The sequence below is a fragment of the Ochotona princeps genome, chromosome Y (assembly GCF_030435755.1).
Source record: "Ochotona princeps isolate mOchPri1 chromosome Y, mOchPri1.hap1, whole genome shotgun sequence".
NCBI classification, from domain to species: Eukaryota; Metazoa; Chordata; class Mammalia; order Lagomorpha; family Ochotonidae; genus Ochotona; species Ochotona princeps.
The window spans coordinates 260,758-549,115 of NC_080866.1; the positions used below are offsets into that span (position 1 = coordinate 260,758).

The 288,358-nt window shown below is 39.8% G+C and overlaps 4 protein-coding genes across 8 annotated transcripts; all 4 read right to left on the reverse strand.

Annotated features, from left to right (window-relative positions):
- Positions 1 to 919: 919 nt before the first annotated feature.
- LOC131478683 (probable ubiquitin carboxyl-terminal hydrolase FAF-X) lies at positions 920 to 149,229 on the reverse strand. The gene is given in 43 exon segments (XM_058659269.1): positions 920 to 1,466; positions 11,261 to 11,349; positions 11,436 to 11,656; positions 11,975 to 12,160; positions 16,026 to 16,155; positions 16,935 to 17,160; positions 17,738 to 17,861; positions 19,185 to 19,935; positions 23,071 to 23,212; positions 25,840 to 26,013; positions 35,398 to 35,582; positions 36,924 to 37,147; positions 39,417 to 39,639; positions 40,265 to 40,411; positions 41,329 to 41,475; positions 42,119 to 42,227; positions 54,872 to 55,041; positions 56,446 to 56,571; positions 58,181 to 58,306; positions 61,768 to 62,046; positions 62,235 to 62,365; positions 68,003 to 68,123; positions 68,888 to 69,037; positions 69,604 to 69,844; positions 71,994 to 72,205; positions 73,214 to 73,309; positions 75,032 to 75,374; positions 77,794 to 77,881; positions 78,950 to 79,085; positions 79,564 to 79,612; positions 87,262 to 87,398; positions 89,361 to 89,567; positions 94,007 to 94,111; positions 98,232 to 98,384; positions 99,850 to 99,988; positions 100,060 to 100,311; positions 100,489 to 100,568; positions 100,570 to 100,605; positions 103,041 to 103,259; positions 104,451 to 104,563; positions 108,595 to 108,674; positions 112,620 to 112,762; positions 149,170 to 149,229. Coding segments are annotated over 42 exon segments (7,539 nt in total). The 5' UTR covers positions 112,745 to 112,762; positions 149,170 to 149,229.
- Positions 149,230 to 189,895: 40,666 nt separating this feature from the next.
- LOC131478684 (double-stranded RNA-specific adenosine deaminase-like) lies at positions 189,896 to 195,817 on the reverse strand (the record flags this gene model as incomplete). The annotated part of the gene is given in 3 exon segments (XM_058659270.1): positions 189,896 to 190,005; positions 194,504 to 195,334; positions 195,337 to 195,817. Coding segments are annotated over 3 exon segments (1,422 nt in total), but the record flags the coding sequence as incomplete, so codon positions are not given.
- Positions 195,818 to 224,538: 28,721 nt separating this feature from the next.
- Positions 224,539 to 225,093, reverse strand: LOC131478685 (sex-determining region Y protein-like). Its single transcript, XM_058659272.1, has one exon. The coding sequence runs from the start codon at positions 225,091 to 225,093 to the stop codon at positions 224,539 to 224,541; it is 555 nt and encodes a 184-aa protein (XP_058515255.1).
- Positions 225,094 to 251,471: 26,378 nt separating this feature from the next.
- On the reverse strand, positions 251,472 to 269,694 carry LOC131478770 (zinc finger X-chromosomal protein-like). Of its 5 annotated transcripts, none has more exons than XM_058659335.1 (7): positions 269,603 to 269,694; positions 260,160 to 260,717; positions 255,070 to 255,216; positions 254,685 to 254,828; positions 253,955 to 254,104; positions 253,366 to 253,506; positions 251,472 to 252,712 (listed from the first exon to the last, which is right to left on the reverse strand). In XM_058659335.1, the coding sequence occupies exons 1-7, from the start codon at positions 269,661 to 269,663 to the stop codon at positions 251,532 to 251,534; spliced, it is 2,382 nt and encodes a 793-aa protein (XP_058515318.1). In that variant the 5' UTR covers positions 269,664 to 269,694; the 3' UTR covers positions 251,472 to 251,531. The 5 variants fall into 5 exon arrangements, with proteins under 5 accessions (XP_058515318.1, XP_058515317.1, XP_058515315.1 ...); XM_058659334.1 differs by having other exon boundaries at positions 255,070 to 255,219; XM_058659332.1 differs by having other exon boundaries at positions 255,070 to 255,240.
- Between the last annotated feature and the right edge of the window lie 18,664 nt (positions 269,695 to 288,358).

Sequence of the window (288,358 nt, forward strand, 5' to 3'; positions counted from 1 at the left end):
ACAATATAGGCCACAGTCATGCCGACAGGTACCAATGCCCATCAAGCCAGGCCAACTCACAGCTGTGATTCTTATGCTCACCAGTGGGAGCTGCAACCTATCATGAGATGCCCATTGCTTCCCAACTAGGCCCACTGACATCCCCTGATATTACACTTTCCAGCTAGTTCTGTGGTCTAGTTTAACAGAACTTGCCCACCCTGTAAGGAGTTATTCCAATATCCTTCCCTGGACCCGGCGCCATTCCTTCTTCCTCACAACTCATGAAGTTCGCGCCGGCCTAGCTATCCACCAATCAGATGTAACCTGGCTTTCCACCTGAATCCCACCTCCCAATCTTCCAGCCCCCTTCCCAACCCCGCCCACTCACCAATCATCCCTAGGCATTCACCTGCAGGCGCCAATCCCCTGGGGGCCTGGCCTCAATCCCTCCCAATCCCCACCCCCTACACCTGGAAGACAAAAAGGCCCCCCCAGGTGTGGCTCCTTCTCTTACCCAGCTCTTACCCCTCTCTTCTCTCTCTCCCCTTCCCCCTTTCTCCTCCTGATTTTCACCACCTCTACCCGTTCCTGCCCTGATGGAATAAACCTCCTAAGATACCTCGTTGCGTCTGGTGTGTTTCAGCTCACGGTAAAGAACCAGGTTGTGGGAATTAGTTGCGTCTGGTGTGTTTCAGCTCACGGTAAAGAACCAGGTTGTGGGAATTAGCTGTGCGTAATAATATCGTAATAATATTGTAATAATATCGTATGAACTAGAACTCTCTCATCTTTTTAAATAACTAACATTTGGTGCCTTGACTGGTCGTTTCCCCCGGCACCTGGCTGCGTGGCCTTCGGGCCTTCGGCCATTACTGGGACCCGAGCTGTGAGAACTGTGATCTGTGTTAACTGTCTTCATCTGCGCCACCGTGACTCATCAGCAGCCGTCAGAATCCATCTCCATCCGCCCGCTGGTTTGTGAATTCATCTCCAACGGCCTGTTCCTGCTTTCGTCTTCTTCGGCCTGTTCCTGATCTCGCCTTCTCCTGCCAGTTCCAGAATTCTCTACCTCCACGTGGCCGTTCCTGAGTTCATCTGACCTGACTGTACTAGCATCTGCCTCTATCCAGCAACGACGTAGCCCAGACGCGTGCTCCCCAGTACTCCATCTCCACGTGGAGCACACGAGGTATTCCCCATCTTTCCGAATGCTAAGTTGTTGCATGCATACACTGTTATAAGTAGGGTTCCCTCTCAGCCATTGAAGTTTTGGGTGCGGCTCGGCACATTTGTGCTCCTCTAACCGGGTCTGATCTTCCACTTCTGGGAGTTTTTGGGAGACCGGTTCTGTAAACCCCGGCCGGGTGCCGTGTCTCTTAGCCGCTGGGCTGGAAGTCCCCCGACTGCCCCCTGTACCTCCGAGTCGGGCTGCTAGGCTGTTAACAACTTCAGATACAGGCGGTGTTTTGGGGCCTGGCTTGTCCCTTACGTAGGGGGTGACGACCTTCTATGAGAGCCATTTTTTTCTGATCACTGGGTCGGACCACTGGGTCGTTTTCACGGACCACCGGGTCCACTGTGGTAATCAGTCCTGAGTCTTAATCACGGGAGCTATTTTTTCATCGCCAGTTCCTCCCAACACTCCCTTGGGCTGTCTTCTAGCAAATTTAGAAACCCTTCAATTGGCTCGTTACCTAAAACGTAAAGCTCTAATACGCCTCTGTAATGTGGATTGGCCTCAATATTCCCTAGCTAACTCCTCCAGGTGGCTGGTTAATGGCACTCTGGATCCGGACATCCTCCGGAATCTAGCTTAGTGTGTGCATTAGGAAAAATGGGCGGGAGGTCTCATTCCCTCTTCACTCTCCGCTTTCTGTCTGTCTTTTCCATAGTTTTCTAGCCATGAAGTAGGAAACCCCAGTGCCCTCTTCCAGGGCTCTGGCGCCACGTGCTTTCCCCATCTCTTTTGTCATCTAAGAAACCCCCATCTTATCCTCCATCTGCAGTCAGCCCCCACCCCATCCCTCTGTCCGCCATCTTGCCTTTTCTCTCCCTTCCATCCCCCTCTGTCTAAAGGTCTCCGTTTGCTCTCTTCACTGGGTAGCAAAGATTTCCTGTTTAAAACTTTTTTTTCTGTTTTAACCTTTGGCCTAACTTACCTTTTGACTTGACCACACCCAGCCACCCTAAGGGCCTAAATTTCTCTAACTTTCCTTCCCACTCCTTAGCTTTGAGGGGTGGAGTAAGAGATAAGTGATTTAGCCTTTCTTTAAAAAAAAAAAGAGGAAAAAGAAAAAATGCAATTTGTTCTGTAACTAAATGTAATGTAACAGTTATTTATAAAATACTCTGGTATAAAGTTGTCCTAACCCACTGTTAAATTACTCCAAAGCATAAGATAAATCTATGTGTTTTACAAGACATTTCCAGGTTAAAGTATGTCGAAGGAGGTGTGAACAGGTTCCAACTGAAAACATCTTTAATTCGGGTCGCTGAGAGCAAGATGTAATTCTAAATAACTGGTAACTTTAAAACATCTAAGAGATTTTTCAAAAGCTGTTACAAAACCTGTTTTGTTTTATAATGTAAGTATGTAAGCTGGTATGCATGTACATGTTTATGTGGCAAACTATGTAGTCTGTTTTAATTGACTTATGGATGAAAATGTTAATAGCTGAGAATTGCTAAGCTAAATCTTTTAATTTTGCTTTAAATAATTCCTTGAGATTATGGCCACAGAGTAATCCTCCAGCTTCCTAAAATGCTTGAGGAATGACTTTGAGTATATTCCATTAGATTCTATGTAAAGAATAGGTGATGTATAGATAGCAGACTCTTAACTGCCCTGGACATTAGGAAAGAACTTTAGAAACTTACAAATGGGACCTGGATGTACCCTGATATCCTCTTAAAGGGGTCACTATGGTCTTTTACTTCAGAGACCAGGAGGGGATCCCATGGCAGAGCAGGATGAGAGAGGTGTGTGTTCCTAGTTCCAGTGAGACCCCCAGAGGCCTCCCAAGTGCTCTTCATTGCAGAAGCAACGGACACTTCACCAAGGATCATCACAAAGGACATCCAGGACCATGCCCCAACTACCAAGGAGGTCATTGGAGATATGACTGCCCATGAAGGCCAAGTACTTCAGGTCAGTCATTTCCCATTGGATCTCCCACGTGGGACAGGACGCAGTCCAGGAACTTGCACAGGCTCAAGGCCATCCACGGACTTCGGTGACAGCTCAGAACAGCACCGAAGAGCCCCAGGTGGTCCTCACAGTGGAAGGGAAACTGTAAGTTTCCATCTGGACACTGCCTTCTCTGTCCTAGCTAGCTTTGGCTTCTTCCCTCTCTTACAGTGACCATCAGGGTCTCTCAGGAGCCCCAGATTAGCTTAGGTGACTGACTAATCTAGAAGCTCAGAAAAGAAGTATTCCTAGGGAAAACCTGTAACTGTTCAGCCTATCTCAATGACCAGGCACCTGATAGACATGTTTGCCATCTCCCTCTTCAGTTTTTGCTAGACTTCACTGAGGTAGGATACCCTCACTGCCCTAAGGCAGATTTCATGCCTTGCTCATCATTTGCCAAGTTATTTGGGATTTCTCAGCTCATCTGTTTAAGATTCTTGTGTTCAATTGCCAGTACATGACTTGTTAGCCTATAAGTTAGTAGATTGTTTGCCTCTGCCTTAAAGTATATAAAGTTCTGTAAAATCGTGTTGGAATACTATAAACTGCTGAGTTATTGTAAATGAAAACTAGATAAAATCTTGTACCATCTACAATGTGACTAGTAGTCTTGTAACAGAATGTTTTAAGTACTGTGCTTTATGTTCCAGGCTGTGTCTTCCTGAAACTCTTAGGGCTTGCAACGATTGGTAAAGTATAATTAATTGTTAAATCTAGCACTTGCCTGGTTCCTAGCTAGATTCAAAGTTACTATAGTATTTTCAAACATCAAATGCAATAATTGTTAAGGTTACTCAAAGAGCCAGCTTGCATTTACCTGTCCTGTGATGGGTTTGTATTCTGATGCCACACACTAATCCTTTCATTTTTTTTTTTTTATTTTATTTTTTTTTTATAATCCATTTTATTGTATTGTTGTTGACAATCTTTACATAGTTAATTACAGTTAAAGGAAAAAGAAGGAAAAAAAAAGGTTTAGGGGGATAGGAAAGTGGGTAATGCTATTATGTCCATATTGTTTCCATCACGTATCTGAGGTAAAGGGGGATATTGAGGGAGAAGCCCCACCCGGTTTCCCGCCCACCCTAAGTCCCGGATGTGGGGCATGCTCTGAGATATGTGCTCGAGTGGTGTTAATAGTTCTCCAGTTATGAATTGCTGCCCATTTCGCTCGATGAGGTCGTCCACTGATTGATATGGTCCATCATAAAGTCTCCGTTTGCCCCATAATTTGCTGCCAACATATAGCTGAGATGAATGATTGTCCTGTTCTGTCTTCTGTCTTTTCTTGGTTAGAGTTCTGAGTCCAGCAGTTTGATTGGGGAGATCTCCAAAGATACTTTGAGGTATTCCCAGACTAGATTCTTATATGTTCTAGCAAGCACAGGGCCCGGCACAGTCCATCACCCCGATCAGCTGGTGGTTGCAATTGCTGGGTTGGTTCTGTTTTCAGTCCCGAGTTGCACTGGAACCAATGGGTGTTGCAGTCCAGTCTGGTTCGGCCCTTACATCAACCAGTGGGAGCTGCAGCCTAGTAGGGGCGACCCACAATAACCCCCACCAGGCCCGCCCCCTGCCCTGGTTTGCCAGTATGTATAGCAGAAGACCAGTCTGTCCCCCATCCCATTTGGCTCTGGTACGTGTCAATGGGTATTAAAGCTTAGTTCTATCTAACCAACTCAACCATCCAGCCCTCACAGATGTTGTTGAGTGCCTCTCTATCTAGCCATCCCAGCCCCCGTCCTAGTTTTCATGCCCTCCCACGGGAATAGTGACCCAAGAAGGGGGAACCCACTTTTCCCTCCCAGGTCTCTCTGTCCCGGTTTATGCACTCTTTAGGTGGTCCTGAGATTTGACTCGACAGAATTAGTCCCCAGTGCCAGCTTCTGCCAGCTGATGCTGCGGCCCTGATCTAGTCCACATGCAGCGCACAGGTGTTATAGCCTTGCTTGGTCGGGTCTGTCTCTATCCCAGCCAAAACTCTCCAGTGGGAGTAGCTGACTGGTAAGGGGACCAGCCCCTTAATCCCCCCGCCAGCTCTGCCCCTTCCTTCCTGGATCTCACGTGTGCTGGTTGGGTGCTGCATTCACATCCAGTACAGGCAGCCACGCCCTGGCATTCCATAATGTGTACTGGTTGTGTCGCATCCAAACCCAGACCATCCCACACTCTGTTCTGGCGATCGGATTTGCCAGTGGTTGACATGAATTGATTCAGCCTGGTCTGCTCCTGACCCGTGCCAAATATGTGCCCGTGGGAAACTTTCCATGGCCTATTCTGGGCTGTTTCCTATCATGCTTCTTGCGCTTACCTGCAGGGACTGTGTCCTGCCAGAGGAGTTGCCCAGGCTCCTCCATCAGAACCCCTCCCATTGCCAGATTTTGCGCTTGCCAGGGGGTTCTTGAGCCAACCCTACTCAGTTCACCTCCTGTCCTAGCAGGAACAGTGGTTTTTCCTGGCTGGCTTTCACCCCATTCTGGCTCTTGATGTTGGATGTTTCAGCCCAGCCATGGCTCGTCCATACCCACAAACAGCTCACACATGGCTCAGAAGAGGAGTGAGACCCAGCCTAGTCAGTCCCACATCTACCCTGGTTCTCCATAACACCAGATGGTGTTGGGATCTGAACCGGCCTGGTGCATCCAATCCCAGCCCACACTAGTGCCTAGGGTGACTACAACTGTTTCCTAGATAGAACGCAGCCCCCATTCCAGCACATACACTCCTTGGTGGGAGCCTCATCCCAGTTGTGGTGTCCCCTTACCTCCCAGATTGGGCCTGTTCCTAGCCGTAAATCACGCACCTTCCCCTTGGTTGCTCTGAGGACCATTAGGTGCAAGCCTCAAGTTCATTTGGGATTCCCTCATTGCCAGCATTCTGTTTCCTCCATTTTGATTGAAGGGATCCCCAAAGAGACTTTGAGGTGTTCAGAGATCAGGTTACTAGCAAGCACAGTGCTTCATGCCCCAAGCACTATGGGTTCAGGAGGGAGCCTCCCAGGCAGCAGGTCAATGAACCAAAAGTCAAAAATTCTCTGGCCGGGCGGCCAGCAGGCGGAGCCTGGCGCGAAATGGCGCGCTGGCCGCCCTGGAGCAGCTCCCCACGTGTACGTGGTAGCTACTGTGTGTTCCCAGGCTTGAGGCGAGGCCATCCCAAGGCCCCCCGGCAGGCAGCAAGGTAGCTGCCTGCCGGAAGTTCAAGTCCTTGGGCCCCAGTCCCACCCTTCCTGGCTCCTCCCCCCAGCTCAAGCCACATGGCGAGCAGTAGGGGAGGCCCAGACCCGCTACACAGACCCCCGGGACTCACCCAGAAAAGGGGTAGCCATCGAGGTTCCGGCAAATCTGGGAGCAGCTCCCCACGTGTACGTGGTAGCTACTGTGTGTTCCCAGGCTTGAGGCGAGGCCATCCCAAGGCCCCCCGGCAGGCAGCAAGGTAGCTGCCTGCCGGAAGTTCAAGTCCTTGGGCCCCAGTCCCACCCTTCCTGGCTCCTCCCCCCAGCTCAAGCCACATGGCGAGCAGTAGGGGAGGCCCAGACCCGCTACACAGACCCCCGGGACTCACCCAGAAAAGGGGTAGCCATCGAGGTTCCGGCAAATCTGGGAGCAGCTCCCCACGTGTACGTGGTAGCTACTGTGTGTTCCCAGGCTTGAGGCGAGGCCATCCCAAGGCCCCCCGGCAGGCAGCAAGGTAGCTGCCTGCCGGAAGTTCAAGTCCTTGGGCCCCAGTCCCACCCTTCCTGGCTCCTCCCCCCAGCTCAAGCCACATGGCGAGCAGTAGGGGAGGCCCAGACCCGCTACACAGACCCCCGGGACTCACCCAGAAAAGGGGTAGCCATCGAGGTTCCGGCAAATCTGGGAGCAGCTCCCCACGTGTACGTGGTAGCTACTGTGTGTTCCCAGGCTTGAGGCGAGGCCATCCCAAGGCCCCCGGCAGGCAGCAAGGTAGCTGCCTGCCGGAAGTTCCCATGGATGCTTTCTTCATTGGAGTGCCGAAGGCATGTGGTTCTTCTCCCAGTACTTGTGGGGGCGTCCATAGTTGCTTCCTTGTCTTCTCTTGGATTAGCAGCAGGGAGCCTGGGATACTCCATCACCTCAATTCGGCAGCTGTCAGAGGAGCTCAAATCGGTCCTAGATAACACTGCTCTCTCCCTAGCCTCTCTCCAGCGCCAACTTACCTCCTTGGCTCAGGTAATTTTCCAGAACAGAAGGGCCCTGGACCTTCTTACAGCAAAAAAGGCAGATACCTGCATGTTCCTCCACGAGGAATGTTGCTTTTACATGAACGAATCGTGGGTAGTTGCGAAAAATGCTAAACACCTGTTAGACATCAAAGATCGTTTTGACAGAAACTAATAGCAATCCCTGATATTCTTGGGCTCAGTTTCCTCTGATGTCTATGCTTGCCCCTCTTCTCACCCCTCTGATATTACTTGTTGTAGGTCTCGCCAAGGCCCCTTGCTTCTTCAATTTTCATCAAAAATTTATTCTCTCTCAAATGAAAAAAATCGTTAACAACACAGCTAACCAGTTTCTTTTGCAGGGTTATGAGCATCTCCCAGTCTCCCAAAGACATCTATTTTTATTGAAAGTCAGATGTACAGAGAGGAGCAGAGACAGAAAGGACGATCTTCAGTTCAATAATTCACTCCCCAGGTGACTGCAAGTGCCGGTGCTGCGCTGATCCTAAGCCAGGAGCCAGGAACCTCTTCCAGGTCTCCCACACGGGTGCAGGGTCCCAAGGCTTTGGGCCGCCCTCGACTGCCTTCCCAGGCCACAAGCAGGGAGCTGGATGGGAAGTGGGGCTGCCGGGATTAGAACCGGCGCCCATATGGGATCCTGGTATATGCAAGGTAAGGACTTTAACCACTACGCTATCGCGCCAGGCCCTAGTGCAATTTACTTCTAATTAGTTTTGACAAAATTTTATTTCAGATGGTGAAGCTAGAACCCATGGACTATAAAAATGACATACTTTGCAGCTAAAAATCTGAATTCTTTTTTTTTTTTTTTAAATCTGAATTCTTGAAGTTGGAATCCATGTTGGTGGATAGATTAACCCTGGCAACACTGCGAAAACTTGATTGATATACTAATTGTCAATTATTTCTTTTCAGCTCCAGTGAATCTGTAACTATTCTAGACTCATCTGCAGGTTTGTAATATGCTATAGAATATTAATACATTCCAAGCAAAAGCAGTTTTCCCTATAAAAATTCATACATAAATTTTTTGAATTTAAAAATTCATAATCTCTGATAAAAACATATGCATAAGCTATTTTCTTCTGGCAATATTAGTGGAATGTTTAATTTCAAGCATAATCAATACTTAATTTCCATATTTCCATCTCATCTCTGGCATCAATTGCTTATAATTTTAGCTAACATAAATTTTCTTGTCTCTTTCTATTGCGCAAAAGTTGCTATCCTGCTTTGTACTGCTTCAAATAATTTTTACCAAATAAATACTCATTATATAAAATATTTTAAAATTGAACTTAACAATGTAGTAATTTACTAATTTTGTATGATACTCCCAATACTTTCCAGATTCATGCAATAGTTATTCTTCTATTATTACCATTTCCTGGTCTAAAACAATATTACAAGATACAATTAACTGATGTAAAGCAAATAGTAGAAATCACAAACTATATAACATATGCCTATAAGGATTCTGTTTTTTAATTTTCTTTTTTCCATTTTTAAATTATATTTTTGATAATCTTTACATAGTTAATTAGGATAAAAAGGTTCAAAGGCTACAGGAAAGTTGTTGAGACTATTATTTCCACATTGTTTCCTTCATGTATTATATGAGATAAAGAGGGATTTAAAGGGAGAGGCCCTATATGCCTATAAGAATTCGTAAAAAAAAAAAAGTAGATACCAAAGTAAAACACACTATTTAACGGTCTGGCATAATGATGCTGACTTTCCAACTGGGTGCCAGTCAGTGTCCCGGCAGCTCCACTTCCCATCCAGCTCCCTGCTTGTGGCCTGGGAAAGCAGTCGAGGACGGCCCAAGGCCTTGGGACACTGCACCCGCGTGGGAGACCCGGAAGAGGCTCCTGGTTCCCGAGTTTGGATCAGTGCAGCACGGGCCGTTGCGCTCACTTGGGGAGTGAATCATCGGCCGGAAGATCTTCCTCTCTGTCTCTCCTCCTCTGTGTATATCTGACTTTATAATAAAATAAATAAATATATATATAAAAAAATTTAAAAATATTTGTTACTTTTTAAATAGCATGTTTTTGGATTATTTTTAAACATTTATTTTTATTAGAAAGGCAGATTTTTAGAGAGAAGCAGACAGAAATATCTTCCATCACATTCACTCCCCAGATGCCCACCAAGGGCAGAGCTAACTTAATCTGAAGCCAGGAACCTCTTCCAGGTCTCCCACGCGGGTGCAGGGTCCCAAGGCCTTGGGCCGTCCTCCACTGCTTTCCCAGGCCACAAGCAGGGAGCTGGATGGGAAGTGGAGCTGCCGGGAATAGAACCAGTGTCCACATGGTGTCCTAGTATGTTCAAGGAGAGGACTTTAGCCACTAGGCCACGCCGCCGGGCCCAAGTAACAAATTTTAAAATACCAACTGTATGCATGTTACATAAATGATTATAGGTTCGGTTTTAATATTTTTTAACACACTGCAGTTGGTTTTGTAAAAAGGATTTATTTATTTCAGATTTGGGTGTGAGACCAAAAAAAAGAGTTCCTCTACTTGCTCATTCAGTCCCTAGATGGGTGAAATGGTGAGGTGTGAGCCAGGCTTAAGTCAGAAGCTTGGTGCTTCCTCTAGTCTGTCATATGATTGCAAGAACCTGGGCCATCTTTCACTGCTTTTCCTAGGCCATTAGTAGAGATCTGGTGTAGAAGGACATTGTGACCCTAGAAAGTCAACCAGTACAAGATTGCTACTGATAGGATAATATTTGCATGAGAACTGAGTGGATATCATTTGTGTAACTGATTGGACATCATTTCTATGAGAACAACTGAGTGGATAGCATGTGAATGAAAGCACTTGGTGGGATATACAAAACAGAAGAGCTCCAGACAAGGGTATAGAAACAATTGATGGGTTCCTTAGACAAGCTCAATACCTCCTCCTTTATCCTATGTGACCCTTGGTATATAAGAAGTCTGGTGGCCACTAATAATGCGGTAGCTATTGACCAGCAGTCTGCAGTCCACATGTGTTACTATAGGCTCCGTGTACCAAGTAATTGATGATGGACAGCTAGTGGTCTGGATCAGAAGCAGAAGAGAAGCTAGCACAGGAACTGGTGCCCATATAGGAAGATGGTATTATAGGAGATAAATTACTTATTAATTCCACAATGTCAACCTCTAAACACTGCTATGTTGAAACCTTAATTGCATATTCAGGTTTTTCCTTTGTTTACTGTAATGTCTAACGGAGAGCAGAATATGAAAATATTTACATATTTTCCTAACATAAATGTATGCTGAGATCATATTGCAAAAAAGTAAGGACATCAGATGAGCTGGACAGTAAATTTTATGCCATTATTTTCAAACGGAATTTTATTGTAGACCAATGCTGGAATATGTTTACAGGACTGTAAGCAGGACAATTTAAATACAAAAAAAAATTAGTAATGATTTCTCATATATCAGAATGTATAGGCTAAAGATTATTTATAAATTACTAAATATTTTCTACTGTAATTAATTGTAAAACATATTTAACACTATATAATTAAATACTTACGCAAAGCCAATGTATGCTAGTTTTCTTTCAAATGTAAAATAAAAACATTAAATGCAAGGAAAAACTAACAATAGATAAGAAATTGCAGTAGGAATTTTAAAAAGTATGGAAATAAAATTGTAATCTACTATTCCATATATATTAATACATAATATCACATAGGAATATGTTAATACAAAATTTTAATATAATATATAACATGAATAATTTATAATTACAATATAATATATATTATATATATTAATATAAACCATTAAAAAGAGCTAAAAAGGTGAGAATATTTTTGGCCCCTGACAGTTACTTTCAAGAAACTGAGAAACTAAAATAATATTGATAACAAGGAGTACCTACCTGTGAGTCTGCCAGGAATCTTCAATCAGTAAAATTTGCAGAAGTAGATCCAAACAGGGCCAAAGCTCACATGTATATGAATATGTAACCTAAAAATAGGTAAAACATTAATTTACTTACTGGAAGAAATACTGAAAAAAAAAAAAAGACTTATAAATGTTTATTTTACTTTAACCTGCCAGAGAAGTTCACTGAGGACAGTAGATGAGAACTGAGGATTCTCCCAGCAGCAAAAACAAAGTAATTTGATGGTCTCCTCAGAATTACTACAGTCTTCAATAATTTTCTTTACATAACTCGTTCTCACAAATAAAATGTCTGCCACATTTTGCTGAATTGGCATTATGGGTTGTGATAAATTAGCGTCGCCAAAAGGATTAGGAAGAGGAGGATTACCTACAACAGATTTTTCATCAATGAAATGCCAATACATATTCGTCCCAATGCTATTTGAAATTATATTTCCTTAATACAATAAAAATTTACTAAATCACTAGATATTCTAAGATGATAAAATGCAAAATATAAATACTAAAACTGGAGACAACATATAAAAATGTTTATAATAATATTTATTTTATGTTAAGATGAAATATTCTAGATTTTATAAAATATTTTGGTTTTTTCATTTTAATGTCTTTAGAATTACTATGGGTAAGGTATTATATGACTCTCATTACTGAAAAATTAGAAACATGAAACATTCTACTTTACCGTTGATTCAAGATTGCATTCTTGATGAAACACTGCAGCAACGGATTAACTGAGACACCACTGAATATAACTTGCCTAATTCAGCATACTGATACTTGATTGGAGGACCTGGCCCTTCATCTAAAGAAACAAGCATAAAAGTAGCAGGTACACTCAACTTCAAAAGCTGTGTCTTTTCTGCCAGGCCTGTAAGGAGAAGAAAGTATAAATTTGGAATAGTGCATAAAAATACCAGGTGCACTCAACTTCAGATGGTCTTTTCTGCCATGCCTATAAAAAGAATGGAGAAAAGAAGGGCAAGAAGGTTAAGAAAGAATAGTGCTATGCAATTAGCAAAGTTGCATTCATTTTTTTTAAAAAGATTTATTTTTATTACAAAGTCAGATATACAGAGAGGCGGAGAGACAGAGAGGAAGATCTTCCGTCCGACGACTCACTCCCCAAGTGAGCCGCAACGGGCCGGTGCTGCGCCGATCCGATGCCAGGAGCCAGGAACCTCTTCCAGGTCTCCCACGCGGGTGCAGGGTCCCAAGGCTTTGGGCCGTCCTCGACTGCTTTCCCAGGACACAGGCAGGGAGAGGGATGGGAAGTGGAGCTGCCGGGATTAGAACCAGTGTCCACATGGTGTCCTAGTACGTTCAAGGCAAGGACTTTAGCCGCTAGGCCACGCCGCCGGGCCCCTCCACTGTACTTTTAATTTGTGCCACTGTATTCTTCATTTCTGATATAGCAGCTTTCGTCTGACTCATTTCCTGTGTGACAAATTCCTTGAATTTCTTGAACTCATGTATTATGTGCTTCTCATTGTTGATAAGAAGCTTTATAATAAGTGTTTTGAATTCTGTATCCCCCATTTTGTCAATGTCTTCCGCGGTTAACTCTGAGGTTGGCATAGGGTTTTGCTCCTTTACAGGGGAGTTTTCAGTAATATTCATTGTGCCTCTGTCTCTTCTTTTGCTGTTGGTCTTTGTACTTCTGGTTAGCAGAGTCTTCTCCCTGGGGCAGGTTTCTGAGCTGTGTCACCCACAGGTCTGCAGTTTGATTTTACTTACTGCAGTTGGTACACAACTGTTTGCTTGCAGCCTATTGTGCCACAACCTCCAACGAGTTCCAGGTCTGGGTTCTTATGTCAGATTTCCACCGTGGTCTCCACAGCCCCAGCTCTTGGCTCACCACTCTCCACCTCCTGTGATACCGTGCTGAGGCTGCACCGTTGTCTCTGCAACCTTTCTCCCACTTCCAGTTGGAGCAGGTCCCAGGATTAGGGAGACACCAGGTGTCGTATATAGCTAGGTTGTTGGTGGTGCTGATCTTGCCGGAACCTGTTGGACGTTAGGTCTGGGTGCCACACGGACCTATTTTGACCCCTATGAAGCCAAGGTCGATATTACTTTCCTGCAATTCACGGAACTCAGTGAGTTCTTGCGAGCTCAGCACGTTTGCAGTTCACTGTTGTCCCCTGCAGTCCTTAAGCTTTTGCCACAGTGTACAAAATGGTGCCTGACGTACCACTACTCGAGTTGTTGATCTGCTGGCCATCAGGTGTGTGGGCTACCCAGACCTGTCTTGGGTGGAACCCGTAGAATGCCACGCTGATGCAGTTCATTGAGTCAAAAGTGAGTTCACTCCCAGCTCAGCGTATGCTCAGTCCTTTCCCTTGCATTTGCCTCCTTAAGCCAAAAGGCTCCCAGTTCGGCTCTAGGGGGCTGACTGGGCTGTGAAATCCACCCTGTTCTCGCACTGCCCGTCTGGGATCTGCTGCTCTGTCTCTGCTCCTGGTCAAATCAAACAGACCAGCAGGACGGGCAGTTCTTTGTCTGGGTTCACCTCCTAAGCTCCCAGTGAAAGTCCCTGGTTGCTGGTGGAGCTCCGGCTGCTGGTGGAGTTCAGATCGCCGTTAGCTGAATGCCGCTGGGGTATCAGTCACTGCAACACCACACCGTTGTGTCCGCTGCTTTCCTGTGTCTGTCAGTCTCCAGGTACCCTTCTGCTGTTGTTCTGTCCTCTCCTATTTCCTGGAATGTGCCCTCTGCTTCATCCTGATTAAATGTTTCTCTGTCCATTTAAACGTGTCCTTACCCTATTCTACCACCTTGATTCTCCTTTTTTACTTTTTTAAGGTTTATTTCATTTTTATATCTATTGAAGCCAGAGCCCACAGCCTCCCATGCATGTGGGTGAATGGTCCCACAGCTTTGGGCTATTCTCCCAGTTCTTTCCCAAGCTGCAACGAGGGAGCTGGATGGTATGTGGGGCCTCCAGGATTAGAACTGGTGTCTCCAACTGTCCCAGAGCCTATGAAACTGTCACATAATGCATAATAATTAATAAAAAAAAGTCAAAAAAAAAAAAAAGAATTGGTGTCGATATGGGATCCTGGCACATGCAAGGCGAGGAGTTTATCCTTTAGGCTACTGTGATAGGCCCCTAAAAGATCTTTCTTAATTTGATGTCACAACTCATTTTCTCATGTAGTTTGTCATTCTTTTAACTGAGGCTGTTAAGGTTTGATTTGTAGTTCTTTGTAGCTAAACATTCCTTTTTCATTACATAAATATTAACATCTATGGTTGTAGGGTGCTGACATATTAGCACCATTACATAAAAGTATTACAAGCAAATGCATTGTTTTACCTTTCTAAAATCCAAAAAATCCTGAAACCTGATATTACTCTCAGTTACAGTCATGCTGAAGAGAAATGTTAGAAATGAAAAAGGAGAAACTGTAGAATTTTTTTTCTGGGAAAAGATGAGCATATTAATAGTTGATTACCAAATTTACATGGGAAACTTCATAAAAATGTGTATGGTAATTTTTAATTTAAAAATATTTACTTTTTGTTATTGAAAGTCAGATTTGCAGAGAGAAAGATCTGTCATTGGTTAATTTATTCCCCAAGTGGCTGCAACAGCTGAAGCTGAGCTGATCTGAAGCCAGGAGCCAGGAGCTCTTCTGGGTCTCCCATGCAGGCGCAGGGTCCCAAGGCTTTGGGCCATCCTCCACTGCTTTCCCAGGCCACAAGCAGGGAGCTGGATGGGAAGTGGAGCAGCTGGGAGATGAATGGCTCCCATATGGAATCCCGGCATGCAAGGTGAAGATTTAGCCACTAGGCTATTGCTCTGGACCCTTTATGCTTTTTGAAAAGTTTGCACAAAACTGCCAAATGTCTGAATCAATTAAGCCTGTGTTCATTATTGAGACCTTAGATGAAAAGGCAGCAAATTAGCATTTTTGCATAATTGACGTGACACGTTTCACAAAATGTGAAGTTTTATTTCCTTTGCAAAATAAACCACTGAAATCACTTATATATCCATCAAATGGTATTCCATTTCTTTAAGAAAAAGTGACTTCATGTTTTATACAAGACTTTGAATCTCTGCAGTCTAGGCAGCAGTAAGCAAAATTTTAAACACTATCAAAACACAAAATGGCATTAGCATATTTTAGGAACACATGATGAAGTCTCTTTGGAAAAGATTTTAACAAGTAATGTGAGAAATATTGGATTGCTCTAAGAAGGATCTGTTGACAGTACTGAAAATTATATCATGTTTATTACACATTTTTAAGAGCAAAGTTTTGCAAATGTTATCCATGTACATTAACATTAAGATTTAGATGCACAGTAATTTTTAATTTATTAGTACTATTAATTTCATAATTATTGATGATTAATTGATCATTAATACATAACAGTATTAATAATTTAAGTTCAGTTTCTTTAAAAATACCTTTACAAATAAATTCTGAAACTGGTCAGAACCATAATTATTTGAGATACTTTTAGTAAGTAGCACTGAGGAAATAAAAACCTGAATGAGAAACAGAGTTTTACTTTAAATATTGTCAGAAAAAAATATAGCTATTTAAATTACAGTTCAAGATGAGAAGCAGCACTAAAAAGTTAAAACAAAAAATTTTTAGTATGCTTTAATATGACTATGGAATATGTTTCAATTTTAGAGCAAATTATCTCATCACCTGATCACACTGGTTTCCATCATTTAATTTATAACTATAAATTAACAGAATTATGTAATTCCTTACCTAGATTGGCATACATCACAAACAAATTGAAATACTGCTGTAAATGATGTCCATTTTCTGAAACTTCCCTTCTTAGGAGATTTAGTACTGCTCTTAGTAAATGATCACTCAAACTCAAGTTACAACATTCCTGTAGGAGTAAAATATTCATTATTTTGCTAACAATACCAAACAGAAACAGCGTAATTCTTTTTACACAAAAAAGTCTTAGGGCACCAGTATTGTGGTTCAAATAGCTAATCTTCCATCTTGCAGTGTTGTAATCCCATAAGGACACTAGTCCATGTTCCAGCTATTCCATTTCCCATCCAGCTTCCCTGCTTGTGGCCTGAAAGAGCAGTGGTTGATGGGTCAGTCGTGGAACCCTGCACCTGTGTGTGAGACCTGAAAGAGGAAGCTTCTAGCTCCTGGTTTTGGATCAGTTCAGCTCTGGTCATTGTGGCCACTTGGGGAGTGAACCCTCAGAAGGAAGATCTGTTTTTCCATCTTTCCTCCATCTGTAAATCTAACTTTCCAAGAAAAATAAATAAATTTTTATAAAATATATTTTAAAATTCTTTTATTGTGCTTATCAAAATGGCAAGAAACAAGTGCTTTTTCTTTTTAAAAGAGAACAAGGAATTGTGACAAACTTCATTGTATATCCTTGCAGCTATTGCAACTGTAAAAATCTACAAGATTCTCTGTATTAAAGTTATTCAACAAAGGGTTAAAGTTAAGCTTCAATACATTAAAATCAAGGAAAAAAATCTACTTAGGTATAAGGTGAAGTATCAAATTACCTATAATAAAGTACACATTTTCATACGGATTTTAATGGTACAAGACCATATGTTAGTTTATCCGAACTTGTAAAATACAAAATTTATTTCTAGATATTTAATATCTAATAGGAAACTACATAATTACCTGACTACAAGGTCCTGGAGATGCAAAGGTCGAAGGACAATAACCATCTTGCAAGGAAAAATGTGCAATAAATACTATAAGCTTTGCAAACGTGCTCCTGACTTCTGCACTAGGGCACTCCAAAAGATATTCAGAGAAACGATTTGACACACTGAAAAGTATGTTATGCACAAACCAAAAACGTACATTCTTGCTGTGACGGAGGAGAATGCACAGGACATTACACCTGCAACAGAAATACTAATTCAATATCACTTTGTATCAATCTACTGGTTTTCATTACTTTAGGGAATAGACATTTCAAGACAAACAATAAGGATGTCCTAACAATGAAGGCTTATGATTGCTTCTAGCAGAAATATCTAATGAATGACAAGCCCTCTGTTTCAGTAACAAAATGAGTGAAATGAGAATATGTAAGCTGCCTGTGAAACTTTTGGTAATTTTTTCAAAGTAGAGTAACATCTCCAAATATAAATAAGACTTAGCTGTTAAGCCAAGATATGTAATATGTCATCTGAATTCAGTTAACAGTAACTTATGGCATATCATTGTAACAAATTTTTAACTTTTAAATCTCATATGAATTTACTAAAAGCTAATACTTTCACAAAGTTAGATGTCTAAATTTGGTCATGTTGAATTTAGTAGTTTGATTGTAGCAGGATTTTTGTGTTTAATACTAATATGAGCATTTAACTGGATTTCTGAAATTTAAAATGATAGAAAAACAAATCATGTTGTATAATAAACCGTCAAAACTAACTATAAAGACAACACAAATCAAATCCAGAGCCATGTACCAGTCACTGGCAGGTCCTCGGACAATCTTCTTGGTGTGAAATCCAGTGGTAAACAGGAATCTAGCGGCAAGCTGAATGCTAATCATAGTGATTTCTTCTGCTTCAGGTAACAGGTGATCTTGTCCTTTGAAAGAGAAGTACCAACATAATTTATTTTCAAATTTCCTATCAAATAAAATCTGGGATAGTGTTATGGCACAGCAGATAAAGCTGCTACTTCCAATACTGTCAGCCCATGTTGCAGTGCCAGTTTCAATTTCTGAACCAACTTCCTGCTTATACACCCGGGAATAGAGCGGAAGATGACTGAAGTGTTTGGACTGGCCCAGGTCTGGTTGTTGCAACCGTTTTTTAGAAAGATCTGCTTCACAAACCCTTTAAGTAAATAAGAATCCAGTAAATCTTTAGTTAGTTCAAAGTAAGCATAGTGGATATATGTGTGTGTGTATATTTATGTAAACTTTACTTATTCTTACTGGAAAGTCAGGTTTACAGAGAAGGCGAGACATAGTGAAAGGTCTTCTGTCCGAGTGGCTGCAACAGCTGAGGTGAGCCAATTCGAAGCCAGGAGCTTCTTCTAGGTCCTCCAAGTGGGTTCAGGGTTTGGACTTTCCCAGTCCAGTTTGGACTGTCCTTGACTGCTTTCGCAGGCTACAGCAGGGAGCTGGATGGGAAGTAGAGCAGCTGGGACACAAACTGGCACCCATATGGGATTTTGCCACTTGTGAGGTAAGGAGTTAGCCACCAGGCTACCACACTGGGCTCGCACAGTGAATATTAACAACCTACTAAGTCAGCTATAAAATGGAAGCTTTTATTGAAAAAAATACAACAAATCAAAGCTCTTCTATCTAAGTATTAAGGCTGCTGTTCAAATGAACAAATGCCTTAAATTGTTTACTTTAAAGCAATTAGAACCGGGCCCGGCGGCGTGGCCTAGCAGCTAAAGTCCTCACCTTGAACGTGCCAGGATCCCATATGGGCGCCGGTTCTAATCCCGGCAGCTCCACTTCCCATCCAGCTCCCTGCTTGTGGCCTGGGAAAGCAGTCGAGGACGGCCCAATGCTTTGGGACCCTGTACCCGTGTGGGAGACCCGGAAGAGATTCCTGGCTCCCAGCTTTCGATCAGCGCAGCACTGGCCGTTGCGGCTCACTTGGGGAGTGAATCATCGGACGGAAGATCTTCCTCTCTGTCTCTCCTCCTCTCTGTATATCTGACTTTGTAATAAAATAAATAAATCTTTAAAAAAAAAAACCAATTAGAACCAGGAGCAGGCTGCTAGCCCAGAACAGTGAAAAAAAAGTGGTGACTCATTACACGAACCTTGAATCATAATTCAACAAAAAGATGCAAATTGAAGAAACAGCTGTAAAACAGATTTTGATATCTACTCAGAACCTACATGTAAAACAATACTTTATCAATAAGCAAATTCCAGAAACTCACCTGGACCAGGATTTAAGTAAACACTGTTACATGTAAGCAGCTTTTTCACAAACTGAAAATACTCTAAACTATATTGCATTTGATTATGCATGAACTGCACATTTTGCTTCCGTACATTCCTCTCAATAGCTGGCGACATAATTATCTGATGGGGTCTTGTAATAGTCAGATGTGATATATATCTTATCATCTCTGTATCTTCACCTATTGTGTCCATTCTTTCATAAAAAAGTATATATGCATTCCACCATCTTTTCTGTCTCCTATATGACATACATTTCATCATATGATCAGGTGCTTCTCCCATGTATTCTCCACCAAAACACTGACTTTTCATTTCTTCATCATCATCCATTTTGCATTCCGTTACATCTCCATCATCAAATTTATACCAGTGTTCTTTCTGCATGTCTTTATTATTTCTTTGAATGATGTATGAATAATAATGTCCACCACTTGCTTGACCACTGTGTACCAGCACACCCACCAGTCTGTATTTTGTGCTTCTTACTGTCTGATTTTCAAACTGCTCATTCTGTTTAATCAACTGACTCTCTGGACTCATATTATCTCCTTCTAGTTTTGCAACACCTGCAACTGTGTAAGGTTCCATGTCTAGCTCACGTGGAAATTCAAAATAATCATTGAATTTGATTGCGCATTGTTTTTCCCAATCATAGTCAAATCTTTTCAGTTGGATAGCAAGCACAGCAGGTAATTTTTTAATTAGCAAGCGCTTTACTGTGTCAACCTGTAGTAGGCAAAATGCACATGCATGTTATCTTGTAATCCAAATAAAATTTAAAAAATATAATGTTTTCAACCAATTTAGATTCACTTAAAGCTTAATAACAGCACTACAGTAATTTCATTGTAACAGACTTTTTTTTTTTTTTTTTTTTTTTTTTTTTTTTTAAAGATTTATTTTATTTTTTATTACAAAGTCAGATATACTGAGAGGAGGAGAGACAGAGAGGAAGTGGAGCTGCCGGGATTAGAACCAGCGGCCATATGGGATCAAGGCAAGGACCTTAGCCACCAGGCCACGCCGCCAAGCCCCATTGTAACAGACTTTTAAACAATGGTTAGCAAGACCAAAACAAAATCTCGGTGGATAGAACCAATAGACATTGAGAGTGTGACATCATCCTTGGATTGGTGAAATCGGCAGCATTTCAGAACTATCTAAACCACTTGGACAGAACCCTCGGAATATGTGCACATTGAAACTCTGGGTTGATATGAGGTGGCAGTTTCTCATCCCTGGGTACTGGGTACTGGAACATTGCAGAGTTGTAAGTGGTATTTCCCATTGTTTCTCCCCTTACTCCAGGAACAAAAAGAACAAATAGAAAATTGGGAAGCAATGAATTTCCACAAGTTCCCCTAAACTCTGATCCTTCCCACCACGATCAACCATGTAATCATTATTAAAAAAAAATGGTTACCAAAATTAGAACCACACAAGTAGCCTTTCATTTTTGCAAATTGCAACAACCAGTTTTATACACAGAGAGCGCTATTGAATGTTTGGGTCCATTTGGCCCCCAAAATCCTGAATGTCATTTTATTTGATGTTTACTTTCTTTTTTATTAATTATTTTGCATTGTGTGACAGTTTCATAGGCTCTGGGAATCCCCCCACCCCTCCCCCTCCCCTCCCCCGGTGGATTCCTCCTATTGATGCAGTATTACAGTTCAAATTCAATCAAGATTCTTTCCTTGCAAACATATATTAAGCATGGAGTCCAGCTACTTATTGTCCGGATGGGTTGAACAGTTTCTTGGGGAGACCATTTCTGGTCCAAAGTCAGAGCTGGTAGAATATCATCCCAGTCTACTTTTTTTTTTAAATTATTCACTTAAAAGGCAGAGTTACAGAAAAGGGAAAGAAAAGAGGGAAACAAAATTTCCATCCACAGGTTGACTCAATGTTCAGGCTAGGAAAAGCCAAAGTCCACGGGTGGATATTCCACTTGGGTTTCCCGCATGAGTGCAGGGGCACAATGATTGGGATAATTTTCTACTCTTTCCTGGCACTTTACCAGTAGCTAAATTTGAATGGGAACAGCCTGGCTTGAGCAGGCATCCTTACGTGATGCTGGAGTCATGGGCAAGGCACCAGCTTAACAACAATAGCTCTTTCAAGCTCAGCTGAGATTCCCCCATTGCAAGCATAAACCAAACACAGAGTCCAGCATCTTATTGTCCAATCAAGTTCAACGGTTTCTTAGGTATACCCTCTCTGGTCTGAAGACAGAGCCAGCAGAGTATCATCCCGATCAATTAAAAGCTCCAACATACCATCAGCAAAAATTCACATTATTATGGAATTAATTGACATAGTAATGAGTAACCAATATGTTAAAAGTAAATGCGGGTTCCCAGCCACCTTCTGTGACCACCTCACCTATACTTCAATTTTAGTTTATACACAACATATAACATTCAAAACATAACATGTTATACATAACATCATATCATCTTAAATCAAGGCAAACATGTGGTATTTAACCTTTTGGGATTGGCTCATTTCCCTTAGCATTATGGTTTCCAGTTTGGCCCATTTGGCCACAAAGAACTGCATTTTGTTTTTTTTAATAGCTGAGTAGTATTCCATGGAGTAGATGAACCATAGCTTTCTTATCCAATCCTCTGCTGATGGGTGTGGGGAGGGGTGGGGGTATCCCAGTAGCTATGAAACTGTGTCACATAATACCATGTAATTAAATAAAATAAAAAAATAAATATATCTTGACAAAACAAAACAAAACAAAACAAAAGAACAATAGCTCTTTGATATGTAACTTTATACATAAATAGAACTGGCTGTAAGTAAACTGAAAAAATTTAAGCCTTTTAATAAGAAGGCTAACATTTGTGTCAGATACTAGGTAATTACAGTAGGTGCTGAATCTATATTAATCTTCAACGTCCTGTGATAAACACTAGCTCCTACTTTAATTTAAAAGATATAAATTAAGAGTGTCAGAAAAATCTGCAGAGCCTTATGTGGCAGTCACTAAGCCTTCCACATGCCAATATAGCAAGTGTTTAGGTTAAAAAGTAAAAGCAACTTGGAGAGTAGTGAACCAAGAAAGTTTATTTATATTGTATACTGACTTCAAACCCTTGCAGTTTGTTCACCTCACAAACTAAATGCCCAGAGATAATATAAAATTAGTTGACTGCTTAAAAATCAACCTACAACAATATATAATTAGCAAACTTCTTAGATTTTAAGTGTGATACTCATTCATAAAAAATTAGGAAGAATGCTTTCAATAGTGTTTCCAATTTTAGAAGTGAGGTAGCAATTTATTTTAGAGCAAAGATGCAAACTTTACAAACCCCAGCAGTATACTTATTTCCTGACAAATCATTAAACAAATCACTAAACTAAGCCAGTTGTTAGGTTGACTATCCTTTTGGTTATCATTACAATAAAGTAGAGACAACTCAGATAGTAATTTTGAGAGGAGCATGAACTAGTTTGCTGCTTTCTAGTGCTATTAAGTGATTATTTTTTTAAAACCTAAAATGCATGAGGCCAGTACAATGATTCGTTGGCTAATCCTCCCCTAGTAAAGCACCAGCACCCCATATAATCTCTGGTTCTAATCGGCAGCTCCACTTCCCATCCAGCTCCCTGCTTGTGGCCTGGGAAAGCAGTGGAGGACGGCCCAAAGCCTTGGGACCCTGCACCCGTGTGGGAGACCTGGAAGAGGCTCCTGGTTCCTGTCTTTGGATCGGCTCAGCTCTGGACATTGTGGCCACCTAGGGAGTGAACGAGGGAATGGAACATGTTTGTCTTTCCTTCTCTCTCTAAATATGCCTGTCAAATAAAAATAAATCTTTAAGAAAAATACCCCTGTTTAACACATACCTTTTTATCACATTTTTCACAACAATATGCATTTGCACCTTCTAATAAATCTCCTTTGATATACTGCTCCAAAGAATCCAGAAGATTTTGGTGATTCCTGATGTCTACATTCAAAGTCGTAAAAGATTCTTCACACTCGTATCTTAAAGAAATTATTTAAGATACAATTAAAAGTTTATTCTTAAGGCTTCTGTATGTTGCCTTTAGTTGTGAATGTGATAAAAATGTATATTTTCAGCATTTATTATGTTTTTAATGCAAGAATGATTTAGGGTTCTTTATTTTGATTATATATATATTTGCTTACTAATATATATAATTTCTGATGACATATGCTATAAATTAGTAAATGAAAAGAAGAGCTTACAATTCTTAAACCATCAAATCTATTCAACCTTTTTCTTGCATATTTTTGCATATTTGGCGAAATGCTGTCAGATGTGAAGCATTAGTGGAATACTAATAGGAAAAACCTTACACATAAAAACTAAGTCAAGAAAAACCATATAAATAAATTCACTTACATATTACATATTCAGCCAGCTGGAATGAAATCATAAACTAACTCACAAAGGAAAAAAAAGATATCTTAAAGAAAATATATCAGTTAAAGACTATAGGAAAATATATTCTAAACAGTAATGAACTGTAACAGGTATGGAACTCAAGTAATCTTCCTATTACCTAATGATACAAGTGCTTCTGAGATCTCTGGGTAAATTTTACTTAGTATAATAAACCATTACTTTTCAAAAGAGACCAAAGCATAAGCAACTTGGTGATCAAAAAATGCCAAACGCTTTTTACTGTATACTACTTGATGAAAAAAAGGTTTTTAGACAGGCCCAAAGCAGGCTAAAATAAGCGAATAATAAGTATCTTTCTTTAGTTAAGAATGAATGGGTAGAAAAGCACTGTGGCATAAGGCTGCCTACAGTGCCCACAACCCATAATGACACTGGTTTTGAACTTCCTATCCAGTTCCCTGCTAAAGGCCTGGTAAAACAGGAGGGTGGTCTAAGTCCTTGAGACCCTCTTACCCATATGGGAGACCTGGAACAATTTCCAGAGTCCTGACTTCAAACCAGCCTATCTCTGATTGTTACAGCCATTTAGTGTCGGCAAAGCGCGCGTCACCGTGTACCCCAAGTCGAGCGGAGGGACTAGGGTTACAAAGAAGACAACACGCACTTGGTCACTTGTGCAAAGAGAATGACGCTTTATTGAACTCTAGCCTGCCTTTTATATTCTCTGGTTCCTCCCAGTATTTTTCCAAAGCTCAAGCAACTCCTAAGACCCCTCCGTCCCCTGGGGGCATCTGGAAAAAGGGGAAGAAGGGAAGCAGGAACCTGTGGTCAAGCCAGGGCTAAATGTATCAGGCCAAGATTGCGCATGCTGTTACCCCTTAGAAACAAGCTAAGCAGTGGTGTTAACACTTGGGAGACTGGCCCCTACAATTTAAGGTGAAAAGATCTCTCTGTATGTCTCTTTCTTTCTGAAAATATTTCAAATACATAAAACAATAATAAAACATAAAGTAAAGTGGCTTCATGGGATGCTGGCATCCCATAAAATGCCACAGCTGCAATCTAGCTCCCTTTTAATGCATCTGAGCAGCAGCAGAAGATGGCCAACTCCTTGTTCCCACCCTCGCCTCCTAGATGGTAGATCCTGGAAGAGATCCTGCTGGATTCTGGCTTTGGACTAAGAGCTCCAGCCATTTGGCCACTTAGGAAGTGAACCAACAGATACAATCACTCTTAAAGTTTGTGTTTTAAACGAACAAACAAATCTTAAAAACAGTGGTATTCTAACATGACAAAAAATATAGATTAAAAAACAATGATATAACTCGATAAACATTACTTGTTAAGCAATATTACTTTTTATCCCAAATTATTTCCACTTACTTATTTATGTCCAGTGTTTATATAATGACTGATTGTAGAAAACATTCTCTTAATGCATTTTTGCACATTAAGCTTTACATAAATAAAAAGTAAATATTATATAAATAAAAAAAGGCTAAGCTTCAAAATAAAGCTTCCACAAAGCAAGTAGAAACTGTCTTTTCTGGGCCAATATAATTGAGTTATTTATTTACTAATCATCTTAATAGATAATTTCTTTTTCTTAGATTTCCTTTTTAGTATATCTTCCATGTGTTGCTTCACTCTCCAAAGGCTGAAACACCTGGTTGCTGGACCAGGTTTTTGTCAGGATCCAGGCACTCTATCAAGGTTCCCTATATGGATTTCCCAGGGAATTAGCACAGCTGGAGGGAAAGTATGTTAACAAACATTCTGATATGCGATGTCACTATTGTAGGTAAAGGCTTAACCTGTCTACTGCAAAGTTGTCCCCTTATTTACTCTTGATAGATTGCTTTATGTAACATACCCCAAGAATTAGCCAAGGCATTTCAAATGAATGAGAAATGAGTCTGGCACATTAGCCTAGTAACCTAAAGTCCTTGCCTTGCATGCACCAGGATCCCACATGGGCAGCAGTTTTATTCCCTGCGCTCCACTTTCCATCCAGCTCCATGCTTATGACCTTGTGAAAAGCAGTCAAGGTTGGCCCAAAGCCACTTGGAGAGTAGCCCCATTCTATTTTGCTGTAAGTCTAATAATATTAATTTTAGTTATGCTATTTTCTGAAAAGATGAAAGCATACACTAAAAATATAATTAAATATATTCCTTTATCCTATTCTCTGAAAATATTAATCAAAAGCATAGACTTAAAACAATTAAATATTAACATTTACCTATGTGGGCAGCCTTGGCAAATCTTCTGATCAGCAAAGGAGCCTCCCAGGACTTCACTTAGTATAGCAGGATGGCCTAAAGCTTTTAATGCTTCATCCAAACTGTCCACCAAAGAATTAAAAAACTCTAAAGCATCATGTTGTTCACGGAGATTAACAGGTTCACCCCAAAGTCTGAGAAATAAATGAAGATATATAACATAGCCTTAGAATACACATACATCATGTACTACCAGAAAAGATAGTACAAAGTGAGATATTACCTCAAAAAATGAAATAAAATATGCACTGTGTACAGACTTGCACAAAAAAGTAAAGTTCGTAGTAGAAATGATTTTATATGGTAGAAGTTACCATAACTTGTTGGTGTGACAATAATTTTATGCTATCTAAATGAATTTAAAGTTTAATCCCAACTGTGTGTATATAAAATGAGGGCTGATGCTGAGGGAGGGAGTGAGAGAAAGAATTTCAGGCTGAAAAACATTTGATGGTTTATCCATTCATCTGTTGCGTTGTTTCCATTTTAGCTATTTTAAATGCCTACACTTAACACAAACGCTGCTTGCCATTCTTTAAGGCTATACTACTATTAAGTCAAGTTTTGATTTTTAATCTTTTCAGGAAATGTTAACCTGTTTTTCTACGGTAGCTGTAAAACTTTCCTCATTCACACCATTTTAACAGCTGTTACAGTGGTATTTCATAAAGAGTGAATGCTGTTAAAATCCCTATGTCCTTGGTTAGGATTATTCCTAAGTATTTAATTATTCTTGATGCAACTATAAATGTGATTGCTTAAAATAAAAAAAGAACTTCAGCAGAAAAATTAAATGCTTAAGTTAATCTATATATGAACTCATTTGAAAATCTGACATAAGGATGATTGCTTAAATATTGAAACATCGAAACAGGTCATTATCAAAATAAAGAATTCATATGCCAAAAAAGTGATATTTCAGTGGGTGCCCTGCAAGATTGTGTCTAGTCATGGGCATGTCAAGCAACATGTCTTAACATATCATCTCAGGTTAATTTCTATTTGCTTCTGTAGAAATTTTCCTTTGATTGCAAGCTGTTTATCACAATCTGTAGAATGGTATTACTAATTTTACCCAATTAGTAGAACTAATTGTAACCAATTCTGTGACTAAAAACACAAGATGTGTGGGCTTATTAGGTAACAGTTAACTAATACATGTAAAGGTAATAGTTAACTAATATACATAAAGGTGACAAAAGATTTTTTTGTTTGTTTTTTACATTTCTAATTAAACCATAGAACTTTCACATCAACAGCCTTTCCTCTTTGCAACTCTCGTCCGGATTCTCTTCCTTCTTGGGCTTTAACACTTGATGTGGTAGCTCCTCATTTGTATTTGTCCAGCTGGGGACTGTCTGGTAATTGAAGGATATTCCGCCGTCTGTTGTAATATTCCAAATGCTTGGGTTTGTCCTCTAGTTCTCAAATTTACCTGCTAGTTTGACATTTTTTAAAGTTTTATGGTCATACATAACATAAGGTTCAGCTGAGTCTTAGAGCTTTTACATCTTCAGCTTATACCAATATTCAATGTGATTTTCATTTTGTTTTTCTGACTTAAGGTGAAATAATCTAATTAAAAACATTTTTTTGTCTTTTGTTTTTACTGCTCTCCTTTTCGTTAGCTTCTACATTTTTGTCCTCAGCTGCTTTAGCTCTATTCCTGTTTCTGAGGTTTGGATTTTTTCTGTTAGGGCTTCCCTTTCCTTATCTGGTATCAAAGGCTACTTCCTATTCTCAAACACTGCCAAATCAGAAAATCATCCCGTGTCTAGACAAGGCTATGGGGTTTATGTGAGCCTGGAACTCAAAGAAGTTCAGTGGATCACTTGCACAAATCTCTGACAGGTTTAGTTTTGGTGATACTCTTCCTCCGGTGGCACCAGGTTCTGGCATCTAACACTACTCAGGAACATTCTACATTTGTTGCAATTGGCTTAGTTTCTTAGTATTTGGGGGGCGTAGGGATGATATTACAGGTCTCTTGTGATTCCGCGTAAAATTTAGAAAGTGATTCTATGCATTTGCAAAAATTTACTGAGGTTTTTCATAAAAATTGTGTTAAAACATACCTCTCTGAAAGTACTGACATCTTAGCAAATATTATGAAAAAACATTTATTTGAGAGGCAATTATATACAGACACAATAAGCTCAAATCTGCCGATTTCACTCTCAAAATGGCTGTAACAGCCAGGACTGGACCAGTCCAAAGCAAGCAGTGAAAAGCTTCCAAAGTCTGTTACACGGGTAGCACGCTCATAAGGACCCAGATCTTCCTTTGCTCCCCAAGATAACTTAGCAGCAAATTAAATGGCACGTAAGTAATGAAGTATGGCATCCACATAGAAATCTAGAGGATCAAATGTCTGCTGTGTGCTTACACAGGAGCTTCTTCCAGGTTTCCCCATATCGGTCTGGGCCCAGGCGCTTGGACCGTTCTCTGCTGTTTAGCCATGTACATTAGTAAGCAGCTGGATTACAAGTGGAATATCCATGACTTGAACCTGAGCACATATGATGTGGTATGCTGGCATTGTAGATGATGGCTTAAAGCTGTATAACAGAATGCCAGACAAACACATCCTTCATACAAAACAAACAAACAAACCAAAAAAACACAAAACAGGTGTATTCGGGGGCAAGGAATATGCCTTTACTATTTCACATATGTAAGATCATGTTATGTGTTAACAGATATTCCACTTAAGCTTTCCAGATCAGATGTCTATTTTTCCCATTTGCTTAATGGGCTCTGATTATAACTGCCAGTAATACACTGAATAGAAATGGTAAAAATTATACTTCATTGTTGATCTCCAATCCCTACTCTTTCAATGGTGAAGATTGTTTGTTTTTGACTTTTTGCCCTTTTTTTGAGGAGTATTTCTTCTAATGTTGATTAACATTCAGTTTCTCTACTTTTGACAGTAGAAACGTATTTTGCGCATTCCTGAGAGTACTGTGCACTGTTCCTCCTAATCCTTTCACATATTAATCAGTTTTTACCTAAATAAGGTGAGTGTCAAGTATGTCCAAAGTTACTGGGTCATTATTTCTAGACTTTCTAAATGGATACAACCTGGAAACAGGTATATATAAGCTAACTTATATGTAAGCACATGTATGCTGATTGCTCTAATTCTATTAGCATCTGTATTTTTAACAGAATAACTAAATGCATCAGAAGTTTGTTTTTCACAGTGTTTGTTGAAACAATCTGCCTTTTCTTTCATGACATTTCTTTTTCCAAAAGGTAGCAAAGTTAAGTGTGATTTACCCATTCCTGGTAAGTATCTTATAACTGCAGAATTGACAACCCTGTAACCACTTTATACATTTTAACTTTTTTATTTTCTCTTATGTCTAGTCAAAATACTGTTTTCTAAGATGACTTTAGTTGCTTCTTTCAATTTTTATTTTATTTATGATTGCAGGTTTTGCTTTTTCCAGGCTTTGAATTCAATTTTTTCTAAAACACCTGTGATAACCGTGAAATCAAATGAAGAAGTTTTAGTTGCACATAGTAGGAGTAGTTGAGCTTCTGTATCTATGAACTTCTCATACTTGGAGTCAATCACATTAAAAATGAAACATGTGCACTGGATAGGTACAGTTTTCTTATCATTAATCCGTAAGCAACATTAAAATTTGCATAGCATTTAGTTTATAATAAGTAACATAAGTAATCATGAAATGGCATGGTATACAGAGGGAAGTGCATAGATCATAAAGTACTACAGAATGGACATGCCTACATGCAGATAATAGTATCTATGGTTATTCTTGGTTTATCTTATGAAAAATCAGCGAATTATCAGAAATAGTATATCTCCTATTCCATTCTCTGAGCTGCACCATCTAGCAAACTACCCAGCTTTTAAAATACTGTATTTAGAACAAATCCCAATCTTAATCGTAGTTCTCGAGTCTTGTACTTATGATTGAGTATACTTAGTTACACACAATTTTATTATATTTGTATTCCTTAGAACAAAGTAAGCATAGTTAAGATAGCAAAAGGATCTTTGAAACTTGTTTGTAAACCACTCTATCTCCAGCTTCTGTCACATCTAACCCTGGCTTTCCTCTATGATAGAATGTAAAGGGAATGATCAAGTATTCAGTACATAACCTTTTGTGATGATGTTTCTTTTTTTTGTTGTTATTTTTTTCTTTTCTGATGATGTTTCAATCAGTATAACACTATGCATATTTAAATTGTTAGAGGTGTGAGAAGTCCTTTATTTTTTTGTAATGATATGTGTATACCTATTTGTTTAAATTGGTCAGTACTTAAACAAATCAAATGTGCTGTTTCTAGTTTGGGGTTATTATAACTACTGCTACCAGCTTCCCTTTTTATGTAATCAACAGTAACATGAGTGAAGTAGCCGGGCTATATGTTAACTACTACACATCTATTCTATTAAGACCAATGAGTTCCACAAAGTCAGAGGATACCAAAAGCAACACATATCAATGTGGATACAGCAAGTACTTGTATTGCTAAATTAAGCTTCAGTTTGGAAGCAGAGTTTTAAAAGTTGAGAATGACCCACAAAATGATGGTTTCATGATAAAAGAAATAATGAAATAGAATGAAAAGAAAAAAAACAGGTAAATATGTCTTCAAAATTTAGAAGTTTATACATTAAAGGTTAACATAAATATATGAAATGACAATCAAAAAAATAAAACAAATATTCCTGAATTTTTATTTTAGTAGGGCTCTAGATTCACACAAATGCACAAATAAAAGACTTGTTCTTCCAATTTAGTAGATATTTGAAAAGCACAAATGGTCAACAAATACATGACAAGATGTTTGACAGGAAGAAAAATGGATCAAATTCATGAGACATAATTCAAACTATTTACTTGGGTTAAAATAAAAATTATGGGAAGATAGAAGATTTTGGTGTTAATATAAATTGTAACCCTCTCTAATTTGCCAATAGAAAATTAGAATGCTACAGGGGATGAAGTATATTACTGCTCTTCAAAAAGTGAAAAGCAGAATTCTGTATCCCAGCAATTGCACTACCATGTGTACAAAAAGAAATCTACTCACTTAAACTCTATATGTGCTATAAAGAATATATTACAGGGGCTCTATCAGGAAAAATGAATACCACCTACATCTTCATCAAATAAGTGAATGGGAAAACAACATATAATTCACCCACATAATTAAACACCATGTAAGTGAAATATGAAAACATTAGCTTTAGTCAAAAATGCTGGACATGAAAGGGCACATATTATATTTTTATGTTTAATACAATATTATAAATAAGTGCACTCAAATTATGACAAAAGTAGTTTTTAGATGCAAAGCTTAAAGGTAGGGTTGGCTCTCTTTCCCTGTTATAGAACAAAAGGAAATCAATGGTTCATGAGTTTGCATCCTTGTTAACTATGTGAACATTAAAAATAAAAATTTAAAAAGTTGGTACAAGGGAACAATTCTTTAACGTGCATGGGGGGATTTCTTTTTGGGTAACAGAAATGTGAATGATTGTACAAATATTCTGAATGTACTAACATGACATCGAAATATACCTGTCAATGTGACAAAGGAAAAAGCTTAAATGAATTTTATTAAGACATTCTTATGTTGAGAGGGTAGGTAATAGAAACATTATTGACAAAAAATCTGAGTTCTACTATTACATGGAGGGAATGACTGAAAAGATAAAATATGTTTTTAGAATATATTATAGTCTAATATGGTTAAAATTAAATGTATAAACGTACATTAAAATAAGCAACTGATATAGCAATATGTTATGAAAATGTAGCTATTGCATATTATGTTTGGATTTTCTAATGTGAATAATCACAAATTATGTAATTATCAGTCAAACATACAGAAACAGAAATACATATATATATGAATGAAACACTTCAATGTAAAAACAAAACACTAAGAGTACTCTGAATGAATAAAAAACAGAATACTGGAAGGGAGACAAGGCCTAACTCAGGGAATAAAAACAATTGAAGGCATAGCAAAGTAAACAACATGTTTCACATGAGAAGAAAGAAATATGTATAAATCATTCTAATCAAGCTAACTAACATGTTAGCTTGTTGAATTTACCAGTTTACATTGGGATACTGCAGTGATTGCTGCAGAGTAAGTCTGTGATGTTTTAATAAATAAAATCAACAAATAAGGGAAAGTTCTGTGATCACCTGCCTCTTAATTATCTGAGAGGTACGCTACAAGAAAACATAAACTCCTATAAATGAACGCACCCTTTTTCTATGTAATGACAAGCTGTGTTGGTGTGTTGTAATATTTTGGCAGTGTGTATGACCTATAGAATTGCATCATAAAATGAAAAAAAAAAGGATCTGTATGATATTTACTTGCCCTTGAAAAAGGAAGTGAACAAAGTAAAATAAAAATGCACTTTGGGAAAAAATGTGGTTTGGATTGTTAAAACCTAATGTGTTCCAACTTAGTTTACCCAGCCAATTTAGAAAGATTCTGTGGACTTACACAATTCATTTTTTAAAAAAAGATTTATTTAACTTTTTTTTGGAAAAGCGGATATACAGAGAGGAAAACAGACAGAAAGGAAGATCTTCCGCCTGATGGTACACTCCCCAAGTGACCAGAATGGCTACAGCTGAGCTGATCAGAAGCCAGGAGCCAGGAACCAGGAACCTTCTTCCAGGTCTCCCACACGGGTGCAGGGTCCCAATGCTTTGGGCCGTCCTTGACTGCTTTCCCAGGCCACAAGCAGGGAGCTGGAGCGGAAGTGGAGCTGCCGGGATTAGAACCGGCGCCCATATGGGATCCCGGGGCGTTCAAGGCGAGGACTTCAGCCGCTAGGCCACGCCGCCGGGCCCCCAGAATTCATTTTTAAATCCTAACATACTCAGAGTGGAGCAGGGGGACAGGAGGAGGCTTGTATCCCAACCCTGGAGACTCTCGGATCCTCACCAAGGACTATCAGCACGGGCACCAAGGACTACATCCCAACTGCCAAGGAGACCACGGGGAATTGGAGTGCCCTCGGAGGCCGAGAACTCTGAGGTCACCCACTCCCATTTGAATCTTCCACACGGGATGGAAGAAGCCCAAATCTTTCCTCCCGGGATCCAAGGTCATAGGAATGATAGCCAGGAGCCCTGAGCGGTCTGCAGAAACAGAAGAACAGTAAACTTCCTTCGGGACACGGGAGAGGAGCTTTCTCTGGTCCTTGCCTGGTTCCAACTTTGGGTCCCCACCCTCTCTAGCAATGACCATCAGGGTTTCTCTGGAGTTACCACCTCTAAAAACAAAACAACAACAAAAGAATTAGAATAGTTAGAGAACAGCAGGAAAGCTTAGAACCAGACAGGAAACGGTTAGCTTTTACTCATACATACCTTACTAGGTAGGACACAAAGATTAGTTACTCCTCACTAAGGTACTGAAGATTTCTCTGCACACCCCTCCTAAAACTGTTCTGAATGTCAACTATTGACATAAGCCTTGTTAGAGTTATAAGCCAGTTTAGACTATCCTAAAATCTGTTCTGTTAAAAATTATGTTTCAACACTTTAAACTGCTAAATACTAAAACAAAGATAGACAGCTGAATAGTATCCTACAGCCATTTTAAGGTGTATAGAAGTCATTTGTATATAAAGTAAAATTGACATGTCAGTGAACTAGTCACAGCATGTGGTTAAGAACTTGTAATTTTTAACATATTGGTCACTCAATTCCATGTCAATTAATTCCATAATGTTGTAAATTGTTGCTGATGTTATGCTGGGGCTTTCAATTGATAGGGATGATACTCTGCCGGCTCTACCTTCAGACCAGAGATGGTCTCCCCAAGAAACCATTGAATTTATCTGGACAATAAGATGCTGGACTCTATGCTTGGTATATGCTTGCAAAGAACAAATCTTGACTGAATTTGAAATGTAATACTGCAACAAGGTGGAGGAATCCACCATGGGGGGAGGGTAAAAGAAGGGGTGGGGGGAATCCCAGAGCCTATGAAACTGTGTCACATAATGCAATGTAATTAATAAAAAAATGATCAATGGAAGAAAAAGAAATCCTAAAATAAAATAAGATTCATCATGACTCTCTAGAGGCGTATACATTAAGATAATTATCTGAAGAGCAAATTAATTTGGAGATTCTATGTAGCTTATTAATAAAGAATGATTGCTTTAGTTATATAACACTTGGTGAATGATACTGGGCCCGATAATATAGCTCAATAGTTGAATTCCCACCTTGCATGTACCAGTTATGGGCACCAGTTATGGGCGCCAGTTCATGTTCCGACTATCCATTTCCCATCCAGCTCCCTGCTTGTGGCCTGGGAGAGCAGTCGAGGACGGCCCAATGCTTTGGGTCTCTGCACCCGTGTGGGAGACCTGGAGGATGTTCCTGGCTCCTGGCTTCGGATCAGTTCAGCTCCAGGCTTTGAAGCTGTTTGGGGAATACCAAATGGAAAATCTTTCTGTCTCTCTTTTTCTCCTTCAATCTGATCTGCCTTTGAAATAAAAATTATTGATCTTTTAAAAAAATTGCCAAATTGTAACTCTTAATATCACAAAAGGAAAAAGAAATATGTCTGGAATCACTGTAAATCTAAATAGGAGGGCTCTATTTGTGTCTTAATCTGATCAAGCTGTTGCATTCATTACTCAATACAGCAAACATCCCAACAGCTAAATTTGGCACATTGTCTATATAATAATTCTAAATAATTAACAGTTTTGTAGTTTTAAATGCCTGAAATTTTTTTAAAATAATCATTAAATGCAGTTATAATTTAAGATTATGTGTAAAGCATTATTGAAAACACAATTACTAATTTATACATCAAATATGTGGACTGAGTTTTTATGATAAAATATAGCTGAGTATCTATGACAGACCAAATGCCTTACAAATAAACAAAATACAGAAAATAATACACAAAACATTATAAAATACAGTCTAGAAAACCCAGACTGAGGGAAACTTTAGGGGCAAGCTATGTAATTTCTTCATGTCTCATAGATGCAAACAAAATGCAAATCCAAAAATCCTCTCCAAACAAACAAAAAAATCCAAACCAACTTAAAAAATAAGGCAACTAAGTAAATTTAAAGAAATGACAAATGGATTTTAATGATACTAAGATGTTTTAGTTTTTATGTAAATGTAATAACATATGGCACACATAAATAAAAATACAAAAATATCTCACAGCATATTTTAGTACCTTGCACTTTTACCTTGAGATTTTACAAAGCTTAATGCCAATATTATTAAATAGCAAATCAGTAATCAAAATCAAGTATAATATTAATGTATTATACATGAGATACTACAATGATAGTTAATACTAGTGACTGAATAATTAAATATTATTTTAAACTTACATGTAATAATATTACGGCATGCATAACTGGAAATATAAAAATATTTCCAAAATATTTCACAAGTTTTACTTTAAAACCTTGAGATTTTCATAAATCTTAATATAATTATCTCCCTAGAATTTACCTGAACTGTTTCCAAAATCCTCTGGGTATATAATATTGCAGTTGAGAACCAGCTAAGTGACCAAAGATGATCTGAAGGTGCCTTAGAACATTTATATTATATTCTTTCCTATCTTCAGTTTTATTTAATGCTGGTTTGTCTCCAAATTGATATGCAAATGCATCACCTCGAGGTTCAAGATTAACCTGGAGACCATCAAGTGAGATTGTGAGATAACTTTACAAGTATAGTGAAGAAGCAGAAACAAATACTAAGTAGAAAATAAATGACATATTATTTTATATTCTTTTTGAAAATACTCTACAAAGTATTTTGTCTTTTGTAGCATTCAATTATTTCCTTGCAGTTTTGTTATTGTTTTTATGGTTTATATCACATAAAAGATTTATTCACTCAAATTAGATAGAGATATGAACAGTAAGTGCAATTGGAGTAGCAGAACAGACTGAAATCCAAATGCTATAACTCTTGGGAACTACAGAGCAGAATTTCTTGAAAATCTTTCCTAATGTTTTGCTCTTTACCAGAGGTTTAAGATATGGGAAAATAATACTTGATTTCTGCCATTGAGAGCTACAGTCAAGAAAAACAGGCACTATTTCATTACAGTGTCTTGTCAGTATGATTAACCTTTTCTGCAACAACTCAACACCTCACTAATCAAATGAGCTATAGAAATATGATTTAAATTTCAACTTTTCCCTTAACTATGTGGTCGTTTATCAGACACAGCTGGGTGCCTCATAGAGAGACTTTAAAAAAACCAAACCAACACCTCGTTGATGTGATGATACATATGAGGACAGTGGAAGCAGGTATAATTCAAAGTCTCAATAAGCAATGGTTTATAACACAGGACGTAATTTCTCATCACTGCAGCAAGGAAATGTAAAAACAGAGGAAGAGCCATTTACTTCAATTCAAATGTTTTGATTTTCATTTGATTCCAATACTTCAAGAATACATAATACTAAGATGAACAGCTTGAGTATAAATTAGCTCCCAATTGTTTTATTTTCCATTCCAGATATACTTAGGTATACTGTGAAATACTAGTCTAATCTTTACTCTGCTACAATCTGCACAAAATAGCTTTGGTTCAGTCTGATTTTAATTAATAATGTTAATAGACCACCTACTATACTTAACAAGTTTATTTTCTTACCATGCAGAGCCATGTGAGAAAAATGTTAAAATGAGATAATCCTAATAAGCAGAAATCATGAAACTGACAAATATACTATGAAGTAAATAAAACTGAGTATTTTTGTACAAATACTTAAATACTTTTACCATGTAAAACCAGTGAAGAATTTATTTCTTAACACAAAGTGATAAAACATCAAAATGTAAGTTTCAAGTTTATTAGATATTGCCTACTTAATGAGGTAGACACTAAATTCAGTGATCTTATGACAATTATAAAATGTAGTTAAAAACAATCACATAAAAGGTCAAAACTCTTAGGATAACAGCTGCTATAAAAATTTGAAATACAGAAAAAAAAATTTGGTAACTGAATTTACCTCACTGTGTTGCTTCTCTTCTTCCCCACACATATCATCCTCTAAATCAATACCTGTACCTTCAATTACAAGAATACTATTTCTGATAGAAGGAATCATGAATAGTTGTTGAATCACTGAATTCATGTAACATGTAGCACCACCATTTTTGAGTCCTACAAATCCTTCTGGTGGTCGTGGTCCAACTGGTGGCAGATACTCCCACTCATTAAGTGCTTCACAAGCTGAGAGATAAAAAGGTACTCATAATCACTCTGTCTACTGGTAGTCCTGATAGGTTAACAAATATATCAACAATTGTTTTATCAAAATAGTTACGAAACTATTCTAAAAATCCTTATCATAGAGCATCATGAACTTTTTACTTATTTTCAAAGTATTTTGGACTGATATTGTTACACAGGTCAAACTTTTGCCTATGACACCAGCATCCCATGTGACACTGATGGACCCAGATGGAGTTTCATGTTCCTGGCTTTGGCCTGACCTGGAGCTGCTACTGTAGCCGCTTGTGGGGAACTAGCATATTGAAGATATCTGTCCCTGAAAGGGCGAGTTACAATGAGAAACCATTAGATCATCCATCTGCTTATTCCTGAAATGTCTGTTATAGCTAGTGCTTAGCTAAACTAGACCCAGTTGCCAAGTACTCTAATTTAATTGGTGGCAGGATTCAAGAACTTGGGTGATCTGCTGCTGCTTTTTCCAGGCACATTAAGAGGGAGCTGGAACCAGAAACAAAGCATCCAGGATTCAACTGGGTGCCTACATGTGAGCTGCTGCAACATGATAAGGCGGCTTACCTTGTGCCACAATGATAGTATTTAATTCATTATTGCCATTGTTTCTATGTAGCTTTATTTATTACAAATTCACTTACTTAAAAATTGTTCCATAAACTAAAATTATTCATTCACTGTAATCAGAACGTTTAAAAACAGTAATTTCTGTTAATTTGAAAGAGTTGCAGATAGTGAGACAGAGATACAAAGAATGATTTTCCATTGCCATTCATTTCCCAAGGTTTTAATAATGGAGGGCGGAGCTGGACAGAAGCTACGAACCTCTTCCAGGTCTCCCACACGGGTGCAGGGTCCCAAGGCTTTGGGCCGTCCTCGACTGCTTTCCCAGGCCACAAGCAGGGAGTTGGATGGGAAGTGGAGCTGCCGGGATTAGAACCGGTGCCCATATGGGATCCCGGGGCTTTCAAGGAGAGGACTTTAGCTGCTAGGCCACGCCGCTGGGCTCATGAATTTTATTTTATATTTGGGAAATAAATCTGGTACAATGTCTCAACTGACTAATCCTTTACCTGAAGTGCCAGTGTCCTATATATCAATGCTAGTTCATATCCTGATTGTTCTTACTTCCCATCCAGCTCCCTGCTTATGGCCTGAGAAAGCAAGATCCCTGTACCCACATGGGAGTCTTGGAAAGGGCTCCTGGATCCTGGTAGGCTCAGTTATGGTCACTGTGGCCATTTGGAGAGTGAAACTGTAGATGGGGGATCTTTCTCTATCTCTCCTTCTTTTCTTCTCTGTGCATAATTTTAGCTGTTCTTAAAGTTTTACGATAAATGCTACATTTATATTTTGTTGTTGCTTATATAATGGAAGAGATTCAATGGTATAATTTTTGTTATGTTACTTACTATTTTCCTACTTTCTCCAGGAACTGAAAATAGTTACTAAGCTTGTGGAACTAATGTTGTAATGAAAATGTAAAATACCACAAAGTTTTTTTTTTTCCTCTATCGCATTCTTATATCTTTAAACAACTCTTTTTCAAAACTTAATTTTAAAAATGAAGTAACATGTGGGCCTGGCGGCGTGACCTAGCGGCTAAAGTCCTCGCCTTGAACGCCCCGGGATCCCATATGGGCGCCGGTTCTAATCCCGGCAGCTCCACTTCCCATCCAGCTCCCTGCTTGTGGCCTGGGAAAGCAGTCGAGGACGGCCCAAAGCCTTGGGACCCTGCACCCGTGTGGGAGACCTGGAAGAGGCTCCTGGCTCCTGGCTTCGGATCGGCGCGCATCGGCCCATTGCGGCTCACTTGGGGAGTGAATCATCGGACGGAAGATCTTCCTCTCTGTCTCTCCTCCTCTGTATATCTGACTTTGTAATAAAATGAATAAATCTTAAAAAAAAAAAAAGAAGTAACATGTATACTAGGGACTGAAAATCTTCCCAATAGGCAAATTTAATAAAAATTACTGTGAACTAATTTTTCCTGCTATAAAGGAATTAAACATTTCATTTTAGAAATAATTATATAAACTTATACTTTATAAAACATCTGCAGAACCAGTTATTATTTTGCAAAAGTTTTTGTATTAAATTTATCTGGCTTATATAATGGTCTTAATTATACACCTATTAAAAATGTTAACAGTAATTGCTTAAAATAAAACAAATGGGATGCTTTTAAAATGAACAGAAAAAATCATAATAAACATAAGGACATCAACCAATATACATTTTTTAAAATACTTACTAGTTACTGCTATGTCTAAGTAATACATTTCAGTCAAACAGTCTACTACCTGTTTGAGATTTTTTACACATCCAACAGCTAATGCTACAAGCAGTTCAAAACCGGCACTGATAGTAGTGGATGAACCACAGACTGGAACAGCCTGCTCTGCTGGCAATTCTCCATTTTTTACATATTGCAGGTAAACTTTGGATGCAGGGAAGATGAAATCATCAATTAATTCCTACAGGTTAAAAAAAGTCATTTATTATTAATAAAATGTTTTAGAAAAAGTCTCTTGAAAGAAACACTTTCATAATTTCTTGAGATTACCACACTTTATATCCCAAAAACAACTTTTGCTTTTCTAACAAAATAAAGCTATAATTAAAAAGTACTAGATATAATTAACAAACCAACCTTTTTTGTAGATACTTTAAAAACAGTAAAACAGAAAGCTGAGATAGAATATCCTTGAATTAGATAAAACTGAAAATTAAAATCCATTAGAACTGAACTCTTTTCTTTCAGTTTAATATTGTAAAACTGTCAAGAATTTGGCATATGTCAATCTGTAAAGATGATATATTTCCCATTTTGAAATATGATCAAACAAAAATTGAGATTTATTAAGAGACAAATCCAAGAAATGCTGCTAACTTATATCCCAAAGAATTTCATTTGATTTTTCATAATTACTACAATAAACTTTAACAAGCTAGGCAGATGTCTAAAAATTTTAATAAATTCCTCCAAGACAAAGGTTTTACAAATACTATCAAGATACTGTGTCAAAAAGTAATACTAAATAACTCAAACACATCTGTAGAACTGTAACAATTAGTTTAACATTAAAATTCAGGACTTACTTTAATAAGATTAGCACCTCCTTTTTTACAACCAACGTGATACTTTTGCTCAGGAGTCTGAAAGGCCATCAACTCTTTTGTTACACCCAAGTGGCCTTCCAAAATTGGTTCTTCAATACCTGTTTCACCTGTATTTTTAACAACATCCTGCCAATGGAAAAATATTACAGGAGTAGCCTATGACATAGGTAAGGACAAGTGGAACCACAACATCACACAGTCAGAGGTGATTTCAACCATGATTTCGCCCAATTTTTCCATTTAGGTTAGAAGAATTCTTAAGACAGAAAATTTGACAATTTTTTCTTCAAGAAATAGAAACATTCTTGGTCTTTTCATATGTGGAGGAAGGGAGACTACTGTAAAATCCATGGATGCTGCTCATTCATTGTAGCTCTTCAGAAAAAGAAACTGTGTTTGTAAATAGCAAATGCCAGGGCACAGAACACTTGCATTGTGGTTAAGACTGGTTGGTTTGTGCACATACCTTACCAGAGTGCTTAGATTCAGGTTTTGGTTCTGTTCTTGTTTCTAGCTTCCTGCTCAGGCACACAACTGGGAGGTAGCATGTAATGGTTCAAACAGATGAAACCTTTTTATTCATGGGAAGACCCAGATTGAGCTTCTGGGTACAAGATTAATTAGGCCCAGTCCCAACCACTGTAGATGTTCAGGTAGTTAAAGAGCAAAAGAATTCTTTGATTTCATTGAAAGAATAAATCCTACTTACTCCCCCCAGGCTGATTTCAAACAACACTAATAGAATCAAAAGCCAAAGCTATAAAATCCAGATTCTCTTGGAAATGCTAGTCTATAATATTCTGAGTAAATGTACCAAAAATAGTTCCAAATTAACAAAGAATCTGAGTATCAAACTTCAAGGCATTCAAACAGGACTAGTTGTGCATTCCTTCTACAAATCAGTGGTGAATTATTTGAAAGGTACAAATTCATCAAGAAAGCAATGTACCTGTTTATTAGAGTCATATCTTTAAAAATCATCCTTTAAAACAAGAAAGTTCACCCAGAATTAATATAACAAAACTAAATATTATACAACATACCTTAATTCTTTTGAGCCAATCAATTTCATTGTTAAGAAGAATGTCAGCATCAGGCACATTAATATTACTGTTGTAAGCATAATTAAGGAGCTGACATAGAAGTGTGAAATATTCACTAGAATGTTTTCCCCTCTCTCTTGCTGTGCTCTGAAATAATACATTAAAACAATGTTTACACTCAGAATGCATATCAGAGAACTGAAACTATGATAATGCTTTATATGACTCAAATAAATAATAAACAACAAACTGTTCTCTATTTTTCCAGAGACAATAGTCATTTCTTTAATAGTCCTACAAGTAAAAGCCAGTCTACAAATACTTTGTGGTATTTTATTAAATCAAAACAAATTGGGCCTGGCACCATGGCCTAGTGGCTAAAGTCCTCGCCTTGAACGTACTAGGACACCATGTGGACACTGGTTCTAATCCCGGCAGCTCCACTTCCCATCCAGCTCCCTGCTTGTGGCCTGGGAAAGCAGTGGAGGACGGCCCAATGCCTTGGGACTCTGCACCCGCGTGGGAGACCCCGAGCAGGCTCCAGGCTCCTGCCTTTGGATAGGCTCAGCTCTAGCTGTTGAGCTCACTTGGGGAGTGAATCATTGGACGGAAGATCTTCCTCTCTGTCTCTCCTCCTCTATGTATATCTGCCTTTCCAGTAAAAATAAATAAATCTTAAAAAAAAATCACAACAATTCAAAGTTAAATAAAAGCAAAATTCTAAATTTTCTGAAGGCTGCTTCGTTTTAACAATGACTCACATTGATAGGTTCATCTGTAAATTTCTTACCCCCAAAATGGTAAACAGTAGAGTAATGAAGAAAACAAGAGGCTGATGTCCCATGCAACATCTGGTACACATTAAAAAAAATTGCTCTTGTGCTAACTGGCGAATGGTTCTGGAGAAAAAAATATTTACTTTGTTACATTCACAGATAAAACAAAATATCAATGATGTTTTAACAGAATCTATGAATTAGTAACGAAGATATTAGCAGTTAGTTAACAACCAAGAATATCTGAACAATATGGTACTTGCCATGGAATAAAAACCTTAAATTGTTAAGCAACCATTTGGAAACATATTACTAACATTATTCTTAAAGTTTCTTACTGCATCATTTTTCGGAATTTTAAGTGCAAGCAATGGGGAAAGCTTGATCACATTAATGGTAGAGAAACATATGCCTCTTTGTTCCTGAATGGATGCTTACATTTCTATTTGGAAATCTGGAAATGCATCTCTAGTAAGTCCTGTATGTAATTTTTCACTCTCCTGAACTGTTTTCATGAACCATGCTTTGGTTCAAAATGATCATGAAAACCATAACAGCTTGATACCTCATGTTTAAAAGCAGTTCTTGAAATATGGTTCCTAGGAGCAACTGTATCTGAGCCTAAAAACAAATTCTTGGCACTTTGAATCATTCATTCAATCAACTGGCATTGTGCAGGGTGGTTAAGACACTTAAAAAGATTGTTCACATTTGATTTCCCAGTGCTGCTTTGAGTACACAGGCGGTGCTTCCAAATTGGTTATCTGCTAATGAATCTTGGCAGATAATGGATTATAGCCAAGGCTCTAGGGTCCTTTGCCACTGCTGTGGGAGATCTAACTGGAGTTATTGGCTTCTGTTTTGCTTTGGCCTACCACACCAGCTGTTGTGTGCATTTTGAAGAGTAAATGATCAGATGAAAATTAGTCAAGCTCACAACAAATTTCATATATATCATGCAAAAACAGTATAATTATTGAGACTAAAATTAGCAGACTAATGTCTTAGCCTGGAAGTGCCAGCATCTCTTAAAGTCACCAGTTCATGTCCCAGCAGCTCCACTTCATATTCAGCTCCCTACTTGTGGCTTGGGAAAACAATAGAAAATGGCCCAAGTCACTGGCACCCTGCTTCCATGTGGGAATACAAGAAGCTCCTGTCTACTGCTTTTGGATTGGCTCCGTTCCAGCTGCTCACCCATTTGGGGAGTCAAACAGTGGATGGAATATCTTTCTGTGTTTTCTTCAGCCTGTAAATCTGCCTTTCCAATACAAATAAAATAAAATACACTTAAAAGAACACATTAGTTTGTTTTATTTGCTTTAATCAGATGTAGAAAGTTACTTGCTTGAAAATAGTGACAGGGTCAGGTGTAGTAGCCTAATGGCTAAAGTACTCGCCTTGCACACTGTACCCAGTATCCACTAACTGTCCCCGTTTGTATCCCATCAGCTTCGCTTCCCATCCAGCTCCCTGCTTGTGGCCTGGGAAAGCAGTCGAGGACGGCCCAAAGCATTGGGACCCTGCACCCGCGTGGGAGACTGGAAGAGGTTCCTGGTTCCTCATTTTGGACTGGTGCAGCACCGTTGCAGCTATTTGGGAAGTGGATGGAAGACCTTTCTCTCTGTCTCTCCTTCACTCCGTAAATTTGACTTTCTAATAAAAATAGATAGATAGATAATCTCTCTCTAAGGGAAGAAAGAAAGAAAGAAAGAAAGGAAGGAAGGAAGGAAGGAAGGAAGGAAGGAAGGAAGGAAGGAAAAGAAAGAAACAAAACGAATGATATAGGGACAAGGAGTCAAAGGAGGAAACAGTGTTGCTCCACCAATTGCCTTATTCCCAGCAATGAAAACGGTGTAAGACAAAGAAAACTAGGATCCTGAAACTCAACCTGAGTTTCCCTAGTTGTTGTCAGGGTCTAAGTAAGCCATCACAATGACCTTCAAGTTCGTCTTAAAGAGAAGCCGGAAACAGGAGACAAGAGCTGTATATCAAGGTTAGGTAATCTGTTGTGGAACAAAGGTGTCCTAACTATCAAAATGTCTGCCCCAATTTTTGAAAATAGGCTCAATATAAAACTTTTACATGCACTTGAATTCTGAAATTACAAAGAACAAGACTCTAGACCAATCAGTTCCAAATTCCTGTCCTATCAGAGAAATATCAAAAACCAGTCCAAAGCTGCCAGTGTTCCTAGAAATTTATGGTTTACATGAACCCAAACGCTGTCAATTAAGAAACAGAACACTTCATGAAAGCAGCCTGAGGGTGTAGCATGCTAACACTTCAAGTGTAACCACTGCATCCCAGATGAGTGCCAGTTCATGTTCTGGCCTCTTCACTTCCAATCTATCTCCCTGCTTGTAACCTGGGATAGCTTAGCAGAGAATGGGTCAAAGCCTTGGGACCCTGCACCTGAAAGGGGGAGACCTGAAAGAGGTTCCTGGCTTCAGATGTGCTCAACTGCAGCTGTTGTGGCCATTTTGCACGTGCACCAGCAGATAGAAGACCTTTCTGTCTCTCCTTCTCTGTGAAATCTGCCTTACAAATAAAAATAAATCTCAAAGAAACTGAGAAAATCACTTAACTACCTCTTTAACAGCAGACATTATCAATGTGACAACCTGGTCTCCGAGTATAGGAGTAAAGCAGGCCTCAGTTGCATATTACTGAGTTCATACCAGTATGTCCAGGGACTATCGGAACACTGCTGAAAAACAGATGTATCTCTTTATTGCTTAATACAGCAGTTAATAATGATGGAAACTTCTGGGACTCGATGAAATAATTTAAGTTACTGGACAAAGACAATAGATAGTCAGGAAAAGCAACTGAGGATAGCCCAAAGCCTTGGGATCTTGCACCCACCACAGCAGATCTGGAAGAAACTCCTGGCTTTGGATCTGCTCAGCTCACTTGAGCAGTGAACCAGTGGATGAAAGATCTTCTGTCTCTCCTCTTAAATCTTCCTTTCCAAAAAAAAAAAAAATTAGTAATTTTTAAAGTAGTTTTTTTTTTAAAGATGAAAAGTTCCCTGCTGTGAGGAAGAAACAGTATACTCAAAAGCAAATAAGAACAATAAGAAATTTAGTAAATCATATTCCTGGGGCCAGCATAGTAGCACAGTGGGTGAAGCTTCTGTCTGTGATGCCAGCAACCCATACCACTTCTATTCAAGATCTAATTTTCTACTTCAGATACAGCTCCCTAGTAATATAGCTCAGAAAACAGAAGATGGCTGGCCTAAGTGGCTGTTAGCTTCAATCTGGCACATCCAGGTGTTGTGACCATATGCGCCAAGAACCAATAGAATTTCAGTTTTCCCCTTTCTCTCGTCTTCTTTTCTTTCAAATAAAAAAAAAATTAAATTTAAATATGTAAAAATAATATCACTCACAATCAGAACATTAGTGGAATTCAAGTTGCAACATGAACAATTATGAACATACCCCATAAAAGGAAGTAAATCTCATATCAAGAGTAAATATAGTGTACTATTTGAATAAGCAATTCACAAACATGTAGTACCATGCACTCATACCATGAAGCTTGAAAGAGAAACAAACTATGTACAATTGAAGGGAAAGAAAAGATGGTGTTACAAAGAAATTCAGATACTGAGCTTTCTAGACAAAGATTTTAAAGTAATATTTTCCCTTAAGGCAACATGAATTTTAATTAAGTAAATGTTTCATTCACTGGTACAGATGACAAAATAGTATGTACTTATAAAATATACAATTTCATCCTTACTGTAGCCCTTTGGAATAATATTAATATTATTTTATTTTTCATAATATAGTTCTATATAAAAAGGAATTTTCCCCCTCCTTGTTCCTCTGCAACTGATTTCCCCCATATCAATGTATTACACACTCCAGTGCTTTTTGAAAACTTTTAGGCTGGACCTAATCCTCAGCTAGTTTGTTAGCGTGCTTGGAGCAGCGAAGCACACTTTCTACAGGAAGACAGCACTATGAGAGTGGCCATAGTTTGAAGTGCAGCCATGGTTCTGTGCCCAATATCCAAGGGAACCCATACTCCACTCTAAAACCTATTACTTCACTTTTGGAGGTCATCACAAACATCAGAGACCATATATATATACACACACACATATATATACTTTTTAATATACAATTTCTTTTTAAATTTTACTTGAAAGGAGAGATGGGGTAAAACAGAGAAAGATCTTCCATCTAATGGTTCACTGCCCAAATGGCCACAATATTCAAAGTTGTGCCAGTCTAAAAACCAGAAACCAGGAGATTTTTTGCAGCTCCCATGAAGGAGCAGGGTACCAAGGTCCTTGGCTGTCCTTCACTGCTTTCCCAAGACAGACAAGGAGCTGGAAGGGACAGAATCTGGGACATGAAGTAGTACCCATATGAGAACATGGCACTAGCAGCCAGAGGATTACCGGATAGGAAGTACAGCAATTGCAACTAAAACTGACCATATGGGATGGCAGGCATAACTATAGGCCAATGATTAGCCTGCCACCTCACTACTCTGGCACTAGAAGCCCCATCTTTTATACTTCTTGTGCTAGCTCTGCGAATGCTGGTCCAGTCACTTTCCATCTATGGGATTTGTCAACAGCATGAGATTTGCAGTAATTTTTGAATTCAAACCAGAACCAGCATCTGGTGTTCTAGATGCATAGTATAGTCTTTCAGTAACAGAAGTTTACCATTCTGTTAATTATGTTCACCATGGCATTGTAAATACAGACCAAGGTAGATCTGCTATTTTTCAAAGGTCTCTTGACTAGACACCGGACTCTAATAGCCCTTTAGGCTGAAAAGTACATTCTGTCTTTTGTTTAGAGATCGATTTATCAATGCCATGAATCCTTTCTTTACCCAGATCCTGACAGGATTTCTCTTCTAAAGGCTTCCTTACCTCACCAAATTTAACTTCTGGTCCCATTAGTTGGTATTTCTCTAAATATCTGGTTAGTTTTGAGTCACAGCTTACATAATCTTTCTACATATAGGTAAAGTCTCTGCAATCTAAACTTCCCAGTAGGTAAAGAACCACACATAGGACCTGAACTCATGCAGACAAGTTCTCAAGCATGCTTTCTGGTACTCCCTTTCTTCCTTCTTAGTGCTCTCTCATTTGGGAGAGTCCTTCTGATAGTATCTTCTCAAGTAGCCTGTATCTCATAGTAAACTTTCAGGGAGGAATTTTATTTCCCCATCATGTTTGTTTATCCTTTCATTTGTCCAGTTACCAACGTAAGCAGTGACCAGAAATTCAGCTCAAGAGACTTTTACTAAGGCTCATGTGAAGATTCACTATCAAAGTCAGGTCCATTAGAAAGAACTCAATATTAAAAAAGTGTAGAGCTAGTTATTTTCTTTAGTGAGAGCAGTGATTATACATGTATTTTACAGATATATATATAAAAATAACCAGGCAGAATATAATTGATTAAAGTTGTTTACCTATTTCTTTATTGGATTAAAAAATCATTTTAATGTTTTCAAAATTCAAAATTACTTTAAATAACTATGGGTTAAATTTTAGTACATTTTAAAAAAATATACTTTTTTCTTAATTAAAGGTGTTCATGCTGTGTGAGATGAGACTAGAATAAAATTTAGTGAGCTCTTAAAAGACAGACAGTAGGGCACAGCATGACACTCAGTGGCAAAATCCTTGCCTTGCATCAACCAGGATCCCATTTGAGCACTGGTTTGTATCCTGGCTGCTTCACTTCCCAACCAGTGGGGATGGTCCAAAGCCTTGGGACCCTGCACTCACATGGAGTCCTGGAGGAAGCTCCCGACTCACAGCTTTGAATCAGCTCAGCTTCAGCTGTTGTGGCCATTAACAGAGTGAACCACAGATGGAAAATCTTTCTCTCTACCATTCCAATATAAATAAAAATCCATCTTAAAAAAACAGTATGTAAGATAAGTGATTTTCTACCTCCTTGTTATGTGATGTATTTACCTGTACTATGATAAGCCTATGTTGGAATCACATGCTAATCTTTTCAGTTAAGGTTTTTATGCATCTTGTAAATGCAGTAACAAGGCTTAATGCATCTCAGGAAATTTTCATGTTGTTCTGTTACCTTAATTGAGTATAACCGCTTTAAATATTTATGTTAAAGGAGCTTTTTAACTTATTACATCTACACTATATAGATGTAGTATTTACGTTAAAGGAGCTTTAGTTAAAATGCTCAGATATAATTTTTACTCTGAAAAAAGTTTAAGCCTTTAAATTTTTTTTTTTATATCTAAAACTCTAAAAGTGAATCTTTGAAACTGAGGTTTCCAGCTGGATCCTTGGAACTCTACAGATGAGACTCAATTGGTCTGGATCCAAGAGTTTCCTCTGGATTTCCCCATGGGCACCGGGTACTCCCCTAGGCCACAAGCACGGAGCTCAATGGGAAGTGGAGCTGCTACAACACAAACTGCTGCCCATAAGTGATCCAAACATTTGGCAAGGCGAGGATTTAGCCTTAAAGTCATTGCACCGGGTATGTGGCTAAGAATTATTTCAGATGTTCTGTATCACCACCATAATTACTAAGAATTAAACACACATACAATCAGAGAAACAGGTTATTTAGCCTTAGGTTAAAATGCCTGTATAAGCTCTCAGGTCGGGGCGTCTCTTGCCTGGATCCCTGACGCCAGTGAATGCTCTGCTCTGGGATTGTAAATCAATTCTAAAGTTTCCCAATGACAGTAACTCTTCCATTGAAGAACTTGTAATCACTTAACAATGCTGAGCAGCGAACACCAGTTCATGCAAAAGCTGAGGGTTGGGGCTTGTCCAGCAGGATATCCTATTACCTGACATGATGGATCAGGAGACTGGTCACATTAGGCAGGGCCATAACATTAACTAGCACCCGAGAACCATATCTGGGGGTAGATTCTGTGAGGGATGTGTGGGCCACACCCTGTGGAAATTCTAGCCCCACTGGTTAGCTCAAGAGTTGAGGTGGTGATGGACTAAGCTAGGTGTGACCAAGGAGCCTGCCATCAATCACAGGTAAAGGAACCCACAACAGTCTGGACTGGTCAGGCAGCAGCACCCGAAAGTGCATCCTGGATAGGGTGTGGGGTGGCCTGGGCTGCAACATTCACCAGCTCATACAAGGCCAAATGGGAGGCCAGTCTGAGCCTGGCACTGGTAAAACTCAATGGCATGCAGGACACAGTCCCTGCAGGTAAGCGCAAGAAGCATGATAGGAAACAGCCCAGAATAGGCCATGGAAAGTTTCCCACTGGCACACATTCAGCATGGGTCAGGAGCAGACCAGGCTGAATCAGTTCATGTCACCCACTGGCAAATCCGATCACCAGAACAGAGTGTGGGATGAGCCAGGTTTGGTTGCAACAAAACAAGTACACATTATGGAATGCCAGGGCGTGGTTGCCTGTACTGGATATGAATGCAGCACCCAACCAGCACACATGAGATCCAGGAAGGAAGGGAGGGGCAGAACTGGTGGGGGGATTAAGGGGCTGGTCCCCTCGCCGGACAGCTACTCCCAATGGAGAGCGTGGGCTGGGATAGAGACAGACTAGACTATGCAAGGCTACAACACCTGTGCGCTGCATGTGGACTAGATCAGGGAAAAGCCAGGCTGGGCTGATTATTCCTGCTGGTGCAAGCATAAATTAGAGTGGGTGAGGGATGTATGGGCATAGCCGCAGAAGCTGGCACTGGGGACTAATTCTGTCAAGTCAAAGCACAGAACCACCTAAAGAGTGCATAAACCGGGACAGAGAGACCTGGGAGGGAAAAAGTGGGTTCCCCCTTCTTGGGTCACTATTCCCGTGGGAGGGCATGAAGACTGGGACGGGGGATGGGATGGCTAGATAGAGAGGCACTCAACAACACCCGTGAGGGCTGGATGGTTGAGTTGGTTAGATAGAACTAAGCATTAATACCCATTGACACGTACAAGAGCCAAATGGGATGAGGGACAGACTGGTCTTCTGCTACACATACTGGCAAACCAGGGTAGGGGGCGGGCCTGGTGGGGGTTATTGTGGGTCGCCCCGACTAGGCTGCAGCTCCCACTGGTTTGTGTGAGGGCCGAGTATGTGCTGGGCAGAACCAGACTGGACTGCAACACCCATTGGTTCCAGTGCAACTCAGGACTGAAAACAGAACCAACCCAGCAATTGCAACCACCAGCTGATCGTGGTGATGGACTGTGCCGGGCCCTGTGCTTGCTAGAGCATACAAGAAACTAGTCTGGGAATACCTCAAAGTTTCTTTGGAGATCTCCCTAATCGAACTGCTGGACTCAGAACTCTAATCAAGAAAAGACAGAAGACAGAGCAGATCAATCATTCATCTCAGCTATATGTTGGCAGCGATATATGGGGCAAACGGAGACTTTATGATGGACCATATCAATCAGTGGACGACCTCATCGAGCGAAACTGGCAGCGATTCATAACCGGAGAACTATTAACACCACTCGAGCACATATCTCAGAGCATGCCCCACATCCGGGACTCGGGGTGGGCGGGAAACCGGGTGGGGCTTCCCCCTCAATATCCCCCTTTACCTCAGATACAAGATGGAAACAATGTGGACATAATAGTATTACCCACTTCCCTATACCCCTGAACCTTTTTTTTTTTTCTTTTCTTTTTCTTTCTTTAACTGTAATTAACTATGTAAAGATTGTCAACAACACAATAAAATAGATTAAAGAATCAAAAAAAACAAAAACAAAACAAAAAAAAACCTCAATGGCATGTATGAGAACTGGGTCTGGGAGTGGATCAAGTGGAGGAACTTGGGAAACTCCCCTGGTGAGTTATAGCTCCCGCTGGTGAACATGTGGTCCAGACCTGGGGGTCGGACAAGCTGGGCAAAGTAGCTCCAACAGCTGGCTAATGTGTCAATTGGTAATAGAACGGGGTGTACTGGGCAGGACTGAGCAAACCTTAGCCTACAAGCAAAACTAGAAACCAGGATGGAGCACAGGTTATGCCGAGATAGGCTCTTGCACCTACTGGTCTGCATGAGCCAGGAACGCTACGCCACAGTGTCTAAGGCAGGGGTTGGAACAGGTGAGGGGCTGAGCCAAGCTGAGTCAGAGCAACCACTGGCATGCGCGTGATCTATGGCTGGGAACAGGCCCAGCTGGGGAGCTAAGCGGACACCCTACCTGGCTGAGGTTCCCTCCAATGGGCGCAAGGGCTGGAATGGGGCTGCGTTCTGATCAGGAAAGAGTTGTAGTCTCCTTGGCACAAGTGTGGACTGGGACTGGACGCACCAAGCTGGGACAGACTCCAACACCATCTATTGTCCTGGAGGACCAAGGGTAGATGTGGGATAGACTAGGCAAGGTCTCAACCCCTACTGAGCCATGTGTGAGCCCTATGTGGGTATGGACGAGCCATGGCTGGGCTGAAACATCCAACAGCAAGGACCAGTTTGGGTTGAAGGCCAGTCAGGAAAAAGTCACTGTTCCTGCAAGGACAGGAGGTGAACTGACTAGGGCTGGCCCATGGACCCCGTGGTATGTGCAAAATCTGGCATTGGGAGGGGTTCTGTTGGAGCAGCCTGGGCAGCTCCTCTGGCAGGACACAGACCCTGCAGGTAAGCGCAAGAAGCATGATAGGAAACAGCCTAGAACAGGCCTTGGAAAGTTACTCACTGGCATACATTTGGCATGGGTCGGGGGCAGACCAGGCTGAATCAGTTCACGTCATCCACTGGCAAATCCAAGCACCAGAACAGAGTGTGGGTCGAGCCGGGTTTGGTTGCGACAAAAACCAGTGTACAATACGGAATGCCAAGGTGAGGTTGCCTGTACCGCATGTGACTGCAGCGCCCAACCAGCACATGTGAGAACCAGGAAAGGAGGGGGCAGAGCCGGCAGGGGAATAAAGGGTGGTTCCCTTGCTGGACAGCTACTCCCACTGGACAGTATGAGCTGGGAGGGGGCAGACCAGACTAGGCAGGGCTACCACTTGTGTGCCTCATGTGAGCTAGGTCAGGGAAAAGCCAGGCTGGGCTGATTGTTCCTACTGGTGCAAACAAAAATTAGAGTGGGTGAGGGTTGTTTGGGCTTATCCACAGCATCAACTGGCAGAAGCTGGCCCTGGGAGCTAATTCTGTCAAGTCAAATCACAGAACCACCTGGAGAGTGCATAATCCAGGAGTGGGAGAGGCCTGGGAGGGAAACAGTGGGTTCCTCCCTCTTGGGTTAGCACTCCCACAGAGGGCACAAAAACTAGGACAGGGGCTGGGGTGGCTAGACAGAGAGGCACTCAACAACACCCATGAGGGCTGGATAGTTGAGCTGGTTAGATGGAACTAAGCTTTAATACCTATCAACATGTACAAGAGTCAAATGGGATGTGGGACAGACTGGACTAGTCTGCTACACAGACTGGCAAACCAGGGTAGGGGACAGGCCTGGTGCGGGTTATTGTGGGTGGCTCCAACTAGGCTGCAGCTCCCACTGGTTGGTGTGAGTGCTGAGTATGTGCTGGGCAGAACCAGGTTGGGCTTTAACACCCATTGGTTCCAGTAGAAGACAGGGCTGGAAACAGAACCAACCCAGCAATTGAAACCACCAGCTGATTGGGGGATGGACTGTGCCGGGCCCTGTGCTTGCTAGAACATACAAGAATCTGGTCTGGGAATACCTCAGACAAAGTTTCTTTGGAGATATCCCCAATTGAACAGATGAACTCAGAACCCTAACCAAGGAAAGACATAAGACAGAACAAGTCAATCACCTCAGCTATATGTTGGCAGTGAAAAACTGGGCAAACGGAGACTCTGTGAGGACTATGTCAATCAGTGGATGCTTTAGGGACCTCATCATGCTTGGAGTGGCAAGATATCAAAACCACTTGAGCAAGGATCTCAGAGCATGCCCCACATCCAGGACTTGGGGTGGGTGGGAAACTGGGTGGGGCTTCTCCCTCAATATCCCCCTTTACCTCAGATACATGAAGGAAACAATATGGACATAATAGTCTTGTTCACTTTCCTATAGCCCTTGAACCTATTTATCCTAATTAACTAGGTAAAGATTGTCAAAAATATAATAAAAAATGAAAAAAATGCTTGTATTTCACATTTGTAATTTCTGGCTCCAGTACTAGAACCCTTGTTCCTGCTGATGTGTATGCCAGGAGATTGTTATCAAGGTCCAAGTACCTGGGTCTGTTACTTTCTTGTAATATATTTTGATTGTATCAGTACCTGATCCATATTCCTGTCTAATCTTCAAGTTGTGATCTTTTCGAGAATGAACCAGTGGATAGAATATTTGTGTCTCACACTCTTTCTGTGTCTTTTAACTGAATTGTAAGAAAAAAAAAGCCACACAAGAAAGTATCTCATATTCTTTAGGATAAATTATCAAAACAAACAACAGAATGTGTTAAGAATATTTAGATAAGTTGAGCCTATGTTCATTATTGGTTAAAAGAAAACACTAAAAATAAACAAAACCCTGTTGTTTGATTCAGTGTATCTATTTCTTTTATTTTTAAAGATTTATTTTATTGTTTTTGGTAAGTCAGCCATGCAGAGAGGAAGATCTTTCATCCATTGATTTATTCCCCAAGCAGCTGCAATGAGGCAATCCGAAGCTAAGATCCCAGAACCTGTTTGGGTCTCCCACACGGGTGCAGGGTCCCAAGGCTTTGGGCCGTCCTCGACTGCTTTCCCAGGCCACAAGCAGGGAGCTGGATGGGAAGTGGGACTACCAGGATTAGAACCAGCACCCACATGGGATCTACGACATGCAAGGTGAAAATTTTAGCCACTAGACTACCATGCCAGGCCCCAGCATATCTATTGCTCAAAAGAATTAAACTAGGAATCAGAAATGTATGTTCTAGTAATGTTCACACCAACAAGATTCTTAATAGAAAACAGGTAGAAATAATTCAAGTAGTTATCAACAGATTAAGTAACAAAAGTAATAAAATTGTAGGGCCCGGTCTCGCAAGTGTTAACTCCACTGCTTAGCTTGCTTTTCAAGGGGTAACAGGATGCACAATCTTGGTCTGATACATTTAGTTCCTGCCTTATCCACAAATTCCTGCTTCCCTGCTTGCCGTTTATCAGGATGCCCCTGGGGGTCTTAGGAGCTGCTTGAACGGTGGAAAAATACTGGGAGGAACCAGAGAGCATAAAAAGGCAGGATGAAGTTCAATAAAGTGGCATTCTCCTTGTACGAATGACCCAGTGCACGTTGTCTTGTTTTTAACCCTAGTCCCTCTGTTCAACTTGGGGTACACGGTGACGCAGGCGTTGCCAACAGAAAATATATACAATGGTAAGACATTCACTCTTAAAAATTAATCATTTTGTGACATTGTAAATATAGCTAAACCATTAAACATTCTACTAAGCTACACAAACCAAACACAAAAAGACAAATTTGCATTGTTTCATTTATATATATATTACCTAAAATAAGAAACTTCATAGTTACATAATTGTCACCACGGCTTGAAACGTGAGGAGAAATACGTTAGCTAAAATTGTGAGCAATATATAGCAATTATGATAGCATAATATTGGAAATACACTTAATGCTACTAAATTGTTAACTTAAAAAACATTAAATGACTAATTTTTTGTGGATGCAATTATGTGTTTCACCACAGCAAAAAAAAAATAAGAAAAATATCAAATCTGGATTTTGGCAAAGGACAAAATAAATTTAGATTAAATAGAACACATGACTTTAAAAATACCCTGAGTATCCAAATAATGCATACATAAAAATTACTCACTTGCTGGAACAGTGTAATAGCAAGTCAATGACAAAGGTTTTCCAGCTCCTTTCTTTACTAAATGCATGTAATGCTGTTGGAATTAAAGCAAAACACAATGTCATCACTTCCAAGGCTTCACAGCAAATCTGTTCATCTTCTATCTTCATCTTATGGTGTGCAATAAGGTTCTGTAAAAATTATAATAAGAAGTTAGTTAACCATAGGTAAATCAGGAGGAATGTTAATTTTCCAGCTAAGTTTTAAAAATATGTGCTCTCATATGGCCTCAGATCTTTCAAATTACTGCTGTGTAAGGCCTTTATATTACATACAGTTGAGATTAAAGGAGTATACGAGGCAAAAATTCAGTATCCTCATTTTCTTAGTTTTCTGGATTTGAGTGAAGATGACGGCAACCAAAAGTTTTGTGAAACAGTATTAACAGTTTGCCAACTTTTTTCATGTGGACATTTTGAAATCCATGCAATTTTTCTTAACTAAAAAGTTCATTTTACTTACCTAAAAGTCAGAAAGAAATACCCACAACAGCTGGGTATGGTTCATGAAAAAGCTGGGAGCTACTACTACTTTCCAGGGTGTGCAGGCTACAGCTAAAATTTATGATTTAAGAACTGTAACATTAACCATACTGACTCAATCCCATTGTTTTTCATAACATGCAGGTTTCACAAATTTTTACTTCATTTTTATCTAAGTCAAGTCAGGGTTAGCAAGGAGGAATGATGGGTACAGAGACAAAGGGACATAAGCAAGAGAAAGAGAGAAATATGTTCCATCTGATTCATTTTGTGAACTAATTTAAAATTTGTTCTACCCAAAAAATCCTTTTTAATTCCATCATCAACAAACCTTGTTTTTGTAATACTTGGCTATGTTTTCAGTTTTTCCCTCCAAAGAATTACGTTTATAGGCAACCTATCTAGAACACCGTTATATTTATTTATATCTGTTTAAAAAATTTTTCATTTTCATTTTATTTTCTATACCATTACATTTAAAAAGTAACCTCCTCACACCAATGTTTATGAAGGACGTACAATTTGATATGCTGAAAAGGTTACTTAGAACAATTAAAACCCTCTTCACACCAAACTGTAAACAATACATATGATACAGTACTTCAAAACATTCATGAAAAGTAAGTTAAAGATGTTTACTTCATATAAACCTTTAAAATTCATGTAGAGAAGTATGCCCTCAAAAGATAAGCAATCTCAAATTTCTAACTATATGAAGAAGCTATTAATGGCAGATAAATCATAGAGAATCTAAAAGTCAAACAATTTTATTTCTTAAATTAATTTGATTGGTGAAATATCTATATAGTAAATGCTGTTTCTACAGTATATAAATGCATGGACTTGAAAACAGGTATTTGGAAAAATTAATATCTCACTTAAGAAAAAAGAAAACTCGCACTTCAGGATCATGAAACATTGTATTTCAATGAAAACAGGTTTTAATTTTATCTAAGGTGATCTTGATCATATGGCAAACATAATCAAAATGTAGTCAAATCCAATATTAGGCAATACTTGTTTAAAAGAAATATATTTTATCATAATTCTTACCATCTGATAATTATTACTGATTTCTTCATTTGGGCTAAATACTAGCTCTAATGCCCCACATCCTGAAGCCCAGGTAATTTTCTTTATGGCTCTAATTACACAATTATCAGGCATGTATCTTGAGGCCTGCAAAAATAAGTTGTTAAAAGTGATAACAAAATAGTGAAGTGAACTACAAAAACAAAACATAGAAGAAAATGGCTGTGACTATGACTATATAAAATACGTATGAACAACCTTTGGTTACATAATATTTTGCATTTTAACATTAAGTCATATATAAATTGCTAAAGGTAAGAACAGTCACAGGCATACACTGAACATCTGTATATGAAAACATTTTGGGCTGATAGAAATCTTTATTTGACAGTCTAAGATCCATCAAAATTCAATATTACTTATACAAACTGGAATTTAAAGTCCGTTAAATAATTTTCTTAAGCAATATCTAAATAAGCAATTGCAACAATTACCTATAACATATAGTATACATAGATAAATATATATAATATGTTTAGATATATTTACATAAACCACAATGCAAATCATGAAATTAAAGTTTGTTGAAGTATGCTTATAAGTAATGTCTAAAGTAGTAATTGCAACTAAGTAAAATATAATTTAGTTATAGATATATAATATGCATTTATAATTTATTACAGAAACTAGATACAAATAATACAATTAATAACACAAACTATAAGTATAATGTATACCATCAAAACATCAATATAAGTTAACATATTGGTCACTCATTACTATGTCAATTAATTCCATAATGATATAAGTTTTTGCTGATGGTATGTTGGAGCTTTCAATTGACTGGGATGATACTCTGCTGGCTCTGTCTTCAGACCAGAGAGGGTATACCTAAGAAGCCGTTGAACTTGACTGGACAATAAGATGCTGGACTCTGTGTTTGGTAGACGCTTGCAATGGGGAAATCTCAACTGAACTTGAGCTGTGGTTATGCAGCAAGGTGGAGGAATCCACCATGGTGGGAGGGTTTGGGGAGGTGTGGGGAGAACCAAAGTATCTATGTAACTGTGTCACATAATACAATGTAATTACTGAATAAAAAATAAAATAAAATAAAATAAAATAAATAAAATAAAATATATATATATATGGGGTGGGGAGAACTCAAGTACCTATGAAACTGTGTCACATAATACAATGTAATTAATGAATTAAAAATAAAATAAATAAAATAAATAAATAAAATAAAATAAAATAAATAAAATAAAATAAAATAAAATAAAATAAAATAGATATATATATGGGGTGGGGAAAATCCCAGTACCTATGAAACTGTGTCACATAATGCAATGTAATTAATGAAGTAAAAATAATAAATAAAAAAAATCAATATAAGTATCTGAATTACCACACGTCACATAAGTGTATCACATACCAACTTACCAATTATATATCATATAATTATATCAAGCTATGTATTAAATTTAATATAAAATCATATATTAGTATGTTGTCAACATAGATTCATATATAAATATAAAGACATTTATCAATGATACACATGGCAATTTATAGCAATGTTTTATATACTGAATTACTAGGTGTATGTTATAATATTTTTACATTTAAATATATTCATAAACAAAGATTTCTTTGAATCACAAAATATTTTGTTTGCTTCAAATTAAGGTGTATTTATTTTTGGCAAATTAGAAATGCTCCAGAATACTAGTGTGCTTTAAAAGATTTAACCAACCTCATAAGATATTTGCTGAGCAAGACGTATTGATACATTTCTGAGCATGCAATCAGCAGAAGGATTAGGAATGATCTGAAGGGCACTATGTAGCACCACTGCCTGACCATGAGTAACTTGATTAATCTGAAACAAATTGATCATTACATTTCAAACAAAATCTTGTACGTAACTAAATTTCAACAAAGTGCACACAGAAACTGTTTTTCAGAAACTATTGCTTTCTTAAGATTTGCATGTTTTAAACAATTAAGGTAGTCTTCATAAAAAATCAGTTTAGACTGTTAACAGTAGATGTTTTAATTACATTTCAGAAGCAAAATACCTCTGCAAACTATAATTTTCAGATTATTTCTGCATTACTTCTAAGCCTGTGTTTACTCTTTCCAATTGAGAACCACAACTTTGGAGAAACTTTCTGCATGTCCTGTGCACAGCTCTTCCTTTAAAAAATATTTACCTACCATGATACAATAAAGAAAATTCAGATAATGGGTAAACAGGTTTTCAATTTTTTCTCTTAAACCTATATTCATGACTTGAGTTTTCCTTTCTTGTTTAGGCTTGAAAATGTTCCTTGTTAGGCCCGGCGGCGTGGCCTAGCGGCTAAAGTCCTTGCCTTGAGCGAGCCGGGATCCCATAGGGGCGCCGGTTCTAATCCCAGCAGCTCCACTTCCCATCCAACTCCCTGCTTGTGGCCTGGGAAAGCAGTCAAGGATGGCCCAAAGCCTTAGGATCCCGCACCCATATGGGAGACCTGGAAGACTGCCCTGGCTCCTGGCTCCAGACTGGTTAGCTCTGACCATTGCAGCCACTTGGGGAGTGAAACATCGGATGGAAGATCTTCCTCTCTGTCTCTCCTTCTCTCTGTATATCCGGCTTTTCAATAATAGTAAAATCTTAAAAAAAAAAAAAAAAAGAAAATGTTCCTTGTTTCATTCAAGGCTACTTCGTGCCTTGCGAGCTCCAAAATAAGTTTAGGTATTTTACAACCTAGGCCACTCATTGTCCCATCTACATCTTTTTCAGTTAAGCTTTATAAGTATTCTAATAATGATTTAAGGAGTGAGCAAAATGGGAGGGGGAAGATTTATGGCAACCATCAAGTGTGAAAAGCCAAAAGCAGTACATATCTACCTTTTCAACCTCCTTTCCTGATCTCAAAAAAGTTAAACATTTTATCTTTTATATTGTCATAAACATTTATCAATCACATTAATTATTTTACACCTTCAATATGTATTTGAGGATCTATTTACTAAAAACTATATAGCACTTCATATAAGGGGACATGGTGGCAATATATGAAGGTTATCACTTAAGGTAAATATTTCAGCATACTTATATTTTCATAGTTATTTCATAGTTCAAGTTATTTTGTAACATTAGTTCTTAATTTCCACTCACAAGCTAGGAAATGAGATGGAATAAATATGACTAGTGAGTGGTTAAATGAGATTGTATGATGGCTGGCACACAAGAGTCAAATATATTTTGGCCATTATCCTCTACTAAATGAAATCGGAAGACACAGGAATTAAATAGACTTGAAGCTTATAGTGCATTTGTAGCAATATGTGACCTACAGCAGAATCACAATTATCTGCTGAATGAGAAACATTTTGTGCAAATGTTTTAAAACAATGAATTACTTTTTATTAATTGTGAGATTACTATTTTGCCTCACTTTCTCTTACACTGAAACTCTCTTGTTAAGGTTAACACTAAAAATAGTATCTCCAATTCTTTCAATGAATTGAGATGATGGATTAGAAATGTTCTGAAGCACAAAAATAACTTTTTTATACAGTGCTTAAGAATCAAAATTTATGCACACAAAATACTCTCCATTCTAAAGTCTCCATAAAACTACATTAAAACTGTAAGTGTGCAAAAAATTCTTTGAGGTTTTACTTAACAGCACTTACATACTGCAAACAGATTTACTATTATATAGCAGTTAAATATGACTCAGGACTGGGAAAGAGCTACATATTGCTATTCTAAATTTTTCAAAAAAATTTTCAGAACTATACAAAGAGATGGGAATATTACAAATTGGAAATTTCCTAATGTCTAGTTTCATTTAAAAAGACAAATCTGTTTCACCATTTAGCCAGTTCTGCCTATAAAAATTCCAGAACTATTGTCAATGCAAAGAGCAGATATCACATTGAAAGGCAATGCTTACTCTTCAACAAAAACAATAGTATTTTCACAATTAAATAAGGCTAATAACTCTAAAATATTAAAGCATTAGTAGATATATGATTTGTGAACCATTTTTTTAGCAATTATGCCGTCATTGATATTATAAATGAATGAACTCAAGAATTGCATTTAACCTTAGACTCACATTAATCAGATCTAACAATGTTAAACAGAGAGACAGAGAAAGAGAATGGCAACAAAATTCCAATTGAATATTTCCTACAAAATCATTCGTAATTAAGTAACTTTTAGATAGAATTAGTACAACATTCAAGAGAAAATTTCACAATTTATTTATTTTTTAAGATTTATGTATCTTTATTGGAAAGGCAGATTTACAGAGTGAAGGAGAGACAGAGAGAAAACTCCCCAATTGGTTGTAATGGCTAGAGCTGAGTCAATTAGAAGCCAGGAACCAGGAACCTCTTCCGGGTCTCCCACGTGGGTGCAGGGTCCCAAAGCTTTGGGCCGTCCTCGACTGCTTTCCCAGGCCACAAGCAGGGAGCTGGATGGGAAGTGGAGCCGCCGCCGGGATTAGAACCGGTGCCCATATGGGATCCTGGCGCGTTCAAGGTGAGGACTTTGGTCACTAGGCTACTGTGCTGGGCACAATATTTCATAATTTTAAAAATGGAAAATAATGATTGTAAACAGGTGAAGACTTCTTCTCAAATCAATGTAATCAACAGCAACATTTATACCTTCAGTAAAATTTTACTTAAAAGAAGAAATTGCCAGGTCAGTATGTTATACCATAAAATGGCTTTTTAAATTTGTGGCAGTCACAGAGGGCTCTCATATGCTGATATATGGGCCAAATGTCCCAAAATCCAAGGAAGCAAATCAGCAAATGCTAGTAGAGCTCAATTCAAGTCTGTTACAAGTGGCAGAAACCACACTACTGGGAGTTATCATTGTTGCCTTACAGAACAATATTAATAAGAAGCTAAAATCAGAAGCTAATGCTGTGGGTTAAAACTAAACTTATCTTAAGCTGCTGAAATTCAGAAAGAATGAATCATTTACGGGCAGGTGCAGTGGAGTGGCAAGTTAAGCCTCTACCTAAAAAGGCACTAAATACACTGGTTTAAGTTCCAGCTGCTTATTTTCATCCAACTCTGTGCCTGTGGCCTGGGAAAGTGGCACAAACTGGCCAAAAGCCTTTTATATCCTGTACCAAGTGGAAGAGCCAGAGGAAGCCCCTGGTTCCTAGTTTTAGACTGGTCGAACTTCAGGCATTGCAGCCATTTAGAGTGAAAAAGTGGATGAATAATATGTCTGTTCTTCTCTATAACTGCCTTTCCAATTATAAAATCTTTCACAGTAAATAAATAAAAATAGAATTAAATCTTTCAAAACATCTTTATAGGTATTACCGTTGTTACAGGATCTGTACCATCGAGCACTGACTGACAAGCTTCTGCCACAGCACGAACACGGCCATAACCAATGGCAGTTAGGAACAATTTGGCGATTTTAAGAGCATTAAAGTAAATGCCCCTTTGAGTTTCTGTATCTGTATTCGGTAAAAAGTTGTTTTTTATTAGCATACTCAATACAAGGGACAAGCCACCACTTTTCAAGAAATGGAATTGAAAGTCTAAGGAATTGTCAGCCAGAGATGTAGCAGCAGGCATCAACAACACATAGATTACCTAAAAACAAAAACAAAAAATACATAGTGTAATTGAAGATAATCATTTCTTGCGATTCCTATTTCATGTTTCAGAAATGTTAACAAATTTTTCAATATTTCTTAACATTTCTTAAAAACGTACACAGGTCTTAAACACAATAAAATAAAAAAATTTTTGCAAAGAAATATATATATAAAAAAACAAACCTCTGTTAGGTATAGAACTTGCGAGGCAGAAGAACCAAAGAAAAGTGATTCAAGAGATGGATCACAATTACTTTTTTCAAGTTTTGCCTGTCCCAAACATATCATTCTTAACTTTTCTATAGTTGTGTTATCTGAAAAGGAAAAACATGAAGTAAAATAGGATTAATATGCTCTTAATATATTCTTTTTTAGAAGATTTATTTTTATTTTAAAGGTGAGGTTACAGACAGGAGACACAGTAAGAGGAAAAGGGAGAAAAAAGAGATTTTCCACCCGTGGGTTTACCCCTCAAATGGACACAACAGTGAGCTGAGTAAACATAAGGCCAGGTGCACAAAAATGTTTCTTGAATAGCTTTACCACATTTTTAAAAAAGTGTATTTCCTGAATGTAATACATGAAAAGCAAGAAAAAGTTCAATATAAGGGATGTTACAGAGTTACTGTGTTTTTGAAAAATCTCAAAGCTACGCACATTACAATTCCCAATTTGATAAATTCTTCTGTGGGTTACATAAAAGCATTTTGTTTTAGTAACAATACATTGATATTTAGGAAACAAAATGTTTTTTTTTAAGATTTATTTTTATTACAAAGTCAGATATACAGACAGGAGGAGAGACAGAGAGGAAGATCTTCCTTCTGATGATTCACTCCCCAAGTGACTGCAATGGCCAGTACTGCGCCAGTCTGAAGCCAGGAGCCAGGAGGCTCCTCTGGGTCTCCCATGCAGGTGCAGGGTCCCAAAGCTTTGGGCCGTCCTCCACTGCTTTCCCAGGCCACAAGCAGGGAGCTGGATGGGAAGTGGAGCTGCCGGGACTAGAACCGGCGCCCATATGGGGTCCTGCCGCGTTCAGGGTGAGGACTTCAGCTGCTAGGCCACTGCACCGGACCCAAGGTAACAAAATGTTAAAAGACACATGTCTCAAACATTTTGCAAATGTCAGAAATATTACAGTGATACAACAAACATGAAAAAAAAATTAACAATTTTGAGTAAAGGCAATATTCCTGTATTACAGCTATTTCTAACACTTGCATATTAGTACCTTTCAAAAGAGCATCTAGCATGGGAAATGCTGGGGGCTTCAGAGGAGTCCAAATAAATAAATAGGAGGAGTGGGTGGTAGCAAACCAGGAACTAATAAGTATAGAATTTATCAAATATGTAAACACAGTACAGGATAATACAGACACAGCTTCCACATTAATGGAGAAGGGAATTTCAAATGAGGGATGAAAACAAAAATAAGTCTTTAAAAAAGTGGATTATAGGGTCTGGCACAGTAGCCTAGTAGCTAATGTCCTTGCCTTGAATACACTGGGATCTCGTGTGGTGTGTGTCCCGGCAGCCCCATTTCCCATCCAGCTCCCTGCTTGTAGACTCAGAAAGCAGCTGAAGATGGCCAAATGTTTTTGGACCCTGCACCTGTGTGGAAGACCCAGAAGAGGCTGTCAGGCTCCTGGCTTAGGCTCAGGTCAGCACTGACTGCTGTGGCTAATTGGGGAGTGAACCAGCGGACAGAAGATCTTTTACTCTGTCTCTCTTTCACTCTGTAAATCTGCCTTTTCAACAAAAATAAACATGTATAAAAAAGTGCATTACAACCAGAGATTTTCATGTGTTTTGGAGCTTTTAAAAGGATGAATTTTCATGGATAAGTTAATATAAGTGAAAATTATACATAAACACAAGGGGGATAAATATGAAAAAATGAAGTTAAAAACAAATCGGAAAATAACAAATAAATTGAATTGTGCATAAACTTTATGAGGCCTTCTAGTATGTGTGTGTCTACGTTGATCGAATTCCTGCTTTCAATCATGAGATACAGTAGAACCAACACACTTAAAACAATTTATTAATTATAACTGATATCCTGAACTTCCACACTATTTTAAAGTAAAAGAAATGGCATGAGAAGATGTCTGATTCAGAGTTGCGTTAGAAAACTGGTTCATGGCGTCTCTCCCTCCCTCATCTTTGGAGAGGCAGCCCACTTCCTGGTTTTGTCTCAGGAGGTGCTTCCCCTTCCCTCTCCCTTTACTGTTCACCTGGACCGTTCGCAAATAAACTCTTCTGTGTGCAACAGTAAAGGGAAAGAAAGAAAGAGAGAAAGAGAGAAAGAGAGAAAGAGAGAGAGAGAGAGAAAGAGAGAGAGAAAGAGAGAAAGAGAGAAAGAGAGAGAGAGAGAGAGAGAGAGGAGGGAGGGAGGGAGGGAGGGAGGGAAGAACACTGGCAGATGTGGTAGCCTGGGTCACTTCTATTAGTGACTTCCATGCAAGGATTAAGAACACATCCAAAAATACAAGAAAGACAACACAGTTGGTTCCGCTAACTCAATAGAAGACTTCAGGTACTTCATCAAAAAGTGGAGGGAAGAAAAAAAAAGTGGAATGAACAACACTTGAAGCCAACTTCCATAGCAACCCCCAAAGTCTGTGAATATACCGAGAAAGGTTGGTCAGCCAACAAACTTAACAAGTAATTTCTTGTCTCTGGTACAACGCTGTCAACAACTTCTCTGAACATTCTTTCCTAAAGTGACATTCAAAGACCATCTGTGTTGCCTGACAGTGTTGTAAACTGAATGTACAATCTCCTCTTGCTATGGACAGAAGGAAGGAAGGTGGAGGCTTTTGTCTCACTCATCTTCCCCCTTCTCCTTTCCTCTCCATCCTAATCTATGACCTACATAGGTCTACAACCCACACAACTTTGTAATAATATGTTAAAATAAAATTTAAAATTCCCATTGCTGTCATAGATTAAAATGAGAGATGCCATTATTCATTTCTACACAATTACACAACATATTACATTTTCTAAACTCAAACTTAGGACCGAGAGCATTTTCCAAATTTTTTTTTTGCAAAGATCTCTGTTTTCCAGAATTCATTTACTTTGCAATTAAAACATTTACAGCCTAAACCTTTTTTTTCTTTGTTTCTTTTAACATACCTTTTTTTGGGAGGGGGGCCAGAACGGTGTTCTAGTGGCTAAGTTCCTCTACTTGCACATGCCAGGATTCCATATGGTCACCAGTTCATCTAATACCAGTGGCCTTACTTCTCAACCAGTTCCCTGTTTCTGGCCTGTGGGACCCTACACCTGCATGGGGGACCCAAAGGAGGCTCCTGAGGCTCCTGGCTTTGAATTGGCTCAGCTCTGGCTGTTGCGGCTCACTTGAGGAGTGAATCATCGGACGGAAGATCTTCCTCTCTGTCTCTCCTCTGTGTATTTCTAATTTTGTAATAAAAATAAATAAATCTTTTTAAAAATTAAAAAAATATATATGTAATATATAGATTTTTTAAAATTGTGAAGTCAGATATACAGAGAGGAGGAAAGACAGAGAAGAAGATCTGTCTGATGGTTCATTCCTCAAGCAGCCACAACAGCCAGAGCTGAGCCAATCCAAAGCCAGGAGCCAGGAGCTCTTCTGGGTCTCCCATGCAGCCACAGGGTCCCAAAGCTTTGGGCCGTTCTCGACTGCTTTCCCAGGCCACAAGCAGGGAGCTGGATGGGAAGTGGAGCTGCCGGGATTAGAACCAGCGCCCATATGGGATCCCGGGGCTTTCAACGTAAGGACTTTAGCTGCTAGGCCATGCCACTGGGCCCTACATTTATTATTTATACTGGAAATTTTATATGGAGAACGATGCCGGCACAGGTTCCCAATGCTTTGGGCCACCCCTTGCTGTACTTCTAGGCAACTACAAGGCAGTGGAGCAGCTGAGACAGAAACCAGTACCCATATTTAATCCTGGTGCTGACGTGTAGGACCAGACAGCTAAGTCATCATGCTTGGCCCACTGCCTAACAAATGAAAAAACTAAATGTGGATATTTTAAGATCAACATTTACCAATATATTTTGCTATGAGATTGAAAAAAAAAAGGAAAAAACTCTTAATTTCTTACTCGCCAAATATTATTCTCCCAAAACACCAAATTCTTTATTTGTAGGCTTATATTTTTAAGAAAATACACTCTACTAAAATTTTTAGTGTCTTAATTTTACTAATAAAATACTATAGAAATGTTTTCTTTCAGAAAACAAAGTATTTTACCTACATTTGAGTAACCTATCATTGAGTGACTGGTACAACTTGCAACTTGAATATAGGTGAAATGTGGACATGGTTAACAAAAAGAATATTATTGATTACTTCTCTGATTTAGCTTGTAAGACACAAATAACAGAAAAATTCTGTAAATTTACAAAGTAAACTCAGAACTGTGAAGAAGCAGCAGAGTAAGTTCTGAAGAGGTTATAATAAAAATGTAATACAGTCAGATCAATAACATTACCAAAAACTTTAAAAAACAAAACAACAAAAAACAAGCAAACAGTAAAATAAACAAAAATTTTAAAGCACACAGACAATCAACCCCAAATGGATATCAGTTCTAGGACCATCTTCTTCACTTTAGATCTAGCTTCCTGCTAATGCATCTAGGAAAGAAACAGAGTGGCTCAAGTACATGCACCCAGATAAGAGACCTGGAAAAAACTTCCAGCTTTGACCTAGACCAGACTGTGCTATATGTTACAAGTGTTTGGGGAGTGTACTAGTGATCAAAGATCCTTCTCCTCACATCAATCCATATAATGTGCCTTTCAGATAACAATAATGAAAAAATAATGAAAATCTTGTCTTCTTTATATCTATTTTTTGGTAAAATGTGGCTCAGTAAGATGAGGAGTTGTTAATGGTATAATTAGCAACAGAATAATTAGGAACAGAAGATCTACAGCAGAAAATCAACAGAACATAAACTATGTTAAAGAAAACCAAACTGGAGTAGGAGGAGAATGCATATAAAGGAATAAAATACAAGCATCTGACCAGGTGGAAAACTATGATGTATGTGAGAAGACTTAGTAATTACTGCAGAAATCAAGCATGTGGAATGGGAAACTTAAAAATTTAATAGGGCCCGGCGGCGTGGCCTAGCAGCTAAAGTCCTTACGTTGAAAGCCCCGGGATCCCATATGGGCGCTGGTTCTAATCCCGGCAGCTCCACTTCCCATCCAGCTCCCTGCTTGTGGCCTGGGAAAGCAGTCGAGGACGGCCCAAAGCTTTGGGACCCTGTGGCTGCATGGGAGACCCAGAAGAGCTCCTGGCTCCTGGCTTTGGATTGGCTCAGCTCTGGCTGTTGTGGCCGCTTGAGGAGTGAATCATCGGACGGAAGATCTTCCTCTCTGTCTCTCCTCCTCTCTGTATATCTGACTTTGTAATAAAAATAAATAAACGTTTTAAAAAATAATAAATCTTTTAAGAATTTAATATATTCACATATAATTGAGATCAGAATGCATTCACAGTCTTAAAAATATAAAAACTGACTAGTAATAGAATTGAAAATTGAAAATGACTAGGATGAGTCTGCAATTTACACAGTTTCATCTATAATGAATGTAGCACACACAAAATGGCATATCCAATAATAACAAGTAAATGTAGAAGCTGGGTCTTCTTTCAAATAGCAAAGCAAGAAGAAGCTAGATGTGACAAGAATCTGCCTTTATAAATATTTACATTGGTTCATTAAAATAATTTTGATATATATATGTATGTGTATATATATATATATATAGATAGATTTTTTTTTCTCATCCATGGAGAACTTTTCATCAGTAATATTCTGAAAGACACAGAGCATTGCAAAAAGGGGTTTTGGTTCAAAAACAGAATGATAACACTTCCCTTTTGAAGAATTTTGCTGAACTAAGTTATGGGAGCAGATTAATAATTGTCTTACCTGGTGGCATAAGTTCCATAAGTAGTCTTGCTTCATCTCTAAGAGGCGGCATATTTAGGCTGCTACCTAAATCTGCAAGTTGCCAAAGGAAACAGATAAATCTTGGATGCAGTGACATTATCTGGAATATAGAATATACAAAATATTTACATGTAAATTACCTTCAAAAAAGCATTGTTACAATTAAGCTTCCATCTTGTGTATACAGCGTGACTGAGTCTGTGATAAAACAGACTGGTTGGGTCTCGGAGTGAAAAGGCCAAAGGCTAGAGTCAGAAACTAAAATTCAGCTTTTCCACAGGGTTGGTAGGAATCCAGTTACTTAAGTTACCATTTGCTGTTTCCTAGTTTTCTAGTGGCTAGTTTCCCAGGTACTGACACAGATGCAGGCATCAGGACTGCTGTGTCCAAAGTTAATCTAACTCAAGTCAATATATAATTGCATAGTTATCAGACATTCTGTCTTATCTCAAAAACTGTAAGTGTAACAGGAAAAAGCAATCATTTCTTTTTGTTGTTGTTTTTGAGGTTAAAGATTTATTAATTCTTATTGGAAAGTCAGAAATACAAAGAGGAAGAACTGTTCATTGGTCCACTCTCCAAGTAAACGCTATGGCTGGGGCTGAGCCAATCCAGGAGCCAGGAGCTCTTCCAGGTCTCCCGCACAGGTGCAGGGTCCCAAGGCTTTGGGCTGTCCTCTGCTGCTTTCCCAGGCCACAGGCAGGGAGCTGGATGGGAGCAGCTGTCTGAACCAGCACCCTTAGGGATCATGGGAGTGTGTGTGAGGCAAAGACTTTAGCTACTAGGCAACTGCACCAGGCCCCAGAAACAATCATTTCATCATATTCTTAGGGAGTATAAAGCTAGCATAAAGAAGTAACTTACAACACCAGGCAAACAACTTTCTACTCCTGAACCATGACCATCAGTGCTCTGATTACAATGGTTTTCAGGGGATCCAGATGATGAATCAGAAGAGCTATCTGGACTTGAAGGTATGTTTGATTTTCTTTGTGTAAGCCTGGCTGTTATTAGCTGAAAAATGATGTTTTTGGAAGTAAAGAAAAGGAAAAACACTCGTTCAAAATACAGAAACAAGACATAGCATAAGTTCAAAATACTTTAACTTCAGAATTACTGTCTAACATAATCATTTGGTTTTTTCTTAAGGACACACGGGAAAACTGTTCCAGGAAAATCTTCAGATAGTTAAATTTGCATGAATGATATGGTTGCTTACATAAAACTGTTTTGTAGTTTTTTACACAAAATCCACATAGAAAATTCTGTATACTTTAAGTCATATGTAGATTGTCTATAATATCTAATATATTGTCCTACATAAGTAGTTGTTAAACTGTTTTGGTGAAGGAATTATGAGAGAAAAAAAGGCTCAATAGGAATACAAGTTTTCTACATACTGACTCTAGTTGGATGATTCTGAGGAATTTGATTAAAGTGTATTTCCTAACTGTATTTAAAGTTCTACTAAAACACTTATTGCAATTCTAATAATTCAAATCCACTAAAGATCATAACAGATAATACAAAATAGCTGACCCATTGAAAATTCTAAATATTTGAAAATTCTGTGTACTCACAGATTTGTCTTTTAAATTTATTTGTTCAATTGGCTTTGTGTCATCTTCAGAACCTATCAATTCACCACCTACAAAAAGTTCAACTTTTGTATGGGCTACACTGGCTTTAACACGATTAAGAATACAATGACGAATTGAACCAATTGTATCATTTGTATGAGATAATATGTTCAAGTCATCAACTTGTCTGCCCTGATTTGGAAATCGAACTGTAAGAGATAGGTGTTTGCCGCGGAAAGATCTGAAAAAGAAAGAAAAGAAAATGAAAAGACTAAAAAGTTAAAACACGTTGAGCACATGCTAATAAAATAATGTTGGAAATCACTATTTTGTAACTGAAGGACAATAATTAAAGAATGTGGTTTGCTTTTATGGTCTTCAGGGGGAATATTTTGCTTCTTTCTTTCTTTTTTTTTTAATTATTTATTATTTAACTTCATTAATTACATTGTATTATGTGACACAGTTACATAGATACTTGGGTTCTCCCCACCCCTCCCCAAACCCTCCCACCATGGTGGATTCCTCCACCTTGTTGCATAACCACAGCTCAAGTTCAGTTGAGATTCCCCCATTGCAAGCATATACCAAACATAGAGTCACTAGCATTGTAATTTGTACATGAAATGCAATAGATCATAAACCATATTGATACGGCATCTTTATGAACAAGGCTTCTATTTACATAAAATCTCACAATGCATGAATGAGTGAATAATTTTGTTTCTTAAGTGTTTGTCTTTTTGAAAGAGAAAGAAAGTTAAACAAAGGGCCAGAAAGAGAGGGTCCTTCTATTCATTGGGACACTTTGCAGATATCTGCAAAGGTTGTTAGGCCATGACAGAGCAAGGAGATTCATGGGTGCAGAGCTCTAAGCACTTAGACAACATTCTGCTAGTTTTACCAAGCCAATTCAGGAAGACACATAAAAAATTGTAGCAAACAAGACACGAAATTGTACACTGAATGGTATAACAACAATGAAAATGGCAGCTTGGGCTCAGCCCGCTGGCCTAAAGGCTCAAGTTCTTGCTGTGAACACGCTGGATCCATTATGGGCTAGTTCTAGTGCCGGCAGCCCACTTCCCATCTAGTTCCCTGCTTGTGGCCTGGGAAAGCAGTTGAGGACGGCCCAAAGCCTTGGGACCCTGCACCCGCATGGGAGACCTGGAAAAGCTCCTGGCTCCTGGCTTTCGGCTCAGCACAGCTGCGGCCATTGAAGTGACTTGGGGAGTGAACGATCGGACGGAAGATCTTTCTCCCTGTCTCTCCTCCTCTCTCTGAATATCTGACTTTCCAATAAATAAAGAAATCTAAAAAAAAAATAAAAAAAATAAAAGAAAGAATGTGGCAGCATTATTCATTACGCTACAATGCCAGTTCCCTTTCAGTTAACTTAAAAAACTGATCTGTTAAAAAAATACAATGGCGTTATTACTAAGTGATACTTTTTCAGACACAACAGCAGGTAACCAGATTAGAAGTAGAAAAACTGGGACCTGAACCAGCAAACAAGGTATGGTGACACTGAAGGTGTGTGCTGTAACCCACAGAGCCACAATGCTGGTCTCAAGAATTTATTAGTAACAGTATAAATGTATCACACATCAAGATGAAAAAGAAGAAGTCATAACAAAAGGTTGAACTGCCTCATGAAATGCTGACATCCCATTATTAGACAATAAAATCAAAAAAACTACTCTACTTCTGAATCTGACTCTTGTTAATGAGCCTGGGAAGACGCTGATTGAATAACTTGAACCCTGATTCCTATTTAGGAGATAACAATGGAATCTCCTTACTTTAGGTTCATCCGAATTTCATTATGGCAATTTTGGGAGGTCAACTGAGAGACGAATATCTCTCACTGTGTTTCTGTCACTGAGCCTTCCAATACATAAGTCTTAAAATAAAATAAAGAAAAATCTGAAACTTATGCAAAAAATTAAGACAGGTGACAAATTTAGCAGTGTGTGGTAACAATTATGAAAAATCGAAGATAAAACTACAGCTAAAAAGTAGGAATGTTACCAGAACATAAAATAAACTATTGTGTCATTGACTGCCTAGTTTCTAAAAGATGTGTTTTCAAAGGGCACAAGGTAACTTAGTAAAGTCCTTCCTTGCATGTGCCAGAATCCAATATAGTCTCTCAAGGATTAGGACTCTGCACCTATGTCGGAGACCTAGAAGTAGTTCCTTGGTCCTCACCTGGATTGTATCAGATCTGACCTTCCATTGGGGAAGTGAATCAGTAACCAAACATCTTTCTAGCATACCTTCGCTCTATAAATTGGGCTTTCCAAATAATAATAATAATAATAATAATAATAATAATAATAATAATAAATCTTTAAAAAAGGTCTAAACTTCAGATATTTTTTGCAAACCTTGACATGGGTAAAATCATTCTTTCTTCATGATAATCACTATCACATTCATTTATGTACTCCCTCAGAACGGTTAACACTCGAACCATTCGTATGACTTCTTGTCTCACACAATTAATATTGTTGTTTTCACTATCCAAGGTGTACAATGTGTCATATGATGCTTTCAGAAGATCAAAGCAAGACTGAATAAAGTCTTCATGGATAACCACCTAGATAAAAGGTAAAATAAACAGAGTTATATAGGAAACAAAATTTCAATTTAAAGTAACTCAACTATAGTGAGAATAATAGTAATAAAGTTTCATGAAATAAAAAGAAAAAATAAAACAAATCTGACAAGAAGAAGATATGTAAGTATAAATTGATTATATTTTAGTGGATGGATATAAAATTTAAAATTTAAAAAATCTCAACACTGAATTCAAAGTAATCTTGTGTATACTGTACCTATTTTTTTCTTTATCTGGGAAACATATAAATTTACTTTTAATGTGCAGGAATTAAAATTTACATGTTTTTGCATGTAATTACAAATGAGTGTTGGATTTGGGAATTTTTAATTTTTGTTGGAGAAAATTAAGAATGGACTTCAGGCAATGGACTGAATAAAATGTTTTAGAAGAGGACGTAAGTTCGGGGGATCCAGGAGCAACATGCTATAGACTATAGCACTTGACTCCCCAAACTCATGAAAACCTCTTAACCTAAAAGTTTCATGATAGCTGGTTAACTTGGAAACACTAAAGGTTGACAGAAAAGGATGAGACATGTTTCAAATATGGTGTTTCTATGTGGGACCTTTATTAGGTTGCTGGAGTCTATGACCAAATTCTGATGACATTTTCTGAAGAGACAATGCATAAAAGGAAGTATGCTTCCAGTTTCCTGGCTTATTATGTGATTATTGTTTTGCACAAATTCCACCACTGCTAGTTTCCATAATTACCAATCTTGGACTATAGATCTCTGAAGTATTTGCTGAAATACACTTGCTTCCCACCAAAGTGGCTCCCCTAAAAAATTTTAGGGTAATGGAATACTAATACAGAAAAACTATCAAAGTACCACTGCCTCGATATTGGGCAAATAACCAGAAAGAAATATTCAGACAAAATGTTTTGTAGAGTTAAAATAAAATCTACTTAATTCTAAATTTAAAAGTTACTACATTCAGCACAATATTGCCTGAGCCTAATTTTATACACTTCAATTTTTACCTGATTCATCTGCAGCCTGGGACCAAGGTTTGTATATATCTCTTTAAGAAGATCTATAGCTCTGCTGGCAATATCATCACTACTCTGAATCACAACCTGGTTACAAAAGATTATGTGATTAACACCACTGAACATAAATTTCAATTTAGCACTCAAATTCAAATTCTATCCTTCATATTTTAATATCTTTTTGAAATTGATCTATCAGGTACCATAAAGGAAAATTTAAGCTATTATGAATACATCTGAAATATAAACAGTGTGCTTAAAAATGAAAAGAACACTAAGTATTCAGATCAATATTAAGTGAAGTGTCAAATTACAATTGAAGGGCTGGTATTCTGGCATAGCAAATAAGGCAACCCCCTGAGATACTGGCATTCTACATGAGTATGGGTTGAGTCTTGAGATTCCACCACCTTCACTCAAGCTCTTCACTAATGTGTGTGGCATAGCAGAGGAAGATAAATCCCAGTAACCCCTATGGTAGACCTAAGCAGATTTCCAGGTCTTTTGCTTGGCCCTACCCTGGCCATTGTGATAAACTAGGGAATGAACCAAGGATGAAAGATCTTACTGTCTCTGAAATTTTGACTGTCAATAAAAAAAATCTAAAAACAAATGAAACCCAATAATTCAAACAAGGATAAAAACACCACTTGACACAAAACACTATCCTACCCCAGCAGCAATTTCTGCATATTTCTATCACTGCTGTGCTTAAAACTAGGTTAGGAATTTTCCTGCTTTACTATTATTTCAACATGACCACGTATAGTTTGAAAAAATATGGCAACAATAGGTAAGAGCAAAGATTCTTCTTTTTCACATCAGTTTTATGCTTTAATTAAAAAGACCTATTATATTTAAAAATTATAAAAGGTATTGTTTTTATCTAATAGAAAACCCTAACAAATATATTCACTTTCCTAAAATTTGCCCACAAAATACAATCAATTCAAAAGGTACCATAAGATGCAATATCTGATTTTATCGTTTCCAAAATTGACTTTCCAAAATAGTTACACATAAACAGCTTCCATCTGTTGGTTAACTCCCCAGATGACCAAAACTACTTGGTCTGGAGCTGGATTGACCAGTCCAGAGATTAGAGTTTAGATTAGATTAGATTAAAACCAGCCAGATTTCCCTTATAGATGTCAGGGACACAAACACTTGAGCCATCTTCTGCTGTTTCCCTGAGGGATCAGCAGTGTGCAGCAAGGAAATAGAGCTGCTGAGTTTCAAAGAGATGCCCATATGGGATGCTAGTTTCATAAGTAGTGGTTAATCAGTGTTAAATCATGCTAATCAAGGAAAATTTATTACATGATCTTTGTTCTCTGTGCATTTAAAAATGACAATATAGAGGTCATAGTATTAATTCATAATTTTCTAATAGTATTTTCTCCCATATTTCATTCATTACAACATTAAGGGTATAAAAACTAATCATATGAAAGAGACAATAACTTTCACAGAGGAAAGGAGAAATATATATATATATATATACACACAGGTCAACAATGATTATTATACTTTCATTCATCTGAAATGAGTGTAATTCTGGGAATTAATACAAAGAAACCTCAGTGGTAAACAGCAAAAACAAAAAAATTCACAGAAGGCAAACAAAAAAATAACATACATACAACAATGTTAAGGAAAATAGAAACAACAAATAAGAAACTACAAAGGAAAAGATAATTTCTAGGTCAAGCAAGAATCATATAAACAGAACATTCAGGCTAAATTATGATTCTATGACTATTTAAAAATATTTATAAACATCAATATTTGCAAAAAAAAAGTTCTCACCCTCCAAAGGTAGTCTAATCCTATTAACTCCAAATCATCCATCATATAGACTCTCCTTTTTGCTACTAGCTTCCCTTCTCGATGATTAACTGTTTTGAAGAATCTTTCAAAACACTTCATTCCACTTTCAGTTAACAAGGAAGGATCAAGCTGAAGCACATTGCTTTCAAAGAAATCCTTATTAATGTCAGGATCTAAGTCAGGTTCATTTCCCATTAACTTGGAATACCATTTAAAACAGGCTTCACGATCACAATGATAAACTGCATTCTCTGCTAAGCACTTCCATATTTGATTGGCTTGGGGAGCACATAGCCAGAGTTGGCCATCCTTCAATAAGAACCTTAGAAACATGTAAGTCAGTAATTAGGGCCTATATAATTTTATCCTTAAAAGCCAATTATTTTAAATGCATGAAATAAATACATTTACTATATAACTTTAATTTTATTCCTGAAAGTACTAACTCTAAAAGAACACATTTCTTAACCACCTAACTGGAATGATATGCTGTTTTAAAAGCATAGAGTAAAGAACTAAATCTTGTCAACAAATTGTGAGTGATGCGACCTAAATAATGAGGACTTCTTTTACTATTATTATTATTATTATTATTATTATTATTATTATTATTTTGTTTAATTACACCATTTAATAGGCACTGGGTTTCCACTATCCCAATATCCCTCCACTTCCCATTGATTTCCTCTCTAATTTTACAATGGGTAGTAATGAAAACTTTTGTTTTTCAAGACAATAAACCTTTAAAACCATGAACTAAATTGTCTCTTTATTAACATGGATTCACTAGAAAGTGAGATGTTAGTGAGAGATAATTTAAGATAACTCACAGTTTTTACAAATTAAAGCTCCTTAAACACTTCAATATTTAAAACATTCTTTATTATCCTCTTCATATTAAACCATCTTAACATAATTCAAACTTACTTATATGTCAGTAATCATTAGTCTCTTCTGAATATTTATTATTGATATATCCTGAGACTATAATTTTCTTTCAGAATCCCTCAACCTATTTAATTTACAGCAGTTATATTCACTTTTCTTCTTTGGGGTCTTAATTGTAAACTTCTTTTATTTCATTTGTAATTGTGCTGAATCTGAAATAACCTAAATTTTATTGCTAATTCCTAACCCCAGTGATATTTATGCAAACAAACAGCTACTACTACTTATTTTCAAGGGGCTTGTTTACTTGTTTGAAATGCAGTATTACAAAGAAATAAAAAAGAGAGAAAGAGTGAGTTTGTGTATGAGACAGCAAAAGTGAGAAGTAAGAGGAAAGTAAGAAATTTCCCAACTGCTCTTTCAGTCCTTATTTGCTACAGAGGTATCAATGAGGGACCAAGCTGAAAATAGGGGCCAAGAGCTTCATTTGGACCTTCTGTATGGCTGGTAGAGACCCAAGTCTTAGGCCATCTTTAGTTGTTTTCTCATATGTTTTAGCAGAGAGGTAGGACTGAAAGTGGAGCAGCAGGACATGTACTGGTAACTACATATGGGATGCTAGTGTCACAGGTAGTGGTTTAATCCACTTCGCTACAACACTGGCCACTGTCAATGCAACTAAATGCAAGAGTTTGAAAGCAAAATCTTTAAGTGCTTGAAAACTTTCTTAGTATTATACAATAGTGTCATACACATATGAACTGTGTGATTTTGATCAACAAATTGTTCTTCCCAATTTGAACCTCAGCTTTCTTACTAAGTAAATGCAAGAGACTCCTCATTCACAAGATTGCCAGGATGCTAAAAGTTAGTGGAAACAGCCAAATATCAGGCATTCACTCTGAGTGCCTGTTCCTTTTACCAATTACATTGAAAGATCTTCTGTTTCTAAATCTATTAATAAATTCTACTCACTTTCCTGTTACACAATAAGCCTAAGGGACTTTAGACATGCTTATGAAAGTTTTGGGAAAGACTTTGTAAAAAGACAGATCTCTATTTTATCTAGGTTGTTAAACACAAGTACTAAGATTTTTTAAAGCCAAAATCCTAAAAGCTTTTGTTTTCATTCAAACGAATGAAAGGCAGTTTTACATTTTTCGTTAGTTTGTAACTCAAATTTGCTTTCAAACTGTTTTCCTACAATATGGCCATTGCACTCTTCAGAAATCTCACTGTTAAACCTATACATATTTGTCATATATAACATTTAATTCTAACATTATAGGGAAATAAAGTACCACCTTATTTTTCAGTTAAATATTTTTATTTTTAATTTTCACTCAAAAATTTTGTGCTTATGTTAATATGTTATTGTGCATAGCTTCAACAGCAACAAGTTTGATCTGCAATTCATTATCTCTGGCAAAACTAATCAATGTGGTTCCCCAGATGATTATTGCACATTCTGAAGGTCAAGTGCCAAAAGTTCTTTCAAGTAAACATACCCTAATAAATAAATATTCCATTCTGGACATCAAAACAATGATTACTGTCTAAAAAAAACCAAAAAATCAAACCTGGTATCAAAATGGAATGGCCACCAAGTACTACTGGTCTTCATTTCTTATTTTTTTTTTTTTAATTATTTATTGTTTAACTTTAGTAATTACATTGTATTATGTGACACAATTACATAGATACTTGGGTTCTCCCCACCCCTCCCCAAACCCTCCCACCATGGTGGATTCCTCCACCTTGTTGCATAACCACAGCTCTTATTTTTGAGTTAAAAAGAATGACACAAATTGTTTAAAACAGTTTTAAACTATATAATCAAGTTTAAAACAAACCTAAGGAAGTAAAGTCGTTCTTGAACTTCTTGAACATGACTGTATCTGTTTCCAAGCCTCACAGTTTGTGGGTCATAGTCTTCATTATCTGGAAATGAAGAAAAGTCAATGTTTTATACACATGCATAACAGCATGTTAATTTGAGCCAACGGATATTATAAAATCAACAATAACTTTCAGTATAACCAGCCAGTAATAAAGGTATCTTCATAAACCTTGTATTTATCCCAAAAAACAAGTTATGTATTTTTTTACACAGGCAAGACAAATATTGTATGAGAATCTTATTGACAGTTTTTCAGAATAACTACCTTCTCCATTATTCACACATTAAGGCAATTTGTAAGTACTGGTTATGATTCTAAGACTTTTTGGGTTATACTAAAATCTAACATGTGTTGTAAGTATTTTAGTAGTAAAGAATAGTATTTGTTATCCATTTATATATTGAGGTGACAAAAATGCATTTGGAACTTAAGAAATCATCATTAAAAATATTTTCATCCTGGACATGATTGTTGCAAATGTTCATGTACTGAAGAAACAATCCAGAGCTGACCACCTACTATCAGCATAAGATATACTGATTAGAGACATCCATTGAAATCCCTATTTTTCAAAAGATTTTTTATTTCAAAGACACAGAAACGGAGAGAAAAATCATCCTACCACTGCTTTATTCCCCAAAGGTCTCTATGGCTGAACCCAGGAGGCAGGAAACACAAGTTTACTTTGAGCATCTCAAGTGGGTGCAGGGGCCCTGTCATTTCACCTCTTCTCTGTTTTCTTCTCTACTTTCCCAAGAACATTAGCAGAAACCCACACTTCAAGTGGAGCAGCTGAGACTGAAAATACTGCTCATATAGCCTGAACCACAGAGAGCAGCTTAATGTGCTAGTTAGGACAATGGTTGTTCCAGAAAATGTAGGTTACAGTAATGGGTGACTGGTTTAGCTCTTGTCATTGCAGCCATTTGGTTAGTGATTCAGCAAATGGAAGATCTCTATCTCTGTTGAGTCTGTCAAATAAATGAATGTTTTCTTGAAAAAAAATTCAAAATGGAACTTGAAATATAAGGATTTTGATATCACAGAGCCCTGGGATTTCTTCCACAGGCATGGTAATTTTAAGTTAATTTTAGCTCATCACACATACCTCTAGCGTACAATCTGATGCTATTCATATACTCTGAAAGGTTTTCTGCTACCAAAGTAACTAAAGCATGATCACGCTGAAGCTGGTTGATTAAATCATGACGATATAAGCTATCTGGTGGCTTCGCTGAATTTGACTGTAACAAGAAGAACTTAACAGTATAATTAAGCAACTAAAAAAATTAGAAGATCTATTAAGAAGAAATACTAGCTACTAAGTTAGAGATTGAACACACATTTTGCTAAATGTGGCAAATATTCTGTTACATAACAAAATATTTAGTAGCGTAGAGAACAATTTGTGTCTCAAAACAGACTGTGATATTCCTATTTGTTGTCAAAATCCAAGCATACAAATTCTCCATTTTCAACCAAATCTAAAGATAGATATTATAAGAAATAAATCTAATCCATTTTCCTCTCTTTTTCTTTTAATGAAACAAACTCCTTAGAACTATATTAACTTACTAATGATGAAGTTACCAACCTTAGGAGGGAATATTTACCATCATATATATATATGTATATATATGTGTGTGTGTATGTATATAACCTACATATGTGTGTGTGTGTGTGTAAACAAAAAAAGGATACATTTCCTCCTAAAAAACATACGACATGCATGGTGGATTCCCCATGAAATTTCCTAGGTTTCTTAATTTTACTGTCATTAGAAAAACAAAATTAAAAGTCATTAAAAAGCTGGAAATGACATCTTAAAGTTGTTTTATAAACATAATTCTCCATAGACCTATATGGACTTTACTGATGGAGACTTTTCTACAAGTTCACAGTATCTATGACTCAGAGAATCTATTATTATAGATGTAACTAAACTTAGATAAATGCAGGTTTTAATTATTAACTTGGAATCTTAACCACATTATAATTGTAATGACAATAAGTGGCTTCCTCCTTGCTCACATTCCTTTTTTTATTTTAAACATTTTACACAAGAAAACAATAATTATGTGAGCAATGGCAATTTAGCACTAGACTTAAAATTAAGAAAAATCCAGATAAAGTGTCCAAATGTCCCACACAGTCTTACAATTTTATAATAAATAAACTGTTTGACAGTAGATTGATTTTAAAATCTCAGCTAAAAAATTTCAAAAAAAGTGTTTCATTTAAGGAGGTGGTAATTTCTACAAAAACACTGAATATAAGGGAGTGCAAGATGATGGAATAGGGTGAGAACAGGTATAAACAGAGAAGAATTAGTCAAGGTGAAGTAGAGAGAGTATGATCCTGGGAAACAGGAGAGTACAGGCCACTTGCAGAGGGACACCTGGCAGCATAGGCAAGCAGCAGAGACAGCAGAGCAGTGCTGCAGTGATCAGATACTGCAATAGCAGTCAGTGATTGGTCATCAGAGCTCCACCAATGGCCAGGTGGAAAGAAGTTCTCTGGGAGCTCAGGAGGTGAATGCAGACATAGCACTGCCCATTCTGCAGATTTGCTTGATTGAACCAAGAGCAGAAGCAGACTGGCAAAGCCCAAGCAGAAAGATACAGGAAAGGGTAGATTTCATGACCAAACCCCTACGAGTGCCACACCACGTGCCTTTTTATGTACTGAACTATGAAAGTGCTCAGTCAGAAGATAATTCACTTTTTAAAAAACATTTATTTTATTACAAAGTCAGATATACAGAGAGGAGGAGAGACAGAGAGGAAGATCTTCCATCCAATGATTCACTCCCCAAGTGAGCGCAATGGCCAGTGCTGCACTGATCTGAAGCCAGGAGCCAGGAACCAGGAACCTTCTCCAGGTCTCCCACACGGGTGCAGGGTCCCAAAGCTTTGGGCCGCCCTCAACTGCTTTCCCAGGCCACAAGCAGGGAGCTGGATGGGAAGTGGAGCTGCCGGGATTAGAACCGGCGCCCATATGGGATCCCGGGACGTTCAAGGCGGACTTTAGCCGCTAGGCCACGCCGCCGGGTCTGATAATTCACTTTTGACTCAAGCACTCACTAGTCCCACCAGGAAAACAATACCGATTTGGCATCCCATGGTTTGCATGCAAAATAGGTGTAGGGTCCGGCAAATACTGGCAAGCTCCATAGTCTCAAAGAGAAGTGGAGTTCAGCAGGAACTCAGATGAGCCCAGCCGCAGAACTGTAGGACCTGCTGATTTAATATGAACACAAGCAGAAGCACAGTGATAGTCTAAGCAACTGAGTGAAAATAGGGTGAATTTCATGCCCAGATCTCCACCAATGCCACATCAGGTGCCATTTTGTGTATTGAGGAAAAGGCCCAAGAGAAGGACAACAGTGAGCTGCACATGTGCTCTGCTAGGAGAGAACTCATTTCCAACTCAATGCACTTGCATTGGTCCCAACAGTAAAACAACACTGACTTGACATGCCATGGATTTCATTCAAAATAGGTCCAGGTTGCACCCAGATTTAATTGCTAGCAGGTCTGACAAGAAAACAACAAAAGAATCAGGGTGATAAGCCCCTCTGACAGTCCTGTAATCCACGTTAAAGTTTCAGATAGTGTCTCCCTTAATTCATGGTACTGCTGGAACTAAGAACCGGTAAAGTTGGTGCACACAACAGTATGTCCCAGCCTAGGATCACAGTGGGTGGAGAGTGGTGAGCTGGGTCTGTGCAGACTGTGGTAGAAATGTAGCTTGGGAACCTGGAGGTCCAGAGGAAGAGGCTCAAGCAATGACAAAGAACTTGGTGCTGAAAAGGATCAGTACAGTTAACTTGTAGACCTGCAGACAATACAGCTTAAAAATTGGCCCAAGAATCTGCTAATTGGAGTTCTGGTGATCAAGGCCAAAAAAAAAAAAAAAAAAAAGAGAGAGAGAGAGAATGAGAGAATGAATGAGCTTACTGATACTCCCCACCAAAGGAAATAAATTCTAATCGACCTCAGAGATAAATGAGGAAGACATCAAGAAATCAGGGATAAAGAATTTACTAGATTGTTAGGAAGTTTATTAAAAACAACCGGTATCATCTACAGGTTGCCTATACCAAAAGTATTATGATCCATATAAAATGCAGAAAGTTCAAGTCAAGACTACCTAATAGATTATTTTATTGCAAAACACAGGAGGGAGGAAGCCCTATTCCTCAAAATTTTAAAACAGAAAATAAGAATTAAGAAAAGAAATATTACACAGGAAGTAACAACATTGAAATAAAACCAGGCTGAATTATTAGAAATGAAGAAAACAATACAGAAATTTAAAAATTTAGAGTGAAGGAGGCAGAAGTATTTACCTAGGTAAGTGACACTGCTTGGAAAAAGGCAGCTAATAGGTAGAGGGCATTCTGGGCCTGGAGAATGCCAATTCATGTTAATTACAGCAGTATGCCAGAACAGGTGCTCCCCCCTTTTTTTAAGAGATATGTTTGGAGCAGATGCCAACACACTAGCAGATTGGTTCTGGAGACTTAGGTGTAAGTATGCATGGTCCCTGAACGGGGGAGGATGGCTTGGCACACTATCAGAGGATCGTGCATGGGAGATTATGAATTGCTTAGTGAAGGGGTTCTGGGAGTGTATGGGAAGGAGGACTGCTGAGGGAGAATGTGACAGGTGAAGAGTGACTTCTGGGGGACTTATACCAAAAAGTTACCACACTTGCAGGCAAGTGAGGGGATTTTGATCAGATTGTTTGGTAGAGCAAAAGTGGAAGACCTTTCAAGGCCAAACCAATATACCTGCCCATGTGGGAGACTGAGCTGGCTTGCTAGTATCAACAATGTTTACTGGTTCATGTGGATACCAAAGCTGGGGGCCTGCCAGGTAGGGCTCAAACATAGAACCAGTCATTCAGTGTTGGGGCAGGAGGTGGGCCACCTCAGGCTGGCCCATGATACTAACTAGATGCAAAAGAACTGGGAGCAGAATCTGTGGGGAATTTGTGGGTTCACTTTAGTGGAACTCCCAAAACAGCTACTTTACCTGAGGGCTGTGAGGGGTGATGGGCTGAGTTAAGTTTGATCATGGAACTCACCAACACTCATGAATATTCTGGGGTTGGGAACAGGCTGGGTTAGTACAAAGGAACCCAAGAACTCGATGTGAGACAGGTCAGGCAGGCCTGCTTTACTTGTCCTCAGTTGTGTGGCTTGGCTTGGGAGTGGGGTGGATGGGGACAGGGCAGAACTAGGCCAAATCAGGCACACTGGCATGCACAGGAGCCAGGATGGGGTGTAGGCTATGCCAGGTGAGGCTAGGTTATCACACCTATCAATCTGCATAAAAGTTAGAGATTGGGACAGGCTGGGCAGGGCTAGGCTGCAGTACCCACCAGTGAGCTGGGATGGGGGTCTGGCTGAACCAACTCAGGCTGCAGCTTCTGATGGAAAAGCCAAGATATGTGATGAGATTATGCTGGTCTGGGTCAGAGCAACCACTGGCACAAGAAGATCTGTGGCTGGGATAGAGCCTTATTGGGGAGCTAAGCAGATGCCTCAACTAGGTTGGAGTTCCTATTGGTGAGTGTGACAGCCGGAAAAGGAACAGTGAAGTAGATTAGACATGGCTGCAGTATACCTTGGAATGGGTCAGGTCTGGATCTGGGAGTGTGCCTGCCTGGGCTGGGCTCCAGCACATGCTGGTGTTTCCAAGAGCCAGACTGGGTGTACGACAGGCTAGACTAGGTCTCTGCACCCATTGGAACATGTAAGAGCTGGGCCTGGGGATTGACCAGGCAGGGTTGGGATGTAGCACCCAACAATAAGAGCCAGAATGGGTGTGGACTGGTCTGTAGCTGCCAGGAAAGGAGGTGGGTCAAGTCAGGGAGAGTAAAAAATCCACTGGTATGCACGAGATCTGCCACTGTCAGGACCTTGGGGAACTCCTTTGTAAGGATGCAGACCCTACAGGTAAGCACAAGAACCAAGGCTGAGAGCAGCGCAGACCAGGCAGTATCCTCTTATATACATGTGGCTCAGGTCTAGAAGCAGACCAGCTGGGCAAATTCAAAGCACCACTAGCAGATACAAGAACCATGATGATGGGTTAAAGATAGGTTGGATTAAGCCACAACATCAGCCAATGCACACTGGAACCTGGGGCAGTCCAGGCTGTAGTACCTACCAGCATAAGCTAGAACTGGCTCAGGTTGGGATGAGCCAAGGTGCAGCACCTGCTGGTAAATGCTGAGTTGAGATGGGCCAACCCAGACTGTGCTGCAGCATCCACAGTTACATATAATGTTAGGCAGGAGGGCCTGGTGTGGTAGCCTTGTGGCTAAAGTCCTCACCTTGCACATGTTAGGATTCCATATGGGTGCCAGTTCTAATTCTTGCGGCCCTGCTTCCCATGCAGCTCCCTGCTTGTGGCCTGGGAAAGCAGTCAAGGACAGTACAAAGCCTTGGGACCCTGCACCCGTGTGGGAGACCTGGAGAAGGTTCCTGGTTCCTGGCTCCTGGCTTTGGATCAGCTCAGCTCTGACCATTGCGTTCACCTGGGGAGTGAATCAGTGGACGGAAGAGCTTTCTTTCTCCTCCCCCTCTGTGACTTTCCAATAGAGATAAATAAATCTTAAAAAAAAATAATAAGATTGGGTAAGGGTGAGACCGGTAGGGGACTGTAGGAGCTCCCTGATAGACCACTGTTCCCACTAGTGAGCATGAGAGTTGGGATGGGGCGGGGCAGACCAGGCTGGGCAGAACCATACAACCTGCTGACCCAGTTGTGAGAGCCAGGTTGGGCAAAATGACCACATCCATTTGTTCATGCATGGGTCAAAATCAATGCAAATTGGTCATGTTTTGCCACAGCATTGGCTAACAGGTCTGGGAACTGGGGACAAATATTGTCAGGCCAAACCTCTAAACTACCTGAAAAGTGGAAGAACTGGGGTTGAGAGTGGGCTTAGCAGGGAAACTGTGAGCAACCCTCTGAGGGGCTGCAGCTCTTATTGGCAGGTTGGCCTGGCTGGACAGGCAGTGGCACCCATCAGTATGAGTGTGGGCCGGATAGCGGGGTTGATAGAGCTAGTGATGTATATGAGAGCAAAATAGGATGTGGACTGTCTGCTGTACACACTGGCAAACACAAGAACTGAGGTTGGGGGTGGGCCAATTGGTGGTTATTGGGAGTCTACTATTGACTTACGCTATAGTTCCTGGTGGTGTGCCAACTGTGCTGGTGGGCAGTGTTGTGCTGGGCCACAGCATTCTCTGTGTTGTGTATGAGATGGGGTTGAGAATAGAACTGACGGGACAATCGCAACCACCAGTGTGTTTGCATGTTGGTCCTGGGAATGGATTGAGCCAGACCCTGCACTGGCTGGTACACACTGAAACCAGGTGTAGGGTCACCTTTGGTGAGGTTTCTTTGAGGACCTCGCCATCTTGAGGACTGGACTAAGGACTCCAACCATGGGCAAAATCAAAGGATCTGCGGTCTGACCATGGAGCACGTATGTTAAACCTGGTCTCTTGATTGTTGAAATCTGTACATTGGATGGCATGCCCATGGGCCCATGGGGCACTGGATGGCATGTCTAGAAGCACATGGGAGCAGAAGAACCAGTTCATTGATGCCTGTAGAGGATATCTAATACCATGGAGGGCAGAACATATTAGGCAGTTCTTGAGGTTATACTTTGACAGTGAGTATCCAGCCAATGGACCTTGGAAGGATTTCCTCAGCTTTGGAGCAATGAACTCAATAGCATGTCAGAAGTATCAAAACTGCTTAAGCAGTATTCTTGGAACAAGTTCCACATAGGGAACCCCAGGATGTTGTCAGGTGACCATAGACCATTCTCAGCAGCATAATTCCTCACCGCTTCTCTCCCCACACTCCCAGATACAAAAAGAAAAAAAAAAAAGGATCAGAAGCGGTTGTCTCATCTACTTTCCCCCATTCCTCAGAGGTCCACATGGGCATGCATCCTTCTTAAATATGTAAATATCACCAAACTAAATTTTTTTTAAAAAACAAAGATTCTCAGAATTGGAAGACACCACCTTCAACAATACTAAAATAATATAAAAGCTGGAGGAGGATCTGAATCAACCTAAAAAAAAAGTATTCAGGAATTATGGGACACAATCAACAGGCCAAAAATGAGTTGTGGGAGTCCCAGAAGGTGCAGTAAGAGAAGCTGGATCAAAGATGTGTTTAATGAAATAATAATTGAGAACTTCCCTAAAATGTTTAAACAACTGGGAAACTATAGGGCTGATCAAAAAAAATCCTTACCACAATACATCATAATCAAGTTCCCATTTTTTAAAACAAAGACACTTAAATCTGCACATTAAAAAACAATTAACTTATATAGGAACCCCAACCACTTCTACAGCAAACAAAAATTTAGACATTGCTTTTATTAGACCTGCCCTACAAATGCTAAAGCTGTCCTGCTGGCATAGAAAAGGATTAGCATCAACTATTATCAAAGACATGGAAATAATCACGATGCCCATCAAAAAAAGAATGGATAAAGAAAATATGGTACATCTACATTATGGAATACTACTCTGCCACTAAAAGGAACGAAATTCTATCATTTGCAACAAAATGATTCCAATTAAAGACCATTTTCCTTAGCGAAATAAGTCAATTCCAAAAGGACAAATATCATATATTCCCTCTAAGGACACTTTCATGAAAACCACAAGATCAACAGACATATAGGTAAATATTTATATAAATATACTCATCTAGAATAATTTGTGAAATAGAGACTATCAAATCCAGATGTGAATATACAATGCAGTATGCATCTCTACTTCTGAATAAAAGATGGACTCCCAATGAAACCATTAAATAAATCTTGACCATCGGACACTGGTCCTCCTGCTGTTATCCACACCTACAATATCATGATACACTTAAACAGCAGAAAGATGGAATTGTGACTATTGCTGAAGGACTAAATTTTGCACTAATACAGGGGAAAACAGTTGTAGGAGGAGGGCAATGGGAGACTGGAGGGGAAATCCCTGAATCTATTGGACTAGAACATGAAAAAATAAAATTTGAAAAAGAGGGAGAGTGGAAATATAATTAAAACTTCTGGATTACAAAAAAAAAAAGTCAGAGATCATCCAGAGCAACTGTTGGAAAGCAAAGAGAATTTTTTTTTTTTTTACTAAAAGCCCAGTTGTAGTATCTTCACTATGATAAATGTAATATAAAATAAAAACAAAATATAAAGAATTTGAATAGTATCAAGGATCCTTAATTTTCTCCACTCACAAGGCCATTTATTCACATTAGTTTTTTCTAAAATTTGTTCTAAGTTAATGTTTTTTTTTCCCCCAATGGTAAGCATAAAATAAAATAAAAATAACAAAATTACTTGTACCAAGAATCTTACCTGATATTTTGTGGTGCTTCACCAAATAAAGTACAAATTTCTCTTATTTGTTTCAGTGCAGGAATTGCCCACTTGTTATTTCTGCGAAGTTCTTCTATAAGACGATCTATCCACTGGATCTTTAATGTATCTCGATCCTTAGGATGGAAAAAATTGAAGTGGAAAAGCATTCAATATTATTTTTTTGCCTTAAAATTTAGATTTTTAAAGTACTGAAGATTCTAACCTCAGTTTAACAAAAATACAATGCAGTTGTACAGATTTGATATAATACTTCACTATTTTATGTTGAATATAAAACTCTAAAATTTTATAAAGCATTATTGTTTCATGGATACAGACACACTTAGAAAAATATACAAATATCTTCACTATAAGCACTTCTAAAAAAGTAAAATTTTGGAAACATCTGTCTCGATAAAATATTGTATAATAAGATTTAATAAAACACATCCCAACATTAGAATTTATATGTTTTATCTTTATATCTTTATATTTTCTAATTAGCACAAAAATAATGAAAATTAGAAGTAAACAACAGTAATGATGCATGTCAAAAACTAAAGAGAAATTTACAGAAAACTACAGTTACTAACTAAAACAATCAAGACCATTGAGAGAGTAACTTTACATTAGCTACTCTCAAGGGTTCAGTTCCTTCAATCTCCTAAATAAAAAGACAAATTCAAAATTCTGTCAGATTTGGGAACATGTTTTTACTTGAGTGATTGAATTTTTATACACAAGAACTATATTTGTCTCACACAGATTTGTTAGGACATTTTGACAAACTTAAGCAAAGCAAATCTTTAGTGAATTTCATCAAAATTGTGGACATTCTTTACAGGCCAAAAAGCTGTTTTAACAATTATACATAATATAGAGTATTCATTATTACACAAGGTTTCACTGTAAAAACAGTGATTTTTTTCTGTACCTACAGTGTTGTTTTCATATAATTTGCTGAGAAAAGTCACAAATATGCAACTACTACATTGAATAATATTTACGTTTCGGATTGTTTAGAAATATTTGTTTATGAAACTTAAAATTAGCAATGGTTCTTAAATTCTTTAAGGTTAACAGTGTTAGACCTATTAGTTTTTCACTAATCAAATGAGGGTTCCATTTCAAAAAGACAAATCTCAGCTCTTACACATTAACATATGCCAAGTGATAAAAAAACAGAAATTGAGCATTTATAACAGGTACAGTTTTAATTTTCCTTAAGACTTCCCCATTTAATAAAAAAACATTTGAACTTAAAACTCTTATAATCATTTCAGATGCTAAACAAAAAGTTGCACAATAATCAGAATAATATTATAGCTATATGATTCACATGAAGCCAGTGAAGTTTATTTTCTCTCATTACATACAAAAATCACAAGTATTATTTATTATTGAAATTAAAGGATTCTCCTTTCCCTTATTGTATCTGGACAGGACAATAATTATAATAAATTTCCTAGTATGTTCTTCAAAATAAAAAAAATTGGCTAAGATCAGAGTCCACAGAATATGGATGGCTACTCTTCGAAATTTTTCTCTATGTTAATGTTCTATTTATCTAATTTTTATTAAGCTAACAATTGACAGTTTTTTATAAAAATCAGTTCAGTAAATTCTTTGAAACATCACAATTTATAAGATTTTCAAAATCTAAAAGCGTTATTTTGAGCTTGTTTCAGTAAACTAAGGTTGAACTATCTCATGGTAATCATGGCAAACCAATCCGTTAACTGATATAAGCTTAAAGTTGAAAATAAAATCAGCAAAAAGAGATGACATTCATTTAAATGCACAGAAAATCTGAATACCCCAAAATCACTATTGGTTTAACTATAACACAGTTTGCAGTTTTACTTACAACTTTTTATTTCAAAGGATGCAAAGTGATTTCAAGGAATGCAAAATGCAAAGTGAAATATAACTAAACCTTGCTAAAACTACAGCTAAAAAGACATATGACAAAAATAAATAAATTTCTCAAAATCACTTGAAAAACAACAATGTATAAACTTCAACCTTCGGTCACTTAAACTATGCTGATTATGAAAGGGAAAAGAAACAAATTGGTCAAAGAAACAACCCCATACCTGGGAACAACTATAATCTAGCATTTTTACGTGGGCATTGAGAGCTAGGTCCATGATGTCTACAGGTACATCATCACTGTGTGCCAGATTCCAAAGAAGGTTTAATACTTTATGTGCCATCACACCATCTTTATCATCTTCTGCGAGACGACATATCAGTTCAAGTAGCTTTTCACGCTGTTTATTGCTTGCACTTGTCCAACTTGCCTACAAAATTTTTTAGTTAATGTAAATCTTGCATTAATTATGCCTTTGCATACACATATACATGCATTGCTGCTAATGTAGAACCAGAGGAAGTATAGAACTCAGAACTTTCCCTACTTTTCATCAGTTAAAGACTACTATATATTATGGAAATATGGATTACACAAAGAAGTGGAATTTTCTTCTTACAAAACAGCAATCAGAGATGCCTGTATCTTGCTCTGAAAGGTGGGTCAAGAGCATTGTTTTCCCTTGCCAACCATAAGTTAAAATATAATAATATTAATTTCTGCAGTGTTCTTAACATGTTAAAACCTTTAGGTTTCAATGAATAATTACTTGACATGGCAACATTAAAAAAAAATCTTCAAAAAAATAATTTTTTATCTTAAAACCAGAAGATGTTACCATAAAATCTTTGAAGCAGGAATACAAGCCTTTAACTATCAGAAAAAAATTCAACATAATGTGAAACTTCTCCTTCTCTTGGGATATGAAACTTCATGATTAACTCAGGAGAATGAAAATAAAAACAGAATAAAACACAAACACAAATAGCAACTCTAAGCCAATCATTACATAACTATAGTTGTTTTAACTATAATGGTTAAAAGGCAAAAACTCATAATGAGTATTTAGTAAATACAAGAAAAAAGAAACATGACGGACATAACAATCCAAAAATCATAGGAATCTGATGTGCAAACGTGTTAAATGTAAGGCACAAACACAATTCATCTGTGAAATAAATAAAATGAGACAGTATCAAGCAGTATCTATCACTTTCAAAAATGATAGGATGAATGAAACAGAATATAGAATTCAACAACATCAACCAACACAATTTTGCTGGTATTCACAGGAACTCCATTTAACTATTGCAGCACAGTTTCTTCTCAAAATGGCAAGAAAATATGGGAAAATACTCATGTACATATCATTCATTGTAAAATATCAAAGCCTATTGAATAGGATTCAAGTACAAAAGCAGCAACCAAGAAAATTCTCTAGAATGACTTACTGAAGTCTTAATTACATGTTGAAGTATCTTAGAAGAAAATAAATTAACTGCAACCAGCAGTGCAGCACAACATGTTAAGCTTCCACCTATATGGTGCAGGCATTTTATTTGGTTGCTCTGCTTGCAGATGACTGTGGGAGAGCTGCAGAAAAAACCTAGTACTTGGGGTTCTATAAATCAGGGTTGGAAATCCAAAGTTCCTGGCTTCAGTCGAGACCATTTTGGACCATTGAAATTATTTGGGAATAACCAGTAGACAGAAGATCTGTTTTCCCTCCAACTCTGCTTTTCAAGCAAATAAATCAATCTGTGAAAAATGCAACAACTGAAGGTTTTTCTTATACAATAAAAATGAAAATAAATATTGACATGAACATACATAATACATAAGCAGCAGAGTGACAGAAGTGAAATGTAGTCAAGAAAAGGCAAATGTTCAAGTACTTGAAGCTGTACTACAGGAACTCAAAAAAATGTGAAATAATTCTGAAGCAAGCAGAAGAACTACAAAGACAGAACTGAAAAAAGAATACCATAGAAAAAATTAATAAAGTGAAAATTGTGGTTTTTTGAAAGGATAAATAATCAGAAAAACTCTTAGCAAAACAAACTTTTTTTTTTAAGATTTTATTATTATTGGAAAGCCGGATATACAGAGAGGAGGAGAGACAGAGAGGAAGATCTTCCGTCCGATGATTCACTCCACAAGTGAGCCGCAACGGGCCGGTGCTGAGCCCATCCGAAGCCGGGACCAGGAACTTCTTCCAGGTGCTGAGCCCATCCGAAGCCGGGACCAGGAACCTCTTCCGGGTCTCCCACACGGGTGCAGGGTCCCAATGCATTGGGCCGTCCTCGACTGCTTTCCCAGGCCACAAGCAGGGAGCTGGATGGGAAGTGGAGCTGCCGGGATTAGAACCGGCGCCCATATGGGATCCCGGGGCATTCAAGGCGAGGACTTTAGTCGCTAGGCCACACCGCCGGGCCCAGCAAAACAAACTTTGCACAAGTAAACAGAAAACAGAGGTTACTGAAGTTATTATTTTATTATTATTAGTTATTGTTGTTTCATAGTTGTTGCTATATGCTTCAGATATCAATGAGAACAGGAAATACTAAAAATAAACATAATTTAATATTCCATGATCAAATGAGTCATATTTTTTTTAAAAGAAAGTTTTATTTCAGAATTTTTCATTTCTGCACACATACAATACAGGACACACTCATCAAATGAGTCATATTCTTTGACAAAAAATTTTTCTAAGTCACACTTAGAAAACTTGAGGAGTCATTTTAAAGGAAACTGAATTCATAGATTGGCTTTAGGGAAAAAAGTAACTTCATAAAGAATCACCACCAATTGTGTGTACCTTTTTTTACTTCTTCTTCTTCTTATTATTATTATGATTTTATGATACAGTTCCATGGGCCCTGGGATTTCCCTTTTCTCTCTTCTCAAGTACCCTCCCTTTGTCCATTGAGTTCCCTTACATTACTACCATAGTATACTTCTTCATACAGTCCTGTGTCCATCATTGCGGGCATGGACACTGGCAGAGAGTCCAGCATCCTATTGTCAAGATATAGTGAACAGTTTCATTGTAAGTCCATCTTTGTCTGGAAGTAGAGATGCATAGCACATTGTATCCTCACATCCTGATGTGACAGTCTCCATTACACAGTTACTATATATTCCCTCAAATGAATATAAAAGTACACAATATAAAATCAAAAGAGAAAAACTGAAATTTACAATACACTTTTGATCCTTAACAAACCTAATGATATTAGTTTTTTATATACGGGGATTCACATTTTTATTTGGTTTTGGTGGGCGCCATTTCTCTTCTCTGTCAAGAGAACATCTTTAGGTATTCTTTGTAGGGCAGGTTTAGGAGAGGCATATTCTTTTAGCTTTTCTTGAATGTGGAAGAATTTTATTTTATTTTCAAAGAAAAGGAAAGCTTCGCTGGGTATATTATCCTGGCCTGACAATGTTTTGCTTTAAGAATCTGGAATATGTCATGCCATTCTCTTCTGGCCTGTAGCGTTTTCTGTGAGAGGTCTCCTGTGAGCCTAACCAGCATTCCTCTTACGTCAACTGATTTTTTTTCACATGCACATTTAAGGATCTTTTTCTTATGTTGGATTGAAGAAAGCTAGATTATCATGCATCATGGTGAAGATAGTTTTTGGTCAACCCTATTGTTCTGTGTCCCTCCTGGGTGCTGTTTCCCAATTCTTTCTCCACATTAGGAAAAATTTCCTTTCTTGTTTCATTAAACACATTTCTAAACCAGGCTTCTCTTGTTGCAATTTCTGGAACTCCCATGGCTCTTACAATTGGCCTTTTAATAGTGTCTCTTCATTCATGAATGCTCTTTTTTTTTTTTTTTTTTTTTTTTTTAGTTTAACCCAGCTCTGCTTCCAGCTTTTTGTTTGTTTCCCCCTGGTGACAGGAAATAGATCCTAATTTTGACATTCTTTGTTGTACCTCCTTCATTCTATTTTGGAGACTCTCCACTGTACTTTCAATTTGCTCTACTATACTCTTAATTTCTGATATATCAGCCTTCGTCTGACTCATTTCCTGTGTGACATATTCCTTAAATTCCTTGAATGCCTGCTTTACATGCTTCTAGTTGTTGATAATGAGCTTTACAATACGTGTTTTGAATTTTGTATCCCTCCCTCATTTTCTCAATGTCTTCCTCGGTCAATTCTGAGGTTGGCAATTTTTCCTAAACCTTTGGAATTATTTCCAGTTTTGCCTTTGTAATAATACTGTTGGACATTTACTCTAATAGACATACCTGTGAGCTTCTCCAAAATACCCATTTTTAACAGAAATAATTTATTTGAATGACTGAGACAGAAACAGAGATCTTCTATATGATTACTAATTTTTGAAGCACCCACTACACCATATTAAACAAGAAACTATCCAGGTCTCCTAAAATTCTTGGGTCTAGGAACCTATATTTGAAGATTGAATATCAATAGGTTGATTAACATGTTTAGTGTCAACCAAATACAGTTTATTTGCACAAAATACATAAAACCATGATTTTAAACAAGAATTTTGACACTAATACCAGAAGTTTTTGAAATAACTTCATATTCTTGAATCACAAATTTTCTATCCACATTAGAGACCTTTACCATTGATTCACAGGCTTCTGACTTATTTCCAGTTTATGATTTATATGAATAACCTAGCAAAAAGTGCCAAGCATGTATCACAATAAAATCAAGACAATATAATACCAGTAATACAGAGTATTAACAAAACCAACCAATCAACAAACAGGCAAGTTACCCTGCTGTTCTGATGAGATTATAAGAAACATGATTGATTTAAATGAGACTCATTTAATACTTTTAAAATGAACAAACAACCTGTAATTCCAGCTATTACCTTAAAGCAATCAAAAAGATGATCCATTTGTTCAGAAGAAAAATCCCAAGCCAATTTTGCCAGCAAATCATGCACATTCTTCACAATGGCTTCATGTTTCCCTGCCTATTAATAATAACAAAAAAAAAAAATCATAGCATACTTAACTTTTAATAAGAGGAATGAAGTAGTTCATGTTATTTTCCATTAATTAAAGTTTCTATCATCTGAACCTGAATTCCAAATTTTTTTTTATTTATTTGAAAACCAGAGAGAGAATGATAATAATTTTTGAGACTCTCATTCAGTCTGCTGGCTCATTTTCCAAATGCCCGCAATAGGCTAAAACCAGAAATCTGGAACTTACTCTGGTCAGTATGTGGGTTTCAGAAACTCAACTCTAACTCATCAAGTTAGATGATTACAGGCTGATTGCTATTATTGCCTCTTGGAATAACTATCAGCAAGAAGCTGAATTGCAAGCAGAGTTGAAACTTGAACCTTGACACAATACAGGATGTGAGCATGCCAGTGATATTTAAATCACTAACTGCCAATTTAAATATTTTAATGTTTCAGAACTGATACATAAAACCTGACAATTCCACTTTTTTTTGTATAGCAATTTCAGGGAATTAATTTGAAAATGAAGCATTCAATATTCACCATTAACATTAAAATAGAAATAATTAAAACATGTCAATGAAGACAATATTGAATACTTTATTTTTAAGATTTATTTATTTTTACCGGAAAGGCAGATATGTAGAGAGGAGGAGAGACAAAGAGGAAGATCTTCTGTCCAATGATTCACTCCCCAAGTGACCACAACAGCTGGAGCTGAGCCGATCTGAAGCCAGGAGCCAGGTCTCCAACACGGGTGCAGGGTCCCAAGGCTTTGGGCCGTCCTCGACTGCTTTCCCAGGCCACAGGCAGGGAGCTGGATGGGAAGCAGGGGTAGCTAGAATCAGCGCCCAGCCATATGGGATCCTGGCACGTTTAAGGTCAGGCTATTGCAACATTCCCTGGTGTTCTTTAAAAAAAAATGAAAATACACGCTAGCTATTTCTATTAACAATACTTCTCGATTGGATAAGAAAGCTATGGTTCATCTACTCCATGGAATACTACTCAGCTATTAAAAAAACAAAATGCAGTTCTTTGTGGCCAAATGGGCCAAACTGGAAACCATAATGCTAAGGAAAATGAGCCAATCCTAAAAGGTTAAATACCACATGTTTGCCTTAATTTAAGATGATATGCTGTTATGTATAACATGTTATGTTTTGAATGTTATATGCTGTGTATAAACTAAAATTGAAATGTAAGTGAGGTGGTCACAGAAGGTGGCTGGGAACTCGCATTTACTTTTAACATATTGGTTACTCATTACTATGTCAATTAATTCCATAATGATGTAAATTTTTGCTGATGGTATGTTGAAGCTTTTAATTGATTGGGATGATACTCTGCTGGCTCTGTCTTCAGACCAGAGAGGGTATACCTAAGAAGCCGTTGAACTTGACTAGACAATAAGATGCTGGACTCTATGTTTGGTATATGGTTGCAATGGGGGAATCTCAACTGAACTTGAGCTGTGGTTATGCAACAAGGTGGAGGAATCCACCATGGTGGGAGGGTTTGGGGAGGGATGGGGAGAACCCAAGTACCTATGAAACTGTGTCACATAATACAATGTAATTAATGAATTAAAAAAATACTTCTCAAGGAATGCAAGAATAGCAATCTGCATTCAGATCATATAAGAAATCATGCACTAATACTTCCCCAACTACTAATTTTGGTTAAAACATAGAATGATTCCTTATCAGGATGCTCTTTAAGTGCTGGTTATCCCATTTCTGATTCAGCTGCCTGCTAATATATCTAGAAAAGTTGTAGAATGTTGGTCCTTGCCATCAGTGTAGGAAACCAGGATGTAATTTCTGGCTCCTAGGTTTGTTGTGAAACTATTCAGCAATGGCAGCCATTTGGAGAGTGAACCAGTAGATGCAACAATGCTATGTTTCTCCTTTTGTGTTTGTCAAAATACTTTTCAAACAGATCAGAAATATGTAAGTTCTTTTATCTGAATGAAAGTTCTTTTTTCAAAAAAGGCAAGATAATAGGTTAATTCTTGTGGAACACTTCCCCATTTCATAGGAAGATTTCTAACTATGGATAGGATGCTAAAAATAATAACCTCTCTGTTTTCTTTTTCCAGTTTGCAAAGTAAAGGGAAAAAAGGGTTAATGGCTCCTGCCATGTGGCAGGAGGTCTGCATTCAAGGAAGGATAAAATAATCTCTTTAAATATATTATTTTACAACAGAAATTTATGTTAAATTGCTTCATACTTTTCTAAACTTCAGTGTATAGACATGAAGGGCTGGCACTGAGCCACAGAGGGTGAAACTATTGCCTGCAAAGCCAACAAATTAGCAGAACTCCTAGCTGCTCTACTTCTGATCCAGCTCCGTGCTTATGTGCCTGGGAAAGCAGTGGAAGATGCCTAAATATATGGACTACTGTACCCATTTGAGAGACTTCTATGAAGCTCCAGACTTCTAGTTTCACTCTGACCTTTTCCTGGCTGCTGCAGGGTTTTCTGGGAGTGAGCCAACAGATGGAAGATTCTCTCTTTACAATAAATAAAATAAAATTTTAAAATGATGGAATATTTAATGTTTATATTAAATATTCATAACAGGAAACGGTATCAGGCATAGCACTTTAGACTACAATTATGATGTTCACATACTTTACTGGAGTGCTTCTGTCACTCCCTCCCTTACTCTATTTTTGCCTCCTAAATAAACAAAAAAGAAAAAAAAATTCTTGGGCCTGGGGCGATAGCATAGTGGTTAAAGTCCTCGCCTTGAACGTGCCAGGATCCCATATGTGCACTGATTTTAACACCTACAGCCCCGCTTCCCATCCAGCTCCCTGCTTGTGGCCTGGGAAAGCAGTCGAGGATGGCCCAAAGCCTTGGGACCCTGCACCTGTGTGGGAGACCTGGAGGAAGTTCCTGGCTCCTGGTTTCAGATTGGCTCAGCTCCAGACATTGCAGGAGCTTGGGGAGTGAACCATCAGACAAAACAACTTTCTCCTTTTCTCTACTCCTCTCTGTATACCTGACTTTGCAATAAAAATACATAAATAGTTAAAAAAAATCTTGAAGATGTATTTGTACAAGACTTTACATAGAAAAGCAGTCAATAGAAACTCTCATGCTTCAAGATTGTCAATGTTTCAAAAAAATCAGAGCAATTATTTACAAATGACTAGGTCTAAAGCCAAGAGAGGAGCCAAACACCACTTTGATTTCCATTGTGGTTGGCAGGAACATCACATTTAAGATATTATTACTGCATTATACAAGCTGGATTAGTACGAAGCTTAAGAATGGTGCTGAAGAAAGCAATGAGGATCAGAAAGCAATGAGGATTAGAGCAGCTGGGACACAAACTGACAGCCAGATGGGATGCAAGAGCCACAGACACAGGATTAATCCATTTCTCCGTGAGAAAGGAGGAAGAATTCTCAACTTTAACTGGTACAATGGATTAATCCTGTGTCTGTGGCTCTGGCATCCCATCTGGCTGTCAGTTTGTGTCCCAGCTGCTCTAATTTTATTTTATTTTTTTTAAAAGATTTATTCAGTTTATTACAAAGTCAGATATACAGACAGGAGGAGAGACAGAGAGGAAGATCTTCCATCCGATGATTCACTCCCCAAGTGACCACAACGGGCCGGTGCGCGCCGATCCTAAGCCGGGAACCTGGAACCTCTTCTGGGTCTCCCACGCGGGTGCAGTGTCCCAAGGCTTTGGGCCGTCCTCCACTGCTTTCCCAGGCCACAAGCAGGGAGCTGGGTGGGAAGTGGAGCTGCCGGGATTAGAACCGGCGCCCATATGGGATCCCGGGGCTTTCAAGGCGAGGACTTTAGCCGCTAGGCCACGCCGCCGGGCCCTGGTGCTCTAATTTTTATGGATCTCTCTGTAGCACTAAAGGATGCCCAAATTTTTGGTCTCTTGCACCAATGTGGAAGATCTGGAAGAAGCTACTAGCTCCAAGCTTTTGATCAATTCGTCCCAGACTACTGCAGCCTTCTGGGAAGTAAAGATCTTTCTCTCTCTGCAAAATCTGACTTTCAAATAATAACAAATCCTAAGAAAAAAAAGGAACCAGAAGAAATCTGTTAATAGTTTAATATTATAAAAAAGTTGCCATTTTAAATATTTTACCTGTGCTGCCCAGATATTATTAAGATCCTGTAATGTAAGAGCTTTTTCTTTAAGCACAAAACGAAGAATCTTCTCCAATTTTTCCACATACTGTGGCTGATGAAGATTATCTTGTAAGACCACAGACAAAATATTGTTCTGCTGTATCCATTCCTAAAACAACAGAAAATATTTTACACTTTGTATTTCTAAGCAATATGAAAATCTAAAGGTTCAAACTTTATATATATTCACAATAATACACTAAAATACTAACTTTGTATTGTTTACAAGAAAGTTATTAAATACTTTAGATTAAATAATACTACACATAACTCAAATATGCACATACAACACACATCCACAGATGAACTAATCTACAGATAATCCACCAATGTGAACTCTGAAATATAGAATTACATAAAATCTATTTTATACACATAGGAAATGGATTAAAAAAGTGCTGTATATACTGACACAACATTGAGAATAAAAAGTGTTTACATAGAATTTACATACTAGTGTGTTACAAGCTACAGTAAAATTACCACAAAAATCTCACAGTAATGTAAAACAGCTTCACACTTTCATAATTCTTACACTTTACAGCTATTGAACACTTGTTTGCAATAAACAATAGTGAAAAAAATCATGTTTTCTGTTTGATATTTTATAACACACACAGATTGCATACAAAATTCTGACTCTAAATTCTGGGCCACAGACTGATTCTAATTAAACAGCCTTTTTTTTTTTAAAGATTTATTTATTTTTATTGAAAAGGCAAATACACAGATAAGAGGAAAGACAGAAAGGAAGATCTTCCTTCCGCTGGTTCACTTCCAAGCAAGCGGCTGCCACGGCTGGAGCTGAGCCAGTCTGAAGCCAGAAGCCTCTTCCGGGTCTCCCACGCAGGTGCAGTATCCCAAGGCTTTGGGTCACCATTCACTGCTTTCCCAGGCCCCAAGCAGGGAGCTGGATGGGAAGTGGAGCTGCCAGGACTAGAACCGGCGCCCATATGGGATCCCGGCGTATTCAAGGCTAGGACCTTAATCACTATGCTATCATGCCGGGCCCTAATTAAAGAACTTTTAAATCACATTCTAATCATTTGCATTACTGAACTAAAGATTTATTCATGGCAGAGAGAAACACATTTCTACATTATACTGACATGCAACATACAAAGAAAACCAGAATTTCATAAATGGTCTGTTTTTTCATTTCACAATGAATATATACACAAAACTGACAATCATATGTAATGTAAAAAAATAAATCCTAATCAAGAGCTTATGTTATTAATAATAATCTTATATGTAAACCCTAAACTAAATTGGGAAATGACCATCACCATAACTGATTAAGTAGAAACCATATTTGTTCAATTGTTTTAAAGATGATCTGTATCTGTTTCAATTTAATCAAACTTCAAGCAGCAAGAGAAGTATCAGAAACACCTTCTTCTGGCATTGATATTTTTACTTAAACAGTTATGTTGCTCTAACTACCAAACATTTATTTTTAGCATAAAGATGTTTTAGTATTACTAATCAGTTACATTGATTTGGCTTTAGTTTCTTTTGACTAAATCTAGCTTTCAATATACAAAATATAACAAGAATTAAAGCAAACTTACTGCCATTCGCTCAGCTGTTAGCCATTTTTCTTCCTTAGTATTACCATGTCGATGAGTACAGTAAGATGCATCAGATATTACCTTATTGATTTCATTTAGTGCATTCATTTTTCCACTAAAAGAAGAAATCTGTAACAATCTAAAAATAAAATCTGGAGTTAATACCATTATAATACTTCAAATATAGTAACAAAGTGAGAAACATCTTACCTAAGTATCACTTTCAACCTAAAATTTTCTAGAACTTTTACAATTGCTTCTTGTTCTGAAATTCTTGAAACTAAATTCTTCAGAGATTTAATAACCATTGAAAGTGCATCATTTTTGGCTTCATTCTTTGATTCTTTTTTCAATTCTTCATCAGTTAAATTTTCCACTAAGTGTGGAATTATATTGATAATTGGGAGAAAGTATTTCTTTACTGTGTGTTGACAAAGAAATTCATAGCACTGTCCAAATGGTCTGAAACAGGAAAGAAAACTATAACATTCAACTTTTAAGTTTAAAACAAACTAATCTCAACAATCAATTCAAAAGCAAATTATTTCCAAATGAGAAGAAACCATATTAAAAAACTGAAGAACTTTTAGAAAATAACAGCTATTTATTATATGCAAAATCAACTTTAAAATAACTTACTTAATAAAAGCTGCAATTATTTGAACATTTAATGCTGATCCGCTTATGAAACGATCAAGCAAAATCTGAAACCCATTTATTAATGCCAAATTTATTAATGAGATACACAAGCCAACCCTGAAATACATTAATTTTAAGTGTTAGTTGAACAAAAGTACTATGAACTGCATCTAACATAATTCATATATTTAAAAGTCTAATGTAATTACTTTTAAAAAGAACAAAATGTATTATGTGTTATTATCTACAATCAGGTAATATTATCTATACTACCTATATTTATCTATACGAAATATTCTTAAAGCCTAAAGCAACAATGGCAGCAATTACAACTACTCAGAGGGTTGTGAATTGTATCTGGACCTATTTCATGTATAAATAACATATCTAGATTTAACATGCAATATATAAATTCTTAAGAATTTGTTAAGAAAAAAATGAGTCAAGTATTAAACAGCAACAAACAAAAATTTAAAATCTAATCTTCAAAAAAGCAAATTTTAAAGAAAAATTAAAAGATAATATGGGGAAAAGAGTAAGCATCTGGCGTGGTGGCTACATTCCAGCTTCCTACTGATCTTAATCTCAGGAGGAAGCAAGAATGGTTCAAGTGCCTTAGTTCCATTCAGGTAGTAGAACTGGATTCAGTCCTGGACTCCTGGTTTCAATCTTTCCCTTCCTATTCTCTACTCTTCCCTTCTTTTCTCACTTATCACTTCTCCCCCATGTTTCCCTTGCTCTTGTTTTACTTGGCTCCCCTAGTTTTCCCTTCTTTCACTCTTCCTCTGCTAGTCTCTCCTGATCCTCATCCTATGTCTCTTCTGATCCCTACCCTTTAACCTCCCTCTCCTTTTAAATAAATACGTCTTTTTCTTTTAAAAAGAAGCCCATCCTTAATTATGATGACTAGAGTTAGTTACGTTGTGTTCTTTAAAAAAAACTAACAGATTTTCAAGCATTCTCATCACAAAAATAATAATATATAACCTGCTCCAGGCATCCACTTTATAATATATTCATATTCAAAACAAGTTTGTGTAGAGCATGAAAGATTTTATCAATTCAAATTAAAAAGTATTAATGAATATGTGAATATACAGATCATTTAATTCTATTTCAGAGACATATCTACTGTAAAACTGAATAAAAATCTCTTTTTGGCATAAATAACATATTTTCATAGAAATGGTACTACAGCGTCTTATACTATAACATACATTCTCTGTGAACATTTTTCTGTTTTTATGATTCTATTTTGTATTTATTAACAGCTAAGTGAGAGTCCAGTGCTCTTTGTTAACAAAGTGCTTGTGGTCAAACTGGTGGCATTTAAATTCTGAATCTGTTGGGGCATAGCGTTACGGCTTAGTGCTTAAGTCCTTGCCTAGCATGCACAAGGGTTCCATGTGGGTGCTGGTTCTAATCTTGCTGCTCCACTTCCCATCCAGCTCCCTGCTTGTGGCCTGGGAAAGCAGTAAAACAGGGCCCAAAGCCTTGGGACCCTGCACCCACATGGGAGATCCAGAAGAAGCTTCTAGCTCCTTACATTGGATGAGCTCAGCTCTGGCCATTGCAGCCATTTGGGGAGTGAACCAACAGATGGAAGATCTTTCCTTCTTGTATCCTTCCCTGTAAGTAACAACATACAAGAAGCTCCTGGTTCTTGGTTTTGGATTGGTTCAGGTACACTTGGTGGGACTATCTGGAGATTGGGGCAATGGATGACAGATCTATTCTCTAATGCTTTCCCAGTTAGTAAGCAGTGAGCTGGAATATGAAGAGGCATACTTTGAGGATGCAGGCACTGCAGATGCAAAATTAGCATATTAAGCACTGTACTAGTCTTTAGCTTGCAATTCTTCTCATTTATTGTAATTATTATTATTTCTTTAACTTCTTGAAAAAGGGAAGCTGATAGTAGCAACTACAAACAAAAAAGCTAAAACAAACAAAAAACACCCATAGAGTATGTGTATAACCAGCTTAGAATGAGAAATTTGTTTGAGACAATCATATTCAATTTAGAAAATGCCCTGGTTTGTTTCTGGGCTCCAGTCCTGATCTAGCTTCCCACTAACACTCAAGTGTTTGGTCTCTACTGCTCCATAAAAACTCATATTGTTTTAAACTCCCAATTTGGAAGTGGCTTCGGTGCTTGCTATTGTAGTAATTGGGAGAATGAACAAGTGAATGGGAGATATCTCTTCATATTTCAAACAAAATAAGTGAATATAATGGAAAACAAGCAAAACAAAAGCAAAGCATAGCCAGTGTTTATTATCTGTGGTAGGTAAATTCTCTAAAATTATAAGCAACTAACTAATTAATTAATAACTGCATCTCAGAGAACACAGGTTAAGTTCTAGGAAGTGTAATTATCAAGCTGTTATTTCAGGCTTGGTTAGAAGCCAATTGATATGAGTTCAATGTAAATAAGTAGAAATATAAAGGTTATGATTATGTTCAACTGTAGTTTGTAACTAGTCAATGTACATACGAAAATATCTTAGTTGAAAATATACTTAGTTGAAAAAAATATGAAACCAACACACTTTTGGTGATTGATGATCTGAAGAAAGAGCAAATAGTTCATCTTCTGGTAACGGAGTATTTGTGGAAACTGATTCACAAGGACGTGTACCATTGTAGATATGGAATTTGCAATGAGGATTAAAGGCCATGGCTAATAGTTCTAGGAGTGGAAAGCAATCTTGGGACAACTTGGCTATACAAAGCTCCACAAGGCAGTGAGTGTTATTAATAATGCATCTCTGCGCAGGAGGAAATGAAGATGAGAGATGGTTTATAATGGTAAAATTTCAACTTTGAATCACCTACTTTTGTTAATAATAATTCTCCAATTTTGCAATGTAAACACATGCTTAATTTCAGTAATACTTTGATCAAATATTGTATCATTATTTTGTATTTTATATATCAAAAGCTATTTGAGAAGGATTACATTTAAAGTTGGCACCAAACACTATACAGTCTTTATGTTTATAGGATACATACACATTAACATTATTTTCTAACTCAAATCTGTTTTCTGTTTTCTAGTGGCACTAATTCTAAACATTTAAAGTTAACTCAATTATTCTAAGGCAATACTTAAATATCACAGACCACAGAAATAACATCATTTATTTCTACATCTACTAAGTTGAATTTCAATACAGAATTTCCTGGCATTAATATGGTAAAATATTTTTGAAATAACTTTTTGAAATATATATTTGTTTCTCTTAATTAGCTATATTTTATAAATTAGTTACATTTTATAAATAAGAAACCAGTTTTCAGCAACAGCAGTAACTAAGCAAAAACAAAACAAAAAACCATATTTCCATTTTTTAAAAATCTCCAGAATACAAAATTATATTGGAATCAAAGGTAGCCTACATTATCTTTCACATAATACCTGAGAATATTTGTATTTCCCTTTGTTAGTCATTTGAAGCAACTATTAATTTGAACATACTTTAAAATTATATCAAGGTTGAAGTTTGAATATACATCACAACTTGCTTAAGAACTACTCTCTGATCTAAAATCCAAGGGGACGGTATTTTTCTGTTTACTAAGTACCAGTATGTCCACACTTTCTTGCCTGACATTTCTACATTGTGAATTTATCATTTTCATGCACACTGAATCTCAAATTCACATTTAGTCTGCTTTAAAGTTTTCCAATCTTGGATATTTTTCTTTGTCAATGCTCCTATAATAAATAATGAAATGCATCATATTACATATAATGCTACAGGCCATTTGGAATTGCAGATGACATATAAAGGTTTCACAACTCAAAATTTGAAGCTCACTCTAAAAGAATATACTAATTTTCAATTCTGTCATACACATCTGCAGACACAATACATTTTCATCTTAGTATTTTCCAAAGATAAAGTCACAAAGACTGTCAAGTAAATTTCAGTCCTCAAAATGTACAGATGACTCACCTGAATTTCAAACTTCCATCCACTCACTGCCTCATCCATAAGGATTTTAGTGAAAGATATTGTTAGCCCATCTCGAAAAAAACGTTGACATGCATCACTTTTAACATCAAGGCCTAAGGAAAGGTTACAGAAGCCAAAATCAATAGGATGTGGGACTCTATCCATACCTATAGTGTCATTTAATACACTTAAATAGCAGAATGATGGACTTGACTTTATGAAGGACTATGTACTACTATAATAATAAAGGGGAAATCACTGAGAGGTGGAGATTTAGGGATGGGGGAAGGGAATCCCAAGAGCCTATGCAACTGAATCATAGAATAAATAAATTTAATATTTAAAAATCACTAGCTTTGGGCCCGGTGGTGTGGCCTACTGGCTAAAGTCCTCGCCTTGAAAGCCCCGGGATCCCATATGGGCGCCGGTTCTAATCCCGGCAGCTCCACTTCCCATCCAGCTCCCTGCTTGTGGCCTGGGAAAGCAGTCGAGGGTGGCCTGGGAAAGCAGTCGAGGACGGCCCAAAGCCTTGGGACCCTGCACCTGTGTGGGAGACCTGGAAGAAGCTCCTGGCTCTTGGCTTCGGATCGGCGCGCACCAGCCCTTTGCGGCTCACTTGGGGGGTGAATCATCGGACGGAAGATCTTCCTCTCTGCCTCTTCTCCTTGTATATCTGACTTTGTAATAAAAATAAAACAAACCTTAAAAAAAATCATTTACGGGCCCGGCGGCGTGGCCTGGTGGCTAAAGTCCTTGCCTTGAGCATGCCGGGATCCCATGTGGGCGCCGGTTCTAATCCCGGCAGCTCCACTTCCCATCCAGCTCCCTGCTTGTGACCTGGGAAAGCAGTTGAGGACGGCCCAAAGCCTTGGGACCCTGCACCTGTGTGGGAGATCTGGAAGAGGTTCCTGGTTCCCGGCTTTGGATCGGCGCAGCACTGGCCGTTGTGGTCACTTGGGGGGTGAATCATTGGACGGAAGATCTTCCTCTCTGTCTCTCCTCCTCTCTGTATATCTGAATTTGCAGTAAAAATAAATAAATCTTTAAAAAAAATCATTTACGTAAAGAAAATAATTCTCAGGCCAATTATGTAACACAAAACAAACTACTAATAAAATTAACAATTTTCAACTCATAAAACTTACTTTAGTTGTCTGAAATTAGTAACAGCATTTTTATTAAGATATGAAAAGTTGGGAAACATTATCCAGAAAAAAATGAAATCCTGAATTTTAGAAATAGTCAACTGCAAAAAATCATACCAAGTATTATTACTACCATTTAAATTAAAGCTCCAAAGTGCTACTTAACTTATATACTAAAACTTAAAAAGTCAAATATAAACCTTTATGTGGTTATAAACTAGCTTTATCATTCAATTTATAGATGCATCCTAACATTTTCACTTTCTAAGCAAAAGCAAGTTATATTTTTTGTTGAAAAGAAAAACCTCTAATTTTTAATGAGAAAATTCAAACAATACTAAATTAATATCCTGAGATGTGGTTATTTAAAATTATATACTAGTAGAAATCTTAAGGCCTTCAAAAACTCACAGACTGATTCACAAAGATTCCAGAAATCTGACCAAAAGTCCTTAGAAATTATATACAACTACTGAATGCCAATTCCAATGAAATACTATTTTACAGGTTTTGCCTGTTTGTATTAATAAGAAATAGTTGACATTTACCAAACTGCTGACTAAAAGAAAACATTTATTCATTAACAAATGTAATCTGAATGCCCAGAAACATTCCTAATCTGTCAAGATATTTTCATAGATCAGTGAATTATTTTTGTAAAATCAATAATAAAAGAATAGATTCTAAATGATTATAGGACAGAAAATTAAATTATTACCTTGCCACAAAGTTAGGCTGCAAACATTTAGATTTTGCAAGAAATTAAAAATAAATATGCATACGTAGAGCAAATGTGACCGAATTTCAAATCTGTACTAAACTGTACGAAAAAGGATATTTGCTACACTTTCTTCTAGCTTTCAACGTCTTGATACTAGACACACTTTCTTTACTGATTGCTTTTTAAAGATTGAAGACTTTAAATATGAAAGTGTTCTATAATGAGAAAGAAAATATTCTTCATATTTAAAAAAAGCATACATGAAAAGCAGTAGATAAAACATATATAACCATAATGACATACAAATTGCCACTAAATAAAGTCAGAGAATTCTATTAATTATCCACTGTCTTTGAACACTGTTATCAATAAATAAACCTAATGAGACGTTGAACTGTCCATAGTATTTGCAAACATACTTTTCAGTTAAATGTAAAATTAAAAAAATACATGGGAATTCAAAGTTATGTCCTATACTATACAACAATTTATAAAATAATCTTTAGCACTTATTCGTGTCACCTAAAAATTTAAAAACAAATATTCTAATTTCTGATTAACAACAACCTTAAAAATCTGATGAGAATAACATTCTCTTTAGAAGCTAGAGCATGAGAACAGTCATCAGCAATTTCACAATAAATGCATGTGACATAAAACAAAGCATACTAATAATGTGCCTCCAACACCGGTATTCTAATTCAGCTCCCTACTAATGGCCTGGGAAACCAGCAGAGGATGATTCGAGGCCTTGGGACCCTGCATGCATATGGGGAGCTTCAGACTTGGGCAGCTTTGGCCACTTTGACCATTTGAGGAATGAATTAGAGGATGGATAATCTCTCTGTGTCTCCATCTGTTACAATGGCTCAAAATAAAAGAAATAAGTATTAAAAATAGAAGCAAAACAGTAAAATGTCCATGATTTGAAATATTTTTTGCAACAAAATACTCTTTCATTCAGTTTTCATGAACTGTTGAAGTTTACATGTAAATTTAAAACTGCATATAATTTTTTTTTTTATTAATTTTTTAGCATTATGTGACAGTTTCATAGGCTCTGGGAATCCCCCCACCCCTCCCCCTCCCCTCCCACCTGGTGGATTCCTCCTATTGATGCAGCATTACAGTTCAAATTCAATCAAGATTCTTTCCTTGCAAACATATATTAAGCATGGAGTCCAGCTACTTATTGTCCAGATGGGTTGAACAGTTTCTTGGGGAGACCATTTCTGGTCCGAAGTCAGAGCTGGTATAATATCATCACAGTCAATTAAGAGTCCCAATATAACATCAACAGCAATTTGTAACATTATGGAATTGACAAGGTTTTGCGTAACCAGTATGTTAAAAAAAACAAACAAACAAAAAAAAAAAAGTCTTAACCACATCCTATGATTAGCTCATTGACATTTCAATTTTAGTTTATATACAGGACCGGACCAGCTGCTATATACCTTAAAATGGCTATAAGGTACCATTCAGCTGTCTCATGTCTATTTCATTTTAGTATTTAGCCATTTGTTGTATTGAAGTATAATTTTGCTGATCTTGGCAGATTTTAGGATAATCTAGACTGGCTTGTAACTCTAACAAGACATTTGTCAACAATTAAGGTGCAGAACATTTTTTTTGGGGGGGGGGTGTGCAGGAAAATCCTCAACACCATGGTGAGGAGTGACTAATCTTTGTGTCCCACCCAGCGAGGCATGAGCCAATCCACGCCAGCTCTTTCCTGTCAGATTTCAAGCTCTGCTTTCTGTTGTTTGTCTATTTATTTTAGGTTTTTTTTAGTTTGTATGATTGTTTGTTTGCTGTGAGGGGTTTTCGAAGCGATCCTGATGGTCATTGCAAGGGAGGGCGGGGGTCCAGAGGTGGAGCCAGGCTCGAACCAGAGAAAGCTCTCCTCCCTGGTCCCGAAGGACGTTTATTGTTCTTCTGTTTCTGCGGACCGCTCAGGGCTTCTGGTTGTCTTTCCGATGACGTTGGTTTCTGCGCGGTGGTGTTTGGACTTCTTCCATCCCTAGCTGGAGCTCCGGTTAAAACTGCATATAATTGTGAAACGTTTGCATACACTTACAGGCTATCTGAACATTTTAATCAACCTCTGCTGAGTGTACATGTGTTCATGTACACATATATGCGTATGCATACACAACTATCCTTAGCATAAATATTATAAATGATAGAATATGCATTAGAAATAAGTAATTTAGAGCAAAAAGTATTCACAACAGTAAACAAATACTGCAGTACATACTAACACATTAAAACATACCTTTTATACTAAGATCAATGGCAGCTTCTAAAAGCACTTCTAATTCTTCTTTTGGTAAAACAGGAACCACCCATTGAGGCCTAACAATTATGATAAAAAAAGATGGTTTACTGTTTTCATGGTAATGAGTTTGACAAAGTTATCTACAATTAATACTATTAAAATGAATAAACATGACAACTACATTTACAAACATTTTAAAATTTGGTAAATATTTTCCTTATGAAATGAAGACACATTTATGGTACCCAAATACACAATTTTTAGCCACTGTCAAATTAAATAAAGCAATGACAGGTAACTATATGAAAAGATTTTGAAAAATAACATTTTGAAAAATAACATTTAATATCCATTAAATTTATTACACTTTCAAGGACTATTAACTATTGTTAATAGGAAAATGAAGTTTGGTTTGTTCTACTCAAAAGGCAGAGTTATGAACAGGGAGGGGAAAAACAAGGTAATCCATCTGTTGGTCACACCCACCCCAAATGGCTAAAAGGCCCCAAGCTGATCCAACTCAAAGGAGCCAGTACCTTCTTCTCAGCCTCCCATACAAATACAAGGGCCCAAGAAACCGGACCAATTTCCACTCCTTTGCTAGGCATGTTATCAAGCAGTTGGATCAGAAGTGCAGCAGCCAGGGTATGAATTAGTGTCAATTTGGCAATAGTGTCTTAGATGGTATATTTACACATGCTGCCACAGCATTGGCACTTAATCTGTCTGATAGTTAACAACATTTACTAACTTTTCCTGAAGATTACATCTAGGCAAAGGTCTTCCAGGTTAATTGTTAAATGCATCTCAGTATCAGAAAGAAACAAGGAACACAGACTGAATATTATCTAGCCATAAGAAATAATTAAATCCTGATGCAGGAAGAATAGAACTGTAAGCAACTAAGGTAAGTGAAACATACAAATACTAGATGTCTCAAATGTACAAGTTCTTTATAAAGTTCTTTATACAAGTTCTGGTATTTCAAAGTACAGTATGATACCTACAGTCCACACTAACTGATACATACAAATAACTACAAAAGAAGAGCTGATAGGCTCCAAATAAAGATAAGGAATTCATAGTTCAATTGCCTGGGTGATTTTGTACTGAAATACTTCATGTTACTTACAAAAGAACACATATTTTGCTGGGGCCTGACATAATGGCTTAGTGACTAAATCTTTGCCTGGCACACAATGGGATCCCATGTAGGAGCGAGTTTGTGTCTTTGTTGTCTTTCCATCCTGCTCTCTGCTGTGGCCTCATAAAGCAGGGAGGTGGCCTACAGTCTTGGAATCCTGTACCCACATGGGATACTCAGAAGAAGCTCCTGGCTCCTGATTTCAGATGAGCTCAGTTCTAGCCATTGCGCCACTTGAGAAGTGAATCAGTAGATGGAAGACCTCTCTGTATCTCCTTTTCTCTATAAATCTGATTTTCCAATAAAAATTCTTTCCTTAGTATATTTTAATAAAAATTTTTAAGCCTAAAATAAAAACTAATAAAGCAGAGTCTGTGTCATGGCTCAACAGACTAACCCTCCACCTTCAAGTGCAGGCATCCCATACAGGTGCTGGTTCATGTCCTGGATGCTGCATTTTTGATCCAACTTCCTGCTTATGACCTGAAAAGGCAGCAGAGGATGGCCCCAAACCTTGGGCCTGAACGCAAGAGGGAATCTTGGAAGAAGCTCCTGGATCCTGGCTTTGGATGAGCTCTGTTCCAGCCGTTGCACCAAAATGAAACAGCACATGCAAAATCTTTCCTTCTCTCCTCTCTGTAAAACTGTGTTTCACGTAAAAATAATTTAAATAATAATAATGCAATGGAGAAAGCCTTTAAGCGATATTAAAGACCGATGAAGGACATTCGTGGTATAGTGGTAGAACATGTATAGGTGGCTTGAACCTGGGAGCCAATTCAAGACTTGGTAGTTCCATTTCTGATCAAGCCTTGTATTAATAATGGAAAAGCAGGATGATGGTCCAAGCCTTTTGGCTCTAAAAGTTTCCCGGACTAATCATGGCCATTGTAGATATCTGAAAAGACAGGCAGTAAGATCACTATACTTTCTCTACCTCTACAACTGCCTTTCAAATAAAAGAAACTAAATCTGGAAGAAAAATTGACATGGAAATCAATACCACCATCTCTCTCTCTTCTTTCCTATCTCTTTCTCTCTCTCTCTCAGGCATGTAGGACCACACTCATTGATCAGCCTATTAAATCCCAGAAAAAAAATTCCTCTATCCCTTAATCCTTGTAATGAGACAATAAATTCTATCAGATACTTAGATTTTACTAATACCCATACTTCTCTCACTTTTTAATAGTTTTGTTTATACAAAAGGGATTTATTACTAGTAGTAAAACTCCTAAAAATGTATACTAAAATAAACAAATGGGCTGGCACTGTGGCATAGAAGGTTAGGCTTTGGTCTGTAACACCATGGAGATCAGAACAAACTGGACAATTCCCATAACCATGCTTTGACAGTATCTGGGTGAGTGCAGATTCTATGGTACACTATGTCAGCCAGTGGACTCTGGAGGGTTTCCTTACCATTGCAGCAACACAATCAGCAGCATCTTAGAATTTTAATACCATTTAAGCAGCAACTCTGCAACATACTCCACATCAGGGATCCTAGGATGACATCCAGTGTTCATCTCACATCCCTGGATATTGGTGTGGTTTGGCTATTGGGAGAAGACCCCTCCCTCAGTCTTCTCTTTTCCTCCAGATACAGGAAGTATTGAATAGAAGACTGGAAGTAGTTGTCTCAACCACCTTTTCCCATTTCTTGACCCTTCCCCTCCCTGATTGGTGGTCCACATGGACATATACCCTTCTCAACTATGTAAACAACATAAAAAATAAAACTGTTACTAAAAAAATGTCATGACAGAATTCCAAAGAATCAAACAATATCTTTAATATGTCATTTGGTTTTTCAGTTACTTTGAATTTTTAAAACTGTAACAATGACTAAATATAAGCAATGAGTAACAAAGTAAGGCTATGAATACAATGTTAATAAGTTACTTCAAAATGAAGGCAAAAGCAACAGGCCAGGTAGCTCAGCAAGCTAATTTTCTGCTTGTAGTGTCAGTTCAAGTTGCACATGTTCTACCTCTGATCCAGCTCCTTGCTTATCACCTGTGAAAGCAGCACAGGATGGCTGAAGTCTTAAAGCCTATGCATTCTTCGGGAGATCAGGAAGAAGCTCCTGGCTTTGGACTGGCTCAGTTTCAGCCAGTGTAGCCATTCACTGGCAAGTGAAACCAGTGAGTGAAAGACCCCCTCTGTCTCTCCTTCTGTTCCTGTAAAATCTTTTCAAATAAAAACAAATTAAAATTTTTTTTTAAATGCAAAGGCAAGTATTGTTAAACGCATAGAGCTACCTCCTGCAACACTAAAACCCAAAGAAATGTCAGTTTACATCCAAATTTAAATACAGTTCTCTGCTAGTTCCTCAAGGAAAGCAGTGTAAGATGGTCCAACTGTCTAGACCCCTGACACAATGGTAAGAGATTCAGATGAAGTTGCTGGCTCCTGGGTTCAGTCTCTCTTGGTCATGGCTGCTGTAACAATTTGAGGAGAGATGGAAGATCTCTCTTGTGTTCAACTGATTTTCAAGTAATAACTAATTTCTTTTTAAACAGAGAATATCTTCCATCCTAAGTGGCTGCAATAGCCAGAGCTGAGCTGACCAAACCCAGCAACCAAAGGCATCTTCCAGGTCTCCCACACAGGTGCAGGGTCCCAAGGGGTCCATCCTTGACTGCTTTCCCAGGCTACAAGCAGGAAGCTGGATGGGAAGCAGGAAGGCCAGGATTACAAATCAGCAGTGATCTGTGATCCAGGTGAATGCAAAATGAGTACTTTAGCCACTAGGCTATCAAGCGAGGCCCTAAATTTTTTAGAAAATAATGAAGATAATAAGATATTTTTGTGATAAACAGTTTGCTTTTCTTGTTTCCTATGTTCATTTACAGAAAATTAAAAATTAACATACCTGTTGATCATGTCATCCAACTTGACCAGGTCAGTATGTGGAAATGCAGGTTCCTCATCTTGCTGTGGTGAGGCATCACCCTGACCATATTCATCCGGAGGTGTGGCTGTTGAATTTTCATTCATGGAATCAGGTGATGAAGTCTCTAATAAAATATAAACATTCCACATTTAAATCTGCATAAAAGGCACACTACATTTAGAACTTCAGACATCAGCACAAAGCAAAATGTTTTGTTTTAAACATGAAGTTCATATATAATAAATTTAGCAAAATGAAGTTATAAGGGTTATCATTTTGTTATTTAGGGGAGTCATCTTAAGAATACTCCATGATTACAATGACAATAACTTGGGGGACAAATAATAAAAGAGAAACAAAGGAAAGCAGAAAAGCAAGAGAAAGATAGGGATTATCCTTTATGCATATAAATCTGTATCAAGAGAAAAAGAAAAAATAAGTAACAGAAATATCAAGCAAATCCAATGAATGATCTCTATTTACATACCAATTTGAATAATCTTTTAAATAACAGTTATTAAACATTTGGGAAAATATGACAAACAAATTTTATGTGCTGAAAGCATATTTTTCATGTATTTCAGACTGTAAAAACATTTACATTGGTAGTGCCACAGTACAGTATCAATTAATGAAGTTATAACTAAAGAATATGTTCCTATAACATTTTCAGCTAATGTAAATAGAATTAAGCTTTTTAATTACAAATTATTAAGGATAATCAATTATCTTACCATACAATAAGATTCAAAAAATAAAATTATGATATCACAAGGGTAATTTTTCTTATAGCTATTTACAAAATATTAACAAGGGCCCGGCGGCATGGCCTAGCAGCTAAAGTCCTCGCCTTGAACGCCCTGGGATCCCACATGGGCGCCAGTTCTAATCCCGGCAGCTCCACTTCCCATCCAGCTCCCTGCTTGTGGCCTGGGAAAACAGTCGAGGACGGCCCAATGCATTGGGACCCTGCACCCGCGTGGGAATCCCGGAAGGGGTTCCGGGTTCCCGGCTTCGGATCGGCGCGCACCGGCCTGTTGCGGCTCACTTAGGGAGTGAATCATTGGACGGAAGATCTTCCTCTCTGTCTCTCCTCCTCTGTGTATATCTGGCTGTAATAAAATGAATAAATCTTAAAAAAAAAAAACAAAATATTAACAAATTCGAGTCTAAAAAGTTAGTGCCCAATAGTTTATTGCAAGTATCCTTCTTAACTTCGCTCATTCAGCATGAAATTTTTTTTAAGATTTATTTATTTTTATTGGAAAGGCAGATATACAGAGAAGATGACAGACAAAGAGGAAGATCTTCCATCCAATGATTCACCCCCAAATGGCTGCAACTGCTGATACTGTGCTGATCCAAAGCCAGGAGCCAGGAACTTCTTTTGGGTCTTGCACGTGAGTAAAGGGTCCCAAGGCTTTGGGCCGTCCTCGACTGCTTTCCCAGGCCACAAGCAGGGAGCTGGATGGGAAGTGGAGCTGCCGGGATTAGAACCGGCGCCCATATCGGATCCCAGAGCGATCAAGGTGAGCTCCTTAACCACTATGCTATTGTGCTGGGCCCTCACAGAATTTTTATTTCAGTTTATACAAGTCTGTACTATGAGGACTTTTTTTCTTCATTTATATAGATCTGTAAGTTCCCAAAAAACTCACTTAATGTATCATGAATTTGAAGTAGGCATCCAGGTATTATATTTCACTGGTGAGTAAATGTTTGGCCAACTTGAGATACTTGAATGCTCCAGTGTTACAGGTGAAAATCATTAAGATCTAAATTGGAGATTCTAAAACAGCATACTTAAAACAGAAATTGTAGTCAAAGGTATTAGGGGCCTATACTACATATTGTTTCCCAACAAGGAACAATGAAGTAGAAGACAAATGACACTTATGCAATTCCGAAGTTTGTGCACAAATTAAAATAACCAGCAATCACATAAAGCAATTATGTTTTTCATAGAGGAAGAGAATCTGGAGCTTATTCAACTTTATATATTCAATATACTGCATTTGATACAGCTACTAGAGGGAGGAATTTTAAAAATTCAAGAATGGAATAGGAAAAGGGTAAGTGATCTATTTAGCAGAGAAATACAACCACATTTAAATACTTAAGCTCCTGGCTTCAGCCTTGGAAAACATAAAGCATGAAGCAACAGACAGATGAAGCAATGGATGTAATATCTTTGTCTCTCTGCCTTAATATAATATACATTGAATTAAATTGATACAACAAAAAGAAATAAATAATCACTGAAGTTTAAATATCCTATAATGAATTGTATCACAAGGGAAATGAAAGCAAAATAAAATAACCACAATCCTTAAAAAATTTAAGATTAACAGTGTGTGCATGACTATGTATGTACACACGTAGATGTATATTTATGTACACATACACATACACACACACACCAAAAGTCAAGCTGATGACTATTTTCTATTATTGCTTCTAGACTAGTCAAAGATTACAAAGAATCTACCTATGTTTTGCTATGCTCAGATATTTTTTTATTATTTATTATTTTTAATTCATTAATTACATTGTATTATGTGACACAGTTTCATAGGTACTGGGATTCTCCCCACCCCTCCCCAAACCCTCCCACCATGGTGGATTCCTCCACCTTGTTGCATAACCACAGCTCAAGTTCAGTTGAGATTCCCCCATTGCAAGCGTATACCAAACATAGAGTCCAGCATCTTTTTTTTTTTTTTTTTTTTTTTTTAATACTCTATTTTATTGTGTTGTTGACAATCTTTACATAGTTAATTACAGTTAAAGAAAGAAAAAGAAAAGAAAAAAAAAGGTTCAGGGGGATAGGGAGGTGGGTAATACTATTATGTCCACATTGTTTCCATCTTGTATCTGAGGTAAAGGGGGATATTGAGGGGGAAGCCCCACCCGGTTTCCCGCCCACCCCGAGTCCCGGATGTGGGGCATGCTCTGAGATATGTGCTCGAGTGGTGTTAATAGTTATCCGGTTATGAATCGCTGCCAGTTTCGCTCGATGAGGTCGTCCACTGATTGATATGGTCCATCATAAAGTCTCTGTTTGCCCCATATTTCGCTGCCAACATATAGCTGAGATGAATGATTGATCTGCTCTGTCTTCTGTCTTTTCTTGATTAGAGTTCTGAGTCCAGCAGTTCGATTAGGGAGATCTCCAAAGAAACTTTGAGGTATTCCCAGACTAGTTTCTTGTATGCTCTAGCAAGCACAGGGCCCGGCACAGTCCATCACCACGATCAGCTGGTGGTTGCAATTGCTGGGTTGGTTCTATTTTCAGTCCCGAGTTGCACTGGAACCAATGGGTGTTGCAGTCCAGTCTGGTTCTGCCCAGCACGTACTCGGCCCTCACACAAACCAGTGGGAGCTGCAGCCTAGTCGGGGCGACCCACAATAACCCCCACCAGGCCCGCCCCGTACTCTGGTTTGCCAGTATGTGTAGCAGAAGACCAGTCTGTCCCCCATCCCATTTGGCTCTTGTACGTGTCAATGGGTATTAAAGCTTAGTTCTATCTAACCAACTCAACCATCCAGCCCTCACGGGTGTTGTTGAGTGCCTCTCTATCTAGCCATCCCAGCCCCCGTCCCAGTCTTCATGCCCTCCCACGGGAATAGTGACCCAAGAAGGGGGAACCCACTTTTTCCCTCCCAGGTCTCTCTGTCCCGGTTTATGCACTCTTTAGGTGGTCCTGTGATTTGACTTGACAGAATTAGTCCCCAGTGCCAGCTTCTGCGGCTATGCCCAAACATCCCTCACCCACTCTAATTTATGCTTGCACCAGCAGGAATAATCAGCCCAGCCTGGCTTTTCCCTGATCTAGTCCACATGCAGCGCACAGGTGTTGTAGCCTTGCATAGTCTAGTCTGTCTCTATCCCAGCCCACGCTCTCCATTGGGAGTAGCTGTCCGGCGAGGGAACCAGCCCCTTAATCCCCCCCGCCAGTTCTGCCCCTCCCTTCCTTCCTGGATCTCATGTGTGCTGGTTGGGTGCTGCATTCATATCCAGTACAGGCAACCACGCCCTGGCATTCCATAATGTGTACTGGTTTTGTCACGACCAAACCCGGCTCATCCCACACTCTGATCTGGTGATCGGATTTGCCAGTGGGTGATACGGACTGATTCAGCCTGGTCTGCTCCTGACCCATGCTGAATGTGTGCCAGTGGGAAACTTTCCATGGCCTATTCTGGACTGTTTCCTATCATGCTTCTTGCGCTTACCTGCAGGGACTGTGTCCTGCCAGAGGAGTTGCCCAGGTTCCTCCATCAGATCCCCTCCCAAAGGCAGGTTTTGCGCATGCCAGGGGGTCCTTGAGCCAACCCAACTCAGTTCACCTCCTGCCCTAGCAGGAACAGTGGCTTTTCCTGGCTGGCTTTCACCCCATTCTGGTTTTTGTTGTTGGATGTTTCAGCCCAGCCATGGCTCGTCCATACCCACATACAGCTCACGCATGGCTCAGTAGGGGGTTGAGACCCAGCCTAGTCAGTCCCACATCTACCCCCTGGTTCTCCATGCCACCAGATGGTGTTGGGGTCTGAACTGGCCTGGTGCATCCAATTCCAGCCCACACTAGTGCCTCGGGTGACTGCAACTGTTTCCTAGATAGAACGCAGCCCCAATTCCAGCACATACGCCCCTTGGTGGGAACCTCAACCTATTTAGGGTGTCCCGTTACCTCCCCGATTGGGCTTGTTCCTAGCTGTAAATCATGCACCTGCCCGTGGTTGCTCTGGGGACCAGTAGGTGCAAGAGCCTAGCTCGGTATGACCTGTGTTCCATGCTGGTTTATAGTTTTGCTTGTAAACAAAGGTTTGTTCAGTCCTGCCCAGTACATTACGGTCCATTAACAAGTTACACATTTTGGAGCTACTATGCCCTGCTAGTCTGACCCCCAGATTTGGACGGCATGTTCACCAGCGAGAGCTATGACTCACCAGGGGAGCTTCCCAAGTACCTCCACTTGGTCCACTCCCAAGCCCAGTTTACATACATGCCATTGGTTTTTAGGCCAGTGCCCGGTGTACTCTGGCCTCCCATTTGGCCTTGTATGAGCTGTTGAATGTTGCAGCCCGGCCCACCCCACAGCCTATTCAGGATGCACATTTGGGTGCTGCTGCCTTGCCCAGTCCAGTCTATGGTGAATCCCTTTACCTGTGATTGATGGCAGGCTCCTTGGTCACACCTAGCTTAGTCCATAACCACCTAAAATTTAGGTTTACCAGTGGGGCCAAACTTTGTACAGGGTGTGGCCCACATATCCTGCACAGAGTCCACCCCAGTATAAGGTTCTAGAGTGCTAGTTAAAATTATGGACCTGCCTAATGTGACCAGTCTCCTGAACCAACATCATGTCAGGCAAAAAAATATCCTGCTAGACAATCTGGGGGTTATCTTCTGCATTATAGGTGTTCAAAGCTCAGCATTATTGAGTGATTAGAAGTTCTCCAAAAGAAGAGCCACTGGCGTTGGGAATCTTTAGGATTGACTCAGAACCCAGAAACAGTGGGGTCACCCTAGAGCTATCTAAGCAGCAATTCGGACATCCATTACCCCAGAGCTTCCCGGCCAGGCGGCCAGCAGGCAAAGCCTGGCACCACATGGTGCACTGGCCGCCCTGGATGAGGCCGAGGACTCGTTCACTGCCTTGCGGCAGTGTCTTTGGCGTGAGCCCCCAGCATTGGGTCCGACCCGGCAGGGGCACCCCCCACAGCCGCCACACTGTGAGGAGCGGCAGTTGCCCCCGAATCCCAAGGCCCGAACCCCTCCCAAACTCACCTAGCTGCCAGATATTAGCAGCTGGGTGGAGCTAGGAATTTTAAGCCAGTTCCCAAGTTCCCACATGGTGCACTTACCCTGAGGAATGAGCTCTCTTGGGTCCTGGATGAGGCCGAGGACTCGTTCACTGCCTTGCGGCAGTGTCTTTGGCGTGAGCCCCCAGCATTGGGTCCGACCCGGCAGGGGCACCCCCCACAGCCGCCACACTGTGAGGAGCGGCAGTTGCCCCCGAATCCCAAGGCCCGAACCGAGTCCAGCATCTTATTGTCCAGTTAAGTTCAACGGCTTCTTAGGTATACCCTCTCTGGTCTGAAGACAGAGCCAGCAGAGTATCATCCCAGTCAATTGAAAGCTCCAACATACCATCAGCAAAAATTTGCATCATTATGGAATTAATTGACATAGTAATGAGTAACCAATACGTTAAAAGTAAATGCGAGTTCTTAACCACCTTCTGTAACCACCTCATTGACATTTCAATTTTAGTTTATACACAACATATAACATGCATAACATAACATGTTTTACATAACATCATATCATCTTAAATTAAGGCAAACGTGGTATTTAACCTTTTGGGATTGGCTCATTTCCCTTAGCATTATGGTTTCCAGTTTGGCCCATTTGGCCACAAAGAACTGCATTTTATTTTTTTTAATAGCTGAGTAGTATTCCATGGAGTAGATGAACCATAGCTTTCTTATCCAATCCTCTGCTGATGGGCATTTTGGTTGCTTCCATGTTTTTGCAATTACTGATTGTGCTGCTATGAGCATAGGAGTGCATGTTGGTTTCTCATAAAACAAGTGTTCTGGATATATTCCTAGGAGTGCTATTGCTGGATCATACGGTATGTTGATTTTGAGTTGTTTGAATGCTCTCCATACTGATTTCCATAAAGGCTGTACCAGCCTGCAACCCCACCAGCAGTGGAGTAGGGTTCCCTTTTCCCCACAACCTCGCCAGCAAGTGTTGTTCGTGCTTTTATTCATGTGGGCCAATCTTAGTGGTGTTAGGTGGTACCTCATTGATGTTTTAATTTGGATTTCCCTTATTGCCAGGGAACTTGAGCATTTTTTCATAAGTTTATTTGCCATTTGGGTTTGTTCCTTTGTGAAGTGTCTGCCCATTTCCCGTGCCCATTTCTTGAGTGGCTTGTTTGTTTTGGTGTTTTGGCTGTTTTGTAGTTCTTTGTATATTCTGGAGATTAGCCCTCTATCACCTATGTCATGTGCGAAGATCTTCTCCCATTCTGTGGGTTGCCTTTTTACTTTGTTGATTGTTTCTCTAGCTGTACAGAAGCTTCTTAGTTTGATGAGGTCCCAATTGTTTATTCTGGTTTTGATTGCTATTGCCTTTGGTGTCCTGTTAAGGAAGTCGGGACCTACCCCTAGATCTTGCAGAGTATTTCCTACATTTTATTCCAAAAGTTTGAAGGTTTCTGGATGTAGGTTTAGATCTTTTATCCATTTAGATTTGATCTTAGTGTATGGTGAGAGATGTGGATCTATCTTTTTGTTTCTACAGGCTATCAACCAGTTGTCCCAACAGCATTTATTGAAGAGACCTTCCCATTTGCCTGGGTTGTCATTTGTCCTTTTATCAAAGATTATTTGACTGTATCTGTGTGGGTTCCCTTCTGGTGTTTCTATTCTGCTCCATTGATCTTCCTCTCTATCTTTGTGCCAGGACCAGGCTGTTTTGATAACCACTGCCCTATAGTATGTCCAGAGGTCCGGAACTGTGATTCCCCCTGCTAACTTCCTGTTCTTCAGGATGGTTCTAGCTATCCATGGTTTTTTGTGTTTCAAGATGAACCTTTGGATCATTGTTTCCAGTTCCATGAAGAATGTTTTGGTATGCTCAGATATTTTAATTTTATCTGCTATTGGAAAAAAGCCTCCAAGATAACAGAATTATTTCCACCTTTTTGTTTTTCTCCTTTTATATTTCAATCTTCTCACAATGAACATAAGCAAACTACTATTAACATTAGGATACTGGACATATACAATGTGTTACTTTAGAGGTCTTTCATACTGTTTCTCTGAAATGTTCTGGAACTATAAGTCATGAAGACAAAAATTCCTTTGGATAGACACATATGTTTAGAAATAGTTTCTAGTAACTGATAAAAAAGCTACTGGAAAAGGAATATCCCCTTTATTTGAGGTCAACCGTTCATATATATGTTGCTGTCACAGTAACTTCATAGGAGATTCAGTAGAAAAATAACTATGTATCTATCTTCAACTTTCAAATCCTCAGAGATTGAAAGTCAATGAATACCTTTTGTCATTACAAGCAACAAAACCAGAAAGAATAATTACTAATTTCTCTTAACAAGTATGATGGGAAAAAAATAAACCAGTAGGAAAACAAAGAGAGATTCTATCTACCAGAGAAGCATGACAGTACACTTGGAAATTAATTTTCACTTCATCCTAACAAAGTAGAAACAGCTGAATAAACAACAAAATTTCCTATAACTATCTGAGAATCAGACAGGCAGGATAAACAGTACTGTCAAAACTGGAGTGGAAAAAGAAAATAACATATTTTGCAAAAGAAAAGTAAATCACATTTTCATAAAAATTCATCAATAAGATACAATAGCACATAAGAAAAACAATTTGCCCATAGAGGAACCCCAAGCCGACTCACAGCTGACCCCCTCAGAAGAAACTCTATAGGCCAGAGGAGAATGGAGTGACATGTTCCAGATTCTAAAAGGAAAAAATTATCTGCCCAACATAATGTATCTAGTAAGCTTTCCTTTGTTTTTGAAAATGAGAGAAACTACTACATGGCAAACAAAAACACAAAAACATCACCTCTACTAGACCTGTCCTACAAATGTTATTAAAAGATGTCCTACTGACAGAAAAAAGAAATAGAATCTACCAAAACAAAAGGCAAAGGTGCAGGGCCATCCCAAGAAAATGACAAAAGATTAAATCAAGCTATAAACAACCCACTTTTAAAATGACAGAATCAAACTGCTACCTATCCATATTAACCCTCAACACAAATGGATTAAACTCATCAATCAAACAGCATGGATTAATGGACTAGATCAAAAAACAAAACCCATCTATTATTGCCTATAGGAGACACATCTCACCAAAAAGATCAGGGGAAAAAGGGAAAAGTGAAAGTATGGAAAAGGATATTGCAGGTTAATGGAAAGGAAAAAATAAGCTGGAATATCAGGTAACATAAACTTTTATGAGAAAACATAAAAAAAAGACATCACATAATAATCAAAGGATCAAGAAGAGATTACCATAATAAATGTACATGCACCCAATGTCCATGCACATAGCTACTTGAAACAAATATATATGTATTTAACAGGAGAAATAGATTTCAACATAATAACAGCGGGGAATAGTAATACAACATTAACATAAATGGGCAGTTTGACAATACAGAAACTTAGCAAGAAAACAAGAGTTCACTTGGACACTAGAGCAAATGGACTTAATTGATATCTACCAAATTTTTCCCACAACCCTCAGACAGAGAATACTTATTTAAAAATCAGTATATGGATCTTTCTCCAGGATTGACCACATTACAGGCCATAAAACAAGCCTCAGCAAATTAAAAAATCAAAATTAGACCATGCATTTTCCCTGACAATCATGAAGTGAAGCTAGAGACCAATAAGTCAAAATACCAAAAACGACATGCAAATACATGGAGACTGGATAATATTCTACTAAATGAGTAGTGAGGAAATCAAATGGGAAATGAAAAAATTACTTGAAACAAATGAAACCAAGACAACAAATCAAAACTTACAGGACATGATCAAGCTATTGGAAGTTAATCTCAGTCAATGTCTACATCAGAAAAATTAGAAAGTTCAATGAGTTAATCTTAAAGTTGAAGGAGCTAGAAAAACAATAGCAAAGCAATCCCAAGATCAACGCAAAAAAATAACTGACTAAAATAAATCAGGAAACACAGCAAATAGAGACCAAAAAAATGAACAGCATAAAATCAATGAATCTGAGATCTGCTTTTTGAGAAAAATCAACAAAACAGATTCCATACCAGCCCAACTAATCAAAAAAGAAGGGAAAAGAATCAAATCAATAACTTTGGAGATGAAAAGGAAACAAAACAGATACCTCCGCCTCAGATATACATAAAATTATTTAGGAACTATTACAAGCAACTATATGTCAACAAATCAGAAGACATAGAAGGATGGATAGATTTTCAACACATACAATTTACCAAAACTGAATCATAATGCAATTTATACTCTATCTTTTATTTATTTTTTAAAATGTACTTTTTTTTTTAATTGGAAGGTCAGAGATACAGAGAGGAGAGACAGAGAGAAAAACCTTCCATCTGATGATTCACTCCACAAGTGACCATGACGGCTGGAGCTGAGTTGATCCAAAGCCAGGAGCAAAGAACCTCTTCCAGGTCTCCCACGTGGGTGCAGGGTCCCAAGGCTTTGGGCCGTCCTCTGCTGCTTTCCCAGGCCACAAGCAGGGAGCTGAATGTGAACCAGGGAGCTGAATGTGAACCAGGATATGAACCAGTGTCCATATGGAATTCTGGCATGTACAAGCTGAGTACTTTAGCTGCTAGTCTATTGTGCCAGGCCCAATTTAACAATCTAAATGGACCTATAATCAGTACTGAGATTGAATTGGTAGTTAAATCCCTCCCAACCAAAAGAAGACCTGGACCAAATGTCTTCTCTACCAAATATTTCAATATACTAAACTCTACCAAATGTTTCAATAACTTACCCAATTCAAAACAAGCTATTCTAAGCAACAGAAAGGGAGGCAACCCTTCCAAAATTTTCTGTGAAGCCAATATTGCCTTAACACCAAAGCCAGACAGAGACACAACAGAAAAACAGAACTACAGACTGATCTCCTTGATGAACATAGATGCATAGATCCTCAACAACACACTACCAACAGGAGTTGGCAGGTAGATCATTCACCTGGACCAGGTTTGATTTATCCGTGGCATTCAGTGATGGCTTAACATTTGAAAATCAATATATGTGTTGCACCACATCAACACATTGAAAAATAAAAACCATATGATAATCTCAATAGATTCAGAGAAGGCATCTGGCAAAAATTCAACACTATTTCCTGCTAAAATCGCTAAGCAAGATAGGCACAGAAGGAATATTCTACAACATAATCAAAACAATTTACAAAAAACACAATGTCAGCATCATACTAAAATGGAAAAAGTCTGCAAGCTTTCCACTAAGATCTAAAACTATGCAAGGATGTCCACTTTCACCACTGCTATTCATTATAGTATTGGAAGTCCTTGCCAGAGCTTCTAGTCAAGAAAAACAAATTAAAGGAATTCCAATTGGAAATGAGGAATTGAAATTATCACTATTTGCAGATGACATCATTCTAGACATAGGAGAACAAAGAGACTCAAACAAGAGACTTTGGCAGGATACAAAATTAATGATCAGAAATCGATGGCACTACTATTCACAAATAATTTCATGGCTGTAAAAAAAATTGTTAAGTACAGTCCCTTTTAAAATAGTGGAGACCAATCTTAAACATTTGGGAATAAATATAAGCAAATATGTGGAAGACCTCTATGATAATAACTGTAAACATTAAAAAAGAAATAGAAATAGACATTAAAAGATGGAGAAACTTACCATTTTCCTAGATCAGCAGATCAACATCATCAAAATGTCCATATTACCAAAAGTAAAATAGAGATTCAACATGATCCCAATCAAAATCCCAACAACATTCTCCTCAAAAATAGAAAAAACACAAAAGCTCATCTAAAACCACAAGAGATCACACAGTCAAAGCTATAAGAATAAAAATCAAGCTGCCCCAAGGAATCACAATTTCAGACCATAAGACATACACAGCAGTGGTCATGGCAACAGTTTGGTGCTAGTACAGAAACAGGGAAGAATATCAATGAAACAGAATAGAAACTCCCAGAAGGGAGCCACACATGCATATCAAACCAATCTTTCACAAGAAAACTGGGGGAAAAAAAAAAAGATCCAATATAAGAAAACTGGAACTGTGACTGAAAAACTATTAATGCTTCAGTGCACAATGTACAAACTTACACACTGTAGTATAAGGCAAAGGGTATCCCAACAGGAAAGATTCATATAGTTCTTGAGTTTTACTTTGAAGAACTCTAGTAAGTTCTATAAAGTTAATACCAGAAAAAAATCACAGACGGAAAGGTATAAAACAGTCACTTTTAAATGTCAGGACACCGGGCCCGGCGGCGTGGCCTAGCAGCTAAAGTCCTCGCCTTGAATGCCCCGGGATCCCATATGGGCACCAGTTCTAATCCCGGCAGCTCCACTTCCCATCCAGCTCCCTGCTGGTGACCTGGGAAAGCAGTCGAGGATGGCCCAGAGCCTTGGGACCCTGTACCCATGTGGCAGACCCGGAAGAGGTTCCAGGTTCTCGGCATCAGATCGGCAAGCACCGGCTGTTGCCCTCACTTAGGGAGTGAATCATCGGACGGAAGATCTTCCTCTCTGTCTTTCCTTCTCTGTGTATATCTGGCTGTAATAAAATGAATAAATCTTAAAAAAAAAAAAAAAAGAAATGTCAGGACACCTACACTAATTAAAAAGCCTATACCTAGTAACTATTTCCTGGTAATTTACATAGTATGCTATGTTAAATTTTTTAGACATAACAAAAGGCAAATTGGTTTAAAACAGAAAGGAATTTAAAACCAGATCTAGCTATGTTAGGGGATGTTAGTTTTTATCAGACTAGAATAAAACAGAGAATGAATGCTAACAGCAGAAAAATATAAATTTTAAAGAACTGAGATGCTGGAAATTAAAAATATTTTAACAGAATATCACTGGAAGCTATTAACAGTAAGACTTTGACACTGAAATTCAGAGAAAAGTTTCAATAGAAAAACAGCATAACTATGATAGGCATTAAATGCTTACAGCAGAGCATCAAAGAAAAAAATTAAATAGAAGCAATATTATTTAAAAAGTTACAGATCTTTTTCACAGAATAATGTCATCTAATAAAATGCAGATTTAGGAAACTTCAAAATCAAAATGCATTTAACCGTGCATGCTATTGTTCATTTATTCATTTTTTGTAATATTTATTTTTATTACAAAGTCAGATATACACAGAGGAGGAGAGACAGAGAGGAAGATCTTCCATCCAATGATTCACTCCCCAAGTGAGCCGCAACGGGCCGGTGCGTGCCGATCCGAAGCCAGGAACCAGGAACCTCTTCCGGGTCTCCCACGCGGGTGCAGGGTCCCAATGCATTGGGCCGTCCTCGACTGCTTTCCCAGGCCACAAGCAGGGAGCTGGATGGGAAGGGGAGCTGCTGGGATTAGAACCGGCGTCCATATGGGATCCCGGGGCATTCAAGGCAAGCTCCTTAACCACTACACTATCACGGTGGGCCCACATCATTCATTAATTTTAATCTCAGTTTTTAGATCATCTGTCTTGGTATCACAGTTCATCATTTATGGGTTCAGGAAATAAATTCCTCACTGATAATGATAAAGTATAGCAAATGCAAAATCTATATGCAAGCATAATATTTCTGATGCAAAAAAATTAAAAATCAGGAAAAAAGGTTTGAAGAAGTCCCAGAAAGGAAAGCATATATACAAGAAACAAACACAATCACATTTTCTTTTTCTTCAGACATTATTGTTATCAAGAATACATGAAAACACATGCTAACTTTAAATGCCTCCAAAACTATACATTAGGAAGGAGAAATGAAGACAAAACAAAACAAAAAGAAAAATCTAGGGGAGGTTTGCTAGAAGACCTGTCTAGTAAGAAGGAAAATGATATCAAAGTTAAACATGTAGATCTACACACAAAAGCACATTACAGAGAGAATAGAGAAAAACAGATTTTATTTTTCATTGATCTAACAATCCATTAAAATAATATCACTACATTATGTTTAAGGGAAATGAATAACAAAGATATAAAGGACAAAAGGAAAGAAATAGAAATATAAATTACATGCAGTGTCATAAAGCCATATCCTATTACAATTAAGTGAACTTAATTGAGTTTATTGGTAAAAATACTATTTTTACTTCAAAGAGAATGAAGAGAGACCTGGTTCCACCCACAAGTCTATCTGCTAATGCAATCTTTAAGAGGCAGCTAGTAATGGCTTATGTAGTTAGAATTTAAAAAAAAAAAAATCCTGTGGAATCATATGGGAAATCTGATTTCCAGTCTGATTTCCAATGTCTGATTTCCAGCTCTCTCCATTCCAGTTTCTTTTTGATATGTATCCTGGAGGCAGCAGTTGATAACTTAAGTATTTGGATACTGTCATGCAGGAGGGAGACCAGACAAAATTTCTGGATCCTGACTTCAACCTGATCTAATCAAGGCTGTTGCTGGAATATAGGGAATGAATAGAGAGCCAATATTTCTGACTCCTTTGAAGTATAATTTTTAAAAAATCAATTAATGCAACTTCTTATTCAATCAGCTAAAGAAAATTTACATCAACATAACAAGTATATGAAAAAGATAAACAAATCCATTATCCTTTATGACACTCTGTACACTAGGAAAACACCATCTTAAACATGATAAAGCATATCTATAAAAACCATAGGGAAACATCATATTTAAGACTGAGAGAGCAAAAACTCCTGCTGAGACCAGGAACAAGTTATCGATTATCCCTTTGGATCAATCTTTATAGTATTGTCTTGAAAGTCTTAGATAATAACGTAAGCCATACACCCCGAAGAAAAAAATCAAGAATAAAAGGACTAGAAAGGAGGAAAAAGCTGAGAAAGATGTTTGTGCATGAAATGACTGTCTAAACAGAAACTAATAATCACTGAACCAAATACAAGACTAAAAGACTGCAAGATGCACATTCATACATAATATCAAACTGCCCCCTCCTAGGAACAATAAAGAACATTAAATAACACTGACGGACATAAAATAAGAAAAATTCAGCTACATAGAACACTTGAAAATAAGTAATCTACAAATTAACAATGCGTAAAAATGTATGCCAGCTGTATGTAGCTTTTCCCTAGTATTCAGAAATTAACTAAATGCTGGACCATATAGGAAGCCTCATAAACCCCCTCTCAGGAGTATCACAGTGGACATAAACTACACACCAATGAAAAAAGGATGTACTCATAAGGTGCAGATATTGAAACATTAGTTACATTAATGCTTAGAATGCTTGCATCCATCTCTACGGTTTGAGATTTTAGTCGCCTACCGATGTATACAATGATACACAAAATGTCACAGAACAGTTAGGATGTACCACCTATAAGGATGATTTGACTTAATTTCAGATTTTTAGCTTTCTAGTAAATATAGGGGAAAATGAGTGCCAAATAGTAAAAGAAAACAGCTGTTTGAAATAAATTTTTTTTTAAAGATTTTATTCATTTTAGGGCCCCTCGGCGTGGCCTACTGGCTAAAGTCCTCGCCTTGAACGCCCCGGGATCCCATATGGACGCCGGTTCTAATCCCAGCAGCTCCCCTTCCCATCCAGCTCCCTGCTTGTGGCCTGGGAAAGCAGTCGAGGATGGCCCAAATGCATTGGGACACTGCACCCGCGTGGGAGACCTGGAGGAAGTTCCTGGCTCCTGGCTCCGGATTTGCACAGCACTGGCTGTTGCGGCTCACTTGGGGAGTGAATCATCGGACAGAAGATCTTCCTCTCTGTCTCTCCTCCTCTCTGTATATCTGACTTTGTATATATTCTATTTTTATTGCATATGGGATCCCGGGGCTTTCAAGGCGAGGACTTTAGCTGCTAGGCCACGCCGCCAGGCCCGAAATAAATTCTTAAAAATTAAAGAAATATACTAGAAAATCCCTGGTTGCTTAAAAATGAAACACTTGTACTTTTAGGAACAGTCTAATATAAAAGAATAAACAAGGAGTAAACTTTGTGATATAGGTAAAGTTGCTGCTTGAGATGCCTGTGTCCAGTATTTGGAGTTCCATTGTTTGCTCTAATCTAGCCCTAGCTATTGCTGGCATTGGGTGGGTGAAAAAGTACATGGGAAAAACTCCTTTCTCAATATCTTAATCTCTGCCTTTCAAATTAAAAAAAAGTTACCAGAAAAGAAAAAAGAGAGAGAGAAGACAGAAATGAAGAAGGCGAGAAAGAACAAAACAAAACTAAAAAATATAGTGATTGATCACAATGGGTAACAACTCACAAATTCTTGCATTTAGGACCAAATTGTGTTAACGGGTAAAACCAGTGGGAGTGACCTGGCCATCTCATATGTCTCTCACCATGTTTTGCACTCTTTGTAACTCTTTCAAATGAATATTATGGAAAAAATCTTACAAGTAGACAGTCATGGGATGTGGCCTGGTAATATTTATGGCTTACACAAAAAAGTTGAAACCAATCCTCTAAACTCCTATCTAAAACTAGTAAATGGAAAATCGAAGCAAAATAAAAAGAAGAAATTATTGAAGGCTTAAAGGCAACAATAAAGTGTGGGAAACAATAAAAGTCAAGATTTTTAAAAAGTGAACTGAAATTTCCTATACAAACTGACTGACCCCCACTTCAAAATAGGCAAGAGAAGGAAAGGCAATTTATTTATGTTAGAAAATAAAATAGAATGATGGTAAATCCATTAGAAGAATTTCATTTATCTTACACAAATTCACAAAAAATTCCATTCCAGAATACAGAAAATAAATTATTTCCAAACTGGACAATACAAATGTTCATATTAAATCTATCAAGCTGATTTCATTTATATTTATTTGCAGAAAGGGAAATGGAGGCTTAACTACAACCATATTTAATCACAGATTTATTGCTAATACAGTACATTGAAAAAAATCTTAAAGGCAGCTGAGCTTAGTCTATACTTATAACCAAGGCTACAACAACTAATTTAGTATTTTTGTTCTTTAACTCTCATTAGGGTTTTCAATTAGAAAAACAAGATGCTTTACTCTTAAGCTTTGGGGTTTATTGTCTCTAAACCCACAATTCTTTTACCTTCTTCAAGTACAATTTAAGGTAAGAGCAGTCGGCATGAATGCTAAACAAATTACTGGAGATAATGCATCAGTTTGCATTCAAAAGATGGCCTTAATCGTACCTGGTTCTGTTGGAATCAGGATTGAGACTGTCCATCAGGAGTCTGACCCTCTCTGTCATTGTCTCCTACTGGACTGCCACAAGTTAAGGTTGTCATACTTAACACTAAATAGATCTTTACTTTTTTTTTCCTATTTATGTAGCTGCACTAACAGAAGGAATTATGGTCCAATAAGAGGAAATAAAGTACTGATGTATGTCAGATTGTAAAATCTCCTAATCAAGGGCAGAACATCTTGCAGAGACCATTTCATAACCTAAAAGTAAAAGAAAAAAAATCATGCAGTTGTTCAAAATGTTTTTAAAAATCAGTAAGAATTGTTTCAAATTTAATACACAGTAGCAACACATAGTCTCTATAGTCAATAATAAATTATAAATGATAAATGTGCAACATTAAAATTATTAAGTTTTACTCACTTTAAAGCTTTGCATTGTTAAACCAATATTCATACCCCCCCAAAAAAATCCTTACTAAAACATTACAGAAAGAATGCAAATATATTAGTTGGCATTTTCAACACTCACAAGTTATAAATGCTTATCAATTTCTGTTTTAAAAATTTGTGAAAATGTTACATCTCAAGTTAAAGCATGAATACAATCTAATTTGAACAATGCAAGACTGAATGAGTAAGCATCATCATGTTTAGGAATTTTAATGTTTTTAGAGCAACCGTCAAGTGATAGAAACCTAAAATTTGGGGGGTCATTTTCCTTTATGAAGGGATAGAACTGTATCATATTAATGAACTTTTAAAGTTTTAACTTTTTTGAAGACCATGGAAAAAGTGCATTCCTTCAATTCATTAAAAAATCTATTTTGAAACAATGGAAGAGACAAATATATTTCCCATTTTTTAGTCTGTTTCACAAGGGAAATACCTGGAGCTGTGTCAACGTTAATGCTGGGGGCCAGGAACTTAATTTAAACCTAATCCAAATCTCCAAAACCTCCGAACTACGACTCAATTACCTCTGTAATTAATCAATCTAGTGGACACAATAGCAGGAAGTTGCAGTAGAGAACACAGTCATTACGCTTGCATGCAGACATTGTAAGAGAGGATGTATGTGATCCAAGCAGCATTTAAACTACTGTATGTGCTACAGGTTTCCACTTTTGAAAAATCCTTGCTGGTTTTTAGGAAACTACACCCTATGACTCTTAAGAGGACTAAGGCTATAGCACTTTAACAGTGGAAATTCCACCAGCCTGAATAGCAGAGTTGAATAAGTTGTTTCAAAAGATTTATTTATTTTTATTGGAAAGGCAGATTTACAGAGGAGAGACTAGAAGAGAAAGAATCCCAAGCATTACTCCCATGTACTACTGCAGAGACCTCAGTCTAGAGAATAGTGTCTCTAGGGTGTTACTTCAGTGTTTTGGTATTTTTAAGAGACTCTTAGTTTGTTGCTTCTGAGTTAAGAAAATCTTTCCAAGGTTTATTGGTTGACAAAGTCTCCCTTAGTGCATCCACACACACAGGAGCATGTTGCAAAGCTTGGCCAGGATAATTGTCTAACCTATTCTGCTTTCCATCCCCTGATGAAGCACTTGACATCCAATCATGAGCTGGTTGTCATGACCCCCGTGTGCAACTGGACATGCTGCCAACTGCACAGGCATCAAAAACTCAGGAGGCCTAGCTGTTGCATGCAATCCATGCTTGAACCACATATATTGTGGCTTTTTCCTGTGCCTGGGGTCTGAGAGCAGAGTTTTAGTTAGGGTTCCCACAAGATACCTTATCTGGGGTGACCTCAGACCTGACTCATGTGTGCGCCAGCCAGTACAGGTCAACTTTGGTTTGTCACCTATGCTACCCAACACACATACCAACGGACACAGCTTCATCAGTTCGACATGAGAACTGATAAGTGCCGTGGTTCAGCGAACCTGGCAGTCCACCATAGACCCAATCCTTACATATACCACTGAATGCTGTGGCCTTGTCAGGGCCACCCCGAAGAACCGTCACCAGGTCTATACCCAACCCCTGTTTTCTGCCAATTCCAGCCTCTGCTGCATCTTAGCTTAGCCCAGCCTGTATCCCATCTAGATCTCATGTACACCCAAAGGTGCTGAAGCTTAGCTCAGCAGAACTTACCCCAGATCGGGTCTTTCTGTATGCTAATAGGTACTGTTGTCTTGTCCAACCCGACCCACCCCCCAAGACCCTGGTACAGTATAGTTGGGGAGTGTTCACAGTTCCCCAACAGTCATGTTCCCACTCTAAGATCTTGTACCTGTCAGGGCATATTGTGTTTCAGCCTGGCATGACTTGTACCTAGTCCTGGCACTTCCTAGCTAGTATATGATTAGCCAGGTGGGAACCTGTTCCAGGTCTGGTGCACACCAGCAAGTACAGCAACCTATTCAGGGGCTTTACTTATAAAACCAACATAGTATTTCTTTACCACAGCTGATTATTCTGTTATAATAGCAATCTACTTTCCATTAAAATTTTTAAAACTTACCAGGAGAAAAAAGGAGGAAACGAAACAAAAATTTTAAAATCTTATTACTAATACATATGAAACAATCAAGTAACAACAGTGCTTTTTAGAAACCCAAGCACTGTTGTTTTTCATTCCTGCCAAAATTTTTTTTTTTAAAGATTCATATTTTTATTGGAAAGTCAGATATGCAGAGACAAGCAGAGACAGACGTTTTCCATCCTCTCATTCACTCCCCAAGTGGCCACGAAGGCCGGAGCTAAGTCAATCCCAAGCCAGGAGCCTATTCTGGGTCTCCCACGTGGGTGCAGGGTCCCAAGGTTTGGACTGTCCTCCACTGCTTTCCCAGGTCACAAGCAGGGAGCTGGATGGGAAGTGGGGCTGCCGGAATATGAAGCAAGATTAATACTTCAGCCAGTAGACTACCATGCTGGGGTCTCTGCCAACAAATTTCAACATGAAATCATTTTCTGTTTTTACAGGCAAGTAAACGGAGGTAGAGAAAGCAAACAAAGGGAAAGCAAGCAAAGAGATATATTATCCAAATCAACAGTAAATGGAAAAATGCAATTCAAATTTTAGATTGTTCACCTCCAGACAATGATTACTAATGTAATCTCATTAGTAATGCTAGTTAAGTAAATTACCAAATAACTCAGAGCAAACCTGTTCTCTTTAAGAAATAAAATTAAATATCGCAATATGAGTTAATGCTTCCATATTAATAGAGACAATGCACAAAAAGCATATGCTCTTCACCTAAATTGTCATCTTTCATATTTGTTGTCCACTACGTAATCTTGATTTTGAGATATTTCCTATTTTTTTTCATTTTAGTTCTGTTGTTAATAAAAAATAATTTATACCATTTTATACAACTAAGAAAAGCAATTACCACTTAAATTTCACTCTTGATTATTTATTATTTTTCTTTTGTGTTACACTGGCCTCATCACCCCACTGAACAGTTTTTATGCCACAAGAGTTTTGTTAACTCATGTCTCAATTCTCTCTGAAATCACTTATTCCCAATTCCTGTCAATCTTTTCCAAAAAATTCTTGAAACAAACTTGATTTAACTTGCTTTTTCTTCTCCATTATGCAGTGGCTTAAAATAGAAAAGTCACAAGTAGCTCTGAAATTAAGCAATTCCTCTGAAAATACTTCAAAAGTTTTTGTAAGACAGTGTTTTTGTGGGCCTGAAATGATGGCTCAGTGACTAAAATCCTTGCCTTACACATGGCAGGATCCCATATGGGCACCAGTTCTAATCCCGGCAGCTCCACTTCCCATCCAGCTCCCTGCTTGTGGCCTGGGAAAGCAGTCGAGGACGGCCCAGAGTCTTGGGACGCTGTACCGCGTGGGAGACCTGGAGGAAACTCTTGCTCATAGCTTCAGACTATCTCAGGTCTATGTGTTGCATTTATTTGCAGGTCAAGTTGCGGACAGAAAGTATTTCTCTTTGTCTGTGTTTCCTTCTGTCTGTAAACCGCCTATCCAATAAAAATAAAGAGAGAGAGAGTAACAACAGGCAATAAAAGAACAAGAAAATCAAGCCACAGAAAAGATAGAAAACAAGTAACAAAATGGCAGTAGTTCTTTAAAACAAACAAAAAGCTGTTTATCTAAAAGGCAAAGTGAAAAATCTCCATTTGCTGGTTAACTCCCTAAATGGTCATAATGGTTGTACTCTGTGCTCCCACTCAGGTGGTAGGACTCTAGTATTGCAGCCTCTTTCAACTGCCTTTGGGCAGCAAGAACATGAATCTACTGCACATGTGAGATACCAGATCTGTCGGCTGAGGCTTAACTTGCTATACTACAGCACTAGAGTGATTTAAAAAATCTTTTTACCATTAAATATTATAAATGCATAAGAGTTAAAATCTCCAAAAAAATATCCAGGTGCAGGCCCCGGTCTCCCAAGGATTAACTCCACAGCTTAGCTTGTTTCTCAGAGCATAACAGGATTGGTAATTTTGGCCTGATACATATAGCCACTGGCTTAACCGCAAGTTCCTGCTTCCTATTTGTCAAGTTATCTGCCAGGGGATTGGATAAAACTCAAGGGATTTAGGGTGGCCACTAGAGGATTGGATAAACACTGGGAGGAACTGAAGGGATTTAGGGTTGCCACTACTGGGAGGAACTGAAGGGATTTAGGGTGGCCACTACTGGGAGGAGCTAAGCAGAGTATAAAAGAAAGTCTGGAGTTGCAATAAAGATCAATCTGTCATCGATCGGCATTCGGTGTACTGCGTGTTGCCTTGTCTTGTCTCTCTGCGTTGTCTGCGTTGCAACCCTAGTCCCTCCGCTCAGCTCGGATTACGTGGCGACGCGGGCGTTGCCAACATCTGGAGGTCCCACCGAGATTGAGAAAGAGAGGATACGACGAAGGGTCGTCCCAAGAGTCTGGCCAGCTGATCCAGGTAAGTGGGACGTATTGTAAGTCTCTGCTAAACTGGTAGGAGAGGGAGTTTCATTTTGAAATAGAGTCAGGTTTTAGTCTTATTTTGAAATATAGTTAGGTTTTAGACTTATTTTGAAATATAACTAGGTTTTGGATTTATTTTGTAAGTTTTCGATTAATTTAGAAGTATAGTCAGGTTTTAGATTTATTTTGAAGTATAGTTAGGTCTTGGTGTTTAATTTATCCGTTGAAAAGGACGATAAAATGGGTTCTGCCTTCTCACGGGATAAATTGGCCACCGAGCTTGAAGAACTTCTACGTCAACTGGGGATGCCAGTTAAATTTAAAATGATTAGAAATTTTGTTAAAGCCATTCAATCTAGCAGTCCTTGGTTTATTGTTTCAGGCAACTTCAATATTCCCGATTGGGAACAGGTTAAGGCCAATTTACAATCCTGTTTACAAAAAGACCCAGATAATTTCCCCATTGTTAACTTTTCTTTGTGGCGCTTAGTCCGTGATTCATTATTTACTGATAAAGTGAAAGTTGAGAGACAGTTAAGAGAAGTACAGACTACTTTTGAAGCAATCCAGGGGTGGGAAGTTCTACGGTCCTTGGAAGCCTGGAACGAGGCGGCCTCGAGTGAAACCACCCCGAGTGAGACCTCTTCTTTAGAGGAGAGTGAGGTCTCTTCTTTAGAGGAGAGTGAAGCCTCTTCTTCAGATGAGAACGAGGCCTCTTCCTCGGAAGAGAGTGAGGACAAACGAGATGAGGAGGCTTTCTTAAAGCGGAAAATTAAGGATAAGGAGAAGGTTTTCTTAAAGCGGAAAATTAAGGATAAAGAGAAGGTTTTCTTAAAGCGGGAAATTAGGGACATTAAAAGAAAGTTAAAGAAAGCAGGAATAGGTGCACGTTCCTCTGGCAAATTGTCCAGTTCAAGACCACCACCTTATGCCCCTAATTTTGTGACCCCTACCGCTCCTCCTGAGGAGGATGCCGCGGGCCATTCACCCAATAATTACCCCACAGGGCCATGGAATGACGGCCTCACTGATCAGCCGGTGGGTGGGGTTCGATGCTTCCCTGTAATAGAGGTCCCAGTTCGAGGGGGTCCCCCTCGCCGGGAGCATCAGCCCCTTCAATTTAAAGACCTCAAAAATGTAAAGCTGGCTGTTAAAGATTATGGTGCCCAGGCACCCTTTACTCTTGCACTCATAGAATCCTTTTTGAGTTTGAATCTTACTCCTAGTGATTGGATGCAATTGTGCCGCTCTGCTCTCGATGGTGGTGACTTTCTCCTATGGAAAGGGGATTTTCAAGATAGGTGCAGATTTTTTGCTGAGCAGAACGCGGCTGGGGGACATGCAGATAGAAGCCTTGAAATGCTTACTGGCACTGGACCTTTTGAGGGCATCCAACAACAAGTTAATTATGACCTAGGAGTTTATGCACAGATAGCAAATGCAGCCCTTGGAGCCTGGAAGGCCTTACCTAATGCTAATACAGGAGACCAGCTTTCCAAGGTCTTGCAAGGCCCTACAGAACCTTTTCAAGAATTTGTGGACCGTATTATACAGGTTGCTAGTAAGATCTTTGGTAACGTGGAACCAGCAATGCCAGTAATTAAGCATATAGCCTTTGAGAATGCTAATAAATATTGCCAGGATGCTCTCAGGTTCCACAGAGATAAGTCCCTGCATGATTATCTCAAAATCTGCAGACATATTGACTCCACCCATGCCCTTGGGCAAGTGATAGCAGCCGCTGTTCAACACCCTCAGCCCCACCCTAGGGCGCCTCCCAAAACCTGTTTCAGATGTGGACAGCCTGGACATTTTAAAAAACAGTGCCCCAAAATTCTGCGACAAGGAAGATCACCCCCACAATCCTTGCAGGCCCCAGATCTTTGTCCAAGATGCCATAAAGGCTATCATTGGAGCAGTGATTGTAGGTCCAGATATGATGCCCAAGGCAATCCCCTATCGGGAAACGGGGTCAGGGGCCCGCTCCGGGCCCCCCAACCTCAGGTGTACGGAGCCCAGCAGACACCTGTAACTTCCGGAACAGCGCAGACTCCTTCCAGAGTCCCTCTCCCACGGCGAGGAGCACAGATATTTCAACCCTCCTCAGAGCAACACCAGGTAGCGCAGGACTGGACCTCTGTGCCACCTCTGGAGAGGTATTGACCCCGCTCCTGGGACCCCAACGGATAAAAACAGGAGTCAGGGGCCCCTTACCTAAGAATACTTTGGGCCTGATCCTAGGAAGAAGTAGTGCTACTATGCATGGAATCAGAGTACTCCCAGGAGTGATAGATGAGGATACTCCAGCAGAAATAGAGGTCATGGCAGAATCAGCCAAAGGCACTATAATCATTCCACCTGGAGCTAGATTTGCCCAGCTGATCTTGATCCCCAAGGTTCCAACTGACAACCCCATTCTTAAGAGAGATAGACAAGGAGGATTTGGACATTCTGGCCCCTTGGCATGTTGGGTCTCCGACATGCAAACCCGACCCACCTTACAGTTAGAGATAGAAGGGAGAAAATTCACAGGTTTACTTGATACCGGGGCTGACAGTACAGTTATATCCCAGGCACAGTGGCCAAGTTCCTGGCCATTAGAGGCTACCCCAACCGTTCTCCAAGGGATAGGAACTTCTCAGCCACAGAAAAGTGCCAGGTTATTAAGGTGGAAGGATCAAGAAGGGCATTCAGGAGTTTTCCAGCCGTATGTCTTACCACATATTCCTATCAACCTGTGGGGACGAGATTTGTTGAGTGCCATGAATGTTGTATTGACCTCTCAGCCTGTGCCAAATATGCTTAATAGACAGGGATACTTTCCTGGAACCCCCAACCAGTCTGTGACAGGGTTAGGACATTTTTCGCAGGGGCCATTGTAGAGCAGCCTCGTCAGTTAGTGGAACCCATTAAATTAACATGGAAAACAGATGAACCAGTTTGGGTTGAACAATGGCCCCTTTCAAGTGAAAAATTAGAGGCTGCAATTGAATTGGTAAAGGAACAGCTTGAGGCTGGACATATTGTTCCATCCACCTCTCCTTGGAACACCCCAATTTTTGTTATTAAAAAGAAAAATAATAAATGGAGGCTTTTACAAGATTTACGTGCAGTAAATGCCGTCATGGCCCCTATGGGGGCCACGCAACCTGGTTTGCCATCTCCTGTGGGAATACCAAAAGATTGGCATATGCTTGTGTTAGATTTAAAAGACTGCTTTTTCTCCATTCCCTTGCACCCGGAAGATGCTCCACGTTTTGCCTTTACCTTACCATCCATCAATTTAAAGGCCCCTTCCCAACGTTTCCATTGGGTCGTGCTCCCACAAGGGATGATGAACAGCCCTACCATTTGTCAGATATATGTGGATAAGGCCTTAAAAGGAATTAGATCACAATTTCCAAATATTTATTTAATCCATTATATGGATGATCTTTTGATTGCAGCTGAAACCCGTTCCATTCTGTCCTCAGCAGCACAATGTATTTATCAGGCTTTAGCCACAGCCGGGTTGATTGTTGCCCCGAATAAAATTCAGGCAGATTTTCCTTATCAGTATTTAGGCCATCAACTTTTACCAACTGGTGTCACCCCTCAGAATTTGACCATCAGATTAAGTGATGTGAAGACTTTGAATGATCTGCAGAGTTTGTTGGGTGATATTAACTGGATCCGACCAATTTTGCATATTTCCACTGGGCAACTCAAGCCACTTTTTGATATTCTTAAAGGTGATCCAGATCCTTCCTCACCCAGACAATTGTCCAAAGAAGGCAGGGAATGTCTGCAGTTAGTCGAGCAGGCCATTCATAATGCTCATGTTAATTATGTGGATTATAAGGCACCAATGCGGTTGTTGGTCTTTCCTTCCAATCATGCGCCTACAGCAGTGTTTTGGCAGACTGGACCTATATATTGGGTCCACTCCCCAGCATCCACTGGACAAATTGTGCAATCATATCCCACTGCTGTTGTATCTCTGTTGTATAAGGCATGTAAGATCAGCCTGCAAATTTTTGGAAAATATCCTGATTTCATCTCCATCCCCTATGATTCCCAACAGGTGGTATGGTTGCAGAATAATATTGATGATTGGTCTGTCTTTTGTGCCACGGTTTCTTCTCAGTTAATTAATCATTATCCTTCCCATCGCTTAGTACAGTTTTTTAAAAGACATCCAGTTGTTTTTCCAAAAATAATTAGACAACAACCCATATTAGGAGCTCGTGTGGTTTTTACTGATGGGTCGGCTAAAGGCAAGGCTGCTATAGTTTCTGGACATGAAGAACAGGCTGTTTCCATCTCTCACAAATCAGCTCAAGCCGCCGAAATAGCCGCTGTTCTTTTTGCCCTTCAAATTTATCATGATGAGCCCCTGAATTTATACACAGATAGCTGCTATGTGGCTCATGTTGTTTTACCTTTAGAAACCACAGCCTATATAGCCCCGACCTCCTCAGTTTATTTGCTTCTTTTACAATTACAGCAGCAGATTTGGCAGCGCACTTGTCCCTTATTTGTTGGGCATATAAGAGCGCATACCTCCTTGCCTGGCCCCCTAAGCGAGGGTAATGTATGGGCAGATTCGTTGACTCAGGTGTTGCACATGTCCCTGACCATGGACCCTTATGAACAGGCAGTGCGCCTTCATAAAAGGTTCCATCTCAATGCAGCTTCCCTGAGATTACATGCTAAGGTGACTAGAGAACAAGCCACCCAGATTGTCACCAATTGTGAAGTCTGCGCTCAATATTGTTCTGTCCCATCCCTAGGGGTTAATCCCAGAGGGTTATTGCCCAATCATGTGTGGCAAATGGATGTTACCCACGTCCCTTCCTTTGGAAAACTTCAATATGTGCATGTTTCAGTTGATACCTATTCCCATGTAATATATGCCTCCGCTCATTCAGGAGAGAAATTAAAAGATGTTAAAGCCCACTGTTTACAGGCCTTTGCCTATATGGGCGTCCCCAAACAAATTAAGACCGATAATGGACCGGCCTATGTTAGCCAAGGTTTTGAGAAGTTCTGCCAAGATTTTAATATAACTCACAAAACAGGCATTCCTTATAATCCTCAGGGTCAAGCCATTGTTGAACGTGCTAACCGCACCCTTAAAGTTTATTTAGAAAAAATAAAGAAGGGGGATGTGGCTGAGCATTGCAGCTCACCCCATTCCTTACTGGCATCTGCCATCTATGTGTTAAATTTTTTAACTGTCACTAATGATGTAGCTCCTGCAGAGCGCCATTGGCTTCGCCCTGCTAATGAGAATAAAGGCCAAGTAAAATGGAAAGATCTGGCCACAAATAAATGGCGAGGACCAGATCCAGTACTAACGTGGGGGCGAGGCTCTGTTTGTGTTTTTCCCCAGGATGAAGAAACACCTAGATGGGTTCCCGAGAGACTTACACGACAAATCTCCTTGGCTCCAACTCAACATGATCCCACTCCTAATGATGTTCTTGCAGGATAGGAGACCTTGCAGCAGTGGTGCAACTTCCTGGTATCCTGCCCATGGGAAACGCAGATCTCCAGCTGCTCCCCGATTTACCATCATATATGTGTTACCCCTGTTAAATGGCATTTAACTGGCAGCATGGATGTTTTAGGAACAAAGCGGAATCTTGGCCATGAGGCTGATGGTCATAGCCATGATTGCAGTACTGTTTAGTCTTCTTTGCCGCCTATGCAGGCAACAAGCCTGGGAGCAGGTCATTATTTGACAAACCATGATGGTTTTAGCTGTGGAAAATCCTAGCGCTCAAGTTTGGCTGAACATGGTGTGATGGGCAGCCAGAGACGGGTAAGATCTGGCAGCGCTGATGACCAACCTAAGACAGGGATTCCCCAGGTGGGGCTCCCCATGACGGGTAAGGCGTCAACTGACTGCTGGACAACCTAAGACAGGCGTCCATTAAAAAAAAACAAAAAAAGGGGGACATGCAGGCCCCGGTCTCCCAAGGATTAACTCCACAGCTTAGCTTGTTTCTCAGAGCATAACAGGATTGGTAATTTTGGCCTGATACATATAGCCACTGGCTTAACCGCAAGTTCCTGCTTCCTATTTGTCAAGTTATCTGCCAGGGGATTGGATAAAACTCAAGGGATTTAGGGTGGCCACTAGAGGATTGGATAAACACTGGGAGGAACTGAAGGGATTTAGGGTTGCCACTACTGGGAGGAACTGAAGGGATTTAGGGTGGCCACTACTGGGAGGAGCTAAGCAGAGTATAAAAGAAAGTCTGGAGTTGCAATAAAGATCAATCTGTCATCGATCGGCATTCGGTGTACTGCGTGTTGCCTTGTCTTGTCTCTCTGCGTTGTCTGCGTTGCAACCCTAGTCCCTCCGCTCAGCTCGGATTACGTGGCGACGCGGGCGTTGCCAACATCCAGGGACAGGGTAAATGTATAAAAATGTTGATTTGGGGGCTAAGTTACTAGCACAGCAAGTTATCCTTTGTCCTGAGGTACTGGCAACCAAGACGGGCACTGATTACTGTCCCAGCTTCTGCACTTAGGATCTAATTTTCTGCTAATGGCCTAGGAAAGTAGCTGAGATTGGATAGGTCCTTGGGACCCTGCACTGGCATGGAAAACCCAGAAGAAGCTCCTTGCTCCTGGCTTTGGATTGGCTCACCTCTAGCAATTGTGGCCACCTTTGGGGTTGGATGGGGATACCAGTAAATGGAAAGCTTTCAACTTCCATTGTTCTGTAAAATTATCCTTTCAAATAAAAAATTGGAAAAAAACTTTTTACAAAAGTTCTATTTATCATTTTTCTATTGTATTAAAAAAAGTGTGTATAAGAACCTCAATTTAAGGACACACATAACTCGAAAATGAAACTATGCAGATATTCCAATCAAGCAAATAACCAACCACAAGATGTAAAGGCTACTTACGTAATATAAAAGTAGAGTTCAATAAACTTTGGTAAAAGTTAAGTAGACAGACTAGTCAAAGGAGACAAGGAGATAAATAATCCAAAAACAGCCAAATAAGGAGAACTACACAAAAATTATCATTTACATACCAAACATGAGTTCCTAAATATACGAAGCAGATATTTTATAAACTTAAAGAAAAAAAAACAGATAGAAATATAAAAGTTAATTTTCAAAATCTTTCAATAAAATAAAACTCCTAAGACAGCAGATAATAAATAGAAAACAATTATATCTAATACAGGACTCAACATGGTAGCATAGCTGCAAAAGTACTCACCTTGAACACACCAGGATCCCATATAGTCGCCAGTTGATGTCCCAGTGGCCCTGCTTCCCATCTAGCTCCCTGTTTGTGCCCACAACAGCCACAACTGAGCTGATCTGAAGCCAGGAGCTCAGATCCTCTCCTGGGTCTCCCATATGGGTGCAGGGTCCCAAGGCTTTGGGCCGTCCCTGGCTGCTTTCCCAGGCCACAAGCAGGGAGCTGGATGGGAAGTGGAGCTGCCGGGATTAGAACCGGCACCCATATGGGATCCCAGCATGCTCAAGGCAAGGACTTTAGCCACTAGACAAATGCGCCAAGCCCACAAACATCTTTCTTACTAAAACATTTATTAATAGACTGAATTCATTGCCATAATCAAAACTCTTCAGTTAATAGAATAAAGTGCTCATTATTCAGAAATGTTCATCCCAGCACTTCATAAAAACTGGTGGGAAACCTAAAAGACCAACGGAAAAAAATCAAATAAATCATGACACCTTAATCTAATGGAGTGTTACAAAGCCTAAAAATTCGTACCTATAAAAATACTTTAGATGATGGACCTGGTATGGCAGCTTAGTGGTTCAAAGTCCTCGTCTTGTATGCACCAGAACACCATTGGGCGCCGGTTCTAATCTTGCCTGCTCCACTTCCCATCCAGCTCCCTGCTTGTGGCCTGGGAAAGCAGTGGAGGACGGCCCAGGGCTTTGGGACTCTGCACCCGCGTGGGAGACCAGGAGGAAACTCCTGGGTTGTAGCTTCAGATCAACTCAGCTCCAGCCTTTGCAGCTGCTTAGGGAGTGAACCATTGGATGGAAGACCTTCCTCTCTGTCTCTCTTCTGTATATCCTCCTTTCCAATTAAATAACAAATAAATCTTTCAAAACTTTAGATGAGTAAAAGAAAAAAAACTCAACTTGTAATTGTGTAATAATTCACCTAAAGTAAAAGTGAACCTCCCAAATTAAAAAAAAAAAAGCCTACAACTTGTATGTCTGCATCTTCATAGCATGACCGTCACACCATTTAATTCATTCTCTAAACATAACTATAAATATACAAAACCATAAATATATATGCATAAACATAAAAGAATATGAATGCACATATATTCAATATGATAAAATTTGCAATTAATTGAAAAGATTTCCAAGTAAAATCTGGAGGTAGGAATGGTGATTAAACAAGGTAACAATTCTCTACCTCCAAGCATTGCATATATTGCCAGCTTGTGTCCCAAACTTTCTCCATTTCCTATCCAGCTCCTTGCTTGTAGACTAAGAAAACTTCAGAGGTTGGCCCAAGTCTTGGGATCCCATATCTATCATGAGACCTAGAGAAGGTTCCTGGCTCTAATCCTCAGTTTTGCATCACCTCAGCTCTGGCCATTGTAGCCATTTCAGCAGTATACCAGCAGATAAAAGATTTTCTCTCTCTCTCTCTCTGTAATCTGCTTTTCAAATAAAACAAATATTAAATAGATAAAATGTTTCATTATTAAAAAATCATTGAAAAATATCTATTCATACTTTTTCAAAAAAATAGGAAATCCACTTATTTAAAAGAATCACAGAGGGCTAGTAACAGTAGCCTAGCAGCTAAAGTAGGACTTTGCACATGCTGGAATCCCATATGGGGACAGGTTCATATCCCGGCAGCTCCACTTCCCATCTAGCTCCCTGCTGGTGACCTGGGAAAGCAGTCGAGGATGGCCCAAAGCCTTGGGATTCTGCACCCGTGTGGGAGACTCGGAAGAGCCTCCCTATTCCTGGCTTCATATCAGCTCCAGCTGTTGTGTGTGTATTTATTAAATATATACAATATATTTAATAAATACATACACACATATATACTATATACACATATATATAAAGGACACAATAACTTTTGCAAAAAACTATAAAGGAAGGGAATGCTTTTACACTGTTGACTGAAATGAAAACTAGCACAGTCATCATGAACAAAGATCCTCAGTAATCCTACTATTTGCTATATTTCCAAAGGAAACTTAACTGATCTGTCAGACAAATATTTGTGCTTTCATATTTATTATAGTAATATTCCATGCCAAGCAATGAAACTTAAGTGTCCATCAGCTGATGAATGGATAAAGTATGGTTATATTACATGTAATGGAATACTATTCAACAATTTAAAAAGAGAGAAAATCTCATTTGTAACAACACAGATAGACACAAAGGTATTAAACAAAATAAGCCAAGCACAGAAAGATAAGTGCCACATTAGGCACTGTACAAAAAGCTGACTATAGATAATGATGTAATATACAGGGTCCAGTATGATGACCCATCAGCATCCCATACGGGCACCTGTACCTTTCCTGGCTGCTATACTTCCCGTCCAGCTCCCTGCTTGTGGCCTGGAAAAGCAGTCGAGGATGGCCCAAAGCCTTGGGACCCTGCACCTGCTTTGGAGACCCAGAAGAAGCTCCTGACTCCTGGCATTTTGAATCAGCTCAGTTCTAGCCATTGCAGCCATTTGGGGAGTAAACTAGCAAATACAAGATATTCTCTCTCCTCTCTGTAATTCAGCCTTTTCAACAGAAATAAATTCTTTTAATGAAAATGTGTATTTTTGCTAAAAAGAAAAAAAGCAGAGTTATTATTTGCATCATAAAGAATTGTTAAATGTTTGAAAAGATGGATGTTTACTTTGGTATGCTAACATTAAAGCTATCACCTGGGTCACCACAAATACATATAGCATTTTGTTGGTTATAACTTGGGGGGAGTAAAAAAAGAGAAACTTATTCTGTTATGTTTTCTTGTCATTACAACTTCTAGTGCATGAACTCTCAAATTATCATCCCAAACATAGAGAAACAGTTCCTCTAACTTGGTTTTCTAACATGTCCAAATCTCAATTTTAAAAGAATCAGTTTTAAAGTACCACAAATAAGGATCTCCAAACAGTTCTAGGTTTTGAAAATCAGTTCATTCTCCTTTCTGTTATCTAGCAATCTTCTAGGTTTCTACTGCACAAAACAAAAAAAGAAGTTTACGGAATCTTGTCAAAAATTTAGCAGTACTAGAGAGACAGCAAATAAAAACAGTAGCTGGAACATACAAGGAAACACAATTTTATAACATAGGCATAATAAAGATAGGCATTCTCAAACAGGATACAGAATTAGGAGATAAGCACATGAGAATAATCTCTACATCATTAGACTCTGAATCATTAGTTATTAGTGAAATATAAATTAAAACCAAAAGTTATAGTTGCTAAGATGGATACAGTCTAAAGACATGTGTAGCTCTCATAAATTGCTAGGAGGAATGTAATATGGACAGTTACTTAGAACAGTCATTTGTAAACTGCTTAACTTATACGCATGCTGTAACAAGGATTTTTCAGGTAGCTATCTACCCAAAGAAAAGTAGATTGTACATGTTCTTAGCTTGTACAAAATGTTCAAAAAAACTGGCACATTAGTGTTGTTAGCTTTTTTTTTTACTAATAATCTCCTACCCCAAATAATTCAAATACCCAATTAATGAATATATAACCAAAATGTGTTACATTCATAAATGAATCTTACTAGTCTAAAAAGGTCCATATTACAACATGAATGAATCATAAAAACACAGAGCTGCAAAAGCTAGACGCAAAATTATATACATAATCTTATGTGAAATATCAAAAAAAATGCAAATCCAAAAAAATCTACACTGTTAGGAAGGAAAGATTAGAGACTGCCTAGGGCTAAACGTAAGATTTGACTGAAAGTAAATAACAGGCATCCATCTGGTACAGGAATGAAAATACTGTAAGATATAACAGTTTACGATTTCTGAATTCATAAGAAATTATTAAATTGCACGCATAAAAGCAGTACATTTTATTTTTTTATTTTTTTAATTTGTTTAAAAACATTTATTTATTTTATTACAAAGTCAGATATACAGAGAGGAGGAGAGACAGAGAGGAAGATCTTCCGTCCGATGATTCACTCCCCAAGTGAGCCGCAACGGCCGATGCGCGCCGATCCGAAGCCAGGAGCCAGGAACCTCTTCCAGGTCTCCCACACGGGTGCAGGGTCCCAAAGCTTGGGGCCATCCTTGACTGCTTTCCCAGGCCACAAGCAGGGAGCTGGGTGGGAAGTGGAGCTGCCGGGATTAGAACCGGCGCCCATATGGGATCCCGGGGCTTTCAAGGCGAGGACTTTAGCCGCTAGGCCACGCTGCCGGGCCCAGCAGTACATATATAAAAATAAATCTTATATGTATATTAACATTAGTAAAGATGTTAAGATATCCAAGTGAGAAATTGATTTATAATTTAATACTCAAAGAAATAACAGAGGATTAATCCTTTAAAGGCCATACACATTATTTCAAGATGACCATCAGGGTCACTTCAGAGCACCTCCCCCCCCCAAAAAAAGAATAAAAAAACAACAAAAAAATAGGATAGACAGAAAAGCTTAGAATCAGACAGGAAATGATTAGCCTGGACTCACACAGACCTTACTAGGTAGTACACAAACAAGCTACTCCTCACTAGGGTACTGAAGATTTCTCTGCACACCCTTCCTAAAACTGTTCTGAATGTCACCTATTGACAAATGCCTTGTTAGAATTATAAGTCAGTTTAGACTATCCTAAAACCCACCAAGTTCAGTAAAAATTGTGCTTCAACATTGTAAACTACTAAATACTAAAATGAAAATAGACACAAGATAGCTAAATAGTACCCTATAGCCATTTTAAGGTATATAGCAGCTGGTTCTGTATATAAACTAAAATTGAAATGTTAATGAAGTAGTCACAGGATGTGGTTAAGAACTTGCATGGTTTTAACATATTGGTCACTCAATTCCATGTCAATTAATTCCATAATGTTGTAAATTGTTGCTGATGTTATGCTGGGGCTTTCAATTGATAGGGATGATACTCTGCCGGCTCTACCTTCAGACCAGAGATGGTCTCCCCAAGAAACCATTGAATTTATCTGGACAATAAGATGCTGGACTCTATGCTTGGTATATGCTTGCAAAGAACAAATCTTGACTGAATTTGAAATGTAATACTGCAACAAGGTGGAGGAATCCACCATGGGGGGAGGGTAAAAGAAGGGGTGGGGGGAATCCCAGAGCCTATGAAACTGTGTCACATAATGCAATGTAATTAATAAAATATATATATAAGATTTATTTTTATATAAAATACTGCTTTTATGTGTACAATGTAATAGTATTGTAGTATATATTATATACTTTTATATATTACATATTTAAAATAAATCTATATGGCCTTGAAAGGATATATATATCTTGAAAAAAAATATATATATATTTTTGACATAATTACGGTGATGGCTGTTATCGTGGCCAAATGAGTAAGGCCACTGCCTGTGCAGCAAGCATCCCATTTTGGGGCTAGTTCCTGCCCTGACTACTCCACTTCCTTCTCAGCCCCACGTTAATGGCCTGGGAGAACGCAACACAAAACAACCCAGATGTTTGGATTCTGGCACAAATGTGAAGAAAATGAATGACAGTCCTGGCTTGCAGTTTCCACCTGACTCTGCCCTGGCAATTGGGAGCCACCAGATTGAAAATTTCACTGCCTCTGTGCACCTATGACTTGCAAAAAACAAATCTTAAGAATAAACCACCCTTGTCTGCCCTTACAACATATCTTCTACAGCTATAAAATTTAGTCTGTTGGAGGGTGGGAGTTTGGGAGGGAATCCTAGCCTATATGAAATTGTACCACATAATTCAAAACTCAATAAAAATGTATTTTAGAAAAGCTATAAAATTTATTTGTAAAGTAAGAAAAACTAAAAGTTGAACTTTCCTGATAAATAGACATTTTCAAAAATCAAAACTCTTGCTACAAATATTCATTAAAGTACCTAATAATAAATATCCACAAGAAATATTTTATTAAGATACATAAAATGAATTTAAAGATCCTAGAATGAAAAGGATCCACAGAAATTTTCCTTTACTATTGCCATTAATAAGGAGCAATCATTTAAGTCAGCAAAATACATTCCAATAATAACAGGTAAAATATACTCTCAAAGTACACATTTTTGTGTAATATAAGATTCCCAAGTAACATTTCCTTGAAATTTAGCTAAAATTCATTCAGATCTAGTAACAAAACAAAGTACAAACAAGATGACAAATACAACTCCATGGAAATATTATACAGCCTTGGAAAAAAGCTTAAAATGCAACAATTTTAGTTTTCAGTCCTAAAACAGACATTCTAACCCTACCCTTGAAACATAAACTGAAAATACTTTAGGTTTTCATTCTTCCCAAACACTGTAGCAAGAAAGTTTAAATTATGAATGTTAAAATCATATTTGGTAAAAGAACACTAAATCCCCTTGGAATCAACCATTTCTGGAGGTCAATACTATAGTTTTGTAAAGTATAATGGTATAGAACAGTACGGTCTGTTTTGAAAGTTTTTAAGAATATAGCAACTTCACCTTTGCATGAGTTTATGGGTAACCACTGGCCAACATACACAAGCCAAAAAGAGAATCATAAGGTTTGCTAATCAAAGTAATTCATTTTCCTTAAAAGAGAACGCATACGAGCCTTATATGGATTAGAAGATGAATGCTTTTTCCAGTAAAAGAATGCTTCTAAGTATTTACCATTAACAAATCTGTACTGTCACTTCTCTGAACCAATTAACATCTGCAGAAGAAACCTCAACAGTGGAAAAACAAACAAACAAACAAACAAGGAACGTCATGATGAATTTAATCACCCAGAATCTTTGATATAATACTCTTTTTAAAGATTTCATTGTCCATGATATATCACAAAATGGTATCACAATTTCTGAAGTTTCCTGCAAGTTGATACTAAGTTCTAAATAACCAGAACATAATACAAATTATCAATTGTTTACTTCCAAGTTATATCACATAGCATAAAAAATCATTGCATCATCACCAGAATCAGAGTTTATTACATTATTTTGTATAAAGAAAACGAAAAAGACAATATATTCAAGGTAAGTTCGGAATTTACTTCATCTGACCATTAAACAAGTGGTATGAGATGCAGGAAGGCAAAAACTCGGTTTAAAAAGTGGGAGATTTTCAGAAGGTTGGGAAAAGGAACACAGTCGGGCTTAGCTTTGAGTCAAATCACCCCATCTGCGTAATAGCGTTTAGAGTCAGCAGTACGGGTGATAAAACACTGATAGCAGTATTTTAGTCACAGGAAGAGAGCAACGGCCAGTTACTCAATAGTATTCCACCAAACATTATATGAAACAGGCACAGCAGCTGGATTGGGGGAAGAGAAACCGAGAAGAGCCATTTTTCGCCGCAATGTTTAGTCCAGATACTACTATGACTCACCGGCCAAAAAAAAAAAAAAAAAAAGCGATCACACTTTGGTACTGGTTGCTTTACCCAGTCGCTGCTGCGGCTACAAAGCAGGCATATCTAACCGGAATTAGACAGGAAGTTAATTTCACCACATTACCTCCCTGTCCTTGGCATACAGCGACCTGCTCACCTTTTCTCTTCTTTCTCGTGGTGTGGCGCTCACAGCTCTTCTTTGGTTGTCTCGGACCTAGCCTGTTACCTGAAAGCATTAGCTCGCGACTGCTACACAAGGTGGTTAGGTGGCTGCCACCGGTTAGAGAAGCAGCCGGGAAGACAAACTCTCTTAGAAGACAGTTCCGTGTGGATCTATATCTGTCAGTGTACCAGCATTACACAAAACAAAGAAGCCGTTAAGGCTCTAATATGGCTGACCCTGCCAAGAGAAAAACAAAAAACGACAACTACTCGGTGACCATAGCGGCCTAAACTCCCAGCAGCCCCTGCGACACCTGCAATCAGGAAATTATCCGTTAAAGCCTCCCAGCCCCCCTCTATCCTCTGGATCTTTGGCTCTTAAATTTTCCCCCTCCCTTCTTTTTCTCCTTCCCTTCTCCAGCCTGTTTTTACTTCCGCCTGACCCGGAAATCCCACAGGTCGGACATCGTAGTGTTCTGCCCAGTCGCTTGAGGCTTTTGCAAAGTATTACAGCCTGAATGAAGGCCCACAAAAATAGCATTGCTTGAGCCAACCAAATAGAACCGTTTTCCAGCAAAGTTTCTGCCTATGCTGCTGTTTCTGTGATTACAGAAATGCTTCCAGAAAAACTGAAAATATAGAACCTCGTACAGATTGAACACCACTGAGCCCGGTGTGGTGGCCTGGTGACTAAAGTCCTCGCCTTGAACGCCCCGGGATCCCACATGGGCGCTGGTTCTAATCCCGGCAGCTCCACTTCCCATCCAGCTCCCTGCTTGTGGCCTGGGAAAGCAGTCGAGGACGGCCCAAAGCCTTGGGACCCTGCACCCCCATGGGAGACCCAGAAGAGGTTCCAGGTTCCTGGCTTCAGATTGACACAGCACCGGCCGTTGTGGCTCACTTGGGGAGTGAATCATTGGACGGAAGATCTTCCTCTCTGTCTCTCCTCCTCTCTGTGTATATGACTTTGTAATAAAAATAAATAAATAAATAAATCTTTAAGAAAACACAAATAATCCTTGAAAGTGTTATTTTGATCATTAAAACCTGCCAAATGATATTAAACCTGTCTTGAAATAACAGTATTGCACACAAATCTTAATAATTACCCCTGGTATAAGACTAAATATTTCCTGGTGGGAAAAATTCTAACATCTTTGGCTTTCCTTACAGGTTTAGAAATATTAGTATACTTTTTATTTTATTGCTGCTGTGGAATGATGATATACTTGCAAGATAAAGCTGTACAGAACATTAATGGCCAGATATTATCTTGATTCAGAGAATCATCACAGGTATATATGACTGTTAGGCCTCTTAACAACCTCTACTCCTCTGATCCTAAAAAATCTACACTTTGTCCCAAGAAAGTGCATGAAGCTGTCAGCGGCCATCACCCTATTCTCTCAGGATTTAGGATAATAAGAAGCAGGAGAAAACTAAATTGTAAGTCCTATAATGTAAAATTGGTGCCCAAAGTAGTCTTTGTACTTTACCAAAAGGAATTCCCTATCTTTCAGGAGTGCTACAGCTCACTTAATAAAGAAAAACATCACCAGATTCAACTAGTCACTTGCTTCATAAACATTTAAGAGTATCAATGGCCAGTATTGCCTGTAAAATTTATTAACGGCAGTTCAAGATCTGGGCAAACAGATTATACATTTTTTTCAGCAGTGCATGGCACCTTCTCCAGGATCGACCACATGATAGGACACAAGGCAAATCTAAGTAACTTCAAAAAGATAGGAATCATACCATGTACCCTCTCAGACCACCACAGAATGAAATTGAAAATCAGCAATTCAAAATGCCCCAGGAAATACAGAAACTCTTGGAGGTTGAACAATATGCTATTACAAGAACAATGGGTCAGAGAAGAAATTAAAGATGAGATCAAAAAATTTATGGAAACCAGTGAAAACTCAGATACAACAGCTCAAAACTTGTGGGACACTGCCAAAGCAGTGCTACAGGGTTAGCTCATTACACACACCTCCAGGAATTGGAAAAGCAGCAGCAGAAGAGCCCCCACACAATAGAAACAAGAAATTATCAAAACAAGGTAGGAGATAAACCAAATAGAAGTAAAACATATACACAAAATCAATGAATCAAAAAGCTGGTTTCTTGAGAAGATAAACAAAATAGACACCCCGCTGGCCCGACTGACAAAGAAAAAACAAGAGAAAGCGAGAAGTAACAGCATCAAAGATGAAAAAGGCAACATAACAACAGACAATGTAGCCATTAAGAAAATAATTAGAAATTACTACAAAGAACTGTACTCCAACAAATCAGAAGACCACCAGGAAATGGAAAGGTTCCTAGACTCCCACCACCTACCAAAACTTAGCCCTGGGGCAACAAAAGACCTTAATAAAACCATAACCGAAGCAGAGACTGAATCAGTGATGAAGAACTCCCAACATGAATTGGAGTACCTTCAGAGACTGAGAACTCTGAGGTCACCCAGCCCGATTTGGTCTACCACATGGGATGGAAGAAGCCCAAAATCCTTCCTTGCAGGATCCAAGGTCATAGGAATGATAGCCAGGAGCCCTGAGCGGTCTGCAGAAACAGAAGAACAGTAAGCTTCCTTCTGGACTAGGGAGAGGAGCTTTCTCTGGTCCTTGCCTGGTTCCAACTTTGGGTCCCCACCCTCTCTAGCAATGACCATCAGGATCGCTCCAGAAACCCCTCAAAACAAACAAACAAACAAAATCTAGAATAGACAGAAAAAAACAAGGAAAGCTTAGAACCAGTCAGGAAATGGTCAGCAGGGATTCACTTACACCTCTTTTGTGGAACACAAAGATTAGTTACCCCTCACTAGGGTATTGAAGATTTCTCTGCACACCCTTCCTAAAACTGTTCTGCAACTCAACTGTTGACATATGTTTTGTTAGAGTTATAACCCAGTCTAGACTACGCGAAAAACAGCCAGGTTCAGCAAAATCATGCTTCAACAGTATAAACTGCTAAATACTATAATGAAAATAGACACGAGACAGATGAATAGTAATCTATAGCCATTTAAGGTGTATAGAACCTGGTTGTATATAAAATAAAATAGAAATGTCAATGTAGAAGTCACAGGATGTGGTTAAGAACTTGCTTTTTTTTCTTCTTTTAACATATTGGTTACTCAATACTATGTCAATTTAATTCCATAACGTCATAAATGTTACTGATGTTATGCTGTGGCTTTTAATTGATTGGGATGATACTCTGCCGGCTCTGCCTTCAGACCAGAGATGGTCTCCCCACGAAACTGTTGAATTTATCTGGACGATAAGATGCTGGACTCTATGCTTGGTATATGCTTGCAATGAACTAATCTTGACTGATTTTGAACTGTAATACTGCAACAAGGTGGAGGAATCCACCATGGGGGAGAGTATGGAGGGGAGTATGGGGAGTGTCACATAATGCAATGTAATTAATAAAAAAAAGATCTGGGCAAATACAATGACCACCCCTCAGGTACACCCCACAGCAAATGGAGCTCACATGGCCATGATAAATTCTCTTATTGGCATGGCATCTCTGATCAATAAGGGAAGGGCAATGAGTATGACTAACAACCAATGCTTTGGATGTGAACTAGTAATGTACATAGTAGCCACAAGTTTAATCTTGGAAAACCTCTACCCAAAACTTTTCACATAGATTTAGAATTAAGCAACAGTCGCCTGGCTATTTTCTGTGCATTTTGCAATAAATGCCTGCTTTCCTCCAATATCCAGTAAAAAGCTTTCTGTATGTTGGGTGAGCAGACCCAGTATGAGATTCCACAACAATGCTTTCAACTAGTTTAGGCTTGTTCCTCAGAAACATTACTGGTACAGAAAAGTATTGATTTTTCTCTGTTAATTTGCATTCTGAAACATTATTGAATTTATGAGTTATAATAGTCTTTGTGATGTCTTTAGATGTTCCTATAATAGAATTATTTTATCACTCCATAATGGTTATTTGATTTCTTTCTCTCCTGTTGTATATCTTATTTTTCCTATTGCCTAATTGTTGTGATTAAACTTACCAAATAAATTAAATAGGGATGGTGAGAGTGAACATCTTTGGTTCTAGATTTTAGAAGAAATACTTTTGCTTTGCTCATTTAAAATGTTGCCATGAAGTTGTCACACATAGTCATTTTTTAGGTAGACTTACTATTCTTCAACTCACTTTTCTCAGGGGTTTTTTATCACAAGCAGGTATTTAATGCTACTGAGTACTTTTTTTTTGTATCCATTGAGATGTTCAATGATTTCATTTTCCATCATGTGCACCCATAGGGTTGCTGTCTTACTCAGGCCTCTTTGCTCCAAACCAGGCCAACAAGCATGTCAATGAATGCTACATTCTTATCCAGCCTGCCCCCACCTACCACCCCAAAGCACTGGATCTTGTGCTTACTGATAGAAGCTGTGGCCTAGCAGAGGCATTGTCAAAGTTCTGCCAGGTCTGCTCCCAGATTCAGAACTTCTGCATGTTGTAAGATATCTTGTCCAAATCAGAATATAGTCTGCCCCCATTCTTGGCTCTCACTCACATATTCTATATCTAGCCCAGCTTGACCCAAACCCAGACCCAGATTTTAAGTGAATGGCAGGTACTGCACCATAGCCCAGCCCAACCCACACCAATTCTGGCTCCTGCACATGCAAGTGAGTGCTGAAGCCTAGACCAGCTTAGCCCACCACAGACCTAATACACATGCAAGTTAACAGATACCCTGCCCATCCTGGCCTGCTTCCCAGCCCTGACTCTCATGCTCAATAGCAGGAACTATAGCTTAGCATGGAAGTTCTCTAAGTTTCCCACCCAGGCTTGCTTGCAGGCCTGGATGTTGCATGTGCCTACTGGGAACTTTGACCCAGCCTGGCTTGGTCTGCCCCGAGTTTGGGCACTTGCTATTAGGTGTTGCAGCCTAGCCAACCCCATACCCATTCCTGGATCCAATCTGGGTAAAACAACCTGAACAAACCTGACCCAATCCCAAACCTAGCTCTCAAACCTAGCTGCTTGCTGCAGCCTGTCCATTCTGTTGCATTCTGCATCCACTTTGGTTCTCACACATCTCAGCAAGTACTGTGGCCTAGCCAAGTCTGCACCACCCTAAGACCAATTCCATACACATACCAATAGGTGCTGTCACACCCCAGCCTGACCTGTAACACCCCCAGACCACGTCTTGTGCTCACCAAGGAACTGTAGCCTTGCAGGAAGGTCCCCAAGGTTCTGCTGTCAGGGCCATTCCCAGTCTGGATCGCATGTGTGCTGACGGGTGCTACAGCTCAACCTGATATAATCTACACCCAGTTATAGCCTTTGCATGAGCAGGCAGATATTGTGGCGCCCATTCTGGCCTGTCCCCAGAGCCAGGTCTTACAGCAGCCTGGTTAGTCTAAAGTGCTCCAAGTCCTGGGTCTCTGTGTATCAATGAATTTCATGGTCTTGCCTGACTCAACCCCCTGCTACCCTATCTCTGCTATAGTCCTTTTTGTAAGCCCATAACTAGACATGATTAAGCTTAATGGAAGAAAGACTTATCAAATGCTAGAAGAGTCTTAAAGGCATCTTGTGTAGCTAACTGAATTGAGTTGGGAATAAAAACTATTGAAATGCATTAAAATACTATCAGAATAAACACAAAATGATGAAAATTAAAATACTCTTGTTGCTGGTATGGAGAAAGATCTAGTTCCCAGGATTAATCAAACTATCTATTCAAAGTTTATGCCAAAACTTAGTACACAATAACTCGAGTTCTTTCGAAATCTAAGACATTGGTACAAATGAAAAAACAACAGAAATAAAATACTTTGCAGAGGAACTGCAAGGTGAGGGAGAAATACTGGCTCCCTGATAAAGTTACTATGAAAGGCAACAGGAGTATGGGCCTGCTGCTAGGACTAGTTCTAGGTTTTCCCTTGACAAGTTAAGGCAAGTTAGTGCTACTTATGATGGTATTGCTTGATGCCCTCCAGAAGATGTTAGCCTTGCACAGATTCAGAAACAATTAGGTCATTGCAACTGTTGAAGCAATTTCAAAGAAGTAACTTAGAAAATTTGGCAGAGTTGTAGTGTTGAAGCTTCTACATGGCATGAAGCACAGTGAAACCATGAGAACAGAATTGGAGAAAGCATCCAATGAAAGGTGATTGTCAGAAATATGAGGAAGACAAGAGAAGTAGTAAGCTGTGTTTCAGGCTAATGTGGATAAAATGTCTCAGATAGCAGCCATGTGGACATAGTCCATCTTGTTCATCTATATTTTAAAAGATAATTTGGGGGCTTGGCAGCGTGGCCTAGTGGCTAAGGTTCTCGCCTTGATCCCATATGGCCGCTGGTTCCAATCCCGGCAGCTCCACTTCCTCTCTGTCTCTCCTCCTCTCAGTATATCTGACTTTGTAATAAAAATAAAATAAATCTTTCTTTAAAAAAAAAAAGATAATTTGGGAAAACTGGAAGTTCTGAGATGACTTTCAGGAAGAGTCGCTTCACTAGGATGTAGTGAAACAGAAATATAGAGTCAGGGTTCCTAAAAGATTATCCTGTCACTACATTGCCTAAGGAAACCGTAGACACAAGACTTGAGTGTATGAGAACTGAGTCATGGGCAATAACCAGTAACACTATGGGGCCCACCCTGCCTCATCACGCTAATGATGCAAGTCCTGGATCATTAGTATTTAATGCCATCCTGATACTTTCAATATGGTCTGCTCAACTAATCCTTTATAATCCCCATGCTAGTTTTTAACTGCATAAATAACACCCTGTGCTTGTTCTATCATTGAACATTGCAAATATTTAACTCATAATTAATCAGTTTGTCTTGAAACTCAAGTAAATCTATAAACTCTTGAATTAAATTTAGATTTAGTTGAGACTGGATTTTAGAGAAGGGACTGCACACTGTATATTATAAGGAATATGTGAAAACTGGGAAGGCAAGAATATTATAAACTAAACAAAATTTAGCTTCCCAAATGCATGCAAACATTTTAACTCTCAAGTCATGTTGCCTGATTAACGCTAATAGATGTGACATTATGATTGAATCTTGATCCAGTATGAAATCTGAATGTGAAATTTTGAAAAGTCAACTGTCCCAACCAACAGGACACATCACTCATACCCTGAGGGTGGACTGGGAATTCCGGGCTGCTAGCCCCCAGGCTTCTGGCCCAAGGAACACACGGACACACGTACTTGGTGAAAAAGAGTGTCTCTCGCTCTTTATTTATTTTACTCCTCATATATATATACTTTCTTCTCTAGGGGAGGATGGGAAAGGGAGGGGTGTCTTGGGAGTAATTATCTTCACTGAAGCAGGGAAGGAACTAATCATCTATGTTGAAACAGGGGAGGAACTGTAAGGCCCCCCAACAGGGAAAAACCTTACCAATTGTCTCAAGAGAGTGAGTTTCCCCAATGACCACCGAAGACGAGACTTGATGCAAAAGCAAGAGGCTTTATTCGATCATCAGCGTGCTGGGGCCGAGGCCAGTTCCTCACACAGAAGGCTAGGCATCGACCCAGTCATGGTATAGCAACCTTTTTAAAGGCTAAACCAAGTCTGAAATCATAAAACCATAAAACCATAACCATGAACGGGGGGGGGGGGGGGGAGCCCTAAACAGGGAGGGGAACCCTAAACATAAACAGGGAGGAGGAATCATTAACATAAGCAGGGAGGGGGCCATGCCATTAGGGGCGGAGGCTAGTTGCAGGTGCCCCTTATCTCTCAGGCCCCCAGGCTCTATCACGAAATGTTTCACTGTCCTTCCAATCCCAAATGTTCCCTTTCATAACTAATTATTTGAACAGGAACAAGGGTGGAGGTTCTATTCTGCTTGTTTTACACAGCATGTTCTGGCCTAATATCCTGCTTGCTGTGGCCCTTCTTGCCCAAGGCAGGCTTTCAATGCAGCAGGCTGTCAGGTAGGCCAAGTCTAAGGTCCATAAGTCTGTGGCTCCTAACAGTCAATGGTTTGTTTTAAGTTGTTAGAGTGGGGAGCAATCAATCATGATTATTTACATGGGCCACCAACAACATTTCTTTGAAAAGTACAGTGACAGGAAAAAAAGAGAGTCTGGGATTTTTCCATTTGCTGATTCATGCTCCAAATAATTGCAACAAATAGGATTGGGTTAGACTAAAACTCAGAGCCTAAGAGTTCCAAGAGCTCCTAAGTCCTAGGTGGGTCATATGAATCCAAGAATTTGATCATATCATTTGTAGCCTCACAAAATGTACAGCAGGAAGCTGTTTCAGAGAATCAGATGAACTTCACAACTGGATACTTCAAAAAGAAAGACAGAGATCCTAAGAAGCAGTTAAGCAGAAGCTGCTGCATAACATCTGCATCAAGATTGCAAGGTTTCATACCACTGATGATTACAATAACCTCATACCATGTGTTATGTTACCACATGCTTTGAAACAGGAAATAACATTGCTATTGTAAAGAAAATTGAGTCTGTACATTAAAGGATTTTACTAAGATCAAATGAAAGCAGGGCTTGAAGGACTAGCCTGTTGAACTTCTAAGTCTATTTCCCAATTGCTAAGGTTCTTAGCTGTGAAAAGTCAGCATGAAGTTGAAAGTGGATTGTTGGAAATAGGGCCCGGCATCATGGCTTAGAGGCTAAAATCCTCAGCTTGAATGTGCCAGGATCCCATATGGGTGCCGGTTCTAATCCCGGCAGCTCCACTTCCCATCCAGCTCTCTGCTTGTGGCCTGGGAAAGAAGTCAAGGATGGCCCAAAGCTTTGGGAACCTGTCCCCATGTGGGAGACCCAGAGTAAGAAGCTCCTGGCTCCTGGCTTCAGATCGGCGTAGCAGCTGCCATTGCGGTCACTTGGGGAGTGAATTATCAGACGGAAGATCTTCCTCTCTCTCTGCTCCTATGTGTGTATCTGACTTTGTAATGAAAACAAAATAAATCTTAAAAAAAAAGAAAATAGGTGAATAAAAGAGAGTAGGGTGAAGATCTCTGAAACAGGCCTAAATTATCTAAATTGCATTACAACTACCAGCATGTTTCAAAACATTCAGTGGTTTTTTGTTTAGTACATAAGGTATTGGATGTAATGAACATCATTTTACATAATCTTGCCCCAACTTATGTCTTTGATGCATTCTTTGAATACTTCTGAACTACACTGCATTTTAATTTTTAAATGGATCCCAGAGATAGGAAAGCAAAAAGAAACAAGTTGCACCTTGAGATTAGATCTCCATTTTACAATCCATGGACTATGGATATGAAATGTGGTGAGTCAAGCACAATGAAAAAACAGTATTAAGTTCTAAGTGCAACAGATGACACCAGGTTATTTCTACAAAACTAGAAAAGGGAATTTTTACTTAGACACACAAAAATTACCCTTTGAATACTAAAAGTAAGGGGGTTAATCGTCCTGTAGGCATTTAAAGAAAGGTTTATTTGAATTATATAAATAGCCCCAAAATTGGAATTTCAAGTTGTGGAAAGAGTAGTTACTTTCTACAAGTCCCTTCCACATGAGGAGCCTTAATAAAGGCTTATGCCTTTCCTCACTTGTGCATCAGTATCATCTTTCCTCTTTGCCTATTAACGAAAAAAGGCCATGAGACACATAATGGACCAGAGGATAGCTGCATGTGTGTTTTCTCTGATGGACAACTCATTTATTCATTGGTCTTCTGACCCTGCCTGATGCTGGAGGCTCTACCTATGTGGGCTTCCACTTGCGTCCTTCAAAGCACACTGGCCCACTGACTGCCATATTTAAGGATTGTGCAATTTGAATTCTCTCAGACCCAATATGCCAACTCCCGCTATTCCAAATCATACAAGTGATGATCCCCTGCCTCTATACCCTGTAATGAATCCTTATTCCGGGTCCATTTTCCAAACCTCACAGCCCATAGCAATCTCTTAGGCCTGGCTAATGCCTCAGACTATCAAAGTCTATAGTGCATTCATTCCCATCACCTGATTTCCATGACTTTTCTCCAGTGACCAAAGTCTGCCCTGCTCCAGAGTGGAACACCAGGTATTCCATGGAACAGCAATATCAATATCAGTTCTGGATATTTAGGACATTAGGACTACACCCAGAATGTTAGCTACCACCACTCAGATGTTGAAAAGTTCACTGTGAGGGATGTTGTAATTAGATGGGTTAAAATTTCAGTCAGTTGGAAGACTACAAGGATAGTTGGAGTGCTGTTCGGTTTGTTTGTTTATTTTTGTTTTTTGAATCCACCCCAAATTGAATCTAGGTGAGTTTTGTTGGTTTATTTTTCTTTTCTCCTTGTTTATTTTTCAGAATAGGACCAAAGAAAAAGAGCAATCTCCTAGATATTATACGAAATGCACTTATTAGTTTTTTTGGCAAATCCTGGATGCAGTGCCCTACTGATGTCTTCAGAAGGTTTCCCATTCTCAGTGTATCTTAGTCTTCTCTCTCCCTATTCATGCTATTTTTTCCTTTTGATACATCATAAAATGCCCCATTCCTTTTGCAACAATTATAGGAATACTGTTCTATCCTGCTGCTGCAAAATGTATTTGGAACTTCAGAAGCTAAAAGCAGCAAAGCAAACAACCCAGATTAAAATGGGGGGGGGGGGGCGGCGTCTGTTGTGAGTGGCACAAGCTATGTTTGCTTTTGGTGTGGAATTGAAATCAAGAGATTTTGAAAGCATAATATTTTGACTTCTGGCCAATTGGTAAAAAAAAGAAATGCGCAAAGGACACAAACACATATCTTGCAAATGATGAAATTTAAAGGGTAACAGACATGAGAAAACTCTTGTTCTCTAGATATCACGAAAATGTAAATAAGAGATATATGTGCTTCTACTTAGCTCCAGTGATATATGATACGATAAGGATATATGAAAAACATTTCTGTAGGTTTTGGAAATCCTGTATACTAGTTTTCTATGTGTTGTGCAAACTGCCAATATTTTCTACCATTCTGTTGGTTAATTCTTCACCTACATTTTATTCCCCTTTCAGTACAAAAGACTCTTTTCTTGATGTAATCCACTGTTGCCAGGAAAGTAAACAGTGCAACCACTGTTAAAGTCAGTATAGAGAATCCCTGGACAAGTGAAACCAAATCTATCATATAAAATATCTATATCACTTCTGGGAATATATACAAGTTAAATGAAATGCGCATATGAGACAGGTAAATACAATTTCATGCTTTATACCAATACAGTTCATAATAGCTGATACATGGAAACAACTTCAATGCCCCATCAATAAATGAATGGATGAAGAAAATGTGATACCAAAAACTACTCAGCCATTAAAAAATTAAATCATACTAATTGCAGCAAAAATGAATCCTATTAGAAAGCATCATGCTTAGTGAAGTAACCCAGTCATAAAAGAGAAATATTTTATGTTCTCCTTGATTTGCAACAACTAATGCACAGGCAAAGACACGTACACACAGACATACACACAGACACACACACACACAAACTACAAACTGCACAAAGGAGACAAGTATACTTAAAAATAACAGATTATGCCATAAGACACTTTGAGTTAGAGATTACTTATTCCTCTGAAGAAAATACAAGAGTGGCAAGCATCGTAGCACAGTAAGCTCAACTGCCAAATATCAATACAGTACACTACTGAAAACCCTGCCCAAATCAGGACTTGATAAGATGGCAGGGCCAGGTACTTGCATAAAATTTAAAACTTTAAAATCAGAGGTTCAACTCATCTTTTTTTTAAATTAATTTATTTTTATTACAAAGTCAGATATACAGAGAGGAGGAGAGACAGAGAGGAAGATCTTCCGTCCGATGATTCACTCCCCAAGTGACCACAACGGGCGGGTGCGCGCCGATCCTAAGCCGGGAACCTGGAACCTCTTCCAGGTCTCCCACGCGGGTGCAGGGTCCCAATGCTCTGGGCCGTCCTCGACTGCTTTCCCAGGCCACAAGCAGGGAGCTGGATGGGAAGTGGAGCTGCCGGGTATTAGAACCGGCGCCCATATGGGATCCCGGGGCGTTCAAGGTGAGGACTTTTAGCCGCTAGGCCACGCCGCCGGGCCCTCAACTCATCTTAACAACATGTTCCAGGCCTGGTGAAATGGCTCAACAGGTCTGCCTAATGTGACCCATCTCTTGATACAACACTCACTTCAGGCACTGTGATCTACCCCTGCTAGACAGTCCCCTATCCCTAATTTTCTAGTGGGTTAGCGTGTGGTGATCAGCAATATTCTGCACTATTAAGCCCATCTCAAGTTTCCCATGTGGGCTGGTGCATTGGTCTAACCCACACAGATTTTCTGTCTCTCTGCTCCAAACCACCAGGTCTCAGTCACCTCACTTATCTGCAAGTACAGTGACCCTGTTGTTGGGTGTCTTAAGGATTCATTCCTCATCTACACATATGGTGGCCTTATCCATTCATGTCTTTAGGCAGTAATTCCATTCCACCAGATTTCCAGAGGTTTTTACTGGGTAGCCAGCAGGCCCAGGCCCAGATGGCTTCAGCTACCTTTAAGCAGCTAGGCTGGGCTGCATCTCCCTGTCCACCAACAGCCAAAAGCGACCTGTGGTGTTGAGAGTCCTGTTTGTGTGCCCAGCCTTGATGTGTATTGTTAGTGGAGGCTGTATAAGAATTCAAGTTATCTAGCTCTTCCTCTGTCCCTCAAGAAACCTGAAAATCCACATTTCCCTTGTCACTATGTCAGTGATTTTTTAAAAATTATTATCTTGAGGGCTGCGGGAGAGGACGTCTAGCTCGGATCCCGAACCCAGTCCGCCATGTGCCCATGGCTCATGGCGGGCTGGGCCCGGACATGCCTGGGTGCGGCCTGCTTCCTTCTGGGGTGAGTACGCCGAGGGGGGAGGCCTCCGTGACTGGGCATGTCCGGGACCCACCCAACACCCTCATTGGGTGGTGGGTGAACGGGATTGGGGAGGGGCGCAACCTCGGGCCTGCAGGATTTAACTTCCGGCTGCCAGAGGCGAGCCGAGGGCTGCGGGAGAGGACGTCTAGCTCGGATCCCGAACCCAGTCCGCCATGTGCCCATGGCTCATGGCGGGCTGGACCCGGACATGCCTGGGTGCGGCCTGCTTCCTTCTGGGGTGAGTACGCCGAGGGGGGAGGCCTCCGTGACTGGGCATGTCCGGGACCCACCCAACACCCTCATTGGGTGGTGGGTGAACGGGATTGGGGAGGGGCGCAACCTCGGGCCTGCAGGATTTAACTTCCGGCTGCCAGAGGCGAGCCGAGGGCTGCAGGAGAGGACGTCTAGCTCGGATCCCGAACCCAGTCCGCCATGTGCCCATGGCTCATGGCGGGCTGGGCCAGGGCGGCCAGTGTGCCATTTGGCGCCAGGCTGAGCCTACTGGCCGCCCGGCTGGGGAGCTCTGGGGTATTGGACATCTGAATCGCTGCTGAGATAGCTCTAGAGTGACCCCACTGTTTCTGGGATCTGAGTCAATCCTAAAGATTCCCAATGCCAGTAACTCTTCCTTTGAAGAACTTCCAATCCCTTAATAATGCTGAGCTTTGAACACCTATCAAGTAAAAGATAAGCTCCGGCTTGTGTAGCAGGCTGGCACCTAATGGTCCTCGGAGCAACCACGTGCAGGTGCGTGATTTACAGCTAGGAACGGTCCCAATCTGGGAAGCCACAGCTGGGATGAGGTTCCCACCAAGGGGTGTATGTGCTGGAATGGGGGCTGCGTTCTATCTAGGAAACAGTTGCAGTCACCCGAGGCACTAGTGTGGGCTGGGATTGGATGCACCAGGCCGGTTCAGATCCCAGCACCATCTGGTGTTATGGAGAAACAGGGTAGATGTGGGACTGACTAGGCTGGGTCTCAATCCCCTTCTGAGCCATGTGTGAGCTGTATGTGGGTATGGACGAGCCATGGCTGGGCTGAAACATCCAACAACAAGAGTCAGAATGGGGTGAAAGCCAGCCAGGAAAAGCCACTGTTCCTGCTAGGACAGGAGGTGAACTGAGTAGGGTTGGCTCAAAAACCCCCTGGCAAGCGCAAAATCTGGCATTGGGAGGGGTTCTGATGGAGGAGCCTGGGCAACTCCTCTGGCAGGACACAGTCCCTGCAGGTAAGCGCGAGAAGCATGATTGGAAACAGCCCAGAATAGGCCATGGAAAGTTTCCCACTGGCATGCATTCGGCATGGGTCAGGAGCAGGCCAGGCTGAATCAGTTCATGTCATCCTCTGGCAAATCCGATCACCAGAACAGAGTGTGGAATGGGCCGGGTTTGGTTGCGACAAAACCAGTACACATTCTGGAACGCCAGGGCATGGTTGCCTGTACTGGATATGAATGCAACACCCATCCAGCACACGTGAGATCCAGGAAGGGAGGGGCAGAGCTGGCGGGGGGGTTAAGGGGCTGGTCCCCTCGCTGGACAACCACTCCCACTGGAGAGTGTTGGCTGGGATAGAGACAGACACAACTAAGCAAGGCTACAACACCTGTGCGCTGCATGTGGACAAGATCAGGGCCACAGCATCAGCTGGCAGAAGCTGGCACTGGGGACTAATTCTGTCGAGTCAAATCACAGGACCACCTAAAGAGTGCATAAACCGGGACAGAGAGACCTGGGAGGGAAAAAGTGGGTTCCCCCTTCTTGGGTCACTATTCCCGTGGGAGGGCATGAAAACTAGGACGGGGGCTGGGATGGCTAGACAGAGGCACTCAACAACATCTGTGAGGGCTGGATGGTTGAGTCGATTAGATAGAACTAAGCTTTAATACCCATTGACAAGTACCAGAGCCAAATGGGATGGGGGACAGACTGGTCTTCTGCTACACAAATTGGCAAACCAGGGTAGGGGGCAGGCTTGGTGGGGGTTATTGTGGGTCGCCCCGACTAGGCTGCAGCTCCCACTGGTTGATGTAAGGGCCGAACCAGACTGGACTGCAACACCCATTGGTTCCAGTGCAACTCGGGACTGAAAACAGAACCAACACAGCAATTGCAACCACCAGCTGATCAGGGTGATGGACTGTGCCGGGCCCTGTGCTTGCTAGAACATACAAGAATCTGGTCTGGGAATACCTCAAAGTATCTTTGGAGATCTCCCCACTTGAACTGCTGGACTCAGAATTCTAACCAAGAAAAGACAGAAGACAGAATAGGACAATCATTCATCTCAGCTACATGTTGGCAGCGAAATATGGGACAAATGGAGACTTCATGATGGACCATATCAATCAGTGGACCACCTCATCGAGCGAAACTGGCAGTGACTCATAACTGGAGAACTATTAACTCCACTTGAGCACATATCTCAGAGCATGCTCCACATATGGGACTTGGGGTGGGCGGGAAACCGGGTGGGGCTTCTCCCTCAATATCCCCTTTTACCTCAGATACATGATGGAAACAATATGGACATAATAGCATTGCCCACCTCCCTATCCCCCTGAACCTTTTTTTTTTTTTTTCTTCTCTTTCTTGATTTTCCTTCAACTATAGTTAACTATGTAAAGATTGTCAACAACAATACAATAAAATGGATTATATATATAAAAAAAAAAGGATATAAAGCTTATTAAAATAAGGCAGAAACACACACACACACAAAAAAAAATTATTATCTTTCCTTATTTGTTGTGTTTGTTTTTAATGGTTCTTCTTCATTTGAACCCAAGCATTATCTGACATTTCTTATCTTTGCTGGGATGCATATGTGTATGGATTAAGAGCTAACTGTAGGTGCAGAATCAGTTGAAAGAACATTTCTTCAGACTGATTCATCAGTGCAGGTAGATCATAAAATTTGGAAGATTTGCTTTGTGGAAGGAAGCAGAAGTTTTGAATTCATTTTAGGTTTCCCAAGTGCCTTTATAAAATATTTGAACTTTTAAAATTTTTCTAGTAACTCCATAACAACTTGCATACACTTTTTAAAAGCAATATATAGTAACAGATAGCTCTAAAAATTAACTTTCATCACAGTTAAAAATTTATGTGCTTCAAAGAATGAAGTGCTGTTTTCAGCATTAAATGTTATTTCATCACTATGTCATTACAGGTTTATTTGAAATACAGCAATGTCCAAGAGGAAAATATCTTCAAAAATCCTAATCATGAGTTTTGGGAAGCTATTAGAGAATTTTATTTAACTCCAGATAATACTGGCTCCACTTCTGGTAAGAATTTGAAAATGAGGGTAAGGTTGAGCCATTATGAATACTCTGAAAGGTCAAGAAGCATCATCAACTCTTGTCTATATTGCTCCTTCAAAAGAAATGAATGTGAAATCAAAAGGTTAAGAGACCACTGGGGAGAAAAATCTCATAAGCATACATGAGAGTCATTTGAAGTATAATTCACAAAGTAGAGGAAGGAAAAAAAGTTCATCAATGTCCATGAGTGGTAAACTGAGGTCAGAAACTAGGAACAAAACTGCAAAGAGTTGAAAATCCTAATAAACTATTCACCTGAAATGATTATATCTGTTGTGTTATAGCTGTTATGTATTCATGCATATTTCATTTATGAACTCTGATGGGTTTGTAAATGTGGTTGAATCCTATTCAAGTGTATACTACTTAAACATATTTCCTTCTAACATTCACAAGTTACGTGCTTATAATGGAATAGTTAGAAAATACAAAATCATGCATAGAAACAGTTGTGGCACTGGCAATGTGGGTTAGTAAATTCAGCTGTCACCTGCAGTGCTGACTTTTCCATATGTGTCTACTTTTGGTAGAACTTTTCCCTGAATATATTCCAGTGGAAGATGGCCCAAGAACTCAAACTCATCTCTGAGAGACTGGAGTTTAACTTCTTTCTCCTGGTTTTGGCCTATTGCAGCCCTGGCTGATAAGCCAACCAAGAAGTATACTAGCAGATTGAAAATCAATCTCATTCTCTCCCTTAATCCTTCCCCTGCTTAATTCTATCTTTCCAGTAAATCTCTGAAAAATTATTTGCAATTTAAGACCATAAAAATAATAAAATTGGAGTATTTTAATATTTTTAAATATTTAATTGTGGGCACATTTTTAAAGACAGATGTGATTAGAATTGAATACGCTGTCTTTCCACATGACTGAGCTTTTTATCTAATCTCTTCAAAATTTTTTCTTTCATTGTGTACATATTTCTCAATTACCTGTATCATGTATTGTATTTTAATTTATCTTTCCTGTGCTGAGAATAAAACCGCTCTTCGGTAAGTAGAATTTTTTTTTTTTCATGCCTTTTCCTTTGGATATAGCTACCTTAGTATGCAGTCAAGGATTATATGAACTTAAAATTTAATCTCCCAAAGATTACAAAAATTGATCCTATAACAAAATTATTTCTATATTCTCAAATTGATTAGGTATGTGCTTTTAATTTCCTTTTCTTATTGACTATTTTTCTGTATTTTATATCGGTCACCTTCAGGACCTTTCTCTTTATTAATAAGTCAAGATAGACATGGCTTAAAGTTTATCTGCCCTGGCCTGAGGCACATGACTCTGATGTGACTGAAAGGCTTGTGAGATTAGGCATGTCTTTTGGGCATTGTTGTTACTGGGGAGCGGGTGGGTCGCCTGAAAATTCCTTCCTCCGCTCCCTTTAAAACCCTGGAACTTGTGCTAAATAAACAGGCATTCCTTAGCAGCTCATCTCTCACCTTACCCTTGATAACCTCAGGACCTTCTGGGAGGACTTAAACCCCGAGAACTGTGTCTGCATATGTTGACCAGGTTGGAACGCAGTAGCTATTCACAGGCACAGTCCTGCTACTGACCAGCAAGGAAGTTTTGACCTGTTTTATTTCCGACCTGGGTTGGTTCATCCCTCCTTAGGAAACTTGGTGTTCCCCTGCTCCCGCGAGGTCACCATAGTAATGCCAAACTTAGTGCAATCACCAAATAGGCATAGCGTACTACAGCCCAGAACTCCAGAACTCAAGTGAGCCTCTGGCCTCAGACCCCCAAGTAACTGAGCTGATCTGAATCCAGGAGTCAGGAGCTTTTCGTGGGTCTCCCTCGCAGGTACAAGGTCCCAAGGCTTTGGGCCGTCCTCGACTGCTTTCCCAGACCATGAGCAGGGAGCTGGTGGAAATTGGAGCAGCTGGGACATGAACCAGTCCTGTATGGGATCCTGGGCACATGTAAGGTGAGAACTATAGCTACTAGGCTATTGTAACAGGTCCCCCATTTTCAGAATTTTTAACACAGAAGTTAAGCCCTGGGCAAGCAATCAAGGATGGTTCAAAGCCTTGGGACCCTGCACCTATGTGAGAGTGATTGAAGAAGCTTCAGCTTTGCCATTGTGGCCACTTCAAGTGTGAGGCAGTGAACAGATCTTCTCTGTCTCTCCTCCTCTCTGTATATCTGACTTTCCAACAAGAATTTTTTTTAAAAATAAAGCTTTGGCATTTGCGGGGATACATTTAGAAAATTAGAGTTGTTGCTACTGAACATGCTTAATTGTAAACACTATGGTTCAAAAATCAATAGAAGAAATTGGACACAGAAATATTTGCTGCAAAAACAATGCAGAAAACATCCCTACATTTCAGATGATATAAAGTAGAAGAACTAGACTATGCGGTAAGCAGATCAAAGTCTTGACTGGGATATCAAATCCCACATTTCAGCATTTACATATCCTAAATCAGCTCCATCTTCCTGCAAATTTACTCTCAGAGGCAGAAGGTCACAGTTCAGATATTTGGGCCTCTGCAAAAAACTTAGGAAGTCTAAATACGGTTTCTGCCCTTTGGCTTTAACACTGTCAAGTTCAATTATTGAAGGCTTTGGTCATTACCACTGTCATCTTTGTCCTTCTATCTTTCAAGTAGTTGAAAATGAACATTTCTTAACTAGTTAAAAATACTTCTTTAAAAAAAGAAAAACTGAAAAGATGCATTCCATATTTCTTAATGTACTTTTGGTGATAAGCAATTTAATTTCAATATTATGCTTATGATACCAAATTTCTTTACATATTGCCCTTAATAACTTGGGAGTAGGACTTAATAATTTAACAAATTAATTTTTATATTCTTTCATCTCTTAGCTGCATTACCAAAATGGGCTCTTTGTGTTCAACAAAAGATACTATTAGGTGATAAGTCATAGTATATCAACATAGCGATATTTTAGGAATCTCATCTCCTGCATTCACTCATGCTGAATGGTTGTCACTAAGTTCAGCCTTTTTCAATAAGATATGCATTATTGGGCCCGGCGGCGTGGCCTAGCGGCTAAAAGTCCTCGCCTTGAAAGCCCCGGGATCCCATGTGGGCGCCGGTTCTAATCCCAGCAGCTCCACTTCCCATCCAGCTCCCTGTTTGTGGCCTGGGAAAGCAGTTGAGGACGGCCCAATGCACTGGGACCCTGCACCCGCGTGGGAGACCTGGAAGAGGTTCCTGGTTCCCGGCTTCGGATCAGCGCGCACCGGCCCGTTGCGGCTCACTTGGGGAGTGAATCCTCGGATGGAAGATCTTCCTCTCTGTCTCTCCTCCTCTGTGTATATCTGGCTGTAATAAAATGAATAAAATCTAAAAAAAAAAAAAAAAAAAAAAAGATATGCATTATTAAATGTGCTGTTGTGCATCATCTTTTAATTACTAATGTAGAAAAAATGATAATTTTCAGCTGGATATGTTTATGAGGATTTTTTGCTTCAAATGCTAATGGGCATTGACTTTGAAGCAGATTCATGTTACACAGAGACTCATTGCCAAAACAAATTTTTAAACCATCTAATGAAAATTAAAATTTTTAATATAGTTAAGAGCTAGTTATGACTCACAATTCTCATTCCACATTGCCAAGAGTAGCCCTCAAATCTACTTTCAGTGACTAGGTTTTCTGGTTCTTTCAGCCTAACAGATGTCCTTTTAAGAAAAGCTTACAACAAATGCATTGCACAGCATTTCAAATAATCACCTATCTTGATAACCTGTGTTTTGCTACATTTGGAGAATATCTGAAAAGCACAGCCGGGAACAAGTGGGCAATACTGTCTTCACATCGTCTTTACAGAGTATGGTCACACATTGTATTAGAATAATTGGAACAGAGAATGAAATAAATTCTTTTTTCAGCATGAGGAAAAATCTAAATTTATTCAGGAAATTTCAACCTCACCACAATTTTAAAAAGAGACACTGAGACACTGAAAATTATCATTTAGGGATAGGTATTTGCCGTAACACGTAAGATGTGGTCGGAATATATGCATATTGTGTCAGAGTACTTGTACTCACCTCAGGGCTGGCATTCTGTTGTTAATACACAGTTAAGACAGACTGCTAGCATTCCATTTCAGAGCACTGATTTAAATACCAGCTATTTTACTACCAATCTATTTCCTAATCTGTATATGGAAAGTCAAGAAAAGTTATCCCAAACACATAAGTCCCTGTCACCACTTGTGAGTTCCTGACTTCAGTTGGCCCAGACCTGACTATCACAGCTTTTGGGAAAATACTCTCAAATCCCAATGGAAGGAATATTTCTCCCATCTCTTAAAATTAGGCATTACCAATAAATGCAAACTTTAAAAAAAATTCCAGCTTCTCCTTCCAGTTTGTGCCAGTACAAAATCTGGAACAATAGAAATCAACCAAGCAGCTGTATCCTTGTCTATCCATAGAGAGACCAGAATTGAATATCTGGTACACGACTTCAGTCACTAAACCAGGGCCGATATGTGGATTAGCTTTGAGTGTATGTATATCTTATACTTCAAGTAAAATATTTATTGTACTCAACTCGCCTGTGCCTCAAAGTGCAAAAATGTTGAAGTGAGGTTTGGTGGGGTTTTTTGCCAGCATCCATAAGAGCATAGGACTGTGGCCACCCCACTTTCATTCTTGATTCCTGTTAATGGCCTGAGGTGAGCAAGAGAACGTTCATGAGTAGATGTGCCAGTATCACTCATGTAGGAGACCAAAATGAAGCTCATGGCTTCAGTGTGGCCCTATGCATGCATCAGTGGAAGTTTTGCTTCTCTTTATCTCATTCCTAAATTCTTTTTGTTTCTTTTCTTTTTTTTTTTTTTTTTTTTTTTTTTTTTTTTTTGAGCAAGGATGACAACCTGCTTCAGGAATCTGATAATGATAGAGGTGGTTATGAAAAAAAAAGCAATAGGTAGAGCTGTGAGTAACTTCACCTTGAGAAGTACTCCTTCACTAGCTACTTGTCTATCCATTACCTTATTTAGTTGAGGTGGAGCATGTAGGCTTATTTTTAAAGATCTGTTTATTTTTATTGTGCAGATTCACAGAGAGAAAGATCTTCCATCCACTTGTTCACTCCCCAAAACGCCAGAACTGAGTCAATTCAAAGCCAGGAGCCAGGAGCTTCTTCAAATCTCCTACAAGGGTACAGGGTCCCAAGACTTTGGGATATTCTCTACTGCTTTCCAAGGCCAGAAGAAGATGGAAGGGAAGTGGAGTAGCCAGGACCTGAACTAGTGCTTGCATGGGATTCTGGCACATGCAAGGTGAGGCCACTGGGTTTATTTTTATACCTAACTCTTGCCATACATAAAAATTAATTATTAATGCTGGCTTACATAAACTAAACTGTATTCAGAAGGTGAAGAAGCTTGCAGATACTTGTACTTATATACACATGAATGTAGGTGGACATGAAGAAAAGAAGCTGGAGGGAGTATGAAGAAAACACCTAAGTGCTTCTTATGTTAGTTTCCAGCGGAGAGATGCCTTTCCAGTTCTTGGACTTTTGTGTCAGAAGCGCATTGGGTATATGTTGTTGTTGTTGCTGTTCTATATGGAGCCTTTTCTAATAAGTGAAGAAATGGCTTCCGGGGTAGGGAATGGTTGGACTTACAAGTAGGTAGTATCACACATGGAATAGGGCTTGTGCCTTATAAGCATCTCCAATTCACACACCCAGAGATCTGTCTACCTAATCTCATTTCTACTAACAACCAAAATGTCTCTGCCAACATTCTGTGGAGTTGGAGGATTATCAACTTTTCTTTGAACTAGCTACCACTGGCCTTTTCCAGCTTTGCCTTTCACCTAAGCTTCTTTTCCTACCTCTACAACTTCAAATCCATAAGGGATATTTGAGTTTGTTAATGAGTAAATAAAAATTAGTCTGTGTTTGGTGACAGCTTCTTGTCTTAAATTTTGTTTTTTCTTATCATTGTTGTATCCAGTCTCATTTGGGTGCTGGTTCATGTCCTGTCTGCTGCTTCTCCCATCCAGCTGCCTACTTGTGGACTGGGAAAACAGTTGGGACCCTATACCCACGTGGGAGACCTGGAGAAAGCTCCAGGCTCCTGGCTTCAGATTGACTCAGATACAGTCATTGCGGCCACTTGGGGAATGAGCCAGCAGATCTTTATCTCTATCTCTCCTTCTCTCTGTAAATTTGAATTTCTAATAAAAATAAATAAATCTTTAAATAAAAAATATAAATAATTTTCAAATAAGCAAATACTTAAGTTTTAATATATTTATTTTTATATATTTTTGGGGTCAGCACTGTGCTATAATAGTCTAAGCCTCTACCTGAAGTGCTAGCATCAGATTTGGGCACTTGTCTGTGTTGTGGCTATTTCCAAACCAACTCGCTGCTTTTGGTCTGGTAAAACATCAGAATTGACTCCTGTGGGAGGACCCAGAAGAATCTCCTGGCTTCTGACTTTGGATTCGCTCACCTCCAGCTTTGTTGCCATTTAGGGAACCAGAAAAGTGGAAAATGACTGTCTCTGTGTGACCTTTTCTCTCCATAATCCTGCCTTTCAAATAAAACAAAATAAATATTTAAAACAAAAACAGTCCAAGCAGATAAGAATATTAGACCTTTAAAGAACCTTTTCTTGTCAAGTATCTCAAAACTCAACCTCAAAAAATTCTACCTCTCTGAAATGTATGTAGGAATTCTTCAAATTAGTTCTTCACAGATAATCACAAATATTTTTCTTCTGTGAACATAAATGATTAGAGGCTATTAAAATTAACTGCAGTGTCTACAACCTCTAATACCTGATTTTCAGGCAGTCTCAAAGTCTTGGAGAATGAATCAGGGAGAGCATGAGGCACTTATGTATGTAACCATGATTTTAATCTACCTAATAACTTGCTCACATGAACAAATGGTCTTCTCCACTGGGGACCAATATTTGTCTCTTTCTCCCCCTTAACTGGATTGGAATCGTATTTTGAGCCTTCTGTCTACCAATGTTAATATGGGTATACTATTAAAAAAAACTTTTATTGATTCTTCTAACCACAAATATTTTCCAAAGAAGAAGTGTCATCATAATTCCCCTGTTATCTTGTGTAAACATTTGCTGCTGTGGTGGACATAGAGTCAGAAGACTTGGCTCTATTTCATTTCTGAAGATGTACAAACAGGTTAGATGCTAACATAAGCATCAAGACCAAGTTGACATTTTGCAAAGTCAGTAATAACTTCAGAAATACAGAAAAGCTTTAATCTATTAACATCAGGACAAAAGGACTCCTAAAAGAAGCTTATACTCTAAAATGTGCAGTGGCTAAAGTCCTTGCTTTGCAACTTCAGTGATACCATATGGGTGCTGGGTGATGTCTCAGCTGCTCCACCTCCCATCCAGCTCCCTGCTTGTGGCCTGGGAAAGCGTGGGAGATGACCCAAAGCTTTGGGACCCTGCACTCAAATGGGAGACCCAGAAGAAGCTCCTGGCTCCTGGCTTTGGATCAGGTGACTCTGGCTATTGTGGCCAATTGGGGAGTGAACCAGTGGACAGGGTATCTTGCTCTCTGTTTCACCTCTCTGTAGATCTGTGTTTGCAATAGAAAATAAAAAGCTAATGATGGACTTGGGAAAATTCACTATGGACACACATTATAAATCTAATGGGGAGAACATAGGGGAGAGGAGGGAATTTGGGGGATGGGGAGGGGAGAGCACACCATCAACTAAATTGTATCAAAAAAAAAAAAAATTAAAAAAAAAAGAAAGAAGAGAGCTTCAGAGAGAGATACATTCTTCTTCTTCTTCCCCCACCAGCCGCCCCCCAACTAGTTCACTCCCCAAATGGTCATAATGAGTAAAACTTCGCCAGTCGGAAACCAGGAAACAGATGGTTTAGCAGGGTCTCTAACATACTGGCAGGGGCTCATGTATTTGGGGCATTTCTGATGTTTTACAAAGTATGTGAACAGTCAGTGAAAATGGAAATGCGCTGAGGGAGCCCAGGATTAGAAGGCAGCCAGACTGATGGCACTCCTTATCAGCATATAAACTGAAGTTCATCTTCTATATTTAAAAACTAAATAGAATGTGAATGGAAGTTCCTAGCAATAAAAATTTACCAATGTGCAGCAAGATGCAAATTTCAACAAATGTTTGACAAGCCTTCATTTTGACTGTGCCTGTAGTCTGGTACAGTGGCTCAGCAGCTTCACCTTGCATCTGTTGACATCCTACATATCTGTTGGTTTCTGTCTCAACTATAATGCTTCATGTTCAACTCCCTCCCTCTGGCCTGAGAAAGCAATAAAGGAAGGCCCAAACCCTTAGGAGCTGCACCTGCATGGGAGACCTGGAAGAGGCTCTAGGCTCTTGGCTTTAGGTTGGCTCAGCTCTAGCCATTGCAGTCACTTGGGGAGAGAAGCAGTGGATGGAGATCTTTCTGTCTGTCTGGACATCTGCCTTTCCTATAAAAAACAAAATCTTAAAAAGACTGAGTTCATAGTAATTAATGGATAGCCACAATATTTGCACTCATTTGCTTTGTCTCTCTCTATAAAATATTATATAAATATAATATCATATATAACATATAATATTATATAAAATAAAATATTATATAAAATAAAATAAAACATTCTCTAGTGAAATTCATCACAGACTCATGGATTATACCATGGCATCATTTTTCCAAGAAACTACTGTGTTTCACTCATCTGTTGGTTACTCAGTGGCATGTTTTTTTCATGGTGCTGTAATTTGTTGTTGTTGTTGTTGTGGCTGTTCTAACTTATACCAGTTGTTGACCTTATTTCATGGCTTCTCAATTATGAAAATGTATAGTGATGGAGTAGCTGGGTCTATCATGTACAGATGTGAGGGTATAATGGAACATGCATCCCTACTTCCAGATGAAAGATGGATTCCCAATGAAACTGTTGGACATACGCAGACTATGGGATGCTGGACTGTCTGAAATTGTAGCAACAATGTCGGGGTACACTTAAATAAGAGACTGATAGAATTGTAATTCCTTTTGAAGGACTACACTATTGTAACAAAATGGGAAAAATCTGACAGGAGGTGGGATTTTTTGGGGGGGGAATTCAGCCTATACAAAATTGTACCATATAATTCAAAATTCAAAATAAAATATATTTTAAAAAACTGCCTGAAATCACAATGTTTGCTCCTTATTGGTTATATGTTGAAGAGATGCAAAAATCGGGCCCAGTTCCATGGCCTAGTGGCTAAAGTACTTGTCTTGAAAGTGCCAGGATCCCATATGTGCTCCAGTTGTAATCCCGGCAGCTGCACTTCCCATCCAGCTCCCTGCTTGTGGCCTGGGAAAGCACTGGAGGATGGCCCAAAGCCTTGGTACCCTGCACCCACATGGGAGACCCAGAGGAAGTTCCTGGCTCTTGGCTTTAGATTGGCACAGCTTTAGCTCTTGGTGGCCACTTGGGGAGTGAACCATGGGACAGAAGTTCTTCTTCTCTGTCTCTCCTCCTCTCTGTATAACTGACTTTACAATAAAAAAAAAATCTTAAAAAGGGAGAGAGAGAGACAAAAATCCCTAGACAGTGGTCTGACCTTTACCAGCCCCATTTGTTTATTCAGTTTCTCTATCTCCTGCTAACACAAAAGTGGGATTTTCTCACCAAGCAGTGAGTTAGTGGTCACTCACAGCCTATCACTTCTACTTATTCTTTCCTATTATCCCCATCTTCCTTTCCAGAATGAAACTCTGTATGTGTATGGGGAACTATTGGTGATAACTCTTCAAGACTACTGCTCAGTGTGAAAGGAAACACAACAGAAGAAATCCAGGTGAACTGCCCAATATAGTAAAAAGCTTACTACCCCTGCTCCTGTTGTTTCTGTAAAATTATCTTTCTGTGGTGGAGGGACAATATTCAACAACCCCTGAGTATTCTCTGCAGACTCCTCAATCACATATAATGGCTTTGGTCTATTGCTTTCTGTAACAGCATTATTTTAGCCTTCATTCTCCAAATCTCAGACCTTGTTCATCAGGCCTTCTTTAGATTGAATTACTTATTCCTAAAACCAGGCTAGCATAATCATATTGTCATAGTCTTCCTAATGTTAATAGTACCATTAAGTTGTGACTAAGTATTTTTCCCCTGGAAAAACAAGGGCTTATGACTATTCAGTAAGTGTGACATCCCTTGGTTGCACTTACAAGGATTATGAAATAGAGCCACACTGGTACAAGCAACTACATTCCAGATAAGACCAAATTTTCATAATCCACAGCTTGGTGTGATTTTTTTTGCCATTATAGTAGATTAACATTTTGTATGCCATATTTATCCTTCTACATAATATGATTCTCTAGTTAAGATCCAAGAACCTGAAATAGAGACTTCAGACCCAACTTGCCTATAATAAGGAATATTTATCTAGAAAAATTATATAAGTCCAAATGCTTGTCAGTTAATATGCCTTACTTAGATCTTTGATGATTTGCTTTAAACATTTTGTAAGAGGAAAGGATGTGTCTGGAGTTGTGAAAAATACATTTCTGTCAGTGTTTGCATGTCAGGTTGTGTAATACATATGCTTATCAACTATTTAAAATCATAAAAGGTAATTTTGAACTAAAGACAGATACTTTAGATTAAGGTATGCTATTCTTTACTATCTCTTTGAGTCATGTAGGTATGGTTACACCCAGGTTAAATTCAATAAATAAATGTCTGACTGTAAAAAAGAAAAAACTCTTAACAACTTAAAATCCATAGAGAACATTCGAGTTTATTAATGAGAAGATTTAATTTGATATCCACATATGATAATTTAAGACTGCTAAAAAGTAACTAAGTTAAATTTCTGCATGTCCTTTTTTTTTTTAGATTTATTTTTACTTTTATTGTAAAGTCAGATATACAGAGAGGAGGAGAGACAGAGAAGAAGATCTTCTGTCCCATGGTTCATTCCCCAAGTGGCCACCAACAGCTAGAGCTGAGCCGATCCAAAGCCAAGAGCCAGGAACTTCCTCTGGGTCTCCCACACAGGTGCAGGGTCCCAAGGCTTTGGGCCATCCTGGAATGCTTTCCCAGGCCACAAGCAGAGAGCTGGATGTGAAGCAAGGCCTCCAGGATTAGAACCAGTATATAGGAACTTGGTGTATCCAAGGCGGGAAATTTAACCATTATGCTATCACGCTGGGCCTTTTTTTTTGTTTTTAAGATTTATTTTTATTGCATAAGCAGATACTCCAAGGGAAACAATACAAAGATCTTCCAATGACTGGTTCATTCCCCCAAGTGACTGCTAGGCCAGAATTAAGCCAATCTGCAGTCAGGAGTCAAGAGCTTCCTCCAGTTGTCTCTGTACATGTGTGTGCAAGGTCCCAATGCTTTGGGCATCCTTTACTGCTTTCCCAGGCCACAAGCAGGGAGCTGGATGTAAAGTGAAGCAGCTAGGGTATGAAGCAGTGTCCACATGGGATCCTGGTACGCAAGGCAAAGACTTAGCCTTTAGGCTCTCAGACTGGGCCTGGTTCTAAGGCTTGTTCATTTGAGATTGAAAATGAAATATAAGATAAAATAGATGGAGAGGTTGTTGCTCAGAGGAGAACCAAGTTGGCAGAACAGGGTAAGGATATGTTCAAACAGATGGAGAAATATTAGCCAGTGTGAAGAAGAGAGAGCACATTCCAGAAAATAGGAGAGGATACCTGGAGACTGAAAGACATAGGAAAATAGTGAAAACAGTGGTGTGGTCTTGCAGTGACTGATATTCCAGCGGCATTCAGTGAATGATGATCAAAACTGCACCTGAAGCTGGAATTTCACCAGCAACAAGGTGGGAAGGAATGTTACCCAGGAGCTCAGGCATTGAATCCAGACAAAGAACTGCTCATCCTGCTGGTCTGTTTGATTTGACCAGGAGCAGAGAAACAGTGGAGATCCCAGATGGGCAGCGTATCTGGATTTCACAGCACAGTACATCTCCTAGGGCTGAATTAGGTGCCATTTCATGTAAGAAAGCAAGGGCTATGGGGCAGGACTGTCCATGCACTGTGCTGGGAGTGATCTCATTTCTGGCTCAGTGAACTGCAACAAGGTAGCACCTGACAGGACAAGATAGGTCCAAGTAGCTCTCACATCTGATGTACAGCAGATCAAGGACTGTAGCAGTGGCAGATCAGGAGCCAATTTCTTACAATGTGGCAAAGAGTGTAGGGCTGCAGGAGACAACAGTGAACTGCTAGTGTACTAAGCTGGGAGAGAACTCACTGAGCTCAGTGCATTGCATTTGTCAGAGGTGGGCCTACAGAGACCATGGTGGAAGTCTAACTTAAGAGCCCAGAGCTGGAACTCACTGGAGGGAGTGGCACAAGCAACTGCTAACAAAGTCATGTACCAGCCACAACAAATAAATTACAACTGTAGACCTGTGGGTTACATAGCTGTAAAACCTGCCTCAGGGAGAAGATTTTGATAAGCAGAAGTACAATCACCAAGAGCAAAAGAAGAGACAGACTCGCAATGGATATTACTAAAGACTACCGTGCAAAGGAGCAAAAGAGGTTGCCAACCTCAGAGTTAATTGAAGAATACATCAACAAAATGGTGGACACAGAATTCAAAACACTAGATGTAAAACAGTTTACCAACAATGAGAAGCATGTGAAGTGGGTGTTCAGGATTTTAAGGAACATGTCACATAGGAAATGAATCAAATGAAACCTGATGTGGGTCTCAGGACAGGGCGTCTCATGCCTGGATCCCACACGGCAGCCACCACATATACATTGTGAACTGATCTCAGGCCTGCCTGGGCTCCAAGGGCTGCTCCCTTTGGGGGTGAGTACACTGATCGAAGGGGGGATGTCTCTGAGACTGGGCAGGGCAGGGCAGGGCAGGTCCGGGGCCCAGGGCCCACCTGCTGCTCTCATTGAGAGGTGGATGGGATGGGAGAGGGGCACAAACTAAGGCCAAGGAGTTCAAACTTCCTGCAGTCTCTCAGCTGTGTGTGGGACACAGGACGGGGCATCTCATGCCTGGATCCCAGATGCCAGCCACCATGTGCACATGGTGAGCTGTCCCAGAGTGATCAGTGTACCATTTGGCGCCAGGCTCCACCTGCTGGCCGCCTGTCCCGGGAGCTCTGGGGTTTTGGTTCTTTGAATCACTGTTTAGGTAGCTCCAGGTTGAATTTCTGGAATTGTAAATCAATCCTAAAGGTTCTCAATAACAGTAACTCTTCCTTTGAAGAACTGGCAATCACTTAACAATGCTGAGCAGCGAACACCAGTTCATGCAAAAGCTAAGGCTCAGGGCTTGTACAGCAGGATATCCTATTACCTGACATGATGATGGATCAGGAGACTGGTCACATTAGGCAGGGCCATAACGTTAACTAGCACCCGAGAACCATATCTGGGGGTAGATTCTGTGCGGGATGTGTGGGCCACACCCTGTGGAAATTCTAGCCCCACTGGTTAGCTCAAGAGTTGAGGTGGTGATGGACTAAGCTAGGTATGACCAAGGAGCCTGCCATCAATCACAGGTAAAAGAACCTACAACAGTCTGGACTGGTCAAGGCAGCAGCACCCGAAAGTGCAACCTGGATAGGGTGTGGGGTGGCCTGGGCTGCAACATTCACCAGCTCATACAAGGCCAAATGGGAGGCCAGTCTGAGCCTGGCACTGGTAAAACTCAATGGCATCATGCCCGCAATGATGGATATATGACTATTAATAGAGAACTATACTATAATAACAACATAGGGAAACTTGTGGCAGGGGGACTTGGAGAGGGTGTAAGTGCAATTCCAGGGCCTATGGACTGTATGATAAAATGATAATAAATTTGAAGAAAAGAAGCTAAAAAAAGGCTTCTCCTTGTTTACTTTTTATTTACTTTAGTTAACAGAAGAAAAACTATTCTAAGAACTGCTAGTTTGCCATAAGATAAGGAATAACGAAACCTGGGTTCTTTTGATGTATAAAAGTTTGTGCATTCTGAAACAAAGTGCTTCATCCTGGAAATGAACACGATGGCTGCAGTGTAGATTAAGGAAGTCATTTCTCTGTTCTGCATCTTGCTGTCTGGTCAATCATGGTAGCCTTCCCAATAAATAAATCTTTAGAAACAAAACAAAACAAAACAAAAAAGCAAATGGCATGTATGAGAACTGGGTCTGGGAGTGGATCAACTGGAGGAACTTGGGAAACTCCCCTGGTGAGTTATAGCTCCTGCTGGTGAACATGTGGTCCAGACCTGGGGTTGGACAAGCTGGGCAAAGTAGCTCCAACGACTGGCTAATGTGTGAAATGGTAATAGAATGGTGTGTACTGGGCAGGACTGAGCAAACCTTAGCCCACAAGCAAAACTAGAAACCAGCATGGAGCACAGGTTATGCCGAGATAGGCTCTTGCACCTACTGGTCTGCATGAGCCAGGAACACTAAGCCACAGTGTCTAAGGCAGAGGTCAGGACAGGTGAGGGGCTGAGCCAAGCTGAGTTGGAGCAACCACTGGCATGTGCGTGATCTATGGCTGGGAACAGGCCTGGTTGGGAAGCCAAGCGGACACCCTAACTGGGTTGAGGTTCCCACCAATGGGCGCAAGGGCTGGAATGGGGCTGCGTTCTGATCAGGAAAGAGTTGTAGTCTCCTTGGCACAAGTGTGGACTGGGACTGGATGCACCAAGCTGGGACAGACTCCAACACCATCTATTGTCCTGGAGGACCAAGGGTAGATGTGGGATAGACTAGGCAAGGTCTCAACCCCTACTGAGCCATGTGTGAGCCCTATGTGGGTATGGACGAGCCATGGCTGGGCTGAAACATCCAACAGCAAGGACCAGTTTGGGTTGAAGGCCAGTCAGGAAAAAGTCACTGTTCCTGCAAGGACAGGAGGTGAACTGACTAGGGCTGGCCCATGGACCCCGTGGTATGTGCAAAATCTGGCATTGGGAGGGGTTCTGTTGGAGCAGCCTGGGCAGCTCCTCTGGCAGGACACAGACCCTGCAGGTAAGCGCAAGAAGCATGATAGGAAACAGCCCAGAACAGGCCTTGGAAAGTTACTCACTGGCATACATTTGGCATGGGTCGGGGGCAGACCAGGCTGAATCAGTTCACGTCATCCACTGGCAAATCCAAGCACCAGAACAGAGTGTGGGTCGAGCCGGGTTTGGTTGCGACAAAAACCAGTGCACAATATGGAATGCCAAGGTGATGAATGCCTGTACCGGATGTGACTGCAGCATGCAACAGCACGTGTGAGAACCAGGAAGAGAGGGGGCAGAGCCGGCAGGGGAATAAGGGGTGTTCCCCTGCTGGACAGCTACTCCCACTGGAGAGCAGGAGCTGGGAGGGGTCAGACCAGACTAAGCAGGGCTACAACACTTGTGCGCCTCATGTGAGCTAGGTCAGGGAAAAGCCAGGCTGGGCTGATTGTTTCTACTGGTGCAAACAAAAATTAGAGTGGGTGAGGGTTGTTTGGGCTTATCCACAGCATCAACTGGCAGAAGCTGGCCCTGGGAGCTAATTCTGTCAAGTCAAACCACAGAACCACCTGGAGAGTGCATAATCCAGGAGTGGGAGAGGCCTGGGAGGGAAAGAGTGCGTTCCTCCCTCTTGGGTTAGCACTCCCACAGAGGGCACAAAAACTAGGACAGGGGCTGGGGTGGCTAGACAGAGAGGCACTCAACAACACCCATGAGGGCTGGATAGTTGAGCTGGTTAGATGGAACTAAGCTTTAATACCTATCAACATGTACAAGAGTCAAATGGGATGTGGGACAGACTGGACTAGTCTGCTACACAGACTGGCAAACCAGGGTAGGGGACAGGCCTGGTGCAGGTTATTGTGGGTGGCTCCAACTAGGCTGCAGCTCCCACTGGTTGGTGTGAGTGCTGAGTATGTGCTGGGCAGAACCAGGTTGGGCTTTAACACCCATTGGTTCCAGTAGAAGACAGGGCTGGAAACAGAACCAACCCAGCAATTGAAACCACCAGCTGATTGGGGCGATGGACTGTGCCGGACGGAATAAGTCAATCAACCGCCTCAGCTATATGTTGGAAGCGAAATACGGGGCAAATGAAGACTCCATGATGGACTATGTCAATCAGTGGATTCTTCACTGACCTCATTGTGCTTCGAGTCGTGAGATTGGCAGCGATTCATAACTGGTGAACTTCAAAACCACTTGAGCAAGACCCTTGGAGCATGCCTCACATCTGGACGTGGTGTGGGTTGGGTAACTGGGTGGGGCTCTCCCTCAATATCCCCTTTTACCTTAGATACATGAAGCAAACAATATGGAAATAATAGTCTTACCCACTTTCCTATAGCCTTTGATCCTTTGTGCCCTAATTAACTATGTAAATATTGTCAAAACATAATTTTAAAAAAAGAAGCATATGGTTTTTCCAAGCGTGCCCTACAAATGATACTTAAAGATGTTCTCTTGACAGAGAAAATGAATAGCGCCCACCAAAACCAAAGGCAAATGTGAAGAACATCCTGGTAAAATAACAACAGAAGAATAAATCAATGAACAGCCCATTGCTAAAATGATAAAATTTTTGCCTATTCATATTATCCCTTAATATAAATCGCTTAAACTCATCAAGAAACATCATAGAGTAGTAGACTGGGTTAAAAATAAAATCCCAACAGAGACTCTATGATAGACTATGTCAACCAGTGGACTCTTCAAAGACATCATAGTGCTTGGAGTGGTAAGAATGGTTGCGATTCATAACTGATGAACTAACAAAACCAACTGAGCAAGATCCTTGGAACATGTCCTACATCTGGGACCTGGGGAGAGTGGGAAATTGGGTGGGTCTTCTCCCTTAATACCCCCTTTATACATGAAGGAAATAATACGGAAATAATAATCTTACCCGCTTTCCTATTGTCCTTGAACCTTTTTACCCTAATTAACTATGTAAAGATTGTCAAAAATATAATAAAAAAATATTGGAAAAAAAAAAACCAAATCTATCTATTTGCTGCCTATAGGAGAAAGTTCTCACCAACAAGGATCAGCAGAACATATATTTTAATAATTTTGATATTTTTTGTTTCATCTCTTCAAAACTTTCTTCTGATCAAATTCTTCAATGATTCATATGTAATACAGAAGCATCATTTTCTTCAAGAAGATTCTTGATTCTCTTTTCATTTCTTTAGCCACACATTCATTCAGCATCATGTCATTTAACTTCATGGCATTGTAAGTTTCTGTCTTTTCTTCCTGTTGATTTTGTTTTGTGTCTTTTCATTTAGGGGCATGTGCAGTAACTGTGTAATGGAGACTGCCATTTGCAGTGATATGATGTTTAACTTCATGGCATTGTAATTTTCTGCTTCTCTTCCTGCTGTTGGTTTTGTATTGTGGCTTTCATTTGGTGGGGTGGAATGTATAGTGACTGTGTAGTGGAGACTGACATGTCCAGGTGTGAGGATATGGTGCAGTGTGCATCTCTACTTCCATACCAAAGGTGGACTCTCAGTAAAACGGTTGGATGTGATTTGACAATAAGATATTGGAGTTTCTGTCATTGTCCATGCCCACAATAATGAGTTTGTTACTGTTTATGAGGAACTATGCTGTTTTAATGATATGGGGGAACTCAGTAAAAGGAGAAAGATTAGGGGAGAGGGTAAGGAAGCTCCCAGTTTTATGGAATTATATCTTAACATGATAATAATATGATAATAGTAAAAGGTCAAATTCAAAAAATATTTTACGTATGTATGTATGAATTTATTTATTTATTTATATAGTTAGTTATTTCTAAGCCCTCTTACTTAGTTGATTAGGGTACAAAGGGTCAAGGGCTGCAGGAAAGTGGGTAAGACCATTGTTTCTACACTAAAATCATTTTTTTCCCCTGTATCTGGGGTCAGGGGAGGAACAATGGAAAAAATCCCACCTAGGTCCCAGGTCCCTGATGCGAGGCACACTCTGAGGGTCCTACTCAAGCTCAAGCAGTTTTGATAGTTCAACGGGTCTGAATTGATGCCAATCTCTTAATTCCAATTGCTATGAAACCTATTCAGAATCCACTGGCTGCCATAGTCTCTTCATGGTTGGGGTTCTGAGATCAGCAGTTCAGTTGGAGGGATCCCCAAAGAAACTTCCCAAACCTGATTCTTGTGTGAATTTGCCAGTATGGGTCAGGCACAGTCTGTCGCCCCAATCAGCTTATGTACATGCTGGTTGGTTGCAATTGCTTTATCAGTTCTATTTGCAGCCCTGTCTTCCACTTGAACCAATGGATATTGTAGTCCAGCTCGATCCTACCCACTCCATACTCAGTCCTCACGCAAACCAGAGGGAGCTGCAGCCTAGTTGGTTCGACTCCCCATAACCCCCACCAGACCTGCTCCCTACCCAGGTTCCCATGCTTGCCAGTCTGTGTAGCAGACTAGTTCAGTCTGTCCCACATGCCATTTTGCTCTGATACTTGTCAATGGGCATTGAAGCCTAGTTCAACCCAACCAACCTACTATTCATCCCACACACATATGCTGGCAGGTGCCTTTCTGTCTAACCACTCCTGCCCATCCTAGTTTTCATGCTGTCCAGCAGGAGTGGTTACCCACGAGGGAGGTGTCCACTATCACTTCTAGGCCACTCTAACTTCCGGATTATGCACCGTCCAGGTGGTTCTGTGGTTTGACTTGACAGAATTAGCCCTCAGTGCCACCCTCTGCCATCTGATGATGTGGCAAAGCCCAACCAACCCTCACCCAGTCTAATTTTGTTTGCACCAGCGGGAACAGTCAACCCAATCTGGCCCTTCCCTAGTCTAGCTCAATTGAAAAAAAGACCAACTGTAAAAAAGAATCTAAGGAATTTATTTGAAATTTTTTTAAATTAATTTTTAAAATTATCCTTTTAATATGCAATTCCATAGACTTTGGAGTTTCCCTTATCCCCTCTCCAAATCATCCTCACTGAGTCCCCCTATATTATTGGTGTAATATAATTCTTCATAAACAGTCATATATCCATCTTTGTGGGCATGGACAATAGCAAAGAATCCAACATCCTATTGTCATGATATATTTCACAATTTTAATGGGAGTCTGTCTTTAGTCTGGAAGTATAGAGGCATTCTGATTTGTATTCTCATATCTGGATATGACAGTCTCCATTACACAACTATTCAATCCCTTAAATGAAAAGCCACAATACAAAATCAGCAGCAAAAAAAAAAAAAAAATAGAAATTCACAAGGCCATGAAGTTCTCAAGGGGTTTTGATACTTCAACAACTCTTAATTGTCAATTCTGCCACTCCAATTGTGATGAAATGTCTCCAGAATTCACTTGCTTCTATGGTCCAACATATAGTTTCCATCTGCCCTGATATTCATTCCCAACTCTTGGCTGGGCTAGTTGAATGATTTATTTTTTCTTTGGTACCTAATGTCCTCTGCAGGCTCCAACATACTGCCACATACTCCATGTTCACTTGAATATGCTGTCCACTGTTCCATCTACTCCACCAAGGATGCCCAGCTTTGACACAAGCACTGTATGGTGAGACCATGGAACTTGCATTTCTCTTCATGGTTGAAATTCTGAGCTTCAGTTGGAAGGATCCCCAAAGAAACTTCATTTGAGGTGATCCCAGACCAGATTCTTGTGTGTGCATGCCAATACAGAACCTGGCAGAGTCTGTTGCCCCAATCAGCCTATACACACACTGTTAGTTGCAGTTGCATTGTTGGTTCTGCCTCCAGTCCTATCTTCTATACAAACCAATGGGTGTGTGGTCCAACTTGATTCTGCCCACCACACACTTGGCCCCCACACAAACCAGTGGGAGCTGCAGTCTGGTTGGAGTAACTTGCATTAACCCCCACCAGACCCACCCCCCTACCCTGGCTCCCATGTCTGCCAGTATGTACAGTAAACTGGTCTAGTCTGTCCCACATCCCATTCAGCTCACATACATGTCATTGGGCATTGAAGCCCAGTTCATCCCAATCAGCCCCACTATCCAGCCCACACTGGTGCCAGCAGGTGCCACCATCTGATTAGCCATGCCCGTGCCTGACAGAATTTGCCAGCCAGTCTAGCTTTCCCCTGATCCAGCTCACATGTCAGCTATCAGATTTTGTGCCACTGACTAGCCTGGTCTGCCCCCATCCCAGCTCTCATGCTCACTAGTCAGAGAGGTGGTTCAGTACAGGAGCCTCCACAACTCTTCTCCTGCTGGATATCTCCCTCCCCTCCCTATAGTTTCATGTGTGCTGCTTGGGTGCTGTGGCTCAGACTGGCACAGCCTCCTCACCATGGCATTTTCCAGTGGTAGTGGTAGCCTGGAGGGGCCTGACCCACCCCAATTCCAGTTCATGCTGGTTGGGGCTACAGTATAGCCCAGACCTGCAAGCTCAGTCCCAGCTCTGCTGCAGTCTGCCTTGTATTGTGTCCTGACCCAGCCTGACCAACACCCCATTCTGGCACTTGTACTTGCCAGTGAGTGATTTGAACTGATCCAGCCTGGAATGCCCTTGACCTATGCCAAATGTATGTTATTGGGTACCATTACCTGGCCTGCTCTGGGCTGCCCCCTATTGTAGTTCTTGTGCTCACCTTCAGATAGTATGTCCTGACAAAGAAGTTTCCCAAGCTCCTCCATCAGAACCTCTCCTAATGCCAAATCTCATGCACCCATTGCTGGTCTATGGGCCAGCCCTACTTAGTCCACCTCCTGTCCTGGCAAGAACAGTCACCTTTCCCATATGTTTGGCCCTAACCCATCTGGTTTTTACTGTTGAGTGCTACAGCCCAGCCACTCCTGGGGCACACCCAGACACAGCTCACACAGGGATCAGCAGTGGTAGAGACCTAGCCTAACTCATCCTACACCCACCCTGTTTCTCATGAGCACTAGTTGGTGCTGTATTCTAGCCAGACTGATGCATCCCAGATCAGTCTACACACATGCTGAAGGATCCTGCAGCCATATTCAGACTAGACCGTGGGCCCCATCCTGGTCCCCACTCTTACCAATGGGGATCTCAACTCAGTCAGGGCATCCCCTTTGTTTCCCAACTAGGCCCACTCACATCCACAGATCTTGCATGTGCCAGTGATTGCTCTGAATTGGCCTGGCATAGCCTCTCATCTGTCTTAGTCTTTGCCTTCAGATGCTGCATCCTAGCCTAACCTGGCCTGTCTCCAGTCCCAGCTCTTACTGGCAGGTGCTGCAACCTGGCCCTGCTCAGCCTGTTTCCATCCATGGCTCATGTAAACCAGTGTAGGTGTGATACCCTAGCCAGGCATGACCTGCACTCCAGCCTGGTTTCTGCACTCACCAGTGGGCTAAGGTCTGCTCGGCCCTGCCTGGTCTGCCACCTTCCAAAACCAACCCAAATACTTGTGAATGGATGGAACTACCTTGCCCAGTTTGCCCGATCCCTATGTCTGAACCATGTGCTCATTAGCAGGAGCTATGGCCCTTTAGGGAGTTTCCCAGGTCTCCTCTCTCAGCCCCCTCCTAGACTCAGATCTCACATACTCCAGCAGGTGCTAGGCCCTTATCTGGCATAACCTGACCCTCAGTCTTGGCCTTTGTATGAGCTAGTGGATGTTGCAGCCCAGCCTGTTCCACTCCCTATTTTAGGATGCACATGCAGGTGCTGAAGCCTGAACCTGCCCAGCCTGTCACCAGCCCCAGTACCAGTGAATATTGGCAGGATCCATGATTACTCCTACCTCAGGCAGTTACCTCCCCAACTCTTGAGCTAACCAGCAGGATTTGTATTTCCATAGGGTTGGGCCCATTTATCCCCCACAGAATCTATCCCCAGATCTGGTTCTCCTACATGCTGGTTAGTGTCATGACCCTGCCAAATATGACCCATCCCCTGCTCTGATACTCAGTCAGGTACTGAGACCTATCCCTGCTAGACAAGCCCTAGCCATTGCTTTCATGTGAACTGGTGTGTGGTGGTCAGTGTAGCTCTACACTGACAATCCCATCTCAGGACTACCATGTGGACTGGTGAATTAGTCTGACACATACAGATCTTTATATCTTCCCCCTCCAAACCACCAGGTCTCAGTCCCTTCACTTATGTGAAAGGACAGTGGCCCTGTTGTTGGGTATCCCTCAGGATTCGTTCCTCTCTTAACATGTATGGTGGCCTTATCCATGGACGTCTCTAGGCAATAATTTGTCAACATCCAAGTCCTTAGAGCTCATTGGTGGATGACCAGCGGGTCAAGCCTGGCACCCAATAGACACACTGATGCCTGAGTTAAAATAGTGCCAGCTACTTTTTAAGCAATTGGGGAAGGCCATGCCTCCAGCTCATCAGCCAGAAGTGAATGATGAAGTGAAAGTTCCGCTTCACATGCCTTGCACTTAAAGATCTTAAATATAGCTGAAACTGATTTGTTATTCTGTCCTATATTGTGTATTTTTATGTGTGTACATTGTATATGCCAGAGAACTAAAAATTTGGGCCCAATATATGGTCTGTTTACCTAAATTCTTATCTTTCATCCTCCAGGACTCGATATGGCTGCTGGTGTATAACTTGGCTCCTCCGGTTTCCATCCAGCCCCCTGCTTGTGGTTTGGGAAAGCAGCAGAGATTGACCTAAAGCCTTAGAATTGTGCACCCCTGTGCGAGACCTGGAAGAAGCTTTTGGTTCCTGGATTCAGATCATCTCAGCTCTAATCATTACAATTGCTTAAAGTGAGCCAGTGGATGGAAGATCTTTCTCTCTCTCTCTCTCTCCTTATCTTTCTCTCTCTCTCTTTTTTTTGTTTTTGGCTTTTCCAATTTAAAAAAACACTTGAAATTTATTAAGAGCTATTTTATTTGGCTATGGACAAAAGAGTACTCATTAATTGCTACATACAAAATATTTTTGATATTGATGCTTAAATCTCTGAGATTCTGCTTTAAAATGTCACTCATTTTGCTCCAGTTTGCTAGACAAACAATTTACTCTTGTCAGAGTCTCATCATGCTCTATAACAAACAATTGGACTTCTAGAGTTTTTTGGCAAGATTGTAGATTAAAACAATGACTATTGGGCCTGGTGCAGTAGCCTGGTCCATATCCCAGCTACTTCACTTCCTATCCAGCTCCCTGTTTGTAGCCAGGGAAAGCAGTTGAGGATGCCCCAAAGTCTTGTGACCCTGTATCCATGTGGGAAATCCAAAAGAGGCTCATGGCATATGGCTTTGAATCATTGCAGCTCTGGCCATTGCAGTCACTTGGGAGTTAATCTGCGGATGAAATATCTTCTGTGTCTGTCCTGCTCTCTGTATATCTGGCTTTCCAATAAAAATAAAGGAAGTGTTTTTGAGTCAAGATGGCCAAACAGAGGCAAGATGGTGGCAAAGGTTACAGACACATTTGACAACATGGAGAATCTTTAGACAGGGTGAAGTGCAATAAGTAGATTACTGGGGAAAAAAATAGGGCTCAGGGAATAAGTAGGGGGTCTTGGAGACCCCCTCAGCACAGGAAAGCTGAGGCAAAGAGACAGCAGTGTTGTAGTGGACCGAAAAACCAACCAGCAGTCAGTGAGCAGCAACTCAGACCCCAGCGATCCAGGCTCCAACGATACGTTTCCAGCACCAGCCGAACATCCAGCAGTGGCCTCCACACAGATGTTGTCACTGCCAGGTCAGAGCCTGGATCCACGTGGGGAGCTTGGGAGGCAAGTGTAGTCTGGGCCTGGACAATCAAGCTGGGTATCTGGGACCAGCCACAGGCAGAGAGAGTATGAGACTCAGGGCACCATGTTGTGTGGAGAGGTGGAATGCAGAGTGGACTGAGTGGCACAGAGGAGGCTCATTTCTGGCTGATCACATGGAACTGATGCAAGTGGGGAGGGTAGCACCAGCTTCACTCCCAGCAGTGTCGGTGTGGTTCCTGGAGCTGAAAGCCAGCAGCCGCAATTCTTCAGAGGTGTCTCACCTGGTGCCATCTCAGGTAGCAGGGCAGCAAGTTTTGACCCCAAGTGAAGGTCCAGAGTGGGCGTGTTACTAGCTAACTGCACTGAGTTGAGCCCACAGCACCAGCCTTGCAGCCTATAGGGTCTGTGTGGTCCCTGGAGCTGATGGCTGACAGACCCCTGATCTTTGTTGGTGCCCCTATGGGCGCCATCTTGGACATTGAGGCAAGTGCTCTAAACACTGATAAACTGCAAGAGGAGGAGTGGTAAACTGCACATGCACTAATTCAGCAGCTCTCAGAAACAGTGTCATGGGACCAAACACTGTTACACTGGGAGAGGACAGCTGAGTTGCCCAAGACCTGACCTGGGAACAAAATCATCACCATCTTAGAGCACTGCACAGGCTCCCCAGAAAAAATAGCCCCTACAAGGCACGCCACCAACTCCACCCAAAATAACTCCAGGAGGTACTTAGACTTAGCACACAGCAGAGGACAACAAGATCAGTTATACTTACAAAATCAGTGTCCCCGACAAAGAAATTATTCAGGACAGCTGTGTTTTTGAAATTCGGGGCACTGATTGAACATAAAAAATCAACTTGTAAACCTGTAGGCAATACATCTTAGAGATGTTTTCATCAACCAGATTGGCAACTACAAAAGGTAAAAGAAAAGACAAAGACACCGTGAATATTACTGAAGACTCTCCAACAAAGGATCAAAAGTTTCTCCCACTCTCAGAGTTAACTGAGGAAGACATTGAAAAAATGGGAAAAAAGAACTCAGAAAACTTGTGATAAAGCTGCTGATCAATAATGAGAAGCACAAACAAGAGTTCAAAGAAGAAATGGCAGTAATAACTCATATTAAGACTGACAATCAGAAATTAAGAACACAGTAGAGCAAATTAAAAATACAGTGGAGAGTCTCAACAATAGAATGAATGAGGCAGAAGAAAAAATTTCAGAATTAAAATTTCCTGTGACCATGAAGAAACAAACAAAAAGCTGGAAGCAGAGTTAGGTCAAGCTAAAAAAAAAAAGTATCCAAGAATTAAAACTTATGATTAAAAGGTCCAACGTAAGAGTTATGGGAGTTTCAGAAACTGCAGAAAGAGAAGTTGGGATTAAAGGTGTATTCAATGGAATAATAAAGGAAAACTTCCCTAATCAGAGCAAAGAAATGGAAAATAATATACAGGAGGGCTACAGAACTCGCGACAGAGTTGATCAAAAACAAACTTCACTACGACACATGATAATCAAGCTATCTTCAGTTGAACAAAAAGAGAAAAATCCTTAAATGTGCACGTGAAAAAAATCAAGTGTCATATAGAGGAATCCCAATCAAGCTCACAGCTGACCATTCAGAGCAAACACTACAGGCCAGAACAGAATGGAATGACTACTCCAGATTCTAAAAGAGAAAAGTTTTCATCCTAGAATAACTTACCCTGCAAAGCTCTCCTTTGTCTTTGAAAATGAAATACAATTCTTCCACAATAAAGAAAGACTTTAAGATTTTGTCTCATCTAAACCTCCCTTACAAATGATACTCAAGGATGTTCCCATGAAAGAAAAAAGAAATAGAAGCCACCAAACACAAAGACAAATATGGAGAACATCCCACTAAAAGGTTAACAGAAAACTCAATCATAGAACAACACATCGCCAAAATGACAGGACCAAACTGAATTGAAAAGGCTGAAACTCATCAGTCAAATACCATAGATTAGAGGACTGGATCAAAACACAAGATATTCCAAGCAAATGGTAAGGAAAGACGTGCAGGTGTAGCCATTCTTATATCAGATAACATAAACATCAAAAGAGACAAAGAAGGATACCACATAATGATAAAAGGACGCATTCAACAAGAAGAGATCAGCATAATAAATGTTTATGCTCCAAATGCCAAAGCATCTAGCTATGTGAAACAAATATTACCGGGCTTAAAGGGAGAAATAGACTCCAATACGATCATAGTGGGAGGCCTTAATACCCCACTAACGCAAATGGACAGATCAAAAAACCAGAAACTCAGCAAAGAAACGATAGAACTCACCCAAACTCTAGAGCAAATGGACTTAGTTGACGTCTATTGAACCTTTCATCCTACAGACAGAGAATACACCTTTTTTCATCAGTACATGGAACTTTCTCCAGAATTGATCATATTATAGGCCATAAAACAAGCCTCAGCAAATTTAAAAAAGTGGAAATCATACCATGCATCTTCTCAGACCACCAAGGAGTGAAGCTTGAGATCAAGAATTCAAAACACCAAGGAAGACTTACAAACATATGGAGGCTGAATAATATGTTACTAAATGAGCAATGGGTTAGAGAGGAAATCAAAGGGGAAATTAAAAAATTGCTTGAAACAAATGAAGGCATCAGCACAACTTATCAGAACTTATGGGGCACAATCAAGGCGGTGCTGAGAGGAAAGTTCATTTCAATTAATGCTTATGTCAAAGCACCAAGTCAGTCACCGAACCTTACAGCTGAAAGAACTAGAAACAAAAAAATAAGGAAATCCTGACATTAGTAGGAAAAAGAAATCATCAAAATAAGGGAGGAAATAAACCAAATAGAGACCAAGAGAACTATACACAAGATCAATCAATCAATCAAAGAGCTGGCTCTTTGAGAAAATCAGCAAAATAGACTCCCCACTAGCTCGGCTAATCAAAAAAAAAAAAAAAAAATGAGGGAGAAAATACATGTCAATAGTATCTGAGATGAGAAAGGAAATATAACAACAAATACCTCAGAAATACAATGAATCATCAGGAACTATTACAAGCAACTATATGCAAACAAATAAGAGAATCTAGAGGAGATGCATAGATTTGTGGACATGTACAAACCACCAAAACTGAATCAAGAAGCAATTAGCAATCTAAACAGCCCAATAACAATCTAAACAGCCCCTGCCAGGTCAGACCCAATGCTGGGGACTCACGCCAAAAGACCCTGCTGAAATTCCTAGCTCCGCCCTGCTGCAAATATCTTGTGGCTGGGCCAGTTTGGGAAGGGTGCGGGCCTTGGGGTTGGGGGCAAGTGCTGCTCCCTGCAGTGTGGCGACTGTGGGGGGGTGGTGCCCCAGCTGTGGCCTAGAAGGGAAATAGTGGGCACCTCCCTCAGGGTTACCACTCTCTCTCTCTCTCTTTTTTTTTTTTTAACAATTAGATTATTTCCTCTTTTATTGATGTGGAATGTATAATGTTAGTCAGTGATATCAAGAATCACATAAAAGCAGAATCTTAAGACTGGGCTGCAGCCCCCACGGCCCCTAGGCCTGGACCCCAGCCCTTCCCCACTCTGTTTCTGGAGTCCCTGGCAAGACCCCAAAGCCAATAGAGCCCCTTCCACTTGAGCAAAAGAAACAGCCTCAAGTGCTGACAGTGTGTACAAGTGATTATCCACAGGTCAAATAAATCAGCTACAGAAATCATTAAAAAGAAAGTGTGTGTCGGGTGGGGGGAAGATGGGGACTTCTTTAAAAATAAAGATAAGACAAAAATGGGAAGAGAACACTGGGTGGGAGCCTCACCAGGCTCCCATGTACCTGCTGCCCTTCCACACCTGCTGCCCCCCAGCAGCAAAGCCCAACGCTGTGGTGTGCGAGATCTCCGGGGAGACAGCGGGCTGTATGTCAAGGGTGTCTGGCGGCCAGTGAAGAGGTGGCCGCATGCAGCTCCACCAGATTTTAATGCCCATGACAGAGCAGAGGGGCAGGAATGCTGAGGTGGCGGGCGGGTTGCCCTCTGGCTGGAGAACTCAGGGGGCAAGCTTCTTTCCGCAGATCTGGCCTACTGGATCCCTGCACCCCCTGGATTGCCTGGCCATGCCTTTAGCAGGTACTTCCTAACCCCAAGGACGGGCCCTGCTTTCCCACCAACTCCCCAGTGAGTTCTGGTACTCTACACGGACATTCTTAATGTGTTTTCAAAATGCCACTTATCTCAGTGTGGCCAATTTGGGCAAGAGCATAGAGGGCACAGCAGCCACAGGCAGAGCAGTGGGGGCTATGGGTGGGCTGTTGTCAGGAAGGAGGTGGGCCAGGCGGAACTGGGCCAGGCAGGGGTGGGCAGGCCATGGCGAGGGAAAGGGGCATCCTCAGAGGGCCTGTGCTGGCAACACCCCTTGAAAAGGCCAAGGGTCCCACCTCAGAGTCTAGGACAACCTGCCCTTCCCCTGCAACTACTGCCTTGGATGTCAACACCATAAACACCTCCAATGGCAGGAAGACTGTCAATCTGTGTCCTGCCCAGGACCAACTGAAGTTACCTGGCACAATGACTGCAGGCAGATAGATGGGAAAGCACGTATGCATTTTAGAGCTGTGCAGCTGTGGTTAGGAATCAACACCCACTTCCTGTAAAAGCTGATTCACACCTGACTGGACCAAATCCCCTTGGTGTCAATGTCATGAAATGTGCCAAGTTAGGTGGTGATAGGCCCCAGTGTGACTTTCAGCTTTCACTCTTGAGGAGTCCCAATGAGCCTGATAGAGATCACCTGCCCTCGAGAGATGTCCTGGACACTGTCCTACCACTCAGCTGGGGTATGTGGCCCTGTGTTCTGTGCTGGCTGGGCAAGCTCCTAGAAATGCTTTGCCTGGCAGGATAGCTGAAAACCTGGAATATTCTAAGGACTTCCTGGGAAGAGGAGGGTATCCTCCCTGGCCTGGGTGCCTGCCTGTTCCCTGCACCCCAGCTGGCTCCCATGCAAGACCTGATGCCTGAGCAGCTGCATTTGCCTCTTCACTCTTCGGGGGTGGGGAGGAGAAACTCCACAATCCAAGGGTAAAAAGGAACCTGAGGGGAGGGGCCCGCTGGCCCTTGACTGAAAGCATCAACCCTGGCACGATCCAGAGAATCCAATGAAGGCTAATCAAGACCACAAAAGGTCAGTCAGTGTAGGAAACACAGAAGAGGAGGAAATGGGCAAACCAACAAAACAACTCAAACAAACCTCAGGGCATACGGGTTGCAGGTGCTCTGTGTCTGGTCATGCTGTGCATGGCAAGGAAAGATGACCCCTTTCTCTCTGTTTTAGACTCTGCTTTTTAATTTGGGAAAAATGAGGGAGCCTAGCCAGATGCCACCTAGCAAATTCCCCAAGAAAGCAGAGTAAATGGGAACCCAAAGTTCTGAGGATCTCCAATTGCAGTTCTGGTGCTACATGGATGCTATTCAGATTATCTGGGATGTCATCTGTTGCCCACTGGCCATTTTCAAAGTCAACATAGCCTGCTTTGGAGGGGCCATTGTGATACACTGGTGGTTTCAGTCTTGCGGGTTCCGGCCTCGCCTCTTGCCTTTCTACCTTTATGGCAGGCTCCTGTCCATTCTCTATCTTTACCATGGCCACTGTGGTGTGTGAAGCATCAGACTTTGGTGGACAACTGGTGGGGAGCGCTGTGTTTCTCTTGGTGGCGAGGGTGGGAGTGGTTTCGGGGACACTGTTTGCATTTCTCTTGATCTGCATCCTTTCTCACTTCTTGTCTGTCAAATACCAGATGGGAGGGGTGGCCCCCTGCCTGTAGACATCGCCCTGCTTTTCCAAATCAATCAGCACCATGTTCACATCGCGGGCCTTGCTGAGGCCAATATTTTTGGCCACATTCAGGGTAGAGGAGTTAGACACATTGAACAGGTATTCACAGATTTTTCTCCTTGATCTCAGCATGTCCAAAGGCTCAGCAGAATCTTCTTCTACGTCAGATGGGACACCTGTGTCCTCAGCTTCCAAACTCTGGGCTGAGCCTGGAGTTCCCTGGCTACAGAGATCTGGATTCTGTGGCACGGGTTCCCGATCTGCCATACACAGCTGTTCCTCAGCTGCAGCGGAGATGGTGATGCTCCACAGAGGGGGCCTTCCTGCCTTTTGGGGCAGTTTACCCCTCCTCGCCAGGGAGTACAAAACTCGATTGATGTCCTTTCTTGGGGTTCGGAGCTTAGCAGCCAGCCGAGTGCTGAAAGAACCTGCCCCTTCTTCAGCTCCTCAAAGATCCTTTGCTCCCGATCCTGATCTATACTGAGACGCTGGAAGCGTGAGGAAAGCCTGTCAACACCTTTGCATGCCACAACCCTGGTGCGTGATAAAGGGGGCTGCAGTCCTTCATGGCACCCCGGCCTACTGAGAGGCACATCCCTAGGGACAGCCCCGTTCCCTGGCTGCCTGAATCTGACAGGTGGGCCTGGAAACCTTGGCCTGAGTTCCAGGAATGACAGCAGTGAAAAGGCCTGCTTTCCAGGAAGGGGCACTTCTGGGAAAACTCCCTGAAAATATGCTATTTGCTGGAGCTGGAAATGGTCAGCGGGAGATCCTGGGTCCAGCTGCTGGTGAGTGAGCAGGCTGTGCTCATAGCCTTGACCCAGGTGGAGGTGGTATCTCAGGAGGGAACTGCCCCGGGGCTTGGAATTCTCAGGGACACAGCCAGATGCCAGAGGTGGTCACCGCCACCGCGACCCTCCCCTCACCCTCCCCCACCACATAGCCGCTCTGCCTTCAGTAGGGAATCTGGGGCTACCACTCTCACTGGACAGCACGAACACCAGGACAGGCACAGGGGTGGCTAGACAGAAGGGCACCTGCCAGTAGGTGTGTGGGATGGATAGTAGGTTGGTTGAATTGAGCTGGGCTTCAGTGTCCATTGACATGTGTGAGAGCTAAATGGGATGTGGGACAGACTGGACAAGCCTGTGGTATATATTGGCACGCACAGGAACCAGCATAGGGGGAAGAACTGGTGGGGGTTATGGGGATTCGCCCCAACTAGGCTGCAGCTCCAACTGGTTTGTTTGAGGACTGAGTATGAAGTGGGCAGGATCGAGCTGGACTACAACACCCGATGGTTCACAAGGAAGACAGGGCTGGAAACAGACCGAACCCAGCAGTCCCAACAACCAGCATGTGCATAAGCTGATTGGTGTGACGGATGGTTTTGGACTGTGTACTAGCAAACTTGTGCAAAAATCAGGCCTGGGATCATCCCAGATGAAGTTTCTTTGGAGATCCCTCCAACTGAACTGCTGATCTTAGAATCCCAACCATAAAGAGCCTGTCAGCCAGTGGACTCTGAATAGGTTTCATTGTGATTGGAACAGCGAGATTGGCAGCAATCCAGAACTGATGAACTTTCTTTTTTTTTTTTTTTACAAGTTAATATAAGTAACATTTTATTTAAAAATAACTATTTTTGTTGAAAGGAAAAAAAATTAGTGGTTAGCATTATTTTACATTTTCCAATCTCTTTACCACCAGGTTTAATAGAAGACAACTTAATTCTCATGTTGGCTTCCTTATTCCATTTGTTGCAATGTACTTTTTAATGAAAGTATATAAATAAAAACAACCCAGACCATATAAATGTATGCCTAGAAAAGATAGGATATATTTAATAACTCTGTCAGATCAGTGTGGTCATTCTTTGATACTACACACACCAAAATAAATGAAAAGCAACAGTTGCACAAAGACTTGTTGCAACATGAAATCTGAGACCATAAATCAATGAGTTATTCATTCTCATATTAAAATTCATCAGTGCATCTTACACTCAGAATATATTTTTAGTCATGCATGATTTTGTACAACTATGAATTGGTCATCTGGACAATATTGATTCACCAAATTATACATATCTTTCAAAAGTTGACACATTTTTTGTAAAAATTTTTAAAATCATGTTTGTTAATATCAACACTAATCTTTTTCGAAAATGTCTTTAAGTATTAAGCATCTGGCAAGCTTATGGTGGCAGATACAAGCTCTCCAAAACTCTAATATCCTCTTGAAAGCTTGGAATTCTATCTTTGGCAACAAATACTGCCAGTTGTTTTTCTTGAAATAACAGTCTCACTTAGTTCATTTTCAGGAACATATCTCCCAGAAACTGAAGTACAAATAGCTATGATTTGTCTGTCAGTCAGTAGATGAAGTAGAAATGGTCTTCACACACACACACACACACACACACACACACACATACACACACACACGCAGCTGAGCTCACAACTCAATTGCACAAGTTCTTTGCTTGAAGCAACTGCTGTGCGTTAGCAGGCAGCAGAAGTGTTGTGTGCATTCTCCCACTTCGTCACACAGAATACTAAAATAAAACAAAGTAAGGAAGTATAGGCTTAGAGTTTTTATAAACACCTTTATCTGAGATTGTGTTTGAAAATCCTGAAGCACTGGGCACTCCTGCTGGCTCTGGTCAGATAAATATCTGATTTCAATTGGCAACTGCTACTTTAACATGGGAATTGGTGGAAGGGACACACTCAATCCATAGCAAAAACATTCTAGGAGTTGCTATGCTTAGATCAGTTATGAAAACTCATCTCAATAGAAACTCTCTAGGTTATAAGTGGCCCACTCCACTTCAGAAGGAGTTAATCAAATCCTGAGAGACGTCAACACTAACAACAAAAAAACAGTAAAACACACACACCAGTAAGAATATCTTCCAACAGCAATGGCCAAACCTGATGGAAATGTAATACAGATTTGGGATGCCTTACTTCAATTTCCTTGGTTCTTCATTCCATGATGTATCATATATCAAAATATCACACTGTACTTCATTAAATATATACAATAAAAATGATGGGCCTAAGTTTGATTCATTATTTTCCATCAAATTTATTTCTTTTCTTTTTTTCCTGCCGGATTCTAGGTTTTATTTCTGCTGACATGTGCACCTGCCCTGCACACCAGCCACGCTCCCACCAGGGGCCAGCTGTTCCCTCTGCTAAGTCTGAGGAAAGCAGCATGGGGTCTGATGAACTTTCAAAACTGTTTGAGCAGAACCCTAGGAGCACGCCTCCCACTGGGGATATGGGATGGGTGGGAGGCTGGGTGAAATTTTTGCCTTTGTTTCTCCCCTGACCCCAGATACAGGGAAAAATGAAAATATTAGTGTGGAAACAATGGTATTACCCATTTTCACTCTGTAGCCCTTGACCCTTTGTACCCTAATAAACTGAGTAAGATTAAAAAATTTAACATGAAATGATGTCAGTATGACATATAATACTTGTAAAAAAATAAATTATCGCTATTCGCAGATGACATGATTCTCTACATAGGAGAACCAAAAGACTCAGTCAAGAGACTATTGGAACTCATAAGAAACTTTGGCAGAGTAGCAGGATACATGATTAATGAACACAAATTGATGGCACTAGTGTACACAAATAATTCCGTGGCTGAGAAAAAAATTGTAAGTACAGTTCCCTTTAAAAAGAGGAAAGGACTCTTAAATAACTAGGAATAAAGCTACCTAGATATGTGAAAGACCTCTATGATGAAAATTATAAATCATTTAAAAAGGAAATAGAAGAAGACCTTGAAAAACAGAGAACCTTACCATGTTCTTGAATTGGCAGGATCAACATTATCAAAATGACCATATTACCAAAAGCAATATACAGATTCAAATCAATCCCAATCAAAATCCCAGCAACATTCTTCTCAGAAATACAAAAGATGATACAGAAGTTCATCTGGAATCACAAAAGACTACAAATAGCTAAAGCTATTCTGAAAATAGACACCAAACTGGAGGAATCACAATTCCAGACCTCAAAACATACTACAGAGCAGTTGTCATCAAAACAGTCTGGTACTGGTACAGAAACAGAGATCAGTGGAACAAAGTACAACCACCAGAAGGGAGTCCAATCATCTATAGTCAACTAATCTTTGACAAGAAAACTGAAAACAATCCAGGTAAAAAACCTGGTCTATTCAACAAATGCTGGTGGGTCCACTGGATAGCAGCTTGCAGAATAAAGAAGCAAGACCGCACCTGTCGCATTATACAAAAATCAGCTCTAACTGGCTGTAGATCTACACCCAGAAACCATCAAACTATTAAAACAAAACATAGGAAACACACTCCACGATATAGGAACAGGGAGAGATTTCTTAGACAAGAAGCCTAAAGCAAAGGCAAGCAAATCCAAAATGAACAAATGGGACTACATCAAACTAAAAACCTTCTGTACAGCAAAGGAAACTATTAACAAAGTGAAGAAGTAACCAAGAGAATGAGAGAAAATTTTTACACTGCACAAGTGATAGGGGACTAATATCCAGGATTTACAAAGAGCTTCAGAAACCCAGGGACAGAAACAAACAAGCAAAACAACGCTGTAACAAAATGGGCAAATGAAATGAACAGAAATTCTTCAAAAGAACAGATTCAAATGGCTAACAGACATAGGAAAAGATGCTCAGGCTCTCTAGCCATCAGAGAGATACAAATGAAAACCACCTTGAGGTACCACCTAACTCCAATGAGACTGGTCTACATTCAGAACTCGAAAAACAACACCTGCTGGTGGGAGTGTAGGCTAATACAATCATTGTGGAAATCCATATGGAGAGTGCTTGGAAAATTGCAAATAAACCTGCCATATGACCCAGCAATCCCGCTCTTAGGAATATACCCAAAAGGAGTGAAATCTGCATATGAGAAGGGGATCTGTAATCCTATATTTACAGCAGCACAATCTACAATAGCAAAGTCATGGAAACAAACCAGATGTGCGTCCAAGGAATAGTGGCTAAAGAAACTGTGGTACATCTACTCCATGGAATATTATTCAGCTATTAAGAAGAATGATATTATTCTATTTTAAACCAGGTGGTCCCAACTAGAAACCATTATGCTCAGTGAAATGAGTATATCACAAAAGAACAAGCACCATATATTCTCTCTCATATAAGGAAGCCAACATGGAAAGTGTAGCTCCAACAGTTCAATCTATACAGTTTTTTTGATTGTCTGTTTGCTTTTTTGGTTGTATCCCATGTGTTTTGATGTTCTTATCTCAGTTTGGTTGCTTCCAAATAATCTCTTTTCTCTAGTAGAATTCATCACGTGCTCATGAATTATATGATGGCATCACTTTCCCCAAGAGATTTCTGTGTTTCCTTTTTGTCACGCATGTATTGGTTACTCAGTGGCGTGCTATTTTTTCAAGGTGTTATAATTTGTTGTTGTTGTGGTTGTTGTTGTCGTTATTGATGTGGCTGTTATGGAATGATGTCAATCTGAAAAGCAGTAATATTATTTCAACCCCAAACAGCCTGTATCTCATGCAATAAGATATTGTGAAGTACACCAATGAACCAACAATTGATATGAGTCAGATTGCTTAGGATCTACATCAAAGAACTGTTAAACCTAGTATGCTTGCAAGGCCCTTTGCTACTCGGAAATGGGGAGGGAGAGTAGAGAAATCTTACATCACCCTAGAAGTTGTAAGGAAGACGGGAAGTATAACCTATTAGGATCATAGCTGTTAACTCATAGACAACAGACTCAAATCAGCATTAGACAATAGCAAAACTACAAAGGCATTTGGGGGGAATCAGGAGCAATTCAAACAACCTCTTAACAGGAAGTCATATGCATAGTGCAGGGGGGGAAACCCAGAGTGGAGCATGGGGACAGGAGGAGGCCTGTATCCCAACCCTGAAGGTTCCCGGATCCTCACAAGGACTATCAGTACAGGCACCAGGGACTCCATCCCAACTGCCAAGGAGACCACAGGGAAATGGAGTGACTTCGGAGGCTAAAAACTCTGAGGTCACCCAGCCCGATTTGGTCTACCACATGGGATGGAAGAAGCCCAAATCCTTTCTCACAAGACCCAAGAGTATCAGAACAACAGCCAAGAGCCCTGAGTGGTCCACAGAAACAGAAGAACAGTAAACTTCCTTCGGGACTAGGGAGAGGAGATGTCTCTGGTCCTTGCCTGGTTCCAACCTCTCTAGCAATGACCATCAGAGTGCTCCAGAAACCCCTCAAAACAAACAAACAAACAAACAAACAAACAAACAAACTAGAATAGATAGAGAACAACAAGGAAAGCTTAGAAACACACAGAAAATTGTTAGCAGGGATGCATTTATAACTCACTGGGTTAGACACAAAGATTAGTTATTCCTCACTGGGTTATTGGAGTTTTATCTGCACACCCCTCCTAAAACTGTTCTGCACCTCAACTGTTGACATATGTCTTGTTAGAGTTATAGAGTTAGACTACCCAAAAAACAGCCAGGTTCAGCCAAATCATGCTTCAGTGCTATGAACTGCTAAATACTAAAGTTAAAATAGACATGAGACAGCTGAATAGTAATCTATAGCCATTTCAAGGTGTATAGAACCCAGTTGTACACAAACTAATAATTGAAATGTCAATGTAGAAGTCACAGGATGTGGTTCAGAACTTGCATTTTTCTTTTTTAAAACATATTGGTTACTCAATACCATGTCAACTAGTTCCATAATGTTATAAATCGTTGCTGATGTTATCTCGAGGCTTTTAATTGATCAGGATGATACTCTGCTGGCTCTACATTCAGACCAGAGATGGTCTCCCCAGGAAGCCTCTGAACTTATCTGAATAATAAGATGCTGGACTTTATGCTCGGTAGATGCTTGCAATGAAAGAATCTCAACTGAACTTGAACTGTGGTAAGCCACCATGGGGGGGGGGGGAGGACAGGGGGAGGGGAAATCCCAGTGCCTATAAAACTGTGGCACATAATGCAATGTAATAAATTTTTAAAAACCTTTTAAAAAAGCAGATATACATAGAGAATCAGAGAAAGACAGGAAAATCTTGAATCCAGTGATTCACTCCCCAAGGGATCACAACAGCTGGTGCTGCACTGATCTAAAGCCAGGAGCCAGGAACTTCCTCCATGTCTCCAATGTGGGTGCAGGATCCAAGGCTTTGGGCCATCCTCGACTTCTTTACCAGGCCACATGAGGGAGCTTGATGAGCAGTGGAGTAGCCATCATTAGAATCGGCACACATATAGGATCCCAGCATGTTCAAGGTGAGGGTTTGAGCTGCAAGGTCACCACACAGACCCTACACTGTATTCTTAGTTTCTTATATATCAGCTTTCATTTTTTTGTGTGTTTGCATGTTGGCAGCAAAATAGTCTTTTAGTTTCATTCTCTATGAACTTTTGATGTACCCTTATGCATGTGCCAGAGCATACAATCATGTTATCATCATATGGGTTTTGTTTTATTTCTGTTTTATTTTTCATAGTAAACTACTGAGGAGGGAATGCATGCAACCAACTTGCTTTCCAGAACTTGAAGTCTGATCATTGTCAAAACTCTGGGCTATGAAGTTTCATTCCACTTATCTCTTTTCTAAATTATATTATTGACAATCTTTACATAGTTAGGATTAAAGGAAAGGGCAAAAGGAAAGTGGGTAAGACTATTATTTCCATATTGTTTGCTTCATGTATCTGAGGTAAAGAGGATATTGAGGGAGAAGCCCTACCAGGTTACCCACCCACCCCAGGTTCCTGATGTGAGGCATGCTCCAAGGGTCTTGCTCAAGTGGTTTTGATACTCCAACAGTTCTGATTTGCTGTGAATCTCGTTACTCCAAGCACAATGAGGTCAGTGAAGAATCCACTGGTTGACATAGTCCATCATAGAGTTTCCATTTGGCCAGTATTTCTCTTCCAACACATAGCTGAGGTGGTTGATTGCCTTGTTTTGTCTTATGTCTTTTCTTGCTTAGGGTTCTGAGTCCAGCAGTTTGATTGGGAAGATTCCCAAAGAAACTTTGTCTGAGGTGTCCTCAGACCAGATTCTTGAATGTACTAACAAGTACAGCGTCTGGCACAGTTTATCGCCTCAATCAGCTGGTGGCAATTGCTGGGTTGGTTCCGTTTTCAGCCCTGTCTTCTACTGGAACCAATGGGTGTTAAAGCCCAACCTGGTTCTGCCCAGCACATACTCAGCACTCACACCAACCAGTGGGAGCTGCAGCCTAGTTGGAGCCACCCACAATAACCCGCACCAGGCCTGTCCCCTACCCTGGTTTGCCAGTCTGTGTAGCAGACTAGTCCAGTCTGTCCCACATCCCATTTGACTCTTGTACATGTTGATAGGTATTAAAGCTTAGTTCCATCTAACCAGCTCAACTATCCAGCCCTCATGGGTGTTGTTGAGTGCCTCTCTGTCTAGCCACCCCAGCCCCTGTCCTAGTTTTTGTGCCCTCTGTGGGAGTGCTAACCCAAGAGGGAGGAACACACTCTTTCCCTCCCAGGCCTCTCCCACTCCTGGATTATGCACTCTCCAGGTGGTTCTGTGGTTTGACTTGACAGAATTAGCTCCCAGGGCCAGCTTCTGCCAGTTGATGCTGTGGATAAGCCCAAACAACCCTCACCCACTCTAATTTTTGTTTGCACCAGTAGAAACAATCAGCCCAGCCTGGCTTTTCCCTGACCTAGCTCACATGAGGCGCACAAGTGTTGTAGCCCTGCTTAGTCTGGTCTGACCCCTCCCAGCTCCTGCTCTCCAGTGGGAGTAGCTGTCCAGCAGGGGAACACCCCTTATTCCCCTGCCGGCTCTGCCCCCTCTCTTCCTGGTTCTCACACGTGCTGTTGCATGCTGCAGTCACATCCGGTACAGGCATTCATCACCTTGGCATTCCATATTGTGCACTGGTTTTTGTCGCAACCAAACCCGGCTCGACCCACACTCTGTTCTGATGCTTGGATTTGCCAGTGGATGACGTGAACTGATTCAGCCTGGTCTGCCCCTGACCCATGCCAAATGTATGCCAGTGAGTAACTTTCCAAGGCCTGTTCTGGGCTGTTTCCTATCATGCTTCTTGCGCTTACCTGCAGGGTCTGTGTCCTGCCAGAGGAGCTGCCCAGGCTGCTCCAACAGAACCCCTCCCAATGCCAGATTTTGCACATACCACGGGGTCCATGGGCCAGCCCTAGTCAGTTCACCTCCTGTCCTTGCAGGAACAGTGACTTTTTCCTGACTGGCCTTCAACCCAAACTGGTCCTTGCTGTTGGATGTTTCAGCCCAGCCATGGCTCGTCCATACCCACATAGGGCTCACACATGGCTCAGTAGGGGTTGAGACCTTGCCTAGTCTATCCCACATCTACCCTTGGTCCTCCAGGACAATAGATGGTGTTGGAGTCTGTCCCAGCTTGGTGCATCCAGTCCCAGTCCACACTTGTGCCAAGGAGACTACAACTCTTTCCTGATCAGAACGCAGCCCCATTCCAGCCCTTGCGCCCATTGGTGGGAACCTCAACCCAGTTAGGGTGTCCGCTTGGCTTCCCAACCAGGCCTGTTCCCAGCCATAGATCACGCACATGCCAGTGGTTGCTCCAACTCAGCTTGGCTCAGCCCCTCACCTGTCCTGACCTCTGCCTTAGACACTGTGGCTTAGTGTTCCTGGCTCATGCAGACCAGTAGGTGCAAGAGCCTATCTCGGCATAACCTGTGCTCCATGCTGGTTTCTAGTTTTGCTTGTGGGCTAAGGTTTGCTCAGTCCTGCCCAGTACACCCCATTCTATTACCAATTGACACATAATCCAGCTGTTGGAGCTACTTTTCTTTATTGTGAATGAACCGTATTTAATCTTCAAAGACAAAGGAAAGCTTTACTGGGTACATGGTCCTGGATTGACAATTTTTTTTTTCCTTTTAAAATCTGAAATATTTTACTCCTTTCATTTCTGGCCTGTAGAGTTTCGTGTGAGAGATCAGCTGTGAATTTAATTGTCATTGCACTATATGCCCATTGATGTTTTTACATGCATTTTTAAGGGTCTTTTCCTTTGTATGTTTGAAGAAAGTTTGATTAACATATATTGTGGAGAAGTAATTTTCATTTTGCCTCTGTCTCTTCTGCTCTTGATGATTGTACTTCTGCATATCAAATTCTTCTCCTTGGGGCAGGTTTTTTAAGCTATGTCACTCACAGGCCCACATTTTTTTTTTTTTTATTCTGGTTGGTACATGGCTGTTTGTTAGCAGTCACTTGTGCCATTCCCTCCGGCAAGTTCCAGATTTGGGTTCTTATGTTAGACTTCCACCATGGTCTTTGATGACCCAGTTCTGGCTCACCACTCCACTACCTATGATCCTGCACTATTGTTGCACCATTTTCTATACAAAGTTTCTCCCAGTTCTGGTTTGTGCAGTTCCAAGAATGAGAGCACATGCACAACACATTGTTGAACCCTGTACAAATTGTCACCTGATATGAAACTAATGATTGTTAGGTCTAGGGGCTACCTAGACATATTTTGGGTAGAACCTGTAGAATGCCAAGTTGTTTTAGTTCATTGAACCTGAAATGAGTTCATTTCCAGCTTAGTGCATGTACAGTCCTTTCCCATAGCCAGTGCATCCCTATAGAAGATGGCACATGATCGATCCTAGTAGGTATTTGGGGTGTGAAATCCAACCAGTTCACACAACACCTATTTGAGATCTTCTGCTCTATGTCTCCTGGCTGTCACTAAAATAGAAACACAAAAACATGAAGAGCTAGCACATGGGTTTATCTCATAATTTGGAACAATTTAACAGAGGAATAAAATTGAATTCTATGTTTTAGTGTTTGATATTAACGTTACATTTCAGGAGAATGCAGTAACTCGAATACTGACAGGGAGGAAAGCATCATAATAGGTGTATTGGTGACACGATTTGGTGTGGCTGAGGTTGGAGTTGTACTGTTGGTGATAAATGCAGATTCTCCATATTCCCACACAGGCAAGGCCATGAGTTGAATGAGAGGGATTCTCCATGTACCACAATCGCCACTCTACAAGGCCCATGGAAGTGGTGAAGAGGATCCATCCTATGGTGGCGATAGCAAAACCTGCTACTTGGCGATTGGCACTATTGAAGAGCAAAGTCATAATGGTAGTGCACCCAGGGAAGCTGCAAATAAATACAAGGCATTATGAGGCAAGGAGACCTTAGGGTCTGGCACAGTCCTCATCAGGCAGAGGACCAGGAGTCAGGTGAATATGAGGTTTCAGGGGGCCCATTGCAATGGCTAAACTGCATGGTCTCTCCCATTTCAAGCACCAGGATCCCATATGGGTCTGGCACATACAAATTTGCATTTGTATGTACATATATGTATGCATATACATGGGACTGAATTTAAATTTCAGTGATTCGCAAAGTTTTAACTATCTGCAATAGTCACCATGGAGACCTTTGCCACTATCTGCAGAAGGAGGGTATTCTAAGGAAGCTTCAGGAAGGAACATTTGGCAGTATGAGTATTTGCTGCACAGATACAAACATTTACAAATATTTACTGCACAAATAAAAGATGCTAATTTTGCATGCACAAAACTGCAAATAACAGGCCCCACTACTGAACACTGGTGATGATGGAACATGGAGACACATGGGAATACAACCCTAAGGTCAGAGGAAACCACTGATACAGTCTACATGCAATGGAAACATATACTCACATACAAGAATAAGTTGACAACAAGGTGTAATATTGTGTGCCTGGCACATTTCAGTTAATATCGTCATTTTAAGATTCACCCACGTGGGCCTGACATGATAGCGTAGCAGGTAAAGTCCTCACCTTGAATGTGCCAGGATCTATGGGCACTGGTTCTAATCCCAATAGTCCTGCTTCCCATCCAGCTCCCTGCTTGTGGCCTGGGAAAGCAGTGAGGATGGCCCAAGGCTTTGGGACCCTGCAATCGCGTGGAAGACAGTTGTGAGCTAAGGAGTTGATTAGTACTCGTTAGCCTGAGCAGGAACAGGAACTGGACTTGTGACTCAAAATACCTAGACTAATTGGACTTGTCTGTATCCAGTATCCTGCTAAATGAAGTTGTGGGGGAAGAGTATATAAGCAGAAGTGAAGGGGCAGTAAAGAGAGACTTCAGAGAAACTTCCACCATCACTGGTCTCCTGTTGATGCTTCATCCCCAGACCCTCTCCCTGTCCACGTTACTGACTCTGCTGGTGGGAGTAGGCGACCTGGAAGAAGTTCCTGGCTCCTGGCTTTGGATTAACTCAGCTCCAGTATTGCGGTCGCTTGGGGCGTGAGTCATCAGATGGAAGATCTTCCTCTCTGTCTCTCCTCCTCTCTGTATTTCTGTCTTTCCAATAAAAATAGTCATTTTTTTAAAGTAAATTATTTATTTTTTAAAAAAGAAAGTAAATTCCTTATTAAAAAAAAATAGAACAGATTCACCCATGTGGTAAAAATTTTGAAAATTTTGTTCATTTTAGTGTGGGACAGGATTCTTTGTCTGATGATGGTCTGATCTATTATTATTCTTTATTTTGGGGACATTTGCATTGCTTCTATGTTTTCTCTATTATGTATAATGCTATTACAAAATTTCTATAGATACAGGTATGTCTGCATTGACATGTTTTCACAACTCTTGCACAATTATCTAGGAATGGAATTGATGGGATGTATGGTAAATATATATTGGCAGCTAGTAAACTGTTTTCCCAACTTATCACATCATTTTATATTCCTAATAGCAAGGCAGAAAAGATTCAAGTTTCTCCAGGTCTTCCACATTTTTGTAGTTTCAGTCTTTTATGTTATTCACTTTAATCACCATTTTAAGTGAGCAAAAAAGATCTTCACAATACATCAACTACAAACAATATGATATAAATATTATATAATCCATAATTGGGTTATGTGATGAATTGGGCCAACCCATGTCTCTTCCTCTCTAATATTTTCCAAAAACATGCAAAGAGTGAGCTGCAATGTTATATGCCAAATTATTAAAATAATGATCACTTCATAGGCAAAGAGAGACAGATTTCACATCCATTACATAATGACCACAATGCCCAGGAATAGTTCGACCTGGACCAGGCTGAAGCTGGGACCTGAGAACTGTGGTTCTCCTATTCTGAGTACTAGCATTCCAGGTACGGAGTGTGATGCACTTGGCATCGACAGTCCTATCAGCTTAGCACACAAGCCCAAAGACAGGCATTCAAGACATTCTTGTGTTTAAAGCTATCAACACAAAGGAGACATTCTTGATGTGACTGGTTTCTCCTATACTCTCTATGTGGTGTTGATTTATGTCACAATTCTAGAATGTTTCCCATGGGCTTTTTCAAGCACCTTATAGCTTCAGATGCTGTTAAGTGATATGATGCCCAAGGAAGACTGATCAGGTCAAAATAATCGAGTTGGGTTTGTGTGTGGCCCAGTCATGTGATTACACATCCACTTCTCCCATCAAAATGCCTGTGTTGCACCTTAGGAGATAGCATGTGATGGTTCAAGAATGTGGGTCCATGCTACCTATTTTGGAGACCAAAATGGAGTACCTCGATCCCCGTATTTCTTGTCCCAGGTTAGGTTTATTGGCATGTATTTAGGGAGATATCTCACAGGAGGGAGATCTCTGTCTCCCATCGACTTCTTAAATAAATACTATTTAAAAGAAGAACATATTTCTAGTCAGATGTGTAAGTACATCTCCCTTCCCAAGCACCATAGCTGAACAGCACAGCACACAAATCTTGAACCCAGGAAAAGATGTAAATGCAAAATTTTTTATATTTTCTTTTTTTAAAATTATTTATTTTGTGATGCAGTTCTATAGACTCTAGGATTCCTGCCATTTCCCAAAAATGCAAAATTCAAAGTAGTGTTTCTACTGAGTGCATATTGCTTTTATCTCCATACAAAGCCCTGACTTCTAAAATCTAAGTTGAAATGATATATTTTGTGGAACTCAGTAAGGTAGAATGGAAAATCATGTCTATGTACTGTCTTCAAAATGAAGGAAGTGGACAGACCGTGCAACATGAGCTACCATGCAAATCACTATGCTAATAAAATAAACCACCTATAAGAGAATGATACCTATGTGAGGTAGCCAGAATTGGCAAACTATAAAGATGGAAAATAAGGATGTGAATGCCAGGACTTTAGAGCAGGAGAATTGAGCAAGAAACATATAATGCAGGATTTCACTTGGTTGTGATGAAAACTTCTGCAGAGGAATGTTTGCTATCCCCCACTCCAAACAAAAGGTTAATGAACTGTACTTAAACAGTGAACACGGTCAATTTCTGAAGTGTGTTTTACTGCCACTGACAGAAAAACAGAAAGGGTAGGGAGTGTCCACTAACCTGCTGGGTAGTCGCCAAGCAGAAGTGCAGTGATGTGGAAAGGAAGTCGCTCAGATGGCCAGTGTGACTGAGGAGCACATAGTGCCTCTATGCTCCTCCATCTTGGGTTTCTGGACCTAGGTAGCTATGGGCTCTCTCCTACACTATACGCTCAGCATTCAGTCACCCACAAGTCTCTCTCCTCACCCTCCACTCTGTGGCCAAGTTCCACACATCTTGTTGAGTCACGACATTCTAAATTCCCACTTGTCAGGCTGTGAGTGTTATGATACACATTCTGTCACGTGCTCACTGGTTACTCTGTTTTGATAGCCTCTGGGTGTGGTGGTGGCATTTGTGGACACAAAGACCTGAAAGAATCTCCTGTGTTCCTTCTCTAGAGATCCAGGTAGATACGATCTGGCCACATTCAGGCTCTAAATCCTGTCTACTAGGTGACACCAGCACATCTCCCAAACTGTATGGGAGACACAAAGTGGCTTGTGTTGCTTGCCAGGCCTTTCTCACAGGGTAATAATGAGCTCCCATTATTCTTCCTGAGCTCCTATAGAGAATGTTCCATGGGAAAGGCCAGGAATATTCTGACTAGCTCTAGGCTGCCTTGGCCGGCTGTGTCCCTGGCCCAGCGTGCAAAGACTGATCTGTTTTATGGTTGCTTGGCATCATGCTTCTGTCTGTTACTTTGCCCAGCGACACTTGTGTTATCCTGCATGAGCTTTTCACTTTATTTGGTCTCTCACCCTCTTTAGCATTTGGTAACTGTTGACATGGACTGCAAGTTTCTAAAAACACAGCAATTACTTTCTCTTGTTCCCGGGGATTGAAGCCCGTCTCCTGGATGGTCATGGTATTTGAAAGCAATTGTTTGATTCCTATGAAATGCATAAGAGAGACAGAGATTTGATACACCACTGGTGGTTTACTCACAAATGTGTCCAGGGCACAGCCAGGATCCAGGAACTGCATCTAAGTCTCCCATGTCAGGAACAGGGTCCCACATCCTGGGGCTGTGTTCCTCTGCTTTTCCCATGTGCTTGAGCAGGGAGCTTGATCCCAGCAGATGGTCTGAACTTGAACCAGCACTCCAGTTGCACTGCCAAAGTTGCACGTAGGAGTTCAAGATGCTATACACTAATGCTAGGTGGACACTGGTTTTAAAAGCACAAATGGTAACCACCTGGATGAGATTTATTTGTCTCAGGGCACTGACAGCAACATAGCAGGAAAGGTGCTGATATTTCTCAGAAAATGCTTTTTCTGCTTCTGTGACATTGTATGCATGTGAAAGAAGAGTATGCAAAATGATTAATTTGTTATTTGTTTTTAATTTTGAATGATATTAGCGCAATTGATAGGAGTAGGATGGATCAAGGCCTAGGAAAAAGTGGATGGGATCAAAGCTTCCAAATTTTTCTTTCTCTTTCTTGTTTTGGGCAGGAGGGAAGTGGATAAGGGTAGAAACCATAGCCAGCCTCCTAACCACTCAGTACCCAAGAATGGAGAACGGCCACTCAATATCAATCCGGGGTCCCAATGTGGCACTTATTCCAAGGGTTCTGCCCAGGTGGATGTATTTTGTTTAAAGATGTGTTTATTGATATTAGAAAGGCAGATATTCAGAGAGGAGCAGAGACAGAGAGAAAGATCTCTGTCCGATGATTCACTCCCTAAATGGCCACAACAGCCAGAGCCAAGCCAGTCTGAGGCCAGGAGGCCGGAACTTCTTCCAGGTCTGCTATGTGGGTGCAGGGTCCCAAGGCTCTGGGCTGTCCTCGACTGCTTTCCCAGGCCACAAGCCGGGAGCTGGATGGGAAGTGGGGCAGCCAGTATTAGAACATGCACCTATACGGGATCCCGGCACACACAAGGCAAGGACTTTTGCCATTAGGCTGCCAGGTCAGGCCCGTAGTAGTTCTGAAACATTGTTGATCTCATCAATCCAAGGATGAAGGAACCCTTTCAATGTCCATTGGCTGACATAGTCGACCTCAGAATCTATTTGCCCAGATACTTGCTGTCCTTTCTTGGCCGCAGCAGTTGCCTAATTTGTTCTTGCCTCATTCCTCAGGGTTCTCACAAATGGTCCCTGAAGGGCTTTGTCGCTGTCCCGCAGCGATGGACTTGGTGCACGGAGCCGATAATAACACGCGTGGACCCTGACTGATGGTCAAAAGCCGAGGTTTATTAGTAGCATCAGACTTTATACTCTGAGGGACATATAGGATAAGGGAGGAAGTGCTGAGCTTATCAACAAAACCATTAATGCTTGTTTGGAACTCCTTTTGTCTTGTATATTCCACCAGGTGTTCTCATATACATATGCAGATGATATCCAATAAGGTATACAAAAAGTAGCCATTTGGTTATTCTCCTCCAAATATTATCCAACCAACTGTAATCCTGTGCTCACTGACCTTTTAGGGTCACAATGTCCTCCTACAAATCCCCCTTCTGTGTTTTGTAAAATTAGGCCTGAATGATGTATGTAGGGGAAACATGCTCTTGGGAGAGCAGAAAAATGGGGAGAAACAATATTATTTAACCGAAAGCAGAGTGGCACAGGAACAGTGTAAAGACCAACATTGACCTACATAGCAGCTGAGTTCAAACATAACATCAAAGTTCTTTACAGTTACATCTTGTTTAGCATTAACAGTTTTAAATTGATAAAAGCTTTTCGGGGAGATTCTTAACCCAATTTAAATTTTGCAGTTTATAGAGGTTAAGCACAGTTTTGCATTTAACAATTGAAGAATAGAAAAGTTTTAGGTAGGTAAGCAGGAAAATCCCCAACAACTTAGTGAGTGAGGAAGAATTTAACTCTACATGGGACTCACAAGCAACCCTGATGGTTGGTGTAAGAGAGGGCTGGGAGCCAAGGCTGGAACTAGTTAAGAACTAGAGGAAGCTCCTCCTACAATCCTTTTGTCTCTGAGTGCCTCCCGGGGCTCCTGGCTTAAGTTCCCAGGTTACCAGACCCTATGAGCAGGGTACTGGGCTGCTTCAATCCCTTGTGAGAAATCCAATAGGAAAGGACTGACCTCAGAGTTCTCGGCCTCCAAGGGCACTCATCTTCCTTGTGATCTCCTTGGCAGTCAGGATACGGTTCTCGATGTCCTTGATGAGGCAGATATCCACTGCTTCTGCAGCGAAAGCACATGGGAGGCCTCCGGGGGTCTCCGGGACTAGGATAGAGGGCTCCTCTTATCCTCCTGCTCCACCCTGAGATCCCCCTTGCTCTATACACACAACCTCCTTTAAGAGGGTGTCAGAGTCGTCCTTGGATGCCACCACAAATTTCTATGGCTTTTCTAATGTCTAAGGTCATTAAAATCTATAAATAACAAGTTACACTTAAAGTCTTCCTCAAACATTCTAAGAAGGTGGAGAATTTCTCTGCACTCCTGACCTGTAGTGGAACCAGAGGCATATTAAACAAATTTAGCTTTTCAGTTCTTAGAGGCAGCTTCACTAGGGGTTCCATCTTCTCCAGGGGCAGTGTTGAGTTCAAGGGAGTTGCAGCACTTTCGAGGTCAGATGAGCCAGTTTTGAGGATCCATCAGGAAATTCTAGGGACAAGAGCATAACCTTTCCCACGGATTATTAGTGTTTATCAAATGCATCATAATGTCAAGGACAGTTGCGCTTGATGCACCAATCTCTTAGGATCCCTCACGTCACCCAGTGTTGGGAGGGGTCTGGCCTCCTCCTCCAATGTCTCCTTGATGGCAATGGATCTTTCAGAATGAAGTCGCGAATTTGTCTTACTGCAGGCGCTTCCTCCGGTGAATGGAGTCCAGGGCTTTCTAGTGACGCAGAGCTGGTGCTCACCAGGAGTCAAAATCTGAACAAAATTTAAGGTGAGTAAGACCAAATTAATGCATTTACAGGGGTAGCATATTCCCCCCTCTGCTTTTAAAGCAGAACTTTAATATCTTTGTGATTTGACAATCCTATCAGAAAGCTCTGGGCGTGGCTGCAGGTTGCCACAGCCCCAAGGCAACCTGCTCTTGATAAACAAACAGCAACACATGATAACAATTTGAAACAACTTTTTACAAAGGACAAAATGTTAAGACACACATGTATGCACGCACACACACAAACACCCACACACACTTTTGGAGACTTGAAAATATTATTCTCAACCAAGCTTAGTAGTGTTCACCAAAAACCAGTAAGTGAAACGCCATTAAATCAATAGTTTTGAACTGAGAAACTCAGACAAAAACATTGATCATGCTATGAAATCCCTCCATCAATCTAAAATTGCAAATTTCAGTCTTCCCAGCAATACAGCCATGCTAAGAATACATAATTAGCAACGCAAACTAAAATTAAACCTTCACAACTCCATGGATGTATACAACGTTTTGACACAATAAAATTTTACTCCATTTGTTATTTGGCAATAATCTTAGTATAATCCAATAGCCTGGTCAACTGTCTCCACAAAACGGGAGATAGATCCGTTGGCATTCTTGAGGCCTCGTAAGAATACCAAGGGAATCCCTAGGATTTGAAACCTTTGAATTCTTAAATGCTTTTTTAAGGATAGCTAAAAATATCTGAAACAAGATTTGTTGTTGACATTAGCATAACACATGATAGATTACAATTGGTTATTGATGCGAGATCATCACTCAAATATCTTTAAAACAAATACAAAACCTTGACACATTAAAGGCAGTGAGAGATTTGATAACCAGCCAAGAACACAAGAATTACATTAATACATGCAATTAATACATGCAAACACTTTGTAGACAATGAATATCACATTAACTTATACCTTGAAATAATCAAATAGTGTTCGAGTTCAATTTTATACCAAATTATTTATGATAAAATTTCACATTTTTATTAAATGTCCCCCCAAAAAACCCTCAGGATTTACAAAAGCCTAGTATCTTCTTTGAATTCCAAGCTCCCAAAAGTTGCAATGGATATACAGATGAAGTCAGTTTACTAAACATCTACCACAACAAAAGACCTTGAAATTGGTGATTATTGTGAAAGCTAGCCATCAAACTGAAGGCCAGCTTCCTCAGCATTATAAAATATTCCAAAAGACATGTGGTTACAACTTGAGTACATTAACAAACAAAACAGCAAACATTCACTTTATAATGATATAATGACATCACCCAAACACTCCTTAAAGCAAGATCATCGCTTTTGTTAATTTTAAACAATGAGAACGTAATGAGGCAGTGAACATAAAAATTAACTTAATATAAAGACTTGTACTTAAAAATTAGTATACTTGCAGGGTGAGGAGCACAGGTGGGGCAATGAGACAGTGGCAGTTTTAAGTTTGTAGCTTCTCTGCAGATTCCCATTTTGTAAACCTGTGAATGTTTGGGACCTGGGGCTGGCCCCTCCCGGAGTCTTCTGGCCACAGGCATCTGCCATCACGGTCAAATTTGGATTTACATTCTTTTTTCCAGTGCCGGCCTCTTTGGCACTTAGGACATATTCCAGGGGAGTGACTGTTAAAAGTATCCGCATGGTATTTTTGAGTTGAAGGACGCATTCCGCAATCTTTTCTAAGGTGTCCTGGCTTGCCACAATTAAAACATTTAGCCTTCATTTGTTTTTGAATAGCAAAAGTCTCAAGTGCTGCTAGGCGGGCATGGTGTTTAAATGTCCCTATGTTGCGACAGGCTTTCAGGTAACCCAGAAGGTCCTCTTTTTCTTTTATAGGACGAATAACAGCCTGGCAGTCCTCATTCGCATTATCAAAGGCCAGTTGCTTTAACAACAATCTCCTAGTGCCTTCTCCCCTAACTTGTTTTTCAATGGAGTCTGTCAAACGTCTTACAAAATCAGCATAAGATTCTCTGGCTCCTTGAATGACTTTTGCATAACTGCCTGCAAATTCAGACCCAGTTTCAGTTTTCTCCCATGCCCACAATGCTATGTCTCGTATATGCATGAGCGCAGCTTGAGGTAGCTGTATCTGTTGCTCTGTAGTAACCCACTGTCCATCTCCAAACAACATATCATAAGTCAATTGTCCTCCACCAGGGAGTTGCCGACCTGATGCTCCTAAGGTTTGCAGTTTTTCCTTAGCCATATCGCTTCTCCACATTTTCCATTGTAAATATTGAGAAGGAGAAAACCCTATTTTTGCTATTACTTCAAAATCATAAGGAATCCAGTTTGCTCCCTGGCTCCAGCCATTTAAATATTCCCACACATAAGAAGAAGTAGATCCGTAGGACACACAAGCCTTTTTAAAAGCTATGATGGCATTGACATCTAGGCTTTCATAGGTAGGTTGGTTATTTTCTTGACTAAGTATGATTGGAAAAAGCAATCAGAGTTCATGAGGTCTCCGGGGAACATCAGACATTTGGAAACGTTTTTGATCAGATTTAAGAGCAAGACGACATGGGCTGATATTTAACTGTTGTTTTATCCCAGCCTCATTTACCTCACTAGAGAAATCCTGCAGTTTAACACTGAAAATTTTCTTTTTCTTAGTTCTGATTTCATTTTCAGTCACATTATGGTAACATCTTCCAAGTTTTCTTTTCCTAATTTCCACATCTGTAGTATAAGGCCTTTCTCTTTTAGCTGCATTACAGTGGCATCTCCTTGTGGGAGGGTCTCTCACACATTCTTTCTCATCTTCATCTGTAGTATAAGCCATTTCTTTCCTAGCCACATTACGGTGGTGTCTCCCGTTAGGGAAATCTCTCACAGGCTCCTCTTTGCTGTCCTCCTCATCTGTACTATGAGGCGTTTCTTTTTTAGCCATATTACAGCGTCCTTTCCTGTTAGGTGGGCCTCTTAAGGATTCCCTTTCTGTTTCTTCCTTGTCCGTACTATGAAACACTTCTTTTTTAGCTACATTTTGGGGGTGTCTCCCCTTAGAGGAATTTCTTGCAGATTCCCCTTCTAAAATTATAATAATAGCTCTAATTAAAGCCGATATAATCCAACAACTAACTTGAATATCTTCTATCCTTCCGGCCTTTTCACCATTGTTCTGAGTAAAATTCTTAAGTCCAGTTTCTAGTGTCCATTCATCTGGAGACCAGGGATTATATTCACTAACAAGCTCTAAATAAGAATGCAATTGCTGCCTAGTTATCTTCGTTCCACTTTTCACTAAAAAATTCTGCATAAGAGAGATAAAAGACTGTGCCCTACACTGGTCCTGGCCCATTGTCCCACTCACCACTTTCTGTGGGGGTCTCCGCTGCACTTTCTCTTCTTCTTTCAAGTCCCCGTTCAGGCGCCAGTTGTCGCTGTCCCGCAGCGATGGACTTGGTGCACGGAGCCGATAATAACACGCGTGGACCCTGACTGATGGTCAAAAGCCGAGGTTTATTAGTAGCATCAGACTTTATACTCTGAGGGTCATATAGGATAAGGGAGGAAGTGCTGAGCTTATCAACAAAACCATTAATGCTTGTTTGGAACTCCTTTTGTCTTGTATATTCCACCAGGTATTCTCATATACATATGCAGATGATATCCAATAAGGTAACCATTTGGTTATTCTCCTCCAAATATTATCCAACCAACTGTAATCCTGTGCTCACTGACCTTTTAGGGTCACAATGTCCTCCTACAGGGCTTGATGGACTGCCATATCTTCCATGTGGATCTGGGCAAGCTGTCCACTACTGTGTCTTCTCCACTGAGGAGGATGAGTTCTTACAGGTGGGCAAAGGACTCTAGCCAGGCAAACTGGGTCCCACTGTATCCGCTGCCCATGAAATTAATGGATGCTCCCCCGGCACCCCATACAGGTAGGCAAAGGATCTAGATCAGGCAACCCAGGCCCATCCAGACCCCCCATCATTGGGGCTCACAGATCTAGCACCCATCTTGGAGATGGGCTGAAGGACCCAGGCCAGGTGACCCGACCCTTGCTGGATCCCTCACCCCCGGGCTCTCAGACCTGGCTCCTACTAACCCCAGACTGGCATGGTTCATCTTATCTCACACCCACCAGCAAGTGCTTCAACCTGGCTTGCTCCAGCCTGCCTCCAGTTCCATCTGCTACTGCTGGTGGGTGCTACAGCCGAGCTGTGCCCCATCAGGCCCTTATCCAGACTTCAGTGTGAACTGGTTGGTATTGGTGGTCCAACCTGGCCTGTCCTGCAACCCCATCCTGGTTCTCAGATCTGCCAGTGGCTATCATAAAATGGCCTGGCCTGGCCCTAGGCCTGACCTTCATATATCCTGTTGGGTACTATAACCTGGCCTGGTCTGGGCTGCTCCATGCCTCGGTTCTTGCGCTTATCTGCGGTGACTGCGTCCTGACATATGAATTCCCTAAGCTGCTGTATCGAGTCTCCTCCCAGTGGCAAATCTCATGCACACCAGTGGGTGCTTGGCCCATCCTGGCTTGACCCAACTCCTGTCCTGGCAGGAGCAGTGGCCTTGCCCAATCGCTCCACTCCCACCCTGGTTCTTACCATGGGGTGTTACAACCCAGCCATACCTGGTCCACACCAGATACAGGTCTTATGTGGTTGAGCAGGAGCCAAGACCTAACCTAGCCTATCTTACACACATCTTGGCTTTCATGAGCACAACTGGGTGCTGCAGCCTAACTCAGTTTGGCACACACCAGAGCCAGTCCACACCCATACCAAGGTAGACTGCAGCCATGTCCAGACCAGCCCATATTGGTTCTTGTGCTCACCAGTACTTGTGCTCAAAAATGTGAATTGTAGTCCAGCTAGGCTATCCATCCCCTTAGCTCTATAAGCAGGCCTTTCCCTAGCCACAGTTGTTGTGTGTGACGCACGATGAGCCCACATACACCCCACAGATGTTACCCCCACTCTCAATTCACTCACGTACGAGTCAGATTCATGGACAGCCCTACAGTACAGGATTCTTGTTCCAACTCTCACTGGTGGGTTCCACTTGGTCACTTTAACGGAGCACCATGTTAACACACAGGATTAGATGTTAACTCCATACATCAAGGACAAATATTTAGAAAATACTGCAAACAATACTTCAAGGACTATGATAATCCTCCTCACCAAGAACACATATTTTAACTATGAGAGACAAAGAACAAAAAGATTATCTCAATAGAATATGAAATCTGTGTCTCTTGGCTGTCACTAAAATAGAAGCACAAAAATGTGAAGAGCTAGCACATGGGTTTATCTCATAACTTGGAACAATTTAACAGAGAAATCAATTTGAACTGTATGTTTTTGTGTTTGATATTAACATTACATTTTCAGAGAATGCAGTAACCATACCTTAAGAATAGCATTTAATCTGACATAAATGTTCATAGGATATACGAGGCTAAGTACTTAAGTTTGCATTTAGAAAATATTTATCTTATTTAAATAAGAATCTCTCCCTCTTAGGAGCCACAGACTTATGGACCTTAGACTTGGCCTACCTGACAGCCTGCTGCATTGAAAGCCTGCCTTGGGCAAGAAGGGCCACAGCAAGCAGGATATTAGGCCAGAACATGCTGTGTAAAACAAGCAGAATAGAACCTCCACCCTTGTTCCTGTTCAAATAATTAGTTATGAAAGGGAACATTTGGGATTGGAAGGACAGTGAAACATTTCGTGATAGAGCCTGGGGGCCTGAGAGATAAGGGGCACCTGCAACTAGCCTCCGCCCCTAATGGCATGGCCCCCTCCCTGCTTATGTTAATGATTCCCCCTCCCTGTTTATGTTTAGGGTTCCCCTCCCTGTTTAGGGCTCCCCCCCCCCCCCCCCGTTCATGGTTATGGTTTTATGGTTTTATGATTTCAGACTTGGTTTAGCCTTTAAAAAGGATGCTATACCATGACTGGGTCGATGCCTAGCCTTCTGTGTGAGGAACTGGCCTCGGCCCCAGCACGCTGATGATCGAATAAAGCCTCTTGCTTTTGCATCAAGTCTCGTCTTCGGTGGTCATTGGGGAAACTCACTCTCTTGAGACAATTGGTAAGGTTTTTCCCTGTTGGGGGGCCTTACAGTTCCTCCCCTGTTTCAACATAGATGATTAGTTCCTTCCCTGCTTCAGTGAAGATAATTACTCCCAAGACACCCCTCCCTTTCCCATCCTCCCCTAGAGAAGAAAGTATATATATATGAGGAGTAAAATAAATAAAGAGTGAGAGACACTCTTTTTCACCAAGTACGTGTGTCCGTGTGTTCCTTGGGCCAGCAGCCTGGGGGCTAGCAGCCCAGAATTCCCAGTCCACCCTCAGGGTTTGAACATTGTGCCCTGCAGGACAGGGCATTTCACTGCAAAAACCACCTAATATAGTGGAGTCTATAACAAGAGCTGAATATTCATTGTGCTCAGTGGGTTCTTTTAAATTAAGTTACAAAGCAAGCATGGTAAGTCACAAAATGTTCAAAGCAATATTAACTTGTGGGGCTCAGGGACAAAAAGGTCACTAAGTCAATAAGATGGGAACTCACAGTCCAGGTCACTGGCGGGCAAGATGGCGGCCAAGGACAGAGCCCTGGGCGTGAACAAGGGCAGGAGTCACGTAGCTCCAAGGAAATATTGATGACCAGGGCCATCTTGCTCATCTACCCCTGGCCTATGGGAGGTGGCTTCTGCAGTCATTCTCCTGGTAATTGGCTCCTAGTTTCTCCCCTCCTGGAATTCCCAAAATTCCTGGCCTGAGGCTATCCTTTACCATATATAAGAAATTGAACTTCCCCAATAAATCAGAACTGCTTAGACAGAACCCCTGTCCATCAGTTTGTCTCTCACAGGCCGGGAGGCTGGGTGGCGGGTAGCAGGCTCTTCCCCTCCGGCAACGGGGTACTAAAAGAATCTGTGGGGAAGATCCTGCATTAACAGGCCTACCTCTACCCTCCTCCCTTCCTCTCTCCACTTCTCTTGGCTAAGGGACAGACAGATTAGGTTGACACACCACACTCCAGAGAGAGGGAAAAAAAAATGTCTAAGCTGCTCTTTAGGGGAAACTGTAGCCACAGGGAGTGGCTGGCTTAAAACAGAGCAAGTGCAGAATGTGTGAGGGAAGAGGGCAAGAAAAACAACTGTGGCTGCTGCTGGGGGAGAGGGAAGGAAGCCTGAGAGAGTTTCATCCTTGAAGTGGCTGGGAAGGAAGAGGGGAAAAGTGACAGTGGTTCAGCGTAAGGAGAAGGTTGAATAAAATATGTACACATGTAGCATGTATTACAGCTTCCTAAAATCTTTAGCTGCTTTTTAGAATTACTGTCAAATGGCTAGAATGACCTCCTGCTCTTAGTAACCTGAATTAACAATATTTTCTCAAATGGTTTGTGAGCATGATAACTGTTTCTAAAGGAGAAGACAAAACTGTGAGTACCATGGTTGATAAGCTCACTGGAGACTGTTGTTATTCTACATGCAGGAGACATACAAGTGTCTCCACCCTGAACTGAGATAACTAGCCTACATTCTACCCCCACTTGCCCTTTTGGAGAATGGGCAGTTAATCTTTTAGGCACTGGTTCTGTGACCTACAGCAAGAGAGAATGATCACAAAGTGTAGACATGTTTACCTTTTCTTTGTCCATGGCCCTGGGTTGTCTTGACCCCTGAAATATCTTGAGTACTAGAGACTACCCCAGAGATGGAGGAGTCCCCATGGGGCTGCACATTCACCCTTGTGGCCCTCACCTCCTGTTTGTAGCTAAAAGAAGAAGAGATCAAATGAGGGGATCAGGGCTTTTAAGGGAAGTAGGTGTGTCTAGCTTGAGCAAGAGGCTGACTGCTCAAACTCCTCTCAGGTTTTGGCACCACTATCTGAGGAAGCAGACAGAACAGAGAAAGAGGCACACAGTAGGTATTCACAGCCAAAACTGAAGTTATTAGAAAGAATAGAGTGGTGGCCAACAAGTAGCATGTGCTGGGACTACAGCAGCTCAGCTTTCCTAGGGTTGAATCTTTTATAGTTTTAGGGTCTTGGCTGTTTGTAGCAATGGGGCAATTCAGAGACATGGGAAGTCGGTGAGACAAGTTGGCTTTTAGGAGGTGTATTTCAGCCTGGGCATGCCAGGGCTTGGCGGCTGCAAGAGATGAAAAGGTAGGAAAAGGAAAAGCAAAAAGCACAAATAAGGACCCAGCACAGTGGCCTAGCAGCTAGGGTCCTCGCCTTGAACATTCCGGGATCCCACATGGGCACTGGTTCTAATCCCGGCAGCCCTGCTTCACATCCAGCCCCCTGCTTGTGGCTGGGAAAGCAGTGGAGGACAGCCCAAAGTCTTGGGACCCTGCAATCACATGGGAGACCCAGAAGAAGATTCCGGCTCCTGGTTTCAGACTGGCTCAGCTCCAGCAATGAGGCCACCTGGGGAGTAAGTCATTGGACGGAAGATCTTCCTCTCTGTCTCTCCTCCTCTCTGTGTATCAGACTTTGCAATAAAAATAAAATGAATCATTTTTTCTCATTTTTAAATTTTATTATTGACAATCTATACATAGGTAATTAGGGCACAAAGGGTCAAGAGCTACAGCAAAGCAAGTAAGACTATCATTTCCACCCTTTTTTCTGTATCTGGGGTAAAGGGGGAGGAAAAGGGAGAAGCCCCACCTAGTCTCCCCCCGATCCCAGGTCCCCAACATGGGGCATGCTGCAAGGGTCTTGCTCAAGTGGTCTTCATAGTTGAACTGGTATGAATTGCTGCCTGTCTCGCCATTCCAAGCACAATGAGGTCGTTGAGGAATCCACTGGTTGACATAGTCCATCTTTGAGTCTCTGTTTGCTCTGTTTTCCACTAAGGTCATGAGGTGAAGTTTACATCCTTGCTCCCTCACTCTCATTTAAGCACTGAAAACTCGCAAAGATCATGCATTTTTAAATGCTCCCAATGCATTTTTGCATGAGCGAATACACCTGCCAGCATAATTTAAGCATTCAAAAATGTATACATGGGCATAGAATAACTTTTGGAAAGAATCTGAATGTCCACAAAATTACGTTGAACAGAGGAGTCTCACACATATTGTGTATTTTTACTTACTTGAGGTTTTGATAATTTACTGACACCTCTAAAAGCATCTAAACAGATGAAGGGACCACGGCAATGGATCTTGCAGGAGAGCTATGAGCTATAGTCCGAAGGAATACATCTGGGACAAGTGGAAATGTATTTCCAAGAAGATATGGAGTCAGTATATGAACGATCCTTGAGAAGAAACACAGGGAGATCGGAGGTTTTAATGGGGATTTTGGAGATTCTTGCAAACATAAAATAGGAGATGGTGGGGTGTTTGACTAGAAATTGCTGTTTGGGAGGATTTGTAGTATCTCTTGCCTTAGTATATGCTTTGTAAAACCCAAGCATTAAAGAGGAAATGTGAGCCTAAGAAATGTGAGTTATGTTGTCCAAGCAAATAGACAAACAACAAAAAGTAGAGCTTGGAATCTGACAGGAAAGAGCTGGCGTGGATTGGCTCATGCCTCGCTGGGTGGGACACAAAGATTAGTCACTCCTCACCATGGTGTTGAGGATTTTTCTGCACACCCCCCCCCCAAAAAAATGTTCTGCACATTAAATGTTGACAAATATCTTGTTAGAGTTACAAGCCAGTCTAGATTATCCCAAAATCTGCCAAGATCAGCAAAATTATACTTCAACACAACAAATGGCTAAATACTAAAATGAAATAGACACGAGACAGCTGAATGGTACCTTATAGCCATTTTAAGGTATATAGCAGCCGGTCCGGTCCTATATATAAACTAAAATTGAAATGTCAATGAGCTAATCATAGGTTGTGGTTAGGGCTTGTTTTTTTTTTTTCTTTTAACATACTGGTTACTCAAAACCATGTCAATTCCATAATATTGCAAATTGCTGTTGATGTTATATTGGGACTCTTCATTGACTGGGATGATATTCTACCAGCTCTAACTTCGGACCAGAAATGGTCTCCCCAAGAAACTGTTCAACCCATCTGGACAATAAGTAGCTGGACCCTATGCTTGGTATATGTTTGCAAGGAAAGAATCTTGATTGAATTTGAACTGTAATGCTGCATCAAGGTGGAGGAATCCACCGGGAGGAGGGGCGTGGGGAGGGGTGGGGGGATTCCCAGAGCCTATGAAACTGTCACATAATGCAAAATAATTAATAATAAAAAAAAGAAACTTTTAGAAAAGAAAAATTAACTTATGATGAAAGTTGGGTCTGGGTGATTACCAAAACGGGAATGGGTGATCTGTACATTTTACAAGATACACAGCTCAGATGAATCTGTATGTAATCGCAATTTATGTTTTTTCAATCTTAAACTTGGCATCAAGAACATGCCTTCTTGTTTTAACCCATGTTTTTCTGTTTTGTTGCTTTAATCATCACTTTGTAAAAGTTGGGAAACTGACAGTTTTAGATTATTTTAAAACACGATTTCTTTCCATTGTGGACTGTCGGTTTCGATGTTATCTTATCTACAAATTGCATGTCTCTGATTTTTCAGAGTAGCTTCAAAATCTCATCAAAGTAATGGCATGTTGGGATGAACCCCCAAGCCTACTCTGTCCCCTCAATCTAAATAAACAACTTATGTTAACATTTTGCTCTTATCCTTGAACTTTAAAAAGTCGGCCACAGAAACAGAAATTCCACTACCAAAGGCAAACAGGCAATATAATATCCTCCATGCACATGGGGCAAAGAACATGAGTTATGAGGTTTGTTTTACAAGGTAAAGACGGAAAATGTTGAAGGTCAATGGCAGAACACACTTGTGTAGAGTGAAGAATGTAAATTGAAATGGTGAAGCTGTTTTGCTTTGTTTTGTTTTGTCTGTCAGGAGAAGGTAAAACAAGAAAAATCACCAAAGATGTTACATATAGATTACTTAGTTCTCTCATTGTGGGTTAAATGATATGGAGACAGGCAAAGCAACTGAAACATTGTTAATGAGCTCAGTCTAGAAGGAACTGTGTTACACTATATTTTTTAACCCATTTTTCTACAGCATAGTTTTGTGTTTCACATCCATTTGTGAGCTGTAGTATTTAAAATAAACAGCAGCTTGCCTTCTTGACAAGGTTGGCAGTATATTAAACAATCATACAGAATGATTGGGGTGTATTCATTTGCTTATGAATGCCGTTAATGTTTATGGATTTAATACGCTGACGCGTAAGTGTGAGATTTCAGTAGATCTGAAGCCTTCAACTGAGACTGTGGATTATTAAAGCATGAAACAGGACTGGAAGTTACTAGTAAAGGGGAACCATTCCCATGGCTTTGACTAGTAAATTTTACCTGGTTGTCTTGGCAGTTTTTGCAGCTGCTGTGGCACTGGTTGCATCAGTGAAGAGCTGCCTGCATTTGCTGTCTGTGAATGGATCAGACGGTCCTCCATTGCTGAGTGTGTGGTTGTAGTGGTGCCAAACATGTTTGTGCAAGCATGCAACCTTTTGTCCATCCATATGCAGCTGCTCAGGCTGCAAGAGGGCTGTGCCTGTAGCAAACTGCTGCTCTTCTGAAGAACCTTTCGGCGAGGTCTGTACTTATAGCCTGGGTATTTCTCTTTGTGTACAGCCTGTAGTCTCTGCGCCTCCTGGAAGAATGGCCATTTTTCAGCCTCTGTAAGCTTTTTCCACTGGTGTCCCAGCTGTTTGCTGATGTCTGAGTTCTGCATTCTAGGATTCTCCCGAGCTACCAGGCGCCTCTGATGTCGGGACCATAGTATGAATGCATTCATGGGTCGTCTGACCCGTTCTTGACTGCTCTCTTTACCTTGTCCTGCTGTTTCACAGTCTGTCCTAGAGTCCATCCAAAATAAGGAGGGATTTTTCTCCATGGTGTATCTATTCGGGTGCTGTTCGGCTGGCATGTGAAGATTGCTGCTCAATACTCTGAACACATGGCAGGTCAAAAAGCCAGGGGGATAAAATTTAAAGATGCAGAGCTTGGAAATTTATTTCATCACTCAAAACCTGCTTATCTGGGAGTGGTCTTTTTCATCTTGGCTTTTGTAATGAAACGCTCATTTCTCCTCCCACGACCCCACACCTGGTAGTCCCACCCCAAGCAGCCTACTGACACTCTATCAACCTAACCCTTTTCAAGGAAAACATGATTAGGTATCACACTGTTATTCTAATCCATGGCCTTGGAATGCTAAAGATGGCAAAAAGGTCTTTACTACTTGTTATCCAATTTGCTTCAAAGGATGCTAGACACTGCATACATGGCTTATCTTTCCCTGAGGAAGCGCATTTTGTCTTTGAAAATCAAAGCTTCATTTTTTTGTGGGGGGGTTGTGGGGGCTTCCAGGGTGACCCTGATGGTCATTGCAAGAGAGGGTGGGGATCCAAAGTCGGAACTAAGCAAGGACCAGAGAAAGCTCCTCTCCCGTGTCCCGAAGGAAGTTTACTGTTCTTCTGTTTCTGCAGACCGCTCAGGGCTCCTGGCTGTTGTTTCGATGACCTTGGATCCCGGGAGGAAAGATTTGGGCTTCTTCCATCCCGTGTGGAAGATTCAAATGGGAGTGGGTGACCTCGGAGTTCTCGGCCTCCGAGGGCACTCCAATTCCCCGTGGTCTCCTTGGCAGTTGGGATGTAGTCCTTGGTGCCCGTGCTGATAGTCCTTGGTGAGGATCCGAGAGTCTCCAGGGTTGGGATACAAGCCTCCTCCTGTCCCCCTGCTCTGCTCTGGGGTCCCCTCCTCCTCTGTGCATATGACCTCCTGTTAAGAGGCTGTCAGGATCACTCTTGATTCCCCCTGTATATCTTTGTAGTTTTACTATTGTCTAATGCTGACTCAAGGCCATTGTCTTTACGTTACCTGTTATGTTCTTGACATATGCCTTGTTGAAGTTGTAAGCCAGTTTGGACTATCCTAAAATCTGACAAGAGCTCCGCATGGGTTTACATCTAGATAGCAGATGTCCTGGGCACTGACTCCATCATCTGTTGTCTCCAAGAATGAATTATCAGGAAACTGGATTGAAAGCATTACAACCAGGACATAAATAGGCACTATCATGGTTTATCAGTTGGTTAAATGTGCTAAATTAACGTTTTACATGATCAATTATGACATTACTATATTGCATACACATTTTTCAGGTTTTTTTTAATAGATTATAGAGTTCGAGTTTCATCATAATCTTAACATTGTGTATTCTTGAAATTTCATTACTGCAACAGAAGAGACAGTTTTTTTTTTTCCCAAAAGCTAACAGGAAATAATTTAATAATTTAACTAGAAAAGTCTAAATCTGGTCTGGCATGATGGTTCAGCGTCTAATATCTTACCTTTCAAGTGCTTAGATCCCATATGCTTGCCAGTTTATGTCTCTGGCTGTTCCACCTCCCATTCAGCTGGCTGGATCCAAGAACAACCTTGACTCCAACCAATTCTGTATGGGATGCTAGCGCTACACATGGAGGCTTAGTCTACTAAGCCAGTGCACCTCTCTAGTTTTTGTTTTTTGGTTTCATTTATTTTACCTCTGAATTTTCCTATTCTCAGTGCACATTTATTCTCACCTTGTTTGCTTATTTTTTGCTTGATTGATTTGTAAACAAAGTATTTGGGGCTTATCTTCCCCATTTCCACTCAGAACATTTTGATTTCACTTATGATTTGTGGCCTCATTTTCCAGTTAAGCTTAATAAAAATCACTTGGTTGTTAATGCTTCAAGGGGTATTTCTAATTGGCTATGCCTGTTGCAAGGGGCTGCTTAAAGTGCAATTGAGATTTTCTTAACACTGTGTTAAAATGGGCATTGAGAGAGCTTAAAGCCCACCAATGAAAACTTTGATAAAGATATGGTTCAATGGTAACTCTTATTCTTCTGAATCAAATGTGAATCATGTGGAAAATTTCTAAAGTGTTGATTTTCTAACATACTTGGAACATCATGTAGACTACAATGATTTCAGAAGAAAAATCTTTTGCAAATGTAAGAATGCAAATAGAAACATAGGGAGGGTTTTGGATATTATACAATAAGATTAAAAGGTTAATTCACCTTAGGAAGGCCAATTTATTTTTGCATAAAGAAAGACTGTTACATTCTAGATATTTTCTGAATATTTGCCTGTAATCCTGGCATCCGAATGTGAGAGCCAACTCAAATCCTGCTTCCGGGCCCGGCGGCGTGGCCTAGCGGCTAAAGTCCTCGCCTTGAACGCGCAGGGATCCCATATGGGCGCCGGTTCTAATCCTGTCAGCCCCACTTCCCATCCAGCTCCCTGTTTGTGGCCTGGGAAAGCAGTTGAGGATGGCCCAAAGCCTTGGGATCCTGCACCCTCGTGGGAGACCTGGAAGAAGCTCCTGGCTCTTGGCTTCGGATCGGCGCGCACCGGCCCTTTGCGGCTCACTTGGGGAGTGAATCATCGGATGGAAGATCTTCCTCTCTGCCTCTCCTCCTCTCTGTGTATCTGCCTGTCCAGTAAAATTTAATAAATCTTAAAAAAAATGCTTAGATGTTAAAGTTGACGTAGAGTTTTACTTACTTTCTTAAGATCTATTGGCTGGCTATTGCAGTTTAATCTGAAGCTGGCTTCCTTCTACGATTACATTTTTTATTAAAAATATCTAAAATTTTCTTTGTACCATGTTCAAATTTATATACATACTTAGTTTTAAAATCATTTAGTGTCTGCTTAAACTTACTTTATCTGAATTTAAGAGGTATTATTTAGTTGTGTAATATGCATTATAAAATTGAATGTTATGTAATTTATTTTTAATCAGTGGTCATAAATGCACTGCAGAATAATAATGCGTTTGGTGTTTCTTTCAGACTACTCCTCAAACTATAAAGGAAATAATGTTACTGATCTTCTAAAGAATGTGAAACTGAAATATAGCTCCTGATCTTAATTTATCTGTGGAATGAAAGATCCTGCTTTTTCCTTCATTTTTAATACACGGTTTATGGCATTGTTACATATGTCTGGTAAGATTTTTATTGCTTCCCTCATTTGAGTGTAGCATAAGCTTATTATGCAGCTTTTAGTGCTCTTCTTTTCCAGCACTCTGCTTCTTACCACCCAGTAACACTTGCCAACTGTGTTGTTTGCATTTATGGTGACTCCAGAGCTTGTTTCTGTTTTCTGCTAACATCTTAACCTAAGAAGTTTTCATGTTGCATTAGCCTGCGGTTTGACCTTCTCACAAGCTCATGAAGTTTCCATGAAGAATGGAGTCACTGGTTTAAGTATAATGCACACTTCACCCATGAGAAATTTGAATTTTAAATGCCTCATATAATCTCTCATATTATGTGGTGTCGGATTTGCATTTCAGTTCCATCTGTGGCATTATTAACTTAAGGCAAATGTATTTGTGCCCTCATGTATATGTAGCCTCTCTATAGTTCCCAGGCATGATTAATGTTATAGGATTCTAATTAATTAGCCTCTAGTTACAGATGGCTAATAACACATATTAAAGTAAAAATCTTTCAAATGCATTAAAGAAAAGAGGCAGATATTGTTTTTTTTTTCTGAATGGCTATTTGAAAAGAATATCATTCTCGCTTATCAAAAAGTCTCAAAGGTTTTGTCTTTATTTTTCTTAGCAGTACTGGTGACATTTTCTCTGCTATCAGTCACTTATGGTGCCATTCTCTGCAACATAGTGACCAAGCAAATCAAGTACAGCAGTGCTAAGTTACACTCCACACAATACCAGTACATTGTGATATGGTAGAGCTTCAAGATCATGAGTTGTGACTGTGGCACTTTTCATTCTTGTCTAAAGCTAAAGAGCATGTGCGTCTTAGTAGTCACATTTTTCATATCATTTATTGGCACCATACCTGGAGTTTTGGAGAAGTGGGGCAGATCATTTCCACAGTAAGAGGAAGAGATCGCATCCAAAAATGTGCAGTTAATGGTGATCACTCTACATTATGCAACCATTGACTTCTGCTGGTCAGTCAATTATGGGGACGTAATTGACAAGTGACACAAAGGGGTTCATAGAGCCACACAGCACATCTTTTAATTTCTAGAAAATCTGATAATGGTGTTGGTATTCAGATACAATGGCAGGAAACTTTATTGAATTGTGACTCTTTACTTGCTGTGCAACTCATCTTAACTTACCAATCTCTTTTGGATTTATGCTCCTGTTCTAGGAGTATTTGTGCCTAGGCTCCTCTGAATTATCACATTAACGTTGTGAAAATCAGCCTCAGGCACTGTGATTTTAAGCACAAGATGAGTAAAATTGATTAAAGAAACTATTGGAAAGGCAGCAGAGAATTTGTCTTCTTTGAAAAAGGAGTGCACATTTTTAAACCAATCAAGTGCAATTATTTACAATCAAAGATTAAAATGGAGTACTTCTGTGAAACCATAAGAGCTGAAAAGGATTTTACCGACACTCTTAGCTGTAAGAAAAGCTATTATTTATTTATTTACATCTGCTGGAAAGGCAGATTTACAGAGAGGAGGAGAGACAGAAAAGAGTTTTCCACCCAGGGTTCACTCCGCACATGGCTACAACAGCCGGAGCTGGAGCTGAGCTGATCTGAAGCCAGGAGCCAGGAGCAGGGTCCCAAGGCGTTGGGCCGTCCTCCACTGCTTTCCCAGGCCACGAGCAGGGAGCTGGAAGGGAAGTGGGACAGCTGAGATACAAACTGGCACCCACTATTGGATCCCGATGCATGCAAGTCGAAGACTTTAGTCACTAGGCTACTGTGCTGGGCTTGAAAGCTACTCCTCTTTACATACTGCAAAACGTGACAAGTAAGCTTGTTTATTTACTTGTTTGTTTAAATGTTAGCAATGACCTATTTTCAACACACTTCTAAGTCACGGGCTTAATACAATGGTTAAGGAATCTACCAAGAGATTAGTAGGAACAAAAGAACTACCATAACTCAAGACTTTACATATGAACTGTAAGCAATAATCAGCATAAAATCTTTACTTCTGGGCCTGGCATGGTAGCCTAGGGGATACATTTAGCCATTTTATTGGAGGCCTGCTTTGATTCAGAACTAGAAACCCATGCTGCATTTCTTCTTCTTCGTTTCCCAGCATGCCAGTCTTCAGTACATCCTTCATTTGTGAGATTACAAGATTAGTTACTTACCTTTATATCTTTTTACTTTTTACTTTTTATTTTGTCTTACATCAGAGAGTGTAGCATATTAATTCTTTTGGGATTGGCGTATTTCTCTGAGCACAATGGTTTCCCATATGGGAGATGTCAATTAGGCTCCTGGCTCCTGATTAAACTTGGCACAGGTGCAATTAGTTTTGGCTTTAGGTGAGTGAGTTGGTAAAGATTAACTTTAAATGTATATCTATATGTAGCATACAGGAAGATGTTCTTTTTGCTCAGAACAAAAACAAAAATCAGGCTAGACAGTTATCTTACCGCTTCTGAGGAATGTTGGAGTTCAGCCTTACTCTTTTTTTTTTCTTGAAAGATTTATCTGATTTATTTGAAAGACAGAGCCACAACACACGCACATGCGTGCGCATACACACACATACACACACACACAGAGGTCTTCTTGGCATGCTATAGAGGCAAAGAATTGTTTCAAGAGATGAGAGATTCTGGTGCTTAATTAACCATAATGAGGCTTACTTGCTTTTGATCTATGATTAGTGAGGTTTATTGCTATTAAGCACATGAGCTGCATTATATCCTGTATTTCCCACTATGAATATAACCTCTCTTCATAGGAGCAAGGAGAAATAAATTATCTAGCTGCTTTCAAGCTGGGCTGATACAGAGTGGCCTTGTAAGATTTGGACCTGATTTGCCATGATTGCTTCTGGTTTTCTAACACTTTTGAAGTGGATTCACACAGTGCAGAAATGTAAAGACCACTCATCAGAACAGGATGTAGGACGCTACCATCCGATATGATTGAAGGGGCAAAATGGTGCTCGCTTTGGCAGCACATACACTAAAACTGGAAAGGGCAAAATGAAGAATGCTAGAAAAGAAGGACCCTATTCCCCTGGGTGCTCAAGAGAGACAGAGAGAAGAGACACAGAGTTCCTTTTACATCTGCTAATTCATTCTCCAAACAGCTTACATGGTTGGGGATGAGCCAGGTTGAAGACAGAATCCTGAAACTCCAGTCTAGGCATCCTGTATCTGTGAAGCAGGCTAAGAACTTGGGCCATTTTCTAATTCTTTCCCAGGTGCATTAGCACAGACATGAATCTGAAACGAGCTTCCTAGGTGGCAGTCTAACTTGCTGAGCCACAACCCTAGGCTAGTTTTAACCTGGAAGGAGTTGTTGAAACAATTACAGCAGGACATATAAGCACAGAAGGAACGCCCTAACTCTCACCAGCTATACAAGAATTTAATTCAAGGCCATGTGGTCTCCTAACACCACTCTAGTAAGACAACCTAAAGGATTCTTTTGGATTTACAGTAATTCATCAAGTCATATTTGAAATTGTAGCATGGTCTTAAAACACGCCTCAAAGGACATGCTATGTAGACACTCCCCCTTCAGCTGTCAGCAAAGAAGTATTATTTATCTGTGCTGGAAATCCCTCCAAAGAGTTAGTTTGAGAGCTTTCCAGTTCTTGGACTCATGTACAAAATGTAGAGAGAAGAGAATTAGGATGGTGCCAGTTAGACACCAAGTGGGTCGTGTTATGTTCCTCAGCCCATTGCTCAAGAGAGGAGCATATCCTGAAGGAGCACAAAAGACTCCAAGAAAGCATGGTCTTTGGTTGCACTGAGATAATCTCCATCTACCAAGTACTCAACGGTTTTAGTCTACAAAGTCCCAATTCAGAATTAAGCTGCAAACTCCAGTGAAGTTTCTTGAGAAACTTGCTGAAGGAGAACTGGTGGCTTGAGTATAGTATACATGAACCCAACAACTCTTTCTTCATGTCTAAATCCCACAAAACATATTTGGCTGACATCCAAAGGATGCAAAGCATTGTTAAGAGATCCTAGTGCTTCACTGACCATGTGAGGTCCACTTCCAGTAAAGTCTATGACTAATAAAATTATGTGCTCTTTTTCTCCTAGGTCTCATTTACACCTGTGATGGGTTATTCTAATATTCAGTAGCAAAACACAAAACTTGTATCTTCTGTTGACCAGGTACTCCTAAGATCAGCCTAATAATGATGATGATAATAATCAGTGATTTTGATAGGCAACTTAAGTTAATACGTGCCCACTGATGCGACCTTGTGAACCTAAGTATGGAAGGGTAAGTACAGAGGGCTGACTCAACTAGAATGTGTAAATGTAGCACAACCTCTTCACATATTATTAGGCCCATAATCATTACCAGCTACTGTTTTTACGTTCTCACAACCCTTTGGCTCATTATTTTGAGAAACAGAAGGAAAAAGAGACATGGATGCACAGGAAGAGAAAGCTCTCATCTGCTAATTCACTGCCCAAATGTCCACAGCAACTGGAGGTTTGGCTAAAGACAGGACCCAGGGACTTTATCCTGCTCTTTCATATTACAGTCAAGGGCCAAACTACTTGACTCATCTCCTGCTGCCTTCTAAGCATAAAAAACAGTAAGCTGCACTCAGAAACTACTGTCAGCTTTCAATCAGTACTTTGGTACGGGGTCAAACTCAACTGCTATACTGTCACTTTCCTTAGACTTTTCAAACATGTTCATGATTTTGGTACAATTTAGATCTGATTTGATGTACATAGTCAGAAGAGACTTCTAGCTGCTTCTAAGGTTCAAGTCTTCAATTTGGCTTTATTATTTTACTTATTATCATCGTATTGCTTCCTCCACCTCGTGTGTGTGTGTGTGTGTGTGTGTGTGTGTGTACTATTACTCTTCCTATCTCATTTATCTGGTACTTTACTGATATTTTATTAACAGAGGTTTTGAGTATCTTATTTGTGCTCAATCCTTAGAATTTGAGGAAGATTCTGAGAAGAGTTAGCAGCCTACTTGAACAAAAGGGGAGTCTAAACTAACTTACTTTACAAATATGATCATGAAGACTACCTGTTCTTTATACTTAATTAAGTGTGCAAATTTCCCAGTTTATTGACACTGAGCAAATAACCAAAAGACTGTTTAACTCAACACTGTGTGTTTCAGATAAAACTGAATGTACTAGCTTATTTACATACTTCAAAAAGTACCACCCACATGGGATTTTGATGCATGCAAAGTGAGGATTTAGCCACTACTCTTTTATACTGTACCCACTTATTTTATCTTATTATTACCTTTTACAGATTTATTTTATTTTTATTGGAAAGTCAGACATACACAGAGGAGGAGAGAGCCAGAAAAAGATCCTCTGTCTGCTAGTTCACTCCCCAAGAGGTCATAATGGCCAGAGCTGAGCTGATCCAAAGTCAGGATCCAGAAGCCTCTTCCAGGTGTCCCATGTGGGTGCAGCGTCCCAAAGCTTTGGGTTGTCCTTGACTGCTTTCCCAGGCCACAAGCAGGGAGCTGCATGGGAAATGGAGCAGCTGGGAATAGAACCAGCAGCCATATGGGATCCTGATGCGTGTGGGGCAGCGACTTTAGCCACTGGGCCACCGCGTTGGTTCCAGGCGTATCTATTATTTAAAAATTGCTTTATTTGGACAATCTTTACATAGTTGATGAGGGCACAAAGGGTCAAGGGCTACAGGAAAGTGGGTAAAACTGTTGCTTCCACATTATTGCTTTTTCCCCCTGTATCTGGGTAAAGCAGGAGATAAAGGGAGAAGCTCCACCCAGCCTCCCAACCATCCCAGGTCCCCGATATGGGGCATACTCCGAGGGGTGCTGCTCAAGTGGCCTTTGATAATGCATCAGTTCTGAATTGCTGCCAACCTCACCATTCCAAGCACATAGTCTACCTTAGCATCTCTGTTTACCCAGATTTTCACTGCCAACACGTGGCTGGGGTAGTGGCTTGATGCGTTCTCTCTTCCATCTCCTGCTGTGGTACCAAGTGTCCTCCGCAGGCTCGTATGGTCTGCCACATCCTCCATGTGCAGTTGGATTTGCCCTCCACTGCTCTGTCTCTGAGGAGGCTCAGCTTTGACCCTTGCACTCCATGGTCAGATCAAGGAATCTGCACTTCTCTTCACAGTTGGAGTTCTGAGACCACCAGTTCAACTGGGAGATCCCCAAAGAAACTTTATCCCCAAAGCACAACTTTGCAGGTGCTTGCCAGTACAGGGCCCAGCGCAATCAGTCACTCCAATCAGCTGGTGGTTGCAATTGCTGGGTCAGTTCCGTTTCCAGCCCTGTCTTCCACATGAACCAATGGGTGTTGTAGTCCAGCCTGATTCTGCCCAGCACACATCTGCCCTCACACAAACCAGTGGGAGCTGCAGCCTAGTCGGAGCGACCCGCAATCACCCCCACCAGAGCCTCCCCTGCCCTGGTTCCTGTGCTTGCCAGTATGTGTAGCAGACTAGTCCAGTCTGTCCCACATCGCATTCGGCTCTCATACATGTCAATGGGTATTGAGACCTAGTTCAAACCCAACAGGTCCCACTCTCCAGCCCATTCACATGCTGGTGGGTGCTGTTCTGTGCAGCCACGTCTGCCCCAGTCCTGGTTTTCATGCTCTCCAGGGGAAGTGATAACCCAAGAGGGATGAAATGTCCTGGGCACGTGTATTTTTAAAGTACCACAGAGGGCCCAGCAAAAGTAATCTAGTGGCTAAAGTCTTTGCCTTCACTCGCCAGGATGCCATATGGGCACCAGTTTGTGTCCAGGTGGCTCCACTCCCCATCCAGCACCCTGCTTGTGGCTTGGGAAAGCAGTAGAGGATGGCCCAAAGCCTCGAGACCCTGCACCCACGGGGCAGACTTAGAAGAGACTCTGGACTCCTGGCTTCAGGCTGGTTCAGTTCTGGCCATTGCAGCCAGTTGGGGAGTAAAGGCAAATGGAAGATCTTTCTCTCTGTCTCTCCTTGTGTCTCTTTATCTGTCTTTCCGACAAAATTAAATAAATCTTTTAAAGAGGTACCATTGGGCCCGGTGCGATAGCGTAGTGGTTAAAGTCCTCACCTTGCATGCGCCGCAATCCCATGTGGACACCAGTTCTAATCCCAGCGGCCCTGCTTCCCATCCAGCTCCCTGCTTGTGGCCTGGGAAGGCAGTGGAGGATGGCCCAAAGCCTTGGGACCCTGCACCCACATGGGAGACTCAGAAGAGCTCCTGACTCCCGGCTTCACATTGGCTCAGCTCCAGCCGTTGCGGTCACTTGGAGAGTGAGTCATTGGACGAAAGATGTTTCTCTCTGTCTCTCCTCCTCTCTGTATATCTGCCTTCCAATAAAATACATACATACATAAAAAAATAAATAAATACATCTTAAAAAAACTACCATCGATGCACTAACTTAAAACAACAATTGTTACACACAATGTTAAAGCTGTAAAATTTATATGAAAATCACATTTCTCTTGGTTTTAGAAACCACATGGTTCTACAATGAAATCTTAATTCTATTTGTAAAAGATGTAAATTTAGCAAGATGGCAATTTCACAGATCTATTCAATTTTTACACTAAAAGCATATGTTCCCATTATTTAATATTTTTAGCAACACTTTTTTTGAGGATTTATTTATTTTTCTGCCTTCCCAACAGTGTCAACCTAAAGCAGGATGTCTCAACTGTCCCTCCATTCTCTGTTACTGGATGTCAATAGCATTCCTTCGTAGAGAAGCACCAAGAAACACAGTCAGGTGTGTCTCAGAGGGTGCAAAATCATTTCCTTGAGAATTGCTCTTCTGATGGGATTACGTACGATGGTGATCTCCAAGTGTCTATTGTAAACCAGCTCCAAGCTAATCTGAGTTTTCCATTAAATCTCTGTGTTTCACTGTGTACTGAGATACACTGGATTCACTAATGCCGCAAGACAGCTGAGTGAAAATGTGCATTAAATCTAAAACTGTGAGGTGGAGCCAATAGGAAAGAGGTACTTTGGCACCTCAGTAAGACACAAATGGATGGGCAGCATTATGCAATTATTTTTAAAGTTTGCTTTTCAGTGTAACTAGGAATTAATGCAGACAACAGACACTATGAATAGGTATTTCAAGCAATGTCCTAACTGAGATGCCAAATGTCAACCCCCCAAAACTGTAATTTTTTTTTAATTTCATTTTATGACACAGTTTCATAGGCTCTGGGATTCCCCCAACCTCTCCCTATGCCCTTCCCCATACTGAATTCCTTCATATTGTTACAGTAGTACAGTTCATAACCAGTCATGATTCCTTCACTGTGGGCATGGACCATGCAGAGAGTCCAGCATCTTGTTGTCTACATAAATTCAACAGTTTCATTGGGAGACCACCTTTGGTCTGAATGTAGAACTGGCAGAGTATCATCCCCTCCAATGAAAAACCACAACACAAATTCAACAACAGGAAGAAACATGGAAATTTACAACATCATGAAGTCAATTGAGATGGTACTACCGAGTGACCAATATGTTAGAAAATGCAAGTTCCTAGCCATATCCTGTTAACTACTTCATTAACACCCCAATTTTTAGCTTATACACAACTGGCTGCTATAAACCTTACAATGATTATAGGGTACTATTCAGCTGTCTCATATATTTTTTCATATTTATGTTTAGCAGCTTATAGTGTTCAAGTGTGAATTTAACAGTAGGGACATTCCTAACAATAGGGACATTTTAATTTAGCAATAGGGATATTCCTCATAAACGTGTCACTTAGTTTTGAAATATATTTTGAAGAACTGAGATTTTTCAAAAACCGGAAATCAAAGGCATAAGGCATTTATTTAGGTTAACACGTAATTGCTAAGGGACCATCATTGCATTGCATTGCAGTAGGTTAATCAACTACCTGGTTTCTGACCCAGCTTTCTGGTAAAGGAATAGGCAACCCTCTCACTCGTAAAGGAAATCAGGGTAGAGAGATCCTGGCTTCTGATTCCAACTTAAAAACTGTTAGACATTATTTTGATAACACTTCATTTGGTCATCTTGATTGAAAAAATGTTCTGCTGGGGTCTGTGCAGTGGGTGCGGATGACATGAAGGTGTAAAGAGATCAGTTCCCCTGGTGGCAAGCTGTGAGGAGCTTCCAGCTGTATGGCAGGGCCTGGCGGATATCTGTCCAACCACCTTGACACAATCTCATCGCCTTTTCCTGGACACTCAACCACCCTACTAAGAATTCTGTAATCTATTGGGGCATTGTTGCTTGTCTCTATGAGATGGTGTTTGCAATAGAGGTGAGCTTGGGAGTTAATGGTGCTGACAATGTCTTGGTGAGTGGACCTGTAACAATTTACACACAGGAGTGCAATGAAACCCATGCCATTTCTGGACACCTTATTGTGTGCCTGCCCATTTCCCTGGAATCTGGCCCAGACATGTAGCATGCCTTCTGGGAAAGGGCTTGATAAATGTCCTACAAACTAATGGAAGTGATGGGAGTCTGAGCTGAGACTGCTATGGTGAGAAATACAGTCACTGTGACTTTAAAGGCTAACCTGTCCTTGAAATTCTCTGAAGCATAAAAAATGTATCTCTTTCAGCCACTTCTATGACTTTTGGCTAGAGGAATTAAAGGATGCCTTTATTAATGTTGTAGAAATGCACTTTTAATTATTGCTTGATTGCTTATAGGATTGCAAAGCCTGTAGTTGTATAGGGATTTAATATTTAAAATTTTTGCTTTGAATCTTTATGTTTTTTTCCTTAGGCTATGTTTTTCTTGTTGGGTGATAGATAAGTTGTGAAACTAGAGGTGTTTTTTCCCCTTAGCATATTTTTCCCATTAAGTGATGGGCAAGTTGTAGGAACAGAAGTGCTGTAGGAATGTATTACTGATTAGCAGGTAATCTCTTTTACCTTGCCCTTGGAGTCCTGGCTTTCCGCTCCATAGCTACTACTGAAGAATGAACAACAGCTTGCTTTGAAGAATATAAATATACTATTTTGCTGCACTATCTTTAGGGGCACCTGCTTAACCATGAAATAACAAATAGAATGAACAAGTATCTGGGCATGCCCCGCTTAGTCATGAAGTAAAACCAGAATAACTAAAGGTTTTTGCAGAGCAAAGCTCATGATGTGCCTGAGTAAATAAAAAAGACAGCATCTTGAGCTGTTAGTAGAGAGCAAGTGACTGCGTCTGTGCCTCTTTTTGCCGAATCCACACACCCTTCTTGAGCTCCAAACTCAGCTGGTGCTGGCTTCCAGCTAGGGGCGGCCCATGTGAGGGCTCGATGAAAACATAAGATGTTTCTCTCTTGGTCTTTGCGGTGTGGATAGGACTTCACCCAGGGTGCTGCAGACCCCCTGACAGAAAGTCAGGTTCACAGGGTGTGAGTAGTCAGAACATTTTTTGAGAAGTTTGTGCCCTCTGCTTCTCATAATTATAAGATGGGACAGAGTGCATCTAGTGACAAAAGCAGTAATATTTTGAAAAGCAGTTCAATCTGAAAAATAATTTCTAAAAAAGATCCAATCCCTCTCAAAATATAAAAGCAATTTAATTTCATACCCTGTCCTCAAAGCACACGACTCAACCTCTGGGTTCCTGAGTGGATGAGTGAACTATCATTCTGCACTACAGTCATGACAACTACCTATTGTTCCATTTCCTCACTGGAATGAGGAAATTACACACACACACTCACACACACAATTCTGTATATTTTTACCTCGGGCTCTGAGGAGCCTTGGTAAAAGGATGAGTCCGGGAGGCTAACAGAGAAAAAAGAAAAAGTCAAAGAGTAGTACATGTTCAACTCTTAAAAAAATCCCATGTCCAGGAGTTTTTACCTCATTTTTGCAGATGTAAGGAGGTGAAGACGCATGGAACATCAAGGAAATGTCAAGGGCAGCTTACAACTTTGTAGCTATATTTAAAATTACATATTACAACAGGAGTAGTAAGAATATTAAAAATTTACATATTCTGGTAAAATTACATACAAATTTATATTCGCTTTTAGAATCATGCATGCATAGAAGTATATGCTCATATTCTAAATCATAAAAACATACATCATACATAAAATCATATTTCAAAAAGTTATTTTTAAATTTTATATTTACATTGAAAAATTTTATATTTTAGACTCTTTAGTCCATACACTTATATTCCAATATAAAATTATATATAACCAAAATAATATTCATATCTATAATCTAACAAAAGTACATATTCCTAGTATTACAATTCATTATATATATTCAGAATTTAAATTATATCTCACAAGATAGGGTGAATATGAACAATTCTATCTTGAGTATTATATGGCCATAGTTAATTATACATTACAAGATATACAAACGTAAGACATTTACATTTAAAAGCATATGGTATAAAGCTATATATTCAGTTATAACATTAAAATTTCTTCACATCTAGTGGCATGACACAATTACATATACTTATTTAAAATCACTTTGCAAAAATTCTAATTTCTAACTCACACTTAAAATTATATATTGGAAAGTCATATATTCATACATAAAATTATATTACAACATAATTGCACTTAAAATTATACTACTAAAAATTAGAAATGTACCGTTAAGCTTAGATTACAAAAATCATATTCATATTTAACATGATAAGGATATTACATCGCAGTTCAAGTTATATGAAACAAAATACATTTCCATATTTAAAGTGATGTATTACAGCAGAAAGTGAAAATTTTCAAATTCAAGTAAGAAACCGCTGCTATTTACTTTACAAGTCTGAATTTAGCAAACATTTAAAAATGGGAAACTGGAGCGCACTGAATGACAGCTCCCTCATCCAGCGGAGTCAGCCGGAGGAGGGGCGAAGGAATGGCATCTTAGCTCAGCTTGATAGCTGCCTCATAATAATAAGGTTCTAGGGAGTGATAACTTGATAACTCAATAAAAACCTATAAATAAATGAAAACCAAAAAATTTTAAAGGAAAAAACTGGAAATAAAAATGACAAAATTTGGAAAAATAATGAAAACAAAATATAAATGAAAAATTCCCATGAAGATAAAAATCTTAAATTAAAAAAAAAAAAAACCAAAAATAAGACATATAGGGTCTGGCGCCTTGGCCTAGTGGCTAAAGTCCTCGCCTTGAACACACCAGGATCCCATGTGGACACCAGTTCTAATCCCGGCAGCTCCACTTCCCATCCAGCTCACTGCCTGTGGCCTGGGAAAGCAGTTGAGGACGGCCCAAAGCCTTGGGACCCTGCACCCATGTGGGAGACCCGGAAGAGGTTCCTGGCTTCAGATTGGCACAGCACCAGGCATTGCACTCACTTGGGGAGTGAATCATTGGACGGAAGATCTTCCTCTCTGTCTCTCCTCCTCTCTGTATATCTGACTTTGTAATAAAAACAAATAAATCTTTAAAAAAATATAGCTTAAAAATATAGCTTTAAAATATAGCTTAAAAATATAGCTTTTTATACTTTTAAAAAAGCAAGACATATAAACCTATGAAAACAGAACTGAGAATTTAAAGTAAAAATGTATAAAAACGAAAATAGATTTTAAAAGTAAAAGAAATATGCTGGACGTAGTGATGGGAAAATCGGTGCATGCTTACATGCTTCTTTTCTAACCTGGATTTTTCAATCAATGATTAAAAAAAAAAAAAAAAACACTTGAGGAGAGAATGTCTTTTCACCAGAAGGGTTTGAAAATGCCTCATCTTTTTTTTTTTGTTGGGGGGCAGGTAATATCATCACTGAAAAAAATTATCTGGTTGAAAATGTATTTATTTGGGAAGGTAGAGTGTCAGATCTCTCTCTCTCTCTCTCTCTGCAACTCTTTCAGATGTGAAGGGCACTGTTCACCCAGGGAGCTCTGAATCACTTCATTACCCTGCCCCCACCATTCTGACAGAAAAATAGTGTGGAGTTGGGCAGGGCAAAACTGCAGGGGGCAAGCAGTCAGAGATGGGGAAATCCCTATTAGCTATGAAACCAATCATGGAAAATAATTTTTTAATATGTTAAATATTTAAATGTGAACCCATTTTGTACAATAGCAACAGTTTACAATATTGATAATTTACAATATGAATAACTTATGTCACTTTCCTGGTGACCCAAGAATCACAATAATTCTTGTGTTACTTAAAGCATAGGCAAGAATGTTGCAAAATGATCTCATAAATATTTTAAAATGATAATTTCTTCTGAGAAATCTATTCCCTTCTTCTTACGCCACTTTTCATGTAGGACTTTTTCTGTTTATTTCACAGGTGGAAAATAATGTCCCCTCACATTGTATTTTATGTGATACATTTTCATATAAAAAAAGAAAAAAGTAAACATACATGTATATGACGTATGTCTTAGTTTTTGGATCAGTGGTTGCTGGACCAGGCACATGAGCTGCTCTTGGGAACTACGAAGTGTAAATTCCATTCCCTTAGAATTATAGTGTGACCATACAGGCAGGGCTAAGCCACTACCTGTAACTCCAGCAATCCATAAGAGCAATGGTTTCTTCACCAAGGTTCCACTTCTGATTCAACCCTCTGCTAGCGAGACCCACAAAACATCCTCTAATGGTGCAAGTGCTTGAGTCACCTTTTTCTACGATGGAAACCCAGATGAAGCTCCTGGTTATGCTTTCTACTTGGTCCATTACGGTCCAGTAGTGGCCAACTGTGGAGTGAATCAGTAGATGGTGTCTGTCTCTCCCTCTAACTCCACTGAGGTAAATAAATGTTCTTACAAATAATACTTCTGTGCATGACAACACCGTTAAAAATAAATTCTTGACACATGTTTGTATGCACAACAGATTATCAGAGCAGGCCTGGTGATCAGGGAGTAACTAACAAGTAATAAATTCATAAACATACCACTGAAGAAGTTGTACAGCTGTATCTACATTAATTCAGACACAGCAGGCATCAAAGCTTGAAGATTATCACCACCGAAACAGAGTATAATATAATGGCAGTGGCAGTCAGTACCTTTCTAAATGCATATGTGCCCAACAACATTATAAAACATAAAGCAAATATTCATAGATACAATGGGATGGAAGAATCCATTCCTAGTTGTGGATTGCTACACTCCTTTATCAGAGAAGAAAAGATGGTAGTAGGAGAAAATCAAGGGTGGGAGAGTTTATAGTTGGACTCAGCAATACATCAACGGGATATAACTGACAGAATACAAATTTTCTCAAACTTACACAGAATGTTCAACAAGACAGACCATATTCTGGTGACAACATCATGTAAAAACTTGAAAAAAAAGTCATGGTGTCTTTTCTGTCAAATTATTTCAAGTGTTATTGCAAATAGACACTAGAGAAATAACTGCAAAACCCCCAAGTATGTGGAAATTAAATATTGCATGTTTAAATAACATCTAGGCTAAGAAATAACTTCATACATATTTGAAAGCACTAAAATGAAAATTAAGTTTCAAACTTTGTGAAGTGCAGTAAATGAAGCTCCTAGTGATGAATTTATAGAATTGAAGATATGTATTTCAAGACAACATATAAAAAGCCATGTTTGTCATGTTAAGAAACTACAACAGGGGCTGGCTTTGTGGCACAGCTAGTAAAGTCACAGCATGCAATGCTGGCATCCCATATGGATGCTAGTCTGACTTCCGACACAGCTCTCTGCTAATGTACTTAGAAAATCAACAGAAAATGGACCGGTTCTTTGAGTTCCTGTACCCACATAACAGACCCAGAAAAATCCTGGCTCCTGGTTTTGGTTTGGTCCAGTCCTGGCCTTTGTGGCCATGGGGGAGTGAACCAGTGCATGACAGATCTCCCTTTCTCTGTCTTTGTCTCTCTCTCTCTCTCTCTCTCTCTAACTGTGCCTTTTAAATACAATTAGCATCTTTAAAAACAATAAAATACGTTAAACACAGGGAAGCAGAACATCTAGGCATATTAAAGAGTGCACTGTGGATCAAACTGAAGAAAGGTAATAATTAAGAAAGTCAGCTAAATTGAAAGTTCACATAAATCTAGTAAATCTTCAACAACATTAAATAGTAAAGAAGAGAGTGATGAAGCAATCAGTGAATAGGAATGACAGGAGAGATGAACATTGTAAGAATAGTAAAACATTGTAAGATAATAAAAGAATATCATGTACAGTCAGTGGTCCAAAATTGCACACTCTCAACAAAATGATCTCTAGGTATGTCAAAACTATATTCACTTAATGAGTTTAAACCTGTTGAAATGATAACTATGTAAAGACAAATTTCAAGTTTAGCAAAGACTTCTTCAGACTTAAGTGCATGCAATACTATTTTTAGAATGGTCACAAGTCTCACAACTAATGAGAATCTCCACTGAAGCACATTTAATTTCACTGATGTAGAATTTTAACACTTAAGAAACAAAAAACCAAGAATTTAAAAACTTAAGAAAAAAACAATTGCTGGATTGTGATTAAGATCCTCCCACCAATCAACTTCCTATGAAATACCAGTCTCAAGTTACTCACATATTAATCCACCTTACTACAATACCTGGAAAATCAGGTGATTAGACTATCATAAAGTGCGACTTCCCTTCCCCAACTCCAATCAAGGAGAGGTTGAAGATACCCCTCACTTCCAGGAATGAGAATTTAGGCCCAGGTTTTTAGTACTACACCCTAATCAAGACTTCATCCACTCTGGGAAGTCCTGCTCCAAAGCCTAAACACGTTAATTAAGGCACTAAAAATGTGTAAGAAAGTGCTCTCCACCAATGTCAGATAACACACTGTGATTCTGTAGAGGTGAAAGGACAGGAAAATGAATAAAGTGATCTTCTGGACGAGCAAACAGGGAATTTTCATTTCCTCTCTCCATACAAGCTTACTTTGAAAATGGCAAGAAACTGGAATCTGGCCTTTTTTTTCCCCTCTCAGACCAGACACCTAGGAACTTTGACTCTTACATATCTCTGATTTGAGGACTTGCTGGGTTATATCATTGCCCCGAAGACCCAGACTTCACTGTACCTCAATCCCTTCCAACTCAGATGATGTTAAAATGTAGTTACCTTGACAACTAATCAGAGATCCTATTAAATATCTGTATGGAGCAGCTAAACATCCCTGTCATCCATCAAACAAGTTCTGCATGTCCTCTTCTTGTGTTTCAGTGATCATCCCACGGGATCAGCCTGGCACTGTTCACTCTCTCGTCCCTGACAGCAACGGACTACTACCCCTTTTTGTCTTGGTCGAGATGCCCAGGAGGCAGACTAACAGTCCACCTATGATGAAGCAAAACACCACTCTTTTACTGACTGGCTTATGTTGCTGAGGCTGCAAGGAAGCAACTGGAAATCACCAACTTACCTCCTTTCTCAACATAGTCCAATAATACACTGAAATGCTGGTGTTGGGACTTGGCAACTCTTTCTTAGTACCATCACCCTAATCTGCCACTCTTGTGAGCTCAGTTCAGCAGTGCCTGTGTGATACAATGTACTGGAATTGACAGAAAAGCCTTACATGATCCTGGAGGAACTACACACAGCCCCCACGGAACTGACTTTTGTAAGGGCAATCTTGGTAGCAAATAGCAGGCACCTACAGGTATCACTGACCTTGACTGCTGCTGCAGAAAACTACAGGAACAGTATACTATACTGATGTACTCACCACAAATTCACACATGCTAGGCCACATACTAAAGCCATTTAAAATGGCTTTAAAAAAAAAAAAACACCAAATGCATAAAATCCAGACATACAAAGTAACAAATGCAGTAACAGAAACATTTTGCAAATTTCTTTTTGATGTAATAAATGGAAACTGCCAATTGCCTAGCAAAGAATTCAAAAGAATAAAGAAAGTTAGTGAGACAAAAAAGTAATATACAAATGCAGTATTATGACAATTTATGAAATGGTTAAAACATTCAATAAAGGGTTGGTGCTCTCGTACAGCAGGCAAAGCTACAGCTTGTGGTGAAATTATCTCATATGGACACAGCTTCAAGTCCTGGCTTCTCTGCTTAGGATTTGACTCTCTGCTAATGTGCCCAGGAAAACAGCAAAAACCAGCCCTAGTTCTTGGGCCCCTGAACCAACACAAGAAACTACATAAAGCTCCTGACCTCATAGCAGCCCAGCTGTGGTTATGGCCGTTTGGCGAAAGACGCAGAAGACAGAATATCTCTGCCTCTCCCTCTCTCTGATAATTTTGCCTTTCAAGTAAACCAGTGTTCTATTTTGCAAATGAGACATCACTGTAACAAATCAAATATTTTGACTGTCTCAAGTAAAATAAACAACCAGAAAGAATTTCTGAAGCTGAAAATAGTTTTTGAAATAACCACCAACAAGAAAAAATTTTAGAAAACTGAGAAAACCTGGGATATTGTGGGATAGAAGCTACTAATTACTCTTTGGGTGAGTCAGAGTGAACGGCCATTAGAAAACCCAAATTCTTGAAAACAGATGAATTTAGGAGGGACAGAGAGGCAACCAAGTTCAGGAAGTCCCAAGCATTCAAGTCCAATGAATTTGATTGAAACTGACATTAAAACAAGACAAAGAGAAATTCTAAGGCAAACTGTCAAGGCATTTGAATGACAACATTAAATCAGCTAATGATTGACTCCTCAGCTGAGACCTTACAAGGACACAGAGTGCTGAAGTATTCAAAAGACTTGGAGAAGAAATGGAGAAACAGATTTTCCTTGACAAACAAAAACAAGGAATTCAACACCAGCAGACTCAAGAAATGTTTTATGGAGTCCTGCATCAGAAACATAAGTAGTAAAATTTAATAGTACAGCAGATGTTTTATTTTATTTATATATATATGCAAATGTGTGTATAATGATTTACATGTATAGGGTATTAGCCGGTGTGTGTCTGTGTATGCATACACTGATTTTATATACATATGTACACATATATATATGAACACAATTATATATATATACACACATATATAAACACACACACATATTGCTGGTTTATAATACTGATTTACATGTACAGGGTATTAGCCCATCCCTATCCCTATGGGTTCTTCTTCCCTTGTCTCTAAGTCAGTTATTCATTTCACTGATACAGACTTCACTTTCTGACATATAAATGTATCATGATAGGTGTAGGAAAACAAAGTAAGGTAATGTAAAAATGTAATTAAGAATAACAGGTATGCTACTATTATTAAGGAGTAAAATGCATGCTGTATATATCAGTCAGTTCCCAGTATGTTAATTTCTCTTATACAGTTTATGCTTTTTGTGTGAGTTCTGCACAGTAGTTGTTTATTTTGGCATAAATATATGTATTTTTATTTATGCCAAAATCTCTGGTATAAAATTGTAGTATTTAAAAAAAAATACCAAAACAAGAGAGCTATCTTACAGTTTAGCAATAATGGTTCTCAGTAAATACATATGAAAAATGGAATCAGTCTATCAGACATCTGCATTCTGGAGTTTGTTGCTACATGATTCACAATACTGAAGATGTGTGTTTAACCTAACTGCCCACCAACAAGAACAAAAAAATGTGTGACCTATGAGATGGCTACTTTCATACGACTGTCCGAGTTTGAGTTTCCATGACACTTGTGATCCCAGCTTTCTGTAAATGTGCCTCTTGGGAAGGCAGCAGATAATGGCCCAAGCACTTAATCCTTGGTATCCATGTGGGAAGCCCAGATGGAGTTCTGGACTCCTGGCTTCAGCCTGTTCAGACCTGGCAATACTTAGTAAGTAAAACACCTTTTTCCCTTGACTCTCGAAAAAAGCAATCTTTTAAAAAAAATCTTCACAATAAAATCAAAGCTTTTTCTAAAAGAGCTTTTTGAAATACTCATTAAATACATATATGTGTGTACCTAGCTGCCTGTCTGTCTGTCTTTCTGAGAGAGAATGTGAGAGCTGTAAGTAATATGTCTAGTGATTGGGATACCAAAATTGTTCATAGGAGTGCTCTACCTTTTCTGGCTTCCAATTCCAGCTTCCTGTTACTTCAGACACTGGAAGGCAGCAAGATTGGTTCAAGTAATTTGGTTCCTATCCACTCAAACATGTATTTGGTTTACGTACCAGGATACCTGCTTTGGGGACAATTTTAAATGAACCAACAAATGGTGACACTCCCATTTGCCCTGGCAAATGGTATTGTCCCAGATCAATACTAAAATTAAGGGGAAAAAATCCCAAATGAACTATGTAACCTTCCCACATCTCACAGACAGCAGCTAGCAGAGAAAGATTCAGAGACTAAAGAAGGGAGAAGAGAAAGTCCAAATTCAAGGAAATGAACAAAATAAGGAAGCACAGCTTAGCTAACCAAGAAACGGGGAAGATTCAAATAACGTATCGCAAGTTAGGGTCGCTATAACCATGTCATAAAAATAAGAGTGACTGTGATAATAGTGCCAAAACTGGATAAAAGAAATGGTCATTTTTCTAGCAACAAGCTGCCAAGATGAAAGCATGAAGAAACAGAAAACCTGTAAAACCAGAAGTATGAAGGTGGCAGAGTCAGTACTCAAAACAATTCTTTGAGCTGTGGAACATGCAGGAGCAGATGGTTTCACTGGGGGAAATTACTGAACAAAATAAAATTATTCATCCTGAAAATCTGCCCTCCAAACTGAAGTTTAATATTATGGCATTATCACCAAAGAAATATACAAAGAGAAAATATTATCCCTCATAAACGCAAATAAATAAACACAAAAAATCCTGACAGCAAATTGTGTCCAATTGAAGAGCAGAGCCACACAGCACAGCTACATGGGATCTAATTGTAAAATGCAAGAATTGGCAAAAGTCAGTACTTTCACATGTATGCTAGCAAAATATGGACAAAAGCAACATGGTTCTCAACTGATGCAGTTAAGTCACTGAGAAAACACCATACACATTCACCATCAAACAAAGGCTAGAAGAAAGCATCAACAACAAGGACCTTGCCTTTAAAGAGTCACATTTATCATTACAAGGTAAAAGATTGAGAGTTTGTTTACTAACAAAAGGCAAGGATCCTGAAAACACATTCCTGAATGCGGCTAAAGTGGTGTGATGCACGTGTCTGTGTGTGTGTGTGTGTGTGTGTGCGCGCGCGCGTGTGCACGCACAATATAGTAAAATCAACTTGTTTGCTGGAACTTATTTAAATGGCATATGGTAGGCCCAATATTTCATACCTGTAACTTTTCAGGTGCTTACTATTAATTTTCAGATGTGTATGCTGGCAGGTTCTGGCATCCACATCAACAGTAACTGCTTTCAAAACTTCCATCTCCGAGCTTTTGACAAGTCAAGGTTTTTTTCTTCATACAGATTACAGACTCTCTGAGTAGCTAACATACCACAAGGTTACTTTAATTATTAATACGGTTTTGACTGAAGACTCTAATCAATGTCATTCCTGTTTACTATCACCAAAAAAAAAAATTATGGTAATGTGACATTTGTAAATGCACTGTTACCATTAATTATACATTCTCAGATGCTTTTTTAGATTACGTGATTTTGTATCAACACAAATCAAATTGTCTCAATTATGATATGGACTTCAGAGTATGTAAGTGCTTACTGAAGACTTGCTCAAAGGGAGCCCAAAAATGTAATCACTGTGCTGTGTGTATTTACATGACAAGTAATTTTACTATTTTAAAAAACTTAAATAATTTTTATTTTTATTTGAAAGGGACAGGCATATATAAAATCTTCCATGCACTGGTTCACTTCCTAAGTGTCCGCAACAGACAGAGCTGTGTCAGGTTAAAAAGACAGAACCTGAAATTCAATTTAAGTCTTCCACCTGAGCTATCATCCTTAGCTCACTATCTGATGCGCTACCAGGGAACCAGCCTGGAAGAAGAGGAGTTGGGTCTCAAGCCACGACTCTGACATGGCACAACCTAATTAGAAATATGACCACTGTACCAAATGTTCATCTCTGAAATGAATTTTAAATACTACCAGAAACATAGCATATAAGCAACCTTGCCTGGGGATACAGAGCTAAATAAAATAATCTTCAGTGAAGATAAAAAAAATCCAAAACCCCATTGATCAAACAGTAAATTCTTCTTGGTTTTATGGCATATCACTTCTAATTCACTGATGTGCTGCCTGTTGAATCAAAATTAGAAAATGCACATGTATTTCACTGTGTATAAAATGGATGAAGAAGATAAATAACAATCAACTTTCTTATGTTTATTACATTTAGCAAAACTGCACTTTTAAGGAGAAAGTATTGACAATATCAGTAGCAAATAAGCTAAAACATTTATTGAAAGGAAAATACTTTTCTTTTTATTTTTGCATGCTATTTTCAACTACACAGTTGTAATAGTGTTGTATTTCCTCATATGATTTTGTTTAAGTATTTTACAATGAAGAGGAAGCAACATACAATATTTTATAGGCAACTTCAACTAAACAATAACTTAGTTCCTTGAAAGAGTTTGTACCTCTGTAAGACTTTCAACTGAAACATTTACTTTCTAAACTTGCTAACAAAATTGAGAACAAAACCTAGCTAAAACTAAAACCTGTGTAAACAGCAAGTACAATTGCCTTTTTCCTTTCTGCAAATGTCTTTACTATACCCAAATCGTAATTACTGTTTAAAATTAGGATTTAATGTTGTGACCAAAAACCTAACTGTGAATAACTACAGACGATGTGAGAAATAAACAGTGAATATTGTATTCACATTACTAAGACATAAAGGGATAATCTTCTCATCAACTAACTTTATGTAAAGGCTTATGAATTAAAGTCTTACTTGTATTTTCTTAAATTTACATTATACTTGGGAAAACTCAAATTCAAAGAATATTTTAAAAGAATTGCTCATCCAGAACATATAGTCTTAAAAATAGGCTAGTGAATGGCATTAATAACTGGAAGAGGATATCAACAAGTGCCGAAGGAAAAAAGAAGCTGCAAAACAAAATCTATCCCATGCTTTTGCTTTTGGCTGGCATTAGGTTTAGATACCTATACAACTGAAGACTTTAAAACTGGATTAACTCTAGCATCTAAAAGGCCACTTAAACATGTTTAAGCCTGTAAATGCAGCTTCTGAACATGACTGTGACAAGTATGTATGTATGTGTAAACACTCATTAGCGGGAACTTCAAAAGTGTGTTAACCAAAATTCCTAATAACCATGTCCTAATGTACTGCACTCATTGAATGCTAAACTTTTATGTATGACTTACTAATTGCTAAAAATACATCAACTTTCAAATACCCATAACTGAAAGACTTAAAATATACTCTTATGTCCCAATCAAAGTCAACTTATGTACTACATCTTTTTAAATTTTTGCAAACTCTACTCAATAAAAATAACGCTGAACTTGCCAACTCTACGTGGTAATTAACACTTTTCTGCTACATGGACTTAAAAGAAAACTTAATTTTTAGGAGGTATGTTTGGGTTAGCCTCCCAGAGAAATCTGAAGTATGAATTTGAAATTTTGTGAAAATATTTCATCTAAAAATACCTTATTCTATACCAAAAACATTTAAATGTTTTGCCTTTTCTAGTGTCCTTACTTTCCTTTTAATTCTTCATCTTGAATTTAATCTCTCAAAAGCATGTTGAAAAGGTCTCACATCACTAAGCTTAAGAGGTATTTCACATTCTTTTCATCAAAGGTTTAAAATTTGAGGTTGTGTATTTTAAGTGTATAATAAGCAAGTAAGCAACACATAATGTTGCAAAAAAATCTTATGAGCCACATTTAGCTCTCATAGAATCCAAAATTCCCTCTTCCATTAAGTTTCACTTATAAAATAATATTCCAAGACAAAGCACAGATGGGATAAAACTCAAAAAAGCAAGTCTTTTTGGTATGACTTTTGAAGTCGTCCATGTTAAAAACAAGAGAAAAAAAGCACTGAAAAGAACATTTAAGCTTTGTTTGGCTGCATAGTTCACTTAAACAAAATGAAAATCAAATACAAATCTAGTCAGTGTTGCATATAAGTGTTTCAAATGCAAAGTTCCACTCTCAGTCTGTAAAGATTAGGAAACAAGACAAGAAAATGACTGCCATGCTATAATACTACAATCTGACAGTAAAACCTCCCAGTTTATGTTAGTAGATGTGTCTAATACAAAAATCTGCACAGAAAAATACTTTTTACTTTTAAAGTCACCAATCTTACTTTGGATGAGCACCACCAAGATGTGCAGCTTAAGGATTGTAGGCAAATGTAAACAGAACTCCATTTCTGCACATAGCATTAATTAATACACAGTATTGTATGTGACTGAAGCTAACTGCTTTAAGATAAATTTTCTGCCTCGACAAACACCAATATTCCTCCAAGTTGTTTAGAAGTATCATTAGGGCAGGTCAACTTTTTTGTGATGTCGTATGATGTGCTGGTTCTTTTCTGAAGGTCTTCGGAAACCCTTCTTGCAGTACTCACATCGGTGAGGATAGTCTTTTGTATGAATGGAAATAACATGCCGTTTAAAGCCTGAGGCGTCTGTAGTGCTATATTCACAGTACTCGCACCGATACACTTTCCTGCCACTGTGTGTCTTCATGTGGTTTTTAAGCTCATTCTGTTGGTTAAATCCCTTTCTACATCTCTTACACCTAAATGGAACATCCTTTGTGTGAACTGAGAGAATATGGCGACTCAGAACAAACGGATCTGCAATCTTAAAGTCACAATGTCTACATTGGTGCATTTTTTTAACTTTGTGGGCAGCCACGTGTCTCTTAAGTTCTGAAGGCCTGTGAAAGCCTTTATCACACATGTCACACTTGTGGGGGTAGTCCTTTGTGTGAACCGAAATAATGTGTCGTTTCAAATCACTTGAGTTTGAGCTCTTATGGTTGCAATGCAAACACTGGTGTGTTTTGCTTTCTTGGTGGGTAACAGCATGTTGCTGCACTTCTTTGGTATTTGGGAACGTCAGAAGACAAATGTCACACTTAAATGGCATCTCTTTACTGTGCTTAATTTTCACATGTGTTTTCAAGTTAGAAGAGTCTGCAGACTTATATTCACAGTACTGGCACTCGTATGGCTTCTCACCAGTATGGATTCGCATGTGCTTTCTTAGCTCTGATGGGTGACGGAAGCCTTTACCACATTCCACGCAAATGTGAGGGAAATTTTTACTGTGGACTGCCAAAAGGTGGCGATTCAATAACCCTTGTTCAGCTGTCTCATATTCACAGAATTTGCACTTGTGCATTTTGTTGGCTCCTTTTTCCTTATGCACCATTTTGTGAGTTAACAAAGCCCCGGCATGAGAGAAATGCTTCCCATACTCATCACATTCGATGGTTTTCTCTGTCTTGCTGGCTAGCTTGTGGCTTTCCAGGTGGTTATGTAAATTTATTTTCTTGTTTGTAATGTAGTCACAGTCAGTACAGCGGTACTTCTTGATAAGGTACTCAGGATGGTTTTTCATGTGCCTTTTCAAGAAACCCCTGGATTTAAATTTCTTCCCACAAATAACACAAGGATAAACAGTCAAGGGTTGTCCATCAGGACCAATGATAATTGCTAAGAAAGCAAAAAAAAAAAAAAGATTTGCATGAGTAATTAAGACAATTTGTTTCTCCAAAATGTCAACATGCTCTAAACATTATTGGGAAAACACACCTAAGTTATGATCAGCCTGTCGCTTGCAGCTGAGTAATACAGAGAACTTGTCCTGCTAAGAATAAAAATGTAGAGGAAACCATTTCTCAAATATAGCGTAATGTTTCTGCTTAGATCATTTCAGATAAAATTTAGGCTGACAATAGCATTTAAGTGCATATATATATATAAATCCCATATATAAATACATACAAAACCAATCCAGGAAAGTCATATATTCTGTGAGCATTTAAGCAATTAGGACTCTGCTCCTCTATAAATTATGCTTGCTTTCTGATATGTTTGTTTAAATTCATTTGTGAAAACATTTTATAAATGCATATCACTGAATCACCACATATTTTCATTTCTTTCCTTCAAATTGTGACTTCTTCTGCTTCTTCATCTACAAAAATCATTCATGAATATCTTTGAACTCTGAAAACTGTATTTTCAAATTGATACGTAAAAGCACATGTGGTCTGGTGGCTAAATGCCATTCCTTGTACCACTGTGAATATATACTAGGGTTTTATCTGAAAACTCACTGTGCCCTGCAACATTTGTGCCCTCACCTGTTTGGTACTGCCTGGAATCAGGTCTTCTCCTTTTCTTTGTTTTTTGTTTAGCCAGTCTGCCGAGGCTAGCCGACTCATCTATGTGCAAGAGGGCACTGGCAGTGCCATTCCGGTTTTCAATCCCATCAGAATTATTGCCTAACAATATGCATTAAGAAAAAAATGATGCAGTATTATAAATTACAAAGAATTAGGAATTCTTTACAACTACAACAGTAAGACATGATACTCATGAATGACAGAACTCCCTGTTTTTAGGTGATGGGCTTTATGGGCATGTTTATTAAAGCATGACTATGGGAAACGCCAAGCTTCCAAATATAGCAGCACCCTTGTCCCACAGATTCCTGTATACATTCCAAACCATGAAGTCACAAGCTAGGTAAAGTCAAAGTCAAATTGCACATATGTCCTATGTACTTCTTGCACAAAATTATGAACAAAAGAAACAGAGTAACAAAGGAAACTGATTAACTATGTATTTTTCCTCTACTTTTGCTTAAATCACCCAAATCAACTTCATATTTCTGAAGTCATAAAAGTACAGAAGTTACCTACTAACTATAAACTGCTGTTCAAGACTCACCGTAAGCTGCTGCCCATGCTACTGGCAGGAAGGTTTTGATTTCATTGCCATCCATTTGTTGTTCATGTGCAGCAGCAGCAGCTGCGACAGCAGCATCTTCCTCCCCTACAATCACTTCCACATATACTTCATCAGCAATTTCAGCAGCATCTACATAGAAAATTAAAAATCTTTTGTGAGATTTATAGTGCTAATACAGGAAAATATATAGTAATAATAAGGCAGTAAATGTTCAACATTACTCAATTTGTGTGTGTGTGTGTGTGTGTGTGTGTGTGTGTATTTTACATTACTTGAAAGTAGACAGATGATCAGAGTCCTGTCTACTGCCTTATTCTCCAAACTCCTGTAACATCTGAAGCTTGCAAGCTGAGGCAGGGAACTCAAGCCAGTCTCCCATGCGGAGTAGCAATGGGCCAATTATTCGAATGCCATTTGCTGCATCCCAGGGTGAGTGTTAGCTGGAACTGGGAGTGAAGGCAGGCATGGAACTTAACTGAGGGACTTGGATTTGGGACTCTACTGCCTTACTGCTAGGCCAAATGCTTGCCCCATAACTTATCTTTAAAGCAACAATCTAAAGCTTTCAACAACAACCCCTCTGTCATCCCATGCAGCATTACAGCATGATTGCTAAAATTGTAGTGTTCGTTTCCTCAAACAGTGGATAAACCAAGAAAACTGAACAGAAAACAGATAACAATCTCCCACAAAAAGGCCACCTGCTTACTTAAATCTTCATCTTCTTGCTGAGAGTCATCAACAGTCACATAAACCATCTTTTCCCTGGGAACATGGACACTGTTGTTCTGATCAAGTAGCTCGATTCCACGATCATTTTCAGGCTCACTCTCTACAATGTCGACAGTTCCACCTTTCAGGGCAAAAGACAGTTCCAAGAATTTATTCCAAAATTTGTTTTAACCAGTTTCACTTATTACCTTTCACTGTATTCTTATATGCACTTTTTTTCATACATTAAAAGTAAGTCTCGGAGTATCAGAAAAGATTTTAAATTTTCTACTTGAAATAAACAACTACTAACATTAAAAAAGCTAACAAAATTAATCAAATACTTGGAACAGGAAATACAAAATGCTTAAGTTTCCTCTTACCTAGGTCATCCTCTCCAGTGTCAGCTTTAAAAATGTAGACCTTGATCACTTCTGGGCAAGTGCCATCTACTTTACAAGGATTCATTTCTGACTCTGCATCCATAGGCAATCCAGAAGGACTATCATGTTCTACTTTACCAGCATCATCTACTAAACAGGGGGGGAAAAAACCTAAATAATAACAGTAGACATTTAAGCAAAATAATGTTGAAGTCTTTCTGCAGGAACAATTATTTAGGTTTACATGAAAGTGTTTGCTCTAACCAAGACAACATATAGATGTACATTTCACAAAAATTATTGTCAAAAGACACAAAAGAAAATACTTGACTTTCTTTTGTTCGTCTAACTGAAAGCAGCCCTGTGTGTCAGGTATCTGTAAAGAACTTGCAAGCGGGCCTGGCACAGTAGCCTAGCACTTAAAGTCCTTGCTTTACACACACAGGGATCCCATACGGGTGCGGGTTCATATCCCAGCCTCTCCATTTCCCTTCCAGCCCCCTGCTTGTGGCCTGCGATGTCAGCAGAGGACGGGCCAAAGCCTTGGGACCCTGCACCCATGTGGGAGACCCAGAAGAAGCTCCTGGCTCCTGGCTTTGGATTGGCTCGGCTCCAGCCATTGCGGCCATTTTGGGAGTAAGCTAGCAGACTCAGGATCTTCCTCACTGTCTCTCCTCCTCTCAGTAAGTCTGACTTTCCATAAATAAATAAATAAATAAACAAACAAACACATAAATAAAGTTCTTACAAGCAATATCTTAAAACCAGCAGTCATAACACAAATATTTTATTAGCATCACCTCTACTTTGTTACATCTAAATATAACTTGATTTTATCTGCTTCTGTTGAATCACAGTTTTTTTTAAAAGATTTATTTATTTTTATTACAAAGTCAGATATACAGAGAGGAGGAGGAGAGACAGAGAGGAAAATCTTCTGTCCGATGATTCACCCCCCAAGTGAGCGCAACGGCCGGTGCTGCACTGATCGAAAGCCGGGAACCAGGAACCTCTTCCGGGTCTCCCACGCGGGTGCAGGGTCCCAAGGCCTTGGGTCATCCTTGACTGCTTTCCCAGGCCACAAGCAGGGAGCTGGATGGGAAGTGGAGCTGCCAGGACCAGAAATGGCGCCCATATGGGATCCCGGCTCATTCAAGGCGAGGACTTCAGCCGCTAGGCCATGCCGCCGGGCCGCTGAATCAGAGTTTTAAAGACTAAAACCCGTGGCTGAAAGAATGGTACAGTGCAGTGAAACAACATAAACTGATTTAAAACTGTAGAAATGAAGAACATGTAAGCTTCAGAATAGGATTTTCCCAAGTAAGAAAGTATTTCTGAAAATGCTAGTAACAGCTACCTTTAACATGGCATCTTCAAATTTTGTCAAACACACGAATGCCCATACGTGGAACTGCACTGAAATGCAATTTTCAATATTAAGCTTGTGTAAGAATTCCTTTTCTTAAAACTGGTTCCTATAATTTGCCTCTCCATCTTCATAAATTTGCCTATACTTTTAAAACCAGACTGTTGCTAAGGTTTGCTTATTGTTACCCATCTTAGGAACAAGATGTATTTATCTTTGTTCTCATAACACTATGGTAGTAAACACTTATAAAACAAAGATTCTGTAACTTGATTTTTCTATACTACTTTCTAAAAGGCAATACTGCTCCTTTTCCTACCAAGTGAAATACAAATTGCAGTCAAGCAACTGAAATCTTCCCCCACATTTCATATCCCACTTGTCCCAATTTTGACTTTTTTTTAATGTTTTAACTTTACATTAAGAGATTTTATTATTGAGATGGATGGCACAACTTCAACCCACAACGAAAATTCACAAGCTTTGTTTTCCCTACATGTTATCAGAAAAGCAATTTACTCATCCCATAAAACAGACTTTGCCATTAGGCTCTTCATCACATCCTCTCTTTACTTTTTCAACGTATTTATTGATCCATTACTTTTCAGGGCTACTTCTATCTGCAAACAATATTTTCCTCCTCCCTGGAGCCAATAATAAAAAACACACGACTTGAGCTCCTTCTCCTTTACACAACTATTTATCCAATTATTCACACCGCACATTTCCTAAATTCAAGTTAATCAGGTTTTTAATGCTTAAGATTATTAATCATAACCTTTCATTAAGATTACTAACTGAAATAACTTAAAATGAATTCACAATTCTCAACTGACTAGCTCTTTCACTGAAACTGATATGTCTGCCTGACTCTTTCTTTCCTGAGTTTAGGGTCTATATTAATAACTTCAGTTTGCAGTTGGTGAGGTATCCCTGCAACAAACTCAGAAATCAAAGCTCTTGTTGAATATAGTTATTTTTTTCCTAAAACACTAGTGCTTAAATAATTTACTTATTAACTAATTACTTGTGTAACATAATACATAAATCAGTCACCATGAGGAAATAGGATCTGTTTTGATCACAAGTCTGTAACATTGCCATGACACTAGTAACTATCCAGCATTCATTTTAAGGACAGTGCTCATGTATACCTGTCTACAAAGCAAAAAGAACACGTTGAAAAAAACCCTGTGAAGAAAATATTTTAGGAAACATGAGGTTCAGCTTTGTCTTTTCAATTGGTAACAGAAGTGAAAATGGTCCAATTCACATACTGTACTACCCAGATATTTTTGTTTTGGATACCTACTTTGTTAGGTAACCTTGGTTTATGCAAATATTTCACCTAATGTGGTATTAAAAAAAATCAGTACCTACCTTTTTACCAGTTTCTGCAGTCTCAACTGCCTTCCATATAGTTCTCTCCCTCTCTCTTTTTTTAAACCAATAAATTTCAAGCAGGACTACCACTCAAGAATATTAAAATTTTAAAAATCCTACCATTCGACTGTTTGAATTGAGTAAGTTTAGTGGGCATAAAATGGTTAAATCACAGATGCCTAGAATACATACAGTGTTCTATTGTTTTGCTGTTATTTCACACAGATATCACTGTAGTTAATTCACTAATCTAACTGTAATTATTATGGTGCAGTTTTATCAAACTATCAATTTGTAATTAGGATAGGGAATTGCCTCCACAGATTCTAATCATGCTTACAACAAGATGCCCATAAAATTCAACATCCTACAATGCAAAATATGCAATTAAGTGTTTTCAGAGAATTTATGTAGTTGACAGGAGCTATCATTTTCTAATTTCAGTATATTTTCATTGACTTTCCCACTTCAAAAGAATTTCTTTCAGAACCAAACATCTGTTGATCTTGCAATATACACCCATCCATCTATTTGCTTAAAAGAGAGAATAACTGAGTGAAAAATGGAAAGAGTAGAGGAAGACAGAATGAAGACTCTTTTTCTTAACAGTTTGGAGGCTTTTCATGTTTTTAAAGGTTTATTTATATTTCTTGTAAAGGCAGATCTGTTCAGAGAAAGAAGGAGAAATACAGAGCAGGTCTTCCATCTGCTAGTTGACTCCCCAAATGGCCGCAAGAACTGACGCCAAGTCAATCCACAGCCAACAGCCAGAAGCTTCTTCCAGGTCTCCCATGTGAGGGTCCCAAGGCTTTGGGTCTGCCCTCTACTGCGTTCTCAGGCCACAAGCAGGAGCCGGATGGATACCACAAGTAGCTGGGACACAAACCAACACTCACATTGACTGCCAGTGCTACAGCGTGAAGGACTAGACTGTTGAACCACCGCACTGGTCCCTGGTTAATTTGACTTCTAAGGCACAAAACATTCAGAGTGGACCTGGTGTGGTGGCCTAGCGGCTGAAGTCCTCGCCGTGAACGTGTCAGGATCCCATAAGGGCGCTGGTTCTAATCCCGGCAGCCCCACTTCCCATCCAGCTCCTTGCTTGTGGCCTGGGAAAGCGGCAGAGGATGGTCCAAAGCCTTGGGACCCTGCACCCGTGCGGGAGACCCAGAAGAGGCTCCTGGCTCCTGGCTTCGGACTGGCTCAACTGCAGCCATTGCAGCCACTTGTGGAGTGAACCATCAGACGCAAGATCTTCCTCTCTGTCTCTCCTCCTCTCTGTATATCTGACTTTGTAATATAAATAAATAAATACATTAGTTAATTAATAATAGAAATTTAAAAAAAAGAAAAAAACATTCAGAGCTAGGTAAGGCTGAAGTCAGCCACTAAGAGTTCGTTTTGGGTTTTATACAGAGGTACCAGGTGCCCAAGCAGCTGGGAATTAGAAAAAGCTTACTTATTTGGGGGATGGAGAGAGCATGGGAAGAAGAAAAAGATTTGCCACCCATGGCTAGGTACTCTCTAAATACCCACAGCAGGTTGTGAATTAGAATATGTTAATTTAAAAAAAGTGGGTAAAAAACAGAATCACATGAATGTAGAGAGCACACTTAAAAATTCAAATTGCAAGCACTACAGAATCGATATCTGTGAACTAAACAAAGCTGTGGCCAATCATGCACGGGTTAATGAACCAGCAAACACAAGGAAGAAAGCTGGCATCCCACAGAAATAAAGAACACAGGTTAAAACCTGTTTTAGGGCTGCTGTTGTGGCGCAGGGTGAGGCTGTTCCTCGCTAGCAAGCCTAGAAAAGCAGTAAAAGATGGCCCAATTCCTTAGGTAGCTATACCCATAAGGCAGACAAGATGGAATTTGGGGATCCCAGCTTTGGCCTAGGCTAGCTCTTGAAGCATATATATAAATCGCCAACCATCTTATCTATAAACTATTTGGAAAAAAAGATGTTGCTTAAATTCCAAAAGTAAAGGTTTACTTAAAAATTTACTTTAAAGGGAAACATGGCAATGAGATGAACAAGGGCAGCAGTCATCATAAAAAGACATATTCAACGTGAATGTCATTCATGTGTTATAATTCCTGTTACTAAAAGATCCAGACACGCATCTCATGACTTCATTAACATCAGTCCTTTTTCATTCTTTATCTTTCTCATCTATTTCCTTCTCAAGCATAAATAACTTTATACCTTTTCACTTAAGTATGGCTCATTTTACCAGGGAATATATGAAACTAATCTTAATTTTACAAAAGCCTAAAGAAAGAAAAATTTATTTTTGAAAGAAAGCTTTTATAAACACCTGAGCTCTAAGACTTACAGGAAATCATAAGGTAGTCCTCACAGTTGCCTTTATCATCTTCCTGGTCCACCGGGATCCCACTGGCATCTAAGATTGCTTCAGATGCACAATCTGCTACCAATATTTCTTCTGAAACTATGTCGGTGGTTAGAGGATCAGTGATGATTTCTGCTTGTACTACACTATCATGTACTATATGTTCAATGTGTGCAACAGCAGACACATGAATAGATTCACTTGTCAAAACATGTCCGGGCTTAGACAATGAGGCAGAAGTAATATCAGAACCTAAAACATCATCTGGGACTGGGCATTGTGCTAAAGAAACTTCTTTGGCTACATCCGAGTCAAACATTTGCTCAGGAATGATGACACTTTCAGATATATTTGCTTCCTCTAAGATATGTGAGCAGTGCACATCCTCTGTAACAACATCTTCAATAACATCTTGGATTACAACTGAGTCTGGATCATCCGGAGCAAAGTTATGCACAGTTATGTCTGAATTAGAAACAAAAACAGTTTCTTGAACTTCCACAACAATTTGGTCACTATCCATGTGTGCTGCATCAGGTCCTTGAAAAAAATTAAAATGACAAATTTCAGGAAAATATGCATCACTATCTGAAATAATGTAAATAATACTATTTCACGTCTATCAGAAAATATGCTACCTCATTAATGTTCCTCGCATAATAAAAAACATTAAAGAAAAACAGAACCCATTTTAATTTGCATAAGAAAACAAAATTTTAACCCATGCATTTCACTTGGCTTACATTAACAGTTAGCAGATAAGTATCAGCAAAAGAAAACACTTGCAAGTAGTCACACAGAAAGAAAAAAATTGGGGGTGGACTCTTGAAACACTTAACAGCATAAAAGAATTCCTAGGACACTAAAAGGAAAACACATTACTCATCACAAATTCAGAAAATATAGCACTTTTTTTCCTTTACAGTACATTTCACTGTTCTCATTTCCAAATCTTTGGTCACTCCTATATCCTTCTTTTCCCAAATTGCTTTACTTGTCCCGCCTTTTTAAATTGCAATGTAGCCTTTACGATTCTGGAAATTGAAAATCATCCCTTTCATCTAAGACATACAAAGATAAGGTCAGAACATAAAAATAGTAATTGGTTACAAAGCTAATTTGCGGGATCTGTGTAGTGGCACAACAGAAGAATCTCTGCCCTGCAGTACCAGCATCCCAAATGTGAACTACTTCTAGCTTTGGCTGCTCCACTTCTGATTCAGCTCTCTGCCTTACGTTGCCTCTGCCTTAAGCAAGCAACAGAGGATGGATGAATCAAGTCCTCTGGGGCCTTACACCCACATGGGAAATCTGGAGGAGATCCTGGCTCCTGGGTTCAGATCAGCTAAGCTCTCTGTCCATTCTGGCCATTTGGCAAGTGAATCAATGGACTGAACATCTTTCTCTCTGTGTCTCCTTCTCTCTGTAAAAGTCACCTTTCAAAAATAAAAACAAATCTTAAAAAAAAAATACTAATTTTTCAGTGAAAATTCATTGAGGATAGTTGGGACAGAACCTATTCTAAATTCTTTATCGCCATCAAGCCTCCTCCTTCTAGGATCGTAGGACCAATTATTTCCTTAGGATAAACATACATATAAGCTTTGTAATTGTAAAACCTCCCCAATCTAAGGCTACCAGACAATGACGACATAAAAGTAGAGGAAAGAACAAATGAAAAGTCCAGTGATACAAGCAGATTTAATCAAGTTCCCATATTTTACACTGCATGTGATGTCTAACTGAAATATTTAAAATAAACTCCTCTACTTCGAACAAAATGCATCTATCCTATCAAAAAGGTAAAATTATAATAAATAAAACCAATCATGCATCATGGTTCTTTAGCAAGCAGCAAATACTGAGACTTAATACCAAAACTATTCAGGTGATGTCAAACTTCTACGTCTAATTCATACTAGATGAAATTCAAGCAGATGCCTAATCTAAAGACTGGTTAGGTCTTCTAAGAAGCACACAGCTTCTTGTTCAACAAGAACAGAAGCAGTAAAATCTAGGAAGTCTTCAGTGTCAAATATTACTCATTTGAAATACAGAAATAGCAACGAAAGAAACTTTCACAAAATGATGTGTACCCAGTGTTTACAATACAATCTAGAAATTTGCAGACATGAACCTGAAAACAGTTAGAATGGTCCAAATTAAGATTATCTGCTAGCACTGTAAGCCCTGGAAGTCATTTAAACTCTGGGTTTCAGTTTCTTCTAAAGTAGGACCACAATATCAGCCATGCACACCATCCAGAACTGTGCGTCCTAAAATCTATAATGAGAGCTTTCATTACTATTTTGCACATAAAAATGGAGACCCTGACAGATGAAGCAACTTTCTCAAAGACAAACACTCTAAGTGATATCACGACTAAAAATGTTACTAGTTCTTCAATCTACCAATTAGCTCATTATCAAATTAAGCTGAAAAGGACTTGATTTTTTTTCTGCAAAGAACTTGTATTTCACCATTTCTTTATTAGCATTTGCCATTATTAAGCCACAATTAGCAACTGCAAGCAATTTGTTAAACACAAAAGTTTTAAAAACTCCTTTGTTTCCTGTGGAAATTACTCCTTCTTTATATTGCTAATATGGTCACTTAAAATTATTCAAAGTCTACCTTGAAACTGTAACTATTTTGAAATACAAAACATGGAAACACAGTCCTAATCTCAAGCCTCCAGAATATCATTTTCTTGGTGCCATGATTAATCTGAAATTGTGGAAACATTTTTTCTATTGTTAGAATTGTATAAAGTAGCTCTTACGTTGCTTGTAAATGAGCTAACATGTCATTTGCTTGATGAAGAGGCTCCTTTTAGGAACATGTTAGAGTTGTAGACAGAATAGGGTTAAATGCAGAGGAGCTTGGAATTGTACTTTATCTCCTGAGCAATGAAGATCTGAGAAATGATATGACATAGTTGTTATTTTAAGATGAACACGCACAGAAGCTAAACAATGAGAAAAACAGTTTAACTGAAACAAATTAAGAACTAGATAACATAGTAAGGAACATGTAATAGGAACTAGCATGAAGAAAAACAGCATGTTAAGTAGAATTTTCTTGCCAGGCCCTCTTGCCCTTTCAGCCTATATCATGCCTAAGCAATGTCCATGCTTTTATTTCTGATGCCTGTGAGTACAATACACTACTAAGGCTTATCACCACAGGTTTAGCAGGAATTATTTAGCTTATAAAATCTTAAGATAGATTATTTTGAATCATCTGGAAAGGCCAAGTCTGATCCATTTAATCTTAAATGAAGAACTTCCAATGGCTCACGTTGGAAAGTTGAAGTGGAATAATACAGCTCAGAGATTTTAGGTCCAAAGGATGTCAATTTGTCATGGATGGAAGGAGTCACACAGGAAGTATGTGAAGAAACACTGACAGTCACAAAAGCAAGTCAAATCTCTGGCCAACAGCCATCAAATCGGGAGCTCATGAAACCACAAGGAATCATATTCACTTAACCATCTCAATTACCTTGGCTTTGGGTTCATTTCTCAAGTACCAAGAAAAAAATGCAACTCTAATACTTAGCATGCAGATATGAGAAACCTGAGGTAAGTGACCAAGCCAAAATACGACAGATCTCTGACCAATGGAAACTGAGACAGAAATCTCATTACCTTAAACTGCTAAGCTGATGGTAACATTTAAAGGAATGCAAACTTTGGTGTTAAAAATGGATAGCTACTGCACAAACACTTAAAAATGCAAAGAACATGCTGACATGATACTCCACATAGGAGAACCAAAAAGCTCAGTCAAGAGACTACTGGAACTCATAAGAAACTTTGGCAGGGTGGTAGGATACAAAATTAATGAACACAAATCAGTGGCACTAGTGTACACAAATAATTCTATGACTGAGAAAGAAACAGTAAGTACAGTCCCTTTAAAAATAGCAGGGAGGAATCTTAAATATTTAGGAATTAAGCTAACTAAACATGTGGAAGAACTCTATAATGAAAACTATAAAACATTTAAAAAGGAAACAGAGGAAGACTTTTGAAAAACAGAGGACCTTACCATGTTCCTGGATTAGTAGGACTATCATCAAAATGTCCATAGTACCAAAAGTAATATACACATTCAACACAATCCCAATCAAAATCCCAAAAACACTGTTCTCAGAAACAGAAAAGAAGATACGAAAGTTCGTGTGGAAACACAAGAACCACGAACAGTCTGCTTAGAAAAGATGACAAAAGCACAGGCAGGCAAAGACAAAAATAAACAAATGGGACTATATCAAACTAAAAAACTTCTGTACAGCAAAGGAAACTGTTAACAAAGTGAAGAAGCAACCAACAGAATGGGAGAAAATTTTTACACACTGCACAAGTGATAAGGGACTAATATCAAGGATTTACAAAGAGCTTCAGATCCCAGAGAGGGTAAAAAACATAAAAATCAAACAACACAACAACAACAACAACAAAGGGCAAATGAAATGAACAGAGATTTTTCAAAAGAACAGATTCAAATGGCTAACAGACAAAGGAAATGATGCTCAGGCTCCGAGCCATCACGTAGATACAAATGGAAACCACATTGAGGTACCACCTAACTCCAGTGAGACTGGCCTACATTCAAAACTCAACTAACAATACCTGCTGGCGTGGATGTGGGAAGAAAGGCACCCTTTATCACTGCTGGTGGGAGGGCAGGTTAGTACAATCGCTGTGGAAATCAGTATGCAGAGTACTTGGAGAATTGCAACTAAACCTGCCATATGGCTCAGCTCTCAGCTCCTAGGAATATACCCAAAGGAAATGCAAACTGCATGTGAGAAGGGGATCTGTAATCCTATATTTACCTATACTTACAGCAGCAGCACAATATACGATAGAAAAGACACTGAAACAATCCAGATGTCCGTCCAAAGAGGAGTGGTTAGAGAAACTGTGGTACATCTACTCCATGGAATATTATTCATCCATTTAAAGACTGAAATTGCACCATTTGCAACTAGATGGTTCCAACTAGAGATCATAATGCTCAGCGAAAAAAGTCAATCCCAAAAAGACAAATACTGTATGTTCTCTCTATTCTAAGAAAGCAATCATGTAAATTGGAAGTATATAGTGATGGAGTAATAGAGACTACCATACCCAGATCTGAAGACACAATGTAACATGCATCCCTACTTTCAAGTCAAGGACGGACTCCCAATGAAACTGCTGGACATAGTTAGACAATGAGATGATGACAGACTGATGGAGTTATAACTCCTTATGAAGGACTATACTATTGTAACAATATGGGGAAAGCCATCCAGGGTGTGCTGAAATTTGGGGAGGAAGAATTTCAGACTCTATAGAATTGTATCATAAAGTTCAAAATTAAAAATAAAACTAAAAATGCAAAGTGATTTTGGGACCGTTCTGGCTCTGCCTGCAATACTCATCCCATATCGGTGTGTGCAGCCTTTTCTACTTCTGATGGATCGACCCATCTACCTGCCAATGGCCTGAGAAAGCTGTAGAGGATGCCCCAAGGCTTTGGATCCTGAGCCAACTTAGGAAATCCAGAAGAAGCTCATGGATCCTCGCTTCTCACTGACTCAGCTCCAGCCACTGAGGACATCTGGGGAGTAAACCAGTAAATGGGAGACATCTCCTTCCCTCTCCCTCTCTTTTTCTCTGTAAATATGTCTTTCAAATTAAAAGAAAATCTTAAAAAATGTGATTTTGCAATCATGAAACTAAGAAAAGCCTAGTTTCTATTTCCTTTTGTTTGTACGCTTCCTCTCTTGGGAAATGAATGACTCGGAGCTCCAGGATGACAATGATCTAGACTGTAATCCTACTGACGAAGGAAGTGACTCAACTGACAAATGGACTACCAGTTTTAAAAAGAACTCTCACTGCCACAGCATTTGCAATTTAGCTTAGAGAGTTCTGGTTTTCCTTTTGCTTCTTTTTTTCTAGGAAAAAAAATTCCAAGAGAATAAACTTTTGAATATTCATCATCACTGAACTTAATAAACTGAACTTACAATTAAAAATAAAAGCCTAGATTCATTTGAACAGTGCACTAGTAGTGTACTCTGCTGCTAAGCACACTGACGAACACTTAGAGAATTTAAACCATGGTGCTAGTGACGGTTGCACTGAAAATTAGGAACATTTTATTAGAAACTGAGAAAAGCCATTTTGGTTACATCACTATAGGTTTAAGAAAACTCTGTTATGTGATCATATGGAAAGTGTAACTTGTAGCAACTCTGATATATAATTTAGGGGATTTCAGCCAAGTTTTGTAAAAAGGTTCTTGACACAAATTCAAGAAAAAGAAATAATGGTAATTTCTATCAAGCCCCCCCCCAAATGAAATGCACTTGGGAAATTCTGAGGCTATTAAGAAAGGGAAGAAAAGGTGAAATTTAGAAGATTCTTTGAATCACAATGCGACCAGAGAGTCAGTGGCTGGGATCTTGCTGAGGGGGCTGCATCAGCCCTTTTCTCTGCCTTGCTTGTTGGGCTTTAGCAGAATTCAAAATGGCTGGCAGTAAAGCTAGGAAGGACCCTAGGAAGGATTTCGGAAACTCCAAGACAAATGCAGTTTCCCTCTTGCAATTCCAGGTGGGCTGCACTCATCAACAACCTGAAATCTAGCCATGGATGTGTGGGTGTGAATCCTACTGCGTACAGTGCAGCCACGCTGGAAGTATGTCATTGCAGAGGTACCTAAGCTGGTGGGAACTGCACCAAAAGACTTCAAGGTAAAGCGTATTACCCCGTGTCACTTGCAACTGGCTATTCATGGAGATGAATAACTTGACTCTCTCATGAAGGCCACAACTGGTGGTGGTGGTGCCATCCGACACATCCACAGTCTGACTGTGGACAATACAAGAAAGAACAATACAAGACTAAAGCATGCCTGTATTCCTTATTACCTCAGGACTTTCAGTACTATACCAACTGTGCAGTGTTGGTGATTCCAAGCAGAGTACATCTCTATGAAAAACACAGTTTTGCCTTTTTGCAATCCTATTTGAGCAAATCAGAAGTTTTATTAGCTTTCCAACCAACCAAATTTCTGCATTCAAGTCTCAATCATATTTACGTGGAACTGTGACTTCAAAAGAGCTATTGATTTTGATGTAGTGGGTTTTGATTGATTTGACTGTTTTTAAAAAACTGCCTGGATTTTAACTGTAATTATAGTAAGTTACAATGGCAACCATTTGGTTTTGTACCGACATTATTTCTACCCACATGTATAAACCCAATAAAGGTCATTTCCCAAAGGGAGAAAAAAAAGTTCTTTGCCAGGAAAAGATTGGGAAAAAACCAAGGAAGATTTAAAAAATTTTGTCTCCATGCACAAAATTAAAATATGACTCACAAAAACCACAATAAAGGTGTCCAGCATGAAACACTGGACAACTCAATCAATTCAAAATAAAACAAAATAAAATAATAACACAAATGAAAATCTCTTTCAAAACAAGCAAAAACTATAGCTTAAGTGCCAATTAAATGCAACAAAGTCTTCAGAGATTTACTCTAAGAAAACTGCTGGTTTGAAGCAGAGGATATATATTATGAAAAAAAAAAGTTTGACTCCTGAAATTCTAGGATCAAGGAAAAGGCTGATAGCTTACTATATCTGATGAAAAAAGCAAAGAAAACAGAGCACACAACTGACTATTCTCAGGTTGTAAAACTTGAGAAAGTCCACCTAGATAGATTTGACAGTTTCTTTACACTAGTGACTGAATGCTTCCACAATTTACCAACCTTGGACCAGATACTCAGAAGCATCTGACTTTGTCAGGTGCAAATAAGTGTTCATTGCTCTGGGGTCAGAAGGTGGATAATAACTGCGATTTATATTATATTATATTATATTATATTTTATTATATTTTATATATAAATTATTATTAAGCATACATTAGTAGTAGTAGTGTATGTATTGGTGAATGTATAATAAGTGTATAGGACTTATATTATACATAAAAATTGTTTATGTAGAATATAATATAATGTATAATATAATATATACATAAGGGCTTATACACTTAAAAATAACTTACATCTAAAATATCACAGAGACTTGATTAAGACAGGCACTGCTTAAGAGTTCCAAATGGCAGATCCGGCGTGATAGCATAGTGGTTAAAGTCCTCGCCATGCACGTGCCAGTATCCCATATGGGTGCCAGTTCTAATCCCAGCGACCCCGCTTCCCATCCAGCTCCCTGCTTGTGGCCTGGGAAGCAGTCGAGGATGGCCCAAAGCCTTGGGACCCTGCACCCGCGTGGGACACCCAGAAGAGCTAGCTCCTAGCTCCTGGCTTTGAACTGGCTCAGCTGCAGCCGTTGCGGCCGCTTGGGGAGTGCACCATCGGAAGGAAGATCTTCCTCTCTGTCCTCCAAATGGCCAATTTTAGAAAAGGATTTATTGCTAAGAATCCTGTAGACAAGTCAATGTATTTACATTTAGAAAACACATTCTAAAAACCAGAATATACACAGTGATGACACAACTGGGCCTCCAAAGATGCCTGAATTCTAATCTCTAACTCTTGAAATGTAACATGGTCAGGCCCAAGAAATTCTGCAGATGTCGTAAAGGTAATGTTTTCATGACAAAATAACCTCTTTAATTTCACTTATTATAAACATTTTGAAGTACATTTGTTTAAGCAGCCAAAATAATAATAATAATAATAATAATAATAATAATAATAACAGCAACAACAATAATAATCTTTTGGGTCTAAAGTCAGGGATATGTGGTGGAAAGGAAAATAAATAAGATTCAAAGGATGAAAGGGATTTCAGTCACTGTAGCTAAACAAAACCACAGGCAAAGCACGAGAAGGAATTTAGAGGTTAACCTGTTGAAGCAAAGAGTATCCACCAGTTGACAACTGCAGGGCATAAGCAAAGAATATCTCCATCTTAAAACTGCAAGGACTACATTTTGGAAAAAGTACAACTATTATTAGAACTGCATTCTCTTTCAGAAGCATTGAGCAAGGAAGAAGGCACTGCAGAAAAACTTGTTTCTGAGCTTGTGAAGCTCTACACACAGAAATCAGTTTAAACTAGCACTATGCCTGTCTTTCTGAGTCACAAAACTGTAATATATTTGCCTTGTTTTAAGTCTTTAAACTATGGAAAGGTGGTCTTCTAGTACAGAAAACTAACCTTTTGAAAGCACTTTGGAAGGAAGAACAGATAAGATGCAGCTATGTACTGAAAAGTAAAATAATAGCATTACAGTACAATTTTGACACTGATACAGTACAAATAAGATTATGCTAGGAGTTTTAGGCAGGTCAGTGAATCTAAATAAAATTTAGTATCAGATGTAACAGTTCCACCTCTTGACAATCTCCTACTATGGCAGATGTGGACTGACAAAAACCAGAAACAGTTATACCTATTCCATCAAAACATGTGTTTGCCTCTTGCGGCTGCAATTCAAATTTATCTTCGTCCATGGTCGTTAATTATCATTAGTCACAGCTCCTACACCTGGGAATAAAATGTATACCAAATGTTAATGTTATGGAACAAAAAACCCTTAATATCCCAATTTTTACACAGTTGAAAAGTTCACATTTGTATTAGCAAACTACATAAAAAGGGAACAAATTGATTTCCAGTGGTTTATGGGTTAGCCACAAGAAAGATCGTTAATAGGCAGCTTCCATAAATGCAAATACCTTCAGTATTCAGCTTAATAAAGTCAGCTTATTCATATTAGAAGACAGAACATTTCTCCCAGAAGATCCCTTGCTGCCCAATCTCTGCATAATGCAATGGCTCTGCTGAAATGCACTTTGTAAGTTATCAAAGGCTCTTCTGCAATAATTATAAGATCTTTAAATTAAGTATGGTCTCCAAACTTCCTACAAGAAACTGAAACTATAAAAAAAAATTGATGACTATAAACACTATGGGGATTTCCAAATACTCAATGTACATATAAAACATTTTTTTTTTCTCTGAACCATAGGTACCGGTTAAAAAGTGCTAAACTTTATTTCACATAATTTAAGATAAAAATCCTACATGTATAATATGTAGGATAAGCAAGAGTCCTTTACGGCTGCCATTACAATGCATGCACACAAGAACCAATTCTGTCTTAGATAGCAAGGTATTCATTCAGCTTACTAATAAACATTTCTAAGTACAATTTCTGATCTATTGTTTAAAAGGCAGAGAGTAGGGGGAACAGGAACGAAGCGCAGAAAGATTTTATTTCCTTGCAAGTATTGCACAATCTTTCTCCTTTTCTTTCTTTACTTCTTCATCAATTTCCCCTAGGCCTGACTAATAAATAGCCTTCAATAACCCTTTACAGCTAAATTTCCCCTTTTCTAAATTTCCCCAACATCAAGGATCAGACGATATTTTGCTGAGCTTCAGAAAAACAAATCAGCACTTGTTTTTGCCTTGGGCATTCTTTCATAAAAAAAATCCTTATCCTTATAGTCTCTGAGCCACGTGTCCTCCTCCATCCCTTCCTGCCTCTTGAATATCTCTTGTCCCTCCCCGTGGATTTTGTGTGCCGTGTGCTTTGTTTGCAGACCTCTGTTTACAAGAGTTTCTTCTTTTATGATAATCATTTTCTTATGCATCTTACTTTACCTGATTAAAATGAGTATTAGTTCAAACACAGAAGAAGAGTGTTTCTAATGCAAACAAAATTATATCAACCTTTTATTTAAGAAAATAGTTAAGGTTGGGGCTACCCTGGCGGCTCAACAGGCTAATCTACTGTCTACAACAGCAGGTACTCCATATAGGTGCTAGTTTGTGATCCCAACTGCTCCACTTCCTATCCAGCTCCCTGATCGTGGCCTGGGAAAGCTGCAGAGGATGTCCCAAAGCCTTGGGACCTTGTTCCTGCATGGAAGACCCAGAGGAAGCGCCTGGCTGCTGGCTTAAGGATCAGCTCAGCCCCAATTTGAAGAGTGAACTAATGGATGAAAGATCTCTCTGTCTCTCATCAATCCTACAACTCTGTCTTTCAAATAAAAATAAATCTTAAGAAAAAGAAAATAGGGCAGGTGTTAAGACACTGTCGGAGCAGGTACCACCTAACATCCTGTATCTGAGTATAGGTTGCTATTTTCAAGCTACTTGATGTGCCCAAGTGAAAGATACCCATGTTTGAGACTCAGATGGAATTCCTACCTCCTAGACATAGCCTGGCCCAAGCCCTGGCCACTGAAGCCATTTGATAAGTGTTCAGGTGGAGGAAGAACTCTTTCTACCCTATCTCGTCTTACTTTGAAACAAGCAAATCTTTTTTGTTTAAAACAAAAGTACTTAATGACATAATCAAGGTTCTCCTGGCCTAAATAACCTAACGTTTGCCTGCAACTCCTCATTTTCCCAGTAGAGTTGGTATTCATTCACAGAGTCTGCCTTCACTCTTTGGATAAATAGTATTACCCAATGTTTGTACAAGATCCTAAGTCTAAGTCTCTATTTATTCTGATTTTCTCTACCTCAAATTCTTCTCTGTACCATCTGATCTTCACTTATCCCTTATTTTCCCTTGCTCCCATCAAATGCTGGGGATACCTACTCCTCCGTGAATTTCCAATGTGCTTCATCCTTTTCCTTTTGCTTTGTGTCTATTACCTCTGCATGTGTTAATTTTCAAATGTTAATAATTGTATGGACTTTAAGTTAATGTTCAAGTGACTAACACAATTGTGATTCATTTAATGAATTTCAACTGGAGACAGTTTCAAACAACAGAGGTTTTATGGTATTCAAAGCACTTCACATAAAAAAAAATGTCCTTGCACTATATCCAGGTGCACATGGAGGATATGGCAGACCACAGGAACCTGCAGACGACACCTGGCACCACAACAGAGGAGGAGGATAGAACACATCAATCAACTACCCCAGCCACGTATTGGCAGTGAAAAGCTGGGAAAATGGAGACTCTGAAGTCAACTATGTCAGCCACTGGATTCTGGAGAGATTTCATCATGCTTGGAGTGGAGGGATTGGCAGCAATTCAGAACTGTTGAACAATCAGAACCACTAGAGCAATAACCCTGAAGCATGCCTGCCCTACATCGGGAACCCTGGGATGGGTGGGTGGCTGGGTGGGGTTTCTCCCTTTATCTCCCCCTCGACCCCAGATACAGAAAAAAAAAAAAAGAAAGAAAGAAAAAGAAAAAGCAGAATGTGGACACAACGGTCTTATCCACTTTGCTGTAGGCCTTGACCCTCTGTGCCCTAATCAACTATGTGAAGATTATCAAAATAAAATCATAATAATAATTCTTAAAAAACCCGTTCTTGGAGAAAATATTACAAATTGGACAGATGGAGTCCCTGATGCTCTCTTCCACAATGAATAATAAAAAACAGAACAAAACAACAACAAAGAAAGAACCATTGCATTATCAGGTAACATGGAAGACACGGAAGGCTGTAAAGACATGGAAACCTTGACTGCCAGCATATGAAGGAGCATTAAGCCAGCAACTGACTCCCCTGGTTGGGAGGACTTCATTGTGGAAAGGTTGCATTGGAGCATGCCAGCAGACTTCCACTGCTAAAAATGCTAGATTTATGAGCTGTTCTGCTGTGAACACAAGCTGGGAGCCAGTCTGAGGATTTATCTGGAATCATTAGTACTTTTGCTTTAGAGATAGCACTACTAAAACTGTTTCTCCCAGATTCTACAATTCAAGTGGCTGCGGCATGGTGCCATATTAAGAATAAAAACACTTTAGAACACATACTGACTTAGAGGACAAGAATCTTTGCACATCCGCTCCTCCAAATATTCATTACTCAGCACAAATTTCAATAGCTTCACAAATCCAAATAGACCTAGCATTGCAGGTATGACCGAGTACTTGAGTCCATGAAGTGCCCTGAAATACAGGAGACAAATAGGTTCAGTGGGAAAAAAATACAGCATAATGCTGGGTGATACCCCCAAGACCTGAGGAACCAATATGCATGCCCTTGAACCTGGATCAATCCCTCCAATGCTCCTAATCTGATGTTGGAGGCATCCATAGTACATGTTTCTGCAGTCCATGCCCTCAGTCACTGCACACTACAAATGTGTTTCCTTGGAGGGACCTAAAGACATTCCAATCATGAGCCTCACGGCCAACAGCACTGACCAATACAAGTGAAGAATGGATCTACCCTAGGATACCTCTGTGGTCATTGCGGGGGGGTTCTAGTCAACAGTAAGGCTCATCTTGAAGGTAGCAGATGAAACATCCAATACACTCCCACTTCCTGGTGCAATTACTTGCCTGAGTGATCACACGCTACCCCTACAAACCCCTACATCAGCTTTAGGTTTCTAATTTGTCTAGGAGCTCAACAGCCTCTACCACACAACACTGAACACATCAAGTCCAAACTCACTGATGAAAGCTAGAGAAGCTATAGACTACACTGTAATACAAAGTGGAGCCAGGGTCAAGATTCTTGTATCAACACTCTAAGAGACAAACATCAGAAGAAAGCCATAGCATATACTTTGGAAAACAGAGAGTGAATATCATCTGCCACTTCCACAAAAGCCATTGTAATCAAACAACAACATCCAAGAGAACGGATGGCTCAAGTGGCATCTACTGAGCACTCCAGACAACTGACAAAACATTTAATAAGGAACTCAAAAGAATGATTAGAAGAATAAAATTAAATAAAAAATAAGTTGGAGAATCTAATGAAAAGAGAAATTCAGTGTAGAAATCATGAAAAAGAATAAAAAATCTTGAATTGGATTCAAGGTAACCATCTCAGAACTTACACAGATGTCAAACTACCATCCTCCTACACCTACAATGTCAGGGTATACTTAAATAGCAGAATGATGGAAACATGATTGTTTATGAATTTATTATTCCAATAACATAGAGGAAGTCAGTGCAGGAAGAGAAGGAAGAAAAATACCAGAGCCTTTGTACTCAACCATAAAAACTAATCAATCAGTTAATCAAAACAGAAATGATAAAAAAAAAAAGCTTGCAAATGTCTTTCTAAAATTTCAACTAATAATGACAGTAGCAATAATAAAAGCAATTTATTCAATAATATAAATCCTGGCTATAAGTTTAAAGAAAAAAAAAAATCTGAGTTTGAAGGCAACTATACTGAAATATATCATCAAAGAAAGAAAAAGAAGTTTTTCAACTAAAAAGGAAGAGGAAGGCTTCTATGATATCATTTAAACCCAGTTTTCAACCTTGTCAACCCACAAAAATATAGAGGAGGAAAAAAATCGTAATAAAAATAGATGAAATTTCTCTAATCTTGGGAAAGATTAAGGAATCCAGCTACAGGAAATGTGAAAGACACAAGCTAGATTTAAACAGAAAAGATGCTCAACATGACACAGTATTAAAACAGTCTGGCGTACAAGAAAAGAAATCTAAAAACAACAGGAGAAAAGTCACGTCAAAAAAGAACTCTTATTGGACTAACATTACTGAGCAGAAACCTAATAGGACAGTACCGTCTTCTACTGAAAGAAAAAAAAAAGAGCCATGTTCAGCAAAACTATCTTTCATATATAAATGAAAGAGAAGATAGTCCCAGACAAATCTGAGGTAGTTCATCACCACCAAGAGGAATCTAACAAAATTTGCTCAAGAGTGTTCAATTCAGAAGTGAAAAGAAGTTACAGGGCCCAGAACGATGACTGAGTGGGAGTCCATGTCACCAATAGGAATACATGGACTGAATCTTCAGGTTCTTGTTTTGTCCTGCTCCAAGCTCTCGTCCTTTGGGGAGTCAACCGGAGGATATCTTTGTCTATCTGTTTGCCTTCCAATAGGAATAGTAATTACCATCACTTGAAAGAGAATGGATTATTTCTCAAAATGCAAAATAATAACAACAACAACAACAACAACAACAACAACAATAATAATGGCTGCTTGCAATTACATTAATTACATTTAACTTTGGAGTGTTGGGTTAAGCTCACCTGCTGTACTGCAGCCACTAGCAAACGAAATTGAGGTCTGAATGTTTTAATGCAAATGTAATACAACTTTGGTACAAACTCATGAATAAAACTTTGGCACAAACTCATAACTTTGACATAGAGCAACTGTTGCACATGTGGTCATTTGAGGAAGAAATGATAGGTAGCTTTCTATCCTGTCATTATTGTTTGCAAACAAATCTTTCTCTTAGAAAAGACAACACAGGGCCCGGCAGCAATAGCCTAACAGCTAAATCCTCGCCTTGCATATGTTGGAATCTCAAAGCCACCCCACTTCCCATCCAGTTCCCTGCTTGCACCCTGGGAAAGCAGCAGAGGATGGACTAACGCCTTAGGATCCTGGGCCCACCTGGGAGACTCAGAAGAAGCTTCTGGCTCCTGGCTTTGGATCAGCTCAGTTCCAGCTGTTGTGACTACTTGGGGCATGAACCTTCTCTCTGTAAATCTCACTTTCCAATAGAAATAAATAAATCTTAAACACACACACACACACAAATATACAAGATAATGCTGCCCACTAGCCACTCATCAATAAAAACATATATAACCTAAAAATGTAGTAGATGGAAAAACACATTCTAAACAAACAGAATCCAAGTGTGAGCTGAAGCAGCTATCCTCACATGAAAATAAAAAATGTAAAAAAGGCTGGGCTCAAGCCACAACTTGAAATGCTGGCATAGCATGTGAGTATCAGTTCAAGTCTTGGCTGCAGCCCTATCCAATCAACTCTGTTAAGGCTCTCTGAAAGGCAGCAGAGGATGGTCCAAGTCTCTGAAAGGAACCAGTAAAATCAACCAACACAGCTTAAAGATAAAATTAGCTCCCCCAAAAGAATCTGGAATTTCTGAACTGCAATGCCTAACGGAAAAAGAGGCAGAAGCCACACCATGAATGAACTTACCAATGCCTCCACATATCCTCATTGCCCACTACTGCCAGTGCCCTACCCCCTCCAAGGATCAAAAGGCTATTTCAACACCACAGTTAGTTGGTGAAGATATTGAGGTACTTCCAGATAAAGATTTTTAAAACAGGGCCCGGCAGCATAGCCTAGCGGCTAAAGTCCTCGCCTCGAACACGCTGGGATCAAATATGGGCGCCGGTTCTAATACTGGAAGCTTCACTTCCCATCCAGCTCCCTGCTTGTGGCCTGGGAAAGCAATCAAGGTTGGCCCAAAGCCTTGGGACCCTGCACCCGTGTGGGAGACTGGAAGAGGTTCCTGGTTCCCAGCTTCGGATCGGCGCAGTACCGGCCGTTGTGGTCAGTTATGGAGTGAATCATCGGATGGAAGATCTTCCTCTCCGTCTCTCCTCCTCTCTGTATAACTGACTTTACGATAAAAATAAATAAATCTTCTATAAAAAAGAGTTTTAAAGCCACAACAAGAACATGTAAGAAGTCAGTGAATATGTTATACAGGATTTAGCAGTACTGAAACAAGACCAAAATGAATTATTAGAAATAAAGAATCTGGGCCCAGCATAGCAGCCTAGCAGCTAATGTCCTCTCCTTGAATGCGCCAGGATCCCTTATGAGTGCCAGTTCGTGTTCCTGCGGCCCTGCTTCCCATCCAGCTCCCTGATTCCTGGGTGGGAAAGCAGTCGAGGATGGATGAAAGCCTTGGGGCCCTGCACCCACATGGGAGACCCAGAAGAAGCTCCAGGTTCCTGGCTTTGATCAGGGCAGCTCCAGCTGTTGCAGCTGCTTAAGGAGTACATCAGCAGATGCAAGATCTTCCTCTCTGTCTCTCCTCCTCTTTGTATTTATGAGTTCCTAATAAAAATAAAATTAAAAACCTTTAAAAGAAAAAGAAAGAATTCTATAGAAAAAGTTAAAAATGCAAAAGCAAAGTCTCCACAGAGGATTGAGTGAGACAGAAGAACTTCAGCGCTTGAAGACACAACATGTGAATGTACCACAACAAAAATCTGAAAGAGGAACTAATTAAAGCTAAGAAAACCACCAAGAATTAAGCAACACTATTAGAAGGCCAAGTTAAGGATTTGGGGTGTGCCTAAAGAAACCTAAAGAGAAGGTAGACTGAAATACGTATTCATCAAAATAATAAATGTGAACTTACTTAACATGGACAAAGAAAGAGACGGGGCACAGAACCCTAAATAGACTTAACCAGAGATGCTCTTTGCCCTGGCACATCATCATCAAGCTCTCTTTCACTGAACATAAAGATACTTAAATATGCATGTGAGAAACATCAAATTATAGTGGGACCCCAATCAGACTCACAGCTGATTCAGAGCAAACCCCTACAGGATAGACGAGATCAGAGTAACATTCCAGATCCTAAAGGAAAGAAAGGAAGGAAGAAAGAAAGAAAGAAAGAAAGAAAGAAAGAAAGAAAGAAAGAAAGGAAGGAAGGAAGGAAGGAAGGAAGGAAGGAAGGAAGGAAGGAAGGAAGGAAGGAAGGAAGAGAGAGAGAGAGAGAGAGAGAAAGAAAGAAAGAAAGAAAGAAAGAAAGAAAGAAAAAAAGAAAGAAAGAAAGAAAGAAAGAAACCTGTCACTCCAGAATAATATATCAGACCAGAATAATACACCCAGTAAAGCTTACATTTGTATTTGGAAATGGAAAAAAAAAAAAAAAAACTCCCAAAGGGAAAAATTAAAAAAAACTTGCCACTAATAGACTAGCCATAGAGACATTGCTAAAAGTGCTACAAAGAGAAAGAATAGCACCTATGAAATCCAAAGGTATGACTGGCGAACATCTCAATAAAACCAAAAAAGAAACTTCAATCAAACAATGCTAAACAGGACTAAATCGCTACCTCTTAGTATTAACCATGAACATAAATGGCTTACCACTTAAGTCAAATGTCACACATAGGCATACTGGATCCAAAAGCAAAGCACGCTCATCTGTTGCCTACAAGAACAAATCCTCACCAACAAAGATATGCAGACACTGAAACTCAGAGATAGGAAAATGGAGAAATGAGCTGGTGTAATCATCCTTGTATCAGATAACATAGACGTCAACATGAAAACATTTTAAAGATGAAGAAAAACACCACATAATGATTAAGTGATTCAAAAATGCCGAGCACTTAGGAACTGACAGACTAACTCAACTGGCTAATTTTCAACCTTCAAGCACCAGGATTTCATGTGGCTGCCAATTGTGATCCCGCTCCCTGCTTACAGTCTGGGAGGACGTAGGGGATGGCCCAAGTCCTTGGGTCCCTGCACCCATGCAGGAGGCCCAGAAAATGCTCCTTGCTTCTAGCTTTAGAGCAGCTAAACCAGCTTTGGTCGCTGCAGCCACTTTTTAGAGTGAGCCAGTGGATTGCAGATGTTTGCTGTCCCTCTTCTCTCCGTAAATCTGCCTTTCCACGAAAAAATAAATCAATAAACCTAAAAAAAATAAAGAAAGAAAATGCCATGGCACTTAACTATATGAAACTAGTAGTAATCGATTAAATAGAACATGTAGACTCCAATACAGTAATAGTAGGACCATAAAACCCCACTAGCATCAATGTACAGTTAGAAGACAGAATCTCAGCAAGGAAACAACAGAGCTCACGCAGACAAGAGAACTTACACGGAGTTGATTGATATCTGCAGATCCTACAAAATATACTTTTTGGGAGAATCAAGGTGGTAGAATAGGGTAAGGACACGTTTAAATGGACAGAGAAACATTTAATCAGGATGAAGCAGAGGGCACATTCCAGGAAATAGGAGAGGACAGAACAACAGCAGAAGGGTACCTGGAGACTGACAGACACAGGAAAGCAGCGGACACAACGGTGTGGTGTTGCAGTGACTGATACCCCAGCGGCATTTAGCTAATGGCGATCTGAACTCCACCAGCAGCCGGAGCTCCACCAGCAACCAGGGACTTTCACTGGGAGCTTAGGAGGTGAACCCAGACAAAGAACTGCCCGTCCTGCTGGTCTGTTTGATTTGACCAGGAGCAGAGACAGAGCAGCAGATCCCAGACGGGCAGTGCGAGAACAGGGTGGATTTCACAGCCCAGTCAGCCCCCTAGAGCCGAACTGGGAGCCTTTTGGCTTAAGGAGGCAAATGCAAGGGAAAGGACTGAGCATACGCTGAGCTGGGAGTGAACTCACTTTTGACTCAATGAACTGCATCAGCGTGGCATTCTACAGGTTCCACCCAAGACAGGTCTGGGTAGCCCACACACCTGATGGCCAGCAGATCAACAACTCGAGTAGTGGTACGTCAGGCACCATTTTGTACACTGTGGCAAAAGCTTAAGGACTGCAGGGGACAACAGTGAACTGCAAACGTGCTGAGCTCGCAAGAACTCACTGAGTTCCGTGAATTGCAGGAAAGTAATATCGACCTTGGCTTCATAGGGGTCAAAATAGGTCCGTGTGGCATCCAGACCTAACGTCCTCAGAATTGGAAGATATTTCCTGTCATCAGGGAAAAGCAAACAAAAAGCTGGAAGCAGAGCTGGATCAGGCCAAAAAAAGTATTCAAGAATTGGAAGACACTATTAAGAGGCCTAATACAAGAGTTATGGGACTCCCAGAAGCTGCAGAAAGAGAAATTGGTTTTACAAATATACTTAATGAAATAATAAAGGAAAATTTCTCTCATCTACAGAAAGAATTGGGAAACAAGATCCAGGAGGGGCACAGAACTCCCAACAGGCCTGATCAAAAGCCATCTTCACCAAGACACATGATCACCAAACTCTCTTCAATGGAACAGAAGGAAAAAATCCTTAAATGTGCATGTGAAAAAAATCAATTGACATATAGAGGAATGGCAATTAAACTCACAGGAGATGTCTCACAGGAAACTCTACAGGCAAGAAGAGAATGGAGTGACATATTCCAGAGTCTAAAAGAAAAAAATGTCGGCCTAGGATGACATATCCAGCAAAGCTTTCTTTTGTCTTTGAAAATGAAATAAAATTCTTCCACAGTAAAGAAAAGTTAAAAGAATTTGCCTTTTCTAAACCTGCCCCACAAATGATACTTCAAGATGTTCTCTTGACACAGAAGAGGAATAGCACCTACCAAAACCAAAGGCAAATGTAAAGAGCCTCCCAGTCATCTCTTCAAAACACTTTCTTCTGATTAAATTCTTCAATGACTCATAGATCATACAGTAGCATCATTTTCTGCAAGAAGGTTCTTGATTTTCATTTCTTCAGCTACACGTTAGTCATTTAGTAGCATGTTATTTAACTTCATGGTGTTGTTATTTTCTTTTTTCTTCCTGATGCTGATTTTGTTTTGTGGCTTTTCATTTAAGGGGATGTATAGTAGCTGTGTAATGGAGACTGTCATGTCTAGTAATATGTTATTTAACTTCATGGCATTGTAAATTTCTATTTTTCTTTCTATTGTTGACTTTGTATTATGACTTTTCATTTGAGGGATGTACAGTAGCTGTGAAGTGGGGTCTAACATCCAGATGTGAGGATACAATGCAGTATGCATTTCTACTTCCAGACAAAGATGGACTTACAATGAAACTGTTCACTATATCTTGACAATAGGATGCTGGACTCTCTGCCAGTGTCCATGCCCGCAATGATGGACACAGGACTGTATGAAGAAGTATACTATAGTAATAATATAGGGGAACTAGGTGGGGGTGGAGGAAAATTGGGGAGGGGATAAGGGAAATACCAGGAGCCTATGGAACTGTATCACAAAATGATAATAATCATAATCATAATAAAAATGTAAAAATGTAAAAAAAATTGCAGGAAAAAACCCACTTTTTTTCATCAGTACATAAATTCTTTTCCAGAACTGATCACATTATAGGTCACAAACCAAATCTCAGCAAATCTGATAAACACTGAAAATCATACCATGCTTCTTCTCAATACCACCCATGAACTGAAACTGGAGAACAGCAAGTCAAAATATGCCACAAAATATGCAGATACTTGGACAGTGAATAATAAGCTGGTAAATGAATAGTGGATGGTAAAAGAATCAAAGGGAAATGAAAAAAAATTGCTTGATGCCAAGTGTGATAGTCTAGCAGCTGAAGTCCTTGTCTTGCATGCACCAGGATCCCATACGGGCGCCGGGTTATATCTCTGCTGCTCCACTTCCCATCCAGCTCCCTGCTTGTGGCCTGGGAAAGCAGTCGAGGACGACCCAAAGCCTTGGGACCCTGCACCCGCGTGGGAGACCTGGAAGAGGCTCCTGACGTCAGATCAGCTCAGCTCCGGCTATTGCAGCAACTTGGGAAGTGTATCAGCAGAAGGAAGATCTTTCTGTATACCTCCTTCTCTGTATATCTGCCTCCCAATAAAAATAATAAATACATCCTAACAAATGAAGGCATCAACACAATACATCACCTATTGGGACACAATCAAGACAGTTCTAAGTGGAAAGTTTGCTGCAATCTATGCGTAAAAAGCTTGCCAAAGCTCTGAAGAAGCTAAAAAAAAAAAAAAACAAACAAAAAAAAAAACAGGAAAAGGAAAACAATCCCAAGATTAACAGAAAAAAACAAACAAGTAAGGAAATAAACCAGAGACCAAAGAATAGTGCAATGAAAAAAACATATGCTTTCACGTGGAAATTAACTAGCCCAGTTAATTAAAAAGAAAAAAGAGTGAATCTTAATAATACCAGAGAAGATTTCCTTATTGTTCTCTGTCTATCTATTCTAGTTTTGTTTGTTTGTTTGTTTGTTTTGAAGGGTTTCTGGAGCGCTCCTCATGATCATTACGAGAGGGGGTGGGGACCCAAAATTGGAAGCAGGCAAGGACCAGAGAAAGCTCCTCTCCCTAGTCCTGAAGCAAGTTTATTGTTCTTCTGTTTCTGCGGACCACTCAGGGAAATCTTAGAAACAGACAGGAAACGGCCAGTGGGGATGCACTTATAACTCACTGGGTGGGACGAGAAGATTAGTTACTCCTCACTGGGGGATGGAAGATTTCTCTGCACACCCCTCCTAAACATGCTCACCTAAACTGTTGACATATGTCCTGTTAGAATTATAGAGTTAGACCACCTGAAAAACAGTCAGGTTCAGCGAAAACATGCTTCAATGCTATAAACTGCTAAATACTAAAATTAAAATAGGCATGAGACAGCTGAATAGCAATCTAAGCCATTTTAAGGTGTATAGAACATGGTTGAATATAAACCAAAATTGAAATGTCCATGAAGAAGTCACAGGTTGTGGTTGAGAACCTGCATTTTCCTATTAACATACTGGTTAATCAATACCATGTCAACTAATGCCACAATGTTGTAAATGGTTGGAAATATTATGTTGGGGCTTTTAATTGATTGGGATGATACTCTGCCGGCTCTACCTTCAGACCAGAGATGGTCTCACCAAGAAACCACTGAACTTACCAGGACAATAAGATGCTGGACTTTATGCTTGGTAAATACCTCCAATGAAAGAATGTCAACTGAATTTGAACTACGGAAATGCAACAAGGTGGAGCAATCCACCGTGGGGGGGGGGGGGAGGGTGGGGGAATCCCAGTGCATAAAAAATGTATCACATAATGCAATGTAATTAATTTTTGAAAAAATGAAATGCAATAAAAATGTGTTTAAAAAAAGTAATACCAGAGAAGAAAAAGAAAATACAAAGGATGTACACAGAACACACAGGAACTATTTACAGACAACTCTACACCAAAACAAAACAAACAAAAAAAGAAACCCCAGATAACACAAAAAGAAGTGGATGGATTTCTGGGCAAACAAAAATTACAAAACTGAATCATGAGATGATTAAAAACCTAAATGGCTCTTTAATGAGGATTGATACTGAACAATTAAACCCTTCCCTTCCACCCCCAAGAAAAGCCCTGGACTGGATGACCTCATTGCCAACATCTACAAAATGTTTCAGGAGGTACTCATCCTAACCTTCCACAAACTATTTAAAACAACAGAAAGGCAGGCAATCCTTCCAAACTCGTCCTATGAAGCCAGCATAAGCTAATAGCGAAGCTAGGAAGATAAAACAGGGGAAAAGGACTACCTACTGACATCCCTGATAGATGCAAAAATCTTCAACAAAATACTAGCCAACAGGATCCAACAATACATTAAACAGATCACTTACCCAGACCAATGTGTGATGCAAGGTCAATGTGTGATCCACCCTTGACATGCTGGGATAGCTTAGCAAATACAAATCATGAAATGTGATACACCACATGAGCAAAACGAAGAATAAAACCTTACGTTCCTCTCAATATACGTACAGAAAGGGTTTTGTCTTTTTAATTTTAACACTACTTCATGTGAAAATACTAAGCCTGGAGTAGAAGGAACATTCTACAAAATATTTAAAGCAAATAAATTATCGACCAAGAGGCAACCAACAGAATGGGAGAAAATCTTTGCATAGTACACAAGAGACAAGGAGCTATCACCTAGGATTTATAATAAGCTTCAGAACCTCAATAACAGCAAAACAAACAACCCTGAGAAGAAATGGGCAAAGGAACTGAGCAGGTATTTTCCAAAAGAAATTCAAATGGCTGATAGACATACAAAAAAAAAATGTTCAGGCTCCTAACTTGTCAAGGAAATAAATAAATAAATGCCAAATTCAGAAATCTATTAACACCATTTGCTGACATGGACAAGTAGAAAAAGATACTTTACTCCACTACTGCTGGAAATACAGACTAGTGCAGCCATTACAGAAGCCTGTATAGAGGGTGCTGAAAATTGATTTACCATATAACCCAGCTATCCCACTCCTGGAAATAATTTCAAAGGAAATGAAATCTGCATATGAGAAAGTGACATATAATCCCCTTTTTACAGCAGCACGATCTATAACAGACATGAAAACCCAGATGCCCATCAACAGATAAATGAATGTAGAAATTGGTACATTTACTCCACGGAATACTACTCAGCCATTAAGAAAAAATGCGAAATTCTACCTTTGCAACAGAATAGTCCCACTGAGACCATTGTGCTAAGTGAAATAACTCAATTCAAAAAGTGAAGTTTAATATGCTTTCTCTGGCATATGGCAATATTCATGCAAATACAACAGATACATAGCTAAACATGTATGTCTATGTATATACATGTATTCTAATAGATGAACTGTATAACAGAGATTAACATACACATAAGGCCAGGATTTAGCCATTAGGCTATTTAACATCAGGCCCTTCAACTTTCATTTTGTTTTAATGGGCAGCAGTGTGTAAAAGAGGTAGCTACTGTAAGTAAAACACTGAAATGCTTTACGAGCTGTAACTGTTTTTAAAGATTTTTTAAGCTTTATTTTAATTTTTTTAAGAGCTAGATATTTGCTACCATTGTTAATAACTGCACATGTAACTATATATGCAGGGAGATGATGCTGTTTTGAGGGACTTGGGATATGGTAAACTGGAGATATGCCAGATCCAACTTTGCTTTTAATCTCCTCTGAAATACACACTGAAACCACAGAAAGAAGGACTTAGACTTGGCAAGAAAAGCAAGCACCTACTGCCAGATTATTCAGCATAGAAAGTCAATAATCAAAACCTTAAATACATTATCTACTTCCTTCCTTTTCATCTTGGTAAAACTCAAAATTATGTAAAAGGGTTTTTTTTTTCACTTTAAAATAAATGTAAATACACATTCCCTTGAGCAAAGCAATCCCTAAACACTGCTAACTCACTAATCAGAGAAGAAAACTATGATCTTCAATGGAATATGTTCAAAAAAAGAAGCCCAAATTGAAACACAGGAAATGTGCTACGATTATTTAAATATAACTATCAGGTCTCTATGCTGTAGCAATCAAACTCAAGACATAACAACCCAAATAAACAGAATAATTCAAGTCTCAGACTGTAAAAACCGCTTAATGCGTAACATGGTATCATATTCAGTGGCATCTCAAATGTCCACAAAATACTAAAAAGTCAGTAAATTTCATCTCAAGTTGCAAATGTTATGACCCATCAAAATCCTGAAAATTAACACTGAATTTTCTGGGAACAAAACAACTCATGACTAATAGTTTCATTCATTAATGAAGGATGGAAAAGATCCAGGATACACAGTAAATTGCTCTGAGCAGACAAAACAGAGAGAGAGAAAAACAAAGTACCCAAGTCAGGCAGAGACAAAGATTTTCCAGCATACATTTACTTTGCAAAGAATCGAATGGCTGGAAGTAAGCCAGCGGAAGCCACCAGGCAGGTTTTGTTAAGTGTGTGGCACAGGCCTCAGCCCTAAGGCCATCTTCTGCTGGTTTCCCAGTCATGTTAGCAGGCAGCTGGACTGGAAGTGGAGCAACCACAAAACTAGTGCCTATACAGCATGCTATCTGTCTCCCAGGTAGCAGCTTAATTCACTACACCACAATGCTGCTCCTTTTATAGTTAAAAGGAGCATAACTTCAATTAAGCTTAAGAATAAAACAACTTAACCATTCCTATGAATGAGAAATAATATATAATAATACATCCTTGACACTGGAATCTGCAATTAATGCAATTAAGCAGCAAGAAGAAACTCACAATCCTCAGAAGTCAAATGTATGAGTAAAATGCAGGAGAACTAACTCAGCAACAACTACAATGTGTTCACAAAGTATAGCAATATATAATTAATACTCTTAAAACTAGCATATCTTTTTGTAACAGTGCAATAATGTCCCACTGAAAAGATAGACAACTCTGTTGAGTTTCTTTCAAAAAGTTAATTCTTGAATACCCTGAATCAGAAATATTAACTTACCCTAAATTTATTCTTTTAAATTTGCAGCATTCCACTGTTGTATACACAACTAACCTGAATATGTACATATGTACAAAACTCGTACAAATACACTCTATAAAAATGCTCCTTGGAACTGCTATTCATAAAGAAACTATTCATTGCTAAGAAAGATGGGCAAACCACTTTCGGAATACCTAAAACTAAATATTGCAGAATAAAGTTAAAAACTTAAAAACTGTTATGCATAACCACTGGTTAATTTCACATGTATAACATTGCTCTGAAAAGTAAAATACAAAAATGGACACAAAAATACACACATGACTACAAATTTAAAAGCAGGCAACCAAAGAAGTAATAATAACCATTGCAACAGTGAGATTGCTTACTGCAGTGGAAGAATAATATATATGGAGAAGGTGCTTTTGTGCCACAAATAAACTCTGTACACACTTTGCCATCACTGAAACCAATGTGCAGGATGACTCCTCTTGTCAGAGCATAGACATTTTTAAGAGATAGTTCACATCCTCCTACACTTTTGAGAAACACAGTTGCCTTTACAATTTGCACCATAAATAACAAAAGTTTTGAGGCACTTAACAAAAGTTCTAACACACAGCTTACAATCACCACTATTTCAATTCAGAGCATCAGAGACAGCATTCTTGCTAATGTTGTTCATAAAAGCCAGTGTAAGATAATCCAAATAGTTGGACAACTACCACTCATTTGGGAGACTGAAATAAAATTTATGGGGCTGAGCTGGGCACCAATCCTAGCTGATCAAATAAGAGCACAAGTTTCTATCCTGGCTGCTCCAATTTCCACCCAGCTCCCTGCTGTGGCCTGGGAAAGTAGTGGAGGACCAACTCAAAGCCTAGGGAACCTGCACCCACCTGGGAGATGCAGAGGAGGCTTCTGGCTCCTGGCTTCAGATCAGCTTAGGCTCAGCTGTTGTGGCCACTTTGGGAGTGAACAAGCAGGTAGAAGATCTTTCTGTCTCTTCTCTCTGTAAATCTACCTTTCCAATACAAATAAGTAATTTTTTTAAAAAGATTTTATTTTTATCGCAAAGTCAGATATACAGAGAGGAGGAGAGACAGAGAGGAAGATCTCCCATCTGATGGGAGTGGCCGCAATGGCCGGAACTGAGCCAATCTGAAGCCAGGAGCCAGGAGCCTCTTCTGGGTCTCCCACGCTGATGCAGGGTCCCAAGGCTTTGGACTGTTCTCGACTGCTTTCCCAGGCCACAAGCAGGGAGCTGGATGGGATGTAACCTGATGGGATACAAACCGGCACTCATATGGGATCCCAGCGTCTTCAAGGCGACTTTTGCCACTAGACCATTATGTCGAACCCTTTAGTAAATACTAAAAAACAAACCAAAAAAAGTGTATGGTGCTTGGCTTTGACCTAGTATATCGCTGGCAGCTCTGACTCTTGTGGCCATTTGGGGAATGAACCAGGGAATAGAAGACACCTCTCTTTGTGCTGTCATTCTGCCTTTCAAACAAGCAGACGTTTTCCAAAACGACAAATTCAATGGCTAATACACACATGAAAAAATATTCACACTCCTTAGTCATTAAATACAGATAAAAACCTCCCGGAGATTCCACCTAACTCTGAGACTGACCTTCACTCAGAAACAAAACAACACATCATAATCAGTAATCACATTAAAGAAAATGATAACAAAGTGACAAGGATATTTAAGATCTCATGAATGATTTAAGTAGTCTATCTTAATAGAACGACACCACATGCACGGACATGTCGGAAAAGGTACCCTGCTCACTACTGCTGTGCACTCATTATGGCAATCAGTATGGAGATGGAGAGTGCTCAGATGATCTGCCATATGACACAGCTATCCCACTCCTGGGAAAACATCCAGAGGAAATGAAATCTGTGTAAGAAAAAGTGACCTGCAGGGCCTGGCAAGATAGCCTAGAGGCTAAAGTCCTCGCTTTGCACTCGCCAGAATCCCATATGGGCACCACCTTGCATCCCAGTAACCTCACTTCCCATCCAGTTAGGGAACTTGTGGCCTGGGAAGGCAGTCCAGAACAGCCCAAAGCCTTGGGATCCTGTGCCCGCCTGGGAGGCCCTGGAGAAAGCTGCTGGCTCTTGGCTTTGGTTCGTCGCAACTCTGGCCTTGGCTGCTGCTTGGGGATTGAAGCATCAGAGAGAGGAATCTTTCTCCGCAACCCTATTACTATTCTTATTTTTTTTTTAAAGACTTATCTATTTTTATTGTAAAATCAGATATACAGAGAAGAGGAGAGACAGAGAGGAAGATCTTCCATCCAATGATTAACCCCCCAAAGAGACCACAATGGCCGGTGCCGCGCCGATCCGAAGCCAGAAGCCAGGAACTTCCTCCAGGTCTCCCACATGGGTGCAGGGTCCCAAGGCTTTGGGCCGTCCTCAACTGCTTTCTCAGGCTACAAGCAGGGAGCTGGATGGGAAAGAGGGCCACCA

What these genes read in the sequence shown, in the direction of transcription:
- LOC131478770 (XM_058659332.1), bottom strand. Translation starts at nt 269,663, where the DNA reads ATGGACGAAGATAAATTTGAATTGCAGCCGCAAGAGGCAAACACATGT. An exon ending in CACATGTTTTGATGGAATAG is followed by an intron (nt 260,718 to 269,602) that starts GTATAACTGTTT and finishes ATTTTTTTCAAG; the next exon opens with GACCTGATGCAGCACACATG. An exon ending in TTCCAGGCAGTACCAAACAG is followed by an intron (nt 252,713 to 253,365) that starts GTGAGGGCACAA and finishes TTGCTTTCTTAG; the next exon opens with CAATTATCATTGGTCCTGAT.
- LOC131478685 (XM_058659272.1), bottom strand. Translation starts at nt 225,093, where the DNA reads ATGGAGAAAAATCCCTCCTTATTTTGGATGGACTCTAGGACAGACTGT.